General features: G+C 32.7%; 10 protein-coding genes and 1 non-coding gene across 15 annotated transcripts; 5 read left to right on the top strand and 6 right to left on the bottom strand.

Moving 5' to 3' along the window:
* Positions 1-1314: 1314 nt before the first annotated feature.
* On the bottom strand, positions 1315-48669 carry LOC111000643. The gene is made up of 9 exons (XM_022270171.2): positions 48564-48669; positions 27315-28176; positions 24519-24705; positions 22631-22730; positions 21915-22023; positions 6896-6987; positions 5308-5500; positions 4001-4155; positions 1315-2186 (listed from the first exon to the last, which is right to left on the bottom strand). The coding sequence occupies exons 2-9, from the start codon at positions 28129-28131 to the stop codon at positions 2055-2057; spliced, it is 1785 nt and encodes a 594-aa protein (XP_022125863.1). The 5' UTR covers positions 28132-28176; positions 48564-48669; the 3' UTR covers positions 1315-2054.
* A 13807-nt stretch (positions 48670-62476) lies between these two features.
* Positions 62477-71788, top strand: LOC111000637 (myrosinase 1-like). Its single transcript, XM_022270163.2, has 11 exons — positions 62477-62582; positions 63815-63918; positions 64713-64860; positions 65382-65548; positions 66229-66489; positions 67569-67660; positions 67941-68088; positions 68533-68684; positions 69569-69718; positions 70628-70716; positions 71156-71788. Exons 1-11 carry the CDS (start codon positions 62554-62556, stop codon positions 71391-71393), a joined length of 1578 nt encoding a protein of 525 aa, XP_022125855.2. The 5' UTR covers positions 62477-62553; the 3' UTR covers positions 71394-71788.
* On the bottom strand, positions 71782-86261 carry LOC111000636 (ATP-dependent RNA helicase DDX24). The gene is made up of 14 exons (XM_022270162.2): positions 86067-86261; positions 85316-85718; positions 84558-85103; positions 84286-84438; positions 77156-77309; positions 75665-75842; positions 75352-75481; positions 74762-74894; positions 74609-74698; positions 73858-73969; positions 73319-73436; positions 72863-73040; positions 72246-72414; positions 71782-71899 (listed from the first exon to the last, which is right to left on the bottom strand). The coding sequence occupies exons 1-14, from the start codon at positions 86211-86213 to the stop codon at positions 71801-71803; spliced, it is 2610 nt and encodes an 869-aa protein (XP_022125854.2). The 5' UTR covers positions 86214-86261; the 3' UTR covers positions 71782-71800.
* Positions 86262-87247: 986 nt separating this feature from the next.
* LOC111000639 (histone-arginine methyltransferase CARMER) lies at positions 87248-90240 on the top strand. The gene has a single exon (XM_022270166.2). It carries the CDS (start codon positions 87398-87400, stop codon positions 88994-88996), a length of 1599 nt encoding a protein of 532 aa, XP_022125858.2. The 5' UTR covers positions 87248-87397; the 3' UTR covers positions 88997-90240.
* A 121-nt stretch (positions 90241-90361) lies between these two features.
* LOC111000638 (vacuolar protein sorting-associated protein 35) lies at positions 90362-102519 on the bottom strand. 2 transcript variants are annotated; one of them, XM_022270164.2, is made up of 18 exons: positions 102326-102519; positions 102167-102253; positions 101843-101963; positions 101334-101527; positions 101028-101156; positions 100607-100692; positions 100195-100387; positions 99263-99391; positions 98914-99018; positions 98162-98310; positions 97241-97460; positions 96337-96443; positions 95703-95871; positions 94875-94972; positions 94054-94232; positions 92931-93064; positions 91388-91561; positions 90362-90856 (listed from the first exon to the last, which is right to left on the bottom strand). In XM_022270164.2, the coding sequence occupies exons 2-18, from the start codon at positions 102239-102241 to the stop codon at positions 90698-90700; spliced, it is 2421 nt and encodes an 806-aa protein (XP_022125856.2). In that variant the 5' UTR covers positions 102242-102253; positions 102326-102519; the 3' UTR covers positions 90362-90697. The 2 variants fall into 2 exon arrangements, with proteins under 2 accessions (XP_022125856.2, XP_022125857.2); XM_022270165.2 differs by having other exon boundaries at positions 102167-102247.
* A 289-nt stretch (positions 102520-102808) lies between these two features.
* Positions 102809-108609, top strand: LOC111000652 (trafficking protein particle complex subunit 12). Its single transcript, XM_022270184.2, has 11 exons — positions 102809-103059; positions 103133-103365; positions 103502-103582; positions 103757-103837; positions 104179-104359; positions 104721-104878; positions 105719-105862; positions 106198-106341; positions 106452-106618; positions 106835-106958; positions 107403-108609. The coding sequence occupies exons 1-11, from the start codon at positions 102933-102935 to the stop codon at positions 107649-107651; spliced, it is 1689 nt and encodes a 562-aa protein (XP_022125876.2). The 5' UTR covers positions 102809-102932; the 3' UTR covers positions 107652-108609.
* Positions 108252-112204, bottom strand: LOC111000653 (protein LTV1 homolog). The gene is made up of 11 exons (XM_022270185.2): positions 112066-112204; positions 111823-111981; positions 111556-111675; positions 111248-111404; positions 110944-111057; positions 110651-110754; positions 110413-110550; positions 110115-110272; positions 109486-109633; positions 109137-109327; positions 108252-108787 (listed from the first exon to the last, which is right to left on the bottom strand). The coding sequence occupies exons 1-11, from the start codon at positions 112066-112068 to the stop codon at positions 108610-108612; spliced, it is 1470 nt and encodes a 489-aa protein (XP_022125877.2). The 5' UTR covers positions 112069-112204; the 3' UTR covers positions 108252-108609.
* A 102-nt stretch (positions 112205-112306) lies between these two features.
* On the top strand, positions 112307-119503 carry LOC111000651 (isoleucine--tRNA ligase, mitochondrial). The gene is made up of 13 exons (XM_022270183.2): positions 112307-112593; positions 112685-112807; positions 113052-113261; positions 113606-113766; positions 113905-114018; positions 114366-114565; positions 115019-115185; positions 115540-115773; positions 116423-116589; positions 116716-116848; positions 117466-117620; positions 118052-118186; positions 118413-119503. Exons 1-13 carry the CDS (start codon positions 112399-112401, stop codon positions 119263-119265), a joined length of 2847 nt encoding a protein of 948 aa, XP_022125875.2. The 5' UTR covers positions 112307-112398; the 3' UTR covers positions 119266-119503.
* Positions 119504-122573: 3070 nt separating this feature from the next.
* Positions 122574-123859, top strand: LOC111000647. Its single transcript, XM_022270176.2, has 4 exons — positions 122574-122789; positions 123052-123200; positions 123396-123541; positions 123745-123859. The coding sequence occupies exons 1-4, from the start codon at positions 122701-122703 to the stop codon at positions 123820-123822; spliced, it is 462 nt and encodes a 153-aa protein (XP_022125868.2). The 5' UTR covers positions 122574-122700; the 3' UTR covers positions 123823-123859.
* An 816-nt stretch (positions 123860-124675) lies between these two features.
* On the bottom strand, positions 124676-194282 carry LOC111000645 (KH domain-containing, RNA-binding, signal transduction-associated protein 2). 4 transcript variants are annotated; one of them, XR_006750231.1, is made up of 11 exons: positions 185311-185372; positions 167500-167671; positions 140866-140963; positions 137865-137981; positions 137300-137446; positions 136501-136647; positions 136231-136365; positions 132580-132673; positions 131607-131721; positions 128706-128835; positions 124676-127713 (listed from the first exon to the last, which is right to left on the bottom strand). XR_006750231.1 is itself a non-coding variant. In XM_022270173.2 (11 exons), the coding sequence occupies exons 2-11, from the start codon at positions 167609-167611 to the stop codon at positions 127641-127643; spliced, it is 1164 nt and encodes a 387-aa protein (XP_022125865.2). In that variant the 5' UTR covers positions 167612-167671; positions 194159-194282; the 3' UTR covers positions 124676-127640. The 4 variants fall into 4 exon arrangements, 3 of the variants coding, with proteins under 3 accessions (XP_022125865.2, XP_045484333.1, XP_045484334.1); XM_022270173.2 differs by lacking the exon at positions 185311-185372 and adding an exon at positions 194159-194282 and having other exon boundaries at positions 131611-131721; XM_045628377.1 differs by having other exon boundaries at positions 131611-131721; positions 185311-185373.
* On the bottom strand, positions 151942-152014 carry Trnam-cau. Its single transcript has one exon. It is a non-coding gene; the product is annotated as a tRNA-Met (tRNA).
* Positions 194283-202842: the final 8560 nt, after the last annotated feature.

Below are 202842 nucleotides of genomic sequence, written 5' to 3'. Positions count from 1 at the left end.
CGCTCATAGTCTTAGGGCAGATTGCAAATACGTCAAATGTCAACATATATCATAAACTCTCTTAAACTGTAATAAGTTATAATATATAATCCTTTAATGTTTATTACTTTTAGTTTAATACAATATTACTTTTAGTTTTCTAAGAATATGAATGTCAGAGTGCAAGCGTAATTTGTTATAATACTGATATTAACAATAACTATTCTAAACATCTATATTTAATTAAAAGAAATCAATTTTGATTACAGTAATATAAAAATTAATAAGACACAATTCAAAGTATTCAAAAGGAATGAATTATTAAATGAATATGATCCTTTTGTTCATTTTAAAATCTATCTGTCAATCACAGCTAAAACACAAATTGACAGATATAGATGAAAAAGTACTTGTTTTAAATAAGAAAGTAATAATATATATACTAAACATCTTCTATCTGTAGTTTATATGGAGCGACAACTACGATTTGAGCTTAAAATCAATATGATAACGTCATACCATGAAGATTAACATTCTACCTCCACAAATGAACCCTAATGCAATTTGAGACAGCGAAAATAATTAAACAGATAAATAATAAAATGTGTTTGAATACCTAAAATTGTAGTATTAGTAATCTGTGCTCCAACTTTAATATTCTAAAACAAAATTCAAATATCGAAAATTCTTAAGGTCGTACAACACAAATTACACAATTCAGAAACATATAATTAGAATCAATACAATAAAAAGTTCTTACAAAAGTTTCCTATTGTACAAGTTATTTGCTCCTAATTTTGTGCCGCTACATTAGATGACGTAGCGAAACTACTAGGAAAGTGCTGCGTTAACACGTCATAAGTTAAGTTAACTTGTGAAAGATCTACGAAAGAAAGTATGAAATCTGGATATGGTATGTTATTTCTTCTTTGGCTGTCGAAATATGGGAATAACACGAAAATACATACTTTGTTTTGTATCTATTGAAAATAGTGTCTAATTCCTATGCTTTTTATACTGTTAATGTTAAAACGGTAATATGTTCTCCATATGTGGCTCTATAAGGATTGAGCTGAATTATGGAAGATGAACATAAATTAATTTCATAAAGAACTCGTCAAAAACCTATTACCTGTACTAATTACAATCTGGAATAGGCCTTTCAATAAATAGTTTTATTGGAGATTTTTATACGTCGACAATTATGAAGAAATACTGAAATGGTATGGTCTTAATTAAAAAAATAAACGTAATATGAACTTTACCAACAATTTCAATTTGCACCTGAATATATATTTTAAATTCATACTGTAACAATAACATACATAATGTATTACTTACATTTAATGAACAAGATTACAGTGTAATGTAATCTTGTTCATTGGAAACCATCAGGAAAGCAATTGCATTGTATTTATTCTATTATCTTCTCCGCCCTGTCTAGACATTGTTTTCATAATACAAGGAAGATCCATAAACAAAATATAAAATTATAAAATGCTTTTGTCGGCCCTCCGTCCATAGATTAACATTTTCAACATTGGAATTGTTTTGTCTGTGAATCTTTTGTTGCGATTAACAGTACATTGAGATATTTTTATTTAATAATTAAATTCCAAGTTTATCCAAAGCCGGTATTTCGTCCTTTCGGGCATTTTTCTTTAGTAATTGATTACGAAAGTTCGTTCGTACACGCGGCTTGAGTCATATTGTTATATTATGACTCAAACCACGTGACATGGACGAAAATAAATGAAGAAACACGATTGTTGCTATGGTAACCGTTTTCACTGTAAAAAGTACTAACCGTATTGACAAACATGCTATAAACTTCAGTTTACGTTGTATAAAGCCGACATGTATCATATGTTTCATCACATTTATATACATGTAAAGTGATACGAGAATGACAAGGACGAAATATCAGTTCTTTGTGGTTTCCACTTATGTAATGAGCAATGCAAAATAACTCTTTGAAAATTAAAAAATTATCAGAAGTTTAAATGTACCTGAATTGGTTACAACTACTATAACAAGTATAGACTAATTGGTTTTAAATTCGTGATGAGTAAGATTTACAGGACATGAAGATTTTCACAGGATTTAGATTTTGAGATGTCGTTGATACAGATTTTTTGAAGGAGCTCCCGAGCGATGCTGAGAGATATGTGGGTACGGGAGCTGGCCAATTTTGATGGTTTTGCGTCCTGCATACAAAAGAACATATTAATGATATCTTGTATTTGATTCAAATTTATAATTTCATATAGGTAACACAATATACACTTATGAGTGTCAGAAAAAAATATTTACATTTAGTGGCATTTCTCAAATTAAGGGCGTAGAACGGAAGAGAAGAACCGGCAATAAACTCTCCGCCACTCTTTAAAATTGCCAAGTTGTTTTTTGTTTTAGACAATATTTATAAGGACCTGCTACCACAGTTTGCTGTTATTATCTTGCATGTACGGTGGTTTAATATTATAAAGGTTTTAATTGGTAATTAAAAGAAAGCTCTTCAATACTTGTAAGTTACTGAATTTTTTGGTCGAATGCTAATAAGTCTCCTTACATTTCTTACAAAAGATTTTAAAGTACATAATTTAATGAAACCAAAGTTCGTAAAGTTTGGTATACTTTAATAATCCTATATTAGTCAAGTTCACAAAGCTAAGGTTCGATAAACGAGCTTCGTTAGATGTATCTAAACTTTCAAAGTCAATATATGAAGTAATTTATAATAAGTTTAGATTGAAATTAATGTTACCTTTAGAAGTTTATTTATAATAATTGAGGAAAAGTTAAGTAGTATATTTATTGTTTAAAGAAATTAGCTATCGATCAAATATCAAGTAATAGGCAATATATAGTTCAGCATTGCCAGTGACTGAGTGGAATTCCCTTCCCTGAAGTCGTAGGTTCGTTCCCTTGTAACAACAGACTTTCTGTCTATTCAGCATTTAAGACTCGCTCGCACGTTGAAGGAAAACTTTATGAGGAAACCGGCAGGTCTCAAATGGTAATATGAGTCAGACGGAAGGATCATTGATCACCAACTAGTCCATGAGATATAAAAGAGCAAAGGCATGCTGATGCTAAGAAGGAAGAAGTGTTTAAGTGCCACTGGATTACATGACAGGAATATTAAATTTCACTACTCCCAAAACGCATATAGCAGACCAACAATGCTTATTCGGCTCAAAAATAATTCCTTTGTTGGTCGGCTTTGGGCCCTTTGATAGAATTCCTAGAGCAACCCCTGAGGCAAGAAACTTCAACGGGCTAAAACATTTTATGTAACTCACCACATTATATACATTGTTTGTGTTGTTTAAATGTTGTTTGTGTACACCAGTTTAATTAAATATAGATTGGCCAGTTGTAATTAGTTAAATTACGGGAATTTTACAGTAAGTAAAAAATCTATTAGAAAAAACTGAATAAGTGCGTGCAAGTACACCTGTCAGAACTTCTTTGTAAATTAATTATTACTAAGATAAAAGCACCAAAAGATGATCATGTACCCGTATATGACCACGTATTTGTATATCTATATTCACACTGTTTACACACGATGTATGAACCAATGAAAATAAAAATAAATAAAATAATTGCATTTACTGCACCAGACTTTATTTCCATCTAAAGTTCTATTGTGTAACTACTAAACTAATACGTCAACCAATAGAAAATATTTTTTCTCGATCTGCCTTTCCCACTCTCTCAGGCAGTGTCAATCGCTCTCTCCCTTTTTCTCGACAAAAACGCTGCACAACTTCGTGACGTTCCGTAAAAAATATATTAATATCGGTATTTTGGTTCATAGTCATTAGGGAGTTTGTAATACTCTAAATACGAATACCTGCCCAGGTAAAAAATAAGTAAAAAGCATGACTTTGTATCAAGATGAATTCATTTCGTTGTTGTTTCAAATTCAGTAAAAAATATTCTCTTTCTAAAACGTTTTTAAACTGAAATTTTAGCTGTTCATTCATCCAACATTTTTAATTGGAATATATACCTGTTTACCGATCTTCTTTGCTTGTTTCTTCTCTCTGCTCTCTTTCAACCGTATCTGTTTTAGAATGCCAACCAAAAGCTCATCCACGTTGTGCTGAATTCCAGATGATGTTTCAATAAACTTGGAATCACGCGATGTGGCTAAAGCTTTTCCCTCTGTAACAAAGTACAATAAGGATGATGAAAAAGGTTGTAGAAAATGATTAAGGGTACTGGTTAACTAAGCCAGCCTAGCTCCTTCCAGAAGCAAAGAAGGAGCGTCCTGATTGCTCCAAAGATTTCACAGGCACGGAATTAATCCGTGCCTGTGAAATCCAACTATTCATGTATAAAAAAAATTAAATGATTCATAGTAAATTCCTCGTCCAATATGAATATAAATACAAATAAAAAAAATGATGCTCCATTTGCATGTAAAGTTCGAATTAATCATCCATAATTAACATTTCGACAAATATAATTTACTCTATAGAAAGCTATTTCAATATTTGCATAATAATATATTGTTAAAAAAAGTCCTGTTAAAATTTGAGTAATTAAGCATAATGCTAATAATGATCCAAAATTTCATCAAATTGAAATATTAGAAGGTGAAGGTAAATCAACTAATGAATTATTTATAATTTAAAATAATGTATTTCTTTTTTTGTATGTAACATATGTTGCCTGAAAGTGATCGATCATAAGTGATAAGGTCGGTAGTTGCATTAAGTAAAATATATGAGTGTGATTTAGTGTATTATTTGCTAATACGTATAAATATATAAATATTCTTAGATTTTAGTAAAAAGATATACCATATTTGATTGGTAACCGAAATCATAACTAAAATTTTCTTATAATTATGACTAACTTAAAATATTTATGTATCTCTTGCGTTTCGAACAAAAGCACTGAATATTAATCAGCAAAATTATTGTCATTCATTTGTTTACGAATAGCGTCATTAGAAATGATTAATGTTTAGCCTTCCTTTAACAAACTTTCGAGTATGTATCGTAGCTTAAAGTAGTAACATTCATAGCTTGGTATAAACTAAGTTGTGCTTTACTAAGCTTAACCACAGCTTTTGCGAGACTTACTAACTAATCCGATTTATTTTTGAGACACGGAATTCTATAAATATACAATTAACTCTGACAGTACTGTAAAAATACCTACATGTGTTTCTAATAATGAGAAAAGGAAGCAAGGAACGAATAAACACTTATTTAATATTGTTTATATAAAAAATTGACACATGAATAAAATTTCAGGCCAAATAAAAGGAAGCGCCATTTTGTGATTACAGTAGCTAATATTACTCACCATTGGTAGTAACCTGTCGTGCTCTTGCTAAATCAGCCTTATTTCCAACCAAGACAACAGTTCTATCACAAGTGAACTGTTCTCTTGCGAGGTACGCCAGAAGTTCTGCTGCCCTGGTGAATGAGCTTTTGGCCACAACCGAGTAGACCACGACGCAAGCATGCGGCTCGTAGGTTGAAAGGCAGTTCTCCACCTGATAAAAGATCGGTCAGTGAGTAAATGTAATTATTTAAACTAAAAGTACTAATGTTACATACAATAATTATGTGTAGCAATTATAACGATTTATTAATTATATCTGTCACCTTTTCTCCACGCATCTCTTTCTGCACCAAGATTTAGGCGCTTCCCTTTTTCCTCATGCCTGTCACTATTGATTATTAACTCCTGTTTGCCCCTCTTTACTCTCTCCGACATAAGGTATAAATAACATTATATGTAAGTATAACTAGAAATTATATGCTTATGCCTAATCTTATTTTAAACATACATGGAAAGTATAGAATTAGTAACATTTATAGATATGTTTCATGTTGTAGTTATATTTGGCAACTAAATTAAAAGTTTATAAGCAACATCCGATACGTCAATATGTATTTATCAAAAATGAGAAATCACAAACTTCTCTCAACTGTCCTATTAAAACGTGCAGTTAACAAAATCAATCAAATCAATCAAAATTAATTTATTCAATTTAGATGGGTCTTAGGGCATGCTTATGAATGTCAAAAACGTTTACAAAATTCGCGAAAGAGCAAAACTACCAGGAGGCCTTGTTCTGAGAAGAACGGGCAAGAAACTCAGCAAGTTTTACCCTCCCTCTACATAACAATAATTCAAAGGAAAATATCATAAACCACAACGTCATTTAAGTTACATAAGTAAAAAATAAAATACAAATCTGTTTTGTTCAAAACAGAAAGTTTTATAGGAAATTAAATAACCAGTAATTATATCTCAATAAAACTGCTGAAAATTATCAGCTTGAGGGAAAAGCAGTTGACGGTATTTAATTAGTATTAGTTGAACACGTGTTCACACAAAGTTATAACGTAGAACTCCCCTTCCGGTAATGTTAATAGACTTCGTGTGCAAACAGAATGTAGAGGCACTTGCACTGGTACTCTGTTATAGCAGATCCCGATTTCAATATTGAGTTGTACCAAGGTTGTAACATCAACGTCAAGGATGTTAAGAGAAATTGAACATTGTGCACATTCTGTATCGATATTGCTATTTAACGTATTCCGAGTTATATGACCAAGAAATAAACAAGGGCTGCAAAAACAATTAATAAAAAAGAAAGATTTTATTTTATTATACAAAACAAAAATTATTAGCCTCAGACCCAAAAAGTTGACAGCGTGTGTCAGGTACGAATGATCACCTACTTGCCTATTAGATTGACATATGATCAAGAAACAAAACAAATGTGAGGGCCAGGCTCAGAAGAGTTGTAGCGTCACTGGTATTTATATATACTTAAAAAGTTGTAACGAGCTTTTATAATAGCTTGGTGCATATAGTCACCGGATGCCTTGTCTTTTTATTCCTACTTGTTACGTAAAAAATATTAATGGCCACTCACAGACATCTCTGTACTCGGATGATCGATGAATATCAGCTCGGACTCCTCTCCATCAAGTAGAACGGACACTGATTTTTCGCCAAACTCGTCGTCTGAAACAATCCATCAATTAAAACATATTTAATATTCAAAGGAAAGTTAATTCTAAAAGCTTTTACTATAATATAGTTTATTTTCTAATCTCAAGAATGTATTTTATAATATAATTAATAATAATATTTTGTATATTTAAAAAAATATAAATAAAACGATGCCAGATGTCCGCAATCGTTGCGAAGAATTTTTATATTCATTAGAATGTTTTTCAAAAGTTTTTTATTTGCTATAAAGGAAAATGGCGAAATTTAGGTATTATCTGGAAGGAAGTAATTGTGTATTTAAATACAATAGCGGGAAAATAAATTCAGCTCATTGATTTTTAATATTTTCGCTTCGTAAGACACCACTGCTCTCGTTCTCAATGGTTTGGATTTAACGGCACTTTATTTATGATGTTTTTATAATAATACTTTCTAGAAGGTTCGTAAACTGTATGATATTTGTGGTGTGGCAATACTCGAAAATAAACATCAACCGATTTGATTAAAAATTTGACAACGAAATTTCTAGTTGTCAAATTTTTAATCATAAAAAAACATAGATAATATTACGTTTAATATCACATAATAAGTCACGTCCTACGAAAACAGAATAAAAAGTAACATATATAATAAAACAATTTTAATAGAGAGAATATAAGAAAAATATAATATATTTTTAAATATTCATGTGCCTGCTGTGTTAATATTTTTATAATGATAATAATGATATTAGTAATACGATATCATTATTAATAATGATAATATTAAACTTACTTTATATAAAATGCATAAGCTTTTTTTACATTTTATGCTATTATAACTACGCATGTCATTAATGTATTAATCAAACGATACATTATTTTTATCTTCTAAATAAATACGTTTAAATAACAAATGTTGCTGCAATATTAAAAATCGCTTAGTTCCACGATAAAATTCTCTCTGGCACATCGTTTATTCTCAATTAAGCGGGAAATCGCTAGTCGTGTACACTCGACTGCACCGGACAGCCGATAATAGCAAAACATCGACAACGATTCGCTTTATTTAACCTTCTTTTCTTCAACATTTCTTCATTGACAATAGGACAGACATATTACGGCGTCTGACTGATCATGAGAGGTTGCAATTTATCATTAGTTACAGTAATAATATCCTGCTTTGTGAAGCATAAAATAAATTTCTGATGATTATTTATTAAAAACTCATAATCAAATAATCTCTATACATGTGAAATTCTCGTGTCACAATGTTAGTTCCCATACTCTTCAGAAACGGATAGACCGATTCTTATGAAATTTAATATGCATATTCCGTAGGTCTGAGATTCAGCTACTATCTATCTTTCGAACCCCAATCTATAAGGGATGTCATTAGCCTGATATTTTTTTTTTCTTTGATACAACATACAAAAAAACATATCATCCTTAATTTTCACCCCTTTACGATATACCCCTATGTTTTATTTGCTAATTATGACTTGAACTCTGAGGTTTATAAATAGGAAAATTCACAGAACAAACTAAAAAGTTTTTATTCCGGAAAACCAAACAGTCTTTGGGGTAGCATAGCGAAATGATCCATGTTGGTATGCACTAAAAAGATAGGCTTAGTTAAATCAAATTAAGGGGAAACAAAGTTCGCGGAGGCTAGTTTATTTATAAATATGGATTTTTGGATGTAGTTTTCAAAAGCCAAACCACTGCTTATGAAATATCTTTATAGCTTCCCGTACAAGCTAGGTTGGTAGAATTAAGTGAACTAAATTTGGTCCCTAAATAGTAATAATACTAAATAAATACTATTTATACTAATATTATTATTAGCCATAGCCGCAAACACTGATTATTTAGTGTAATAACAATAATAATAAATAGCATTTAGATTTTTTTATTTTTACTGAGCAGTGTTGGCATAGTTGCATTAGCGTGCAAACTCAAATCCCCAAGGTCGTAGGTTCGATCCCGGCTGTGCACTAATGGCCTTTCTTTCTATGTGCGCATTTAACATTCGCTCGAAGACGGACGGGTCGACGAAGGTGAAGGACATCATCAGGAAACCGGTTTGTTTTAGACCCAGTCGACGGCGCATGTCAGGCACAGAAAGCTGATCACCGCTTGCTTATTGACAAATAAGCATGAAACAGATATAGAAGTTTATTTATTTAACAAAATACTCCTGCCTAAACAGGTGACCCTGAATTGACAAGATTGAACAATAAATATACACTTTACAGACTTTATACTTTACAGAAGAAACAAAAAAAAAAACATCTCAAATTACATAATAAAATATACAAGATATTAACTAACTACTATAGGTACTAAGCGATAATATAACTTTTGTCAGCTCACTCAACGGACAATGAAAAAGGTCCGTTAACCTATGTATTTCGTTAAGTAAATTATTACCCAATCATGTATGCCCTTTTCAGAAGATTAGTCCTAGCTGGTGGGCACATGAAGTAACGGTGGACGATGTCGCTTTCTGACGAACCCATCAGGAACAAATCTGAGGCCCAGAGCTAAAAAGCTTGTAGTGCCACTGATTTGTTTTTATTTTTGTTTCAACTACAAATCCATCAACTGGATTTTAAACACTGCTTAACATGTTGAAAGGGTGAAAATATTAATCAAAGTTAAATTGAAACAGCGACGGTGTGAAGAGAATGTTAATGAAATTGCGAGTCGAACGCGTTCAACCGTTCAAATTGGTCACAGGTGCCAATCGATACCATTCGGAAGGGTTATATTGATTTTCAAATGCTTAGGGCTTCATGATAAGAGAGGTGTAGTCATTCATTAACAACTTTAGATTATCAAGACACACCATTTTACATGTAGTATATACAAAACGTTGAATACGATTTAAATTAAATTGTAGTGGAGTGGATTTCAATGTATGTGTAGATTGTATTTTATTAATATAGGGCAAAATAATTTTTACTTGGGGAAATAAATGTCCATTATTTTTCTCAATCCAGCCATTCGGGTTTACGTCCCCAGTAAAGTGAGTCTGTGAAATTTCGTATATTGGGGGTCTACCCAGACTATGGAGGAGACGGCTGCTGGTAATGGGATGCGTCTTCTGAGCCAGGGCTACTCCAGAATAACATAACACACATCCTCCACAGCCTTTTTACAGTTGTCCTCCTGGCGGCGGCATGCTATGGTTTTTCTATTTTTTTTAAATAGTTACATATATAGTGGATAGAAAGCGTCCTTGCAGTATCATTCACGCACGCTTCTGGTGATGTCGGCACGGAACCCGTGTGAGTGAAAAAGGAAAGACTAATATTACCTTGACAGTTCTAAATATCATTTGTATTTATCATATGTATAGCTCGTTTTACAGATGACAGATCTAAAACAGTAACCGAATGGTCTAAAAGGAACAAAGGAACACCAATTGAGAGATGGGCCGTAGGGATCGAGAGACATTGGATGACGATGCACAAAATAAATTTGGAGGAGACATTCTCCCGGACAAGGGTCGCATCTTAGAGTAGTTAAAATTGTATTTATATCGATCGATAGTTTTCACACAGGAAAGGGGGACCGCTTTTTATCTTATGGTGCATTCGTATATATTATATTCAAATATAACATAAATAAAGCTTTATAGGTCTGTATTTCACACATTGCTTTACTGTATGTAAAGAAAAACTGGACACACACTTAGCATTATGGTTTTTTTCTGAATGTCACCCTTAGACTATGGCTTACTATTTGATTAAATATTAGCAGACTTAAACGTAATTTTAACGTTGTTATTTGTGAATAATAATAATAAAATAGAACTATGTATGTCCGATATATAACTTATTTATGATTTTAGAGCAATTTATGCATTACTTAGGCTACAGTTTTAATACAAAATTTGATGCGATTGATTAAACACACTGTGCTTATAATAATATGCCTCACAGCCGATTAATCAGTGTTCGCTGTGTAGTTTTTAATAAAACTTCATAGCTTTTAATATCCTCGTATGGATGAGCGTATCGCAATAATACATTCTTCGCATATATAACAGTTGATTGCTTCCGCCCACATTCTATGATTAAAGGGATGCTTTTCCTATATTTATCGTATTGTCGAACATCGTATACATCTTAATGTATAAGTTAGTCGAAATACGCATTTGAAGATTAATAAAATGGTATATATGATGGAGTTAGGAAATTTCTTTGAAGAATCAGTAGTCACAGACACACTCCCACCATTGCTTCAAAATTAATAATAATAACTATGAAATTAGTATTTATAGACTGTCAGATAGTCTGTTCTGTCTATAATCTATCTATAATCTAGATATAAGAATAGGCTATAAAAAACTAAAATCATTCATATACGTAATACAATGTATACTTATTGCCGTCAAAATATATATGTATATATAATAATCCTAATTTTACATTTAACACTGCCAGTTCTCAAATCAAGGGCGTAGAAGGGAAACAGAAACTTTTAATCGCCATGTTTTTTTTTGTTTTACACAATGTTTGTAAGGAGCTGCAAAGATTACACCATGTTCCACATTACATCTTAAGTAATAAAAAGTTAATTAATAATATTAAAATAAATTAAAAACAAAGATAAGCAACATAACAAAATATAAGCTGATTAGTATTTAACGTAGTCAATGAGCTCTGTGGCATATAATGATAATAACAGCAGATATCAGTGCCATTGGTCCAACAAATATATTTATTTTACAGCAAAATGAGAACACTTAAATAATTAGGAGAGCAATGACCTCTCTGATTTTGCGCCAAGATTTTTGTCAGATTTGCTTTGTAAGTAATCTTCCTTCTAAAACATTCCACGAAATTTTTGTTATCTTTAAAATTTTATGTAATTCTTAAACGGTGTTCAGACTAAACTGCTAGTACCAATGGTCGTGAGAAAGTGTTCTATGCCTATAGAAACAATAAAGTCTAAAATATAATTAAAATAATTAAAAATTATTGAAAAGAAAATCAATAGTTTGAGCCCTGTGGCATTGTACCTTTGTATGTAGGTTAAGACAATTGTAAATAATGTTTAATTGTGCTTATAATAGTTTATAAAAATTATAATTGTGTAAAATATTATGTTGGTGTTAAATTTAAATAATTAACACTAATATTAAGCACTTTGACCAGCAAAGTAAAATGCCATTGTAATCCTATGAATAATAAAAGAGCCCGTTAAATATACACGCCTTTGTTCCGAAAAAACTATAAAATATAACTATATACATATATCGAAGTACTATATTGCTTGCTTGAGTCCCTGGATCCGTTATTAGTTTTTGGTAAAGATGTCAATTTCGCCGCGATATATTTCACTACTGAACGAGCAAGTATTGATTGAGGACATAGAAGTTAAATACAACCTCAGAGCTGACAGACGCATGATTGATTATTCTTCAGACTACTTGTTCCAGATATTAAATAAAGTAACTACCGCTTGTCCATTCTTTGTAATTCAATTTAAAGAATAGCTATTTTTATGGCCAATATAAAAATGTAATAAAAATAACCCTTGCTTGTTCCCCGCTCCTGTAAACGTGAATAAATGGGCCGTAAAAATGAATTGAAAGCTTCCCAAGTTTATAGATAACTCTTTAAAGGCCAAGGTCTGAGCTAAAAGTCACATACAAATAAATATGATAGTATATGTAGTAGATGTTTTAAGCTCAAACTACCACGTCTGAGCCGTTGATCCGCCGTTGATTTTTTTCTCTTTGGAGTACTCTTGAGTAGTGGTTGTCTTCCCCAATTTGAATTTGGCTTGATTGGAACCCGCAAGGAAAAAGGAAGCGTGGAACAATACAGTTGCAGATGAGGCAAAGAGAGCCAGTAAGACTTGGAGCAAGGTGAAATACGAACGCAATGGAGATTCATTGTGGACGTGATTTGCCCCATCTAGGGGTTATAGGACATTAAGTCAAGTCAAAGTTGGGTCGTGGGGTTCAAGTGCCTTGTAGACAGTAACGGTGACCTCAGAGGTCCTTTTCTCACTCAATAATATCACAATACAGCGAGAAAATGTCACACATTTTACATTTCAATTTCCTATTTATTGATTTTAAATTCTAATTTACCTAAGCTCTAGCTTATGTTTACACACAGCTAGACTTAATATGTTAAAAAAACAGTAGTGTCTATTAACGCTTCTCACGGATTCTCTTTACGTGACACTTTATTATTTTAATTGCTTCATTACCTTACCAATTATTACTAACTCGAAATGATAGGTTTCTCTTATCGTGGTCGTGGTGACTAGAAGCCATTAGCTGACAAACGGTCTATGTCATAAAATAGTCTGAATCCATATTGAAATTCGCATGATAATATAATAATAATTACCTCACCATATGGGAAAATTTAATGGAACGCGTAAATGTTAAAATGTAATGTACGTAACATAATAACACTTGTCGCGTAGCACAGAATGTCTATTCGTAGCTTGTCTACACATTTCGTAGCAAGTATGTCGCTTACAAATTTTGTCTTTATAATAGCGATAATCGTATTTATCGAATAATATTATATAAAATCTAGTCAGCTAGAACGATAAATCGAATGACATAAAAACATTGATAACAGACCATCAATGAAAATGAAATTTCTTTGTAAGAAAAAAGTCCAAGAACATTTTTATCCTAACCCAATTCCTCTCTAATCTAGTAAGTGCGTTTTTTCCCACGAGTGTGTAGATATCTCAATAAGGCTTGATATTTTTGTAGATACGGAAAAAACATCACGATGTTATCATTATTTTCACCCGAGAGCCTTCATGCTCATAAACAACGTTTTTTTATAAAAAAACTTGAGGTTTAAATAAAATATTAAACTGCAATTTATAAAATTTTCTAAAAACGCTGAAAATATTTGTTTCTCTGGTCGTTAACGCGTACGTGTATTAGATTTTATTTTTTATACAATCACTATACTACTAGCTAACGGGCAGAAGGCTAATCTAAATTTTATGTGACTGCTAGGTGAGGGGTACCGGGTTCGATTCCCGTTTGGAGTTTTAATTGAATTTTAATTTGTTCTCTTTGAAAATGTGCTTACATGGAGGGCACGGTCAAATTAATAAGGCAAGCAGTGAGTATGCTACCTATAAAAGAGACTGCGAAGTTTAGTATACAATATAACAGTTTAGCAAATGGCAATTCAATATTTTACCCGCTTGTGTATCCCTGGGTTGAAATACCTAGTGCCAATTCCCTTAATGCGGCGGTACGGAGGTTCACGATTTTTTGTTATTCTTAGGTTATAAAAATCATGGTCCGAACTCGCTACCTCAGTGTTTATCTTAACCACTAGGCGAACATTGCTCCTGAATTGTAAAGCAACACCTATTACATCAGTTTATCACTTCGACAGATTTCAGAACCCTCGAACATTTTCTTTCGCTGCGGGTATTGTTTCAATCCCCTCTGGGTATTATTACAATGATAAATGGTTCAACCTACTATGTACTAACCTTTTTATGAGATCGTACCTTATTTGCTCCTTTCTAGTCATTAAGTTTTCTCTAAGGAATTTCTATAAGAAAATCAAGTCTAACATTTCACATTTGTATTATAACGGCTTGATCCCTTGTCGTTGCGTAGAGAGTCACTGTACATCTTCTACAGCATTAGCCATAGATTGTACAGAGGAGTTGTTCGGATTAATACCTGCAGCTGAGTATTATCATCAGAATTCAACTTTTAAGGGTCTTTTAAGAAAAGAGCGGCCAATAAAGGGCTGAGAGGTCTCGTGCCCGTTTGCACCCGGGTATATAAAAATGTCATTTAATAATAATTTAAAAATGTTAATACAGAAAAACATCAAAAACAAAAACTAGTATTACATTTTTAATACACTAACATAATCTTCCTTAAAGTATATATAGAAATGTTGTTCATAATTCATAGTATATATATAATCCGGTTCACTGTAACAATAGTTAAAGCTATATTGTTTTCAATGTTGAGTTGGACCGAGCGGCTCCAAGGTTTCATATGGTTACAGATATTGAACCCCATTGAAATAACATACTATTATTATCTTTATTATTAAATTGGGCAAAGAAGTTGGGGGTTATGCAGCGCATAGACATACATTTCAAACTCAAACTCAAAATATCTTTATTCATATAGGTAAACATGTACACTTATGAACGTCAAAAAAAAACAAATTAAATTTACATTTACAACTAGTTCGCAAGTCAAGGGCGTAGAGCGGGTAAGAAGAACTGGCAAGAAACTTTCCGCCACTCTTTTCAATCGCCAAGTTTTAATACAAATTGTTTAAACTGGAGCAAATAAATCCCCAATTTTGTTTGTCTTGATAGTCTTTGAAATAGCATTTGCTTTTACTTTTATGGGATATTGTAAATATTTTCCATTGGTCCTAATAGAACAAGGTACGATATAGAAACTGGCGTTGCGCGTCTTGATTATATATTTGATATACATTTTTTTTTTCAAAATATTTAGTAAAATGTTATTGATAAGTTTCATTATGGGACTTTTTATATTTGTTTGTAATATTTTTAATCAACTGAACTGAAAAATAATCAACTAAAATAACATTTTTGTCGCAGTTACAAAGTATGTCTACCTACTCAACAAAATTCCCACGAAATAAAGTTTAAATATTTATTTACCTATTTCTTAAAGTAGTTTTAGTAACAAGTAAAAGTATTTATTTTTATTTTTTTTACTATATTTTTTTAAACGCAAGCTTTCAAGGCTTCTTTATTTACACAGTTAATTTTTGTTATTATTATAACATTCGTTTGTTTTTGTGTCTGAGCCACAATTTAACTGTAGTGGTCTCTGGCAGAATGAATGTGGACCACGTATGCTCCACAGCATAATGATGAGCAAGGGCCAATTAACCACAGCACGCCCTCATTAAACATTCAAAGTGTAATGTTATATTACTTTTTTCGTTATTTTTCTTTTTTGATTATTATTATTTTGAGATTTTCTGGTTTATGGTATGTATTTTTTCTGTGTTTATAATCGTGTGTTCCATGTCAAAACGTTTCATAGTTTTTTTACTAGAATTATGTTTATTTTTATGTTATATTGAATGTTTCGCTTAAAACATAAATTGTAATTGTCTTATATGAGCAACTCAGCAAAAATAATCCAAAAACCCAGTATTATTTTTATTGGACAAATATTATGTTTTAAGCCAAAAATTATTAAATTATGGTTATGTTTGTCGAATCCCTCATCTTAGCTTTAATCCGGGTGAAATCCGGACCGGATATACCCAGTTCTAATTAGGGGCTTCGAATGACAGTTTAATTATAACGAACTAATTTTCTAGAATTTTAAACTGATATTATCAGATGAATTTCGTATATGAATATATTAAAAATAAATCTTTGGTCATCTCTTTAACGGATATAAAATTAAATGTATTAGTTTCATTTATATAATTCGGTTACAGTCCCGCTGACCACTAGAAACGTCGAGTATGTTTCTGACTATGTACTATGTTATTGATTTGTGTTTATATCATATGATTTATTTTAACAATCATAATATACGGTGTTACGTTTTACCAGTAAATATTATGGTGTATATGCTTTGCTGGTGTAATATTTACATCGGGAAGTAAAAGCAAATGTCATTGAAGATACAACCTTATAGATTTGGGCCTCAGATTATGTCACTGTTTCATGATCATTTGCTTTCCTAAAACGCAAGTGGGTGAACAGTTTTCTGTGCCACATACGCCACCGACTATTTGTAGTATATAGTAGTTTTAAAGTATTTTCAGTCTTAATACGTTTCATTTTAGGATTAATTTTGAGTGTCCGGACGTCGAGGCAGAATACAAAATACGGAATAAAAAGTTCCACTGAACGTTTTTGCCGCGCAACATTTTACGTGGAAGCTGTCCTCTGAAGTATTTCCGAACCAATTCGACTTAGGGTCCTTCAAGAAAAGAGTACCAATTCTTATAAGACCGGCAACGCACTCGCGAGCTCTCTGGCATTGACAGTGTCCATGGACAGCGGTATCATTTAACATCAGGTGAGCTCGTTTGCCCCTGTTCTATAAAAAAATGCATGAATTCATTTATCGTACATGCAAGAGACCGTTGCGAAGAAAAGTTCACTAATCCTGAAAATCTCACATGCATTTGTTATAAATAAAAGTTTAAAAATTTTGCTGAAGTAAATATGAAGTATTCTGAAAGAGTAAAATTATAAAGTTAAACTAAGCGAGTATAGAGCGTAAAGAAACTTACCACGTTTCACTGACCCAGTTGTGTGAAAGCAAAAAATAATATAAAATTAGCAGTGAGTAGATGAGAAGAATATGTTTACTAACTAAATAGGTGTCGTGATTAGCTATTGAAGTTGGGAAAAAACAGGGACGTTACAAATATTGATATAGGCTTTATATAATTCCGTAGCAAGACGAATAACGAACTATTATTCGAACTTTCATCTTCAGGATTTGTTGCGTAGATATCCTAGACCAATACATAATTTACATTGTATATTCTCGGATGCTTAGACCCATACGAATTCTCTACAAGGAATCTTCGAAAGATGTGTACTCAATTTTGAGGTAGATGCTTAAATGAAAAATATGTTGTTAATCTTCTTGTCCTCATTTTGTTTTAGAGCATAAATAAAATAAAATATATCACATAGCAATCCGAACAAAAATTACTTTGATAACCCATTGTATTCGCTATGTTAACAATTACGCAGTTTTCTTATAACAAATTTGATATTTGCGCAACTTTACAAACACTAGTCAACTGAATGTCTGACTCAAAAATTAAGTATATGTATTTATAGCTTATCAAAATCAAAAGAAATTAAATGAAATTATTGACTCTGAAGAGTACTTCATTTACTAAGCAATCAAATTAGAAGCGTAGAATGGACGAGAAAAACTAACAAGAAACCAAGTTGCATGAATTAAATTGAATGAATTATAACTTCGTATGTAGCTCCTGCTTTTCTCAGAGATGTTTTAAATTATTAAACTTGTAAGCTGTTAAGTCAACCACAGGTTGAATAAAATGCATGTATAACACCAGAGTTTAAGTTGATATGCGCACTAAGCATTGTAATTTGAATGTCGTTCGCAGCTTCGCCGCGTCGCTTTCGTGTATTGACAAGATTTTTGCGAGAGAAATCTTAGTATATGTATGTAGTATAGTATGTGCACATACAAATTACCTAATTAAACACATTATATGCAAATAATTGTGCTTATTATTAAAGAATTCATTATTTTATAAATATTGCTTAAGGAATGTATAGTAAAAATAATAATAACAAAATAATAATTCATAAGTAGTTTTAGTTAGCAACAATTTATTTGTGGCTATGTTAGTATAATAAACAAAACAAAAAGAAAAGTCTATAATGGCGCATAGACAGTATACCAAGGTTTTAAGATGTGCGTTTTCTTTGTGATCATTTCGGATACCACAGACCAATAGCAATCTAAACGTGTTATTATACTAAGGGCCTTTCACAATGTCCGGATAGGTTCCAAATAGGCTATTTATTACTTATTTGTAGGATAAACAGTATTTTTGCGTTTCACGACTGTCAGATAGTGCTATACGTCATGAAATGCGAAGTATCTTTTTGGGAACTTTTATCTTACAAATAATTTATGTGTTGCATAGCTATTTGGCACTTTAACCATACATTGTGAAACAGGCCCTAAATATTGCGTATTCAACTCATTAAACAGGCATGACGAGGACGACGAAGGCAGGACGAGTAAAATGACAGACAATACGCCATAAACGGAAGATTATTACTATGACTTTTTTACTTTCGTTTATGTCTGCATTGAACGTTGTTAAATGAAGAGAAGGAATTCTTAAATAATGATCTATTTACTTAATATATTTGCACTATTGTATTGAATTGATTGTGATATTATATATTTTGTGGTACAAAGAAATTATAATAGCGTACAATGTTTAAAAAACAGTCTTAAAAATTGTAGAAATTCTAGAATTTTTTAAACTTCTGGGTTTAAGAGCTACCTGAAGTAAATTGTATCATCAACTGTAACATAAGCCTATTTTAGTTGGATCACTGAATACAAGCGGTCACTGAAAAAAATTTAAAATTTCCATCCATTTGTGAAGTTCATAGCCCAAACAATTACTGTTGTGTTAGGATCAGTAAGATTAAGCGGATTTTTTTATAAAATCGGGCAATACGTAATGTTAAGTTGCAAAAAAACGCCAGGCAGAGCGCTCTGGAAACTATTATATTCCGATCAATACTAATAAAAAATTATAATATTTATTTTCAAATTGTATTGCATTGTAATTAAATTTTCCATATCAAATGTTTGCAATGATTAACTATTCTTTCATATTACTCTTACATATAACATTATTTCTTACTTCTTGGCTTTTAAATATACGCACAATTATTATTGTATTCGTTCAAAAGCATATGTCATGTATATGTATGCCATGTAATATATGTTATTGGACACTTTCGCATGTATTTATTTAAAATCTTAATAGGAATTGAGGTTAGACTCCAATTACTAACTGACTAATTAATAGTCTTGAGGTAGAATTGTAATATTGCATGATGACTCAAAAGCAAATGTCATTTATTGATTTATTCCACATCGTTATACTATCTTTACCGTTATTACTAATTCGATAGAACGACACAATGTTACTCACATCAATAAGTAATATTATATTGACTAAATTATCTACAATACTAGTGAATAGCTTTTAACTAAGGTAATGTTCATTAACAGTCATAGTGTTTTATAATGTTTAATATTGTTACTTAATTATAGAATAATTCAGTAATTTTTCCTACTGAATTTAAAAGCAATATTCATTTCATCCAAGAATATATTATCTGGATACAGGTGAGAGAAAGTCGCAAGGTGTTAACGAATAATGACATTTTAATGAGCTACAAGGCACAAAAGCTTCTCAATAAATTATTTAACTTCTAAATTGTCTACCGTGACAATAAATGATGGTAAATAATACGCCTCTTCTTAATGTACCTCTCTCGCTAATTCTATAGATTCCATCAAACTAAAATCTTTGTAGAGAACCTGAGACAGACATTTCGCCACAAACCCCCCCTTCCCCACCCCCCATTTTAATTGAGAAGCTTCAGTCAAAGCACTTGCGAGTCCTTTGGCAATGTGAGTATCTATGGGCGACGGTTCACTCAACATCGTAGTTTTTTTTTAAATTTCAAATGAGTAGTTCCTGAGATTGCAGCGTCAACAAAACGAACCCTTTCAACTGCCAAAAGCCTCGTGCGTCAAAGCGGAGTTTCAAAGTTAACAAAAGACCCGTCAGTCACGCGACGGAAGCAACAAGTTTTTAATCAGCGCAGGCTATTTTTATATTCATCAAACTCCTGAAATATATATAATAAAAAGTAGAAATACTCATTTACGGTTGGGAAATCAGACTAACAGAGTCCAGATTTTATTTCACATTTGAACAGTATTATTTCCATCGAAAAAAATATTTCAAACCAAATATGTTACATGGCAGACTTTAGTATTTTTTTGCTATTCTGGGGGATCTACGCATCTAAATGTATGAAACTAATTTGGGAGGATATTGATATTTTCCAAATCACCAAAGATCTATGAAATATTTGTTAAGTAGTACCAACCTAGCTTCTCTTTGAAATAGTAAGTCGTAATCGTCATTTGTTTATTGCTAAAATTCAGTGTTTCTGTTTCATATATATTGTTTATCTATGTAATCTGTTTTGCCTGTGTATATTGTGTTTTATTTTATAATATGTATGTTAGATGTATGATTACTAATAAATAAATAAAATGCATGTTAAAAAAATATTGTTTCAACACAATAATAATTCAATATATTTTAAAATTATGGATCACTTGATCGCAGTGTTCGATTTAAGTATGAACATTTACGATGCTTTCTAACATTGAGAAAATTTAAAGTCGGCCGATGTTTGCTGTTTTCCTCAGACGGGCGCCATTCTGTAACTCTCAGTGCTAAGATCGCCCAACTTCAATGCCAAGTTTTTTACAGCGTTATACAATTACTATTGTTATTTACAGAGTAAGTATTGATGCAGCAAAGACGCAATTGTGTTTGAGCGAAATAACCCGAAATGAGGCATCATATCGCATGTTCGACTGATGCTTTTTAATCACAATGAAAAGTGACGTCGTGACTTATTATATTTCAGGACGCGTTTTGAACATACATATAAATAAAGTATTTTAATCACGTTCAAAACATGTAATATTACGCAAATATTTTTTATGTTTGAATATTTTATTTTATTTATTTAAGTATTCCTACAGCTAATCACTAAACAATATTCAAACAATAACATTACACACAAAAGCCAAAACGGAATACACATATAAACAGTAACATAAAGCACAGTTTTACAAAACACAGTTGTAAGATTGATTGATTGGTAGATTAAAATATATATTTAATATGAAGGAACAAACACCAATAACTTAATTTGAGAATGTAATTGTTATAGAAAAAAAAACACGCTGTTATTCTCTTTCAACCTAATTAAGAAATTACACTGCATCCGACATCTGACAGGCGTCTGGTGATATTTAGTTCTCATAACACGCCATTAACGCGGTATGGTTTTATGTTTCAATAAAAGCCTTTCCCTCCAATTACCGGAAAGACAATTTTCTTGTCAATATTGTATGAGACAATCAGAATAACCGAGGCTATATTTTAATTTATTTTTTTAAATATCTTGAAAATGAATATTCCATATTCTTCAATGAACTAAATCGTTTTTTGTAAGAGACATATGTATAATAGGTTAATTAAAGAAATAATCCCTTATAACTTATAACCCGTATAAATAGTCTTTAAAGGTCCATTTATATAGAGTAGAGGATGAAAGCATGAAAAAAGGTAAAGAATATCTTACCCAGACTAGCATCATACGTGTTCATATACTCTGACGTCATGAACTGTGAGACCAGTGCGGTTTTGCCAACTCCTGCGTCTCCTAACAGCACCACTCGGTATTTTGGTATCTAGAGAAATATTACACATAGACATAACATTTATTATTAACATGACACACTAACAGAAACGCACAAAATAATTAAAGAAAAAAATAACATTTTTTTTCTTTTCTTTTGGTTGTCTTTGGCCCTGTCTCAGCTTCATACTGAGGAGCAGACTGTTCCACCGATAGTCGCAAAAAGAATAAAAATGTTAAAAAAATAATAAAAATATGTTTGTTATGGAACATAAGATAGACAGGTATCACTTATTCCACGTGATTAAATTATAATTTTACTAATAATTAGCCATAAAAATAATAATAGTAAAAGTTAGCAGTGTCAATAAGTCTTGTGTAAAAGTGTATAGAAAATAAAATAAAAATTACAAATAAGAATTAAAAATATTACTGCATGACTATCCAGGAGAAAAAAATGCAATTTTCCAGTTTTAAAAAAGCTAAACGCAAAAAGTCGACGACGTATGTTAGGCACTGGAGGCTGATCACCTACTTGCCTATTAGATTTAAAACTGATGATGAAACAGATTCAGAAATCTGAGGCAAGGACCTAAAGAGGTTGTACGCCACTGATTTTTTTTAAATGTCTGATGTCTAATAATTTAAAAAAATCTTACGGGATCTAAGTCGTCTTCATCCGGCGTGGTGAGGCTGCTGGAGTCCACGGGCCTGTACCCAGAACAACATGAACCATCAAACGGAGACCTATCTGAAGCCCTGAAAACGTTTTGTTGTTACAGGGACATTTTTGTGTTGTGACTGACTGGATAGTTCCGTGGTACATGTAAAATATAATAACGTATTTACGAAGATATTATTTATGTTATAAGACAGGATAGAAGATGTAATTTTTATTAAATTAAAAAAAATACATCTGTTCAATTGAAACTTTACAACGAAAACAAATCTTTTATTATCTTGATTTATAATATCACGTAAATTTCCTAAATACTATAGACTCGGACATTTTTCTCCTTTTTGAACTCTTGAGGTGAGCTACTAGCCTTCACATTTGAATTAATTATCACTTGGAATCGAAGTCAGTCCCCAGATTTAAGCTAGATTAAAAATTGCCTTTATGTGCTAGCAGGGCTGACAAATCATCATCTTTATCAAAGCTAGCTAAATACTTAGTCGTGATCTGAAGATCAAACTTTAAGTTCGAACCCAGGCTTTGCATATTTTTCTATGTGTGTGTGTATGTGGTGAAGGAAAATCATCGTAATGCAACCTTTGAGTAAATTTTGAATAACTGCTGGCTTACCATAGTGGTAGTGCGCGGCAAAAACTTAAGAATCGCTTAGTTGTGGAACGATGGATGTCTAGGTGATACGGGCGTTATTTGACATATGGGTATCAAACTTAGCGCTAAGTGACACCTATGAATGAAAAATAATAATTTAATTGCTAGAATATGGTACAAAAATGTTATGGTGGTACACAGCATATTCTGCCACACATAATTGCATAGAAATTAGTCTAAAAAGGAATTTTACATACAAGTTACATACATTACGAGTCATATCATTATAGTCAATTATTAAATTAAAATATATTATAACGTTATCGAATTAATATTAATTATAATGTTTCAGGCAAATAATAATTAATGCAATAATGCGTTGTCGATATTTATAAACTTTAGTAGAAGATATTTTAATGTGTTTGGTAAATTATTATAAACCTCGATTGCCTTAATTAAACAAAGCTACTTTTTCATCTTTAAGGGTTATATGTTATGCACTTTCAGTACTTTTAAGAAACCCTTCCGTTACGCAAATTCTTGATATATCTTACGCATTTGTATTTGTCAAGAACTGGAAAGCTATGTAGGTCGGCATTAGCACGCCACTCTGTAATCAGTCACTTTTATCTGATTAGCACGGGTTATGGATATCTTCCGGTCTATGGTTGAATTTCTTTAGTCTATGATTATGTGGGTAGACAGTAATTTCACGCGCAACTGTCTAAAATGATTTTTGTGTAGCAATCTAATACATTCATCATCATCATGGACAATGTTATATATATAATATAGTTATATGTTACTATATAACTTATATAACTGACTAAAATACAAATAGACTTCAAATTTACTTAAAGGGTTTCCATTTCTTGAGCCTCAACAGCCCAGCTGCCCGTTACGATCATCATGTAACAAAAATGTTATACGAAAAGTTGAAATAAAATGCGAAGTTTTTCAACAACGAAATCCGTCGTTCGACAACTGAGCGGTTTTTAATGCAGTTTTTACGACTACGTTCGACTTTTTTATTGGACCTCTACGTAGTAATCTATCAAGCAGATCAGACAGTTCAGTGCCCGAGAACCTATTGAGCAAGGGTTCGACATGTTTGTTTGCTTAGACTAGGGTCCATGAAAAAGCATTGATAGTACTCATGGACAACAAATTGCAATTTAAACAAATATACCGACGCCCTACAACGTCATTGATAATACATAGTATTTTAATACAGAGGGCAGATGTCATACACATCTTCTTACCTGCTATTGGTGGAATTGACTGAGGTGTTGGAACGGCTACGTCGATTGCATATAGAGTCACCGCAATTTACCACCCCACCCTTATTGGTAATAGAGAAAGTGCGAAGTCTGTAGAGGTCATCAGAGACCCGAGGGTTGTAAGGCTTCTCAGGCAGCGAGCAGACTCGGGGTCTCGAGTGTTCCACAACTGTAATAGGTAAAAAATAACATCAAAACATCGGTTGTCTGTAAAGTCGGTTTACTGGCGATAGTTGAACGTGACAACGTCATAAGAAAATACTAATGGAATGGTTGCATTTTTCAAAAGAAATTTTTAATTTTATTTGTTTGATAAATATTTTGTATGGATATAGAGAAGGTGCTAAATAGAAATCACAATGGAATCAAGTTAGATTTATTTGTACGCATAAATACAATTATGTCATTTTTTTAAGGAACGAATGCTGCCGAACGCGGAGGCCGATTGTGCCTCATTGTCGCTTGTTCCGCGCTCTCGCTTGCACTTCAAGCCTTAAATGGAACGCCTCAGAGCGAGGTAACGCCGCATACGTCATATTTCTTCGCGCGTGCAGCCGGCTACATCGAATTATAAGACGCTGTGACGTCATAACATAATTTGTAAATAGATGTCAGATCAATTTAAATGCGAAGTCGGATAATTTATTCAGTCCCTACTAAAGGGACCTTCTTGAGTTATTACGTAATTAGCTAAGCTAACTTACAACATAACATCTATTGTTATTAGTGCTCACACCAATATTACAATTCTTATGTGTTTCAAATAAATACATTGACTTGTTGAATAGTTGTATTTTCAATTTCTAATTTTAGAAGGGCCTTTAGAGTTCTGATGATCAGTCACAAAATTAAGAAATTTGATTAGTTATAATTCTTAAACTCATCGTTTTAATTGAATAATATTTGAAATATTACAGTGTTTATACAATCCCTTCTTGGTAACTGAAAATTCAGGCTTCTAGTTCTATTGTACGTGCCCCCGGATAAAATAATTTATTATTAAACGCAATAAACATTGTGATACTAAATTCTAAGGAAAAGTTAAGAAAATCCTTTTAATATAGATAAATTGCGTGCGTTTTTGTGAGATAGTGTTATGTCAGTCCGTTAGCGATATGATAACCGGATTAGTTAAATATACTCTACATTACAAAAGGTTCATAATTTGATAAGATTCGTTTTAATGTGATAAGATTTATTTATATGAGATATTAGATGTTTGATGCGTACATTTTTAGTGATTTGCTTCCTCATAGAAAAAATTGTCAAACGTTTAATTCAAATGTCAGAAGTCAAACCAATTAGACCACATACCACTTTTGGAAGTGAAATAAAATATAAAAATGATTCTAGTTGCCCCAACCAAAAGTTTCGTGTGGAGAAGAATGCGAACGAACCTCCACACTTACTCTTTTAAAATAGGTTTTACAGTATTTTGTATACATTTTTAAATACTTTTTAGCCGGGTTAAACTAATGCAGAAATACAAAGAAACTTTCATGAGTTCCAGACGTAACGCCGACATTTGATCCCAAAAGGTCATCCCACATCGTTAAATATTTTAGATGCTCAAAGATCCTCGTAACAAGGACTTTTATGACTTTGAAAAACTTTCAAAAAGAGCACTAATGGGGACATATTTTTACAATTTGTATGGAATAATATTTAACCTATTATTAATTAAGAAAAATCTAATCGAGAGGTGTTTTCACAATTAGATTAATGTTGATTATAGATTTGCATTCTGTGCGCAGTTATTTTTTCGCATTTACAGAATATACTGGCGAAAACTAAAGTAGAGTTCGTGCCGGAATTACTTCGACGAGTTGTGATAGATATATATAAATATCGACCATTATGTCACAGATTATTGCTTATTTTAATATAATATTTTTTTATTATTTTTTCTGCTTTTATTAGATTTGCTACTGTTATATCCAAATCTGGGATCTCAGATATTTATATCGTTTTGTTTGGGTGTCGTCAGCCATTACCTGACGCCATCAACTTTTGGGTCGCTTCCTCACGATGGTTTCTATCAGCCAGTGTTAAATGCACACATAGACAAAAACCTCAGGAATTAGAGTCGCACGCTAAAGCCAACATTACTTTTATATGTTGTAATATAAAGTATAATAATGAAAAAAACGGCGAAATAAATGGTATGCGAAACTTGTCTTATTAATATGGCTCCACTAAAACCTCAAGAAAATTAATTATTCCACACCTTTCAAGGCGGTGTTATAAAACAACAAAATGGCGGTTTACGAGATTAATATAATGGAATATTATTTTAACACACCACTTAAAATAATTAAATTATACATAATGAAACAGATTGCTCATTAATATCTTGACGTTGAGGCATATTTATTACGTTATACTATTATTTTATGTAATATCTCTTAGTTTTTTTTTGTTTTAATATAAGATAAGCTTCATACATAATAATTTTATTTTTATTTTAATATACAATAATACCGTTTTGTAAAATACATTGATTACAATGTATAATATACTAATAGTACATTTAAATGCATTTTTTATGAAATTGGAAGCAGACTTTAACAGAGAATGTTAAGTGATATGGCCATCACATGCGGGCGACACGGGAGTGTTCACACACTTACATTGCTAGAAGGCTCGCAAGTGCGTTGCCGCCCTAAGTTGAATTGGTTCTAAAATACTTCAGTCGGCAGCTGGTTCCGCTGAATGATGGTGCGTAGCAAAAACTGCCTAAAAAAACGCATATAATTACTGTATTTAGATTTAACTCACCAGGTAATTCCAAGAAATTGGATGTTCGTCTCTGCCGTCCACGGACCGTATTTTGAAAATTCAAAGGTCCTATATCTTCAACTGAATCGCAATTTGAGACCGTGGAATCTCTTGATCCTCTTCTGCTTGCTAGATATGCTAAACCTCCTTTTACAGAACTCCTTCTCATAGGAGAGCATGGTCTACTGATGCTTGTTGACCTGGTCTGCGGAGTGTCATCAGTGAAATCCGTTAAATCAGATGTAGACTTGCGGCAAACTCTTGATGATGTCGTCGTTGCTTCGTCATCAGCATCATGCATCAACGCCGATGGGGTGCCAGCCATAGCATCGGTGGAATCATCAGTATGGCTGGATATAATGCTTGGTGATGTCACCATGCGTGGAGAACTCACTGTGGAAGTTGAGCTGAATAATTTCCTGGTTCTGTTTGGTGATACATAACCAGGGTTTGTGTGAATGTGCACGGGAGGAGGTTTTGGTGACCTGGACTTCTCTCGCCGATGGTGCTTCAATGATGTCGTGTAGTGGAGGCCTCTGTCGATATGGCAGGGGCTGGAGTGTTCGGAGGGAGATTTTGGTGGGTTGAAGTTGAAATGCCTTGGGCTCATGGGGCTTCTGTGCCCGTGGGCAAGAGGGCTTTTTGGTGGGGCATGCTTATCGTAACTGCAGCCAGATTGAGGGGTGTAGTACCCTGAAGATGATGTGCTTGAAGTAATTGATGGGCTTTTTTGGGGAAAGATGAAATGCCGTGGGCTCTTGGGTGTTAGGGGTTTTGGGGAGATGGGAGGATAACCGCTGGGACTGTTTACTGCCATTTCGTTTCACCTTTAGCGCCTCGGTTGAAGAAACATTTCCCGCAGCTGAAAAGAAAATAAATTTTGAGACTTTAAAAGTTTTGTACTACAGCTTGTATTTACCAACTTAGTTCATGTCAATCATAAGTATATCAAATTTTTTTAAACTCTGATGATTGATTTATATGATAAAAAAATTTGACTAAAATATATAGTCCACGTTTAATTTATTATATTCTTACTGCCTCATATTACACTAAAACCATGACAACGCTATTAGGTGATATTTACGGGCTTATTATTAAGGTGACCTATTTGTGAGGAACAAAAGAACTTCATATTACACGTTAAGCATTAAAGATCGCCGATAAAAAACTCATATCATACGTTGTAGAAGGCATTATATAGGACTCTTTAATAATATGATATTTTTATTCCCCTTTACAATCTTAACTATAATTATTGCTTTGTTACGATATTAACTTACTTTGTAACATACTTATTAAGTGCTCTTTCGAGAAACCTTTGCAAAGGTTATTGATATAATAAACGGGTTTAAGTATAGTAATCATATTATATATGTCGGAGCGCTGGTGTCAGCTGCTATTGTCATTATAATTTAATAACTAAATCTAATAAGCTCGTAACTGTTCTGTGGTTTATTTAATTTTTTTATTAGATCTACAATTTAACTACTATCGAATTGTCTATAGTAATAGTAATATCTATTTTAATGACGTTGCAGCAAAGGCGTCTGCCACTGTCATTATAATTTAAAAACAACAAATTCCAAATTCAAAACCATACGAATGGTTTATGTAATGTTGCTAGATTTACAAATTAACGATTACGGTCATTATTATTATTAAAAATAATTTATCATAACTTTAAACATTTAAGACCTAACCCTAAATACAATTTAATATTAAAGTAATCTTTGACACTCGTTACTATGACTTCGGTTTACTTTGTAGTCGATTTGGGTTCAGTTGTGGAAAGAGTATACGAAATGTTCCGAAATTTGGTCACAAATTCGGGTTACTATAGATACAGGGACTGGTCGGTGCGGCCCTCAGTTTGAATTAAGCAGAAACCTTTAAAGAGTAGACTCTAATGTCGAAATTAAGCGGCTGCTGTCAACAAACAAATTTTTGACGCAGAAATTTATTGAAGATAATGTTCAATAACTTATTTGCAGGTTCTGATTTCGGTTGCTTTTTTCTTTGCTATCCTGTCGTGACCTAAGCATTGGCAAGCTTTTAGTATTTACTTAATTAAATTCTAAACACTTTTTATGAAACATATTCTTAAGAATCTTGCTACAAGTGCGTATGTGCAATAGTTACTCATTTGACTCGTTCGGTTGTTTACGAATTGACTTTTAAATTAACGCAATGCGTGTGAGTGGTTCTTCTCCGAACAATTAGTACATACACTCAGACGTTGTTAGCGACGCGTTATGACATCCACAAAAACTCTACAATTAGACCGTGTCATTAAAAAAGAAAGCTACCCGTGACAATAATGACGCTCAGAATGTCTGTTTTCATACATAAGACAGTATTTCAATTATGTCTAGATTTAGATTTACTATATGTAAAAGTCTTTAAGTAATAGTATACTATATATATATTTTAAAATGTTTAGGTCAAAGATTTATCTTATTGAAATAGGAACACATGTAACAACTCTTGCTTTAGTTACTGTTCTTATATGAAAATACACCTTTCATTTTTTATTTCAACAAAATTTTCTCTTAATCGCCCTAAGAATGATCATCTTGCATGTCATCTTAAGTCATCAAATTAGATAACACAATATTAAATTCATCTTATTACTATTTTGTACATCATAATTTCAAAACGAAAAATCAAGTTGGCAATTTCTCATGTAAAAGATTTCATTGACCCCAGAGGTTGGTCTGATACCTTCCCGTTTCCATCATGATTCAGAAATTGTGTTTTCTTTGTATTAGGTTTGCGGTGCGAAAATTGAAATCAAGGCGTTATTGTGCCAACTTTTATTAATTTTCACAAAATTCGACGTGCAAAGTAAACTGTATTGTTGGCTTTAATAAAGTCGCTATGATTAGTTTTTGGCTTGTATTTAATTATTCCCATTTTCTGTGGTTTTCTGCCTGATTCAGTATATTTTTACTGTAAAGGCTGATTAATATCTACCTGCTCACCTTCTACAATTTAAAAATTCAACGAAAGGACTGGCTTATGAACAAACCGTTAGAGCTGCTTCTGAGACCTATTATGTAATTACACACTTTATTCATTCACTCACTGACACACTCACTCACTCACACATTTCCACCCACACACTCACTCATGCACTCAGGTGTGTTGATAACAGTTCAAAAATAACAAAAAATAATAAAATACAAGATGTAATTATTTCAAGGAATTCAGAATTAAGTATGTTATGGAAGAATTACACACACAGATATTTTTTACTTAAAAGGGCTCCCAAATGTTACAGGAATAAACACTATTTTATTTATTTATTTACTAAAAAGATGATAAAACTTTTATGTTATACCATATTTCTGTGTCTGTTTCATTGTCTTTTTACTTTATAGGCAAGTGAATAAAGCACACGTCGATCTTTGTGACAGTTACCCATCGTTATAGTAATGAAGCTTTAATTAACATTTATAACTAATAAAGTGACCCTTAACGGCCCAATAAATTCTGATTTTATGTCTGTTAAATTTTAATGAAAAAACTTTTCACTGAAATTAATAGAGTTCTGTGGTTTAAATTTCAAAGAAATTTGGGACGAACTAGCTATGGTTTTATTATACATATCGAATTATTATATTTTATAAAATATATAATCTTCAATCTTTAGATTGAGAATAAGATATTGGTTTTGTAGTGTGGTTGGTAGGCGTCCATATCAAATTCACTTAGGTTACTTTTTAGGTATTTTGACTATATTGATAGACATTCCTGGGTTCATAGTTTGACAGTTTACCAAAGTTATTGTTACCAGTCAGGTGAGCCTCTTTCACCCGCCGATTTCAAGGCAATGCGTAATTTTCCAAAAATGCCTTTATTTAGCTTTATTAGTAGTTGTACAAGTTGTACAACTGAGCCTCGAAATGTGGTTACAGAATCCCGCGAGAGGACTATACAAATTATTATAAAAATTCAAACATATTTCAAAGATGACGATTTGAAGGGATTTGCTCAATATTATATTTATCGTAAATCTATCCCAAAGAAAAATTTGTTAATCGTTGAGCGAATATTATTTTCGAGTCGATCCATCTCTCTTCGAAAACAAATCTTCCGTTTGACATTGATGGATAACTATAGAATATTTTGTTACTGTTATAAGAATACTTTCACAGTTACAATTTAAACCAAAAAGACCTGGCACTGTACAAATAAAAATATATCGCTTTCTGGTTTAACATGCCTGTCTCTTTTGGGTCAATACAAATAAAAAAAATAGACGAAATAGTTTATTGAAAAGAGGGTAATTAGGCAGATTTGAGTATGAATAAATATTTAACTGTGTAAAAGTTATGTTAATAAAAGACAGTAATATTTCATTTTTTAAATGGATGCACCGCACGTATTATGTAATAATTAATCATCTAATATAATTGTTTACAATATATTATTCATTATGGATATAAAGAGGCTATAACAACAATAATAATATATATCCTCTATGTGATAAAGACTCTTTGACGTTTATTGTAATAAGGATGATAGGCCAAAGCGTATACCCCAAAACATCCCAGAATCCTACTATGAAAACCTACCTTATATTGCATATCTGACGACAATTTTGAGTATTTGTTCCGCACGATTCCATTGCGTCATCAGCGCTATGGAAATTAATAGAACAACATCGAAACTGCAAACAAACACAATGGTTTCGCATTGAAACTCACAGAGGACCGACACTACTTTTCTATCCTTACTTCTATACTTAATACTTCTCCTTTTTTTACAAATTTGCCTTATTTCCAACAAAAATGATGTTAGATGTTAAACATCACAAAGTAAAAGTTGTAGCTAAAAAGGCACCCACCTACAGAGCGGTTTGTGAGATAATAATAGTGGAAGCAAAATACGTTTTAAATTCGAAAACGACTCGAAGGCGTAACAAGAAAAACCTTTTTACATCATTACAACAATCGCTCCAGACTATTTGAGCTGAGTGCCGAATTGCAAAATTGCGTGACAAAAGAAATTATCATTTATACGCGTACATATTTATAACATTACTAAAGATTTATTCGATTTCTATAAAACGCCACCTTGTGAAATATTTTTAACAGAAATCCTTAATAATGTTATAAACAAACAAGATGGCCTGACGAAAGTAACTACAAGATAGAATCTATCTTTATATGTTAGAAATTATGTTAATGAGAACTTCGTGTCAGTTGTTTTATTAGAATGGCAACACATTACAGGTTTTAAGATGTCAATGTGTAAAAGTCAATTTGTCTTATATCGTTAATAGTCGCTTAAACGCCCATATCCAATTCCAAGATATCAACTTCGTGTGTAGGTCGGGACGGAGAACGCGGTGTTAAATTCTCATGAATGCTGTCACAGATATTATTTAACTAATTATTCGTTAGAATAATACATGTACGTTTTGTTTTTTGGTATTATACAATTTTTAATAATATCTGTATGCAAACAGAAATAAAAATATATGATCATTATTATTTTCTTTAATAGTAATAGTAATGATAATTAAAAAATAATAAATATAAAATTAATACAAATTTTAAAAGCTTGGTCCCTGTAGCAGTATACCCTTAACCCTGGCTGTAATTTGCGACACATATTCGTGAAGCATATTATTCATCACATGAATAACCTACCATTACTAAACATTAGTAAAATCACGCGATTTTTCTACACATAATAAAGGTACCTTCTTTCTATTAGCCCAGCTTTTCAAAGCTTTGAAAGCTCCTTTTGTATTCATTTAGGGGCATTTCGGTAATCTTTACATGGTGGTGAAATAGTATAATACGATCATAATGTAGGTTGTACAAAGTCCCGTAAAATCTAATATTAATGCAGACTGTCAAAATACGGAAAGTCGTAATGCAGGGAAAATGCAAGGCAACAAACGACCTTAGAACGAAGAAGTAGTGGTTGCGGAATGTATGAGAGTGGATTGGCATCACATGCGCCGATAAACTTTTTGGACCAGCCCAAAGTAACCGACGGTTCAAGTTGTTTACACGCAACCTTTAAAAACAAAAGCTTAAGTGGCTCCAGAAGAAGAAACTCATATAAAATTATTACAGACTTCTGTGTCTAATTTATTCATTTATATTAAAGTACGGAGTACAATAACAACAATAAATAAAAATAAAAATAATTAAAAGAATATACACGCGTTGAAATACGAGTAAAATGTGATAATTTTAATCACATACTACTATTAGTGTATATGATGTATATGTGAGAGAAGAAATAAAGATAATTATTATTATTATTATTAGTGAACTCTATTCTACTCACTAATATTAGTGAAAAGTGCAACTAAAACATATAAAATCATTTCATTTATATTATCGGTAATGTATCAAACCTTTCATACCGAACCTAAATAGAAAAGTAATATTACGAAGAATTTCGGTGAAAAGATCCGTATATATTTTTCTACGTTATTACAATTAGAGATCTATTTTATTATATGTATCCCATTTGCTAACATTATCTGTGAAAATCTGGTACCATTAATAAAACAACAGATTAATAACACCAGGGAACAGATTTTCATTGCATGGAAAATTATGCGTTAATTATGACTTTTGTTCTTTGTCGTAGTGTTGTTTTTAGGTCGGCCGTTGGATTGTTTGTATCAGCTCGTGTTTATTATTATGTTTTACGAAAAATCTATTGTTAATCCAGAAATCTTTTATAAGATTTTCTTTCTTGGTTTATTCTCGAGGTCTGTTTTCTAATACTCTTATTATACTGATTTAAAGTAAGCGACCTTGGTAACATTCCTCCATCCTTCAAATGTCTTGATGGATCCGTAGCTACTTCACATAGATCACAAAGACTTTCAGGACAACGGTCAGAATAGCTGTGGGGGTTGATTACAACTAAGCTGCTGGTAGTAACAACATGAGTTCAATGTGCTTATAAAATGTATTATAATTTTACACTTTCTAATCATGGTTCAATACTAGCTGTCATAAAGGAACACTTAGATCAAGCGTGCCCAAAACTACTTTTAATAACTCTCGAATTTTATGTCATAACTATACCTAATTGTGATAATTAATCCCCATAAGAGCTATATAACATGATTGGCAATCTTGACTAAGGAACTTGTAATTAAACAAGACGCTAGGGATTGGTCAACATCGATTTGCATAGTATTAGTGGTTTATGGTAATTAGATTACAGGCAGTAAAGTCAATTTTAACTATTCAAATTGTATTAATTATATATGTATGCGCTGTATTTAATTCGTGTTCCGTCTATGCTGGATGAAACCGTTACTTTAGCCAACTTCAATGCTGAGTCTACCGCGCCCAAATTTAAGTGAAGATACAGAATGTCAGCAAAATAGGGTTGTGTTTTTCCTTCTTTATAACGTAATATTTAGGTGTAATTGTTGTAAATATATTTCATGATATATATATATCTAAATCTATTACTCAAAACTTAGCGATTAGAGGAGAGTCTGTTGTCAGTTCTTCTTGTCCGCTTCTCGCCATGGACTTGCGAACTGGTAGTAAATGTAAATTTAGAATCAATTTAACATCTTTTCTGTTGATGTTCATAAGTGTACTTGTTTACGTACATGTTACTTATTTTGAGTTAGAGTTCGTTAATATAGTAAAATGAACAAGTCCCAAATTGAAAATACTATTATTATTATTTCAGCTTTGTTAATGAATCTATACAGAAATTAGTTAGTGGCCTGTAAGAGATCTCTCGAAAGCGACGAAGCTGCCAGTTGCCCTCCTTTTCATTTAATTATGTTTCTACAACGAAGTGTTAATAAATAATAAATAAATAAAAATTAGGTTAGTTTTTAATCGGTATTTATGGCCTTCTTTATCGTTTTTTTTTATATTTATAAGTTATTTATATTAATCAAATGGCTTAAATGAACGAATCTCTATATGAAAATAAATATTTCACTACACAAGTACAATAGGTCGTCCAATTATTTTGTTACAACCATGATTGTATTGAATATACAAAATTTCATATCAATCTCTTCTATATAAACCACGTATTTCAATATTTTAGAAATGTGAAAAACCGACTCACAAAATCCTTGTTGACCTGATTTCGTGAGGTTTCGACGGCGCTTGAAAATCAAAGCTACACGAATTGTTCAAGTTTTACTATTATATAGCTGCCATTAAGTTTCTGTAAAATCGATGCACTGAATTCAAATATTGTTATACAAAATAATCCATATAACAAATAAAATTTTATATAAGGGAAATGATAAGATGACTTCGGAAGTCTTGTTTCTTATTTATAAAAGCAAAATCAGTCTAAATGCAAATGAAGTAATTTTTAATGAATATCGGGATAACAAGAAAAGAAACGAGGCTGAGCGCAAGAGGCTAGCCAATATGATATTCCAAACGGGTGTCGATACTCAAAGAGTGGTAAGAAAAGCAAGAAGAAATAAAAGGTAAAGGTTCTTCATCATAAACACAATTATTACGATAATAATTGTGTTTATTATCGTAATAATTGCGTGCGATATTTATATAAAATTATTATTATTTACGAGATGAACTAAACCTTAATCAAAGCCAAAACAATTCTAGAATTTAAAGATTTCTTTTATCTTTTGGACCCGTTAAACAGCACTGAAAGTCATTTATTATGATCTAAAGTTTACTTAATCTATTTGGTAAATAATTAAATAAGGTTTTTAAGTATATCTTTATACAAGCTAAAGCACGCAACTATATTTAATGATTTTCATATTTCAGTTAACAACAAATGCTATGTCCACTTAGTTATATTTCATCAGGTCTTATTTCTAGCAAATAGCCCCATAAACTTCTCTGTTAAATTTTAATAGAAACTTAAAAAGGTTTTTTTTTCAAAACTAGTGTTATCCGGCGTCCGAACCGGTCCCGTCATAAAATTCGTCCAACTATACTACCCCTTTGCTAAATTTTATCTTTATATCTCAATCAATTCGTTAAGTGATTCGGCTTATATATATTATTTGATATGATATATAATTTAAGGGACGACTCTGAGTACGCCTATTAATCTTTTATAAGATTCAAAGAGGCAACGTTTTCTGTTTCAACATTACTAACAACATTATTGAATTGTTCGAGAACATTCCCCGAGCTTGAAATAAACAGAAACAACTGTATATTCACGTAAAAGCAAAATGGATTATGTCGAACAATTCAATAGACATGATTTCTTACAGCGACGTTTTCAATATCTTTATTCAACGAGAAACCCGACGAACCTCTGTATATTAAAGGTATATAAATAAAACAGTATCAAATATGTATTTACAAATGTATATCTTTTTATTTATGATATACAAAAAAAAGATCAGTGGCGCTACAACCTCTTTAGGTCTTGGCCTAAGATTTTTAAATCTGTTTCATTATCATTTTTAAATCTAATAGGCAAGTAGGTGATCAGCCTCCAGTGCCTGACACACGTCGTCGACTTTTTCAGTCTAAAAAATGTCGGTTTCCTCACGATGTTTTCCTTCACCTTTCGAGCAAATTTTAAATACGGACATAGAAAGAAAATACATTTTTTACTTGATGTATGTATTATCTTTTTATTTATTTTATTTTTTTAATACGAGGGGCCAGACCAAACGCCACTCACTGCGGACAAAGTTAACTAAGATTGATTAAGATTTTAAGAGGTTTTTTTGATTATTTTTTTATATAACAAAGGAACAGGGCCGGAGGCATACTTGATGTTCAGTGATACCGCCGCCTATTGAAATCCATATAGCCACAGAGTACGCAAGTGCTATGCCTTTTAAATAAATGAAATACTTTTAAAAAATACATAGCAAAACAACTTAATAATACAGCGAAATCACCCTTATAGTTAGTAGCATAATTTGAATTTACTTGTTTCAAATTATACTGATTACTTGGTTTCAATTCTACTCAAAGACGATTGAAACCTCAAATATTGTATCAAAATATTGTTTAAATATAACTAAATACTTCTCTTATATTAATGCAGAAATATTTGTTGAGTTTTGGCCAAACATTTTACGTTATAAAAATGTTTTTAAAATGAAACCGATGCCGTAATTTCTGGACTACGGTGTAATATCCTTCATAATACCTGAATGAATAGAATAGTGAATGCTTTTATAATGAACTGGGCTATTCATAGACTACAAAAGTGTCATATTATACGCCTACGTTAAGCCCAGGTGATGCCACAATTAAAATTCTACGAGTTAGGAGTGTACTGCACTGTTATAAATTGCTACGCGCTCTTTGGTCGTAGGCATCTTCCATTTATTTTATTTAATAAATAGACTTACCGCTATCCATTTCTTTCTTTAATTAAGGTACCTTTAGGTAAAGTTCCTTACTAAATTTATACAGATAAAAAAACTGTATGTCGTGCCTATATACAATGAATTAACGTTGGATAAAAACCTTCTACCAAGTATGAAAACCTAATATGAATATCCTTCAAAATCTACAGATAAACAAATTTTGACAGAATAATATTGCTGTTATGAAACTTTTAATTAACTAAACATTAAATTAAATGATTCTAATTTAACATTTACTGCCAGTTCTCAAATCAAGGGCGTAGAACGAAAGAGAAGAACTGATAATAAACTCTCCGCCACTCTTTTTAATCGCCAAGTTTTTTTTACACAATGTTTGTAAGGAGCTGCAACCATTACAGCATATTCCAAATGACATCTTGAGTAATAAAGAATAATAAAATAAATTAAAAACAAAGATTGTCCTCTATCAGCAGAAGGCATGGTGAAATAGGAGCACGCACTTACATACTCGTGAGAACAACACGCAAATACGTAGTTTAAACAACTAATATTACCTTATTACTGGACTGTGGTCTGTTTATCAAGCTATTTTAGACCTAACGTTGTAAATGTTTTAGCCCGTAAAGGGGCATCAAGGCTTTTTGCCTCAGGAGCTATGGCTCCTGTCATGTGAGCTAAAACTACATATCGCCTCCGACATATGAAATTTCGAGGCCATGTCTAAACCAGCATCGGCGGAGTACAGAATACAAATTTAATTATAATTTCCGCTCTGACCGGTATTCGATGCCCCAGGCGTAGTCTGATATCGACCTAAGTTTATTTTATTAAATATGTAATAGTTAAACATAACAGGGACTTTTATGTAGATTTTGTCTTAAAACTAACATCACATTGCTGTGTTGTTAATGGTTTCCGAAGCGTATTTAATATAGGGTTTTTTATTGGCATGTTTGAACACTTCATTTACATTAACAAAGATGATCAATATTTACTTAGTATAAATATAAAAATAAATATAGTATACCTTGTTTTCATCAGGAATAATGTAGCATTAGTGAAAGATTTTACATCAGTCCATTGGTTTTAGAGCCTCATGAATGCAAACAAACAAATCTTTCCTCATTTTAATATTAGTGTAGTACATATTAAAATAATATGTAAATGTGTGATATGACTTAATTTGATCGTTTGATCCAACAATTAGAAGAAATTGATTAATTGCTTCATTTTATTGTTCTAACAAATACAAGTATTATTAATGGATTAACGACGATACTATGATAACAATAAAATAGTCATAAAATGTATTATTATTAGTGAGTAATCCTTTAGTTTGGTTGGATTAGTCAAGTTCTTATTTTTAATACCAAATTGGACTCATATTAAAATAATTATTAGATATATTTTGAAGATTTATATAATTTGAAAGCCTACTCTACTACTCCTACTAGCTCATTTATTAATTAAGATAAAGCGTGTTCTTGGAGAAACTGATCGTGTTTAACAGGCAAAAGATCATGTGACCCGTCACTGTCTGTTCTTTCTGTACACTGTCAAAAGAGAGGCGCTGGGCAGAAACTGGTGGAAACAGATTGTCCGCTTTTTCCTTGATGACAACAAAGCTCAAGCAAGAGCTACCAATTGAAGAGAGAAGCATTCTACAAATAATATATAATTTCATGACAACATCTATATGTTAAATTCAACATATAGATGTTGTCATGAAATTATATACTTCCATTTAAAGATAAGATAAACAAATCTGTGGCGATACACCCTCTAGGCTGTACTGTTTTTTTTTGCCTAAGATTTGATTCGCCATTATTTTTATTATACTTAAAATACACTATTATCCCCATCCATTTGTCGTGGACTGTCATATAGGGCATCCAAGAACGAACGTGGGCAGAAAAAAAGATGCCCCAGTTAATCACACACCCCGAAAACAGAATGTCGTCGTATGTTTATAAGGTCGACTTGCATCGTGTAAGAATTTAATGAATTTATCTGCAACTGTTATATGACTGAGACATTTTTCACATCTGTGTTTTGTCGCATTTAATCACAGTTTAAAGGGCGCGCATCTGGGTCAAGGGACGGGGACGGAACTTGGGACAGGAATAATTCCTATCAGAGTTACCGCTTGTACATGACAGGTAACGATAAATCTGTTCGACTGTTCGACTTCTTGCAGAGATTTTGGATTAAAATAATAAAAAACATATACAGAAATCTGATATTATTAAATATCAGATATTATATATATTATTCTGTATATGTTTCATGATTATTTGTCAATCTAATAGGTAAGTGCTCAGATTCCTGTGCCTGACATACGCCGTCCACTTTTCGTCAGGGTGCGGTGTCACTGTTCGAGCGAATGTTAAATGTGCCAGGGATTGAACCTACGACCTCAGGGATCAGAGTCGCATGCTGAAGCCACTAGACCACCACTGCTCCTGATTAAGCTATATTATAACTATATAATAAGCTATAATTGGCGATTCTCGTAATTTAATGAGTAATCAAATGCTTTGCCATTTCAATAAACGTTAATTTTACTTGCTTGTTGGTTATTTATGTTTCAAGATCGAGTGCGCTTTGATAGTACGTTTTACACAAATTCATATGCATTCAATTCATTTATTATTATTTACGTGAATTAATTGGAGGTTTAAATTTATTAAGGACGATCTTGTCCCTTGATATTGGTCGATGGCAATATGGAGACTTAACACTTTCTACTGTACGTCAAAAATGTACTAGATTTTAGTCTCGTTTCTGAATATGTGGGTTATTCAGAAGCATTTGGTCAATCCGCTGATATGAGGGTAAAAATTCTTTGATTGATTTTATAGATTTTTGCACAAATTTTGGTTGACCTAAGTTTTTTTTTGTTTAGTTTTTGGTAATTTTATTTTATTTTTTTAGATAAGTCATTTTTTTGTTTGTTTTGTTAAATATTTGTATGATCGCTTCGTGTATTACATGTTTGTTTATAACTGCTTGTCACATTAAAAATAGTTTTTTGTGATTATTTTACCGAGTGTGCCGAGCGTTGGCATTTTTTTTATCAATAAAAAAAATAAAATGACTTGATTATTAATTGTGTGTGTGTGTTGTGAGTTGGAATACGTTAATATTATTAGTATAGATAAAACTTAGTGTACATTACTTTCTTCAACAAATTATAATAAGAAGCAGTTTAGTTTTTGCAAGAAATAAAAAAAATTGTATGTATTACAAGTACAATATATATTTTTTTTCTCTGAATCATCATCCATGTTACAAGGAAAATCAAATTCTTATGGAAACATGTTTTAGATACACGTATGAAAATAACACGAATACTTAAAAAAGCGCCAAATCAGATCAATGCAACTTCCTCACAATCCAGTTGCCTCATGTCGCATGGGTCCATGGTCCGAATATACACTTTACTATACGCACAAATCAACTTGACACCTGATTTGGCGATAATTACACTTGGCAAGGAGCCTAGTTAACTTACACGCACAAATCAACTTGGTACCTGATTTGGAGATAATGATTCTTGGCGAGATGCCTCGTTAACTTGCGTGAGAGTGTGTGGAAAGGAAAATAATAATAATAGTTATTAGTTAGTTAGTTAAAACAGCAAGGTTTCTAAAACCATTCGGCGAAAGTGCTGGTTTTGCTGCTCGAGCATGCTTGATGTCCTGGTTTCGCCAATGATGCGCCAAATGGGATTTTCTCTCTTCTTGCTCCTACAGCGCTAACCTTAAAAGCCTTGAATAGTCAACGGCTGAGCACCTATTAGTCTAATTAATTACATTACGATTCGGGCTCTGGATTTCTATAACGCGTTTAACTTATTTAAAATATAATAAGATCAGTTATAAATTAAAAGCTTAATACTAGTACTAGGCTTCAAAGGAATTCATTGGAGCCAATGCAAGCAATTACTATGTGACCTACGTATTCCATTTAATCTTTTGCGGCGGAATGTTGAATATATTACAACTAAAGTTTATCGTATTCATAGACTGTATTTGGGTCTCCTATTTATTTATTACTAATGACAGGGGAAAACAGGATAAATATTGCTAAATATTCTCTATAAAGACATGGATCGAAAAATATGGAGGATGGTTTTTACCCTTAAAGGGACAATAGAAATACTAGACCACTAAAAAATAATGTTTTTGAACTTATTATAACAAAACTAATACTCGTGTTACCTAACCAATTCATTAAAAAGCTTTTATAATAACAATAATGGTTTAATACACAAAAATAAATAAAGATTTGAACACGTGACAAGCTGTAAAACAGAAATTAACTGGGTTGCCAATAACTTCTGCCGGCCGGCAACGCACTCGCGAGCCCACTGGTATTGAGAGTGTCCATGGGCGGCGGTATCACTTAACATCAGGTGAGCCTCCTGCCCGTTTGCCCTCTGTTCTATAAAACAAAATATTAGTGTTTTTTTTTTTACTTTTTACTTGTACTAGATTACTTTTTTATTATCATACTCTTATAACATAAAATTGTTGTTTGGACAAGTAATACGCAGATATTCACACAATTTAGAAAAAACTCATAACTGGCATAGTGTGTGATGGCCTCCAACCAGACCACGGAGCAGATCCTCTACTCGCTGCATCCATCAAATAAAGCCCCTTGAAGGGCTTACCATCATACCCACGGGCAGAGGCTTGCCGAATACAGGAGAGAGAGAGTGGCAGAAGTTCTCCGGCGCCACTAACAAACGAAGAGTGCAACTGACGAAGAATATAAGCCAAACCATAACACTCAATTTCTAAATTGGTTAAATCAGATCAATAAGTTGTAATCAAAATAGCTTATCGCAGGATAAGAGTATTGATTTGGGACCGGAACGTAGTGCAGTGATAAAATGTCTACTGCTGCAGCTTCAATATGCAGATTTAGACTCTATTTCACTAGCGTTCAAATAAAAAAAAAATAGTAATTGTACTTGCTTGTTTTCTGTTTCATATACAATTATACATATTATATTGTTTACCTATGTTATCTGTTTTGGCTGTTTCTGTACTGTCTTTTTGATTTGTCTTATAATATTATGTATAAGTATAAGCTGTAAGATTACTTATAATTAATTAAATAAGTTAAGTAATATATATATATAAATATATTAAATAAAAACTATGAAATTTAAGCCGTTAAATAATAATTTATCATAAAATAGTAAAAAATTACAGTCAAACTTAATAAAGAGCAGTGTTGGCGTCTCACATCACTGAGATCGTAGGTTCGATCCCCGCCTGTGCACCAATGGTCTTTTCACATTCGCTTGAAAAGTGAAGGAAAATCGCGAGGTAACCGAATATTTAAGACCCAAGAAGTCGTCGGCGTGTGTCAGGCATAAACCGATCATCCATTTGCCCAATAAAGTAAAAGTCATTAAAGCTGCCCACTGAAGTATTTCCGACCTAATTTGACTTAGGGTCCTTCAAGAAAAGAGCGTACCAATTCTTAAAAGGCCGGCAACGCACTCGCAAGCCCTGTGTCATTGAGTGTCCATGGGCGGCGGTATCACTAAACATCAGATAAGCCTCCTGCCCGTCTGCCCCCTGTTCTATAAAAATAAAATACATGATCATGTAAATAAATCTGAGGCCCAAACCGAAATAGGTGTAGCCATCAATTTATTGTATATTTCGGAAATTTGAGGACCAAATTATTGTGATAATTAACCAAAATTCGCTTCTATTTAATTTTTAATTGAAAGCAATTTGTCACACACGGAACGCTGTTTCAATGTATTGAATTCTTATATTATCTTCATAAAACGTAAAATGTGTTAAAGGCCCTTGAATAAGCAATCTCGCGGTTCAAGAATACAAACACACCGATAATAGCTCATTACACCTACAAGATTAGTTCACAAATAGATTATGTACTCGCGTTTTCACATTGTTTAGAGGTATTGTTAAATAGGTGTCGACGTTCAAGATAAACGTTTTTATATGAATTTGAACCTTATTTTTAATTTTGTTATATGACTCGAAAGCCGTAATTCAATACGTTCATGAATAATATATAAATATATATGTGATATAATTCTGAATTCATAAGAACATTTAATGCCACGTTAATCTACTTAATAATAAACCAATTCGACTTAGGGTCAATGAAGAGAGAATAGAAGAATTTGGAGGAGGCATTCACTCCGTCAGAGGTCGAGTACTAGTGTAAAACATAATGATGGGATTAGAGGATAGCATTAACTTTCAATTTTGTTAATTACTTATTTGTATTTCATTGTGTTTTATGTTTTATTTAGTCTGAGTTTGGCCATGCATGGGCTGTAAGTAAATCAATAAATGACATATACTCAGTGTAGTGTAGTACTAGAAAAAACGCTATTTTTATTTCTGTAAGTTTTGAATTTTTTGTTAACCAATAAAAAAAAGAAAAGTGTCCACGAATAACTCATGAAATAACCGATTTGAATCGTTTTTGATAGTGAAAGTTATGCCCGGGGGTCATAGATCCACAGTCCAATTATAATTAAACGATCAATCAGAAGTTCCAAGAACTCTATTATTCGGCTAAAGTTAAGCCACCTTTTCTATTAAGATTTTGATTAATTACACCGTTAACGAATGCACCGAAATAGAAAGAGTAGTTAATTAAAAGCCAAGAAGTTTTATCAAAATTAGTTTATTTGTTTTGAGATACGCTTTTCTGTACAGACATGCGTAATATCTGAATAAATGTTGACATTATAAGTCTATTATTTTGTTCGAAGTTACTTTTATATTTATCAGGTTAGTTTGTTTATAATGACTAATTGTGAGTCCATACAAAATCAATCAAAACGATTGTTTTTAATGTCGTGTGTACAGCGTAGTTATACTATAAATAAAATTGTAGCAGGTTTCAAAATGTTGCTTAGTTTAATTTTATAATGTTGAATACTGTGCTTTTATTTAATTATTTCTATTGTATTGTATTATTATATACAATAGAAAACTCAAAAATATAAAAATTAAACTAAAAATATAATATAAACAAAACAAGAAAACATAAAACCTTAACCTTTTTATAACTAATTATAAATAATTCAACTCTTGTGAATTCAGCCAGTGTGCAAGTTGATATTTCACATGCTATATTATTCAGGGTGCGCAAGACACGCGTAAATGAAGCTTCTCTGAGTAAATGTGTATGCGGTTGAGGCACTGCAGGCAATTGTGACCGCGTGTATTCGGCACACGCAACCCCAGTCTCCCCAACAATTCCGTATTATATAATAAAGAGCTTCAAAAATATAAGGTAAGGGTTCTCCTTCCATACCAGAACAAACAAAGTTGGATACACAACTGGGTAAAATGGGTACACTCCATAGAACCTGTAATATTCAGCATTACCATTCATAGATAAAAATTCTTTGTTGACTTAAAGTTATCATTTGTTACAACTCAGTGGGCTTTGATAGGATAATCCTTTGTGTAGCCATGTCATGGTTACAACATACATTTAAAATATCGGTTTCGTTGTTTAACGTAAGACATTTTTCTACATCTTGAAAATACCTTCAATGATTGTGATATCTAATACTTATTAAATACATCTAAATATGTAATTAAACCTAAAGAATTAAAAAAAACATTAGCGCAACCTTCTAGGTTTAGTCTGGTTTCTTAATAGATAAGAAGGCTGTCTAGAAACCCTACTGTGCCTGACAGACAGACAGACGCCGTCGCCTGAGCCTGCACCATCAGTTCTTTACGATTTACTGTAAGAGCGAGTGAATGCGCACATAGAAAGAAAGATCACACTGAAACTACTTTCACATAATCAATTATTTAATTTCATTTTAAAATATTACATAATAAATATTTATATAATTAATTGTAAAACATAAAAAGGTAAAGTTAATAATTCTTTCTTGCATCCTAAGTCTGATTATTATTTTTTTAACTTCAAACAAACGTTAGCCTGTTTGTTATATGAGTGTAACCGCCGCCCATGGGCACTCAAACTTCCAGTTGGCTGATAGGAATAGGTGCCCACTTTTTTTGAAGGATTATAATGACAATTTGTAGGTGATAATTAATTATAATATTGTTATAGAAGTAGAGTAATGAAAGTTTTATTTCTTTCAGTTTATCATACGACCCTGAGACCGAATAAAAAGTTGTATTTTTACCAGAATTTACATGGATTTAGTTGAAGTCTTACGTAAAAATGTTCAAATACAATATTTAAAAAAAATCCGATTCGGCTGGATTCTTTATTACATTAATATTATTGTCGTAACTATGATGTATGCAATGTAATAGTCTATGTCATTAATTCGCATGGCTTAGCCTTTAAAATTGTAAAATATTATGCATTCAATAAAAGCCTGTGTTACTTAGGGTTATTACAGTATAATTTCTGAAATCATGAGTTTATTACAAACACTTAAAATACAAATGTTTCCTTTTTAAACTATTGATTTATCGCAAGAGTTATTTAAAACTTCGACACCGGCATACATACAGCATAAATGTTCGTGTGCAATTTGGGTATATTTTCACTTGACAATTCTCAAGCATAAATATCTCAGCAATATCTACATAATAATATAGATATTGCTGAGATAACCTTGCCTAAAGGGACTCCTTTTAATAATATTTTTTAATAATTAAATTTTAAGGTTAGTTATTAGATATATTTTTAGTTTGTAATTGTATATTAATATAATTTTAATGATTACATTATAAGGTTAGTTATTCTATTTTGTTTAATATAAAGTTTTTAATTATTTAGAAAATAATATAGATATCCACTATGTTGTTTTTATAACGACGCGTGCCTATTTTATGGAGTATAGTAGTTTTACATTATTGTGTTCCACTTAATAACATTTAATTAAAGATAGTGCGTCACTCAGTGGGACACATTTTGTCGTATAATTAATCATTGTCATCAACTTTCTGTTAATGGCAATGATTCATTCAATTAATATTCTGTTGTTCTTTTTGCTTCCGCCTAAAGTAGAAAACTTATAGAACCTTCCATGGAGGTATTTTTTCCGTTCATAAAGTTAGTTTAGGTATTCATTCAAATAGCCTAATTAATACTAACTAATCCACTGAGTAAGGCGAGGCGATAGACAAAGTAAATAGAAAAAACAATTAAGTTTTAACACAAATTCATAATGAATGGTAAAATTCTTAATTAGAAACCGTAAAATGAATGTAAAAAAAGGAGCTCACAATTCTAATAAAGACATCTGAACATAACATTGACCGTAAACTCAAATGGTATTGTTTTTATGTCTCAAACCGTCTTCATTTATGTAACTCGTTTGCTTTATAATATACAAGTGGATCCGTCAGTCATTGTGGACATAATATTGTAAATCATTCTCGACTCCATTTAAACATTAAAAATTTCATAAAAATTTCTACAGGAGTTTTATAACGAAATGAACAGAAGATTTATGTTTTTATACCAGCTGTTTATTTGCTGTATAGATAAATAACCTAGAAAGCGACTGCAACGCCATATTCAAGGCTGATTTGTGAATCTAAGCTATCCAGGGTGCCCAAACGCACCCAAACGCACACAAAAATATTAATTGAAGTCGGTAACGCCGCTTATGAGAAGTTCAGTGACATACATACGTACATTACAAGCAAAGGTACGAATATGACACGTGATTCGACTATTCGTAACCACGGATTTTACTGCGTAATTAAGAAAAATACGAAAAATAAAACTGATGCCAAGATCAATAAAGGACCACTGGATTGGTATATATATTTATATAATTTAAACCCTCCCGTAACACGATAGATTGGTTCCGCGTTATAGAATACGCGTTATTGTACTATTCTCATGTTCTTGTATGGCCCCATATAACGCGTTATGTACAAATGATACGTTTAACTTCTCGTTTTAAATATGGGATTTAAATTGAATGTTATATAAAACTATAAACGAAATAATAGCGTTCAATTTATTATAAACGTCATCTTACATAAATATAACGTAAAAAATCCCAACGTTATATAGGCGAATACCCGTGTAATACGTGGTAATTAAATCGCCTAATATGAAGATGTGTAATAAGAGTACCGTGTTATAAAGGGGTTTCTTGTACTCAACTAACTGCCCAGCCTGGCTTCGCACGGTGTCCCGTAATCCTGGAAAAATTATGTTTAAAACATCCCCATAATCACATCTATATCTATTGGTGATTGGTGAGGAATCGTTATGGAGTCTATCGCATACAGGTAGGCAACGACTTAATTTAACAATATATCTAATATTAATTATAAAACGGTGATTTTTGTCAATTTTGTAAGTCAACAATGTTTTAAGGCACGCTTTGAAATATGGAATGTCATTGAAAGCCTGTTTTATGTACGTATATTGAATAACAATTGCATCAAAGATTCACATATATTTGCGAAACATTTTATTGTCGTCCTAGATTGGATAAATTATTTGATTAAAAAGGATTCCTTTGTTGAAACTTAGAACGTGTTTTATTAATCACAACAAGTAGTTTTAGTACAGGATTCGATTAACAGAAATCATTTCTATTTAAGTATAGACGAGTTATCCTATACACACTTTACAAAATTATTAATTAATAGTTAAATAAACACAAAGTACATTGGAAGAGTTACAGGCTTCGAAAAACATATTTAAAGGTATATATTTTTCTCTGTTAAAAGCCTTTATGTTAAAATATTTAAAACAATATTTCGTACTTATTGTATGCAAGCAATATTTTTATTTACCAAAACATAAAAATCAAATTGCAAAGCAAGGATTAAATTTAGTTACGTATTCACTTTCTCATAAATTTATAATAATATTCAAAATTATCTATTAGCATTCAAATTTATCGATCAAAAATCTAAGTGTATAAATGTTGTTTAATACAAAGCAGCAACAGGTGATTAACTCACCGTAAGTAAATCCAAAAATAATGTTCTTTTCACCTCACTGTTTGGATAGCTTTTTAATCACTGAAGCTGGAATTGTTTTATTTATTTTCGCGGGACGCGCGCGTCTTCCCTGACGTCTACAGGGCAACTGGGAACGATGCTTTGCGAGAGGTAGATTTGAGTCCTTTTACACAATTAGGCGTGAGATACACCGGTGCTTTTTATACGTTTCAAACATATAAAAATAATATTGATAATTTTTACATCACAATTCATTTCGTGTATACATATATAAAAAGAATAGTGGAGCAAAAAAGGACTTAGCCGATTTTTTTTATAGAACAAGGGGCAAACTGGGGGAAACCGTTTGCCCCCTGTTCTTGCTGAGCAATTTTTGATTAAATAAAAAAAATAAAAAATTATAATCTTACCAATGAGTAACTAAAGTAGGTTCTGTTTGAAATATTTCTGTCCAATTGTGTTAAAATTGAGACTATAGGCATTTTTTGACAAATATTCAGTCTACTGCCGTGCAAGAAACATATCCATGTTTCATTTATCCACCAATTAAAAAAAATCTCAGTGAGAACTGCAAGTGCAAGCGATCATTTAAGTAATCCTTCACATTAAAGCTTCAGCGAGCTTTAGTAGAATAGCTAACAGCTGAGTTTGAATTTAGTTATCGATAATTCGTGTACCTTGCTATGGATTTTAATGAAAAACATTTACCTTGAAAGGAATTAGCTGTCTAGCTTTGTGTTAACACAAATTTTGACGTTACTATTTTTGCGACTGTTTGATTTATAATTTGCAGACCAAGACCTAACTTACCAAAACAAATTTTAATTCATCAGGATCTTTGGGCTATTATTGGGTCATATATATACTTAAAAAACATTTAATATATATGAATATATATACGTTATAAAGCAGTGTACATTTTTTATTGTGTAACTGAACATAAATATTTTCCCAATATTTGTATAAAAATATATTGTTCTATATGAACAATATATTTCTTCTATAAGAAGCAAATTATTTTCCATAAGTCGATAGATCTAAAGATAACTGTATAAAAATAAATATATCAATATGCTAAATAACGGTAAAAATGATAAAAGAATTTACAAGAACCTTTTCACTAATTAATTGTTCATTATTAGTAATTGCGTAGTCGTTTGTTTGAGCATTCATTATATTTGACCAATAATGAGTGGGTGCTAGAATTTCAGATATTCTGTTTTAAATTTGTAGGATTAGGCTTTTGTGATCTTCTATTGAATAGATATCTTTGGTAGCAGTATATTAATAAGCCAACAATGCTTTTTAACAAGCTGTGTTGCAAGTGATTGTACATAATAAAAGTTACTATTTTTTTCCGCCGAATAACATGATATATGATTGATGTTTTGTTGAAAGACTTTAGAAGATTATATAACTGTTTATTTTATTAATTTATTACAGTACCCCATATCATATATGTTGCTATATCAGTATACAGTATATGTTACAAGCTATATGTTCTAAAATATGTGACAATATGTGAAAATAGTAAACATAAATGTTACAAAAGGTTTAAATATTCAAAATGATAAAAATGTATTAGTACTTTTGAAATTTACAAAATTTAAACACTAGATAAAACAGCGGATTAGGTATCAGATAGGCACCTAACAATGTTTTTTAAATGGATCAGCCCACGATTATACAGCCCACAGTCAACTGTTATAACTGCAGAACTGTAAACTTGACGGTCGGCAGTCGGCACTTGTTATCCTAGTTTGTGTTTACCCACTACCAGTAGTAGACGTCTTTATGAGATGTATTGACGTCGAGTTCTTAAAGACACTTGCGTATCAAGCTGTTCCACGAGGTGGTTTGCATTGAAATATGAAAAGTACTTGTATGATACACTCTAAGTTATCTCTATCCTTTTAACGTTCGTACGTTTAATAAACCCACTCATAATTTAAAATACAATTGTATTAATGCAAAAGTATGGATAGGTTAATTAATAAAAACAAGAATATTGGAAGCAGACAGTGAATATAACGACTGGTTGCGTAGACGACCACCTACGCCGAAATTCGTAGCAGCGCTACGAAATATTGTAGGCCGTAAATCAACAGCCTTTGATGTGACTGACTTGCTTTATTAATCATTTACAAGAAAATTTAATTATCGGTAATTATTTATTATTGTCAAATGTTGACTTGACTTCATTTTATTTTAGTAAATTATTTTTTAGTATTGTCTTTTATTTACATAACTTTTACACATTTAAAGAATCTAGAAATTATCAAACACCTGGGATCCAATAATATCCAAATTAAAATCTCAAAATAAACAACCCGCGAAAATGGAGGACACCGTGAGCAATTTCTGCAAAAACCCTACATCTTTTAGTCGATACCAACTCCGGGGAAATAAATACAGATAACACAACATTTTCTGCAGCTGTAATACTTTTTGACATTTAACCACTTTGTCTTCAGTCACCGTGACCACGCACGCTGTAAAGCACGCGAAACGTCGGTTTAAATTTAAAATTATGTACAAATAATTATAAGTTTAAATATAATAATACATATCTATAATCCGTTAAAAAAGTGTTTTTCTTTAAATTATTTTTTTCTTCTTTTGTTCATTTACCAATTTACCTAGGTGCGTTTTAAAACTGTTTGAATTGCGTAACATTTAAACATTGATATACAAAAAATACTGTAAAGCTATCTAAAAAAGAAGACAAAATAAAAACGAAATATAGAAAATAATATTAAGTTCAAAATCTTTTAAATTTTTCTTTTCATACATGCTTAAAATTAGAAGTAAATAACTGTGAAAGAAATGTAAGTAAAATTCCAATTTGGCCTTAACACATCTTTTAAATTGTAACCCTCTCAAGTAATCTTACGAGTTGTGGGCAGCGCAGAGTGCTTCTTGTAGCGTACCTTTTTAGTTATAACTCAATTTTTACCACAAATTTTCAAATACATTTTCCCTTTACAAACAGGTATTTCGATAGAATATTATGGAATCTAGGATGTTTATAGCAAAGTATAAACAATAAAAAATAAATCAGTGGCGCTACAACCACTATACTATAATTTTTTTTTATTTATTTATTTTTTTTCCAAAAGGTACTATGGAGAAAAATGTTCAAATATCTATACTCTATACTTTTAAAATAGTTTTTACAATTTTTTATACATAGACTTGATACTTGTATGTCAAGACCTAGAACAAAAAATAATATACTCAAATATAATAGGTGGATTAAATAATAATATAATATAAACATGCACTATTATTTCAACAATCGATATAATTATCAGACCCGCCACTTTATCTTTAATCTCACTCACTCTAAATTATTCATTCGAAACACTGAATAATTTAGACCATATAGAATCATTACTATTACACAAACAGTATTAAAAGCATTATAACAAAGTATTAATAGCTAACATAAAAAACATGTCCATCAAATTTTTGTATATATACATCAAGTTTTTCTTTCTCTTTAAAGTAAAAATAGACATACTAAAGAGAGATGACTTATTTCATTATTGTAAATATTTCTATCTATAACGTCAGTTAAACACCCTATTACGAAGTTTATAAACTCCAATTTCCTTGTATCTTCATTTTAAAATATTCCTTCATTTTCAATCTTAGCGGACTAGATAAGTTGCAGATTTAATTTTCTCGGCGGATGTCTGCAGGAGGTGGATTTTACTGCGATAGAGTAAGGTGAGGTGATAATTATATTTAAAATACTGGGTGAGAAAATTATTTATAAGTAGGTCGACCGAGGGAGTTTATTAAATAATGAAAAACATCATATCATCATCATTCTTAAGTAATTCGACAATATGGATTCAAAGTTCACCGAATCGAGAGCTTAAAAAGGTTCCTGTTGCTTTATCTCGACTTGTTGCCTATAGCGAGCTTAGAGTATTCGTGCTTGCAATGTACACTAATCAAATTATATTCTATACTAGCGACCCGAATACTAAATACACTACAGAAAAACTGTGAACATTGTATATAAAATTTCCTTTTGTTATTAATTTGTCTATTGTTTAAAAAAAAATTCCGTTTGTCGTAAAAAGTAAATGACAAAAAAAAGTTATTGTGGGTTATCCATAAGAGATATACCATCACCATTAGACTTTTCTGTAGACCTTTTCAATGTGTACAATACTTAGTACATTATTTTGATAAAACTCGTACGGTTCAGCCTGCGTTTGCAATGTAAGCGGAAAAAATGTAATTATTTACGACATCACATTAGAAACCTCAAAAATAACAGTACTTTTCCACTATTTAATGGATGTTATTATACATATAAACCTTCCTCTTAAATCTTCCACTCTATCTATTAAAAAAAACTGCATCAAAATCCGTTGCGTAGTTTCAAAGATTTAAGCATACAAAGGGACATAGGGACAGAGAAAGCGACTTTGTTTTATACTATGTAGTGATAAGTTCTTAGCATCAATGTCTGATGGGTAGGTACGTCAGAGGAATGATTGTCTGTCGTTACTTCATGTACCTAATTAAGACTAATCTTCTAAAACTAAAACATATGAATGTGAATTACTTACTTAACATTACTTTAGTTAACGAATTACATAGGTAAAAAAAATTCAAAAATCATTCATGTATGTAACATAATGTAAACTGAATGTCAGAAAAGAAATAAGCATTGAATGCTTCTAATTTTACAATTGTAAATTGCAGTAATTACTGCCAGTACTCAAATCAAGGGCGTAGAACGGAAGAGAAGAACTGGCAATAAACTCTCCGCCACTCGTTTTAATCGAAAAGTTTTTTCTTTCACACAACATTTGTAAGGAGCTGCAACCATTACACCATGTTCCATCTGAAGTAATAAAGAATAATAAAATAAATTATAAATAAAATTTGTCCTCTATCAGCAGGAGGTATGCTGAAATAGAAGCACGCATTTACTTTTCGTGGGAACAACACGCAAATACGTATTAGAAACAACAAACATCACCGTGTACGCGAATTTAAGTATTACCAGAGAGAGAGATCATTAGGAAGTATGATCTTAATTGGTAAAAGGTATCTTGTCTTAGCACCATCTTTAAAAAAATAATGCTTTGAGTCCCGCTAGGCACAAGAAGGGAAACTTCGTAATGTGGAAATGAAAATAGGAAGCATTCACTCTCGCTCTGTCTCTTTCTATTCCCCCTCCTCAGGTGCGTTAAACGTTTAACGCAACCTTGTTGGATGTCTCTCTTCAATATACACCACAATATATTATAAACTCACAGATTAATGTCTGTGGGTATGATAAGTCGAGCGAGTAATTAAAATTCCTTTAAGAGGAAACAGAAATGATTATTAATGTTTAATCGTGTACCTTTCCCAGTATTCATTACGTAATTTTATTAAAAATTCCTTGCTCCAACACGAGGAAATGTAATACAATAACAGAGTTAATACGCTATGCCTTGTAATTAGTGAACAACAGGTATAAGGGCTTTTAATATTAACGATTTTAACGTTTATTTATTTATTTAAATACATTATATAAACATTAAAAGTAATACAGTAATTAAAGTTAGAACAAAACAATTGCGTTCTTAACCTGTAACTTCCAAATGCGTTTTTATATGCAATTTTGATGTAGTTCTATCAACATCTGTTGCGGTGATGTCACAACTCGTAACCCTTGGAATCGCGCGGTACTAAACTCATTATTGGGATTGGAAGTTAAGTAAGGAATCTGTTACCCAAACTTGTAGAATTGACAGTATATAAATACGTAGTATATTTGCCAATAGTGAACAAACTACCCAGCAATGAAGGCTTAAGTACCTTCGATTCTTGAGAAAACACTTTTTAGCTGTATCACTCGCAGTAGATGACATGCATGCGTGTACACGTCTATGCAATAGTATTGTCTTTTATTAACATAACTTTTACACATTTAAAGAAAAACACTTTTTAAATGGATTGCAGTTATGTATTATTGTAATCTTATAAGTCACCGTGATAAAGCACGCGAAACGTCGGATAAATTTAAAATTATGTTTAAATACATAATTATAACTTTACAATAATACATAACTTCAATCCGTTAACAATGTGTTTTTCTTTAAACGTCTATGCAATTCACTGCTTGCTTAATTAGCAAACGATGTGAGCCAATGGCTCCGCTAGACTCAACTGAACAATTTGTGGTACCCAAACAATGGCAATGAGAATTGGCCAGAGTATAGATAGAAACATTTTATCATATAAAACCTCATTTTTAAAGGATAATACTTCTTTAATTTTCAAAAAAAATATGTGTAGAAATATGTCCTTTTTATGCCCCAAGAGAGTGAAAAGTTATATGACAGTTTCTATGAATGTTTAAACCAAAATACTTTTGACTTTTTTTATTTATTTATTTCTTTCATTATAAATTTGAATTTAATCGTATCGTAGTCGTCTCATATAACAATCTATGAAGCAAGTGGCTGGTACGCTCGTGAAACTAACTGAGTTATGCGCTGAGGCAACAAGTGTTCACCCCTTGACTGCCACCCACAGGGGGAACTCAACCTTAAGTGAAACACTTTAAACTTGAAACATGACCGCCTCCTAAGTAAGTTGCTCGTACATTTGTTAAATAAGCAGTCTGTAATGTTTTTTTAGAACAGGGGGCAAACGGGCTGGAGTCTCACCTGATGTTAAGTGATACCGACACTCTCAATGCCAGACGGCTGGCTAGTGCGTTGCCGGCCTAGCAAGCACTGCTAGTGCTACACTTTTTTACATATTTATTAAAAAACTGTTAGATGTGGGCCGCAGACTTCTGTACCTTTTTGTGATCTATTGTTTGTTTCTAGTAGGATGTTAACCAACGAATTTTTAGTATTCCTTTTGAATTGTTGGATAAATAAAATAGTACAAGTCTGTAGTAATGAAGCAGCCCCCATGTTTTATAAATCAAAACAATTGAATTCATTTTAGCGGCGGTTTTCGTCTGATCTCAGTGCTGAACTTCCGTTCGAGTTTAGTTTCATTAATTTTTCTCTGACGTAATTTAACGCAATATAATTATGAATAATTCTTGGATATATTGCTTCAGCAGTTAAATGTCTATCTACAAATTAATGCAACAAATAAAAAACGTTTAACGCTCCAACTATTTCATAAATTAACTTAGGAGCATGGCAATGGAAAATTGTATTTAATTTAATATATAACGATTCGAATTTGGTAGATAACGAAAGGGTTTTCAATTGTGTCATGAAGATATTTATACGTAAGCGTGGGATGTGTTTAATTTTCGTAAAAATATCACCCACGCTGTAGCTGCCTTTAGGCCAAATAGAAAATCATTTTTGTAATTTACATACACCAGTTCCCAAATCAAGGGCGACGAGCGAGCGAGAAGAACTGCCAAGATACTCAAGGAAATAGTAAATACTGCAACCATTAACAACATGATTATCGTTGAGCACCATATATCACTTGACAGATACACATTTTGTCGCTCCTCCTCTGTTTTAAGGCACTCTCCTGAAAGCCTCATCTAGAATCGGCATACTGTTCGTTGACATATCGAATGACGTTTAGTTCCGCAGTCATTAAGAAATCGCAAAGTTGGCTCCACGTACTCCTACTGTTCTCACCTCTGGCAGGAGCTCCCAAGTACCAGGTTGGTTGTTTGGGTACAACTTGATGGCACTCACCGAAGAGCGGTTCGATGGATCGACGACCAGCCACTTTCCGAGCGCTTGATCCCTTGGCGTTGCGGATATATAGAAAGAGAGTGTTCAGAGGAGTTGTTCGGATTAATACCTCCAGCAGAGTTTCGTCATCAGACGTCAAGGCAGTGTACAAAATTCCATATTACCTCGACGTCCGTCTTTCTATGACTGAGCAAAGCGGAAGCGGAAAAAAATAGTATGGAACCTTACTTCGGTAAGGCAGGTTTTTCCGCGCGATTTGTTTTTTCATTTTGTGACATAAATTTTCGTTTTAGATTACGCTCGCTAAATCAAAATTCCTAGTTTTACTGTGAAATAAATATTATTTACTTATTCAAGTCATATATACAGTTTACAGTGAGTTGTGTTAACTGTATTGCATTTCTTATTGTGTAAAACAATTACAAAAAATAAAAAAATATTTTTTTTTATGAACAACAGAAAATTAAATTTTAAACCTCGTTAACTCCGGAAGAATTTGATTACATTATAATTTTATTCCACGCCATTCAGGGGATAGATGCTTGCATTTCTGTTTGTTTTACTGAAGGAGTGCGGAATGAACAATAAATTAAGCTGCGAACGTAAAGATAAACTAAATTAGTTAGTAAAACGTCATCTTTTTAAAAGCGTTTGGGAGAAGGTTGTCTACGTGAAAATATGATGTCTACTTTGAATGCGCCGTGAAAAAAACAAATATATATAAATGCCTTATTAAAATCAATTAAATTCATATTACCTTACTTTTTTTAGCGTTGGTTTTTGATTATTAGGTTTTATCATATTTTTAACTCTATCCCCATAAAAGACTCTAGCTCTATTAGATTTGGATACGTTTTAAAATTTCAATATATCCAGACAGATTATGAGTAAAACTTATTTTAGTGTTTAAGCCTGTGATTCTCAACCTAAAGGTCGTAAGTTCAATGCCCAGAGCAGTAACTCTGTAACTTCCAATATCAATACGACGATCTTAATAATTAATTTAGGTTCTGCGCGATTCCAACGTTGCTACATTATATTTTGAAGTAAGGGCATGGCTAGTTTATAAATTGATTTTCCTTCCATTTTTTATTTGATATTTGTGCAATTAATGCTATTGGCAAAGAAACACAACGCGAGGGCACCTGTATATGTTAGTCATTTAAAAGTTATACTTATCGCTATGTTTAGGCTTTGAAGATTTGAGATTCCTTACATATGATTGACATTTTATCGCCAAGCAACTTTGTATCAAATATCTCCTCTTTGCTTAGGAATGCCAAATTCATTTTTTACAGCTATTTACTCGCTTTTTAAAAACCAGGATTTTTTTTCCTGTTTCCGTTATCTTGCGGCGGTATATTTGTAAATACGAAAACATCATATATCGCGTTAAATTCATGTACGAGTTTCACCGTGCTATTAAACAGCTGGAAGGATTAATAATGTATGTGGCGGATTTAAATATAGGTCTGGATATCCATAGTTGCTCCCATCACAATTTGAAATTAAATTTCCTTTAGTTTTTTAATTTAATTGTTTTCTTTAATTTTTATTATTATCTCTTCCGTCTGTCATATTAAACGCGTTTGCTTATAAAGAAATATAAAGAAAAGCAATAACTAATTTTAGATATTCAAAGATACGAACTAGACATAAAGGGCTGTATTTGTAATTATAAATTAAATTTACGAGACGATCGTACGATTGGAGTTCAATCCTAAATGTCTGTTACAATTATTAATCCGGCTTACCGAAGCCATTAAAGTTTATATTAATATTCAGACGCTTTTGAGCCGCAATTATAATATAAATTTTGATGTTTAGAAGGATTATAATTTTAATTTTAATTTTAAATATAATCATTATGATATATTAATAAACCACTGTGTTTGTATAACCATAGCAATTAGGGACGCGACAAATTTATAAAAATGATTTTAAAATTTACTTTTATGTTGGTTAACGTTAGGCTATCTATAATAACTGAGTGGGAGTCCAATTCTTAGCCGCAGTATTAACCTTCTCGCGCCATATAAGGTAAATGTTACGTTATATATTATGTTTGGTCTCGATGTACAGTGCCGAGTTTGCGTCCTTACGTCACGCTGAACTCTTTATTATGTCTTCTAGAAAAAGTGCTCGACTAGAAGAAGACTTTTGTCGCTAAGAAAATGTAATGTGTATTGATTTTGATTAGTTGAAAGAAACTTTTTAGTTAATCATGGTAGTCGTATGAAACAATCCAAGATATTTAATTCTTAGATTTTATGTGTGGTGTGTGCTTCCACCGACTTAAAGGGAAGATCTTTGACCAGGTTATATATATGTTGGATTCAGTTTATAGCTTAATATTTTGAAGAAAATATGCCTTCCTGTGTGTATAATATCACTATCAGTGCCAGTGCTCATAAACTTCCATTATAATGTAAATTTTGAATATGATTTCTGTATTTTTTGTTTTTTCGATGGAATTAATTAAATATTCGTGGCTCTGATTCACAGCACTCAAACTGAACACTAAAGTTGGGATACAAATACTATCGCTATTATCAAATGACAGGGAAAGATTTTTAAACCTCATACAAAAATTTAACATCTGAGAAGAATAATCTCAGTCTGTCATAGTTTTATAAGTATTAGCAAGAATACGATACTAGAATATACAATCGCATATTCTAGCTCACATAACGGCGTGCAAATTTGTTCATAATTAAAAAGTAGTATTTTAAATTACATTCAATAAAATTTTACATTAATTTATGGCGACGCGTATCTTGCTCGTATTTACATATTAAATTTAAAAAAAGCAAATAATCAAACAACACTTATTTTATAACAAATATCGTAAATTAATTAGAATTAATATCATCGTTCACCAAATTCAATTCTTATATTATTTTATCACTACATCATCACATTAATTAAATATATTATTATAATATCAAATTAATATTAATAAACTCTAGTAGGATCCTTGAATGTTTTTGCTAAATTATTATATATCTTCATTGCCATATGAGAAATGTTTTTCCTATACAATTTGAGAATAATTTCTCCTCATGTCTACTTCGACAGATGTCCATTTCCATTGATTTATGACATATTAATGAATATCACCTAGAATATGTTACGAATGCTAAAAACTAGAATTGAATATCTCGAAATTAAGTTCAATTCATTTCCAAGCCGCACAATAGTCCTTGTTCTCAGATAAAAGGGAGTAAATCTATTGCAATAAATTGCATCGCTATCTGTGTTTGTCAAGCATTTCTCATCGGAGCAGGGATAATGCGATTGATAAAACACGACAAAATGGCCTCTATAAAAATACGTAAGTAGTGTTTGTTAAAATAACGTTCAAAGAGTTTTGAGAAATAAACTTTTGATGAACACATTGAAATTCTATATTATATTTCATTTTATAAGTTAAATTTTCCAAGGCTAGCTTAGTATCATCAACGAAACCATATTAATAAATACGGAAAACAATTAAGGGTGTTTTTTTGTGTAATACAAATTAAATATATAATGTAATGTATAATTATAGTAAATCAGGTGCTTAGAAATATTTTTTGTAAAAAAAAACTTTTGCGATCTAATTTATTTTCAGTTTTTCTCTTTTTACGCCCTTGATTTGAGAACTGTTAAATGATAAAAAATATATTTGATTTGATTCTCATTTACAAGGCCAAGGAACTATTTGGGTTGCAGACCTAGCGTGTGTGAGTATGTGATTTTATTTGCTAAAGGACTTCATAAAATGACGAAGATATCTTAATATATCTATGTTATCGCAGTGTAGATTATAGAACTGTTGTTTGTCGAAAACTTGTTTTAGATAAAAAAATTCGCTGTTATGTCTAAATAAATATATTTAATGGCCACTTTACGCTTAATGGTATTGTTATAACATCCTGTAATGAAGAATACAGTTTTCTAGGAAGCTAATGAAACGAATGATATAAGTACTGTATTTATTTACGTATTTTTTAAACTACACAATGTGCATATAAATCCTTAAACCATACGGCACGTGGATCCTTTGAATCATTTCAAAGCTTTCACTCTGGAGTTGTTCATTTATGAAGTAATGACGTATTGTTGTACGGTTTTCGAAAAGCATTATATATTGCTCCAAGCCTCGTTAAATGTTTACCCTCAAATCTTAAAATAATACCCGAAAATAAGAAGTAAAAGCAGTATAATATGAATATATAACTTAATTAAATTTAGAACTTAAAGGAAATCTACCTACTTCTGACAAATGATTTTAGGTATAAGTATATTTTCAAATACACTGTAACCATGCTGTAAACTGTATTTTTTGCATATATGTTTCTCAATTCTAGGCCAAACACTTCATACGTTCAATTTATTATTGGGTGGGAATATCGACCTAAGGGTTGTATGTCCTAACGCCTTCATAAGGCATGGAGTATTTTTTAGGTCTGATTCATTAACAATTTGTGTATGCAAGAAACAGTATCGGAATATAGCGAGGAAATGCTGACAGCGTTAAAGGTACACTTACACACACTTTGTTTTAATTTTCTTTTTACTAATTTTTAATTATTTTTTATCCCTTTGTAGTTTAAGAAAATTGTAATTGCTTTTGATTGTAATGATTACTAATAAAATTGCATAATTACTTGGTATTTCTTAATATAGAAACAGCAACTTTCAAAATTGTGATTTTCAATTTCAATTTTTATAAAAACGTTTAGTATAGTAGAAATAGTACCCATTTACTTCTGGTATTTTTTCGCGACTAAATGTTATAAATACTTTTTAGGTAATAAAATAAATTCAACAAGATACTGACGGTGTTTGCAAGTTTATTAACGAACTAATTCCTAATCTGATAAATGTCTAGTTGTGCGTTCGAAAATGTAATATAATTATTACATACTTTATACCAATTGTTACTAAGTTGTGCCTGGTTTGCATTGTATGAGACATTAAATTTCACAAAACATTGTTAGAGAAGGACATCCAGCTTGTAAAAACCATAATTTGTGAGTTTGTGAAGTGAAATTATTTTCCCAATAAATATTATATTATTCCGAAACAAGAAATACCTCAAAATAAAAATACACTAACTAAATTGAGGAATAGGAGGCTAATCCGATGTAAAAGGCTGCCAACAAACATCCTTTTAAGAAACTGTACGAGCGTGAAAAGGATTGCTTCGGAAATACTTCAAATTATCCTCAAATTTTGCACCTGTATTTTTACACTACATCTCTTATATGAAGATTACAAAAATACTAGCATAATTATAACCAAAAACAGTTAATAAAAAATAAAAAGAGCCTTTATTCGAGGATTAGAAGTGGTGGTGCGCGAATAAATTTCTTTTTATTCGCGCACTACCACTTTGTGGAACCAGCTGCCCACTGAAGTATTTCCGAACCAATTTGACTTAGGGTCCTTCAAGCAAAGAGCGTACCAATTCTTAAAAGGCCGGCATGGCACTCGCGAGCCCTCTGGCATTGAGAGTGTCCATGGGCGGCGGTATCACTTAGCATCAGGTGAGCCTCCTGCCCGTTTGCCCCCTGTTCTATAAAAACAAAAAATACACTATACTATGCCCATATCATTATGTTTTACACTAGTCCTCGACCTCCGACAGAGTGAAAGCCTCCCCGCTATCCCTTTTATTCTATCTTCACAAGTTTCTGGTTGGCGTTTTCTCTTTCTTCTTCCCACTGGGCCATGCCTAATAAGCGTCTTTTTCACCCATTTGTCATCACAAATGCGTGCATTGTGATGGCTTTTCCACTATTACTCTTTTGTATGTTTGTGTCTTCTATGTTTGTACCGCTTCGTATCACTCCTTTTCAACGTTTTATTTTAGTTTAATTCGAAGAATATAATGCCGCATAGCCCCTTGGTATTCTCCAATATTCTTTATTAGCGCCCTATTGAAACTAATTAACCGAGAAACAGAATTTGAACATGATACCATAAGAGGCTCTCAAACTACAAAACATGTTAACATTTTTTATTTAAAACCAAAAAGTTGAATGCCCAATTAAAATATTAAACAAAAAGTGTTTTTACTAATAATTTTGGCCGAAACCTACTTCACTCTATCTAATTCTATATCCAGAATAACATATGAGACATATGAGTCTGGTGACTTCGTTTTATTTCGTGATTGGACCACTGAAATCTCGGATATCTCTATCGCTTCCGTTATCTCTGTAAAGATATTTTTCATTATAAATATGTTAGAATTATTCACATACTCTCTAAGAATGTGATAGAAATATTCATTATTCGTAATGTCACTGGTACGGACGCTCGTTTTTGGGTAAGTTTTATGTTTTAATGAATTTAAATTAGGCCTGAAAGAAAACCAGTAAATCGGTATAACTAAATCGTCGTCGTTTGTTTGATTACTACTGTTGTTTTAATCTTTAAGTTTTAGTTTGGTATTAATTTTTATTTTATTTTTGTATATTTTGTTGCCGTTTCTTTAGTTTTTTACTTTGATATATTGCTTATGTACTAATGTAATTGATGTGTAGATGTGTGATAAATTTGTGATGGCCTATTTTCTTGTATTTTTAGGCGTTTGTTTGTTTTAGAATTTTTTTATTATTAAATTTTTCTTCAGTTAAAGTCGCGAGCGATACTTAATTTAATGATACAAATGCCCTTCAAATCTATATGTGTGAGTTTGGAAAGTCATTATGTTTTAGAATTATTCCGATGCGAGTTTTTTTCTAACCTTCAATTGTGAGTAAAATTTACAATGTATAAAGTAATACTAGTTAATATGTATTTAGTAAACTAGCGCTGAAGATGCCACTGAAATTCTGTGTACTGTGTAATTGCACTTCAGATTTACAAATGTTGTTTAGTTTGTAGTAACATTCACTAAATCTGTCGTCTGTTTCTATATCGAAAAAGAAAAAACTAAATAAGCTAAAATTGCCTTAGTATGTTCATGATATCCATTTTAAATTAGTAAAATAGTAACACATTATATCGTGATAGAAAAACCAACGAAAGCATAAGCATAGTTCATATTTATGCCAAACATGTGAATGAAAGCACTTGAAACACTTGCAACTTTAACTGTTTTGTTCCTGTCTACAATATAGTCCTGCTTTTCTCACATTAAAACTAACTATACAAAAAACTCAGTTTTGTATTCAGATTTACGAAATAAATAAGTAATATTTATATAATTATATGTAGTCGTCAAAGACCTTGATAAATAAATTCATTAAACATAATGAAAATCGCGTTAAGTTTTAATAAAATCATTATTTGATTGATGATGATTTCTCTATGTGAGACAGAGAAAACACAAGAAGCCCATAACTGTTATATAGTAGTAAAACTTTCATTTACTTCTGCCGAATTTTCTCTTACCCTGAAGTAAGAACCTTTGGATTCTGTATTCCGCCATTCGGTGCACATAAAACCTTTTTTAGATTCCTAACCCTAACCTCTGTTAACAAGAACTGCCGATAATCTGTTCCCAACTGTGTTCTTCAGTTAGTGAAGTAAACGGTAATATAATTATGGTTATAGGTTTTGGTTTGTGGGAAAATGCAGTTCGCAAGACTTTCCACCCAACTTTAAATTTGGCGCTGCTTCAGCTGCATACCAAATTGAGGGCGCGTGGAATGTAGATGGTAAGTTATTGAAACTACAAGTGGTCGCCACAAACTGAAAGTTTTTAATAACATTGATCATGCATAGACCCACAAATTCATTCTTTCTTCAAAACTAGATATCGCTAGTAGAATAAATTACTATTTTAATACATGTTTAACATAAGTCATGAATTTAGTGGACTAATTAAAAGTACTGGCCAAGTTAAGTTACATTTTTCACATTATAAAATGTCAAAAGCATTAAAAATCCGCAACAACCTTTTTAGGTTTGGGCCTCAGGATTTTGTGTCCTTTAATTGCCATTTGCCAATCTAATAGACAAATTAGCGATCAGCCTCTTGTGCCTGACACACGCCGTCGACTTTTTCAACTTCTTTTTCTTAAGACTTAAGATTATCAAACGCGCATAAGAGTAGGGACCTGGTGTGTGGACGTAACTAGTTTCAGTGACAGCGCCAAATTGACTGATGAATTCAATAAGTTATATATATCCTTAGTAGCCGGAATAACTTCCGTAAGCTCAAATTATATGTGTAGCTACAAAACCTTACACTATCATATCATCAAAATGATACAAAATACTTAGAATTTAGATATAAAGTAGACATGTAAGAATGCAAATGCAGCACCGAGCTGCCACAATTTGTAATTAAAATATAAGTTTTTAATAATACACAAAACATGTTTTTTAGAAATTCAGCTGCAACCAACATAATTGAGCAAATAAACCGGAATAATGTTTCTCCTTTTGGTTTCCAAATCTACGTATCAGTAACGGAGAGGTTCTTGGTAATAAATTATTTGGGTTTCAGGCAAGGGTGAGAGCATTTGGGATAGAATGGTACACAATCACCCAGAAAAGATACTTGATGGGTCTAATGGTGATGTTGCTTCGAACTCCTATAATTTATGGCATGAAGATATAAAACTGGCTGCAGAACTACGACTAGATCATTACAGGTAACAATACTAGTTTTTATTCCGCAATTCGCAGTTGTATTCTCCATATCACTGGCTTAACGAGAAACCGCTATCTCTTGCTACTATTTTTTAAACCTTCACCGTGGAAAGAGTATTAAGTAGCGTCCACAGTCTGTAGAGTCCCTCCAAGTCTTTCAAGATCCTTTACTTCTTCTGCAACGGTACGACGCCAGGTTTGCATAGGACGACCATGTTTCCGCTTTACTTGCGGGAACCATGCCCAAGTAGGCCCTTAGTTGAACCCCATGGAATATAATTGGAATGAAATTGGAAGAAACCCGCATAAAACTGAACTTCTCTGGGAGCTTTCTGGGGAGCTGGGGTTAGTCTCCTACTTATCTGAAAATCAACAACTATTCATGAATGAATATGCTTCGGGTTAAATCAATAGATCAATAATTAATAAGTTGAAAAAATTGTCGGTTATAAAGACATTTGTACTGTAAATTAGGAATGCAAGAAAAAAAAAAGATGTCTATATATATCTTTATACTTTTTAGGTTCTCAATCTCATGGCCGCGAATCATGCCGACTGGCCTTCCAAATAACATAAGTGAAGCCGGATTGAAACATTATAGTGACTTTATTGATGAATTGTTGCTCTATGACATTGAACCCGTTGTTACCATATACCATTGGGACTTGCCTGTTAAGTTACAGGATATGGGTAAGATCACGTGACCATTTCTTATGACTTTGCTATGGAATGGAAGCCTGGTTATCCATATCACAGGTTCTTACCTAGTTTGGAAACCAGTCTCCCAATACCATCACAACTGTAATCTTTTATTTGACATTACGAATAATTATTATTATTTCGCTTTTATCAAACCAATTCTATAGTTTTGGTGGTAAATTACACCAGTTGTTTTAAAACAAATTTTAAATAGTTATATTCGAATGATTCTTGCACGAAACCTAACAAATAAAGCAAGATATAAGAGTTCTGAAGTTTATTTCGGCTTCATTAAATTTAATTATACCTCATTCAAATACTTTTTTTATAGGTAAATTATGCAAAATTATTAATTAATTATCTTTTACACAAAAAAAAGAAAATATATTTTAACAAAATATTTCTCAAAACTAAAATCAAGACTCGATAATTAAAATAAAACTCTCAGTGTATAAGAAATAATTATGGAGTATCTTTTGACTTAGTTGTCACAGGTGGAATAAATAATTTCCATATTATTAATAGCACCTGTCAAATAAATCACTGAAGACCTAAAAATGATTATAAAAAGCATTAGCCTTCTAGACATCTATCATCCAACAAACCCACCACATCCGCTGTGTATCCGACTGTATCGTGTGAATTTGAAGAAAGCTGATTTGTTGTTACAGGCGGCTGGACCAACCCTCTCATAACAGACTGGTTTGAGAGCTATGCAGACATTCTTTTCCGTAACTATGGCGACAGGGTTACAACGTGGATAACGATCAATGAGCCTATCGTGATATGCGACTTCAACTACAACATGGGCTCTTACGCTCCAGGGATTGTCGAGCAGGAATTGGCTCCATATATTTGCAATAAAAACGTTTTGATGGCACACGCCAAGGCTTATAGACTTTATCAGAGAGAATATAGGGAAAGATATAAAGGTGAGAAAACAATATTTTGTGTGGACAATTAGGAGACCAGCCTGACGCATTTCAGTCAATTGTTGGTGTCTGGCCTTACCTTCCTCGCGATATTTGCCTAACAGCATCTTCATGCCGAACATTAAATAACGGAAAGTTGTGTACCAGGACCACGTGTTGCGCCATGACCGCTACCACCTTCTTCAATTAATTATAATGGGTAAAATCCAGGGTAAACAGCGTGTGGGTAGAAGAAAGACATTATGGCTTCCTTAGGTAGAGAACAGGTATTGCAACTACGGACAGAGTTGTTGCATCTGGCACAGGACAAGACACGCTTCAAGAGACTGACGGCCAATCTCCAGTAATGGAGAGCAACTAAAAGAAGAAAGAAGCCGCAAAAAAAGAGAGCGTCGCACGCTTAGGCCAACACTGCTCTATTCTCATTGTACTGAATTTTTATATTCATCATCATCATCAATGGCTGTACAGCTCCTAGTGGGCCGTGTGGCGTATACTTCGCCATTGCAATCTATCTCGTGCTTTTTGCCCCAACTTCGAGAATCCTTTATTTTAAGGTCCTTGTTATCCATCCCACCAACGCAACTTCGGTCTACCGGCTACACCCGAAATTACTATAATTTTGTTTAGGAAACATACACTGCATCGTCATATTCTTTAAACTCTATATTTATCTATTTAAACCGGCTGTGACAGCAAAAGATTTTCTTTCTGAGAGTGCAATTAACTCGTCCACTCCGAGAACGAAAACATCACCTCTGAATCAAACGAAAGATTAATTGCTGTAAAATGTTCAATTAAGTTCTCAAATCGCGCGCGTCAAAAAGCGCGTGAAAAGGGGTGAGAAAGTAACAATAAAACTATATATACAATATACATATATATATAACTATAGCATATATTATTTTATACAGTTTTCTAGATAAGTCTTTAAAGAGCTGTATACCGTACTTTATGGGACATTTAACATTTTAAAGCAATTAATTACAATAACATTTGAATTAACATACAAAATTCATAACCTTACTCCAGTTAGATATATATTTATCTTTATTTACTTTCACCGTCTTTTTTTGTAGGTAAACTTTCACTAGCAAACAATGTTCTCTGGATAGATTCGAAGGAATCACCACGCGATGATGTATTACGAGACCTTGGTCGGGAGCAAATGGTAGGCAATACACATATCAACAGAAATATAGTTTTACAATACTTCTTTAACGAAAAATTGTTTAGTTTTTTATTTGTTTTTTTTTATGAAACCTGTGGTTCATTACGTCATTATTAATAATAACATGATACATTTTTTGCGGCAATAAATTGTTTAATTTATTTAATTTAAAGTTGAAATCATTACCATTTCGATTCGATACAAATCAATGAATCCAATTATAATTTATTATTTGGTAATAATTAAAAATAATAATAAAAAAATATTCCATTCATTCAAGATTGGTAGATATTCACACCCAATATTCAGTCAAGAAGGTGGCTGGCCTCCAAGCATCGAGAAACTAATGTTCAGACTTAGTTTGAAGCAAGGATACAAAGAATCGCGACTTCCTTCTTTTACTGAAGAGGAGAAGAAGTTTATAAAAGGTAACTGGGAATTCTTACACAGCTGTTGAGTGTAATGGCACGTTATAATAATTTTTTAATATGGTTGTAAAACAAGTTAAAATTCTTTTAAAGTTTTGGTTTTAACGGGATACCTACAGTACACAACAAAAAATAACTTCAAGTTCTAAATATAATGACTAGTACTGGTCAACATAAGAAATTAATTGTTCTAATTAGAATTAATCTAGATTGATGTAATTGGTTTAAATGTTTCATTAGGTTCAGGTTATATTTGTCATATATAATTATTAATTGCACAAAAATAATGAAAATTTTAATTGTACCTACCACTAATCTGATTGTAATAAAGACAAAATCTGTGATAACGACATCGAAGGGACTACTCATATAATATGTTCGTAAAAGCCTATGACGTTGTTATTGTCCTCCCTTGTTAATTGTGAAGATAAATGTAAATTTTAGGCACGGCGGACTTCTACGGCTTAAACTATTACTCAAGCCGGCTCATCAGGCCAGCGTTACCAGGAGAAAGAGGCTTTTGGTATTTGAATGACCTTGACGCTATTTTGGATCTGCCGCCAGGAGCGAGACTCACGTCTTCTGATATGCTACCGGTACGCTTAGAATTCACAACAGAATTATTTTGTTTGTAAAGCACAAAGGTTTGAGGAAAAATAATACAATCTTAAAATAGTACAGGTACAGAGTTGTGTTACAGTCATCAATCTGCGTCGAGGTCGTTCATTGGAATCTCGGCTGTGAACCAAGACTTTTTTATAGAACAGGGGGCAAACGGGCAGGAGGCTCTCCTGATGCTAAGCGACACCGCTGCCCATGGATAATCTCGATGCCAGAAGCTCGAAAGTGCGTTGCCAGCCTCTTAAGAATTGGTAAAATTGGTTCTGTAAGGACCCTAAGTCAAATTGGTTCGGAAATACTTCAGTGGGCAGCTCCACAAAGTGGTGGTGCGCGGCAAAAACTGCCCTGAAAAACGCTCTGTTGTGCAACAGCAGACATCGAGGTGATACGGTTGGAATTTTGTATTCTGCCTCGACGTCCGATGATGAAACTCACCTGCAGGTATTAATCCGAACAACTCCTCTGAACACTCTCCATGGTAAATGCGGTAGAAGATGCAGAGTGACCACACATCTCTACGCAACGCCTAAGGATCAAACCGCTCGGAAAGGGAATGGTCGTCGACGATTCGAACCGCTTCGTTAAATACGATCAAGTGGAAGAAGCTGGTACTGTTGTACCTGTTATACCTCGCAGGCAGCGAGCTTTTTAGCCTTCTGGTAGTGAGAGTGTCCATGGGCGCGGCATCACTTAACATGAGCTGAGCCTCCTGTAAAAAACTTAATAAGGAAAACTTAAAGTCCAAGGTCTAAGATTTCAAGCGCAACTTTTTTTTTTTTAAATTGCGAAGTTAACATTGTTATTATGTTATTAATAATTGATGGCTTGAGAATAGATAACGTTTAAATTACTATTTCAGATGGTTCCAGAAGGTCTAGGAAAGGTGTTATTATACTTAAAGAATAAGTATGGTAACGTAGGGTTCCTGATCACAGAAAATGGTTACCCTGGGTGGCATCGTATCAATGATATCGAGAGGGTCCAAGGCATTAGGGCTCATTTAGAACAAGTAAGTATTAATAATTAATATACTTGCCTCAAATCGCCAAAAGCGTCGCCAGCCGGTCCATTAATTAAAGAAGAATTAGAATGAATTTTGTGAAGTATACAATTTATAGCGTGAATACAGCTTTATAACTTATTGACGACACAAATAACTAACGTTAATGTAAGAAAGAATTATATTTTGCTTTAATAATAATTAATGAGAAAATATATAAAGAGGTATACGCTAATCGGTAAGAAAAAACACAAGCAATAATTCATTGAGAAGAAAACAACATTCATATGTTTCTGGCAACCAATTCTATAGTCGTGATGGATGTCTTCTGATATAGGCCTTTTACATTTGTTTATTGTATTTTATTAACCTTATATAGTATACATATATACGCTATAAATTTTGGCCGGGTTGGCCTCCTCCATCTCCTCAGACCATCTGCGCATCATTTTAGTTAACTCTTTAACTCGCCTTCGCTCGAATAACATTTTAATACGTATTATCCATTTTACTGTTTAGTTCTTATTATGTGCTCTTATCATTTTTTTTTAATTTTTCTATCATTTACTTTCGTTGTTACCTGACACAAAATTACATAATCCTAAAGCACGTTTATAAGTAAGGCTATCTACCAACTATTGTTTCTTTTCATATTTTACTACTTTTTTGACATTGTTGTTGTACCAGCTCGTATATATACCATGCAGCAGGCACGATTTAGTGACGCGACCTACAGCAATTAAGAAAATAATGCGACTGAGAGTCTTGATCCTTCTTTCTAGAAACAATATTTTTTTCGAACACAGGACATAATATGAATGATATCATACTAATAAAATCTATAATTCGTTAAATTTTAATTCTCTCACAGTGATTATTCACGATAACCGGGGATTTAATGAATTATTATTATTACAGGTATTGCTAGCTATAAAGAATAATGTGAGCGTCATCGGTTATACCTACTGGTCGCTTCTGGACAGCTTCGAATGGGTTGCAGGTTACGAGTTAGTATCAGTTACATTTTATTATATTGTATTTGGTTCCTTTGTTATAAAAATTAAAACTTGCCTTTGCACTCAAGCGGCGCCCGGCATATTTGAAGCGTCAACTTGAGCCAATACGACGCCCAGTTGATTATTATTTATTATTTTATTAGCTGTAGTTCGAACTTATTTGAATGATGAAGTTAAATTTCGAGGAGAAAGTAATGAGGTGGCGATAAATAAGAATCATAGAGTGATAGTAAACCTGACAGTGAATCTGTGGAGGGTGCACCTAGTTCAATATGGGCCCTTTAAAGAACCTGTAAGATGGTTATATAATTAGGCAAAAATCTGCAAGCGAACAAGACCAGTGCCAGTGCACAGGGTTAAGAAGCAATTTAAAATAAGAGTTTTACTGACTCAACTAAGTGAATTAACAGAAACATTAATGACTTTTCAGATCGACCTTTGGCCTTTACAGTGTGGACTTTAACGACCCAAAACGCCGGAGAGAGCCGCGGCTTTCAGCAAAATACTACGCGTGTATTATTGACAGCAATTCTCTTAATATAACTAACGAATGTTCAAATAATATAAATCTTATAGGTTATAGACCGAATAATGGTCACAGAAATTCGTTCATAGATTATTTATTATTATTATTGAATGTCTCTCTTGTAAGGTTATTAAATTATTAATATTACATAAGTATCTTTCATATAATAAGTTATATTTTGCTATAGATAACTTACTTACATACTTCTCTCTCTGCACCTAAGTTTTTAAACGATCTATTGACAATTGACACTATTCAAAATTAAGAAAATTCAAGTCAAAATTGTAATACATAATTTTTGATTTCCCGCCAAAGTTTACGTCAAACAGACCGACTACTAATGAACTATGATGGATTTTTTAATGATTGCCAATTATAAATTATATTTTCTTTATATGTATATCCAATCGTATCAAACGTTTTATTAAACACATAATTCAGGATTTTATTCAAGTACTGCATGTATACACTCGCTGTGGAATATACCATTGGCAAGACCCTTACAATTGGTTAATGTAATAAAACATAAATAAAAATATTAATAAAACTTTATTTCTTAAAAGATTTCTCTAATTGTAATAAAGACTGGTTCTTTCCCTTTCTTTTTTCTTTCTTCAATTCACCTGTTTCTAAAGCTTTCTTCATAAGCTGAAAAAATATAAATTCATTTCAAAACTAAAGCTACATAACATGTTCTTCATATATTTCAATATTGTCAACATTGTAATCATGGCAATATTGCGTGTATTAATTTTAAAATTAATGGAAGACGATGCAATGTGAAAAATATAATTTATTAATTAACTAATGCAAATTTCACAGAAGTATCACAGAGTAGAAAAAACAAAACACTGATAATACAAAAGAAAATAAGTGAGCGTGACATTTAAAAGGCGCCAATTTTATTTTTTTATTAACAGCGATACAGGTTTTGCTTGCTTCGACACATTAATACTTTATAATATAATTTGAATAAAAGAGAAATACTACTTACTTCTAAGGCTTTCTCCTCAGTGGCTGGCTGCAAAGCGTTGACATCGTTCAACGTGGGATACTTGTACGAGAAGCCTTTAGGGAAAATCGGCTGAGACAGCATGCTCTCTAGCCGTTTCTTTTTGTTTTGGAGCTCTCTATCTAACTTCGGATCTATCTGCTTTACCGGTCTGATTTATTTTTTAAGTTAAATATTTGATTAAATGTCTTTAAATATATTAAACATTGTTGCATTATGTAGTATGAGTATAGTATCACTTTGTAATTTTGTGATGGTAATAGAGTATGAAGCACATATTTCTGAGTTCTTTTAATAGACAAAATATACATGAGTCTTCGTTACCAAGGATTTAAAGATATATTATATTTAAAGATATATTATATTTAAAGATATATAGTCACTATAGGTGACTTGAGGTTAAATCCCGTAACCATTTTTTTTTTATTCGAGCAAGGAGTTATGTAATTTAACTTTAAATAATATCATCATCAAATCATCTTACACTTGTAGCCAATAAATTATTAAACGTCAGTTTTGAGTGTCCATGGGCGGCGGTATTACTTAACATCAGATGACCCGTTTGCCCTGGTCCTGTAAAAAAATGTAATGAAGGATACACATCATCATCATCAATAATAATATCCATTTCTCGAGCGGCCTTTTCCCGCCAACCCAGTGCCTGTGTCGATCGCCGCTTGCGCAACTCCAACACTTCAATTTCCCGAGCTAGGTTAATCATTTCTTTCAGTACTGTTATACTCGACGTTGGTATTGGGAAATTCGCGAGTTCCGTTGCTAAAAAAAGTATTATTAAATATGTTTTTTGCCTTATAATTAAAATATATCTAAATCTTAATTAATACTCATAATATTTTCTCTTAATTCCTCACTCATTTAAAGAGAGAAATAAAGAAAAAAATATAACAGATATATGTACGTACATACATTACTTATGGATAATAATGTAAAATAAATACACTTATAGATGGTATTTCAAAAATGTCGATCCTTTATTGATCTTTATTTAAACCAATAAGTCATGTTGGAAAATGATTTTACAAAGAAATACTCACTTTTATTAAGCGTCCTACACAATTTAGAGTAGGTATACGCTTCAGCTGGCTCCATCATCAGGATTGTGAGCCCTTCCTTGTGCGCACGAGCTGTTCTACCACTTCTGTGTACGTAGTTCTATAAATCAAACCAATAAACCCCTAAAGACCAAATAACTTTCCATATTTTTGCAGTCTACATCGGGCTACATACATGTAGTCATTAACAATCTGTGGCTATCTTCTAATACACATTAAATTTGTATGATTTACGAATTATTTTCGAGTCGGAGTAGTAGACTATAAAAGAATTTGTGACACATGCGCACGAGCAATTCATTTGTTTAACGTTGAAGTTATACAACAAAAATGAGAATGCCCATGGGCGGCGGGATTAACATCAGGTGAGCTTGCTGCCTATTTGCCCGTTTCTATACAAAATACATACGTTGTTATATATTGTTTGATAAATTAATGATTGTTTTCAATTATTTTACTTAATAACGCTTTTCATCATGTTTTATGCAACTACCCTCAATAAGAATTTATGTAAAAAATACCTCAGCAGTCTTCGGTACTTGGTAGTGAACCACGTGGTCAATGTTGGGTATGTCCAAACCTCGAGCGGCTACGTCTGTGGCTATAAGGACTCCGTGCGGGTCATCTCGAAACCTTCATAAATATAAAAAGAGATACAACTTTTGCTCTCGGTACCCTACAATATGTATGTCAACCAATAGCAAGTCATGTTTAGCTCTAGGTCCTTCCGTGGGCGAAGTCCCCCGTAATAGATACTAACGGGAAAAATACACGAACCAAAGAGAAGCGTCGGGGAATTCTCGTTTCCATTGGATTTAGGCTAAACATTTTAAAAGAAAGCATTGTTAAGGCCAACCTAGAACCTAATCCACTGTTTTGCTGGTAAATTTTTTTTCTGCGTAACCAAAATTTCTGATATTTTTATTTTATCTCGTATGTATTTTTTGGAACATTTATGTTTATCTAAATTTTCATACATAGATAAAAGAGTTTGTAACAGATACCGTAGATTTAGTACTATGTACGATGTGGAAAACTTTAATTAATAAAGCAAGGCAATTCGGAGCTTTCTGTGTTAAATACGTCCTTTATTTAAAAAATATACAATTTAAATTAACATTAACAAAAAGACTGCTCATGTGGAAACAAGAAATTGTTGTCAACTAAACTTGTAGTACTTGTAAACAATAATACATACATATATTTAATATATCTAAATACAAATTTGCACCATACACATATTAAATAATTCTAAAAAGAAGAATACATTACCTCTCCAAATTTTTCAATCTCTGCCTTTGGGGCATGCTCGCGTGTAACGGAAATGTCCGACATTTAAGTAGTGTCAATATTTGTACCAATCTGAAATAATAGGATTATCAGTCTACCGAAGATTTCCATAGACACATCAAAATCTATGCTCACCGTTTAACACTATTGATAGAGTTACAAAACACTATGGTCCTGCCGGGATGACGTCTCAATATGTAATACAGGTACGCGTCTTTCTGCTCCAACGAGCACGCTATACGACATTCAGTTAAGGTCTCAGCAGTACCTAAAATTATATTAAAAATAAATAACATTAATAAGATCACAAGGAGATAAAACCTTACAAGGAGATAAAGCGGGTTCAAAGGTCGGCGACGCACCCATATACCCTTCATAAACGTCTTAGACTCAACATTTGAATATGTTTTGTGATATTTTTATTCTTAAATTCTTTTTGAGTGGGGTTTTTTGAACTGTACGGGTGCATATCAATGTAATATATCAAGACTTACTTATGGGAAATAAACTTTATATATATTATATATATATATATAAATATAGCATTTAATCGTTAAATATACCTGTTTTGAATTAATCAAAAAAATTATAATCATTATAATTAATAATGCTATCCGTTTATTTAAATTGTATGTCAAACCAACGTGTCAATGTTTCAAACATGAAAAACATACAAAGACTTAAGACATAGATTATAAAACAACCATAGACTTATTTTCACTTACCCAAGTTCTGCGTAGTAATGTCAACAACTTTGGGATCTGTCATACCCAGCATTGTGATAAGCCTTTTAATCTTTTGCTGAGGCGTCATCTTCTCTATTTTACGGTTAATTATTTTGCCTCGTTTTGTTACCTATAATTATTTAATCAAGTTAAATATAAAAAAATAATTTACTAACACAAATTAATTATATAAGATACTTACTAAAACGCGCATGGACTTGCCTTTTAAAAAAAAAAATTGTAAATACCCTACTTTTTTAGTTTTTGAACAAATACTTTATGCTAAGTGAATTTAATCAAAAATAAATGTTACCTTTTTTCCTCTCATATGCGACGGTAAATCATGTACCATTGTGAGGGTAGCTGAGAAAACGAAATTTTGTCTTGCATTTTTGTAACTCTCCTCCAAATTGAGTCTTTCCAATAAAGGTTCCAACTCATCGAAATGGCCTCGTTCTATCATTCTATCTGTTTCATCTATAGCCAAGAATCTACGGACATAAAAACAAGTTGAAGAAGTTTTCGGAAGTAGACAACTCAAAAGATGTAGACGAAAAAAGGGGAATTCTAGCTAGTTAGCATTCCTTTTATAATTGGCTCGTACTTCATAACTTTAATATTAAGCCTTGTCTTGTTCAAGCTATCGCGGAATCCTCGTCTGAGAAATGATGTTATGCGTTAATTGTAATGCGTTCTCTTACACTCTACCTTAAATATTTATCATCTTTAAATGCAGATAACCTTTATTGGCGGGCAGTATTAACTAGGCACGATAATAAATAAAAAAAATGCTTCAATTCTATATGTAATTAATAAATGTCGTTCATAAGGTACATGTACGTACGAACGAAATTATCGTAATTTATTTAAATCCTTATGTAAATAGCCGTCATGTAGACGATATTTTATTTAAATAACCAGTGAATAAAATGCTTTCCCAAAAATCAATTCAAAATAATTTCACTATAAATAATAGCGGCTAAATTTTGATAGGCAACTTGGTAGATATATATTCTCCTAATTATAAATTTACATATAAAATTGGTTTATAGCAAATAACCGATGAACGAAGTAATCCTGCAGCCGGATCTCGTACTCGTACGAGCCAGCCAATTCATTAAATGTCGTAACAGACTACGTCTGAATGTTTTTCAGTCCGCTATCTAAACGGCGCCATTTACTTAAAAGGCTAGGCTGTTATCTGAACGTCTAATTAAACTAGGTAGCTGCGACATATATATGGCTTACAATTATTCACTTACCTGATTATATTTAAACAATGTCCCTGTTCGTACACAGAAATATACATATTTTTAAATCGAATGTAGTAAGTAGTAGACATGGGGAGAAATTGGCTGTGCCAAAAATAAATTTAGAATTATTTCGGAAAAACGCCTTCTGTATGGCAATTAAAATTTACAATAGATTACCGAAAGAACTTAAAGATCTTCCGACAAGAATCTTTAAAAAGCGACTTAGTGCATTACTTTTAGAAAAAACGTACTACTCAATAAACGATTATTTGTGTGAGACATGGTAATTTATATAAATTTAATTATGTATGATAATTGACTTAATTGATATGAATCTGACTAATAATGTAAAATCTAAACTAAGATAAATTTGCGCGCCACTGTGTGTGGCAGAATATGCGAACGACTGACAATTGTACCACCTTGACATTTTGTACCATATTCGTGCAATGAATAAATTATTATTATTATTATTATTATAATGATTGAATAGTTTTAAAATATCTTATGTGTGTCTTTTTGTCACACAATTATATTATTGTTATACATACTTGACAGAAGGCAATTGTTGCAAATGCGGTTCTCCTTGGTTCACCAACTCCCACAATCGGCCTGGTGTCGCTACAACTACTTCTGGGGATGCTTTAAGAACACGCTCTTGCTTCACAGCCGCCATTCCACCCACTATTGTTGCAACTCTTATGCCTTAAATATTAATAAAAAATCATGTTGAATTAATAAGCTTATTAATTAAAATAAAACTTTCATTTTTTTCAAGTTTGTAAATTACAAGTGAACACTAGGCAGGTAGACTTTACCAAACTACCGCCACATAATTAAATAATTTCTTCAAGTCAAATCCAATGAATTATAAAAAGAGGAAGTAGATTCAAATCAATACTGCCAGTAAACCTACTATAATTAATATCAAGATAAGTAGGTCAGGGGGGGGGTCTGGGCCTACGCTTTTGCGGTTCCCTGCACGACATGCTTGCTTTGCTTTGCTTTGCTTTGCTTTGCTTTACATGGTAGCATAGGTACAGACCTACTCTACCGCATCCTTCTGATGGGTAGAGTGGCGTGGTCTTGGGAGTAGCGCAGGTCGCTGAGATCCCCAAGGCAAGTTTGGTGGACTATCCTTCTCGAGGTTGCCGACCCCGTTTTTGGTCTAATACCCTATGTAATAGACGCAACTGAAACCACCAAGCGAAGTTTTGCAGGGATGGAGAGGTCATGTCCTTGCAAGTTCATCGTCCAACAAGACAGGACGGTGGACAGTCAATGACCTCCCGCGTGTTTGTGCCGTGCGCGGGGACCCGTACGGGAGGATGAAGGAGTCCTGGGGGTTGAGTGGCGTAGTGCGCCGGATACAGATGTGCGCTGCACACAACACACCTCTTTGGTCTGGATTTCTCCTCACACGGGAGGCTGTGGTCTAGCTAACCATGGTCAATCGGCTGTGGTATCCCATAAGCGGGCTATCGAGCGAGAGTCGGGGTGTGGGGGGGGGGCCGTCGGCGTGGCACGGGACTCGGGGTGAGTTTGCGTCATTGTCTCTTGATGCGAACAACCCTGTACTTCTTTGCTGCGTGCGGACGCGTCTGCCCTTCCACGCGCTGGCTCTATACCGGAGGAGTAGCTCTGACGTCGCTTGCTAAGCAAGGGACGTCCCCGACTGAGGGCTCCATGGCGGGTGGAGAGCTCTGACGGTGAATATTTTCCATATCACCTCATGGATAAAGAGGCAAAACAAAACAAGAAACATAACCAACATCAGACTGCACCCACGGATGCGTCTAAAACAAACAAACACAAGGGTGCGTCTCGGGACGTGTCACGGTGCGAGTCACCAGTGGCGCGATACTCTGAGACCCCCGTCTTACACACGGATGCACCCAGTAGGGCTGCGTCCAAGACACCAAAGGAGGGAGCAGAGGCCGAGGTTGCCCCAATCCAGGTGGCACCCTTGACCCTGCCCTCTCCGGTGGTTTACACACCACCGCACAGGGATTTGTCCTCTGCTGCAGCCAGGGTGGCTGCGTCGGCCGAGCCAAGGATGGCAACTCCAAAGAATGCTGTAGAAATGTCGGCATCTGTAGGTGGGGCATCCGCGGCTAGACTGATGCAGAAGACCGAGGCTGCTGCGGGGAGCACGTCTGGTGCACAAACCTCGGCCTTGGATTTGTCGGCCCTGAAAACTGCAATCCAGGAACCGACCCTAACCATGGTCGTAAGCCACTCTAAAAAGCGACGGCTCAGGAAAGCCAAATGGGCGTTGAGACAGCAAAGTCTGGCTACCGATGCTCAGAAGCTACCTGAGGACCCTGGAACTGCCCCTGCTACTACCACAGCAGAAGGAGGCGGGAAAGGGGGACCGAAGCCGAACGGGTCGACTACCGCGCTCAAGCCTAGTGGCTCTGTGAGAAGTAAGGGACCTGGAGTGCCTAACATACACAACAGCACCAAAAATAAGCAACAAGCGAAGGGCAAAAAACGCGATAGGCCAGAGGAAACTGTGACACCGACTGGGGAGAGCAAAAGGGTAAAACCCAACAAACCTCAGCCGAGAGCAAGGACCTCGGGTAGCTACGCAGAAGCGGCAGCTTCTTACAAAGCAAACGAGCTTTGTGTGGCCGTGATGACCGAGCCCTTCGTGGACATGACACAAGATCAAGCGGATAAAATCCGCCTACAGATCGAGGGCAAGATTCAAGATGAACTTATGGCGGATCTTGAAGCTACCCTAACAAACGAACCCAACGACATCAGGTTCCGTGGTAAAGCCCACTTCTCCGATGGGGTCCTCAAAACTTGGTGCGAGGACACCTTCACACTGAGATGGCTGACCGGTACCTGCGATGTCATTACCAACCCTATACCAGACACCAAGCTGGTGGTTCGACCTCAATCGGAAATTCCAAGAAGGGTACCGTGTCTACTACATGTACCAGATTTCACTGGTAACACGGAAACCCTGCGGAAAATGATTACGAGGCAGAACCGCCACCTTAACATTAGATCCTGGACCCTGACGCACGAACGAATAACACAGGACCCGATAGGTGTATCACTCTTCTTTCGTGTGCCAGAGTCTGAGATCTCAAAGATCAGAGCACATGAACGGCGTCTATACTACCTGATGGGGAACATCTACATCCGCATTTTGGAAAAGGATGAACCCTCACGGGTGACCGCCGCTCCGATACAAGCCACTACCACATCGGGGACGGAGTCAAGTGCACCGAGGCCGCCAACGTCAATGACGGAGGTAGCTACGGCAACCGTGACACACGCCCCTATGGAGGTAGTTCAACAACCACCTTCACCGGTGCAACTAACCTCGGATGACGAGTTGTTTCAGGAGACAGGGGAGAGTGAATTCAGCGACAGCTGTTTGCGCTCCTCCCCCTTGCCGAACTGACCTTATTCAGGCCAACCTCCAGCACAGCCAAACAGCGTCGGCTTCCTTACGCAGACTGCTGGAGACTAATCCAAAGACCATCGCCGCGATCCAGGAGCCGTGGATCAGGAATGGCAAGGTATGTGGCCTGGGCAGTACCGGAGGAAAACTTCTACTGGATACCTCTGTAAGTAACCCAAGAACCTGCATAATCATACCTAATCATGTACCAGCATTTATTTTAAACGAACTATGTTCAAGGGACCTCACAGCAATTAGGCTACCTAGAAACAAGCATCCAGATATCGTCCTGGCGTCTGCCTACCTACCAAGTGACGGGGACGTGCCCACTCCAGAACTCGGCCATCTGGCTGACTACTGTGAGAGGGAGAAACTGGAGCTAATCATCGCGGCAGACTCCAACGCGCACCACACCCTATGGGGTAATGCTAATACCAACGCTCGAGGTGAGGATATGCTTAATTTTATACTTAGCAATAATCTTATCTTAGCAAACAGCGGCTCAGAACCAACTTTTATCAACGCACGCTCACAAACCATAATAGATTTAACCATGGTAACCGCTGGTCTGTCAGATCACATACAGGACTGGCACGTCTCCAGTGAGCTATCATGTTCGGATCATAGGTGGATCCGCTTTGCAATTAAAGGGGAGCTACCTAAACCACAACCAAGACGTATACCTCGCAGAACCGATTCGGTAAAATTCAACAGACTAATTAGTTCTGAGGTAGACAAAATAACGATACCAACCACCATAGACATACTAGATATAGACAAACATGTAAACAACGTAACGTCCCTACTCCTGACTTGCTATGAACAGTCGTGTCCCCTTACCACACCAAGGTGGGGGGGTAGGCATAACTGGTGGTGCCCCGAACTGGAGAGACACCGTAGGAAGGTCAGGAAGTTGTTCAATAGAGCATGGAACACACGGTTACCTACCGACTGGGACAAGTACACAGTCGCAAGAAGGCGATTCAAAAAACTCTTACGTACTAGGAAGCAAGAGTGCTGGAGACACTTCTGCACCAGTATTGAAAGCAACAACCAGGCAACCAGGGTGAAATCATGCCTTTCCAGAGAGCCCCATCACTCGATCGGTTGTCTTAGAAAACCTGATAACTCATTTACAAAAACAGACACAGAAACTTGTGAACTACTACTGGCAACACACTTTCCGGGTTGTACGATTGCCAATGACCAGGCTTGGCAACCATACTCAGAAAGAGCCACTGCTAACTCAGACTGGCATGTAGCTCACAAAATAATCACTAGAGAAAAAGTAACGTGGGCAATCAACTCCTTCCTACCATTCAAAGCGGCTGGCTTAGACGGCATTTTCCCAGGTCTACTAAGATGGAGTGGGAACGCTATAGTAGACTATCTTGTCTCTATCTTCCGAGCCTGTATTGCACATCGGTACATACCCTTGCAATGGAGGGAAGTAAAGATCATATTCATTCCGAAGCCGGGTAAGGAGGACTATACCCAAGCGAAATCCTTCAGGCCAATAAGCCTCACCTCCTTCTTCTTAAAAACGATGGAGAGGCTAGGAGACCTGGAGATACGCAGCCAGGTATCGCTATCCAAATTCCTACACCCGAATCAACATGCCTACAGCTCAGGTAAATCAACAGACTCATCACTCCACAACGTCGTGTCTCGCATTGGCAACTCTCTAAAGCTAAAGCAGTCAACCCTTGGTGCATTTATTGACATCGAAGGCGCCTTTGACAAAACTAACTTTACGAGTATAACCAGAGCACTAGGTAAATGTGGAGTACCATCAACCCTGATAGAATGGACAAACAACATGTTAAAACAACGAGCTATACAGTTCACCGTTAACTCCACAACACGAGGCATTGTCGGCAGAGGGTGTCCACAAGGCGGAGTCCTGTCGCCGCTATTGTGGAACCTAGTTGTAAACGAACTTATTACGGAACTAAATGCTGACAATCTTTATACAGTGGGTTATGCGGATGATATAGCTATTCTAATATCGGGTACCTTTGAAAGCACCTTATGCGACCTCATGAGAAAGGCTTTCAAAGTGATTGAGAGATGGTGCAACAAGCACGAGCTTTCCGTCAACCCCTCAAAAACAGAATTAATACTCTTCACAAACAAAAGAGTTCTTGGACCGTACAGACTACCAAAACTCTTCAACACAGAACTCATACTAAAGAATGAAATCAAGTACCTAGGTGTGATTCTGGATAGTAAACTTCTCTGGAACAAACACCTAGAACACAAACTAAACAAAGCAACGATCGCCTTCTATCAATGCAAAAAGATGATGGGCGTGAAATGGGGCTTATCGCCGAAGATAACTATATGGCTATACACTGCCATTATCAGGCCAATGCTGGTCTATGGAGCCCTAGTTTGGTGGCCAAGAACAGAGCTTCAAACGGCAATCACGAAACTCAGACGCTTCCAAAGGCTTGCCTTGTCCGCTGCTAGCGGTTGCATGAGAACTACACCAACTGCAGCAATGGAGATAGCCCTAGGAATCGTACCTCTGGACCTACACATACAGCAGGAGGCAGCACTAGCTGCCATCAGGCTTATGGTATTGGACCTGTGGGGAAAGAATCACTATAGTGCACACACAGCGATTCTGAACAAGGCAATAGAGTACCAACCTCTTATAGCTGCACCATGTGACAGAATCACTAATCAACTTATTTTCAACAGGAACTATCACATACAATTGAGAGAAGAGGAACGTGATCAGTCTACCCTGAATGAGCTACGTATATATACAGATGGTTCAAAGACAGGGTGTGGCTCTGGCGCTGGCATATTCTCTCTTGATCTCAACATCAACATACACCTACCCCTAGGCACACAGAGCTCGATCTTTCAATGTGAATGTGTCGCCTTAACGGAGGCAGCCAGAGCCGTGCAGCGGTTAGGAGTTAATGACTTTTGCATTAAGCTCGTATCCGACAGTGCATCCGTGCTGATGGCGCTCGGAAACAAAAAGATAAACAGCAAACTAATACTGGAGTGTCATGAAGCACTGGAGGCTTTAACACTAACCAATAGGGTTACCTTGCAGTGGATAAAAGGACACAGTGGCTCTCTCGGCAATGATGCTGCCGACGAACTTGCGAGAAGAGGCTCCGGAATGACGCCGGATGGCCCGTATCCGCTCCTTCCCTTGCCCTTCTCGCTAGTTCGAACGTGGATTATCCGGAAATCCGTCGAAATCCAGAATCAACGATGGTCGCATAGTTCAGACTGCAGGCAGTCCAAAATGGCTCTGCCAGTGGTGAACCCACAACTAACTAAGCGACTTCTAAACCTAAACAGAACCGATCTCAAAACAATGATAGGGACAATAACGGGCCATTGTCTCCTTAATAAACATCTATTTGTCCTAGGCGCGACAGACAGCCCCTTGTGCAGAGGCTGTTTCAGTGCAGAGGAATCAGTCACCCACGTAGTCCTGGAATGCGAGGCTGTGGCTAAACAACGTAAAGAAATCCTCGGAACAGTGAGGTCGCTCCGAGAAGCCTGTGAAGTGCCCAGGAGACTTCTGTGCTTCTGGAAGGAGCTGGGCTGGCTTAAGTAGCCAGGGCTTTACGCAAAACGGACCAATTTCGAGTCTAGTTGCGGAAACTGAGCCCACCTACCTTAACCTTAACCTTTATCAAGATAAGTAGTTATTTCTTTTCTGATTCTACTAGCTAACAGAAAATATATATAAAATCAAAAAATACAGTAAAAATATTGAAAATCGAAACATAATATTTACATTAACAAGAGGGAAAAACAATAATTATAATTCATGTGTGATGGTGTAAAAATGAGGGTATGTACGTGAAGGTATGTGGGGTATGCTCATGATGCAGGTTTTTTCGCACTATGGATACTCTTAATAATCATTTTAACCATCCAGAGCTTAAACAAGTCAAGGAATAAATTTTGGTAGTATATAAGTATATCGAAGTGATTTTTTTTTGTCTAAATTGTCAAAATTAAGTAGTTTTCTTGAACATTAATGATTTTTTATAATCAAGCATGACTTACTTTTGAAGGGATTATAAACAGTAATGTACAAGAGATAACAGGATAAAAAAAAATAGATTTATAGACCTATTTATAAACATACTATAATTCTATCTTTTTATTAAAAGGTACATATACATTTAAAATTTTATATTGAAATAGAATTTAATTCTTCATTTCTTGTTCTATTCCGCAACTGTGGTCTATCTCTCACATTAATATAATGCAACTTACCAGTATATTTAGCAACAGCAATCAAATGTTGACTGATCTGAATGGCCAATTCTCTAGTGGGTGTAATTATTAGGGCATATAGTGGTTTTCCCGTCTTCACTAATGCTTGTTGGGGTATATCAGAACCTTCAAGTACTTTGACACATCCTATTCCTTAAATGAAAAATATAACAGTTACTAATGGTTCTGATAAACGATTTTATTAAGAACAACTGAATGAAATTCTAATTAATATATTAATATTTTTTTTTGAGTCCACAATTGACACATACCAGTTTCATCTTTATCCACTTCATCAATTCCATCCTGTTCATCAGATCTTATGTCTAGATTACTTTCATCATTTTTATTTTCATCATCACTTGATGCCAAATCATCAGAATCAAACATTTCAGATAAATGTACATATTCACTATCACTATCATTTCCTTCGTCTACTTCAATTTGTTTTTTTAAAGGAATTTCTATTTCTTCAACAAAATCATTTGATTTCATTGGAGTATCTTTTCTATCATTTCCAGCATTATCTTCATTACTTACATGATCACTTTCATCTCCACTACTGTAACCTTCTGATGATTCCTTAGCCTGAACTTTCTTGCTATTTTTGTTGTTTCTTCTAGTCCTTTTTAGTGGTTTTTCAATAATATTAATCTGCTTTTTCTTCACCGAGGTTTTTTTAAATGGTATTTCATATACATCAAGATTTTTTAATTCAGCCTTTTCTTTCAGCTTCATGATACCAGAGAGAATTGGTAAACCAAATGCAAGTGTCTTTCCGCTACCAGTTTCTGCTGCTCCTAGAATGTCTCGCCGTCCTATAAAGAGAATCTTGGTTATTGGTAATGGAAATGAAATACCTTAAACTATCAGTCTGTGTTAGACATAAAATTAGGAAAACACAATATAGGAGACTGTACAAGTACATATAGTACTGAAATAGTCGAAAACAGACTGCCACAACCTATTTATTTTAGGTATATAAGGTACTATATTATATATTCATTTTATATAAACTAAATCAATTTACCATGAATTGCTGCAGGTAATGATAATTGCTGTATTTTTGTTGGCTGTTTAAAACCCAGCTCCATTAAAGCTTTAATAATTTCCTCAGGCAACTTAAACTCAGCCCAGGTCAACATATCTTCAGGTGTTAATTCAGATTTGTCATCTTTTACATTCTCGCCTAGTTTAAGTTTTTGTTTAGAAATATTTTTAGTAGATGTTTTTACATTTTTGACTTTGATTTCTGATTGAGATTTATTTTTCTTCTTATTCTTATTCACAGCTACTTCATTAGTTAATGATGGACTGACTGCTTCACAAGATTCTACAGTAAAACCATTGCTCAGTTTAATTTTTTTATTTGGTACCCAATTTTCTTTCTCTGGCTTATTTTCCTGTACCTTTCGCTTTTTTGTTTCCTTTTTCTGGAATGTGAAATATTTTCTATTAATATGAGCAATAACATAAAGTTACGGATATCATATTTATATATTGACAATTATGAAACAGAACAACTTAAGACTATTTCAATCAAATAGCAATGAATAAATACAGAATATATTGCATATAGGTTTAATTGATAAATAGATGATTCCAAAATTAAAGCTTGTATGTAGCATGTTTGGTACATTCAAGGTATTAAATATTCATTTCTGACGACCCCTGCATGCTTGTTTAAATAATTTTATTTTTTCCTCTGATACTATCTAAACATTTATTTATTGCAATAGCCACATACTGGAATTTAAACTAATAGAGGTCAAATATTGTACCTTTTTGGATGTTTTATTGCCTTTATCCAGACCATAATCGGTACATTCTTCTAAGCCCACAAAACCTTCGAATTTATCCGACACATTTACGGGGAATCCCTCTAATGAAACATTTTGCCAATTCATTGTTTTAATTTTTTTAGACATATTAATGTGCAGAAGTTTTATATTAATTAAATTTAAAATAAAAAAAAAAACACTGATATAACCTTAAAATTATAAAATTATACTTCCCGGAAAACAAATAATAGTGAATTGTCAATTGTCATCGCAACGTGATAGTGACAGTGAAATGTGAAAATAAAATGTCAATTGAGTACCATACTTTAGACAAACTCAAGGTGATAAACTAAGCACAAACGACTTTATATAGTCCAGTCAAATTAATTTTTAAATCATAATTTCAACATTTAACCATGCATTTTTGATACATTATTTATTTTTTATTAAAACAATGTGTAAAGGTTTTCGCGTCGGCATCGCCAGTCAGGGTTGAAAAAACAATTATAAAAAGTGTAAAACATTATTCTCTGGTCATAATGTCTCTTAAAGTTGTCAACCAAAAAAGTCGATTGCCATCACAAGCTGTGCAAGCCTACAGTGTACGGATGACTGTAATTTCTACACAAATTAAATTGTGTTATTTTAGGATAGTCCATCCGAATTGTCCATCTTCCAGAGGTCAACACAGTCTTGCCGAGTTCAGATCACCTGTTCTCGATCGTATTTTCCATACCTTAATAGAATAGATCCATCTATTCTTAAAGCCTTGTTTTATGTTAAAAAAATATAAACGATTTTAAAACAAATGGTGACTTTCACCAGTATAATACGCAAAATAGAACTAATTTGAGTGTACGACAAACCAGGCTCCAGAAGATAAACCACTCAATATGGAAATTATTCGTTTTTATAACAAACTCCCAAGCGAAAATAAAGAATTATCACTAAATAATTTGAAAGCCCTCGTTAAAAGTAAATGAAGCGATTCACTAATCGTTATTTAAATTATTTTATAGACGTAAATTTTAAGTAAGTAGCCCATATTTATAATAATAGTCACTTTTGAAAATTGGTCATGATAAATGTTTTTATCATCCCTTTAATCCATAGACAATGACACATTATTTTTTGATTACTGAACGCAACCGTAACCAAGAAAAAAATTAGCACGCTGCCGCTGCCGCCACCATAGACAAACGGAGGGAGGAAGTTTGTGAGTGATCGATTTTACACCGGTCTTCGTTAAACTTCTCAACGACATTTCTCTTTGTTTCATACGCGTGTGTTTTATCAAAACAATAGAAACAAGGCCGCCGCGTGTGAATAAAATGGCGAACACGTTTCGCGGGGTGACGGTATCCACCGTCAACAATGACGGTGCTCTTACTTCGCGTTTTAATTTCGCTACAAACGTAAACGTGGATTATGACCCGCAAGGGCTTAGTGTTAAAGTAATACGTGCGGATCCTGTATTAGCTCAGGAAGTGCTTGAATTTCCTGTCCACAATCAAAGCGAGTGTTCACGGGTGGCTGGTCAATCTTATATTTTTACGATAGATAATGAAACGCTGTTCTTCAAGTTTGGTTCTGAAGGTGACTGTCAAAATTTCCATTTACTTGTTAGCAAGATTAAAGCGGGCAGATCGTCCTCTGTTTTCACGGTGCGAACAGAAGATTCGTCAGCGATGCAATATTTCCAGTTTTATGGTTACTTAAGTCAGCAGCAAAACATGATGCAGGACTATGTAAGAACAAGCACTTATCAGCGGGCTATATTGTCGAACATAAACGATTTCAAAAATAAAGTAATCCTCGATGTAGGTGCTGGATCAGGTATATTGTCATTCTTTGCTGCACAAGCTGGTGCCCGGAAAGTATATGCAGTAGAAGCTAGTAACATGGCACACCATGCTCAAGCATTAGTTCAAGCCAATGGACTTCATGATCGAATAACAGTTGTAGCTGGTAAAATTGAGGAAATTGAACTGCCTGAAAGTGTCGATATAATAATTTCTGAACCTATGGGCTATATGCTATACAATGAACGCATGTTAGAAACTTATCTTCATGCTAAAAAATGGTTGAAACCAAATGGTAACATGTATCCTACAAGGGGAGACTTACATATAGCTCCATTTACAGATGATGCTCTCTTTATGGAACAATATAATAAGGCCAATTTCTGGTACCAATCTTGTTTCCATGGGGTTGATTTGAGTGCCTTACGCACAGCTGCCATGAAAGAATATTTTAGACAGCCTATAGTTGATACATTTGATGTACGCATTTGTATGTCGAGATCTGTGAGACATGTGGTAGATTTCTTAAATGCTAATGAGACTGATTTGCATCGAATTGAAGTACCTTTCAGATTTGAATTGACACAGTCAGGAACTTGCCATGGCTTAGCATTTTGGTTTGATGTTCTATTTGCAGGAAGCACACAACATATTTGGCTGTCCACTGCACCTACAGAGCCATTAACTCACTGGTACCAAGTAAGATGTTTGCTTGAGACTCCTATTTTTGCTAAACAGGGACAAGCTTTAACTGGTCGAGTACTGCTATTGGCCAATAAAAGACAAAGCTATGATGTTACTATGGAGATTAGTTTGGAGGGAACCAACATTTCTTCTTCAAACACTTTGGACTTGAAAAATCCATACTTTAGATATACAGGTGCCCCAGCAGCTCCCCCTCCAGGGGTTAACACAACATCTCCAAGTGAAACTTACTGGAACTCTATTGAGTCAGCAGGTTCACTAAGTAATGGACAAGGTGTTATTTTGACAGATGGCACACAGCAGTTTTGCTCAACCCCAGATCAAACCATGGCCTATGCAGCTCATCCAAACATGATCAAAACAGTAATGTTACAAGAGGAGTTCATCAAGAGAATTGGAATAAGTCAAAACGGGGATATATAATCCGCGAAGTCGCGCCGTGCGCGCCTACGGGCTATAAGAAACCGTCGCAACCGGTTGTGAACAATCTTCCGTTCAAACTATAGTGTATAAGCGGACTTATTTATTTACAAAACATCACTGGACTTTCAATTTAAATTGTGTATTGGTTTAGTAGAGACGAACCGCCTTGCAAACTATCTGTAGAGATAGCTCTAACACGCATTACTAATCACTATATAGTGTAATAAATATAACACACCAGTGTTATTTTGGATGTAGCACTTTAGGCTGCGTTGTTTACAGTATATGACGCTTATTAGTAATTTAATGAAAACAATAATTATTGATTACCCTATGAACATTTTTTTTGTAAATAAATCTTTGCATGATGCAGAGTAAAATGGCCAAAAAGCGTCATAACTTGAGCTTTGGCAGCTCGTTTAGATTAAGATAATTAGTTTCAAGTACATCTTAGACTAAGCAATAAGTGCTAAAAATGCTTAATGTTGAATACTCAAGTATGAAATCATGTCATCATGTAGAAAGCTCATTTCTGAATTTTAAATTGTGGTGTTTTTGAGAATCTTCTGTCTGCCAATGGAAATATGAATGAGGATTAAGTCATTACTAATAAATTATGTAAATAGTTAGAATAGGATAATTTGTCAAAGTTTTGACATAATATAATCTGTTATATGATATGTGAATTGTCAGTATTGCTTTGTGTTCCATATGAATCAATATAGTAATATTATTATTTAATGTAACTGCATTTTGTATGTGAAAAGTGATATTGTAACCAGTGAAGCTACTAATGTAGCTATTTAACTTGACAACTATATTTTTCAGAAGAGAGACACAGAAAATAGGTACTTAGATCTAAGGAATGCATACACATTCTTTTCCGAATTGATTGGAGACCATTCTTATTTTGCTAATGTCAATGTAGTGTAATAATAATATTTACATCTTGCAAATATCATAATCATTGAAAATTTTAAAAATTAAGTCAGGAAAATAATGTTTTTTGGTTTATGATTAGTGTCATATATAAAATTGGCACTAATAAAAAGAATTTCAAAACTACAGCTACCTCATGATTTGGCAGACGGATTAGAATACAACAAATATTACATTACAATGTTTAGTATTGCCAATTGTTTGTATTTTGATCTCACTTGGCAATATCTCATTGAATCTACTTGAAATTGATAGAAACTTTTGTAATTTGTTTGACTTATCAATTATTAAATATGTCACAAACAGTTTTCATTTTATTCCATCCACATAATATCTACAGGACATTTGATTAAGGTATTAATGAAAATTAAATGTAGCCAATTTATAAATAGTCTTATTCAGTTTTAGGATAAGATAAAAACAACATAAAAATAATTATATATTTCATCTTGAAATTATAAACATGATAACATTGCGATTAAGTTCTGATTATAGCTTATCAGCTAAGCAAGAAGTACCATTTATTTACGACTCCTTCATAAAGATAAATACATTTATGAGATAAAAATTAAATCATAATTTCATCAGTAACCTAATATTATTTTACAGCAGAAAACCTAATGTTTCTTTCATAACAGTTATAATATAATCATTGTAAATCTAGATACTAGAAGATACAGATTCAGAATTTCACACCATAACCAAATCCAGACTACAATCAAACACAAAACCTATTCCTTCCATAGACAATATAAATAGTTTTTAGGCTAGTTGCAATCCCTCATAACCAAGTGAATCTGGGTCTGGGCATTCCATACGACTTTGGAGATGCTGAAGGGTATTATGGAAGTGCTTTGTTACTTGTTCCACTTCTTCACTCTGGTCCAGATTTGCTAACTCTTCACGGATCTTTTGAATTATCTGTTAAAATAAATACAATGGGATATTTACAAACCACTAAATTGCATTTATAACTAACTTTGTACTAATCGAATTTTAGATTTATTGATCAAATGTAGATGAGGCATGAATTAAAAAAAAAATTATTAAAAATACCTAAGAATTATAAGTGGAAAAACGATATAGTATTCTCTATATATATAAAATTATCATATTCCTCCGAAACGGCTCAACCGATTCTTATGAAATTGTTTATGCATATTCAGTAAGTCTGAGAATAGGCTACTATAATTCAAACCCTTAAGTGTTAATGAGTGTCCACCTCAATTTTTTTTAATTGGACATTTTTTTTTGTTACATTTAGACAGAACTACATACAACTCTTAATTTTCGCCCCTCTACGATCACCCCTATTTTAGTTACCCCTTTTATTATAGTAGATAGTTATTTTTATTGAAAAAAAAAATGTTTCCTAGAAATAATATTCATGGCAAAACGACGTTTGCGGGTCAGCTAGTAATATAGAAATTTAGGATTAAATATACTCATTACAGCTTGTATGAGGTTGGTGGTAAGCGCCTCACATCCTCTCTCTCTGAGCAGAACGTATCTTCCCAATAGTTCTGCCAACAGTTGTGCCTGTACGCCTCCGTCCATACATTGTTGGGCGACCTTCGCTGCCTTTTTGAGACATTCTAGAGCTCTCGTTTCTGCGTTGAGGGCCCACTTTAAACAGAATACATGATATATTTGAGCAGGAAAATCATAAGTCAGACAGCGTTCTTTCTATAAATATTGAAAAAAGCGAATTTCTCATCGTATTCTGAATAATAACGCTAACATATCAGAGCTGTCATTAACATATTATTATAAGCTGAGCATTCAGAATCAATGAGAACTTTTGATCTCGTTCGGCGAAATGCCGGTACGAACTAAGATATATTATTTTCACAAAAATATACTTTTATTTCTTTAATATAAAGACGATGTCCGTGTCCTTCTTAAACGTCAACGTACTCGCGAGCCAACTGTCATGGGCGGGCGAGGGTGTTCCTTGGCGGTGGTATCACTTACAATCAGTTGAGGCTCCTCCGATTGCCCTGTTTAAATAACTCATCGGACTAAAGTGACGTGACAGTTATCAAAATAGTATATTTCATTACAAGTGCGGAAAGCCTGGTGAGGGTGAAGGTGAGGGTTGACAGTCGGAACAAGTTGCAATGACGGTACCGCACGTGTACTGAACGACTATTTTTAATACAGTTGCGAAAAAATTAAGCAATTTAATTAAACTATTTGCTTTTTTTCTATTCTCTCTACGGAATAAATTTGTTGCACGTAGATATGTAGCGACTTATATGTTTCCGGTAAATTGTTCTCCGAAGCATTTTATGCAATTATACTGCGTTCGGGTGGTATTCATTCAAATAAAATATCGTCGAAATTACTCATTTTGTGCAACAAATAACTCAACTCGAAAGAACATTTTTGGAAAATAGCGCCAACCGCAAAGAATATGAGCAAAGCTTGATTTTTCTTTTCTTCACCCATTCTGGGTAGGCAAAGGGAACTTGGCCCATACAGCCAATTCTTCAGTAGACTATTTTTATTGAAAGAAAACCAAATCTAACTCATTGAGTCCAATCATTAAATCTGATATTTAAACAAATAGTAGCTTTTTTTTTAAATATTTGCATGAATCATAAAAACTTCTGTGATTTTTTTAGTAAAAACTTCATGGTTAGTTTTTTCTTAATTGATATGAAATGAAAAGAAACATAACCGAAGTTATTGAATCCAATTATTATAATATTTAGAAATCATATATCATAAAAACTTCTATGAATCTTTTTAATAAAACCTTCGTGGTTGGTTTTTTTTTTAATACACATTGTTTTGACAGTTGGCAAGGAAAACGCACGAGTGCGGGAATGGCAAAGAAAACGCACGAGTGTGTAATAGCCCACTTTCCGAACGCTATACCTCCCTGCAATATGCCACTTTTTGAGCAACTGTATTAAAAACTTAATTTAGCACTGCTTAGAAGTCCTACAATTCTTTTTCGCACAGCCTATAATGAGGTATAAATCCTTACCGGTTTCCCGTCCTTAGCCCCCTTCCAGAAGAGATGAGCACATAACGCAACAGCGCGACTCTGATCTGGCTTCTTGAGTAACTTACTAGCTGCCAATGCACACTGGTTCCGCATTGGTTCAGCGTTTTCTGCACCTAAAATTTTTTGTTGTCCTTGAGTTACAAAGAACTTAAAAGGAAATGCGATTTATTTTACATAAATTTCGAGCACAGCATCCGTGTTCAAGAGAGTTTTGACTAAGAATCATTTGATATAGAAAAAAGAGATCTCCGATTCTGTTTACAGCATTCAGCATTATGTGCCTTGACATAAAAATAAAATATTTTTATATGGAACATAAGATAGCCAAGTATCACTTATTCCGCGTCATTTGAACCTGTAGGCAATCTTACACATCAGCGAAGCAGACAAATGGTGTAGGCCGACAAAAAAAAGCCGGCGTAATAAAAACTCTCGGTTCTCTTGTAAAAAAGCAAATCATTAGACAACACTTATAGAAAACCAATTAATTAGAAGTAGCCTGTCTAGCAGCGAGATAATCGCTATATACAACCATCCAGTCCAAAGTCTGAGAGCCAGATTAACTTTGTGATGATATGATTTTTTAATAAGCAAGTTTTCTTCACTGTACGAGCGTGTACGACCTCAGAAACGAATGCCGCTGGCTGAACTAAGCCTGCTCTCTCTATATTCTTTATATAAGAAACTGTCTAAATCGCCCAAAGCTGCTTAAATATAAGATCAAAAGCCGTTTGCTTACATCTAGAATTCTAGACAAATCCTCCATGAGTAATTAATTATTTAAGCTTTGCCAATCAAACTTTCATTATAGTTCATACAAAAATTTAAAAAATTATGATAATTTAAGAATTATAAAAACCACACAACAACCAAAATGCTACTTTTTAAAGTCAATCATTGCTCGGGATATTCAACATTTTTACACTAAACATACAAAAAGTGCGGCTTTTAATAAACGCTGCGTGTTAATTACGGTACGCATTCCAAATAGAAGTTTAGTAACTTCTACTATAAAAAATAATAGACGAAGAATACAACACAGATATTTGTGGACACACAATGACATGTAAACAAATCATACAGGTATTGATTAAAAACTTACCAAAGCAATTGATCTGTTCAAAAGTGGCGATAATGAGCGTTATAGCGGCCAACTGCGCTTTGCTATCCGAAATCTCGTCTTCGTATAAGGTAAAAGCCTGCGAGAGATATTCATATGCGATCGTCTCATGGTTTGCGAAACCAATTTCGCTTATTGCCAGTGCCCCTTGCAGGTATAATCTAAGAAAACGAATATATTATTTAAATATAGGCCAATTTATTGAGGTAACGTAGTATATAAATAGTGTAAGATTTTAGATGTTTCTTATAATTTATTCATGTGGGATATGAACCAAAACTGCTCCAATGCAAATTTTTAATCTTAATTCTGTTAATTGTCTTAAAATTCATAAGATGCATAATTTAAAAATCCCGCCAAAAGTTGAGATGGCGTTGCACCAGTCGCCATTAAGTGGCATGTATAATATAATACACAAGGTTTAAGAATTCGTGTTCAGTTCAGTTCAATAATCGTTCTTGATTAAAAAAAATATATATTTCCATCAAAAACTATCTCCGACGAAATTTCACTAAAAGGCAGCACAGATTATATTTAAAAGTCATCCTTGATTCGACTAATCTATGACCGTTTTCTGTCACGTCCACAGATTATATAATCAATATATTATATTTTTTATAAATTTTAAATAATTGCATAGCATTTTATGTAATTGAAACATATTTTTTACGGATTACTTACAATAAAATTATGTTAAGTTTGGTCCATTAGTTCTTTCTCAAACCATAGTCATAGTTTGGAACTATGAGTATTTCTTAAAATAGCTAGTTAAGTTTTAGGTTTCTAATAAATATCAAAAATACCTTAGAGGCAGTTCAGCCAACTCAGCTTTAACCAGCATTCCGATGGTCTGATAGCAGAATTGGAAGATCTTCTGGCATTTCTTCTCCCACATTTCATCCTGGAACAAAATTAAAGTATTTATATCGTATTTCGCTACAAACCTATATAACGATATTGGAACATTTTATTTTATGCGGCCATCTGCGCGTGACACACATCGTCGTGAACACACAGAAACAGAGGTGCACAGTTTTGAGTGTAGAGAGAGAGACACACACACGGCTTTGAGTGCTCGACTTCAGGGCCGCTACGCCAACTATTGTCTATAAACGTGAAATTCAGGGTATTAAAATATTGATCGAACGATCGATTGATTGACCGAACAAAGAATGGTAACCATGAGAAGGCTGGTGGGGGCCCTATGTGTAAAGATGAGAATGGGGCCGGTCGGCCATAGAGATCAGAAAGCCCGGTAGAGGAAATAATAATCAAAAGGAGGATTATTCAGAAGACCACCTGACCATAAACACAATAGACTTTAATTGAGAGTTAACCGTAAAAAAAAACTTTTAAGTGGGTTATGGGGAATATAATTCAAAATATTAATAATTAACTATATATTGATTTGATTGATATATATATATGTATAAGTTATATTAATATCAGATAAATTATAACGTCAATAATGTATGACGTTTTGTATACGTTTCAACAGATTTATAATTACGACAGTCGAATTAATTTTTTAAACATAGATAAAAATAGCAAATTGTATAGTTCTATTTTGAAATACTTTTTATAATTAAACTTTTCATTTTATATTAATGATTTTTTTCTCAATTTTTTACCTGATCCTTAAGATCCTTGTAGATGAAGGCCAGTCTGTACGCGTGGAACACAATAGGTGGGAAAGTATGCTGAATGCGCTTGACGCCGCCGCCTTGAAGCGCTTTCCTCGCTGCACTCAGTATTTGATACTGCTGATCGGCCGAATCCGATTTGAAGTGATGTATAAGTCTAGAAAAGCACAGAAAAAATTATGGACTTTCAAGTGAGCGCCATGAGAAGGTGGATAGAAGATATAGAAGCCTCAGCTGGAAGCGAATTGAGAAAGAAAGCCGTGGATTTTAGCCAATTTTTTTTTTGTTATTTATAAAGTAAGACAAAAATCTTCTATTATTTAAAGCACCCGATGACCCAGGAACCGTACATGCCATATTTGGAGTTTTAATACTATAATAGCAAAATAATTGATTTAGATATTTCCTATATAATAGGGGGCAAACGGGCAGGAGGCTCACCTGTCAAGTGATATCGCCGCCCATGGGCACCGACAATACCAGAAGGCTTGCAAGTTGCCGGGTTTATAAGAATTTTGTATGCAGCCTCGACGTCTAATGTTTGTTTATACATACAATTTCTAAACACTATTGTATAACACATCTTCCCGGTCTGTCTCCAAGAGCGTCATAAATATATTACCTGGCCATGAGCCCCTGTTCTTCCACAAAGTCTTCAGTACTATTCTCTTCTACTTGAGCAGTTTGATCCTTCACCAACACATCGACCATTGAGAGTACTGAATCAACCTATAATTAAGAATTTATTAGTATATTTTTACTTTGACAGGCGAGATCCGGGGTTATTATGCGAGAACTAATCAACAAAGGAATAAAATTAAAGTTCCTATAAATAGCCATAACATAAAATGATAAATTCTATAATCTGGCTGCAACATAAGGCCAGAACAGACAAAATAAACAGAATACAATCATATACAAATTATATGAGCATTGAAAACCATAGATAAAAATATCATCAATTAATTTAAAAAAAGCATTCGCCTATTATCCACTTCTTTAAAATCACTGAACTAATTTCGATGAAATTTGAAATATTCCCTTGACAGGAATATAACTGAGTTTAACACTTGTGACTCGATAAAATATAAACAGCGTAAAGGGGCAAACGAGTCTATGGGACGCCAATACATCAGTCCTCAGCCAAGACATGGACACCAATTTTCGTAAGCGCGTTGCCGGCCTTTGAAAAGTGTTATTTTTTTAATTAACAGGACAACAGACAGACAACAGCTCAGTGTTAAGTGATACTGCCGCTCAGGGACACTCACTGATAGAAAGCTCGCAAGTGCGTATCCGGCCTTTTAAGAATTTGTATGCCCTTAAAGTACCCTAAGTCGAATTAGTTGGGAAATACTTCAGTCGGCAGCTGGTTCCACATAGTATTGGTGCGCGGCACAAATAAGAAACTTAGCTGCAGGTCCTAACTCTTATTCTGACATCTGAACTCTATGGTAAATGCGATAGAAGATGCAGAGAGATCCCACAAACTAATGGACAAGCACTAAACTATCTCCAATACTAACATCTTCCGGTGCAGACACCGTAGTATCGCTCTCTATAACATCCGTGATTAAATGCATAGCAATCATCAGCCTCCCAGCTTGATTCAGGCGATTGATGAGAGGCGCGTAGTTCTGGAGTTTGATCAGTGTTAAGATGTTCTTGTAATGGTCTGCCGGGAGCTTCAGAATCTTCATCAGCTCTTTGAACACTGGCGTGTTGTGTTCTATGTGGTTTTTGCCGCTGTAAATATTTAGATTGGTTATAATCTTTTTTTTATGTGACAAATTCTTATAATTATACATTATAAGTTAATATAATTAATTATCACTCACAGTAAGACCACTTTTAATGCATCGCACTTAATAAAATGGATACATTCACAACACAAATACACATGTTCAGACTCGGCCAAAAAGGTTTGACATGTCTGACATGTCAAAAATAGATAGCTGTCAGAATTCTACGGAATAAAAAATTTAGGCGTGTAATACAGTAGAAAGTAGGCGATTGAAAAGGGTGGCGGAAATTTTCTTGCCAGTTCTTCTTACCCGCTCTACGCCCTTGACTTGCGAACTGGTTGTAAATGTAAATTGACAATTAGTTTAATTTGCTTTTCTTGACTTTCATAAGGGGCCGTTCATAAACTACGTTCGCATACAAGGGGGGAGGGGTCTGGCAAAGTGTGACAAGATGTGACAAGGGGGGAGGGGGGGTATAGGGCAGCGTGACGTTCGCCGTTTATTACATGACATGAGCGCTCACAACGGGTTTCTTTGTTTTGAAAAGTGTGACACAGCGTGACAATGGGGGGGGGGGGGGAGGTGGTCAAAAAAAGCAGATTTCAGTGTGACGTATTTTATGAACGGCCCCTAAGTGTACATGTTTACCTATATGAATAAAGATATTTTGATTTGATTTGATTTGAGAAAAAATAAGAATACCTCGCCTGCTGAATATCAGTGCAGATCCTGTCGGTGTGAGCCAAAACACGGTCCACGTAACTAAGTTTGTCTGGGTGACAGCGCTGCGCCAACTTCAGTAAAGCCAGTTGGAGAGACAGCATGTCTTCGGGTGGCATGTCTGTGCGACTCTGATAAATAAATTGCATGAGTTAAGATCGGTGGCGATTGTTATTAAAAAAAAAGTGCGTGCGTACAAAGTACACAATTCAGAAGTGAAAGTAAAGTAAATTAATTATTACTAAGATAAAAACCCCAATAGATTATCATGTACCAATATATGATCACTCCATATATTTTAAAACATAAATAAATAAAAAATCTGCGTTTACTGCACCAGATGTTACGCACAGAATTTCTATCTAAAGTTCTAATATGTAACTACGAAACGAACACATCAACCAATAGCGTTTATTTTTTCTCGATCTCCCTTTCTCACTCTGTCTCAAACTGTCTCAATCGCTCTCTCCCTTTTCTTCGACAAAATCGCTGCACATCTTCGTGACAATCCGTAAAATGCTACCAACCAACCAGAAATTGAACTTACTTAAGGGTTAAATATACTGCCCAGATAATAGTCTTATAATACTATATCTTTGATCAATACCTATTTGATTATAATTCATTGTACCATATAAGAAAAAACATTTTGGAGTGGTTCATTAAAAAATATGCTTACCACTGTCATATAACAAGTATCTTAATTCAACACATACAAATAAAGATTATAATACCTGAGTAATAGCAGCGACTTGATCCGAGAAAACTTCAAACAATTGCACCTCTTCTTCTTTTCCATCTTCTAGAACCACGCTTAAGTTGACATTGCCTTCATTTCTCTGAAAATTATATATTTATGAGATTATAGAAAGTATATATACATTTTAATTAGTTTCCAGCTGTTTATAGTTGCACTACGAAACGGCTAGCCCATGGATAATGAAATTTTATAACAAGGTACATTTCAAACTGATTAGGATGACCAAAACAATTTTTTTTTATTGAGGATTAGCGTAATATTTTTTAAATTTATCGAAAAAGGCCTTTTTGGTATGAATAACAACAAGTTATTTAATTACTTACCTGACTAAACGCAGCCAGTCGCTCAATTAAAGCAATAATAATGTTCTTAATATTGACTCCAGGTTGTAGTTCTTCACACGATTTTAAAAATGGCTGCAGATTGGCCAGGTGGAACTCGTCAGGGAAAACCTGGAAATAGCGTAGATTGGAATTCCTATTCATATATTCTTTTTTCTTATTAATTAAGGTTGCCTGGAAGAGACTCCTCTAAAGCAAAAGCCTGTTGCCTTCCTTATTATTTAATTCAAACAAACAAACAAAAAATCATTTATTCATATAGGTAGCATAATGTACACTTTTATGAACTCCAAAAAAAAAAGAAATATATGTACATTAAATGAAATCATTTTAATTTTACATTTAATGCCAGTTCTCAAATGAAGGGGGTAGAACGGAAGAGAAGAACTGGCAATAAACTCTCCGCCACTCTTTTTGATCGTGATGAAGTTTTTTTTACACAATGTTTGTAAGTAGCTACAACCATTACACCATGTTCCATATGACATCTTGAGTAATAAAGATTTATAAAATAAATTAAAAACAAAATCCTATAGCATACAAAAACTAATAATGAAAACTTTTTGTCTACATAAACTCTGAGTAGTTGACCTTTGGACTTTAACTATAACAATTTAAAATTATTGATAATCTGTGTGTAAATTACATATTGACAGTAGACATTTGAACAATAAGATACAAGATAAGATAAATTATTTTCTAGTGTAAATAGGACATTAAAATTTAGTTAAGCTTATTTCGTTCTGCGGTAAACAATGACATAAAAGGGTTCAGAATATTTTTATAACATAAAATATATTATAATAAATCTAAGAATTTAATTCGAGCATTAGCCATTAATAAAGTATCTACTGATGTTACCGAATTAACAAGGATGCAATTACGGGTCAGACACCATAAGAAAAGGCACCAACCTGTATAATACACTCCATAAGATATTCCTGAGCTATCGCATCTCTGCAACTGACGACTTGTTCCAAAATCCCAGGCAACACGAGACGTCTGTAGTCATCCACTCCCACAGACTCCAATTGCGACAAACGAACCAAATTCGTCCCAACCAATATACGGAGCTCTGATCTTTCACGCTCGCGTCTTTCTTTATCTCTGAAAATGTATTGAATACTTTTTGTTCGCTTTGGTTTAGAAAATATATCCTTATTTTTTCTTGCAATAAAGTTATTCTATATTATTCAGTGATAATGTAGGATTCAAATGTTGAAATATTTTTTATCGGTCCTGTACTTTATGAGCCTATTCGTTCCTTTTCATAGTATTAATAATAAATTAATTAATTATTGTAGATAACAAATAATTTAAATATACCTTGAGTGACCCTGATGCTGCATTCGTACCCACAACTTGTTCATTTCAGCAAAATTCATCAGCACGAAGTCAATAGCATCACGTGCCTGATTTAACAAAGATATGACCATAAATAAATCTTTTAACAAACTGGAACCTAGGTACTGTATTTTAGTATGGTACTCAGTGTTTCAAAAAGACAGTAAATAAATATCATTATTCAAATAGTACCTTTACCCACAGATTCATTCAATACATATTCCAATACATTTTCAATGTATGGGAGGAGTCAGACTTAGCTAAATCTCAGTTCTTAATTATTTTTAAATTTCAATAACAGACAGACGGCTTTTGAGGTATGAAAAAGGTAATTTTGTACTTACCTTAAAATATTTTATATTCTATTAATTTTGGTAATGGGTAATACTATAAAATAACTTACGGTTCCCTCATTTTCATTTTGCGCTTCGGTTGTATCAGGTAGAATGTTTCTTGTGCACTGTAATAAATAGTTGCGCAAGAACAATCCCCGCAGTGGATGCTGTACACCACGACACATCTCAACAAGATCCTGGAATATGCATTCATACTATTTTATTCAGGCCCAAATTTATGACAATTTAATTAGTTGTTAAATTGTTGCACATTTAATATTTTGTTTTAATTTTTGTTTTAATAAATGTATTATCAAGGATGTAATTGTTTTATGATATCAAATTGGCATATTTTTAACAGAAATTTAACTCACCTTTAAAAGATCTCTTCTTAAGTTTGTATTGGTTTTAATATACACCAAGCCAACAGTGATTAACAAATACAGACGAGGAACAATGTTACCAGCATATTGAACCAATTCATACAAGTCAGCAACTTTACGCCCCTTTTGGAACTCTTCTAGAAGGTACAGTTCAAGGTGCCTAAGCTCATCAGTTATGGCCATATCTGTTTTTGTTCAGGATTATGTTGGTATACTTATTATATATACTTTGTGGTGATAAGATAGAACAACGGCTTTAATAGGAAATTTATAGTAATCATATACTCAGATCCAAACCTTTTTCAGTTTCAGTTATCATGTTTTATTTAATCTAAATATTGTCAGGATTCCTTAACCCACAAACACATTAAATAGTCAAAATCTAAATAATGATCTTCAATTTTCACATACATATATGTTAGGTGTATTAATCACTATGTAAACAAACTGTTTTTAAATTCTCTGTTGTGTACTTATTAAATTTAATTACAAAAGGATACATAGCTCATAGTAGCTCTTAGGAGACAGAAGGGATGTACGTAACTCTCCCAACATTGTAGAGGCATGCTTTAAAGCATCCATTAACTTTGATTTATCCAAGCATCTCTTCATTTGAAACGCCTAAAATGGAATTTGTTATTATTAATAACTGATAATTAACAGTGGTCATTTATAAGTTATCATTTCTATGTTTTATCATATAAAAATCAAACTGGTAACATTTGGTTGAGATAAATCAAAAAATAAAGCATTAAGCTAAGTCCAAGTAGATTAAACCTAAGTATATGCAGATTGAAAATAAGTAGTAGTAAATTAGAACATACTTGCACTTTAACTACATTCAAAGCTTCTTCCAGAAGCTTTTCTTGCTCTTCAACTGGTGAAGACTGGTTCGTCATTTCCCCCTGCAACTATTAAGTTTAATTAAGAAAAAAAATCTCCATAATTTAGATTACTACTCCAATAGATTGATGTAAGCGTACCTCTGTATTGTATATACGATATATGTCGAAAATTTTTGCGGATTTAATGCTCAATATTATATAAATATACCCTTATACTTCTACCCTACTTTAAAAAAGTAATAATTTGTAAATAATATGATGTAAAGACAAAATTATGAGTTTCGTTTGAAAAGTACACCCACATTAGTGTACACAGTACACTGTACACACTACACAGTAAAACACTCAAGACTTCAACTTTGACATTGACATTCGAATCAAAAATTGGTGTTTTTCCCATTACATGTTAGTGACTAATGACTATCATTAACGTCAATGCTTCACTTTGAATACAAAACATGATAGGAATTGCAAGATTAAAATTTACTAACAACATTGTCTCTTGTACTGTATTATTTATTAATAAACGCAAACGCTAAATGGAAAAGCAAAATGAAAAATCAAATCCGTCAAATCTACTAACTGTCAATATGATTACTGCCAAATAGCTGTTGCCTGTTACCTGCTTCACTTGTCATTTCTCGTACTAAAAACTTGAAAATGCAATAACAATTTCAATGAAAATTAAAACATAATATAAATATTTTTACTTTAATGCAATACTTCTTATAAAGTACTAGTAAACATGGATAAACCTAATTTAAGCCAGTACTTTGGTAATTCAGAAATACCACCTGCATCACAGTTCTTTGATGAAATTGGTACTTCACCATCAGAAATGGTTCAAAGCGTATATTTGGGTGATTCAGAAGGTAATAACATCTATTTCTTAGTTTCAAATTTAATATAAAACGCAATAAAAAAGTTCGTTGACAAATTTTTAAGGTGCACAAACCGCAACTACACCGCAAGTTAGAGCATCTTTTGGTCAATCTCAAGAAGGCCCTACAGATATATTACCCACTGTCAGTGGATCTACATCGATTCCTGTGACTAGTTTACCAGATCCTTCTACATTTTTTGATACTATTGGCCCAGACCCTCCAATTGGTGTTCTGAAAACTAATACTGGTTCTGCTACGATGATAACTGATGCAATGGATGGATTAAGCATAAAGGTATTCTATAACACTGTTTCCAGCTGTTTATGTCACACACAAACTATAAAGCTTCAATATTTTTAGTATCTAGCTGATCATTGTCTAAAATTATATACATAATTAAAATTTATGTATTAAAAATACACTTTTACAGAATCAACCAGTAGACAAGGAAGCTGATAGAAGAAGAGATGCATGGATACCAGATGAGGAAGCTAAAAAGACTTTAATAAAGGTATTAACTTAGTTTCATATTTTGTATTAAGTATCAACATATTGATTTTTGTTATGTTTTCATCTATTATCTGGAAAAACATTATGAATCTATTACCTCACCACACACTGTGCATGTTATACATCCTTATTAGTTACATCTACATATTCTGTGAAACAAATGCTTTATTTTAAGGCACAATCATCACCAAAAGGCTCATTCTTTCCTGAAAGAGAAGTTCTGACAATGCCAGGAATTGTATTAGAAGAAGAATTGGTAAGTTGTCTTAAAATAATATCATCCATATTTCAAGTCCCAATTAATACAAGTAATTTTAATATATTTATATATTGTCATTAGAAATATACTACTTGTAACCAGATCCTTAATTTTTCATACAAAGTTTGTATACTTATCATTTTTGTATTTAATTAAAATTCTTTAGACTTTTGTAAAGTCCTTTTCAATAATAATTTGCAGACTATTATGTGCAATGCAAATGACAGCTAAATATGTAAGGTTATTAAAATTTTATGACGATTATTTGTATTTTGGTAGATATAGATAATAAGGAACTTTATATTCCTCTAAAACATTTTGCTTAACACCATTTTCAGGCAGATGCTCTTCAGGAAGTAGCAGTGAAGTACCTTGGTGTCAGTTCAGCGGGAAGCCGTGGTGTTGTTAGAGCTGAACATGTGAGTCGTGATGAAGCTGGTTTAAGAGAACTACTTAGGACTGGATATTTGAGGGCAGCTGTTAATCTGACCGCAACTTTAATAACTGCTGCAGGACAAGGTAATCTTAAATTATTTATTTAGTTTATTAGATGCTTTGTGGATTTTTCTTTAGTGGAAAAGTAAAACAGTTTTCTCCCAACCCCACAAATATATATAATGTTGGCAATGTAACGGGCTATTATACTGCATTTATAGGTAGTCTAAGGCTGTTAGAGAGGTTTATAAGATTTGTATAATAATAATTAATAATTAATTTTTGTATTACCAGTACACATTATAGGTATAAGTCTTAGGGGTAAATAAAATATAATGAATATGTAATTTATGGTAATTATGTTCGTAATTAACCGTAAAGTACAACTCCACAGACTTATAAGAATAAGTCAGTAATAAATTACTGATTATTATAATGTTTTCAGGCCCTGGTAGAATGCACAGACCGACAAAACATTCGCCACGTACATTACAACTATGGCTGACAAGGTTCGCAGTCATGTTAAGAATTAAACTTAACGACTCGTTGATGAAGGAAGCGGAACCGTTCGGTGATTTTATGAAACCGGACATGTTTTATCAGGTATCACATTGTATTTATTTAGTTTCGGGTCAATTGAGAGTTATTCTAATGCAAAAATATTAGGTAGTTTTTTATTTAAATCAAATAGTGTTCAGATTTCACTTGAACATTGACCGAAGATGAGATATGCCGACAAAATATGTTTCTATGGACTGAACCCTTTGAAAATGTTGCGTTCTGTTGAATTCGATGATTTTTATTCTTTAATGTTTTAACCACCATTATCATTAAATTATTACAATTAACTCTTTCTGGTATATTTAGTAAATAGTAATCTAAAAAATTTTTTTTGAAATCAAGTGGTTCATACACTGATATTTCATGTTGCATTCGGTTTATGTTCTTATATTAATAATAATTTTAAACGTGATTATACACTATACAATAAATACAATAATCTACAATAAATAGTTAATGATTTTCTTATGTTTATTATCTATAGAATTTGGAAAATATAACTGTGCAATTTTTGTAGGTACATATTGAATGTCGGAATAATTACTGACGAAATATAATGACGTAACAATGTTGCCAACATAAAACATAAGCCTGCAAAAACAAGGATTTCGTGTGCCGATTTTTAGTAGGGTCCGCCCCTCCTTTTGGTTTTTACGCAGTTGTTTAGTTGTATTGGCGGCGCAGGCGGCGCAGGCGTCGCTAGTTAGTAACTTAGTAGTTAGTTCAGATACACTGGGGGAACGTCCGTCTCTCAGGCTTTCTCTTCTTCGTGCAGCTTTTTTAATAAATTAGAATTCAAATTCCATGACCGCAACGCCTTGTTGTTAAAAAATTCCCTTATCATTTTGTCATTGATACAAAATAACTCAGTGTATATTTCAGTTTTACCCGGACATATACGAAAATCGCACTGGTTCTCTAGTACCGTTTTCGTTGCGCCTTCTCATTGCCGAGCTGCCAAGTCACGTCGGCAGACCCGAGGAGGCAATGGACAGACTATATATCATTTTGGATGTTATAGATAATGTATGTTTTTAATTATAGATAGATATTTATGTCGCATTCGTATAATTTTTAACCCTTATCATCAGCCAGATGTTCAAGTGACTTGAGCATTAGGTTGTGTTTTGGAATCACGGCTGCTAACATTGAATTTTTCTTTCTTACACTTTTTTTTACTAGAACAAGGGGCAAACGGGCAGGAGGCTCATTTAATGTTAAGTGATACCGCCGACATGGACAGTGTCAATGAGGTTTTAGAAAATTCATTGATTTATCATTTCAAATAAAGTTCACTTAAATGCCAAGCTCATTCAAATTTTAATAATTTCATAAATATGTTTTTAATAAAATTTCTACAGATGTTAACAAATCTAAACAAGAATAAAACGGAAGATGGCAGTGGCATTATAACGGAAGAGGATAAAAATGAATCAACACGTCTGTGGACGGGTCGTCGCGTCAGAGTGCTCCATTCGATTGTCAATTGTGCTATTGCTTTAAAGGTAACGCACGGTTCCGTTGTTACCATGGTAACCACGTTGCCATAGTAACAAATAACATATCTTTAGTATCCCGTTTTAAGAGGTAATCGTAATCGTAGTTCTTTTTATAGGACTACAGATTGGCAACCAACATTCTAACAAAGCTCCAACAACAATCGACAACGGCGCAGCAGCAACGCTCTCTGTCGAGTGCGCTGTGCCGTTTGCACCTTTTGGCGGGAAATGTCGAAGCGGCTTATTTACATTTACAACACGCCAGACTGACAAGACATCATTTGTAAGTATTTAAATTGAATATATTTTGTCCGAATCTGTCATCTGTCATTAGTGAAACAGACTATTAAGTATAAAACTATATTTTCGTTAATTAGAAGCATATAATGAGGGGCATCTATTAAAAATCTTTTTTCTCTTGTATTGCACTTTCTAGATATTTATGGTAAAGTGTTTTTATAAAAAAATATAATATTTATAGTTAATTTTGTACGCTTAGATGCCCGACCCCTGACGTGCGAGAGTATGTGGACTTGGGTCTTATAGACATCGCGCATGGCAAGTATCAAGACGCATACAACAACTTTGCCAAAGCGGGTGATCAAGAACCAACTAACATAATGGTAAAGTATCACAAATTTTATTTTGTTTAAAACATTATTTACATTAAGTTTTTTAAGATTTAAAAAACATTTTTTTATAGAACAGGAGACTGCCTGCCACCTGTTCAATAAAAAAAGAAAAAATAACCTGATGTTAAGTGACGCCCATGGGCACTTAATGCCAGAGGGCTCGCTAATGCATTGCCGGCCTTTTAAGTATTGGTTCGTTCTTTTGGTTGAAAGTCGAATTGGTCCAGAAATACACACATAACAGTGCACTGAAGTTTCGGTAGGTCCACCTCCAGGTTGCCTTCACAACAATATTATCTGTATGAATAAAATAATAACCAGGTCTAACCAATCCTCATTGACCACATAATATAGTGCCTGCATTCTTCTTTGTTAGACTATCGAAGCTGTCTGAGTGTTAGGATGGGGTGTAAAATAATTATTGTTATTTTGCAGGTAGCAAACAACATAGCAGTTTGCCTTCTCTATATGGGTCGGCTTAAAGAGGCAATATCAGTTTTGCAAAAGGCCATACAATCAGACCCAGAACGCGGTTTAAACGAGAGCCTCTTAGTCAATTTATGTACGTTATACGAATTGGAATCGGCCAATACGGGCGATAAGAAACTACATTTATTACGAATGCTTTGTAAACATAAAAGTGATACTGTACCAAATGTTGTTGAAGCGTTGAAATTGTCATAAATGACATCTGGCAGCTGTCAGCTGTCACATTCCTGATGACTGTTGCAAAAGTTATTGGTGTCTCTTTCATTTAGCACATTTGAATAGAGATAGTGTGATATTGGTTTAACAGATACGACGTCATATTATTCCCATTTTAGTGCTCAGAGGTTTATCAATCAATACAAATGTAATATAGTAATGAATTTTATTTCTAAGAATAAATTTTAAAAAAATGTGTCTCTTATGAGGCTTACATAAGTGCTGTATATTTTTTTTTACTATAATTATTGAGATTTTGTTAATATAAGTGTTGTTATTCCATAGAAACTATAATTAATAGTTAATAATAGGGAGTTGAATGTTGCTTGTATGATTAATATAATACAACAAAATATGTTAAGCTTTTAACATGCGATTTCTCATATGAAATAGATATAGACGATTAATACAAAACTTGATTTACTTTACTCAAATTAGTGATATGTCACATGTAGATTAAAAAAAAATCAATGAATAATCCTCTGATTTGTTAATGGAAATACTGTAACTCTCAAATAAATATTTAAATACAGTAACCAACAAAAATATTTAACATTAAACAGGTAATGATATACATAATAGATTGGTAGCAATTTATTATAAAAAAAATTACTTACAGACAATAAATATATGCCAAATTACGGACCTGAGCTGACAGTGACAGTATCGTTTCCGCATTCTGATACTTGACAAGTGAGAAGGTACGTTAAATGACATAATACAGTGATTAAGACAGATTCGCTCAATGGCTGATTGCAAATAGGCTCAGGAAAAATATGTACTACTATAATATTACAAAACACCTAATAACTATGGAATCGGGATATTATATCAAACCAATTTTGCTCTTGGTATCTTAGACCCTTTGAGAAAAGTTGTACACCTAATTCAAATGAATACGTCGATCTCTATAGATAATAAAAAGTATGTCTAAATATTACAATATTTTATTTCCTTGAATATTATTTCTGTTGTTCAACATAATCTTCTCCTGTCGTTTCTTCTCTTCCTTAAATGCTTCCTTATTAGCCTTTTTCTCTATGCGTCTTTCTTTCCTGTATTCTTTGAGGAGACGTTTTCTTTCTTTCTTTTCTTCCGGGTCTTCATCCTTAGGTCTAAAAATTGTTATTTTATAAGCAAAAATAGCACCAAGAGGAAGTGAACATTTCAATTTTTTTTTCTTTAATTTGCGAAATATTTTTTCCATAAGCACTGTAGCTATTTAAAAAAAACTAATTTATTTCTTTATTCTAATCATGTATATTAATGAGTAAAAACTACTTATATAGCCGGAATAGAACTTTAGACATGTTATATTCTTGGAAAAACCATTTTAATTGAGCTCATAATGATAGTCTGTTGTCTATTAGCCTTATATAAAAGATTAATAAAAAAATTTAGAAATGCATTGGTGTTATGCCTCATGGGGGGGTGTAATGTTTTTAAAAATTGTGTTTTAAATACCTTATAGATAAGACACTGAGTGTTGACAACACAGTTTCAGCATTCGTCCTTCCATCATCATCACAGTTGCTGCTGTCTTCATTATTAATAGCATTGAATTTAGCCAATGATTTCATAGTTAATTTGTTATCTTTGCTTAGAATATCCTCAGGGATACCAGTTTTGGGATTTATTTTTATTTTCCTTGATTTCTGAAAAAAGTTATAAAACATCAAAATCATTTGCATCATTATGAAAATATTTTTTTGTTACTGAGAAACTTTTTATGGGGAAGGAGGCAATGGGCAGGCGGGTGGGTAGCCGACCTATCGCGTGGCAAAAGAATTATCACGCACTTAAAAACTATTACCTTAGGCTCCTCAATGATCTTTGGATGGTTATAAAGGTTGGAATAAGTAGAAAGGATTGTTTCGCAGTCCCATTTCTCTTTCGGGTCAACTTCCACTGTCTCTAGTTCATCGTCAGACTCTTCTTCAATTTCTTGTAGGTGTTGTAATCTTAAAAAAACAATAGTTTAGTACTTGACTATTCTTGCCAGATTTTGTGGAGGAAATTCCCCCATGCGAGTATGCACATACTTTAAGAATTAATAAGTATCACCTTGATGATAAAACTTCCTTAGGTCTCTAAATTAGACATCAAGTAAAACATTGTTTTGGGTTCATCAGCACATGCAACTTTTTTTTATAGATGTGTCTTCACTAAGCCGCATGGAACATTACGATCTAGCCAGACTTAAGACTAATAAGTAATTAAAGTCTAACCTATTTTACTAAAAATGATTTTTATCATAAGGACGCAAGGATCTAATAACACTAATTACAGCCACAAAGGGAGGACACTGTGTTCTGGTGTTCTACTCATCACTCACTGCACTAGCACTTAATACTTAAGTACACTAATGCGACATATGCAACTGATGAGAATGGATCAATGAAACAGACACAAAAACTTAAAACGAAAACTACAGAAACATACCTAGATATTTCCTTTTCTTTATCAAGTTTATATTTCATCTGTGATTTCTCAAACTCCTCAGCAGCCTCCATTAACATATTGTGTGTTTCAGGTAAATATCCTTCAATTTCGTCCAAATCCAATGCACCAACTTCTGTATCATCATATTCCGCAAACATCTAGAAATATTATTTGTCAGACTCAAATGTAAATAGCTTATTATTTTGTATTATTCTTCTTGTTTATTATAACTTACTGGCTGGATAAAGCTGATAATTTAAATTTAATGAATGGACATGCATACTAAATTCTTCACTACCTTTTCAAATCTATTATCCAACAGAGATAAACCTTGGTTTCTACGAATGACACTGGAAGACATTGAATATTGAGAAAAGCGTGACTTGGTCTCATCCTTATTACTCCATTCAGCTAATCGTTGGGGCCTTGATTGATCCTGAAAAAACTGCACTTTTAAAACATCTCATTCACAGGTTTGGTGTATGTGTAGGTTAATTTCAACAGGCATTTTATGTCAAGTAAAATGGTTTTAATACCTGTGAATCACTGTCATCATCAGAGTCAAGGCCATCATCAGATCCATAGGCTTGATTGGAGTCATCATCACTACTCGTGCTCTCATCTTCACTATCTTCATCACCTTTAAAGTAACACAAAAATCATAAAATCTAACATAGGACTTTATTTATATAGTTCAATAAAAATATATATACAAAAAAGTCGATGGAGCAAGTTGCCTTTTGTGACTTGTTGAATGAATGTGTGAATGTTTTGAAATTGTATTATATATATAAATATAACATTAAATTATATTATTTATATATATCACCTTCACCCATTGCCAGTTCAATAAAGTTATCTTCCAGAGCATTATCAGGATCTTCATAGTCAAAATCCTCATCTAATGCAGCAACAACCTCAGGATCCAAATCAAGGCAAAGACCTGAAAGAATCAGTTATTTAATATAGAGTGTGTTTTCTTGATGTTATAGAAATTGGTAGAGCAGTCAACCTGTCAAATATAAGGGATATGTTAAGTGCAGTACTAGACTACAAATTATAATATATAAATCAAATATATATATATATATAAATATAATATATATATAAATCAAAGGAATATTGGAACCTACCTTGTGTAGCAGCTTTATTAAGTAAACCAACATCTTCTTCAACTTCTGATGCAAAAACAGAGCTAGGAAACTGTAATTTTTCTTTCACATCAATCTCTATTTCATCTTTATTTTCCACATCTTTTATTGTAGCTTGTTTTCTTTTGTGTGTGGCTTTCTGGAAAACAAAGTCAAATGAGACATGATAAACATATATTATTGAAAGGTATTTTTCTATAGTAATGATAGGAATTGTCATCTCAAGAGTAAAAATTATGTGCACATGACCACCATTAGTCTTAATGTCTATTAAATTATTGGTTACTTACAGGCTGTAAAAGCAGAGTGACCTGTTTTGTATCTTTGAGATGTTGTAGATAATTGTAATCATCATCAAAGTATATTCCATATTTTCTCTGTTCTTCTTTTTGTTGCTCCTTACTTAGCTCCTGAAAATGTTACAATATGTAGTAATTAAATAAGTTATTTTATTAAATCATATATATTTTACAGTTCTCTTTTAAGGAAATATTTTAATGCATAGAGAAAGTTAATAAGGATATATACATATAAGCTACAGGTTAGGTTCAACTTACTGGTTCTTTCTCTTTTCGAGGTGGTATATTAGCATTTACTGGAACCAAAACCCGTTGTGGTGCTGTCACATCTGCAGCTAGCGGATCCCTCTGAGATCTATGTACCAGATTAAAGGTGACTGCTTTTTTACGGTCTATGAATTTCTTTTTAGTTTTAGGCTGAAAATAACATACTTCATAATTACAAGCAAATGTATTTATTCTCATAAATAGTGAGGCTGTAATAAGGTATTTATTACTTACCATGGCTAGGCAATCTTTTATTTATATTTAGCAATGAATTATTGATCTATAAAATGAAGAATTATATTGAATTCTAAAACATGTGTTGTTTTCCTAATTCCTTGGTTGATTTGGAAAGTTTGAGAGAATCAAAGAACGATGATGAAATGTCATTATGCCTAAGGATTTGACAGTCCATTAATGAAAATTGACAAGAAAAACAACTATTTAGTATAGTGAACTATGACAGCTGACGTTATAACCTAAGTTCGGCGGCGACTTAATAAATAACAATAGCCAAATAATAAAATATAATTATAAAGTACTGTAATTTTATATACTTATATAGTAACTATGTTTATTTCAAAACATGCGAACAATTGTTGTATTAAGTACGTAACTTTATCCTCGAGGTGGAATTATGTAGACTTCAGGAGAAATAAAAGCTCAGTAGAACCCAAAACAAAAACATATTCTCACACAATTTTATATCCGAAAACAAAGTTTCCCTCACGATCTAGTCCACTGGATAAGAAACACATTCAAAAGGTTAATTTTTTATTTATAGTTAGTATTGAAGGTGTTAGTATTTATTGTGGATGTGCTCTTATGCTTTTTACATTACACAAGATACTTACAGGAAGCAAAGTTTGCCGAATTGTATAATTGGCAGAGATCGTGCTTAAAAGGACCTGAATTCGTATTACACGATGGACCTCCCTATGCAAATGGTGATTTACATATGGGGCATGCTGTAAATAAGGTAAACAAGGAAAGCTAAATATAATATATTCATGAAAATATAAGATTTATTTTTTCTTAATATAGTTACCAACTATTTTATAGAGATTAAAAAACAATGTCTTCTTATTTTAATGGAAACAATAAGCAATTGTTGATTGTAACTGGACAGTGCGCAAAATATATGAAATTGGAAATTATTCGAAAATTTACTTTCAGAAATCGAAGTAATCCTTCAAAAGCTCAACATATTAATGCTTTTTCAGATAATTAAGGATGTAAATAATAGAAGTCAAATTCTGCAAGGCAATAAAGTCCATTATGTACCAGGCTGGGATTGCCACGGTTTACCAATTGAGTTCAAAGCTCTACAGAAGGCAAAAAAGCATTCAAAGAATAGTGAGCCTTCTGACCCAATACAAACAAGACAAATTGCTAGGTCATTTGCATTAGATACAGTTCAGAAACAAAAGGAGGTAGGATGTTTGGTTGAGAATGTATGGTTACTTCACCTCATTAATGTAATAGGAGATATAAAAAATGTATTGGGTATGCAAGTTAGTGTATAAGATTGTTATAAAAAGTTGCTTCTAGGCTGTCTTGTGTAGGCTAGGCTTATCCTAAAATTTATTGTCTAAAATAAATATATAAAACAACTCTCATAATGAATGTATTATAATAATTAAACATAGTTTTCTCATAGAATAAACTTTACATTTTTACTATTAGATTTGCATACATACATAAGTAAATTGATGTTTGCAAATATGTAAACAGAATTTAAAAAAAATTTAATCATTAAAGTTTGATAAAATTCTAGGCCTTTGAGAGTTGGGGTATTATGGCAGACTGGGATAAACAGTGTTATCTAACATTAGACAAAAGCTATGTACAAAATCAATTATGGAAATTCTATAAGATGTATAAAGAAGGACTCATTTATCGGGCGCTTAAACCAGTATATTGGTCACCATCCTCTCGGTAATACAATCTTACTATTCTGATTAATAATAAATATATTATAAAGTTCATTATTATGCAATTAAATTATCAGTGAAACAAGTAAAAAATATGCTCGATTTCTTGATTTTCTTTGATCTGTTCTTTAAATTGTTTTAGAACAGCTTTAGCTGAAGCCGAGTTAGAATATGATCCAAACTTCAAAAGCCAAGAGGTTTATGTAGCATTTGAGATGATAAACATGTCAGATGCAGTTAGAGATGCTATTGGTAGGTAAGTCATTGATAACATAATAATCACTGAATATCCTGATATTTTGAGATGCTACCTCAATATATAATAATTTTACCATCACAAACAATACTTACAATTCAATTAACTTTTAAATCTAGTGCATATTCTTTCTATAGCTTTCTTATATACTAGCATATGATTTGGAGCAGTAGGCTTTGATTTCTAGTAAAACTTTTATTATTTTAAATTTGTTAGCATAGAAAGCTATTGGAATTAAAATAAATATCAGTGTCAACTGATATGATAGATATGTATTTGCCCTTTGCTTCTTTGGGGATTCTAAGAAAAACAATAACCACATTTGATACTGATAAATCCTCTTGCAGTGAACCAATATCTGCATTAATATGGACAACTACTCCATGGACTCTGGTGGCGAATAAAGCAATAGCCTACAGTGCTAATATGTCATACTGTGTGGTCACCCTAAGTACCAAACCAGGCCTGTTTTTAGTAGCCAAAGACCAAGTTGAGGAGTTAAAGAGTGTTTTGGGATCAGAGATTGAAGTCATTTCTGAATTTGATGGTGAGTTATTATAAGAGACATAATCATTTAATTCGGATAAACTTTGAAAAGTGCAAATATAAAATTTAATAATAAATTTAAAATTACAATTGGCTGTTCTCATTATGGCATCTTTATAATTATTATGACTTTTTATTAGGCCTATTACTAGCATTGAAAAGTTTTATCCAATGCTAGTAATCCCGTAAATTAACAAGACATATAACATATACGGATTTTTTTTTTTAAACAGGAGGCTCACCTGATGTTTAGTTATACCGCCTATGGACACTATTAGTCAGAGGGGTCGCGAGTGCGTTGCCGGTCTTTTAAAGTAATTATTATTAAATAAATGATTATTTTGCCTAAAAAAAACAACTAGGTAACATCAATCACGGAGGATCTGATTAACTTGCTTATAAAGAATTGGTCCAGGGTTGTCAACGCCTCGAGATATTGTGTTGTTTGTTCTAGGCCAAAAGCTTAGTACTTGTACATATAAAAGCCCCCTTTCAAACGAGGTGCGGCCATTTTTCGAAGCGGAACATGTGACCAAGGGAAAAGGCACCGGTTTGGTTCACACTGCGCCCGCGCATGGCCCGGAAGATTTCCTAGTTGCGTTGAAGAATAGGCTGAACGTTGTTAGTATATCTTTCTTTTGCATTTATAAGTATCTTGTTCACTTATGCTATAAATCGTTTGTAAAAACTTTAATTTTTGAATATACATAAAAAATTGTGACATTTTAATGTAATACATTTTATTATGAGATGTTTTTTTGTACATTCAAACCTTCAACTCGCTAAATAACTTTAACATATAGATACACATGGAAACGTATGCCTTATTCAAACTCAATCAATAGTAAAAGTACTGTATCTTTAATGTCATAGCGTAAACATAATTTGATAGAAAGAGTATCAAAAAATATATAACAAATATATAATATATATAACAAAGCTATGAAACATGTTTGATTCGGCAAACTGTTCTAGGAATGTAATGTTGACGAAAACGGATGTTACACTAACTTGGGCCCGGATTATGATGGGTTACCAGTACTGACGGAAGGCCAGAGAGTGGTTATGGAGAAATTATCAAAGTCCATCCTTCACCAAGGCGTTTATATCCATTCGTATCCTCTGGATTGGAGAACCAAAAAACCGGTTATTATCAGAGCGAGTTACCAATGGTTCATCGATACAGCTGCTCTTAAAGAACGGGCGTTGGTGAGTTATTTGGTTAATTAATTATTTTATAAATGATCCTATAGATATACATATTGATTATACACTTAGACAACATACAAGAATTACTAAACACCAATCATAAGTCAAATAAGTACCATCATAGAAAAAAAAGATATTAAACATTAAAAAAAGTGCGTGCGTACAAAGTACACATCAGAAATAAATCTTATTTTTAAAGTAATTATTACTAAGGTAAAAGCTCCAATAGATTTGTAATCCATGTAACTCCATGTAAAAGTCAATGATCACTCCATGTATTTGTATATCTATATTCAAACTGTTTACACACTGTATACGTGCTAATGATAGTAAAAATAAATAAAAATTTGCGTTTTATGCACAAGATGATAAGCAACAGAATTTTCATCTAAAGTTCAAATATGTAACTACTAAACGAATACGTCAACCAATAGCGAATATTTTTTCTCGATCTCCCATTCTCATTCTCTCTTAATCGGTTTCAATCGCCTTCTCCCTTCTCTTCAAAAACAAAAACGTTGCAAATCTTCGTGACGTTGATATTATTATTATTGCGTTTCATCCGTAAAACAATACCCTCATACGCCTAAAGAAGATTCACTTCAAAATTAAAAAGTGCAATTCCATTATATAAAAAAATTCCTTGCAGACAGCTCTAGATACAGTGGAGTTCTTACCACCGTCTTCCGCTGACCAGTGTAGGCAGAGCTTCAAAGCGCAGTTAGAGAAGCGGCCGTATTGGTGCATCTCCCGCCAACGGGCTTGGGGCGTTCCTATCCCGGTCTTGTATAAGGGAGATCAGGTTATTGTGGATGAGTGAGTATAAATATGTATAAATATAATACTTTTATACATCTTTTGTCAAATATTTTCGAAGAGAAATAACATGATCCTTCTTTTACTAGGATAAATTTTAAAAGTTAAGATAGTAATGATTTTTAGGGCTATGATTGAAAAATTGTGTCAGTTGATATGTGAACATGGGGCTGATGTGTGGTGGACTTGCCGTGTGGAAGACCTCATTCCAAAAGATGTGTTGAGTCAATCAGGTGGACAAGAAATCGTCAAGGGAAAGGTAATTCACCATAACTTAATGAATTTTATAGAATAATTAAACAAGCTGTTGTCTCACGTAGAATGACCAGGTCTGTGGAAGACTGTTCCTCAGCATAATGCTGAGCCATTACATACACACACGCATAACATACTTAAAACATACATTGTTCTTTAAAAAAAAAATTTTTTTTCTTTGATTATTGTTATTTATTATTATTGTGTCTTTCTGTGTGTGTTTTGTTAGTAACAAATGTTACTTCTATGTCTGTTATATAAAGGCCGACAACACACTGGACCCTCTGCATTGAGTGTACGATGTATAAGACTTCTGCCCATGTAGCTCTTGATCTATAAAATTAAATTGAACCTCTGCAGCAGCACCTCACAGTCGAATACCTTACAACATAAAGGCTGTGAAAGTAGCTGCTCAGTAAACTGTCGGATTTTCTTTACTGCATATGCTGCAGAGCTCTGCCTATTCCAAAGAGTCTATGTGTGGGCCCCAATGAGTTTTCTATCTATTGTTGTCTATTGTTATGCCCAAAAATAATTTAGCATGTTTTTTTTGTAAAAAGTTGTAATGATAATATTTTGCTCGCAATCCAGAATGTATTTATATAATTATTATAATTACAGGATATTATGGACATCTGGCTGGATTCTGGACTATCCTGGCAAACGTTGGAAGGTCGGAAGTCCAAGGTCTACTCGGAAGGGGTGGATCAGCTGACTGGCTGGTTCCAGGCGTCGCTTCTGACTTCTATTGCTCTAAATAATGATGCACCGTATCAGTTAGTATTATGAACTGTTATATTCAAATAAAGTAATTTAACACACATAAGCTAACTAGGCACCTCGCTGTAATGATGTCATAGTCATGTACTAACTGCATAAAAGATTCAAGTAATCTTTAAGGCCTCTAGACACTCGCGATAGTAGGTATCTTTCGTTTTTTTTAATTATAATATCAACGTTTTTCAGTAAGGGGTTCAAAATGTAGGTTAATTTTTTGGTAACATGTAAGTTTCCTCACAACGGTAAAATTTTCTTTACCGTTTGAACGAATTTTAAATGCCCTCATAGAAAATCCATTGGTGCACAATTGGTGAGCCGGGGTTCGAACCTGATATTTAGCCAAATTGCTGCGAAAAATTCTTCAACTCTTAAAAAAAGAAAAAATGTTTTAATCCTGAAATTAAACATAAAATAAACAAAATTTAAGGTCGATTTTCGTACACGGCTTCGTAGTGGACGAGAAGAAACGTAAAATGTCAAAGTCCATAGGAAACGTCATAGATCCCGTAACAATCATTCAAGGGGACAAAAAGCATCCAGCATACGGAATCGACACTTTGCGGTATGTATTTGTTTATTAAACTGTGTTAAAAAAAAATGCTTTTGTAACACTCACTTTTATACCAAGTTCTATAATTTCCAGAAAACAATTAAAATTATTCAAATAATATCCATAGACTATAGCTTATTTTCTTTATGTGTAGTTTTATGTTTAACTACAACTGTTGGGTACCAAACCGTCAAGAAACACTGGTCGAACAGTATCACGTTTATTTTTTTTTTTTCAGTTGGTGGGTTGCCAGTCACGGAACTCAACATTCCCAAATCGTTGTAAGCAAGAAGCTTCTTGACGACTGTCAAGCAGAGGTTATTAGAATACGAAACATTATGAAGTACCTACTTGGAGTAATAAATGACTTAGACAACATAGATATTAAGACAAATTTAAACTTCTTTGACCAATTCATAGTCAATGCGTGCCATGAATTTTTGAACCAAACAAACGAACATTATAATAATTTTAGATATAATCATGTTGCTCAATCGATATTATATTTTATAAGCAATAAAGTCTCCGCGCTGTATTGCCATTGTGTAAAAGATAGATTATATTGTTCTCCAAAAGGTTTCATAGAAAGAGTTGCAGCGCAATTAGTAATACACACTATTATGGCAACACTGTGTAAAACATTAGGTCCGATCCTCCCGCACTTAGTTGAAGAGGCATGGCAACACCATCCTTTATTTCAAACGCCGTTTCATTTCACACAAGATTTGTCACTTTTGCCGCCTAATAGCATCGAAATGTCATTGATGGATGACATTTTGAATTTGAAAAGGGAAATCTGTGTTCGAATAAAAAACGAGAATTTGAAAAAGTTTGATTTAAATTTAAAAGTCGATCCTAATTTATATCAAAAACTAAATGAATTAAACAGAAATGATGGGATAAATGAAAGCGTTTTATGTGAAATATTAGAGTTGGCTAGTATTGAATTGGAAGAGAATAAAAATGGCGGGAAGAGTGAGTTCGCATTGTCTATGACTAATAATGGTCAGTGTTTGCGGTGTAGGAAGTATAATGTCATAGATAATAGTGATAAATGTGTAAGATGCGAGAAAGTGTTGACGTTATTATAAACTTCTAGCTGTGCTCTATGCATTTATCAGTGAACGAACGTTCTTCTTTATAGCCTTTACGCCTTCGTTGATCCATCTAGGATCGATTAATCTATCGACAAAAAAAACTTTAATTAGATATGTAATGTTTGCTGATCTTCATGTATTTGAAAGTCAAAAATGCTTCACGACTCAAATTGTAGTTTATATATTATTAAATAGAAATTTACCTTAATTGTAAAACTGATTGTATTTTAAATTTAATTATATATAAATATATTTGTATCCAGTGTTGCGTATTGTGTGATATTAAAATTATTATAAATAATGTTATTTAGTACAAGAAATAAAATATGAAATTAAAAGAGTATTTTATTTAACACAACATAAAACACATGAAATTCAAAGCTTTCTAAAGCTCAAAAGAGTTTTGTGCCAGTTCTTCTCTTCCGTTCAAAGCCCTTGATTTGAGACCTGGCAGTAAATGTAAAATTTGATATTTCTTTTTTGACGTTCATAAGTAGATAATGTGCCACCTATATGAATTTGGTGTCTAGCTTAATACTTAAACGAAATAAAAACTAATTCTCAATCAATTTCCTCTAAGGCAATTACATGATCATCATTCTGTGCTTGACACATGCCACTCATTTTTCGAGTATCAGTTGTGACAATTCTGAATTGCGCGTGTAGAAAAATCCATTGCAGCAAATAAAAAGTTGAAAGTATTAAATTATAAAATTCCCTTGGAATTCCTAGCCGGTGTAACGGCACTTGGATAAATAATCCCCGTGTGCAGTGGTTATTACGTGGGCGACTCTATTAAAGATTCCAGCAAAATGAGAATGCCTCAAGAACTATTTTTATATAACTCGCAGCGAATGCGAATAAATTGAGAGAGGTATTTCGTGTACGGAATATTGTTTGGTTTGAAAAGGATTTTTAAACTTAAGAAAAGATTTATTCGAAAATGTGTTTAGAAATATTGTTACGTTTTTCTTATAAAATTTCAGGGAGTCATTTCATTAACTTAGTTTAGTACAAGTTAGTCTTTAATTGCTAAACAGTGGTTAATGAAAAAATAGAATACTGTAGTAAAAGACATACTGGACACTTTCCTATGTGAAAGATCCTTTTTAGTAAATTAGGTTAGACTTAAATTACTTATTAGTTATGATGTCTCACTGAATACGCATACAACAAACACACGAGAGAAATGCAAATGTTCGTAAGTAAAACTATCCAAGCACTTAAAACACTAAAACTTTTTCTTCAGCTGTGACAAGTGTTGCCTGCCATTACTTACATATTTTACAAACTTATAGTCGAATGCTTAAACAACATTAACGAGGTTAGTATTTATATTTGGCCCCAGTGTCATACTTTAATGTTTTATACGATACAAATGATTATTTTTAAATTTAGAATCTTAAAGAAATGTGAACACTAGAAAAATAAAACGATTGCGCGTAGGCTTTATGCTAAGTTATAAGTAAAGAATTTCTATGCCAAATACGATAGAAGTTGTGTAAACACGACTTTCCTAAACGTCGTTGAAATTGTTTTAATTCAATTACTAAGTGTTTGTCACGTAGTCCGTAGGGTTGTATATAAGTGACAAATATAAAATTCTGCTTATTCGGTACACTCTTGACAGAGCGGTCGTGAACGCTATGTGGTAATAGATGGGGCAGATATGATAAGATTTTTTTGGAACCTTTACAATTATACTTTATTTGTAGTCTATTAAAATTTATGTAATGGACAGTCGATCTATGAAGACACTTTGAGATTGGTAACGTTTTGATGTAACAATTACCCAAATAAAGAATAATAGTCATAAACCCTCACTTATCACCTTGATATAAGTAGCTCCTCAACTAAACGTTTAGGCTATTTTATCCGCGCACTAGCATTATGTGGAATATACTAAAGTACTGCCGAACCAATTTGACTTAGAAGCTTCTAGAAAAGATCATTTGCGATAACTTGCGAGCCATCTGGTAATGTGAGTATATGCGTTGGTATCACTTAACATCAGGTAAGCCAACTTATTCGCCCAGTTTATATAAATAATACTACATATCTGTATTCAGAAACAGCACGCATAAAATATATTTATTTTTCAACATAGAATCTGTCGAAACATATTATTCATGGCCGGTACATTCTGTAGAATTTCAATATAGTAAAATAATGTATTAATAATCAAAATAATAATTAGCTAACATTTTAAAACAAAGTGCCAACCTATATGTTAAGTCCGAAATAGACATTACAATAAGTGGATTTCACCTTTGTGAATTCAATGTCGATTAATTTATTACGAGTGATAACCCTACGAGGGCTTGTCTGGTCTCACTGGCTACGGTCTAAACTCTAACTTGTCTAACTTACCACCTGGTGCCTGTTTGTAAAATGGCTTTGAATTAGCTTGTTAAGTACATATCCGACTTATAGATGTCTAAATGTTAAATTATTTTTCACATTAAGTAAATCTAAGCACATCAAGACCCTATGTGGTGCATGGGATACATGATACTTCACCTGAGTGTCTTTATATAATATTTAATTTAGTCATTAGATCATGCTCATTCGGGTGAAATACAAGATAATAATCGAGGGAAAAACGAACACGTAACAATTATATAATGCAATGTTCAATGGCTAATTTTTTTTTCGGATGATTATATCACGAAGAAGTGCAGCGTTATTGTCGAAGAAAAGGGAGAGAGCGATTAAGACCAATTGAGAGAGAGTGAGAAAGGGATCGACAAAAAATATACGCTTTGATATAATATTGATTTATTCGTTAAGTAGTTACATATTAGAACTTTAGGTGGCAATTCTGTCGCATAACGTCTTGTGCAGTAAACGTAGATTTTTTATCTATTAATATACTGTTTACACACTGTATACGTAATTATAATTAGCACGTATACACAAGTTTACAGTGTGTAAACAGTGTGAATATAGATATATAAATATGTACATGGAGTGATCATATACTGGTGGTTTTACCTTAATAATGATTAATTTATAAAGAAGTTTCACTTCTGACATGTGTACTTTGTACTCACGCACGTTTTTATTAATATTTTTATATTCTTTAGCATAACGAATAATTATATATAATAAAATTTAATTTGCATTATAAAAAAATATCGATTTACCGTAGGGTTAATTAATACTATATTGCCGTAAATCATAACTAAAAGAGGTTAATAATAATCGCCTTGAACTTCGACCGTTGAATAAAAATCTATATTTGACATAATATTACCTACCAGGCCATAAAATCTTCAAAAAAAGATACATTTGACATAACCTCACCCTACTGTCACTATCAACAATAAAAAAACATGGATTAATTAAGAAACGGAATACAAAAGCCTTCAAACAGCAATGCTATTACAATATTAAAAAATAAACTTCAAATTGCTGCGATTTCAAAAAATGGGAAAACTGGCATATTACACGGATTCTGATGAAACTGAAGACACTTCCAGTTCAGCCGATATTGTCAAGAAGAAGAAAAGATCATCGTTAGTATCTAATTTGAAATGCTTTGCTCGATTTTTGTAAGAGGAGCATGTGTTTTTTTATAGTCTTGGTAAGCCTAATACCTTTTGAGTTTTATGGTGTGTGGTTTGTGTGGTGTTGGTACTTTTTTACGCAATTTCGCTTCACCATATTAAAATAAAGTAAAATTTGATTCCGACCTTTTGAAAGAAAAAAAAGCTTGTTGTGCATTATCGCCATACATGTTTGCCGATACGAAGTTTTGTATATTTTATTCTGATACAGAATACTGAAATACAGTGGCGGAAGTTTACGCAAAAAGAAATGCAAGCTACACAGCAAGTCGGAACCGGATGAAACAGAGTGTAGAAGTAAAAGTAACCAAGGAATCGCGCATAAACTTCGCGGTATTTTGAAGCACACAGAACATGAATGTAAGTTTGTGTGTTTGTGTTAATTCGATTTGTATATTGCGCCTTTACGAGGAACCTGACAAACCAATAACGCTGTCTTATTAGACTCTGATTTCTAATTATTGTTTTGTATGGAATCGATTCGCCTAATAAGTTGTTTTGAAGTATGGTTTGACATTAATTGGTATTTACTGAAATAGCGGTATCATTTGACAGCTACAGCATCAGATGATGAAGAGAGTGCATCAAGTCGAGTCTTTACTGGGCGTGATCGATGTCTTGTGGGGCGAGTTCCTCGACCTCCCGGGTCAAAGCCCGGACGAGGTGGCGGTGTCGCAATAGTCGTTAGAAAAAATATAAGCGTGAGTCATCGTTTCATCGTAGTAGTTCATGGGTTCTCAGCTATAAGATTTTTTATGGGATAAATTTTACGGCCGCTACTCAACTGGTATAGCATAGCATATTATCGATAGTAACACTTGATAAATATAAATGTATGTTACAAAAAATTGATCACTTTATGAAAAGACTGAGTAAATTTCTAAATCATTATTATTTATCCTAGAATCTGCAGCCACAAAAGTCTACAAGCAGCACGAAAAAGCGACGGGCGAAACGTTTACTAAGAAAGCAGTCTTATTGATTTCAAAATACTGTGCAACGTGACATATTTCTGGAAATAAAGTTAGCGTGATAGTAGATTATTTGTTTTACTAAAAAACTGAAAATAAATTAAGTCCTCTGACCAATTGGCTGTATGAACGCGAGAAACAGAACGTTCCGAAATATTTAGACGGTTCTAGGCATTTTTTTCGTTCTACTACCCTGCCAAGGACTTTTTACATCGCTTATATTGTTACTATATACTTAATTTATTATTATTTATAATATTCATGGGCGAGTCGGGGCTCAATTGCTTGCGAAACTAGATCTTACATTTTTGTTTGCCTCTTTCACATATTTCATAATTTTGTCGTTGATTCAGGCACGGTCTGTGCTTTGTTAACGACCAAACCCAATAACCTATCGCAATCCATTTTTGACCATCTGAGATAGCCATCTTAATCCAAGTCTTGATAAAAGTGTGCCAAATAGAAAACAATCTGAGATTGTGGATTAATTATTGGGTTCGGGCGTAAGACATAGGCCGCTACCGTCTACTTTCCTATATGTTTGATGTTCCAGGTAGTGCCTGAACGGTGCGAATATAGGGCAATATATAAGTACATGATCTATGGTTACTTTGCCATTATTGCAGGTACATGATGGGCTTATCTAATTTAGAACATATGCAGGCTTCGTACCCTGTCAGAATTAGCACTACCTGGGGTGTAACCGTTTAAATTAGCTTTGATGCACCTCCGAGGAACTTTTTTTTAGAGAGTGAGGTGTTTTTAGTAAATTTCTTTTTAACGTAACGAATATTATTGTTGAAGAGTTTGCTAAATGTGACATAAACCACGTGGGCGAAGGTTCGAAAGAAATAATGAATCATATTCTTGAAAACTTTATTAATATACAGCGTATATACATACTCAATACATCTCATAAGTAGGAAAATCTCAACAGAGGCTAATATTTAAAACATAACAATTCCATTTTATCTTTAACAATGCTGCATTTTAAATAAAATCATACGTTTACAGTAACTTATAGTACTTAAATATGAGAGTTATTTTTCTGACGCGCTTTATGATCAGAAAAAGGTTTGAAAATTTATTTATCAATTTCATAAGTGTATCTGTGTTACTCTGCAATAGTCTACGTAACTTCAAACATTTATTGTATCATACAGGCTATATCATGTTCTTATGACAACATTCACATGAAATACATATACAAACCGTAAGACATTTATAAAAAAGGGACTAGTGGTGAGCTCACTTAATATATAAACTGTTTAATAAATGATAATGTTTTATTACAATTATTGAGGTCACAGATTATGATGGTTGAAAAGAAAACGTTAAATAACATAATAAATTCACATTTCCGTGAAGTTTTATTTAAATTGTATCCGAGTTTCAGTTTTCTCCGCGGCTTATCTGTGGATGCGGCTATCCACAGACTACATCTCAGCATCGTTTAGGTTTCTCGAAGATATTTGTTGCTTTGGTAGACCACCATGGGAATATTGTTCAGTATAATAATTCGTTGTGAATATCAGTTTTAAAACACATATCTACAAAATGTAAGCATTCTCCAACGACTTAAAGATGAACTAAACACAGTCAAAAGTCAAAGAATATTGTATGCAAGTACAAACGATAAAATATTATTAATTATAACAAATATACATACATACATGAATATATTTATGAGTCAAAACAGATGTAAATTTATTTGAGGTAGGTACTCCGTTACTTGAATTTTGTAAAAAATTGTATAGGATTTAATTTTATGCAAAACTTAATATTAATATTATAGCCGGAATTTATTCAAAAAAATAGAAAAAGATATACCACATAAGACGTTAACAGTAGTTAATAATAATAAAAAATATTGTGTTGCTTATAAGAGGGATTTATTGAGAACTTAATAATTTGATTTATTGTTAAATAAATTTACGTCTGCTTCAATGAAAAATATTTTTCTTATTTTTTTTTGTAAGTCAGCTATTGAACTTGACACAGTTGTAGATTTTGCGAAGACTTGCATGCTATCATTTGTTTGTATTATAATACTGTTTTTGTTTTTGTAAATTTACGATCTTCGAGAGAATTTCTCTCGAACGAATACAATATTAAAATGTTATCATAATACTATTTGGTAATAAAACTATATTTAAGACGTTAAATTCTATACAAATGTTATATTTTCTATTTATGACAATGAATTCGAATCTATCTAAATATAATCTATTTTCTGAAGGTGCTTTATTGTGAATTCAATTTTAACATTGTGCTTAAAATACCGATATTAAGTGATTATTAAAATGCTCTAGTAATGTTAATTTAAAATATTATTTTAAGTTATATATACTTACATTGAAATACTTAAAGAATGTTTTATCTCAGATGAAATTTGTGTCGTAATAAGATTATATAAAAACGTTTATTCCGGAAAATTAAAATTAATAATAGCAGTATTAATATTATTGGTAAAAAGTTTTTAACGATACAGATCTTTTCAGAGAGACTTAGGTATCTTTCACGAAGTTTGTTTCAAGGAAGTTTTCATTAACGCTTGCTAGCCTCATTTTAATTCAATGTCATACAAATCTATAAATAATTGCATAATTGCATCCTCTGGGTTAGCGATATTTTGTTACAGATTTTAACTGATAAATGTAATCAATAATAGTTTTAGTAATATTTTCTAGTCTCAGCACGCAACTTGATCAGATTATGAAAAGAGAGAACAAGAAAAAGAACCCAAGACCCCGACTTAAGCTCTTAATAATTAATTGTCTAAACACTTCTGGTAAATTTATTACCGTATTAGTATAATTTTCAACGAAAAATTAAGTACTTCAATGTAAGATATTTTACTACGCATACATTTATTTTTAACACTTACATTGATTTTACACGATAAAACATTTCTAAATATGTACAGACTAGAAGGCGAGGGGTTTTATATACACGTGGTCCTTTTTCACTAATTAGGCCTTAAAATGGGTAAAAGCCACTTACAGACTAACAACCGTACTCAGAGTCCTCTATTAAGAGTTTATCGTCACTTGAGACATTAAGATTAAATTCGTACTTTATGTACCGTTCATAGATATATAATTAATCAACTATTATAAAATTAATAGACGAGTCTGAGTACGACAATAAATTAGTACTACTATATGATTAAGTTCATAAGGGTGCGTCTACATCTGGCTAATCTGCCGCGAATATGTCCTTCCGCCCACGCAAGTATACTGTAAGCGCAAGAATTGAGTGGGCGTAGATCGCGCGGCACATGCTCTCCTTATACGCGCGCAGTTCGCAAACAGCTCGCGAACTGCACATTCGTGGCACATTCGCCAGATGTGGACGCACCCTAAAATAAACACCAAACTAACAGCAGCTTAAAGACCTTTTAAATAAAATAATGCATTTTGACAATCGGTCTGAATTTTACGTTAAAATATAAAAGAGAGCAAGTATTACTTTTCGATGACTTTAATGCCTGTTAAAACATGGGTGAGTTTGGAGCTTGAAATAGACTGAAGTTTTGCTGGAAAAGGTTGTATGAATTGTCGTTAACTATAAAGAAAAAGTAAATTCCTTCACCGACCAGTTTCTTCAGTCAGCCATCTGTGCATGACAACAATGTTTAGTTTTTGGAGTTATTCATACATAATTTGCGTATAAATTAAATAAATTAGTCTACTTCAGAGACTCGCACGCTAGGTTGAAATTTTTAGTGACTGATGTATGCATAAATTACTAACAGCCGATACGGGAGTTCATCACGAAAGAATTGAACAGCGCATACTATTACAATAATGATAACTCTGGCTAGATATTACGCTAGGTTGATGTTGACTCCAACTCCAGTCATGAAATCTTCTCGTATCAGAGGTAGTAGAGCTGGGTGCCTGCGAAAAAGTTTATTAATTAGTATTGGAGGTGAAATTAACGAAAACAAGAAGTTTCTTTCAGAGCAAAACTTTAAGAAGCAGCCTAATTAAAATTGTAAAGGCTGAGTAAACTTTATAGTTTTAAATTATTAAAATAGTCATTTTAAATTATTCTGCAAAGCTTAACTACAAAATCAATATAATTGTGATTGAAGTTTTGGTACAGTCTTTTAAACATTCAATTTACAAGTGACCAGCGAAGCCGAGCACTTTATAAAATGAAACTGTAAGTCTTCCTAGTTTATTGTTCGAAACGATACCCTGGAGTAAATCCAATGTAAAATACTGGATTGCATAAATAATACGCTTAAGATCTTAGACGGAAAGTTATGTATAAAAATTACAATTTATTTGACGTTTTATTTGATTTAAGAAAATATAGCGAGTGTTTGTTGTTTTTTTTTTCATTTATTTATTATACAGTATATAAAAATTATTTAAGAATTCATGAAATTATGCATTAGATAATCACTATGGTTTTTTAATTAATGTAACCATAGCGGTCTTGTTTATGAGCCCCTCAAATGCATATGAAATTAATCAAAATAAAAAAAGTGTTTTCAATATTAATGTAAGAATAATTTAATTTGTAGTCGTCTTAGATTATCTTGAACATGCTCCTTGCTCGTATAACAATATTGGTCACTTGCAGTTTGATTATCATAAAACGGATTTCACACATGGTGAAATCGCATTGTCAAACAAAGCCTGCATGTACCAGCATAAATCCACCCGAATTTCAATATATTATGCTTGTATAAACTTGCATTTATAAAATAAAAAATTACATACAATTTTTTTAAAGCAAAAAGTTAAAAATGGTCAAGGTAAAAAAAAGTACAGACGAGAAGAGTCTTTCTTATAACCTATGTAAAGATAAAGGGATACGTTAATTCTACTCTAATGTATAGTAATTTTGCAAGATATACTTAATATAATAAATGCCTCACTCATGTTTGTGCGTGGCAGCCCTAGCGCGCGCCAATAATGACATGACAGCTCGCTTAGTCGGCGAGATGGCGTTCCGCGCGCCTCCCAGCAGCGGCCGCTTGCGGGTGCTCGCTCCACCCGAACCAACACCTGGATTTTAAAAACGCTAAATTATTTAGATGCCTTTTAGTGGAGATTCTTTACAGACACTGATAATTAAAAAAAACACAAAATATATTTATAGAATCCAATTTTTAAAAATAAATTATTCTTTTTGTATCCTAGCTATAATTATTATTTTTAGATATTAGGGGGGGGGCATCAGATTGACGTGTTGTTCGCGTGATTGGTAAATCAGTTGACGTTTGTGTCCCGCGCTGCGATACGATGCGCAAACTTTCCCCCACTCCCTTGTTTAATGCTCAAGAAGTTTGCCGGTATCTGTACGAGTACTAAGTAGAACGTAACTTCAATATAATCACTGAGTGTATAACAAACCTTACCTACATTCTCAAATGCATACTTGCATACACACCTATCCAGTCACTCACACATTCTCACATACTTAATGTCTTAGAAAACTTCTGTGGGATTAGCAATAACACTAATCCTATTTATTCATAAAAAACATTTTTAAACATGTACCACTGATTAGTTGTCTCCATAGTGTGGGCATGAATAAAAGTTTTATCATTTATTTTATTATTTATGTATACGTAGTTAAACCATGTTATATCGTTTTGAAAGAAAATCTCTTTGCACTTTTGATATGAAAAAAATGGATATAAAAATATATACTCAACTTGAAGTCTCTACTCTCTAGTACAGATATTCTAATTCAAACAGAGAGACATTATTGTAATGTCTATAGCTACGTTGTAAGTAATTAGTTCGTTATTAATATTGCCAAGTTATTAAGTTTAAGCTCTCCATTTTGTATGCAGACAAAGACTTCTTAAGTGTTCTTCTAGACAGAATCTAAGTAATTAAAGTATAATAATTTGTTAACTAATAAAATAAATAAACGTTTTATTCTCTGAGCGTTATATACGTCTCCTCTTTTCCCCCATTCTGTTCTATCCCGGGCTAGTCTGCTCCATCTCTTCGGCAGACCATCTGTCCCATTTTTAATTGACATTTAAAAAAGTATATAAGGATGTCAGTTAATCTTACAATAAATACTTAAACACAAACAATGATATGACAATTCACTGCATATTTTAAGGTATTACCAGTTATGACAGTTTTAAAATAACTTCCTTTTAAATTATTGTGAAACTTAACGTCGTCCGATATGTCAAAAGTATTCCGATGCTGTATGTGGCTTTAAAGAGAGTATTATTATAGAGAGGAGTAACGACAAATTTGTCTCTTCTTGGACTAGATTTCGTCAAGATTCCACATAGGTACTTTAGACACAAGTTTGTTCCAGCAAAACCCCGAGAATTACCTACAATCACGTGCCCCGAGTAAAGAGCATCAGTGCTATCATCATCCGGAATTAATTTTGGTAAGTTGCAACACGTCATGCAGGAGAAACATGCTCCGTCAATAACGGCCCTGATATTTCCATCAGCCAGAAACCTAGAGTTCCAGTTGCATCATTTCTCGGCTCATAAGCTGGAAGCTTTGATAGAAGCGCTTAAAGTTAAACTTCAAATCTAAGTATTGAAGAATATCATACGAAATCAAAGGAAATTTACATGTATATATGTTCTTTATATTTGTTTTCTATTGAATGATGTATTGTTAAATTATTTACCAGAATACTTTTAGCAATATATAACTTAAAATAACTTGAGAATGCCTCAACGTAAGCGGATTTGAGAGTTCTCGTTCCGTAAGATTAGAATCGAATCAATACTTTCTGTACTGAGAACAAGGTATTCCTTCTTACTGTGATTTAAGAATATCCTTTTAACCTTATCCATTCCTTTCTTATTCAAATCCATCATTAAGCCTGTATATTATTAAGTTTGTGTTTGTTGTTGTTATAGTGCATTTGTTTTACATGCTGTCTGCACAGAAACATTATGTAATAGTTAATTTTTTTATTATTTAATATTAAGTGTTACAATTAGTAAAATTAAAACCATTGGGATTAATTTTAGTAATTAAGTGACTACACCCGTTGTTATACCGTGACGAACTTTAAATTAATTTTGTTAAAGGACCAGTCAAAAGAAGCTTAAACTTTTGAAAAAGAGTCAGTGGGCGCTAAAGATTTTTAACCTACCTCATTTTTGGCCGTCTTAATCCAAATATTGATAAAAGTGTGCCAATAACCAATTGAAGGATTGCAAAAGCCATTATTCGGATTATTTGGATAGACCTTAGTATGTCAATGATAATTCAACTTCCAATATCTTAAGATTATAACTTACACCAGTTTTAAAGATAATTAAAAAGCTATTTGATATGTATTAAATATAGATATGTATATTTTAATATTATTTGTGCGGTTTAATTTACTTTATTTGGTTTATATTAATTATCAAATATGAGTTTATAGGGCGAAGAGATTGCATTCTATCTGTCGCCAAAAAAGGATTGTCTTCGTAGGGTTTAGTTATTGGGATGCATATAGGAGATCGATCGACTGTCACGGTCTGATCTCAGATTGTGGATTAATTATTAGGTTCGGGCGTTAGCAGTGAGTAAAGCCATGCAATCTATACGTTCATATACTTAGACCCTTTTAAATTAAAAAAAAACCATACTCAGAGTCATGAATTTGATTATCTGTGGAATTAGCACATTTTTGTATGAAATTTAATGTATGATTAAAACTTTAGTTTCTTAACAAATTTAATGGTTTGGATTAGATTTTAATAATAAACTTTGAGCACGGCTATGAAGATTTAATTACATCAATTTTTTGAATAAATTAGAGAAAATTAAATTGAAAAAGATTGACGTACCGACCTTGCGTCGCCAGCGCGTGAACAGCTGTTGGCTTGACCCCTCGCAGTGCGGGGTGGGTGTGGAGTACCCCACCCAAAACGGGGCTGCTTAAACCCAGGATGTCTCCTGCACCTGACCATTGTTAGTTTGTTAGTAAAGCCAAAATGCGGTGCTTATTAAGCGAACGATTTGCTAAATATTCAGCCAATGATTAATTCATATTAATTAATTTATGAGATAAATTAACAACAGTGTTTTTAATAGGACATCCTAAATATTACACTTTAGGTTTTATTTAAAGAAGAATAAATTTTCTTTAAAGTATTTTCCATTTAATACATGATCTAGAAACTTAATTCAACCGCAAGTTGGTCTCTTTGCATGTGAAAAGCTATATTTATTAAATGAAATTTTGTATTAGCATAATTATACGTTTTGCACGTCTGTATTCGCACGAAAGATATAATCAGCATAAGTTTTCATAAAGACATACACGATGATACGAAGAAAATTTTAAATATCTTTTTCATATTCTCACTTAGCTTTAAGAATTTAAAATGCTTTTATCCCAGATTATTGTGTACAACAATAGTGTACAAATTGAATGAAAGAGACAGATTGGAGTTGGGAGAACTGAATCGATTGACAAAAATGGAAGAGATTCTTTAAAAGAGATTAGTCTCTCGAGATGAGTTATCACTCTTCTTTTACATTTAAATATTGCACTGCATCCTTACTATAAAGGTTTTAAGCTTTAGCAGTTTTAATAACAGCAATAATTTGTTTATTTGCAAAGAAAGATTCAGTTTGGTTAATTAAAATACAGCGCAAAATCATATAAAAATAGGCATGCAAATGTTACAGTAATTATCTTGATGTATTAAGAACAGTAAATTATAATTGTTGTCAAAATTTGTGGTCTAAATACTCGCCCGCGCTATAAAGGTACCTAAGGAAAATAAATCGTCCGAAAAATCGTCTAAGTCTTACCAAGAATAGAGTTTTGTGTGAGTAAATGGTGTGCAGGCGGTTGTTGCAAAATACCACCTCCAACTAGCAATCCATGGCTTGCTGGACTTGTCATCTGTAAGACGAAATTAGCTATTAGTTATCACATACATATCAAAAGACGAGCAACCGAAGATTTGATATTAAAAATAAAATAAATCATTGGTGCTACAGGATTTTTAGGTGTGGGCCTCAGATTTATTTATCTGTTTCATAATCTGTCAATTTAATAGGCCAGTAAGTGATCAGTCTCCTGTGCCGTCGACTTGTTGGATATGGCAAGCCGATTATCTCAATTTTCCATTACCGTTCGAGGAAAACTATAAGTGCATAGAGAAAGAAAGTCCATTGGTGCACAGCTGAGGATCGAACCTACAACCTCAGTGATGAGACTCGCAAGTATTCAACAACGATTTGATAAAACTGTGTAAATATAAAAAAGAAATAACAACGCTTGATAAAAAATATTCAAAGACACAGTTTGTACATTGTGTTTCTTCATAATATCTGAGAAGGTCTTTATTGATTCTTCCCATAAATATTCGGACGGTTGACCTTTGATCGTAAAACCTTAAAGGATTTCCTTAAGAACGTGGTCACGTTTTGGAAGTAAGTACCAATAAACGTTAAGTTGGCTTCGGACCTAGATTTACAGGAAAACCGGGTTTTAGACATCTGTTTATAATGACTTACGGGTTTGATAAACTTGGGAAACGAGAGTTTTCTTGGAAATATAACAATATAATATTCTATTTAAAGCAAAATATGCTTGTGGCAAAATTCTTAAATAAATGTAATAATCTGGTTTGGTTCTTTAACCTCTAAGTTATACCAAGATATCAAGTTTTTAAAGAATCAAAGTCAATTCTTGTATCATTTTATGTATAAATAGAGAGTAGACAGGACGTGATATATTCTTATCATAGTATTGTAGAATAAGTCATCGTTGACGATGATGGTTGGTCTAGCAAGGGCTCACCTATATTGCGATAGACAGGATAACTCTCTATTACAGACCTCTCTTTTTTTGATGGAACGCATGCTCAACACGGCCGGTGTAGCAGGCGAAACAGTAACTGATTTTAGTGCTCTGCATATCTTTTTCCAGCCCAAATAGAAGACCTTACAAACTACAATCAAACTTGCCCAATAGATAAAAGTCCAAGTCACTTCTCCGACAATTAGGTAATTTTTTCCATAAAAATCGTCATTTATAAGTTACGGTTCATAATGGCTATATAATGTATCGCTTGGCAACTGTAATCGAAGGGTTTCAGACGGCCAGTTGGAGGCCTACTTTTACAAATGCTTCCAATCGATTTCCATTGTAACCTTTGATTGGAACATTTTGTAAAGGTTAGTCCAAATTAAGGTAGTGAGGTGAAACGTGACAGGTGAAAAATACCCATTAATGTATGGACGGTGATAGAAGAATAAATGGAATTTGCCTACTACGTACTTGTAATTACTATAGTAAGTTCTGTTGTGAGTAGAACTATTCCCATAATAGTATACTTAATGAGTTTGTTTGAGTACCATTTCGTTGAGAAAACGATTATGAAGTCAAAGTCAAAGAAAAAAAATAAACATCAGAAGTTAAACTAACCCAATTTAACGCGTCACAGAACTTGTATCACCTAAAAAGTTTCAGTAAAATAACATTGTTACAGTGAAACCAAAGTAGAGCAAGCTTTTTCAATGTTCACTCAATGTACTAAAAGGAAATTTCAATGAGGTATTCACAACATTGGCTAAGCTTGGCACGAATAAAATGATTGAAAAGAATATTTTATACGTAGTTTTCTGTGACCACTTCTATTAAGCACTTATACACTGCTTCTCGAGTTAGTAAAATTTCCATTTCTCGCGTTGATACTTAAACTATTAAAAAGTATACTTGACGTTTTGAGTAACTATAAAGAAAGTTCATATTGGCTTAGTACATAATAATAAAAAAAAAAATTATTTTAATAAAATTATTTGTATTGAGTTGTTAATTTTTAATAAAAAATAATATTGTAAATTATTATTAGTATTTATTATACTGATTTTAGAACCTACTTTTTTACGTTGTATTGTGTACATTTTATATTATTGGATTAATATTCAGTAAATTTAATTATCAATAAAGTTCTTATTAATTCACTGATTAGAGTTATTAAGAAAAATCACAGACTTTATTGACTAACATTAGCACTATGAAGTTTTACAGTACGTGTAAATAAACTTAAATAAGTCTAGAAAGAATAGAACCTATCGATCTAAGCCGCCGGTGTTGTATAAGTTTTTGAATATTGATCAAGGATGAAAAATGTTTGTAACATAGTCTTATTTTTACATTTATTACATTAAAACCAAATATATATTTTTAAATGCCTTCCATGCTATGTACATATCTAATTTATAACTGATAGTAAATTACATCTTAAAAATCATTAAAAGTTACTTTACTAATTGTAGTTGTAGATTTGATACAATCGTCAATAATTGTTCTCTACGCTTTTGCAGAACGATATTCACTTGTTAGGAATTCGTAGCAACGTGTTGTAGCGGAAATGTAGCCGTGCGCTCTATTGGTTCCTTAAATGGGAGTATGTTGTATTGTTACGACGCGATGAGACTTACAATCGTATTTCAGCGATCGAGAATTAATCTTGTTACTGAGATGGGAATAAGAATAGTTTATTTTTACAATATCCTCTACTAAAGGCAGCCTTTGAGTCCAGAGACTTTTTTCTACCTCTCACATTTTTGCTAAAAATATACCTACATAAATGATACTCATTCGTGTACGCGTGTCGAGAGAGAGATACGATCGGCGACAACGGACATATTATTATTTACAATATTCAGTACTGTTTGCCTATATTCATGCGCAATGTAAAACTAAATTTTGTGTTTTCTTATAAAACTTAACTTTAACTTATTGTTAGATTAGATATTCTTAGTATTTATTTATTAGTAATCTTACAGCTAACATACATATTAAAACAAAATAATAATATATGAATAGATAATACAAAGCTAAGATTACATAGATAAACACTATATATGAGACAGAAAACATAAGTACATACATTTATAAACACAAATGATAGAAATTTTAATTTTAGCATTAAACAACTGATAATTAATGCTGAATATTTAAAAAAACAATATTGTTACTGCTAAACAAAGTCAAAGTCTTCCCTCCTCTTGAAATATTTCCTCACATCTTCTTTGGTGAGGTATTAAAAATGTAGTCATAGTCGTGAAGCATCTAAGTACTCGTAGTATAATAAATTCGAGATGAACTAAATTATATTTGTTTAATTTGGTAAATGGGACTTAAGCTGCTGGGTTAAACTCAAATAATATAGATATTAATCATTACGCTAATTAGTTAAACTTAATTTGAATGACGAGAATCCGGTTCTAATTAAATTTAGTGAGCCTTCTAAGCCACAAAATAGGCCATCGAAGTTTGTCACAGAGCAAAAGATCGTCATCTAATTCCTTTTTCTATGTCATGATTATTTTAATTTTATAGACAAGTGTTGTTATGCTGAATTAAGGAAATTTGGTATATGTGAAACGGAGTTAAAAACGCTTTGAAAGTATCGCACTTTCGTATTGTCTATTGTTAGATCTTACCTGGTGGTGGGGCAAATGTTCAGGCGCAGGTGTGGGAGCCGGTGGTGAAAAATCACGTGCGCTGGGGGCGTGGCTGACAGGCAAAACCGGGGCACTAGCCAATGCCGGCTGCGTCACTGGTACTGCTGTGGGTAACTGTAGATAATAGTCTTTTTTAATGGATAGGTGATATTAAATGGTATATTGATACTTAATACTTTACTTATATTACTTTTTCATTTGTAGTGTAATTCACATTACTGTGATAACTTCATATAATACTAAACCAACCCGTTGTTTTGCTGTATCTCGTATTGGTAGTGTCTCTTCGCTATTGCTTCTAGAAGATTCGGGCGGCGACAGTCTACGCTGTTCATTCTGTGATGACAATATTTGCATTTCTAGCATTTGTTCCTGTCTTATATCGTCGTTGTAATCCTGAAAATAAAACAAAATTATAACTTGCCATGTCTATACTAGAACTACTCACTAATATTAATAATATAGATTGCCAGATCATTTGTTCAGGCGCATTATGCCTACAGATAAATAACGGGAGATTAGTCATATTTGATTAGATTATTTTCCACTTTACCATATATTTCTTACGGTAACCAATCATGGACATACTTGAACACAAATAGAAACATAACAGCTTGCAACGAGGAATGGAACGCAGTACACTCAATTTAAAACTGAAAGACAAGAGTACGTCAAGATGTACAGAAATAAGAAACAAAACAAAGGCTATTGATGCACCATCCCATTGCAAAAAAATTAAATGGAAATGGGCAGAAGGACAAAGAGGATAACAAAGTGGAAAGGGCCATCAGAAAGCAAGATCGCCCTCTTGTACGGTGGGCTGGCGAGCTTAAGGAAGTTGGAGGAGAGGATTAGGAGAAAAATGCTCAAAACACAGAGAGATGGAGCCAATTGGAGAAGGCCCAAGTATAAGTAGTAAGTATAAGTATAAGAGGTCGTTGAAAAAAAAAATATTTTATAAGGGTATTTTGTAAATTTTTCAAGGAATAAATGAGATTTAATTATCAATAATATTTTTCACTTTAAAAGTAATATTGTTCAAACTTACCGGTACTAAAAATCTTCTTAGTTCAGCAAGTGCGTACGCGATACGGGCGTGGGCTTCTGCTGGTGTCGCGAATGCACTGATCTCCACATGCAACTCCTCTGATAGATGAGAGAATTTGGGATCTCCTGACATCCGTAGCTCTTCTTCCTGTTAACAAAATCAATTCCTAATCACTCCAGTTACTTTCTAATTCACTCGTATTTAATAATTATTAGGTCCTGGGCGGTTGCGGTATTTATGTCGTGTTTGTGGGCACAGAAGGTGCCTCGCGTATAAATATTTTAAAATTACAGCTTTTTGCAGTAATAATTACTTAAATTACACTGGTTGACTAGAAACGAATAAAGCGATTTTTGTAGAGGGCTTACGGCGGCGAGGCTAATTCAAGTTTATAAAGTTATGGAAAAAAATAAATTACTAACATATTAATTATGAAAAATATTGATTTTGATTCGGAATTACCAGTATTTTTTGATTAATATAATTTTCTATCCACTGGTTTCATTAAGAATCTTACCAAATAAATTTAAAATATTTTTTTAAACTTTACTTATAAATAACTTACCTTCTGTCTATCTTTCATGGAACCTCGTCCCAGTACAGCCATTTTGCACATCGTGTCTTCTTGTAAACGTTTAAGAGAATTGCCCTTTGGACCGAGCAACTTTCCCACGAAGTTAAACTGGGGACAAAATGCGTTATTTACTTAAGTGAGTTAAACTTCTATAGTTACAACTTAGACGAAACATTAAAACTAAGCAAATTAATTTCTAAAACTCAAAGCTGTACTTTGCTGTCTAATTCTTGTAGTTATTATAATTAAATTTATCATTACAAACCTTTGGTACTTAAGTAAAAAAATATCAATGAAATTTTTGACACTCCTTTCCATAACTGCCGTTGACTCTTTAGTCGATTCAGGTTCGGTGGCGGAAAGAGTAGACAAATTGTCTCAAAACTTGTTTATTACAAATTCAATTTGCTCTAAATATAGCTACGGTTTCAATCAAGCAGATCAAAACTCTAATGTCGAAATAAAAACACTTAAGAAGTCTTTGTTAAAGCTGAGGTCATGCTGTCTCATTAATGTGCCTGGTTCTCCTCCCCACTTCTCTTTATCTGTCTTACCCACATTTCTCGTCAATTGTTTTTGTCATTAATTTCGTCTTTAATCTATTTCCCTATCTCACTCCGTCATAATATTACTTCCATATTGGAACTAAAATATGCCAGCCTCACACCATTCCCGTAGAAGCATGTGTTTGATGGATTGCGCACTCAGAAAGAAAACTTCATTAGAGCACGACCGCTCGCGAGTCCACTACGAGGTTAACTCTACTTTAATTATAGTTAACACAACAGAAAATTTGAATAAAAATGTTGCTATAGTCTAAAAGGATATGAGACATTGCAAACTTCGATAAAAAGACATTGTTTATCGTAATAAACTATTAACCCTAAACCATAATTCTTGGTCTCGTAGTCCGGTCAATGTGTCTTAGTAGACAAGGCTATAAACATTTCAAGTGACAGGATGAACGTCATTCCGGCCTTGCGATCGAATCCAGGGAATTCGTTTCCCGTCTCCCGTTGGAGCAGTTTATTTCCCGAGCTCCCCTGTGGTTCTGATAATTGGCGGTTTATAAGGGTACGAAATACTTGACACTTTATTACGGTTTCAAATAGAGGTTGCAAGTGAATATAATTAAGAGTACGTTATTGTCGACATATAGAGCATATGTTCATCATATAAACATATTAAAACTGTGTCCGTTCTAGCACGTTTTAGTTGTAGTTGTTGAGAACTTTGCCGAAGTAACCATTTTAATACATTGACTATAAAACTAAATTTGTATTTAATTAATAATTTTCAGTTCGTGAATCTGTTACAAGGTGTATCATAGTATAAAATTTGAATAGATGTGTTATTATGCAAATGTTGTTATGGCAAAAAAGATTGTATTGCGACACAATGAGAGGCTTTTCAGGTTAAGTTTTTGTAATACTAATCAATGATTAAGTAACAGTATCACCTGCCTAAGTATTACTGCGACTTGTTATCGAGAGTAATTTTGAAAATGGGTTCAATTTAAATTATCTAATAAAATTAAAATAATTATGGGGTTTAAATAAAATTTGGACTGTTTAGATTGTTCTAAAAGTTACATATATTCCTCAAGCGATTGCTTAAAAAATGCAGTTTTATTTTTTTAACTGGCATTAAAGAAATATATAAAAAAAACTAACAATGAAACATAAGGGTTGATACAACTTAGTAGGTATAAACAACAGCGAAGATAACCGTGTGAAATCCTAAAATCAGTTCAATTAAATATGAGATAAATATAATATATATATATAACAAATATACTTGTAAAATTGATCTGTGAGGGAATTGGAATTCGACCAAAAAGAAAACTAAGAGGTAAATAGGATTGAAAGCACCTCCGTCACATGTCAACGGGGCAAGAATAAAATAACATTTGCAGACGACACTACTCGTCACTTCCTACTCAATCTATTAGGGACTTTACTAAGACTTATTGAAATTGTTTTAATAGAAAATATATGTTAACTTTGAAACTTAAATAAACAGGATACTTGAGTCAAATGCATTTTAAAAGTATAATGGTTAAACGAAAAAATACCAAATATTATTTATAACTTTAACCAAGAAGTGTCTAATATTAATTTTTGATAACATTGTATTGGTCTACGGTATTTATAAACCTTGATGTTTCGATTTATTCACAGCACAGCTAAAAATGCGTTTATAATATGCAAACAAACTAAAAGCAAACAAAACATGAAAATTAATATTTAAAAAGCTCAAAATCACTTTATTTCCCAATCAGTTTTATCGCAAACCGAACAGTCAACGTCAAAGTGAAATAGATGTGTGTAGTCTCTTATTTCGTTTGGTATAAATCCCAGTAATACCCAGCGAGATGGTTTTGTTTTGCTTGGCAGAGCTACCTCAGCTGTATTGGTACAGGTGCAACAAATTTACACTAGAATCTGTGCTAAGTCGTCCTTTGTTTGTTACAAATGGGGATTTTATTTTTCTTTTATTTTGTACTGTGATTTGTTTCACGATTTCTGAATATTTTCCAGAGTTTTCGGTTCTGTAGATAGCTGTATGAAAGTCGGAAACTGCCTCATTAGTTTCTTAGCATTATTTAGTCAGTTTTCAGTAAAAAATCAACTGATTTCGATAAATTTGGTAGTCTACTATATCTATAATTCTATTTCGATTTTAATAAGTATGTAACAATGTTTCTCTGTAATAATATATTTCATTTGTTAGATACTATGTTTTTAGTTTATTTTTTGCTTAAAGTTTATTTTTTATCTAAAACCTTGGATATTAAAGACGCAAGAAAAGAAACTAGTATTACACTGTGTGGTCTCGATAATATATAATCAGTTGAGACAAATATAATGCTTATAAATAATTAATAGAAATGCAACACATATTAATAGACAAGACAAACATATAATTCCTAACGCTTCGGAGCAATAATCCGATAAAGTTGCTAAGACAAGTAGGTCTAATAATGTCCTACCTTTGGATGATCTCTGACGGGAACAACCACTCGAACGCAGACTTTAACTGGCTTGTCCCTCGTTATATCCAACATTCTTCTTTCTCCACGCCATTCTCCTGTAACAAATTGTGTCACTCATGAGTAAAACGAAACAGTGAAACTAAATACAGGCTGTGCTTTTTGTTTATATCACTGTCTGACAAAAACTTTTTATCATCGCTATCTCTTGCGCCTACAACAGTTTTTACTATTAAATGTAATGTTTTAACTGTATTCTGCTGCAATTATTTAAAAATAATTCATTTCGATAAGAGGGGAAAGGGAAAATTATTAAGAACACTATTTCCTTCCTCACATGATTTTTTCAAGATGATAAAAAAATGAAATGTATATTTAAACACCAGGATAAGTTAACTTATTATATAATATTTTAAGGGATGGTTTAGTCTGCAGTAGGAATGTTGTAGTTTGAGGACGAAAAAACATGATCATATGAAATCATGAAATTATAAATAAGAAACCGTAAAGGCCAAAGGCAAAATTAAGTAAAACAATGCATATTGTTATTTCAGTATATGTAACTTAAAGTATATTTTATTATTACCAGCCAGTACTGTTTACAAGTTACTTTATTTTAAAAGAACGATGAAGTAAACGACTGATTTATATCATATAAGGCAGTGAAACATCTATGTTGATTTTATTCATATTAAATGAGGTCTGACGAAACCGCTGGTTTAATTTGCAATTTATATAAATATCTCAAACGTAGGAAGTAAAAGCCCATCGCTCCCTAATCCATTACAAACGTCACAGGCTCAGGTTCCACAGGATATCCGGCTAGAGCCGGGAACGCCTCCAAAATTAATATACTATCGTGCATTGTCTGTTCTTGTGCTAAGCAGGGGACACATTGCTCGATTGCCAAAATTAATTAGCTTGAAGCGGGTATATTTAAATAATACAGAACTGTTTTTCCATCGTTTATGAAATATTAAGTAATTCTATAAAATACAACCCAAACTTTGATGTCGTTAGTTCGATACCCGGCGTTGAAACAATATATTTATATTTGAAAGGGCTGAACAGGTGACTCGATCGAACGATGTAAGATAAGGAAGAAAAGAACAGACAAAATAAAGAATGCAGGTTAAAGAAAATCGTGCTCATTACTAAATGTCGGGAAAGCGGAAACACCCAACTCAAAATCGACGACATATGCTTCTTAAAACTAATTACCTATTTAGCTATCAAGGAAAATTTACAATACTATAACTTTAAAATTCAATTAGCCTAAATCGCCTTTGGATTATTATTTATTTTATCAATAATTTAAATGTAAGTAATGTAATAGCTGGGGAGCCCACGAGAGGATTTCGGGATTTACTCCAGCGTGGCAGATTAATATACAGGGTACCTTGTACCCGGTTAAGTAATTCTACCAAAATATATGACCTCCATATATATGGCCGCCGGTCAAGGCTAAAGGATCAGATAAGTAAAAAAGTTAATGATTAGACATTGTCGAGCGCATCAGATTGAGGTAGGCTAAGTCAGTTACATGCTAAGAAGTGTGTATTTCACCAATCTGACCATTTGCAAGTAACGTAAAGAAAGGGGAGAGCTGCAAACTTGTACACAAAGCGTCATCTTGATGATGAGTATGTCAAAATGGCGATTTTTTTGCACATTCTAACAACGAACGCGAGTTTGAGTCACATCCAAATCGTCATATTATTAGATAAGAGCTTTTTTTAGGTTCACATTCATTATCAACCGTTACGTACGGCCATGTCCATGGCACATTTTTTACATTTTTGAAAGTCTATAAACTCTCCCCCCACCGATGAAAAGGTGTTTTTTCTTATAATTATCTAAGCTTCGCCCAATAGGTCTCTATGACGCTCGAGTAAATCCTCATCTAGCATCGTAGTCTCCCTTACAATAACAATATAATATTTGAAGCAATTAACGTGCCAAATAGCAATTATATCATGTTCCAATACATAATTTTAATTCAATGGTAACATGAAACAGTTAATTAAAATTACAATCTGTAAGGATATATTACATTACAAGATGTGGAACGTGTGTTTAAAGAGTAATCGATAATGATAGGAGCAAGGTATAACAGTATCGTCAACAATCTATCAGTGTTAGAATTTTTTTAGATTGGTGAATGTAGGCAACCCTTTTTAAAGGTTAATAACATGAAGTGTTTTGAGAAAATGTACATGACAATTTTTTAAACCCGACGACTTTTTTTATATTATTTTTTTATAATTCTTCGAATAATGATTAAAATAAATTCTTTGAAATTTAATTCATATAAATAAAATACCTACTTATATAAAACAAGAATATCAGCGTTGAAATAGGGAAAGCCCTAAAAGTATTAACAATGTAAAATTCTTGTAGAAATTTTACTAAGTTTTAGCTAAATAACTAGATCCAGATGTTGATCCATGTGTCTTGAATCAATATAACCGAAGAACCAGCATATCAATGGAACCAATGAGCTTTCCTTTATGCCGCAAATGCGCTTCCACGTGTTCTTTGAAGATGGCAAATATCGCGCAGAAATTAGTATAATCTAGACTGTCTGAGACTTGTATTTTAATTATAAAAATAATCCATGAAATAGCTACAAGGAGGCCTAATATATCGTTCCGCCACAAAATTATTTGTTGTTTATAGATACAAACAGATATCGTTGTTAGCTACACGAATGTCTATGCCAGCTTTAAGCGGTACACGTAATATGTTTGGTGTGAGCCAGTGTATATCGGACGTGTTTATTGGTGCTTACTCCTAAACGACGCCTGATAGGACGCAGTAATCTTCATTAGGAAGGAATTTTTGATATTATGTTCGGGCTGACTTAGTTTGCACATACTTTAATAAGTTGCTGAGTTTCTAAGCTAAGATCTAGACATTAGTGATTCTTGTCGAAGGTAAAAATAATGACATAACCTATTGCAGCTGAGTTTGATCATCTATACATCTTGAGGTTCGTAGTTCCATAACTGGTAACCTAAAAGGTCGCTAACGCACTAGTGACTCCTCTGGTATCGTGAAACACGTGAAACTCCTGCCCATTTGCCGGCTGTTCTATAAAAACTAAAATTAAATTTAACGTAAAATTTTTATTTAGAAGAGTATCTTTCAACGAATTTGTAATATTTTTAGTGACGCGCTGAGAACAAAGAAATTAACTTATACAATTTTATCGTAAGACTTTTAACCTCGTTGCATTTCCGTGTTGCGCGCTGGAATTTTAGTAGTACATATAAAATACATTTAAAATCATACAATTAAAATACATGAAATTACTTCAAAATTTCTTTCAATGAAAATTAATTAGACCTGTTTCATGATCATTTGTCAATGGTGGCATGTAGGTGATGGTTTTCTTTACCAATCGAGCGAATTTTAAATGCGCATATAGACCATTGATGAACAGCCGGTAATTGAACCTGCGACCTCAGGAATAAGAGTGGCAGGCTGAATCTACTAAGCCAACACTGCTCTATCTAGAAATATTTTATCTACAATAACAAAGTTGTGATGAAACCAGTAGGTACAAAGGTGTAAACCATGTACCAATTCTTAAAATGCCGACAACGCACTCGCAAGCCCTCTGGCATTGAGAGTGTCCATGGGCAGCGGTATCACTTAACATCAGGTGAAGGCTTACCTGATGCCTTGCCCGTTTGCCCCCTGTTCTATGAAAAAAAATCTATTCTTAGTATATTATTGGAGTACTACCATAATCTTACTAAAGGTAATAAAATAGCAAGTTTTTTTAAGTAATACTTCATTTCGCGCGGTAGGGTAAAATAATGAGAGTAAATTTTTGAGATGCGTCACAAAATACCGATACCCTGAAGTTAGTCTACCTAACATAGTCAATATTTATTCTATTGATAGCGTCGTTTTATTCTATAAACGTAAAATAAGGTGAAAGATAAAATTTTTGAAAAGATTGTTATCTTGTTATGCCAAAGAAGTATAACTTCCTCCCGCCTCCATTAAACCACCTACTAAAAATGGGTGTCTATAGGCTGCGATGACTGTCCTTTTTGGGCGTCCGGCAGGATCGTTTGCCCCCCTATATAAAAAAAACGCGTGTACTTAAGTACATATACGTTTTATTTTATTCTATATAAAATAAGCATTATTCTTAAACCAATTCTATAAGTGATTAAACCTAACAAAGTCTTATTGAAGTATTTCCGAACCAAGTCGACTTAAGATCCTTCAAAAGAGCGTCCTGGCGTTGTGGGTGTCCATAGGCAGCGGTATCACTTAACATCAGGTGAGCCTTTGCCCGTTTGCCTCCTGTTACATAAAAAATAGTATATTAAGCATATGTTATATTGTGTCTAATAAAGTTATTTCTTTCTTTCTTTCATATACATATTAGAAAATTTATATGCACGATAGTTCATAGAATGCATAGTTTGAAAATCTACATGTATCAAGCAGATTATTCATGAAACAGGCGTTGAAATGTGTGAACTTATGTTTGTTTGCATAAACTCTATTAAATTAACGTGAAGATTGCAATTTTATTAAGTGGAGTATAAATTTGAATATAACACAAGCAAGTTCATTCAATTAGACTGAAAGACAGGGTCTCGAGGTAGCCTAGATAACGTTTATTTGACTTGACCTTAGCAAATAGTTTCGGTAACAGCCTGATCGTTGTGGCTTGCCAACTCAAATATTTGCCTTGGAGCAGCTGCACGTGGCAATTAAATTAACTTTTTCAAATCTTGAAATGTTTTTTGGCCTTGATTCAACGGATCAATCAATTTACTGTGAAAGATTGTGTTGAAGATTGATACTACGAAAGCGCGAAAAAAATTCCAGCTAATTTTAAGTGTAGAATTTTATAATATCTACCAAATAAAGTGACGTTGGGTGTCAGTTGACATTATCGAAGGCTGTACTGCACTTGCGCAGTTACTTATAACAACAAAAGCCTATAGAATAATAAAACGTATACAGTATTGATATTGTATCTGTATTAATATTATAAATAACACAAGGTACAGAGGTAATCATCCACAACTCTTTAAATAGGCTTATTGAGCCACACGCGTCACCAAGTAGTTTACGATATATTTGTGTTCATGTTATCCTATCGCTGAATTCGAAAACACTGCTTTAGGCTACAAAATTAAATTCACTTAGTTTACGTTAGTTGTTTGTGTTAGCTTAAATACTATAATTAGAAATTAATTAGAAACTATTTTAGAATATTAACAACAGTAACAAAATATCATCATATCAAAATAATTATTATTGAAAAATTACTTTCAAAGTTCCCTGAGGAGTCCTCGAGCGGAGATAATAACAAACTTCGATAACTCATGAATACTCATTTTTTTTAATGGGATCTCGATGTTGAGCGCTAGCCTTTAGGCCCCTTACAGCTCAGTTCGGGTTGTTTTGGCGAGCCCAGCTCGGCTGGAATGGGTGTTTTTCTCGCGACTGGGGCAAGACCACATCTCCTGCAAGACCCGGATCTCGGCTTGAGCCGTCATGGGGTTGTCAATCGTCTTTCGTTTATTATTTGGATATTATTTGACGCGCGAGTGGCTTTAAATTTTTATTTGACCTTCGTTTAATGAAATACAAAATCACCACAATATATTACTTACAACAATACCGTGTCTGTAAACAGATATTAATATTATTTTGAAGAATGAAGTTATTCATTAATTTTTAGTTATTGTTCATGTTGATGATGATGTCATTCAAATAATAATCCACTCTACGAAACATTATAGATAAATAGACATAATGGCTATGGAAATAATAGGTAACATGCAAATGACAACAGTTTTTTGGTCACAGTGGTACTGTAAACCGCATTTAAATCCGATTAGAATCTTTTCTGTAATAGGCTTACAAACATAGGGACAAAAAGTTTTTATTAGGCATTTAATTAATTTAATATATTCAAATATTTTATTTTATTAATATATTTTGTCAAGAATATAAAATATATTTACTGTTAGATTGTGGTTGTTGGGAGGATGTTCAAATAAATGAAACTCTTTGTTTGAAGCTAAGTTGTGAACTGTCTTTGAAACATGAGCCTCGAAAACTCGTAAAATGAACGGTACATTTATAATACATAAAGTCCCTATCTATTAATAATGTACCAAAATTATTAAGTTTATGTGTAGCTGATAAATATGTTTTAATAGATTAATTGGACTGAAGTGGTTAAAGGCCCTGAATCTGGAAACTCAATTATCAATGATTTGATCCGGCAAGTGATTTAGAATTGTCTCAGCTCTGTGGTCGACTTGATTCATTATGAATGAACCTTACACAGATTAGGAGATAATAGTTATGTATAAATGTTTAGTCTGTTCCTAATTTTCTTTATAATAAAACTCTGAAAATCTCTCTATATCTTTAATCACAAAGCATCATGTAATCTTTTGATCTGAATAAATGTAAATAAAAAAAATAAGTAGTTAAAAAAATAGGAAAAAAAACTTTACACCCTATTTAGCTAAATGAAGCATAAATAACGCGGGAAAGTTGTTTGACAATCTTGACATTTGGGATTGGAACAGATTATAACTTGTATAGCAACACACAGATTAAATAGAATATTCGTGAGAACAATGTTTGTATTGAATGTTTTCACCACTGGGAGTTTTAGTTGGAAGCTTGTTTATCTTTGTAATTAAGTATATTTCATATAAATTTGGCCAGTTTTATAATTAAAATAGTAATATTATACTTTAAAGTAATAAAGTACGTATTAATTATCTAAAGTATTTTTAATAAGAAATAATCCCATTTTAGGCGTTCTTTTAAAGAGCATCTATTCGTTATAATGAGCAATGTTAGCCTAGTGGCTTTAGCATGCGACTCTCATACCTGAGGTCGTAACTTCGATCCCCGGCTGTGCACCAATGGAGTTTCTTTCTATGTACGCATTTAACATTTGCTCGAACAGTGAAGGAAAACATCGTGAGGAAACCGACATGTCGTTAACTTTTTGGGTCTAAGCCCAAAAAGTTAACGACGTGTATCAGGCACTGGATGCTGATCACCTACTTGCCTAATAGATTTAAAAAGAGGTTGTAGCGCCACTGATTTATTTTATTTTATTCGTTACCAGTGAAGTAATATTATGATGGATGATGGTAATAGTGTCAGTTTTTCTGATAGGGACGTATAGCCTGTGTGACTGATTCAGTAAATATGGAGTTATGTAGCCCAGTGCAGTATATAATATAGCTTGTAAAATTTATTTATGTTTATGAATCTGTTGAATACTTAACTAATTAAACTTCACAATGGCTTCGGATTTAAATCAAGTACATACATCCCTTATCTGAAATCTACCCTTCGTCCCTTCAATGCGGGAATATTGAGATAACTCCGTTGTCCGTAAAGTTTTAAAGTGATACAATCGTACGGGCTTTGTACTAGAAACATTCGTATACAGAGGCAAGAATTTTCTGATTGTGAAACATGACAGAAGACCACTCATATTGTTAAAAATTTAGCTTTTTTATATCTTATTCTCTACGTTAAATAGATAATGTATTTCTACATCGGATGTCGAGGCAAAATACAATTTCACCCGTATCATATAGGTTCATATTGTACACTTATGAAGGTCAAATACGTCAAAAAAAGAAATATATTTTAAATGCTTCTAATTTTAAATTTACTGCTAGTTCTCAAATCAAGGGCGTGGAATGGAAGAAAAAACTGGCAAGAAACTCTCCGCCACTCATTTAAATCACCGAGTTTTCTTTTTGTTTTACACCTTTGTAAGGAGCTGCCATTAAAGGTGTTATCGTCCACATGAAATCTTAAGTAATTAATAATATTATGAGTAAAAACAAAATTTCATACCAAAGTATAGGATGCTACTTGTGCACATCTTCCAAAGGATCAAAGATTTCCCATCCGGCGACTTGCCATCGTCTCTTGTATGTAGTTTAAGAAATTGTAAATATGTATGTTTGATTGTTATGATAAAAAAAAATCGAAATTTAAAAAGTTTTTTTCCAACAGGCACATTTGTTTTCCGGCCTAACAGTACGTTTCCCGAGAACAGCATAGTATTCACGAGAACAAATATTAAAGATTCGCGAAAGAGTACAGAGGTAAAGAAGTATTATATGTAATGAATATATAGGTCCATCGCAAACTGCAACTGTATGGGTAATTTCAGACATCGGAGCGCATTCCAAGTAAAACCTTCCATCAACTTGAATTTGCCGGGGGGTTTACGTAAATTCAATTCAAACACTGCCACTCACATGTACTATTCCTGAAACTTCGTTTTCCATACTTTTGTATATATCATGAAATAGATAAATACGTACAAACTGTATGAGTATCTATATAATAATTAAATTTTTTGTATATTATTGGGATAGATGCTGCACGTTTTATTTTATATAATAAAGATACAATGTCCCGTTTCTGTGATTTTAAAACGTGGGAGAGTATTTTTAAAAAATATTCGAGAATTTAAAATAACTTAACTGTTCCTACTAATATTATGACAAATAATATAACATTTACATTCCTTTTTTATTTGGTTTATTGTGCGATTTTTATAATGAATCAACCTGATTGTACATAAAGAAATCTGAGGCCCAGGTCTAAAAAGCTTGTATCGCCACTGATTCATTTTTTACTATACAAGTTAAACATCATTGGAATACAGATTATTCAAAGAAATTTTTTGTAACAGTTTGAGTCTTAACTCGTGACAAAATTAGTTACGAAGAAAAACAAATTATTGTAATGGGTCATGTGGGAAATTATTAATATTTACTATGATGTCTTACAACGTTATCATTGCTTAGCTATGCACTTTTCAAGTTAATATTCCGCGAAAGTAGTATATTAAATTCACTTTCTAAGTATTCAAATAGCTTGCAGTTTGAAGTACTGAATTTAATACTTGTGAGAGAATTTATATCATGTCCTTTTACATCTTATTTTACATAGGACGTAAAAGGACATGATATCACATTATTGGTTGTCGTACTCGTTAAAATATTACTATGTAAAAACATAAGCTCATAGTAGAGTTGGTTGCTCTGTATTATCTACCGCATTCACTATGGAGAGTGTTCAAAGGAGTTGTTCGGATTAATACCTGCAGTTTAGTTTTATCATCGTCGAGGCAGAATACGAAATTCCACCCGTATCACCTAGAGGTCCGTCGTTCCACAACTGAGCGTTTTTAAGGCAGTTTTTGCCACGCACCGTCATTATGTGGAACCATCAGCCCGCTGAAGTATTATAGAACCAATTCGATAAAGGGTTCTTCAAGAAAAGAACGTACCAATTCTTTTCCTCTGTTATTGAGTGTTCATGGGCGGTATTACTTAACATTATCTATTGAGTGTCCTGCCCGTTTGCCCCCCTTTGAAAAAAATGTTTAATTTTCTATCTTCTAACTTACCGTAATTTGTGAATCACCTATTTCCTGAATTTTATCTATTTTTTTTAATATTGACGTACTAATATAATTGATGTGTATGTGTGCATAATTTGTAAAGTATTTTTAATATATTATAATCATATATTGCGTTATCCCAATATGGTGATTTTATGATAATTTGTTTTTATAGTAAAAAAAACCCTGTTTGAACAGGCTGTTTGCGTCTCACTTTCTATAAAAAGATTATTAACCTTGCGGGCCTAAACATGGCCCTTAGCTCCAAGAGGATTATATATTTTGCTTTGCAATACTCGAATAAGGGAGGTATTATGATTGTTTTCATTGTACGACAAACTTTAATCAGTCTAAAAAATAGTGCCCATATCAACATGATTATAAATATCAAATAGCATATTACGTATATATGATTAAACCTTCTACGAGTATTAGACTAAACTTAATCCATCTCAACATACACACGATACTGTTGACAATAATTGATGGTTTTAACCGACCCACGGTCTGCTTCAATTAATAACCCTAATCAACAGATGAAGGATCCTGGTAGAAATTTTGTTCCTTGAATATTGTTTCTCAAGCAATTAAAATGAAGTTGTTTTATATTTAGGACTACACTATATGTTGTAGTATGAATAAATTGTATTTTAATTGGATTTGACTTTCGTAATATATATTTTAAATATAATCTACATATTTTATTTATACATTAGATTTATTCTTCACAAGCAACAGTAATTAATTTATATTCTTATAGAAACGCTCAAGGAAAAGAATACATATTCACTCGTCATAAAAGTCTGTTCTGAGTGACGTCTGTTTTCGTTTTTTCTTATTTTCCTGTATTTATGTTGCCACATACATCAAAATCTTATAGAAAATACTACACAATATAGTATATTGTACATTTTTAGTGTGTATCTACGATTCGCTACAAGCGATATAAACCCTGTGACGTTTCTCATTTTTGGACGTTATTAAAGGTCGGTGACCTTTCATAACGATATTGAAATGTCAAGCTTGCAACACTCGCTATCTCATATTACAGGCACTTCATCGTTGCATACTTGGATGTTTTCCAATGCCCACTTACTTTAAGCTTTTCTTTACACTGATTGATTAATGGAAAAATATATTATGTACTGAAATAAAGCACTTGAAATACACTAGACTGTCGTGAATTTATATGTTTAACGATAAATTGTTCTTTGAAAGGTGTATTTTAGTTTCGGGTGTACGAGAATTAATGTTTGGAATAATGGATATTTTTAATACGTCTGTGAATTGTTAAAGAAAGACGTAATATATTTGTGATACCACCGAGAAAGACGCGTACATAGTACTGTGGACTACACGTTGAACCCAAATAAGAGTAGACGGAGACTTGGTATTTCTTCAGATATAAGCAGTAGAAAGTACAATTCAGTACATTATCGTAGCTATTCTGCCCCCACTATCATTCAATAAAAAAATGTTATCAAACAATTTAGATCTTGACTTCAAATTTAGATTTTTACCCAACCAACCAAACCCAATATCAGACATGGTCTTACTGTATAAAATGTTTTTAGATGGTGTAGTTAGCGTCTTTAACGCTCACTTAAACAGGAAAATATAAATAAAAAGATTGCCCCGGGTGAGGATCGAACTCACGACCTTAAGATTATGAGACTTACGCGCTGCCTACTGCGCCACCGAGGCCGATGGTGATGGTGCCAAATTTACTGATTGTATGGAATATGACATTCATATACTCGATTTGCAAAAACAATTGAAAGATCAAAAGAAGAATCGGAGAAATGGTTATTGCAGACCACCAATTATTAAAGCATGAAAATTATAAATGTGAAAATAAAAGAAATTGTGTGTCATATTTAAATATATTAAGGATATTATGTCCTTAATACAAGGGGTCACTAGAGGTAAGTTTCGAGTTGAACTATTACGCTTACACTGCAAATCTAGTGAATTTGTTTGCGTGTTGATTAAACTACGTCAGCGTTTATTTTATAAATACGTATATTCTTATCTAATAACAAAAATCTTCCTATACGAGAAGCAATTCTCAATACATCTGTGACCAACATTATTTCAAAATACTTTTAAAATAAATGTCCAACCGTGCGAAGCTGGAACGAGGTAGAGTATCTGATACGAAAATAGTCTATACATTTGACTAACATGAAACATGACGCTTTGAATAGTCAAAACGTAGGCTTCGTTGCTATCGTAAGTAAATTCGACATATATTAAAAAACTTACATTTTAACATAATACAGACAAATAAAATTTACTAGAAAACAACTTCAATTAAAGGTGTTCTTTTTGTTTATTACTTATACAATGTTTCGTTTCCGTCTTGTTTCGCAACACAAGGTATGGTGTTTGTAAATACCTCCAAATGAACACATTTGTTAGTAATATCCATATATGAACACTAAATCCTTTATTATATAAATCCAAAAATACTTTGCTATACTCAACTATTAAATAATAGTCCTAGAACATAATGTGTAAGCACAGTTCACTTCAGTTATTAGATTAAAACCAACACGGCCCTAGCGTGCTCCCATTTCAACAAAAGAGATTTCAATGTAAAATATAAAACGCTGAAACTATTTGAACAAAGGGCTACGAATACACTACCCAATGTTTGAGTATATAACGTTACATTCAACACTTCTCTTTTTCACTATTTTTAAAAACGCGCCGGCAAAAGTGAATTCAATTTTATTAAAGAATTTTCTTTTTTTATTAACAAATAAAATGTGATTTTCAATTGACAACAATTGATAATAATGCGTACGATTTGCTACTAGACATTACAGCTTTAGGTAAATCATTTGATGATATTACTTATTTAATTATATGTACCGAATTATTTTACATAAGTTGCTTCAAGTATTAAAGCGGCGGATACTAACGTGAAGTAATTTAGTCAAATCAAATCAGTTATCAATCAATCAGACCACCTGGAATGGCACTTTTGAACGTTAAATTAAATATAAAGATGATTCTAGTTTCCCCTTCCAAAAGGTAGTTTCGTGTGGAGAGGAATGGGGAAGAAACTCCACAGTTACTTTATAAACTATAATTTCCAATATTTGTAAACATTATTTATAATATATGTGAAGGCAATGTAGTCCCAAAATAAAATTACTATACAGGTCTATTTTGTATTGTTAGTATACATGTTCCTCACACATTTACAAATATCCAAACCGTAGAATATATATTTGAGAGTAAAATAATAAAACAGTGTGCGACATACAATAATAAAATAATGCATTTGTAGTGTTTTAAATTCGTGATTATATCCGCTTAAGAGTTATTAAATACTTTAATAAAATAAATAAATATTACCAAAAGTGAATTAAAGGGGCATGCATATAGGCTCATGAAGTATCTGTATAGCTAGCACATATAAAATAGAACTTTATCGGCCAACAACAGTATACACAAAAGTACAGCTTACTGTGCCTGACACACGTCAGTAAAACATGATCCGGGATTGAAAGCACCGCCTCAGGATCAAAAAACTTTCAAAAAGAACAATCATTTTAATTAATATCCGTTAACAATTCGATTTCTAGATTAAATGATTGTAGCAATAAAGTTTCAAAGAATAGTTTCATTTCAGCGTTAGCATCGCAAGCTATAAAAATCACGATTGAATCACGAAAGTCGCTACCTCCTTCTATGCATTCACCGCAATCTACGAAAAATGTTCAAAGAAACCTCTCGATTAGTCAGTCGTTCGCGTCGGTTTTCGTCGCAATTTGAAAGAAACGAAGGTAGACTAACTCGAACGAAGGTTGAATGAAATATTTCAACAAAAAAAAAACAATTGTCGGCCATTACTAGAATTTGAGTTGGATTCCTTTTTACGTTTTGCAGTTGCTTACTTTTAAAAATGTTTAAAAAATACTTTTAAACTGCATTATTGTTTTGCTCATTTGCCTATAGCAATGTTGATTGTATTGCTATTATAATTTTAATAGAATTAGATTTCGCTTATTTAATAGTTGAACGCCCGCGTTAAATGGTAATCTATAATCTTTCAGAGACAGCATCTTTCAAGGACTAAATTAATTAGTGTTATTTGTCCCATGTTCACCCTTACAACATAAGCTATGTATTTTTTGCATCAATTTCATTGCAAAATTGTTATAATCTCTTGGTTTGGCCTATTAATTGCAGCCCACAGCCACTCATTTTAGTTGATGCTTTGCCGGAGGAGTATAGGAGCGTTTGTGAGAGAGTTTTAGTGTATTATGTAAATTTAGTGTATAATTTCCATTTCAAGTGCTTTTCAGAGATGTATTAATAACAAGGTTGAACTAATTTGACATTGATGTTATTAAATTATAATGAAAATGGCAACCGATACCAGCACCATTACTCTGACATATATTATACTAAAATTCACGTACACCAGTCCCAAATAAACCACAATCACTATTATGATAACAGTTTCTGTATTGATTATGCCTTTATGGCCGACCCTTGGGTCAAATGTATACAAAGGGTCCCTTTTGCCTTTAGAAAATCATTGTTACGTATCATAAAAGATTCTTTTTACTACCATGAATTAGTTCTGATAGTATTTATTTACTTAGGAAACAAAACAGACACATCTCCATACAATGAAAAGTAAAAAAAAGATAAAACTAACACATTGCATAAATCCACAAACAAGTTTATCTGATAAAAAATAAGATTTGTATCTTTCGCAAAACAAAACAAAACATGACAGCAAAACGTTATCTAAGTAAACAACACAAAAGTTTTAAATCAGGAGAATGACAAACGTACTAGTAGTTATAAAAAGAAGAAAGATAGTCTTAGGACTTAATAGCTGTTTTAATCCATTCTTAAATGAAGCAGTAGAGGAGTGTGTAAAAAGGTCAATATTAGTGGCAGAATCCAAAGCATAACACATCCAAGAGGCTCGCGGTACCCAATGTTGGTTCTGGGAGTCGGAAAGTTAAAGGTAGTGTGCGAGCATAGATATCTGGCAGGAGGATTGAATGTTATAAGTTTGAGAAGATCTTAAAATGTTAGTTCATTTACGCATATATCTATAAAATTATTCAATGAAAGTGAGCTATATTTTTTTAAATTTTCTCGTATTTATGTTATATAATATTATGGGATAATTTGAAATACATATTTTTTTTTTTGTACAGCCTCCGGTTGTGTGACATATAGAGGGTAATGGGGATTCAAGATTAGACAGGCGTATTCCAACTGCAAGTTCTTGCGAGTTCTTCTTGCCCGCTTTACGCCATTAACTTGCGAACGGATAGTAAAAGTAAATTTAGCATCAATTTAACATCTATTTTGTTCACGTTCATAAGTGTTCTTTGCCGATGACTAGGGATGCCAACAGGCTCGAATTTAATGACGTGGAATAAGTGATACCATGATGATCTTATGTTCCAAAAAAAAAAACGTATTTTCTTTTCTTTTTTGTACTTGGTTACGTTTGTGAATAAAGTTATTTTGAATTTTAGTACCTGCGCATTTAATTTAGTGGCATTAAAAGAAACACATTATTAATTCGATCGTTTCAAAATGCCTTTAACAATTTTCGCAAAGTAAAGACTTTTAAAGAAATTTGTCACTTTAAAAGCAATTTTCTTCAAGTACGAGTAAAACGTAGTCTCTCAGTTACAAAGGGTTTTTCCAAAGGAATTCTTTTATTCACTATCTTTATACACTAAGCAAACATACGGAGAACACTCTCGAATGAAAGCCATTCTGAAATTAGGGTTAGCTAAATTACGTTGATATGGTCCCATGACTCATCAGACTTCGTTGCTTTACTTAAAGTAGCACACGTCGTCGTGGCAGAATACGAATTTCTATCACATGGACGTCCGCCGTTTCACAACTGAGCCACACACTACGCTCACCACCACTACCACCATACTAACCAGCAGCTCACGGCAGTAATTCTGTACAGTCGGTGAAGAATTGAAGATGAAGGTGCAGTTTGAAGAGAGATTACTCCAACGAAAACGTTTGGGACCCATGTTTCCATCGATCACCTTTTGGACATCCAATAGCATAATCGGCGTTGGCTGGTGGATTTACCGTTAAATATTTCTTTAAATGACTTCGTACAATAACTCTGTATAAAAAAACGTAAATACTACTTCATTACACCATATTTACAGGAAAACGGGTAAGAAATGTTAAGGTTTTCCAGAGTCCCATTACCAGAAGGCGCCACGAGAGGTCGTGACATGCAATTTGTTCTCAACTTGTGCTTGTTAGCGCTATTGTGCTGTAAACTGTCGTGACACTTGACTAACTGTCACCCGAGGAAACACAATAGATATTCTCCTTAGGTATTCTTTCATTGTGACTTCTTGATTTATCTTTGATTGAAATAATGCTAGGTATTGCCCACGCGACCCTGTTCACCTATTAACAGTATAATTCCTGCCCTAAGAATCATACAAGCAAAATCTTTTTTAGTAAAAATAAAAGGTTATTATCACAAGGATACTAAGTACACTAAATATATACAAGTATTTTACCTATTCGACGATTTAAGCATTATTTATCCATTTAGTGTAATTAACTAAATTAAATACAGTAATTTTTCTTTATTCTCTATTAGAATATTTATGTGTCTTTATTCTATAGGTATATCTAAATTAGAATGAAGAGCTTTAAAATAGTTTCACTATTTAATCATAATTACGGACGATAAATTAATGGCATATTACGACGGTAATTTTGTAATATCTAGTAATAATTTATTACCACTCTCTTCGCGGAAATATTATTTTTGTCGAAATTGATGTATTATATTATGAGAGTGGTAGTTATTTGATTTTAATTGTCGCATTAACTATTATGATTATTTGGTAGAATTACAATCATAACTAACTAACTATCTTTATTGCTTTGTGATCTTTTTCAGGAAAGAAAATTAGGTAAACAAGTATTTTAGTAACATTGTGCACAAAATAATTTCCGTAGAGGAAATGTTTTTTTGTAAAATGTTTTGCGAAAATTCTGAGAAAAATTACAATTACATTACATCACCAAAGAAAGTCAAAAGTGCTTTACGACTTTGTTCCTCGGGGCAAGTGATACGTTTAAAAATATATGCGTACTGACAGAAGGCAGCGTTTTTGTTTTATACTATGTAAATATGGATTTCTGATTAATAAAAGGAATAAATGTTGTAAGTCTTTTATTATATTTAAGACGCTGTGAGGAGCTTGGTGCATAAGTTGCAGTTCCAACAAAAACTTTCTTCATGACTTGGATTGGATAAAAATCACATAGAGTTGATTACCAGTTGAAAAAATAAAATTTATAAGAATCATATATTTTATTGAGTTCATACGTGTTACATAAATATTTATATGTCGAATGAAACAATGTGTATAATGGTTTATTAATATACAGGTTAAATGTCATTTACTTGTAAAACTAAGGTAAAGAAAGGCAGAAGACAGGAAAAAAGATTTGAAAGATTGCCTCATTATTTTGTCTTTTGTGCTAGAAGAAGCAAGAACAGTTACTGCAGATGGGTATGTCAATCTCAATTTGCCTGTTGTTTTGGAAAAAAATCGACAGGAACGCCCTCGAAGCAGGCTCCTCCTTCACCACGACAATGTTTCAACGCACTCCGCAAAACGAAATGTTGAATATTTGACTATAGCAGGTGCCGAGATAATGAGTCATCTGCCATGAAACCCTGACCTGGCGCACTGCGACTTTCATTTATTCCCAAGAACTTAAGATAAAATTCGTTTTACGAGACCTGAAGATGCGGATAAAGCGTACGAAAATGCCATAGAAAAGACGGAAGAATGGGCCCACTGCTTTCCTCAGTGGTTTGAATGCGACGATGTGAGGGGACGGAGATAACTTCGAAAAACAACAGTAAAAGTATTGGCAACTTTTTACATTAAGCCGTTTTTCATTTTCTAAGCATTTTAGTGTTACCTAGGTATATTAAATACTAACTATATTTAATTGTGAACCAATTTTTAGTTTATATAAGTGAGTGCATAGACCTTTTATTTCATACAGACCCTCAGGGAGCGAAGGGGTCTTAAGAATATCTGAGAGGCTTTCCAATTTGCTGCTCACTTTTTGCATCTGGCGGATCGCCAACTTCCATACCAACCGTCAAAGTACTCGTACAACTTGACCAATAATAACCGGCTTAGTTTGCGTATTATATTAACTATTAACTATAGACTGTTACAAACGATTTGAATGAATATTGGAAAATTAAATTCATGTAGAATAATGAACGTCGGAACTGGCAGTTCTCAAATCGAGAACGGAGAACCGAGGAGAAGAACTGGCAATAAACTTAATGCAATCTGACGGTTATAAGAAAATGTTTACATTTACTTTTGGCCATCCTCAAATTTCCTTTACCTCTGATAAGATTAACTAATCTAGCAAGTTTTAGAATTAGCTTGAGTTGATTTATGATTCTAAATGGATCTATAGTGTACTCATTAATGTTTGGTTAAGAGCCTAATTAGGCTAGCAAACTTCATGATATCTCCCGCACCTCCATCCACCCGCTGTAGTGATACCTAAACGTTTGCCTGAATTTCGCAGAGATGACATATGACATATAACGATAGAGTGGTTCGGGATCTAAAAGGAAGTAAACTTCGGTCAAAGTTATAATTTCTGATATTTAATTATTTTTTGACTTGATAATACTCGCCATGAGGTGACTTTGTGTTTTGTTTATTTCGAGATTTAAGTAGAGTAAACTACTGAACTATTTAAATTATAGTAAAAGATCAATACATATTTCTGTTTTTAATTCAAGCATCACATACATGGATAAAAATCAAATCTACGATCAGTGATTTTGGTACTGCCCGCTCTTAACTGTAAACTATTTTTAAGATACTCTAAGTACGGTTTCAAGAGTTGCTACATCGAATAGAATCCAACGAAATAAACTGACACCAGTAAAGATAGTAAACTTTTAGGGTTATAGATAAATAGATTATAGATAGTTAAAATTGGAAATCAGGCTTATACCAATATTACCGTGACAGAATGTGGTCAACCACAACGTCACACGTTACTATGCGGTCTGTTTCAGAACGATTTTTAATTTGCTTATAAATTTGATAGGGATGTGGTTTTATTTATTTTAGAATAATGAGGCATTGCGGTTGAGGATTTTTGATAAATAATTAGTAAAAAAGCATTTTATTTTTATTTTGGACATCTACAAATATTATTATAGTGATAAGATATTAAAATCTTCCATGGATTTTTTTGGCGTTGAAATCGAAATCGATGGAAAACCAAAGAGTACCAACAGAATGTTAACATTTTTTATATTACGATGTAAATAAGTATATAGAATACTATAATCTAGCACATTGAGGAATGTTTTACCTTGAATCTAGTAAATTTTAAGAGACGTTTTCCCGCTTGAACTCTGCCGGGCAAAATAAGATGGATGAAGCCTTCGCTAAACTGCAGGCTTACTCTGTAACTTTATTCAGTTACAAATACGTATTTTAAAAACAATTGCTCGTATAAAATTAAAATCACAATATATAGAGAGAGACTACATAAAGCTATTTGCATTTTTATCATATACATGTAGACAATTAAAAAAAAACGAGTTTCTATTACCCAAACACAATAGTCTATATCGAAAAAGCACACAGAGACTTTACAGAGACACCCTACAGGCCTATTATATGAGAGGTTTTTTTAAGAAAGACATTTTCTTGCCAGCCCTCAAATTTCGGTTTAATTTTGATTCCTAATACTGGTGTATTTTATAGAAATAACATCATAAATCTGTTTTATGTAAGTTCGATACAATGTCGCTGATGCCGTTATTTTTATGGCTCACCGGTCTAAGAGACATAACAATATACTCGGGTAGGATTTTTATTAGATCTTTATCTAATAAAAAACCTTACCACAGTATATTGATAAGTGTCTTAGTGTTATGCCTTGGAATATTTAATTGATTAAGACTGTAAGCGCCATCTTTACAAAGTCAATTTATTAAAGACATTCATTAACGTTAATATACCTGTTTATAATTGTGTTATGTGTATAATTAATGTATATGAAGCGATTTTGTTCAATTTTCTTGGCTGGTTATCTTTGCTTTTTATTTTATAGGCGAACTTATAATGTCAATTGTCAGCGTCCATGAACTCATATGTTAAGTTATGTCTGAAGTAATGTTGACTAATGGCGTTTTAATTAGAGTGTCATAATTTTATAATACTACACTTATTATATAATATAACTAGCGACCCGCCCCGGCTTCGCACGTTTGCAATGCTGATACTAAATACACTACAGAAAATCTGTGAACGTTGTATATAAAAATGTGGGTTATCCATAAGAGATAGACATATACCATCACGGACTTTTCTGTAGACCTTTTCAATGTGTATAATACTTAGTGCATTATTTTGGTAAAATTCGTAGGGTTCAGCCTGCAATGTAAGCGGAAAAATGTAATTATTTACGACATCACATTAGAAACCTCAAAACAGTACTTCTCCACTATTTAATGGATGTTATTATACATATAAACCTTCCTCATGAATCACTCTATCTATTAAAAAAATCATAATCTAAAAAATAAACCGCATCAAAATCCGTTGTGTACTTTCAAAGATTTAAGCATACAAAGGGACATAGGGACAGAGAAAGCGACTATGTTTTAGATTATGTAGTGATGTTGGTAACTGCAACGTGTAGGAAGTGAAGTAAGCTGCAAATGACTATAATAACATGTTTCTCACTTCACTCGTCAATCATGTCACATTGTACGATAATTATAATGAGAGCTATAAAAATTAAAAACTATCATCATCATTCATTCATTCATTGTAATCTTGATTTTTGGCGTATACATTTTTGGAAATTCTACGGATGTAGTGCACGTCTAGAATACAGACAGCATTACAAGCGAGATTGTGGCACGCGGTCTGACATTCCTGAAGTGTGGACAGACAGACCGTTTGTTGGTGAACTCCAACCACATTCTTGATTAATGTTTTGATAAAGCATAGCAATGTCTAAACAGTATAGAATAAGGTTGTATTTCGCTTTTCTGTTTCACATTATTTTAATTTACGTACTTTTTGATGCTAGTTTTTAGTATTTAGATTTATCATTAAACTTTTATTTCTTTGTCTTAAATTATACTCTATATACATAAGGCCTCTTATTTTCAGTCATTGAAAACCCTGTTTGTTTTAAAAATAAAATCATAGTTTGTTTTTATTTTATATTTTATTATTATTATAGAATTTCTTTCGTAAAAATCTTAAAAATTGTAAGAGATAGTCTGTGTGTGTTTTCCCGATAATTTAAAAAATACTGTACAGCTTCATGCGGTTTTTACCAATTATTTAATTATTAGAGTATCAAGTGAAAGTTCAAGACCATACTTGAATAAATTTTAAGTGACATTGTGAGAAAAAAATCATAAAGCGTTTTTTTATGATAATACATAAATTGTTTTTTTTTATGTATTATCAGATTATACATTTTCACCACAGACGTTAAAGATTAAACTCAAACATTTTTAAATGAATCATCTCATCTATATTCTACAGAAAGTCAAACTTTTGGTTTAAATTATCCAAATTATTCAATTTGTATAAAGCATCGTTCAATTTCTTTTTATGAAATTCAGTTGAAAAAGGAAGATGACAAGATTTTCCCTGGTCTCATCTTCCATCTCACCAATATCGCATGATTTAATATATCCTGATATCTACACAATTCATTACGAAACACGATAACAATGTAATAAATTTAGCGTATTTTCTATAATGAAATATTTCAGTATTGCGATGTATTTTTCAATAACGCTTATTAAATATCCAATATTGCTTATCATATTGTTAAAGAACTGTACTGAAGAGTGGAATCATCTTTTACTTTTAAATACATTTTACCATCTTCATACTGTTATTTACTTCCTGATATTTCAATAATACATAGCCTTTACATAAGATCCAATCTAAAGTGAATCAAGTTATGTTAACTAAGTTTAGATTTGAATATGATGAGTATGATAGGTGTGATATGATGAGTATGAGTGGTGAAGGAAAAATTAAATCTTAGAATTAAACACACATATATGAATGTACCATCGGCCCTGTTAGTAGCCTCATACTTTTGTCGGCTTGATAATATGCATAAATATAATTTATATCTGTAAATTGAACCGTCATAAATCAAATGATAATGTGTGTGGGTAATGGCCCGGTTCATAATTTTTATGTACAATTATTGTCTAGTGGCTTCAACGTTCTCATCCCTGAAGGCGTAGATTCGATCGCCGGCTGTGCACCGATGGACTTTCTCTCTATGTGCGCAATTCACATGTTCGAACGGTGAAGGAAAACATCGTGAGGAAACTGACTTGCCTTTGACCCAAAACGTCGACTGGCTGATCACCTGCTTGCCTATTAGATTGACAAATGATCATGAAGCAGATACAGAAATTAGAGGCCCAGTCCTAGAAGGGTTGTAGCGACTGATTTATTATTTATATTATCAGTTCCATACACAAAAATATTACAAAAATGTATTCTTTGGTGGAATAGAAATTGGTTTATTTTGTCAGTCATATACATTACTGTAAGAATATAATTGATGCTCTGGATGGATAAGAATTAAAATTAAAAATAGAAGAATCGGAATTACAATGTCTCGCGTCCATAATGGTCAATACTCACTAATTACCAAAGGGAGTACGACGCTCCAATAATCCAATCATGAAAAAGCAGTCAAAGATGAAAGATTTGAAAAGGGCTCCACCCTGTGAAATGGTATTACTAGCTTTGATGAATTTTCTATTTTTTGCGGCTGAAACTCGGAAGGTTGATTCATGGAGAAACTATAATTATTTCCAGGAATGGATGGCGCATCAAAAGAAAAATCATTGATTCTAAATTCTAGAGTTATTTTAATAAGTTTCTTGGTATATTAATAAATCTTTTTCTCTTTTTCAGTAAAATTTAGTTCATATTCAAAAGTTTCCACATGGTTAGTTTTTACACATTTTAATCACATAATTCCAACTTCGTGAACGCTTCTCGCTGGTAGATTTTAGACGGCAGCATGTTTACTTTACCCAACTCATGGCTTAAGCTACAAAGAACTCCTAATATTTGCTTTTCTAACAGTTTCAAATGAAAACCTTCCTTAGCTAGTCGTTTATTATATGGATAAGCTTGTACTTAGCAAGGGTTTTTAAAAGCGTCATGATGTTACTAGCTTATAAGAACAATATATTAAAGTATTAACCTTGAAGTCAGTTCATCCTCTGGCTGTGTACCTGAGCCATTTTTGAACTTGGCAGCGGTTAAGTACTTAGTCTCCTTTGAGAATCACATCATTATACCGTCAGGTAAAATCAATGATATGTGCCAAAAGTGTCTAAAACAATGATTGATGAAATGTATTTTTTTATGTACCAGAAGGGTCACACACGCTGCAATGCAAAGTTGTTGTAAGAAACGCACAGTTGTGCAACGCCTACAGTCGAGGTGATACGGATGGTATTCTGGCTTGATGTCCGATGATGAAACTTGGCTGCATTAATTAATCCGTACAACCTTTTTCGTAACAAAACTATACAGAAATTGTATATTTTTTAGTTCGAGCATGAAAATATTTTAATTATGATTAATCAAATAAAAGCTTACACGTGTAACATAATAGCGTGACTGACCACAAGTGATTAAAGTGACAAATGCTGTTGGGCTACATGAGTCGCAGCATAACACTGATTACGGCAAACGATGAAGCAGTTCCATTGGAACAAATCGTTTCTAAACACGGATTAATTTTAAAAGGCAGAAACCTGAAACCCTACTTATTCCGAGTTCAAATTAGAGAAAAGTAAACTCTTGCATAGTCAACTAATATATTTATAAAACCTTATTTTGCTCAATAATTTCTTCTATTCGTTTTAATAGAACTAACTGTTCGTGAGCCACTTAATTCTGATTAAATTAGAAGTCCCAAAAAATATTCTAACTTCGTCAACAAAATTGACTGAGAACTAACTTCTACCTAAGGAGAATGAATTGAATTGGAATACGTGACATAGAAATCCTGTATTTTATCGTATAAAAGACATACTTTCAAGTGCTATGTTGAATTTTCTATTTCTTGCGGCTGAAACTCGGAAAATTGATTCCTGGAGAAACTATAATTATTTCCAAGATTGGATGGCGCATCAAACGTGTTATGTTGATTTATCAATATTGAATCTAGCGTTTTTTAATTTCTGTGCTTGCGGGGAAAGATTCGTAGAATGAAGTAATAAAAACCACAGGAATAAGTTTCAAGCTCTATAGGAGCAGCTCCTATGTGACAAAAGTCCAGCCCTTCTATGTGACGAAAGTCAATCTCCACCTAGAGCTCCCTACTTCATCCAGTGCTATACACACAACAAAAATGGCTTAGACAAGGCCTCACCCCAACTTTATTACTCGTGTCAGTTCTTCTCTTTCGGCGATTTGGGCCTTTGCGCTAGTCGCCGGAAAATTCCCATTCCGGCTGACTTGAGCTTGCTAAAAATGCTTCTATTTCAAAAAAATTACTCTTACAGTCAAACATTGGTTTTTGGGGAAAACTCTGCTGCCCAATCCTCGCGTGAGTTATCTTAGTTTTCAAAAGGAAAATACGTGCCGTTGGAGTCTTCTGACATATTTGTTGTAAATATTACAGTTAAACGTGTTACTTTGTAGCCCCTCTGCCACGCATAAGCCTGCACCCCCCTGGCATTATAAACAACAGAGATCAAGGGCTTTGATTGGATAACTCATTGAAAATCAAATCCTTAAATTAGTATTAAGTCTAAAATATAGATTATTGATTGTGCACCTCATATCGGGCCGATTAAATTGTCATATTTTAATTATATTAATTTAAAAAAAAGTAAAAAACGTTCAAAGTTATACTTTTTTGGCGCAACAAGATAAAAATATTTTTTTAGCCTTATTTTAGTTTTAGTATGTTTGTAGAAAAAAAAGTCTCTAAAAATAGAAACAACTAAAATGTTGACTATAGCTAACTTCAGGAAGTCGGTTTATTGCGACGGTGTGCGCGCGCATCGTAAAAATTTACGCTCAACATTTTACCCTAACGCCATAAGATGTATAACTTCAATATTTTGTTTTTTGGGATTCACCGCTGGCTGTAATTACCATCCACATAGATATGGTATGAACAAAATCAACAAATTGAACACGCCCCAAACGTTGCATGTTATGTCATAACAAAATAATATTATGTAAAATATGCGTGATTAGAAGTGAAACCACCATGTAAGCCGTAACTTCTAATTACTATTCTTAGTAAAGTTCGCGTGATCTACCCCCTAACGGGTCCTCAAGATTGATTACCGTTAATATTGTGATGGTTGAAGGGGTTGGGTCTTAGTGTTTCTCGATTTTAGTCAATTTTAGCAATGGCTTTCCAAATTTAATGCATTTCAAAATTTGGGCAGCGATGTTTATAAATTGATACCGCCAAGTTATACATGTTTTTCCGTAGCGTGGGAATTATATTAAATTATTTATTATTGATATGTTATAAAACGCAATTGTCAAACATGTTTCTCGTATTATAACACTAACAATTTGACGATTATTCTTTATAAGGATCTCAGGGTTCAAAGGGTTAATTTTGACAAAACGAAGTGGAACCAGCTACACTGAATTATTTCCAAACCAATTCCACATAAACTGCTTCAAGAAAAGAGCGTACCAACTCTTTGAAGGCCGGCAGAGGGCTCGCGAACCCTCTGGCAACGTGTCTATCGCCAGTATCACTTAACAATAGATGTTTGCCTCCTATTCTATAAAAAACAACCTTGGACACTCCAAAAACCTCAGATATGCCATCCGTTGTAGGTTAAGTTGTTGAACGCTGCAGAATATGAGATTCAAAACTTGGGTCATTTATCTAACAAAAAAGAAAAACAAACTCTCAATTAAGTATAAGGATTTTGGAGACGCTTTTCCTGGCTATTGGCTAAATGTACTTAACCTATCTAAAAATTATTTTATACCAATTATTTTGCTAATTTGCAAAACTGACTACTTGCATAAATAATATATGAAATAATACTCCTACACAATATGTCCCAAATTATCTCCGGCTTTGTTAAATTATGGAAACATTCAAATGTACCTAAATTATTCAACTCTATGAAGCGTTTCCTTTCAATTAAACGAATAAGCCGCCATAATGCATCATTATATTCACGCCTTTCATATCCTCAGTCGTTATAAAGAAATATGGCCGGCAAGGGATGCGTTAATGTCTTGTAATTTCAAATAATTTTTGCTTATACCATTTTATTTCAAATTGTATTATACGGGGAATACATATAAAATAATATAAATTACGCAATTCAAGTACTTATCACACTGGATTATTATTTCGTCTCTAAATATGATTTTTAAAATATTGAGCTATCATTTGTACCATTCAAAAAATGTTGTATTTTACGACATTTTTGCAGTGTTCCTTAAACTTTCGAAGCAGTACAGTAAATTTAATTTTATATTTAGGACCAAACTAAATGCATGAATTTTAGTGACTATATTTCTTTACGTCACAATTCCAATGCAAATTCCTTACCTAAACTTTATTTAGTAAATTTTATACGCTATAGCATAATTTCACTCGTGGTTACCTTTTAATTACTATCGTGATATGCATAATTTGTCCTATTTAAAGGGCGGGAATTTTGACAGCTGACAAATGAGAAGTGACATCACAAGCGGAAGTTGACGTTATCAGTTTATATTTACGTTCAATTCAGAATAAATTATGCTGTAATAAATTTATTACCAAAATTGGATAGAAATGTGTACGCTTATAAAATTATTTTAAATTACTTCGTGGTAAATATATTGTATTAGACTTAAATAAAAAAGGTTTAATAGAGTAGATTTGAGAAGATGTACTCAAATTTGATCGTAAAAGTCCTAATACAATAGAATTTTATTTGATTTTGGTCAATATAAGCGGTATTCTTAAATTATAAACGATGTCGTCGTAAACGGTTCTGACAGAACATATATTTTTTTTAACATAAAATTTTCAATAATTAACACACTTTAACTTTTTTTCCATTTTCAGTAATGAAATGTACTCACCATTCTTATGTCCATAGTAACCAGCGCCTGATGACGCTCCACTTCCCGTGGAAGAAGCCTGCTGGGGTCGTCCCTCATCATCCCCCTCCAGGGGCAAAGCTGTCGTCTCCATCTTTATGCACTCATCACTACACTACTTGACAACACTTCATGATTTTCACTGGTTAAATATCTGAAAAAAAAAAAAAAAGATTTAATAAGCATATTTCTCATTTTATTTGTTTTAAATAAACTGTGAAAACTGTTACTTCAAAAACAATTCTCATTGTTGTCATGATAACCTTAAGCTATAAGAGGCTCTTGACGAAGAATAGAACATGGCATGTCTATTGACTATAGCTTGGCACTCAGGGAATATAAGCCCTCCTGACCGCTTCCATGGCTAAGTTACAGCACGTGGTGACGCCAGGCATAGAAAATAATTTATCATTTAACATGCGTTCTCCTGAATACCTTTAAACAAAAACGATGGAATATTATATACATACATTATTATTTACTTTAATATTCACACTAGTCTTCTTACAAAACTACTTCTTACTTTCTTTGTAATCCAAGAGTTACTCGAACTAAAAGTCTTATATACCTACCTACGGCTCGCTTATCTGCCAGTTTTAATGGTCCAGTGAATAGGCTATCTCGTTCTTACAACTCAATTACAAACATTGATGAAAATATTGATGTGTTTTACAACAGTCTACCAATTTACCGTAACTTTGTTTTGCAAGCTCTTAATGTGGTTTTAGTTTAATTTTGTTGGTTTATTATTGTTATTTTTATCTTTTAGTTTAAATTATTTTTTTTATTGTTCTTATTTTTTTTTGTAGTTGTTTGTTTAGTTTTTTCCTTCAATATATTGCTAAAGTTCTTATGTAATTGATATGTGTGTTAAATTTGTGATGTCACATTTTCTTGTATTTTTAGGCATACACAATGTTTTAGAATTATAAATAAACTAGCGGATCCGACAGACGTTGTCCTGTCTACACGTCTTTAATTTCAAAATTTCAATTTTTAATAAGCCATTTTGATGAAAATTATTATTCAAATGTTATGACAATATCTAACGATCCAGCACATGGTCACACACGATATAACACAATGATAACAAAACTTTTTTTAAATTTCGGGACAGACTAAAATTAAAATTCGAATATTATTTAAAATTTGACACTGCGATGGTAGCGCCGTCTGTCGGATCCAATGTAAAACATTCCAAAATCAACAACAACTAATAAATTGAAAATTAATTAAAAAAACATTGTCCAGCGGACAAAATTGTGAATCTAAACCATTCCCAGATCCCCTTGAACACACACAAAAAATTTCGTCTAAATCGGTCCAGTCGTTTAGGAGGAGTTCAGTCACATACACACGCACACAAGAAATATATATATTAAGATAAACTCAGTATTGTCTGGATCACATCACTTTTTAATATATAAATTATTATTATCAAAATCTCTTTGAGAGTTATGGGGATATGAAAGAAAAGTGCTGTGTGTTAGGGTTTCTAAAATTGTATAAATAAATAAATAGAAACACAAAAAGTTTTTACTGTAAACAATGCGTTATAAAGAGTCAGATTTGTGAACCGTTTTAGTAAAATATACCCGTGTTAGGGTTCCCAGCATAACAAACAAACAATCTTTTCCATATTAATATTTTAAATTTACTTAAATGACATACAATATAATATTCATTGTAGTTTTGTAAATAACAGTCAAACTCCACAATTGATTGATGTTTTTCGAGTAGTCACGCGGGAAATTGTTCCAGCGGAACAACCAACCTTAATCTAGGAGACCGGGTGTGTCATTTTGATTTGGATTTTGGTCTAAAATACATAGTTTGAAAATATAGACAAATTTACGATGCTATTTTGTTTCCTTTACTTATGCCAGCAAACGAGTCTTATACACGAATAAGACGGATAATATTTAGAATTACCTTGCTTTTGACAAATTGTTCCAAGCAATATTTAAGTATTAACTGCTAGAAAACCCTGAAAGTCTTGCCCGAGCACATAATAAACTTGCACATAGTGCTTTACATACGTCTCTGTACATAATTCAGTTAGCTGGAAGCATTAAATGGTAGCTGAAGCGAACAAAACACTTAGCCGAACATTCTAGCAATACATCGTTTTAAGCTACACTACGGGGCATACAATTTAGGCGAATTTTATAACGGGGTTTGTTTATGTGTTTTAAGATCCTCGGAAGGTTGAGTATCAAGGCTATGTTATAGTTAAACAAGCTATTTAAGCTGCCATGTTTGACAATAAGCGGGTTTCTTGGACGATGGTAACAAAATACTTTTAGTTTAGTTAACTAACGGAATTTTTAATTTAGAACAAATAATTAACGAAAATTATCCTAATGTTAGTAACCCCAATTTATAAAACCTTAACATTGACTAGGTTTTAAAAAGATGGACATATTTAAACAACTGCGACAACGTGTTTTAATCGATATTGAATGTTCTATTTATTTTGGCGCGTAGTGTATATGGGTTAGTACAAATAGCCGTAGTTACAATAGAATTCCCCATATCATATCGACTGCTTGCAAATCGTTAGGAGGCATTCTATTAGGATTTGCACATCAATTTGCTTAGCGAATTTGTGACAATCTGTTGCTCTTAAGCATTCTAAATAATGTGCAAATACTTAAATTATTTTACAAATATTTTGTAAAACTATATAAAATTCATAAAATTATATTAATAGGTACGTGTAGTCAACTGGATACAATTATTGTTACTCAAAAAGACCCGGTGGTATTTTTTCATTATTATAGGCACTCACATTGCCTGAAAGCTTGTAAGTGCGGTTCAGGCCTTTGATCTAAGGAATATTGGTAGATATAGTGCGTACAGTTGCCCACCACCCCAGACAAGGATTCTCCACTGGGCGTGTGGTACCCTGCGATATATGCCTTTCTACCGAAAAATATTTTTTATATTGTACTAATAGCATTTTCGACGTGACTAAAAAAACGAGCAGTAACGCAAGATCGGCTCTGTAAATTACAGAGCTATTTTTGTAATCATTTGTCCTCCGAAACTACTGCTATAGTTACATTTATACAAATCGCAGTGGTTTTCTAACATACAAAATCATGATTTTAGTAAATGATTCGACAAAAAAAAAACAAGTTAATTCAATTAATATTATAGTTATTTTGAAGTTATAACGTTTTCTATTTTTTACGTTATTTTTAATTACGTAACAATTTCAATTTAATTAAAATGATTCTGTGTATTTTATAATGAAAATAAAATAAAACGGTTTTCAGTGAATTTAGTGAAAATTAAATTTTGTTTATTATGTTCAAGCCTTTGAATGACGTTTTACAGTTTAATTTGAATTGTATTTTAAAATAAATAAACAGACTATCATGAATATTATAATTTAATGGCGCAACTTTTAAGTGTTCGATGTGCCGACAAAAGCTCGCAAATCCAGATTCGCGTTTTTGGATTCTATATAGACGACAGAAAAGTTGGAGGAAGTAAAAGGGAAGTCCCCCCACCCCTAAGAACCTCATTATGTTATTAAATATAATGATAAAAACACAATCATAATGTTTATGTACATCTGATAGTAAAACTGTATAAATAGTTACTTAGTTTCTTATTTTTCACCGTGCTAAACACTTCTTTAACTATGAATAATGGGAACATACTTTGCAATATCAATCTATTAGTATTTATTAAATAGCAAACCATCACAACACTGCATTGATATGTAAGCTTAGGATATTCAAACAGTAATTTGAAATGCAAACTGATTTGATTTGAATTACGATGAAAACATTATTGGAAATCATGTTTTGACGTTCATATTACATTTAATGATAATTATTTAGCAATAATTAGCACAAATTATAAATGTAAATTAATTATACGTTGTTAATATTCTAAATTTAATTATATTTTGTATCATCGAAATGCTACCTTGTAAATTAACGTAGTTATTGCCTGTATAATGTCCAAAAATCGAGTAGGTTTAGGAGGTAGGGTAGAGAGTACTTTGACATAGAAATCGGGTGTTCCATATCCCGTCTATGCATTTTCTGTCTGTATACACAATAACCGTATAGTCAAGTGTATAACAAACGAACGAATTAACAAAAAGCACAACATCTTCTCTCCTCGTAAATAAAAGAAATTCAATACTCAGTACATAGTCTTACAGCAGTTGCATTGGTAAAGATTAAAAGACACCGTTTGGTTCGTTTACTATGTATGAAAATTTCAATCTGAATTGTTAATTGTTCATTCATAAAGTCGTGCCAAATAGTTGGCAGAATTAATGGTAGTTTATGAACTCCGGTCGTTTGATGAATCAAATCTCACCGTGGGCGGATGTTAAACACCTACGTCGCACAATTACAGACACAAGTTTATTCGTACACATTTGTAGAATACCAACACATACGCACAGATTATTTTAATTTATAAATGTAGTTTTCAGGTCCCAATGCTTAAGTGTGAATGCAGAAAAAGCCGGGGTAACAAACTTTCGGTACTCTTTTAAAAAAACAATCATCGATTGATAAGACCACCCAATGTTTACTGTTTATTTCAAATTAAACAGCAATAAATTTGTATTACAACACCTGGTTCTAATATATCAAGAGCAGTAGTGGCTTTGATTAATATTTACAGATATATGATAAAAATGAATTAGAGCAAGGGCCAATTGCAATTTTATACATAGTACAAACCAAACAAACAAGGATTACTATGCACGCGAGAGTTCCCTATCTTAAGTGAGAAATTATCGTATATTTTAGGGACGGAATCTCTCACCAGCCTGGCTGGTTTTTCATAAAATCGAGAAATATAATCAGAAATTACCCTCTATTCGGAATACATGCAATTACTAAAGTAAGAAATATCAAATCACGCTCCCTCATCAGATAATAATGTAACATTATGTAGTCACGATATTTGAAAATCAGACTCAGTCGTTGCCAAAACTATAGTAATAAGGGTTTGCGCTGTATTTTGAGAGCAAATTATCGTACATTATCTTTTTAGGCTGATACATACAATGCATACAAGACATTGGCGGTGCGTGAAATAAATTAGTGTTTCGACTTTTACTAATTGCTTGGCATATTTAATGAAGATTAATGACGTTTGACAGTCTTAATTTTCATAATCTTATATATAAAATTCTTGTGTCACGGTGTTAGTAACCGAACTCCTCCGAAACGGCTCGACCGATTCTCATGAAATTTTGTGTGCGTATTGGGTAGGTCTGAGAATCAAGTCTCAATCAAAAAGTCTTTCTCTTTGCACATAGCTGCATGGTAACTAATTAACTAATACAAAATTACAAGACAGATATCAACTGTAGAGATATTATTTTTATTCAATTATACAATACATTATTGCACGAGTTGTCAAAGAATATACAGCATTAAAAAAACTTTTTAAGAAGAGTTAATTCAAATTAATTAAACAACTAAATTATATTTAGCCTTTAGGGAATATAAAACAGTTCGTGCCTAAGAAGCCTAAATCAAAGCTAATAACACCCGTAGCGAACAAACAAGGCTATATATTCAGAGCGAGATAATTATGCATGATTTAAGCTCACATCAATTTTTATTAGTTCTAATTACTATAGCATAACAAGAAGTTCGTCATTGAAAATAATGTAATAATACATTAGTTTGTGGTTTTTGAGGGTTTTGTGTATTACGACACAACATAGTTTCAAATATAATTAAATTAATAAGATTAAAAAAGTACAATTTTAATTCATAGTTCAATTGTCCTTCACAGATTAAATAGTTTCATTAATTGGTATAATAATATTCGGATGTAAAGGAAAAATACAAAATCATCCCTATCACCTCGACCTCCGTCGTTCCACAAGCCTTTCTTAAGGTGTTTCTTAAGAACTATCTGCCCATCCAAGTATATCCAAATCAATTCGACTTAGGATCCTTCTAGGAAAGAGCGTATCAATTCTTAAAAAATACAATACAATAACACTTTTTCAGACATATTTAAATCATGCGGCTAAATGAAAAAAAAATCTTATAAGTTTCTCATTATTCCATAAGGATTCAACACTATTCTCTATGGGCACTTGTCCATTATCTATGCTCTATACCAAATTCTGACAGCCTACGCAATAGTTAAATGTCATGATGCAATAGACCGTAGTGATGCGTATCTTTGACAACCATCAGTCACAAGTGACAGTACGACGTCAAAAGCTGGCTTCCGGCCAATAGTTATTATTTACTAGGTGAATCTTTATTTTTGTTAACGCAAAAATAGATTTCCGGTTATTTTGTCTGGAAGACGGTTGCTATATATTAGTGTTCTTTTGATAGTTAGTTTGACTTATTTAAATGTAAGAATTTACATAATACGGTATGATGTTAATCGAATAATGGGCAACCTTGTATAAAATTTTAATTCATAATCTTATTTGACTTGTTACAGCTTAAAAACAGTGATATACTGATTGGTTGTAATACCTAATGAAATAAATATATTTGAGCTTAAATACTTGTTTGATTATACTTCCTTGATTATAGTTTTAAATTTATTTATTTATTTATTTATTTATTGGGAAACCAAACAGAGACATCCTTATAATAAAAACAAAGTCAAAAATAAAACACAATACAAACACATTGGATGCATCCACAACAGGTTACACTTATACAACCATAAAAAATAATACATGACAACAACACACATAATAATAGTGTAAATCAAGAACGTTGTCAGAATTATATGCCTTACAAAATTCTTGGTTCTAGATTATATAGATTTTGACTGTTGGGATTTGAAGATACGTCCTTAGGGTTAAAACACTCGGCTACGGGCTATAGTATGAATACAGTAATTTCTTTCATCCTTATATTTGGTAACGTAATGTTTCATTTTATTGTTAATTAGTAATAATAAATCTAAAAACCCTGTTAGTCTTCCATTTTTAATGTTGTAAGGGATCGTTATTGATAATTGAAAAAACGTAAAAAATTACAGATAATAAATTCTAGCCTCTATCGAGTATTTTTACAAACTCGACGTAGGCGTTCCATTCTCACAAAACGCTAATAAAACTTTGCCAACAGGCCTACAATGACAAGTTTATTGAAATTATTTACGCTTTATTAGTCGAATGTTATTTTAACAACGAGAATTTTACTAATTTAATCTTTGTTATGTTTTAACAACTCTATTAGCAGTAACGAAAGTAAACCTTCTTTGATTTAAATAAAAAAAAAATAAAAGAAATAATTTTAATAAAAAAAAAAATTAGTAGGACCTAGGTTACCACACCAATTTCCTCATGAATTTACAATATTTATCAGACCTACGTAATATGTTAATAGTATTATTAAGATGCAGATGCAGACATAATATACATTTTTACACGCAAATTTATATTGTATGTTAGAATCTTTACTATTTTAAGTAAGTTTTAGTTTTTTTTGATAATTATTATCTTAATACCAACATACCGACAACGTCTTACTTCTCTTTTTCAGTTTTTCATGAAAACTCACAGAAATTAATAAAACGAAAGGAACAAAACGTTTCGCAGTTTCTAAATCACTAAATTCATGATTTCGGGTGTAGTAACAGTCACTTTTGGCTTCACTCCAACTATTTTATGTGAATTAGATGAGATTTGCTCTACTACATTTCTCATAAATATATTGCAATCGGATAAAAAATTCAACCAAATCAATGTTTGGCTACTGGCCACTTGCTTCGAATATAGTTAAGGAGTATTGGTAGTATAAATATTTCGATATTAACATCTCGTCTTTTAGTATTCGGTGGGATGAAAAGTTCGTAGGGTAAGAGAAAATAATATTTTTTTGATAGAATTTTGATTTGACCATTCAACATAACAATATTATTCCTTCAAAAACGACACGACTATTATAGCGGTCATAGAAGAGCATCGTCCTCGGTGCTCATTTCGCTTCGTTTAAACTTAACAAACCACTTCTCAACGATTATTTTCCTGGGGCAGTCTGAGAATAATGTTTATCAAGCCAAGGCTTGACTTAAATACTATTTGTTTTTCGCCAAAAATCAACGGAAAAAATATTAACACACGAAATTTGTTTTTATAAATTTTTTTAAACCTAACAAAAGTTCCTACACTTAAAATAATATATCTCACAAACTAATAAAGTGACAGAAGTTAATTTTTAACATGTACCTTTAGAAGGTTAGTGCTAACTAAAAACTATATTAATTAAATATTAGTAGCGCCATCAATGAGTCAGCCTACAAACTTTACAGCCCATCTGTTACTATAACGTAAGATACTGACAGCGCCTACGCATGGTGTAGAAAGAACTACAAGAATAATAGTGTTCGTTTAGTTCCAAACGATGACCGTACAACGTATTGTAACAATAAATAAATAGTTATTGTATATTATATAACGTTTTTAGATTTGATGTATTATCTAAGCAGCTCAGAACTACGAAGAGATGAGCGTGAGAGAAAAGCTTCTTAAGTAGCACCATGCATTCAATAATATAGTTCTGGGAGTAAATTTAAATTAAAATTTTTAGTAATGAAATTATACAAACAAATTACTTTGACGACTTATATAGGTACCCCAGTACAATCACCTAGAAGTTTGGTCTACAGTGCATACATTTTAAAACAAATATTTGCCTTTTCTGAGAAAAATTTAAAATATCCAATGTTTATTTTAGAATAATATGTCACTGAGTAGTTCTAGCTTCACTATATTCAGTCGTGAAGCGACATTTCTATTTTACATACTTTCCAAAGTTTGCAAAATATATCGACGAAGCAATGTATTCCCTATCTGAAGATAGAAAAGGTACATTATCATATATCTTGCAAGCCGATATCCGCCCGGATATAAAGGATATTTTCTAACCGGCTTCACCCAGGAGTTATCTAGCATATTGATAGGATTTAAACTGGATATAATATTATTATAATACAGCCAAAATCTGTGGCGTTATGAAGATTTGGGAAATTGATAGCAAGTGTTTGAAAGCGGTCTTCTATTTTTAAACTCCTAAACGATTTGCTTGTACAGCAACCTATGAGGGCAGAAACATATTTATCTGTATTGTTACTGAGAATTGTATGCGTAACTTACTTCCACCAAATGAACTTTGGATTGAATTTACTTCGGTTTTAAGACATTACTTTATCAGCAATTTTGCTATTCAAAAAAAGAAGAGAATTCAGGAAGCTAACTTTAGAGGCGTCAATAATATATGTAAATGTATGGCCCTGAAACAATTGATAAACTTCTTGATTGACAAAATCTTGGTACCTTGAACATTCTTACGTATTATAAACAGACCGCGTCTGTTTGTACAAAAAACTGCCGAATGGATTTTTGGTTTAGATTAGGTTAGCTTTATTTGATTATGTTTTGTGTAAAACCTCTTTATTGAACAGGGTGCACACGGGCAGGAGGCTCATCTAATGGTAAATGATACCGCCGCCCATAAACAGTCTCAATGCTAGAGGGCTCGCAAGTGCGTAGCCGGCCTTTTAAGAATAGATACGCAGCTTTTGTGAAGGCCCCTAAGTCATTGAATGGATTGAAAGACTTGATTACTTACACTGATATTTTTTCTAATATTATTATTGTTACATTCCTTTTAAATGATTGTGTCTGAGGCGTAAACTTACTGTTGTAATTAACATGTACCTTATTCTTTTTTTTGCTTTCCATAATTATTCCTTTTTGTTCATTTTTATGTTGAGTGTTTTGTTAGTTATAAATGTTATGTCTAATTGGTTCGGAAATACTTTAGTAGGTAGCTGGTTCGTAATAGCAGAAACTGCCTTAAAACTCGGAATATTCTGCCTCAACGTCCGATGATGAAACTCAGCTACGAATAACAGTAGAAACTCTATCCACAGTTAATTATAACAAATCCGATAATCCAAGTTGAGCCCAAGGCGATCATACTTAATCAAGTTACTTGTATCTAATAGGAAATTTTATCAAAAACTGACTAATATTGTAGGTAAACGTTTTTATTCGTACAATTATGTTTGGCAACAATAAATCTAATTAACTTTGTCGAAATTGTAAAAGTCTTCTTTATTACTGTCGGTCTTTGTCCATTCACTTACCAAAGTGGAAAATGGCGATGAAATAAAAGTTAATGGCCCGCTTTATTCTGATTTCAGATTCAAGCTACGAGATTTTTATCTACTTAAATATATAAAATTAAATGAATGGGTTTAGCCCTAAATTAAATTGAGGTCAAGATAATGATTCTAAACATAATATCGCTAACTGGTTATATTATGTAGTTTATGTAATAATATTTTAATTTAATCAAATCAAATGATATAATCAGATTCTCAATTCAGGTCGTGCGTTTCAACCTCAGCTGTGTGTCACCAGGTTCCTCCATGTGAGTGCTACAACACTCGCTCGTAGCTTAAAGGCATCGTCAGGAAACCGGAATGTGTGGAAAAGAACTACCAGCCATGTATATAAGAGCACAGGAATAGATCGCTAAATGTCATCGCTTGTCTACTTCTTTGCACTTGATGTAGACAAATGTCTATATTTTTATGTCTTACTATAAACGAAAAGTTCACGACGTTTATCAGACTCATAAAGATCACGCAGCTTCCATTACAGATAAACGATAATTAAGGAATCAGAAATGAGACCCAACACGCTGTGTAGCGTGTGCAAATAAAATTCTATATATTTAGTACTAAGGTCTATTATAACTAATACGTACAACTAAATCTTTTTTAATGTGGGCTACAAATACTTGTCTCTCAGTACGTATAGTACGTACGCCGAAAAGCGTACACAAACTGCCTCATATGGACTTACAAAATACCTTTTTTGGATAGTCTTAATACGTAAAATCACTAAAGCCACTCGACAAGCAAACAGGAAGTGATAAAGCACTATAAGCCACGTTCCAAATTCGAAAATTCATGTGAAAGGATTTTCAGCACTTGTTTCAGTCAACTATCCATTTTAGCGGACATTTTAAGATCCAATCGAGTTTCAATCTAGACCGAACGAGTCCCTGCGGAAGTTTTATGTCTTTCTGATATATGAGACAATGACTTAATGGAATTAAAAGACTATCTATGGAGTCCAATTGAATTTATTTTGTACTTTATTGGCTGTAGACTGAAGCATATGTTGCGGTTCCGGATTCAACCAATTAATATCATGAGGATATTCTGGAGACGCCATGTCTACCAGACCTAAGTTTAAGAAAATCCCTTTTAGAAGACATTTTGATATTTTCCTGCTGCCTATCTTCTCTCGGCCATCAGCCGATTAGATAGCAGATGTACCTGAAGGATGCACAAAAAAACGAAGACAGTCTAAAGTAAACAATAATTTATGGATATGAGATGTTATTATTCCTTTAAAATAAGCTGCTGCGTGATGATTGAACACAGAACTACTTTTATGAACAAAGATGTTCTAGAAAATAAATTAACAAAAAGAAACAAAGAAATAATTTAGTCACACTTATTTGTTTCCTTATTGTAAATGTACCTATATATTACCTACTAGATAAATAAATAGTAATATATCATATAGATATAAATATATAGTATAGAAAGCTTTCTGATTGTAGGTAAGGTACAGCTAACAAACCGAATATCAAAAACAATACGATAAGGTCCAAGTTGGAGAATTAATACAAACTTTGGAAGTCCAAAGGTCAGATGCTAATCTTCGCTAAATGTCAAAGAAACATCGACAGAATTATCGTTTCGTCATCCAAAGCTTACGTATTCCGTCCACTGTGGTATTTAATTTAATTTATTGTTTTTAGTATATCACAGTCGAAAGACAAAATATATTAATTTATTTAAATTCTTGTATGACTTAGGGAAAGGACTATAAATGTACATTTACCACTAGTTCTGAAATCTCAAACTTCGTGTCTTTTTAAATGCAATTATAATAATTATATATTTTAGTACTAAAATATAACTGTTTCACTAATCTTCCATAGATTACTAATCATCTACTTAATTATTGTAAAACATTTTAATATCCTATTCTAATGTTTGAAAAATTTTGAAATTTGTTCTAATTGAATGTGTTTATTAATTCCCTTTATCGAATAACATAAATATATCAAGGAAAACGCTATACCATAATGTAATGTAGACTTGTTAGAAATGAAATAATGCAGCGAATTACATGTAATCTATGTAAACACATAATTATTACGCACCTATACATTCCCTTATTTGAATGTAGGCGTCGAGATCAAAAGGCAGAAAAGCAATTTAGTTTTAATATGTACTTACGTCACAAAAGATTACATTTTCTTTTTACATTTTGAGTCATTGACTTTTAGGAAAATCGTGGGTGTTTAATAAATAGATATATGGTGATTTTAAACTAATATTGACGCATATAAATTAACCTCGGATATGGTTAAAAAAATTATTACAACAGTTAAGTAACTTTACTATGGTAAGTTATATATATGTAGGTATATATTTTAGTAAATAATTATATATATAAACATATCTATATATAGACAGAAAAAGATCTACTTCTCAAGGTAGGTAGGTAGTGTTTACCTCAAGGTACCTAGTTTATTAAATTTCATTAACTGGGACAATCTTTTTTACTAAAATTTTATTGTAATTAATACAATCTATAGAAAAGGCTCGTTTGCTTTAAAATCAGCAGAATGACGTGATCCAATTTGTGGTTTTTATTGATGGAGTTTTACAGATTTTAATTAGAGGCAAGTCGCGCGTGTTTATTGAACCGAGAGATCAAACGAAGCGGTGGAAACAATTTCACATTTTTATTCCAAATCTATTTTGAGAAAGGTCGAGATTCAAAACCTTTGAATCGATTGAAGAAACAACAATTCATTAATCTTTGATGTGTCATTAATTGTGCCGTAAGCTTAGTCTTATAGCTTGGCATGTTTGACATTTAATTTGTTCTCTTTAATATAGGACAATTTACAAGATCCCTTTATAGATTAATTGTCTTTTGTTGGATTAAAATTTTATGAAACAAAAAAAAAATCTATTGATAAAGTATCCTTCGTCTGACAGTTAAGTGTCATACACTAAGATGCATACGTGAAGGTGCGGTGAATGACAAACAGACGACGCACGGAAGCAACTATAAGTATATACAATGAGTGCTTCAATAAATATTATACAGTTACGGAATGTATGGTTGTCTTGGGTAATGATGAAACACATTATTATTATTTAATTGTTTTTTCATACTGATGCCAAATTAGACCGACACACTTCGACATTTATATAATAGCTAGAAGTTGTTCAAATTATTTTTTTGACTAAGCCTCTGTGGAATTTAAAAAACGCAATACCTTAAAACATTATCGTTTATTAAAAAACGAACGGGTCGTAAAAAAATGTCATGGAAAAATAACATTTCTAAATAATACAGTGATTTCTCTTTGACACCAATTTGTATTCCAATCTCCCTTTTTCCTTCGTGATGCACGATTCAATTTATTTGTTCTGCCCTAATTTATACGAAGGCTGTTAAATCCCAAAGGGTTGTGTTATTTCTCATACTGGTACATGATTGTAGAAACTAAAACCACAGAATGTAAAATTATTTCCAAATTACTACATGTTGAATATAATGTGTTCGTAATAATATACAATAAGACCATTTTTATAAATTCTGTTGAGGGTAATACAATTTTTTGTAGCACGGCCGATAATTTTGATTTCAAGCCTTGTTTGATTTCACATTCTTTGGCTTTCTTAACTTCGGTAATTTCTTTGACATTCGGCAATTTCAATGGCGTGTTGTGAACTTTTTGCCTATTTATCCATCTGACAAGGCTGAATGTTATGTATTGTTACTAGAAATTGTGTATCAACGGCTGCCTGTTATTTGTGACACTGGAAAAATCAATTATTGAAAATTAAAAGATAAATATGTATATATAATAGAAACTAGCTAATATGATTTTTTTACTTAGCCTGCCGTTTTAGTAAATACATGCCAACAAATGGAACATTTTCTATGCTATCCGGTAGAGAATGTTCGCTTTTTGGGAATAATTAATATATATATATTTCATTTTTCTCTTTGTTAAGAGTTTCCCCGAGTTCAAGAAAGAAAACGGAATTGAAGCCAACTTCATTTTTTATATAACATACTCATATTGATTATTTGTGTGGAAAAATAAATTGTTTTTGTTTAGCAAGCACAAGGAGATTACGTCATAGGCTGTAACTCAAACTTGCGTGTGTGTGTAACTGAAATATATTCAAATTATACAAACAAGTTTTGTATCATATTTTTCATTTCCCCGTAATAAATTGAAATGACCCAATTCGCGCAAATTATAGGAAGTCGTAAATATGAGATGGAGGATGTAATATATGAGTCAATCTCAACAACTCATTCATCATAGACAAACACACAAATTGCTTTCTGTGCGTTTCACATACGAAGAAAATATTATGTTATTTTCGCACATTGTTCACCAAATTATGTTTTACGTTATTATTACGAACACGATAGCAACTAGGTTGGATGTAGTTTGTAGTCTTAATTTACAAGCTTATGATTGGTTTTACAAATCACTATAGATTAAGAAAAATCATAATAGAATACTCGTGCATAAAATGATACCAATGTTTTCATTGACCATTTCTTTTGAGTCTCATATATCTGGGAGGAGTTGACTGCTGAACCCGACGTGTTTTTTAGATTTAATACCCTTCTAAACGGGTTTATCCTCAACTGATTCGTATTGACAAAGTATATTTGTCGTAAATAACGCATTTATATACAGCAAGTGACCTTTGACAGAGATGTTAGAAGGTAAAGCAGAAAGGATTACAACTTATAAATCGTCTCAATAATAAAAGAAATACGAAAACAACATGTAAATTTCGCCATTACTCTATTTCGATGTTATTCATAAAGAGAGACTCGTAAAAAACTTCTTTCATCGCGATAAAAGTCACAACCAAAATAAATATGTCGACGTAACGCGCGCGAGGTTGGTATTTCAACCGATAACATTCCAGAATTGATTTCGCATTCGCATTTCTTCATCTCTTACTTGATTTTTCGTTCTTTGTAATAGGCAAGTAGGTGTCCAGTCTGTGTTTGACATATACCGTAAATTTTTGGGTCAAAGGAATGCCGGTTCCCTCATGATGTTTTCCTTAATCATGCGATCGAGTGGACCTCAGTCCTTCACCTGGACTACTATTGATTTATTTATTCTAGTTTTTACCACAGAATAAATGAAGAATATCGGTAAATCTATGTGTTCTCGTATCGTAATATTTGAATTGCAAATAACAAACAAAAAAAAACAAAGCAATCACATTGTTCAAACAAAATAATGTCACAATGGTCATAACAACTCAGGTTAAAAATTCTACATGTGTTTGTTTCAACACCAGTCATACATTTAATACATTGATTTGTTAGGTTCAATCATTGGACTAGGCTATGAGATTATGTGATGTAAATGAATATCACCACACAGTAAAAAATATTGTTATACGTTTTATAAACAAACGACACGAAAGTTTAAACGGAAAGACGTACGTTTATACGTTTGCGTCATCATCGATACAACTTGAAGCTTATAATGATAAACAAAATTCAAGGCAAGATACGGTCTGGTAGAAGAAAAATGTCTTGGTTGCATCACGTACGGGGGAGGCCGACATTATCACCGAGGAACTTGTTAACCTGTATTTCAAGTTGTTAACAGCCAACCTGAAAGAAATAAAATGGCACCTGAAGATGAAGAATAGACTACTGGCTGGCCGCATGAATTTTGTATACTTTGACAATAGTAGTATACGCGACCAAAAAACTTCAAATAAAAGTTATATTATGGTTATTTGGAACAAATTAAATTTAGTATTAAAAATATTCATATCCAACACAAAAATTTACTCTATTTGCCACTAGTAATTATAAAATAATGGTTATATTAAAATTATTAAGTTTGGTCCCTTTTGCAGAGTGCCTTTAATGCTGGCAGCATTTTCTTGCTTTATTGCATTACTATTAGTGCCTGTGCAAAATCAAAGTTGTCGGAGAGAGTCTTATATGTGCGCCCTTTATTATTATCTCTCTCTCTTGGCCCTGCAGCCGCGCCAGCTTTTGTCAATCTCTCTCACGAGCCCTCTGACATTGGAGTATCCTTGCGCTGTGTTATTACTTAATATGAGATGAGCCTACTCCCTGTTTGACCCCTGTTCTATAAAAAAATGTGTGTCAATGTTCACACACAGCTCTAATAAGGAAACGATGAGGGCTGTACTTAATATTTTTTTGTTAACTAAGTTTAATAGTAATATTCAAACGCATTACAATTCAATTCTACACCGACAAAGTTATGAACGTATACTTCAACTTAATAGTGAGACGGTGTCATAGTTATTATTTGTTTAATAAACTTTGATTAAATTCCGGGATTTATATAAACAGGACTCGGTGCGAAGTAGGAAGATTTTAAATTAGAAATCTGATACTCACATCTTTGTAGGATACAAACCTGATGTTAACATAATAGTTAGATGTAAGTATCATATGACTGGTGAAGACTGTATTCAGGGTGATTGAAGATAGAGATCGTCCAGTTTTTTAACAATAATATTATATTTAGTCGATTATAAAAAACTCCGGTATCTTTGTTTCTTGGTAAATTATTAACTTTGATTGACATACAAAAGGTGTTTTTCCAGTACAATTTCAGAGAAATTTTTGGCACAGACAATTTTCCCCCATGTCTACTTCGACAGTTGTCCATTCCCGTTTATATTTTATATTTCGTACGTTTTTGCTTAGAAATATAAATCACATTTTCCTTACCTAGGTGAAAGAGGACTTTAAGGGCAAATGTTGATTTCGTATACGAAAATAACAATTGCTGCTTTAGCAGTATATAAACGCAAACAGCTTTAAAATTCAAATGTTTAAACCAAGTACTCCTTAGTTTAACAGTCGGCTTTTTTATTCGTTGCCATACTGACTCTAACTTCTAAAGTAAACAAAACATATAAGTATTTCGAATACACAAATAATTCATACATTCCTATGAATAACTGAAAACCTATAAAAGATTTCCATCGTGTTAATTTATGCAAATTAATTAAAGAAACACGAATGCCGCGTTACGGCCCGGCTGTACCTAATTTAGATTAATAGTGGTTGGTCTGCGATATAGCCTACTATAAAATATAGAGTTTTTAACCCTCTGTAATAAACTGTTTTATTCACTCAACGCTCTTAAAAGCTCGGTGAATTAATGGAGAATTTCTGCAAGGTGAAAGGAAACAGATTCGCAAATATATTTTAACAATGTACCTGATACACAACACAAACTAAATGTATGTAGGAGCAATGGCACTGGTTTCATCTGCCATTATCATTATAATATGTCGCTCGTAATAACAACGTCAAAGTCTAACCAGTTTTAAAGATTTAATTCTGGCAGTAGTTTCGATTTGCCTATATAATTAACGACTATTTGCTAGTAAAATCGTAGTCATTATTATTAATGCAATGCAATTATAATTAAATAACATCAAAGGTTTTATTTGATTTGACAATCTTGTTAGATCTTTAAATTAAAGAATTTTCCAAAAATAGAATAATAACTTTAAAAATATTTCAGCAACTTCGCCCTATGATAATTATCGAATTCAGCTCTTCTCAATATACTACAAAACCCTAATCCTCTGGTAAATGTGGTAGATATTGAAAGCGCAAAATTTGTTATTCCGTATAAATTACATAATACGTTTTCTGACCTGGACTCGTATTTCGGGCCTATCCCATTTCTTTCACACACATTATTGACAGGCGTCAATCTCACAGCGAAACCTAATTCGGGCAAACAATTTGCATAACATTTTATAACTCATAAAACAGCTATAAGATCGAAGCAGAGGTCAGCAACTATTCAAACTTTAGTCATTAATAACAACACAATGGCACATAAAATAAGATACGACAGTTTATCTGTTTCTCTAAGTAATACTGCAGTATCAAACCAAAGTTATAATGCTAAGTTGTTCTTACTTCTTGTTTATGTGGATTCAGTTATTAGAGTTGGGAAAGGATTAATGATTATTAGCAGACTTAGTTAATATAATGATTATCAAGAGAAATAAATTTAAATTAGAATGAATACAAACATCGATTTTAGATATTATTTATTTATATTCTTTCTAGCCAATTTAAACTACGACGTCATCGTAAATCTAATCTACTAAGGGCCCGTTTCACAATGTCCGGATAAGTTCCAAATAAGCTATTTTTTACTTATTGGTAGGATAAACTAGTGTTTCACGACTGTCAGATAGCGCTATTCGACATGAAACACGAAGTTTCTTATTCGGAACTTTTATCTTCCAAATAATGTATGTGTTGTATAGCTATTTGGTACTTTATCCATACATTGTGAAACAGACCCTAAACTTCAATTTTAATATTCTTTACTATATTCTTCTTTCGTGTCAGCTTCAACATTTATGTCATAAGCCCTTGTTTTAAATGATTAAAGTCAGTTGCAAATACACATAGCTTCAAACAAAGAGTTTCATTTACTTGATCATCCGTCCAACAACCACCACCGAACTAAATGGGTTGTTATAATAGATGCTTTCAGAAATAGCTGTTTCATAGCTGTATGATGTCCGATCTTGTTGGTCTGTTTTAAACATATTGTAATAAGTTTTGACACAAAAACATGCAGATTTCAGGTTGACCGGGTCATCTACTCTACTATATGTACTCATTACTAATGCAATCCTAATTACATAGTAATATGGGATTCATGTAATGAGAGAGTTTCATTTCCTGCAGCAGCTCATATTTTATTTTTAATTCCACTGCGGCATGCACTTTGCGGGTATTATTTATAGTTTTATTAGCTTTTTATTTCTTGAAATAAATGTGTTCTCTATTTCTCAACTCGTAAAATTTGTTTTATAGTATTTTTAGTATGAAATCGTGAAGTTGACGTCAGAAAGCAAATGGGGTTTTTTCCATTTGTCTTTGTATGAAGAACGTTTACAAAGAACTAGATTATTTTTACTGAAATTTTTGTTTGTATTTGTGTGACCTGCATTTTTTACTAAAGCACATCACATATGTGTTAAATATAATTTTCAATAGGTTTTTAACAAATACCTATGATAAATGATAAATAAGGTGAAGATAAAAGTTAAATTTTCAAAAAAGGACAAAATAATCTTCAATGTAATTTTTTTTAGTTTGCTATGTATTGATTTATTATTATTATTATTATTATTTTACGTTAAGAATATTTTGTAAATACTGTATATTTGTGTGTCGGAAATAAATAACTGTAATATATTTTTTAAATAATAATTTATTTAAATTAAATTAATCTTTTATATTGTTGCTATTAGAACTATTTGAGGCTTCTAAGCACGTTAATTAGCACAACTTTCTATTTATATTGTTTTTATCACAAATTTATTTGAAACTAAACGTCATGAGATATGGATCAATTATCTCTCAGGTCTCATCAAAATTGTTTAAGCCGTTTTTGAGATGTAACCACCCACGCACTTTTGAACAAATACCAGTATAATCAAGTAACCTGGTTTTGTTGAAAAGTAAATTAAAGTTGACTAAATTTTCTGTATTAATTTTAGTTTCCTGGTTATTACTATTATGTGTTTATTTATAAATTATTTTAAGACACCCTTAAAGATGAAGTATTTTAGCAGGATCTTAATATTCTTAATATAATATATTCAGACTAAACCTTATATATTATTGTACAAGACTCGTCGATGACGAAGCAAGTATTTGTGAAGCCCATGATATGGCTATTCGTAGATGCTGTAGCACACACGTAGCTATGTATTCGTAGCACGTTAGTTGTAGACCTAATCGGACTCTAGTATTTCGGTAGGTTAGAATATTCTTACGTATTCAACCTGCAAAGTCACTTTTTACGAGTGGAAAGGCTCACTATTGCGTGGCTAAAGTGATTTTAGTTGGAATAGTATGAAACTTATGTCATGTTAGAAGTTCTGTAACTTTCGAACCCGCATTCACTTCTTTGTACGTGAGTTAGATAAAAACTAAAAATGTTCCATCTTCCACCCAGCTACAGAACTAATATTTTATTTTATAACACCATAGAAGTTTTTATTGCTTTGTTTTCATTCGTGTTTCATGTTACATATTTTTGCACTTCTTTCTCACATTGGTTGCGTGAAAGAGATCACTTGAAATCGATAAGACAGCCAGTTGCCCTCCTGTCCATACAATTATGTCAACTATGTTATACTTCTGTATAAAATGAAGGTTATTAAAATACTTGATAAAATAAGAGTCTTGCTTATTAAATAAAAAAATATTTATTAAATAACACACACCGTAATGAGAAGTGAAGTTAAACAAGACAGAAGTGAGAACAGAGAATTTACACTGGTTTAAGTTACTAAAAGTCGTAACTCACCGTATTATTATGTATAGATAGGTTAGTATTTCAAAGTCACGATATTTTTGTTCGGAGCCCTTTTGATTTATTCGTGACGCGCCGTCCATGCTAAATGGGCCAAGTTTGAGAACCGTAACAAAATATAATTTACATATTTTCACAATCAGGACCACCCTGTATAATGTTGAATACTCCGGAAATGTACATTTTATTGATTTACGCCATTTGAATATTTATGTATTTGTCACTCATTTGTGGAACATTTTGTTATGTAAATTGTGTTATAAAACTTTTTCATTGTTTTTATCCTGTGATATAAAATAATAAATTGAATTTTATTATACTCTAGTGTGTAGGCGCGATGTTTGAACTAAATTAATAAATGAATCCTGAATAAACGACAACATGGGTGGATTTAATATATTACCTTATGATCAACATTTTGAGTATTTAATAATTGCTTTCATTATAAAATAAATTAATAAGAAGAAATATTCAACAAAATCCCTATTAATATTATCAGTAAAATTATTATTTACCTTGGCAAAAAGTAGAAAATTAAAATCCAAATATATTTTAAACCCTCTCGGTATTAAACTCAGATTTCTGCATATGTTTCCTTGAATCGATAGATTCCCTTTAGATGATAATTCTTTCGTGCGGCACGTCGCCAAGTTTTTGGATCGACAAGATGCCAGTGTCCTCGTAATATTTTCTTATACCGTATGAACTAGTGGTGTATATTCATTGCTCGATAAAAAAATATTTTTGTATTAATTTGAAACCAGATAGCATAAAGTTTGAAATAAAAATGTTACTTTACTTATTAACTTTAAACATTAATAACAAAATTTTTTTTATAAATTTGTTAAAAAAGACTAAATCTATATACTATCAGATAATGTATAAATAACAAAAATATAATCAAATAAACTATAAATAATAAATATTCAATTACTAAATAAAATGTATATTCAAATAATTAAGAAGCAATAATTTAAATGTGCCTTGTGTTGTACATTTTTCCAAATATATACAATAGAATACAAATAGAATTTGTTCGTACGTGAAAATCTGCATACAATTGTTCTTTATATCAATAATGAATTATATAAACTCGAATGGAGTTGCCGCACACAATAGTAATAACATGATAAAAAGTTTTGTGCTCGTTCAATTACTATTAAAATGTGTGTTATCGATTCTATTGTTATTTTAAGTAATACTGGAATGTTTGTTTCGAAAATACAGTTTTATTTCAAAGTAACAGGAGCCCAAGTGGTCTATTAAGAATATACTAAGACAATCTGTTGTTTCTGAAAGAAAAAAAAACAAATGACGATTACAAAAGCATATTTATTCAAATAAACATTTATTTACATTTCTATACTAAACCTGAAGCAGTTCCGTCGTAATAAATCCGTTTTATTCTACCAAATTCTCCCGATTTGGCACCTAGCGGAGTTTTTTTTTGTTCTCAGACCTCAAGAGAATGCTCGCTAGATAGAAATTTTGCGCTGATGAAGAGATAATCGACGAAACTAAAACCTATTTTGAGGCTAAAGTCAAATCTCACTATAAAAATGGTATCAAAATTTGTATGACCTCTGAAATCGCTAAGGTTTGTATCATATAACTATAACATTTTAGCCCACCTGTTAGTAGTTGCTCAAAAAATCCTAAATTAACTTCAAATAATCTGTCTTATTGCATTTCTTTATTAGTGAACACTGATCTGATCTATTTTATTAATGCAAAAATACAATTTGACAAAAAGAGACGAATGAGTATTTTAATTGGGATAGCTTATTAAGATTGATTTAGTTTGAAAGTATTTGGAAGATTTAAATATCACTCAAAAATTATGTATAAAACATAATTGGTTTGTTTGGAGAATAACTGATTACTTTATTAATTTAAATATTAATTTACCTTAACTCGGTTTTACCGGCACCAATTCAGTTATATCATTCGATAATAGATAATAAAAAATGTCTAATACTTCAGTCGTAAAGAGCGCTTAATCCGTATAACGACACTCCCAGCAGACCAAAACAGGTGTTGTGTGGCCCGATTCTACATGATACAGGTGACAATATAACATCAAATCTCAATTTAACAGAAGCTATTTTATGTTCTAATAATCATCTGGTAAACGAAGCTTTTAATATTGATATAGTTGACTTTTTATTTTCTTAAAGCGCATCTATTATTATTGTAATTGTTTCATGATGGACCAAACGTAGAAACTCAGAGTTAAATATTTCTAAAGCAAGCTCAAAGTGACCAGGGTAGCTTATGCTACGTGCTTTTTAATTAAATCCATGTCTTACAGTAGAATCTATGTTGCACATTTTTTGCTGGAAACATTTCAAAGCTTGAAGAATTAAAAGTGCACAACAAGTTAGCTGCGGAAATAAATTACTTAAAAACATTCTATAAAAAAAGATCGGGAAGCTATGTTAGGGTTATTTTATAGGACGTTATATTTGTTTTATTAAAAATTTGAATCTGTGTTTGACAACTCATTGATAGATAGTATGTCTTACCAAGTATAGTACCAAGCCTGGCTTGAAACCGAGGTTCCGGACTTGATAAGTGCTGAAGACTGGCCCTTATCTAACTCAGACCTCATCCCTTTTGGACTTCAAATTATGATCAGTTTCAAAGGCGCAGCAACAATGAGTCTCTTAAAAAATCTTTGGAGCAAAATTTCCCTTGAAAACACTGCGTGCAGAATCCAAAGATTCGTAGGAAACAGATTAAAGGCCAGAACAAAAGTGGCCATTTAAAGTAGAATATTTTTTGCTAAGACTTTAATAAATATGTAGGTATAAATTTCAATAATACTTCACTAAAAACAATGCATTTTCATTTGTAACACACCTTATGGCTGAACTAAGTATAAAGGATTCAACGTCGCGTGCTAAACAACAATTATAATAACTAGTGTTTGCTTGCTTAATGGTAAGGATTAATATATTAATGTCTGAAATTAATACATTAGCCTAAACTGAAAATTTTTGCTTAGAACTAATCCGATTTACATTATCTGAACAATAAATAGCATTAGTTATTTTCACTAATAACACAGATTTTTGTTACGTGACTAACTAGTGGTAAGTGTGGTCAATATAATCATCCGAAATTGTGGCATTTGCTAAAAGTATATCATTACTGTCAGACGAGATAGAATAATTAAAGATTTTGGTGATATATAACTCTTAGCATGTTCTAGTATCCTAATATATATAGCTGTAAAGGTAATTATAGGAAACAATAATTCTTAAAAGAGATCTATTGGAATTTTTAGATGGCACATTTAACCTACGCTTTGGACTGATATGTATAGATATGTCCCTAGTGATAAAGAGATGAAAATATAATAAAATAATATTGCTATGATACCGTTTCAAACGATCGATTATCCGCAATCCCGTGTGATGTATCATAACTTTCCCCAATGTACGGTTAGCAGGTGAATAATAGCGATCTTGCTCCGTCATTGCGTACCAATTACAAAATAGTTTGGACAAAGATTCACCCTCTTTTATTCGGGCGTGATGTGGCAATTTCCTATTTTCTCACATTCTATATAGACAAAAATTTCAATCGTTAAACGTATTTTGTTATTACTATAACAACGGGTTGATCGTAATACTATTAGTTTGTTATTGACGAGGACATCACATTTAAATAAATAAAAATAACGGAGAAAATGCGAATTTTTTACATTATACGACATCTTCATCAGTACTATAATCATATTCTCTCTAACCGCGACTGTAGTTACTTTATACTATACCTACTACCTATAATCTTCAATTCCGAATATATGTAAAAGATAGTTAATATTAACCCTTAAATGGACGATTTTTGTTTCACGTTTTAAAAAAATATATTTGTGTAATAGACATGTATTATTGTCTAGGAAAAATGAGTAAAAAAATCTAGACATGAATTTACTATACTTTTTTTACAATAATGTGAGTGTTGTTTATAAACTACATTGCGCATTTATTGAGATTTTGCAAGTATGGGTAAAATAAGAGTGGATATTATTTTTGTAATGTATTTATTTATTCTTCATTTTAATATTTATAAAATCAAATGCTTTTTTTCATATCACATAAAGATACACGACATTTTTAGCACATTTTGAATGTAAATCCCGAACATTTTGGGAATTTGCACCTCTGCTGCTTATCCAGCCAAACTGCTCAATGACATGTCTGTCAAATTTCTGATTCAATCTGACGTCTTTCAAAGGAATTGCTTGAGCTGGTCCTCGGAACTTCTTCATTACAAGTTCTCTTTGTATGGTGCTCCCACTAGGTCGACCACGTTTAGCGCCATTTGCAGGTAGACCCAATTTGCAGAGGGTTTCAGCAAGTTCTAGTCTGAATATACCCAAATTGAGAAGTTGATTATTTCCTTTTATATTATTTACCTTGAACATAACCCATGAATTTATAACTGCGATGTCCAGGAAATGATAAAATAAGCGCATGGTCCACCTGCGGCTCTTCATTGTGATGTGATAACGATATATATATAAATGAATCTAATAAGTCCACGCCTTCCATGTGTACTTTGTACTCCTTGATGACTTTGGGGCATGGTATGGCAGCTCTCTCTTTCTCCGATTTATCAGAGCGTGTGACTGTGGTTGTTGGTTCTGCTCCAACGTAAGTGGAAAGAAGGTTCACGGGCTTGGTACCTTTTCACACAACAGCACTTACGTCAATATCATCCACAGTCTCTACGTTTTTCTCATAGAATCCTCTGGGTACGTTCTTTTTCATTATAGTGGTTTTTTATTCTTGCAATTTGCAGTTTCTCAATCGGTTTACTCTTACTGTTCCCAGTGAGAAAATTCCTTCCTTAGCTAAATAGGTGACGAGAGGCACAGAAGTATAGAAGTTATCGAAGAACATATAATGTGATTCACGTTCCCTTGTCCTTGTCCTCTGGGGTGCTGCTTCTTCGGCTTCCAAAATAGGAGGGTCTGGAATATTTTCATCGTTGTCGATTTCGAGAGGAGGATCAGCATCCACTTCATCAGACTAGGCATTCTCACCTTCAGCACTATTTTCAAGTTCTCGAAGAACATCTCGAGCTGTTTGATAATAGTGACCTACATCCTCTACTTCGGAGTCTCACCCGTCTAAGCCATCTTCTGAATCTTCAAGAGTTTCTAAATATTTTGTAATTTCGCTTTCTAGTAATCGTGGCATGATGAAAAGCAAAATAAAAATCCTTCACCAAACATGCATTTATTAGGCAGGCAATGCGCATTGTAGTTTTCCTACAACATACCAGATTTCGCCTAATAAAACAGTAGCATCAAGTGATTTTCAATGTTTTACAACATGAACATGTAATTGAAGATATAATCAAGCAATTAAAAATAAGTTATATACTTACATTATATTTTATCAAAGTCCGAACACAGTTACAAAACTTAGTTTCGCGCCACTAGGAAAGTTTTCTTCAAAGTGATATTTGACATTAACTTATTTTCAATGCATAAAAATATTGGATAGTGCCAATATTAAAAAAAGATACAAAATTCTTTCAGAAATAAGAACTAGTTGTCAAAATTAACAAAAAATTAAAAGAAGGTCAATTTTTTCAGTGATGTTTAGTATGTTGTTTAAAAACAACATTGTCCATTTAAGGGTTAAATGAGGCAACGTGGTAAAGTAAAATATTACACAATATATTCCCTTATAACGTACGGATCTCCGAAAAACAGGTCCACCGCAACATTATTTCGTTTATTATATCTGAATCAATTAACACAAGACTGCATTCTCGATTAATAAACACAAGGCTTTTATGATAATTGTTATATTAATATGTGAAAGTAAACTTTGGTATATTCAGGCATAATTAAATTACTTCATTCCACGTTTACCCAGAAATATAACTAAGATGGCAAAAAATTACTGACGATTTCATTATCATTATTAGTAATTAGACTAGGGTATCCTACTAATAGGCTTAGTTACAATACGCAATTTATTTCGCCCTAAATCAAGTCCATACAAAAGAAGCGAAATGGACATAAAATTCCAATTCATTAAATCTCAAATATCCAAATTGCGTTGAAAATCAAGCACCGATTAAAATCGCTTTGGCTTAAATAATCTCTTAAATTAAATACCACATACCTTTGGATGTATTAACACCTGTTTCAGATAAATTTCACTAATAGTCACACAATTATAAGCACTACGATACACGCGGGTTTTCACAGGACGTGTGCGTGACGTCGTTTCTGATCTGCAGGCGATTCGGCACTGAAGCTTCACAGCTCTAGGAAAATGATGGAACACCGGTTCCATTCAAATTTTCATATAGAGCGCATGTCTAAAATTATCTGCGATTGAAATCCGACTTTATTCCAATGTAGGACAGTAAATTTCTCTTTGTTCTCATCCCCTATTAATACAATAAATATATAAATAGATAACGACAAATCTGACCCACCTATGGGAATAATTAATTGCTGTTTTAATTAAGTATTTACGTTAAAGTCATGTAGACCCTTAGTGTTTTCTTAATATAGTTTCTTTGTTTAAGAAAGCTTTTGAAATTTTCAAATTAGATTTGTATGCGGCATAGGATTTTCGATTTCGTTTTAAAATTTTGACACTTCTGACGATATTCGTTTTCTATTGTTTACTCTTTTCTTCCGCGATTGTTCGGAACTTTTTCAAAGCGATTATACATTAATATACTCATTATTAATATATTATTATTTTTTATGAGTTTTAAAAAAAATAGTTGCCAATATACGAAATTAGTATCACTTAACGTAGTCATTGTAGAAAATTATCGATTGCATTTGAGATGTTTAAAAATCAGATTGATTGCTTGTTAACTAAATGTCGTGTCGTTTTAACTGATTTATTTTAATAAGGCATCTCATCTTCCCGTTTGTCCATCCTTTCAGTAGAAAGTCGCTTTAACTCCAATACTCGATATCTAGATTGAGTATTCACATTAACTAGCTACGTCTGGATATCTATAGTTGCTCCCCTCACACATTGAAAAGAATTTTGTATTAGTTTTTACAATTTAATGGGTTTTGTTTGTTTTTTTATTATCTCTTCGTATATTTTATGTTTGCCTGTTAAATTGCCTTGTCGAATTAAAATTTGTATTTTTTTCGTGTATATCAGTGTGGCAAGCGTTGGCAGGCTTTGTAAATAAATAAATATATTAATTTAAACCATTTCAATTGACAGTTATTATATAATAACACAGGTATCTGTCAAAACGATTATTTTATATTTTTGCAGTTATAGTTATGAAAACTGTTAACAGGATTACGGAGCTTTCATTTCAATAGCTCTATAGACATTCTTTCACTCAAATAAATATAACCAATTTGTTGGTAACATTACAATGAAATGTTTACAAGTGTATCTTTTATAAAAATTTCAACTATCCGTGGCCACGACTGCCTTTATTTGAATTAAGTTGTATATAATATGATATTCTTTGGGTTTAAGCATTAAGTGCTAAGCAGGCTACTTCTAATTAATAGCGATATTTGTTTTAAAATAAGTGTTGTTTTTGTTTTATATACCGAGAGCTTTTTACGCCGGCAATTTCTCTGGGCCTATACCCTCTGTCTTCTTATCGATGAGCAGGGATGTGTACCGATTCAAATTTAATGACGTGGAATATATGATACCTGTATCTTATATTCCAGAATAAATATGTTTTATTTATTTTTTTATTTTTCATAATAAAAATAGAGGTTGGCCTAGTGGCTTACATGTGTGACTCTCAACCCTGAGGCCTACTAGATTATATTATGAGATCGATAAATGATCCTGAATTAGACACAGAAATCTGATGTCCAGACCTAAAAAGGTTGTAGCGTCAAGGTTTTTTTTATTAGGTGTTATGAAGAGGTTGACAAATGTCAAAATATATGCAATTCACTAACTTCCACGAAGTTATGTTATAAAAGCGACGTTGTTTCTATCCTTATAAAATGTTGACGTTCCTAACAAGAACAGTCTACCTATATTTCCCGGAAACGGGTTCTCAGTACAACCCGTATATTTGTCTTTGGACAGAGCAAGGTTCGTTTTTTTATTGGTGCAAATGGCCCCGATACTATAAGGCCCATCGTTTACCCTTTATAAACTGGAGCATATTTTCCCGGATGTTCTCTTGGTATAAACGTAATTTTACCATTATATGACTAATATCTCTTAAATTCCAAACAAAGTTTTGTCGAAATGCACTAATAATTCCTGCGTCTAAATTTATTTAGATAAATTAATCAACCGTAGACTTATAGGCAACCAATCACGACGTGGCAGTGTAGGATTATTCACTAGACATTTCAGTCAATACCCTGAAAACTATCAGTCTGATAATAATCTTGTGTATTTGTTTCCTATTCGCTGCCGATTCATTCGACACAAATATCATTTAGATACGGACTACTATGCTTGAACATGACAAATTCCTCCTTCGAAATTTTAAGGTAGGTTGAAAATTGGGCATTGCAAAGAGCTGATGATGAGTATTTGTTTATGATATAATACATACAAGTGTTCTCATGTAAGTGACTATTATCTATTTTGAGAATAAATGTCTTTAAACCTAATGTGCTAATTCGTGCTTGATTATACCTAACGAAAACCGCAAAGTATCGAAAAATTAAAAGAGTCATGTAAATTAATTATTAACAGGTTTTTGCAGAAATACAACTGACATAATTAAATGTAAAGGTTGACTGGCGCCCTTATCGCTTTCCAGCGATCTGTTCCAGCAGCAGCCATTGTGGGAAAAAAATATTAAGTATTAAGTATTGTCATTTGGTACGTCAAAAAAGATGTTATTAATCTACGTAATAACTTTGACAGAAAATGTATAAATACGTTACGTTTCCTGAAACCGTAGTATAAACGAAATAATCAAAACAGCTATGAATAAAATATGTGTACATGCCTTTAGCCCGGGAAGCCAACACGTCTAAACTTCGGTGGTTAAAATTAATATTGAATCAATTATTAAAACTTTGCGAACATTTGCGACTGAGGTTTCGTGTAACAAAACATAAGTTTTATGTATAAATATGGGAATGTACGAATTTAATAATATAACATCTTAGAATCTTATAAAAGTGTCGTGGGAAGATCAAAAGTATAATAATAGGTAATGTAATTGGTCTACAAGAGGAGACATTTAAACAAAATTTCGTATTACATTGTTTACATAACTATAAGTGGAATCAGATATCTATGATTGGTACAAAGAATTTTAGACATATTATTTTCCTACATATTTGTAGACAGCTGTCGAACTAAATTAACATTACATATAGCATATGAATTGCGTTCACTCAACCTTAATTATTGTGTCGCAACGAATTACACGTTGTAAATGTTAATTCTATCAGACAATTAACGTTGTGCTAATGGCAACAGTGTTCGATTCAGTTGAAAGTTTAATTACTAACCTACCAATACAGAATACTAACTAAGAAAAATAAAAAATTCATCAAAAACAATGCTTTCTCGAGATAGGCAGACGTTTGTTTCATAGATCGTTATTTTTATTTATTCATTAGAGCTTTATTAATGAACTACTCCGTAATACGGCTGGTCGCCGTTGAAAAAGCGAGCAACACCCTCCATTACATATGAAATACCAAAAACTAAAATTAAGAGAATTTAAATTGGAGAAAAAAGAAAGAGAAATGGAAAATATGGAGAGGCTTTTAACCTAAAAGGGGCCATACAAAGCTAGACCGCAAAAAATACAACTTACTAACACATTACATTACACATACTGAATTTTATTGACCACATTGAATTTTTAATTTTATCCAATTTTTATATGGATTGAGATTGTTTTATTCTATTTATATTATCAAATATGGGATGGTCTCAGAGTAGTATACTGCTACTGTACGTCGTACAAACACACACAAGTATATATAATAATATTAATTAATTGTAATTAGTTTATCCGCTTCAACAAGCGTGATAGGATAATCTTTTGCGTATGTAGTTGTAGTATGTAGTCTTCGAATACCTCATTAAATATGAATTAACTTATCGGATGAATCTATTATCTCTCATTTATGTAGTATATAATTAGCCTGGATTTTTTCAGTTATTTTAGTTAGCGTCCGATCCCTTTTTTAAGCATTGCCATCCCTTGCTCTCGGATCCCAGTATTCGGCACTCAACGTGCTGCATGCTGACCACTCGGATCCGAGAAATGATTTTTTTAAATAAAATAATACGTGTTGTTTTATAATAATTAATAATAATAATTTTGATTAAGTAAATATATATACGTATTGTAAATATATGTATACTTAATCAAAATTCGCCATAAATTTTTTTGATTCCTGGATTACTTTGTATCCATTGTGTAAGCATTCAATGTGTTAAGAATATCCGATCGGTTGTCAGTAACCTTCAAACAGGTATAATGTGTACAAATGCCTATATAAACACATTGAATAACTTGGACTACCAGATCAACTGAAATCCTCCAGTGAGGCTTTCATTCCCACTGAAAATGTGTGAAAAGCGAATGCACTGAGGGCAAATTAACGCGGTTCAATTCTGTGATTCTATTTGTACAATTAATTATGTTCTGTATATATTTCTTTCTCTTTGTTAAATAAAAATATTTGGCAAACAAATTAGAATGTTATATGACCAGTTTCATGTCAATATTTAGGAGTATAGTCAATAATTACCAGTCAAATATCGCATAAATGCTAATTTGGGTTTATGTAAACAGATAGGTCCGTAAACAAACATTGTATTTATATGTTAGGAATACATATGGGAGTTATCGGTTAAGTAGGCTAATTTATTAAACGTACCATAATTATATTTGTTTTGACAGTAGAAAGTATTAAGTTGACAGATTAGGTCGTCTCTCAATATTTAAAATACGTACGTAATTAAACACACAAAGAAGATTACGTGATTTTAGCGTCTGCAACTGTTTCTAGATTGTTTTATCTTATAGGCATTTGGTGATCAACATTCTGTGTCTCTCAGATGCCGTACTTTTTTGGTTTAAGGCAATTTCCTTAAGAGGTTTTCCGCAACCGTAGTCCTGTACGGTCAGGGATCGATCCCAGAGGTGAAAGACGCAGGCTGAAGCCACTAGGCCAGCTTTACTCAATGCCTTTTCAATATTACGTAAATTTGCAAACATAAGAGAGAGAGATAGAGATAATTTCTTTAATCAGACGGATTAAAGAAATTGAAACATCGCTGGGACAATTGTATCGAACTCATAGATAATGTTGAGAAATAAATTGCCACTTTTATAAAAAAAATATTTCTAGGCTTGTAACTGGCACCCACTTTATTTTACATAAATTTGATGAATAATATCGTTAAAGAAAGACTTCATTTTCAATAAACTGAATTCCTCGCTCCAAGTCTAAGTATGGACTAAATGACATTATTTAGTGGTCTAAGTGTGAAATGGGAATAAACAACCCCAACTTCCTCTTTATATGAATTAATTTATTAAGTAGTAACGCTTGCTCCCATTTTGAGGGGAAAAATTAGGTCAAGCACAATCAGATGTTGCCAATCTCATTTATTTCTCCCTTTTCTGGTTTATTTCAATTACAGCAATTCGTCGTGACAAAGCGTGAAAATATTGAATAATTTTAATAACTTTTAAAAATGATCGATAATAATTAGACAGAAAGTGGTTGTCCTTATGTCAGTTCACGGACGATACTATAACGTGACATCATGTCAAAACATTGATTGTTTACTTTTATGAATATAATTCAATCATTTTTATCGCTGTTTTGTATGGATACAAAAAAGGAGTGAAATGAAATCTACACTTTAATTGATAAATTTACTTTAATTTGCACATACAATTAGTGTGACGGGACAACGAGTCAAGCTTTTTCGTGAGTGCAGCAGACGTTCATAAATTTATTAGACGTCACGTCAAAAATGTGCACAATACATACAAATAAATATCTGAGGCCAAGATAAGAAGAAAAGAAAAAAAAGATAAGGAATCAATGATGTTTTACAACATGTATTGAAAACAGAGACCAATTTCGACAAGAAAGATCATTATGATAATAAGTGCATTTTAAACTTTTTAAATTTTGGCAAGCGCCTTGCAATATCTTCTCTCTGAGATCATAACAGAAATCGAAGCGAGCCAAAAAGTATGCAATCAACAAGTTCTTCAAATTATTAACAATAAGAATCTCAAGTATTTTGTTAGTTCTCGTAGTTGGTTGTATAATTACCTTGGATATTGGAATATATTTAGTAACCACTATACAAGGCTTCATGTATAAACCTCAAACAAACTTCGTATATATTAGTAGTAATACGGTTTAGTCAGGTGCGCTGCACTAGTTCACAAATTATTAACTTAGTTTCAGTTATACAACGTGACACATGATAAACGTGACATAAGTTCTGACAATATTAGTACTGTCTGGAGTTCCTGTTATATACATCTTGAAGGTTTACTAATTTGGCTAGTTACTGCACTACTTATTTATAGCCGCACCAACAAAGACACGTGTTATGTTTCCAAGTAAATAAGTAAATAAAAATAAAAAATAAATGTAAATAAGTAAGTAGAAATGGTTACTCGGTGTCAAATTTTATTCACGGCGTAATGAAGATTGTGTTACACTCGACACTGGCACACTGGACACATATTATATTACTTTGGTAGATACGAAAAAAAAGCAAATGCAGAATCGAGCTGCCACAATTTGTAATTGACTTATAAATTTTATTTTAGTTAAAAATACCTAAGTGGCAACCGACACAAGTCACACAAAAAAAATCTCGTCATATACATATATACAGACCCTAATTTTCATATTCATTAAACATTTTACTCCTTTGTTGAGCAGTCGTAAAATACTCGTAATACTTGTGTCACGCATTGGATTTGGTTCAAATGTTTTACTTTCTACGCTGTTTTTATTAAGCTAACAGTTTTAAGCATTTCCGGAGGAGTTGTTGCCCGGGCCAGGCGGCTGATGACGAGCTCAACCTAGTTTCATCATATAAAGTCCCGCTTTAAGAGAGGGTTAAATGGAAGGATCAAATCTCTCCTGACCCTTCCCAGCTGTCTAGCTTCTGGCCCACAGGTCTGCCTGATCGCGCTTGATAGGCTATTATTACCACAATGAAAAATATAAAGTTTTAATATTCACGACTTCTTATTTTATTTTATCAGTATAAGGTATTTTATTGAATCAGCGAGTGTAATGTTAATTCGGAGTACAAAAGTTCGATTCGATCTTTTTGCGAGGACCATCTCCTAAGTATAGTATTAGTCACTATACTATAAAAGAAGGTCCAGCACCACAAGAGTCGGGGATGTTGGGAAGAAATCCATACCAGTAATAACAAGTTGCTCAGTACTTATCATTTTAGTGTGAGAAACTTTAATAAAAGCGGTATCACTTATCATCAGGAGAACCTACAACCCCTGTTATATATGTCTGAGATATTTAAAAAAGTTCAATGCCCGCTCTGTATCCCTAAATCTCTTTGAGCGTATCGGGTTTTAGCCCAATAACTAAACACTCAAATATTTAAACATCTACGCGAAAGCTACTTAAGTACCAAGGTTTAAAAGGCCCATAAATACAGTAGATTTACGCAGGTTACGCAATTATAAATCAGAGGACGTGTGCTCGTTACGGCGAGTACTCAATTTGAAACGTTTGCCCCATTCTGCGTGATTGGCTTGCTAACGTGTTAATAAAATTGACAGGTCTTGACTTTTGATAAATTGAGTTTGACAGGAGGGTGTTTTAAATAACCAAAAAGTTTTTATGGGTTGTGAATGACTTATTTATTATGCAGAAATTTATACATAAACATTACTTATTTATTTCTACATTACAGAGTGTAACGTAAACAACGGGTGCCACCGGTCATCTTTAAATGTTAATTACTTAGAAACTGGGAATGTGTATCTGCATATTTTACACATAGTTTTATTTGAGTTAAATCCATAAATATCTAATTAGGGAGTAATGTTGGCCTAGTGGCTTCAGCGAGTAACTCTCATCCCCGAGGTCGTAGGTTCGATCCCTGGCTGTGCATCAATGGACTTTCTTTCTATAAGCGCATTCAACACTTGCTCGTTCGGTTAAGAAAAACATAGTGAGGAAACCAACATGTCTTAAACTAGAAGTCGAAGTCGTGGGTCAGGCACAGGTTGATCTCCTTGTTGCCTATTAGATTTATAAATAATCACAGATTCAGAAATCTGAGGCCCAGACCCCAAGAGGTTGTAGCGTTATTGATTTATTTTACGAATACTTATAGAAATTTGCAATTGTGCTATAAAAACGGTACGAGAAATTAATATACTTTCAATCAATTTATTTCCTTGCATACAAAAAGAAAGCAAAAATCCTTTTTTTTTTTTCATTTTCTTTGACCTAGTTAAAGTATATAGAAATCGGACCTACAGTTACACACTCGTATATAACACGCAAATTTACTGAGAGAACTCAATTCCTGTTCTGTTATCTGTAATTAAAAAACTCCGATAACGTAAAGTAAAAAATACACCAACAAAAGAATGAGCGAAATTACACTCCATCGAACAAAGACATCAACATTCTTCATTTTGTTCAGGTAAATAGGGAACTGATGAAGCGAGCTATACAATACATACCGCAGTAAACAAACTTTGTTACGATATCAAAGTTCTCATCGGACAATAGACCACTGAAAATATTTTACACTGTGGCTTAAGTTACGAACTTAAGATTTTAATTCAATGTGAACTCTTTTACTTTTTTAAAAGAATTTTATTCACGACATAAATT

This window comes from Pieris rapae, chromosome 5 (assembly GCF_905147795.1).
Source record: "Pieris rapae chromosome 5, ilPieRapa1.1, whole genome shotgun sequence".
Taxonomy (NCBI): domain Eukaryota; kingdom Metazoa; phylum Arthropoda; class Insecta; order Lepidoptera; family Pieridae; genus Pieris; species Pieris rapae.
This window is presented reverse-complemented; position numbering and strand designations above follow the sequence as displayed.

Coding starts and splice junctions, on each gene's coding strand:
- LOC111000643 (XM_022270171.2), bottom strand. CDS start 28,131: ATGGCAGTAAACAGTCCCAGCGGTTATCCTCCCATCTCCCCAAAACCC. Junction 6,988..21,914: donor CACGTATGATGCTAGTCTGG/GTAAGATATTCT, acceptor GGATTGTTTCAG/ACGACGAGTTTGGCGAAAAA. Junction 4,156..5,307: donor ACGACAGGTTACTACCAATG/GTGAGTAATATT, acceptor ACTTTGTTACAG/AGGGAAAAGCTTTAGCCACA.
- LOC111000637 (XM_022270163.2), top strand. CDS start 62,554: ATGTCACTGGTACGGACGCTCGTTTTTGG. Junction 68,089..68,532: donor GGAGAAGAAGTTTATAAAAG/GTAACTGGGAAT, acceptor TGTAAATTTTAG/GCACGGCGGACTTCTACGGC. Junction 69,719..70,627: donor TTAGGGCTCATTTAGAACAA/GTAAGTATTAAT, acceptor TTATTATTACAG/GTATTGCTAGCTATAAAGAA.
- LOC111000636 (XM_022270162.2), bottom strand. CDS start 86,213: ATGTCTAAAAAAATTAAAACAATGAATTGGCAAAATGTTTCATTAGAG. Junction 73,437..73,857: donor AAGTACCGAAGACTGCTGAG/GTATTTTTTACA, acceptor TTTGATTTATAG/AACTACGTACACAGAAGTGG. Junction 72,415..72,862: donor ATTATTGATGATGATGATGT/GTATCCTTCATT, acceptor AAAATAAATCAG/ACCGGTAAAGCAGATAGATC.
- LOC111000639 (XM_022270166.2), top strand. CDS start 87,398: ATGGCGAACACGTTTCGCGGGGTGACGGTATCCACCGTCAACAATGAC.
- LOC111000638 (XM_022270164.2), bottom strand. CDS start 102,241: ATGACGAACCAGTCTTCACCAGTTGAAGAGCAAGAAAAGCTTCTGGAA. Junction 101,157..101,333: donor TAAGAAGAGATCTTTTAAAG/GTGAGTTAAATT, acceptor TGCATATTCCAG/GATCTTGTTGAGATGTGTCG. Junction 99,019..99,262: donor GACTGGCTGCGTTTAGTCAG/GTAAGTAATTAA, acceptor TATAATTTTCAG/AGAAATGAAGGCAATGTCAA.
- LOC111000652 (XM_022270184.2), top strand. CDS start 102,933: ATGGATAAACCTAATTTAAGCCAGTACTTTGGTAATTCAGAAATACCA. Junction 103,366..103,501: donor TGGATGGATTAAGCATAAAG/GTATTCTATAAC, acceptor ACACTTTTACAG/AATCAACCAGTAGACAAGGA. Junction 103,838..104,178: donor TTGTATTAGAAGAAGAATTG/GTAAGTTGTCTT, acceptor CACCATTTTCAG/GCAGATGCTCTTCAGGAAGT.
- LOC111000653 (XM_022270185.2), bottom strand. Junction 111,405..111,555: donor TCACTCTGCTTTTACAGCCT/GTAAGTAACCAA, acceptor TTTGTTTTCCAG/AAAGCCACACACAAAAGAAA. Junction 110,551..110,650: donor ATGATGACAGTGATTCACAG/GTATTAAAACCA, acceptor CAGTTTTTTCAG/GATCAATCAAGGCCCCAACG.
- LOC111000651 (XM_022270183.2), top strand. CDS start 112,399: ATGTTTATTTCAAAACATGCGAACAATTGTTGTATTAAGTACGTAACT. Junction 113,262..113,605: donor CAGTTCAGAAACAAAAGGAG/GTAGGATGTTTG, acceptor ATAAAATTCTAG/GCCTTTGAGAGTTGGGGTAT. Junction 115,774..116,422: donor CTCTTAAAGAACGGGCGTTG/GTGAGTTATTTG, acceptor AATTCCTTGCAG/ACAGCTCTAGATACAGTGGA.
- LOC111000647 (XM_022270176.2), top strand. CDS start 122,701: ATGGGAAAACTGGCATATTACACGGATTCTGATGAAACTGAAGACACT. Junction 122,790..123,051: donor AAGAAGAAGAAAAGATCATC/GTTAGTATCTAA, acceptor ATTCTGATACAG/AATACTGAAATACAGTGGCG. Junction 123,542..123,744: donor TCGTTAGAAAAAATATAAGC/GTGAGTCATCGT, acceptor TATTTATCCTAG/AATCTGCAGCCACAAAAGTC.
- LOC111000645 (XM_022270173.2), bottom strand. CDS start 167,611: ATGGAGACGACAGCTTTGCCCCTGGAGGGGGATGATGAGGGACGACCC. Junction 140,964..167,499: donor TTACTATGGACATAAGAATG/GTGAGTACATTT, acceptor AATTTGTTACAG/GAGAATGGCGTGGAGAAAGA. Junction 136,366..136,500: donor GAGATACAGCAAAACAACGG/GTTGGTTTAGTA, acceptor TATTATCTACAG/TTACCCACAGCAGTACCAGT.